We start from the raw sequence: 217,500 nt of genomic DNA, 5'->3' as shown, positions 1-217,500 counted from the left end.
TGCAGGAGAAGGAAGGAGGGGCCAGGCAGCCTTGACCTAGCCAGAGCTGCCACACTACTGGAGCCACTGCCTCCCTGGTCCCATGCTAAGCATTTTTGCTTGGGAGAGGCATGGCTGGTGCTGTGTGTGTGTAGCATATGCACAGAATCAGGGAGGGGCTTTCCAAATCAAAATGGGGCATTCCACTTTCAATCAATATATTTCTTGTAACATCCCTAGGGGCCACTGTGGTCGTAGCACACCCCTGAAAGGATTGCCATAGTTCTGCACACTGCAGAGGCCATACCTTTAGTTAGTTCCATTTATGATGGAATTATGATGTTCCTATGAAACATCTTGAAGCGGTAGTCAATCCCGACATATGGCAACCCTATGAATAGGGTTTTCATGGTAAGCGGTATTCAGAGGGGATTTACCATTGCCTCCCTCTGAGGATAGTCCTCCCCAGCTGGCTGGGGCCTGCTCAGCTTGTCACAGCTGCACAAGCCAGCCCCTTCCTTGTCCGCAACTGCCAGCTGGGGGGCAACTGGGCTCCTTGGGACAATGCAGCTTGCCCACGGCTGCACAGGTGGCAGGGCACGTAACCCCTGAGCCACTCACTGTGGGTGATCTTTAGCTGGCCCTTGACACTCAGGAGACATGAGCGGGGATTTGAACTCACAGACTTTGGACTCCCAGCCAGGCTCTCCTCCCCACTGTGCTATGCCAGCTCATATATACACACATATAAAAGTATTAAAACACTTCCCCATATAAAAGGGAGCCAGTGTGGTGTAGCGGTTAGAATGTTGGACTATGACCTGGAAGACCAGAGTTTATTATTTTTGTATTATTATTTGATTTATATCCTGCCCTTCCTCCAGCAGGAGTGCAGGGTGGCAAGAAGGAATCGAATCCCCACACAGCCATGGAGCGCACTGGGTGACCTTGGGCCAGTCACTGCCTCTCAGCCTCAGAGGAAGGCAATGGTAAACCCCCTCTAAATACCGCTTACCATGAAAGCCCTCTTCATAGGGTCGCCATAAGTCGGGATCGACTTGAAGGCAGTCCATTTTTTTCCCATATAAAAAGCTATTTCAAATTTGGTACAGAGACTGGGATAAAAATCTGTACTTAAAAGGCCTGTTGAAAAAGGCAATAGAGATGGTGCTTGTCTGATATATAATGGGAGGGAGTTCTAAAGGATAGGTGCTGCCACACTAAAAGCCCTATTCCTACATTGCAGAGGATGAACCTCTTGATGGGATGGCATCTGCAAGAGGCTCTCTCCTGCAGAATTGCAGGAAACGGTTGAGTGTATCGGGGTCATAAGGCTTTTCTTAGCCTCATTCAGAGGTACCTTGCAGCAGCATCCTCTGCAGGGACCCACTATATATAGGTAGGTAGGAAGCAGCTTTATACAGAATGAGACCATGAGTCCATCTAGCTCAGTCTTGTCTACTCTGACTGGTAGCAGCTCTCTAGGGTTTCAGGCAGGAGTCTCTATTAGCCCTGCCTGGGGATGCCGGGGATTGAACTGAAAACCTTTCTACATGCAAAGCATGTGCATATACAGGGCTTTTTTGTGACACTACTCACTGGTACACAGTACTGACACTTCTTTTCTTTTCTTCTTTTTGCTGACCCATAGTAGCAGCCATTTTGTGCTAGCACCTACAGCACTTTTTATCAAGATATGAGTACCAGCACCAAAAAGCCCTGTGCACGTGTGTGTGTGTGTGTGTGTGTGTTAGCAGAGCTTGGAAAAGTTACTTTTTTGAACTACAGCTTCCATCAGCCCCAGCCAGCATGGCCACTGGATTGGGCTGATGGGAGTTGTAGTTCAAAAAAGTAACTTTTCCAAGCTCTGTGTGTTAGTATACCTCATTGATTTGTATTGGGATGCTGAATAACATAACTTTCTTATGTAATTGGTGATGGCTCTTAAATCCTCTTTAAATTCCATTTCTTAGTTAAAACCTATGAGACGGTGGACCAAAATAAAGCCAAGAGTGTAAATGGTATTTATATGCAGTAACAGCACAGCTTATATTTTCCAAATCATAAAACACGGCAGGGAGTATGGTTTATCATTAAGTGGGGGGAGGGGAAATCAATCCTTTGGGATTTTATGAATCATAGCCAGATGCCTATAATCCCCCAGAGGTGTGATTATCTCATGACAGCCACTTTCATTGAAGCTGTCTTATGGAAACCACTAAAATATAATAATAATAATAATAATAATAATAAATCTTTATTGTGGAAGAGGGAGCTGGGAATTGTCTGCCGTAAGGTTGTTACGGGCGGGATGGGTGGGGGTGAATTCAGAATTTGCAGCAGTTGGATTAACCAAACCTTCCTGTATTCCACAAAGCGGCTTTCCTCTGTCATTCAGTAACCAAAACATTGCTAAAAATGCAACACATTTTAACTGTTATTGATGAATAGAATTCTGAGCCATAGAATGATGGCTTTTGTTTTCTGTGATATACATACAGGGTGAAGACAGGATCTAGGCAGGTTTGGGCCTGGTCAGTGCCTGGATGGGTGACCACACCTGTGCCGCTTTGGATTCTGTGATAGAAGGAAGGCGAGATATGAATGTAAAAAAATAATAAATAAATAAACAGAGGAAGTGATCTGAAATCACCTTTTCTACCCTGAAAACATAAACATGTTTTTTTATCCCAAAGTGAACTCTGGAAAAAATGAATGATCTGGCAATCTTTCAGTGTGCTGGAGGGAATCCCTCAGACCTGGAGCTGCCACAAGCACTGGGATACATGTAAGACAAATGCTCACATAATGTTCCCCATATGACAGTAGGGATTGGAGAGAAATCTGATTCAGTTCACATTTAAAGGCGAATCTGCTTAACTTGCACTTTCTGAAACAATAGGTGAACTGAATTACAATCATCCTTCAAAATTCACACTTCTCTGAATTTTGCAATGCAGATCTGCAGCCAAGTAACATATACAAAAATGCATATTCTGGGGTAAAGTGAAATGAAATGAAATGGAAAAAATGCATTCGTATAAATTCATATATTTGTGGAAATAACATGTAACTTGTGTTATATTAAGGAAAATATGTGCATATTAGGCAAATACGTGGATTAGGAGAAATGTGCACTAAAATGTTGATGAATTTGCATTAGGACTTTTTTTAAAAAAAATGCAAACTAACGTGGAGAACTGAACTGAAGACTGGAAAAATGATAAGCAGAGAGAAGCTGGACAGATTTACCTATCTCTATATGACAGTGTACATTAACACACACACCCCACAAAAAAATCTTGTGCATGAAGACCCTCAAATTAGCCTCCAGTACTGCAAGCAGATTCTTTGTAATGCCTCTAGCAACTTCTTACATTTTATTTCTTTAGCTCAGCTACAAGCAAGCAAACAGATATCCCCTCCATCAGCAGCCCGTTGATAAATCATCTATGTTTAGAATAGATCTAATTGTCAAATCAGCAGGGTCACAGGTTAATACCAAATAGTCTGCTTTTTGCCTCTTAAGCTATCTATCTCCCAGTTGTGTCTGACCTATGAAGTACTTTGAAATGCTGCTCAAAGTGATACCAAGGAAATGTAGGCAGCAGTTGTACCATTCTGGCTATGTTCTTTCCTCAGAATTACCTCAAAGTCAAATATTAGCCATTAACTCCCTTGACCTGATCATCTTTGAAAGACAGGTGAAAAGCGGAAGGCAGACCTAAGACTCTTATTATCTTCAGCACTGACATACTCTTAATTGTTTTCACCATTTTTTTCCCTTGAAAAGAGAGACGGTGAGAAGGCGTAAGTGGATTTTAGAATGTAGTAAGGCTGTAGAGGAAACGATAGTTACAGGATAAGCCTTGCAAACAGCCAAACCTCAGAAATCCATCTGTGAGTAAAAACAATTTAAACACAGAATAGTCTTTTTTTTAACTCAAATGTCTGAGAAGAACCTCAAGAACTAGAAAATCCAAATAAACAAAACCACTTGGCAAACTTCTTATCACACCAGCCCCTAAGTAAGGGTTTACCCTAGGGATGAGCTAGAGGGAGCCCCAGCTGACAAAGCGTCAAGGCGAGTTAAGCAGCAGAGCGAGTTCGACAGCAGGGCGAGGAGGCCAGGGCCCCCCACTCTGCCCGTCTGTTCCCTGACCTCAACTAAACCGCAGTCTCCAACCCATTGACGTAATAAACCTTAAACAAAACTATGCAGGTAAGAAGCCAGCAGGGGTGTGGGGGCTTTCCAGTGTTTTGCACCGCCTGCAGCATGTACGACTATCTGCCTGTTGGACAGAAGTCGTGGGTATGCTCTCGGTGCAATGAGCTCCTGGGTCTCCGGGAACGACTTCATTTCCTTGAGGCCAAGGTGGCGGACCTGGAAAAGCTGAGAGAGGCAGAGAGGTGTGTGGAGGAGGCCTTCAGGGACGTTATAGCTGTGTCCCACTCCAACGATGATAGCTCTCCTGCTATCATGGACAACGATGGTCTCGGGGAAGGAGAGCATCCAGCTGAGGAAGAGGGAAACGATCCCTTAGAAGGGACCCATTCCTTGGGGGATGAGCAGCTATCCTCTCGTGCCGAGGATATATCTCCAGGGGGTGGAGGGATCCTTGTAGTGGGTGATTCGATCATTAGGAACATAGACAGTGGGGTGTGTGATGGGCGTGTAGACCGCAAAGTGTTTTGCCTGCCTGGTGCGAAGGTTGCGGATATCGCCCGTCGTTTAGATAGTTTGGTAGACAGTGCTGGGAAGGAGTCAGTGGTCGTGGTGCACGTTGGCACCAACGACATGGGGAAATGCAGCCGTGAGGTCCTGGAAGCAAAATTTAGGTTGCTAGGTAGGATGCTGAAAGCCAGGACCTCCAAGGTGGCTTTCTCTGAAATGCTACCGGTTCCACGCGCAGGACCAGCCAGACAGGCCCAGCTTCGCAGTCTCAATGCGTGGATGAGACGATGGTGTCGGGTGGAAGGGTTTGGATTTGTTAGGCACTGGGGAACATTTTGGGACAAGCCGGGCCTGTACAAAAGGGACGGGCTCCACTTGAACCAGAATGGAACCAGACTGCTGGCACTTAAAATTAAAAAGGTGGCAGAGCAGCTTTTAAACTGACTGAGGGGGGAAACCCGACAGGAGCTGAGAAAGGTCCGGTTCGGAATAAACCTCCCCCCTGGGATAAAAACCAAAGAAATGATGAAATTTTAAAAGGGGTAGGCCTAGAAGTAGGCATTGTGAGAGCAGGGGCACAGGATATAAATTCAGAAGAGCAAAATTACCACAGGCCTAACCACAAGTGCCAAAGACACTTGAAGAGAGACACTGCTTACAAGTGCCTGTACGCTAATGCTAGGAGCCTGCGAACCAAGATGGGAGAACTGGAGTGCTTGGTCTTAGAGGAGAGCATTGATATAGTGAGCATAACGGAGACCTGGTGGAATGGAGAAAACCAGTGGGATACGGTTATCCCTGGATATAAACTATATCGGAAGGACAGGGAAGAACGTATTGGTGGCGGAGTCGCTCTATACGTGAAAGAAGGCATTGAATCCAGCAAGCTCGAAACCCCAAAAGAGGCAGACTCCTCCACAGAATCGTTGCGGGTGGTGATACCATGCCCCAGGAGGGACTTAATACTGGGAACGATCTATCGTCCCCCTGATCAAAATGCTCAGGGAGACCTTGAGATGAGATATGAAATTGAGGAAGCATCCAAACTAGGAAATGTGGTAGTAATGGGTGACTTCAACTACCCGGACATAGACTGGCTGCATATGTGTTCCAGTCATGACAAAGAAGCAAAGTTTCTAGATATTCTAAATGACTATTCCCTAGACCAGTTGGTCATGGAACCGACCAGAGGGACGGCAACCCTGGACTTAATCCTCAGTGGGGACCGGGACCTGGTGCGAGATGTAAGTGTTGTTGAACCGATTGGGAGCAGTGACCACAGTGCTATTAAATTAAACATACATGTAACTGGCCAATTGCCAAGAAAATCCAACACGGTCACATTTGACTTCAAAAGAGGAAACTTCACAAAAATGAGGGGATTGGTAAAAAGAAAGCTGAAAAACAAAGTCCAGAGGGTCACATCACTCGAAAATGCTTGGAAGTTGTTTAAAAACACTATATTAGAAGCTCAACTGGAGTGCATACCGCAGATCAGAAAAGGTACCGCCAGGGCCAAGAAGATGCCAGCATGGTTAACGAGCAAAGTCAAGGAAGCTCTTAGAGGCAAAAAGTCTTCCTTCAAAAAATGGAAGTCTTGTCCAAATGAAGAAAATAAAAGAGAACACAAACTCTGGCAAAAGAAATGCAAGAAGACAATAAGGGATGCTAAAAAAGAATTTGAGGAGCACATTGCTAAGAACATAAAAACCAACAACAAAAAATTCTATAAATACATTCAAAGCAGGAGACCATCTAGGGAGACAATTGGACCCTTGGATGATAAGGGAGTCAAAGGTGTCCTAAAGAACGATAAGGAGATTGCAGAGAAGCTAAATGAATTCTTTGCATCTGTCTTCACAGTGGAAGATATAGGGCAGATCCCTGAACCTGAACTAACATTTGCAGGAAGGGATTCTGAGGAACTGAGACAAATAGTGGTAACGAGAGAGGAAGTTCTAAGCTTAATGGACAATATAAAAACTGACAAATCACCGGGCCCGGATGGCATCCACCCGAGAGTTCTCAAAGAACTCAAAGGTGAAATTGCTGATCTGCTAACTAAAATATGTAACTTGTCCCTCGGGTCCTCCTCCGTGCCTGAGGACTGGAAAGTGGCAAATGTAACACCAATCTTCAAAAAGGGATCCAGAGGGGATCCCGGAATTACAGGCCAGTTAGCTTAACTTCTGTCCCTGGAAAACTGGTAGAAAGTATGATTAAAGCTAGATTAACTAAGCACATAGAAGAACAAGCCTTGCTGAAGCAGAGCCAGCATGGCTTCTGCAAGGGAAAGTCCTGTCTCAGTAACCTATTAGAATTCTTTGAGAGTGTCAACAAGCATATAGATAGAGGTGATCCAGTGGACATAGTGTACTTAGACTTTCAAAAAGCGTTTGACAAGGTACCTCACCAAAGGCTTCTGAGGAAGCTTAGCAGGCATGGAATAAGAGGAGAGGTCCTCTTGTGGATAAGAAATTGGTTAAGAAGCAGAAAGCAGAGAGTAGGAATAAACGGACAGTTCTCCCAATGGAGGGCTGTAGAAAGTGGAGTCCCTCAAGGATCGGTATTGGGACCTGTACTTTTCAACTTGTTCATTAATGACCTAGAATTAGGAGTGAGCAGTGAAGTGGCCAAGTTTGCTGATGACACTAAATTGTTCAGGGTTGTTAAAACAAAAAGGGATTGCGAAGAGCTCCAAAAAGACCTCTCCAAACTGAGTGAATGGGCAGAAAAATGGCAAATGCAATTCAATATAAACAAGTGTAAAATTATGCATATTGGAGCAAAAAATCTTAATTTCACATATACGCTCATGGGGTCTGAACTGGCGGTGACCGACCAGGAGAGAGACCTCGGGGTTGTAGTGGACAGCACGATGAAAATGTCGACCCAGTGTGCGGCAGCTGTGAAAAAGGCAAATTCCATGCTAGCGATAATTAGGAAAGGTATTGAAAATAAAACAGCCGATATCATAATGCCGTTGTATAAATCTATGGTGCGGCCGCATTTGGAATACTGTGTACAGTTCTGGTCGCCTCATCTCAAAAAGGATATTCTAGAGTTGGAAAAGGTTCAGAAGAGGGCAACCAGAATGATCAAGGGGATGGAGCGACTCCCTTACGAGGAAAGGTTGCAGCATTTGGGGCTTTTTAGTTTAGAGAAAAGGCGGGTCAGAGGAGACATGATAGAAGTGTATAAAATTATGCATGGCATGGAGAAAGTGGATAGAGAAAAGTTCTTCTCCCTCTCTCATAATACTAGAACTCGTGGACATTCAAAGAAGCTGAATGTTGGAAGATTCAGGACAGACAAAAGGAAGTACTTCTTTACTCAGCGCATAGTTAAACTATGGAATTTGCTCCCACAAGATGCAGTAATGGCCACCAGCTTGGACGGCTTTAAAAGAAGATTAGACAACTTCATGGAGGACAGGGCTATCAATGGCTACTAGCCATGATGGCTGTGCTCTGCCACCCTAGTCAGAGGCAGCATGCTTCTGAAAACCAGTTGCCGGAAGCCTCAGGAGGGGAGAGTGTTCTTGCACTCGGGTCCTGCTTGCGGGCTTCCCCCAGGCACCTGGTTGGCCACTGTGAGAACAGGATGCTGGACTAGATGGGCCACTGACCTGATCCAGCAGGCTCTTCTTATGTTCTTATGTTCTTATGAGGAATTTGTGGCCCTCCAGATGATGCTGGACTACAACTCCCATCATCCATGACCATTGGCTGTGAAAGGTGGGGTTGATGGGAGCTGTAGTCCAGCAACCTCTGGTAGGTCACAGGCTACCAACCCCTGGTCTACCCAAAAGTGGGATGTCTTTATCATTCTTGGGAGGAGCATAATAAGGCATGTATGGAGCCTTCTTGTGTGTTAGTCTCTAACGGGATTATGAGATAAACAGAGGACTCCCAAGCCTGTGTCGTAATGCTAACACAGGATACGGAGGCAATGGTGGCTGTTACCCAACTGAGACAGGTGGGGTAGAAACAGAGCTTGGAAAAGTTACTTTTTAAAACTACAACTCCCATCAGCCCCAGCCAGCATGGCCACTGGATTGGCCTGATGGGAGTTGTAGTTCAAAAAAGTAACTTTTCCAAGCTCTGGGTAGAAAGCAGGGCTGACAGTGGGTAGAGCCAGAGCCAATGACATACAGAGCCAACTAATGTTAGCTTTGCTCCCATCTTCCTCCCTGTTGAGTTCTACAAGAGGCAACTCTGAGACTAAGGAGGAAGAAACAGACAGGCACGGCCACCCCCTGAAATAAGTATGAAGGCAAGCAGGTGGGATTTGGCTGAGGGCTGGCTGAGGGCAGGCTGAGGGCAGTGGGGCAAAGCCCTACTTGCCCTAACAGGCCACCCTCCTCTGTATGGAGGGATTGTCAGAAGAGGATGAGGAGGGTGGGAGATGTTTAACCCATTTACAACACACTGGTCATTATTTTATTTTTAATTTCAGCTGGACCCCAAAAGCAGAAGTAAATTTGGGGGAGAAAGTAACTTTGGGGGGCACTGAAAAGGAGGAATTGGTGAGAATGGGAAAGGTTAAGCACCTTTCCCACCATCCACCCAGTCTTCCTTACTAGTGCCTCTCACTCCCACATTCGCGTGATCTTGGCCCAGGTTTCAGAAAGTGTCTCTTAGACCAGGGAAGGAGCATGTTTTTTTTCAGCCCAAGGGCTGTTGGAAGTGGGGCAAGAGCAACTCCTGTTTAGGTTCTTTTGTTTGTATTCCAGAAGGAAGATAGAGTTAGGCTCCTCCAGCTGGCTGGGCTTGCCTACCTTTACCTATGCTCTTCTCTACCTAACTTCTTTTTATTTTTATTTATTTATTATTAAATTTGTTAGTCGCCCATCTGGCTGGTTGTCCAGCCACTCTGGGCGACGTACAAGATAAAACAGTATATAAAACAATTAAAATTTAAAAACAGTAAAAAACTAGCCCATCTCAAACGCCCGCCTAAAAAGCCAAGTCTTCAGGGTCCTGCGGAAGCTCATTATAGACGGGGCATGGCGTATATCACCTGGGAGAGAGTTCCAGAGGGTGGGGGCCACTACTGAGAAAGCCCTCTCTCGGGTCCTCACCAGCCTAGCTATTTTGACTGGTGGGATCCAGAGAAGGCCCTCTGAGGTCGATCTTGTTGAGCGGCATCCCTGTCGATGCTGGAGGCGCTCCTTCAGATAGGCTGGGCCACAACCGTATAGGGTTTTAAAGGTTAAAACCAACACCTTGAATTGGGTTTGGTACACAACCGGTAACCAATGCAACTCCTTCAGCACAGGAGTGATGTGATCTCTACAGCGGCTGCCTGCAATCAGACGCGCCGCTGCATTCTGTACCAGCTGTAATTTCCAAACTGTTTTCAAGGGTAACCCCACGTAGAGCGCATTACAGTAGTCTAGGCGAGTGGTGATCAGGGCATGTACCACCGGTGGGAGCAGATGATTGGGAAGGTAGGGGCATAGCCTCCGTATCAGATGGAGTTGATACAGAGCTGCCCGGCTCACAGCTGAAATTTGAGCCTCCATAGACAGCTGGGAGTCAAGAATGACCCCCAGGCTATGGACCTGGTCTTTCAAGGGCAATCGTACCCCGTTAAGCACCAGGTCTATATCTCCCAGCCTTCCCTTGTCTCCCACAAACAGCACCTCGGTTTTGTCAGGATTCAGCTTCAACTTATTCCTTCCCATCCAGCCACTCACCGACTCCAGACACTTGGACAGGGTTTCCACAGCCAACCTTGGTGAAGATTTAAATGAGAGATAGAGCTGCGTGTCATCCGCATACTGATGACATTGCAGCCCAGATCTCCTGATGATTGCTCCCAGCGGCTTTATATAGATGTTAAAGAGCATTGGAGAAAGGATAGAACCCTGTGGCACCCCACAAGTGAGGGGCCAGGGATCTGAAACCTCTTCCTCCAATGCTACTCTTTGATATCTCCCAGAGAGGAAGGAATGGAACCACTGCAATATCGTGCCCCCAATACCTAACCTCTGCAGGCGATCCAAGAGGATAGCGTGGTCGACGGTATCAAAAGCCGCTGAGAGATTGAGGAGGACAAGGAAGGTGCCTTCGCCTCTATCCCACGCCCTTCTCATATCATCTACTAAGGCGACCAAGGCTGTTTCAGTCCCATGTCCCGGTCTGAAGCCCGACTGAAATGGATCCAGATAATCTGCTTCTTCCAAGTGTGCTTGCAACTGTTTAGCCACCACCCGCTCAACTGCCTTGCCTAAGAATGGCACATTTGAGACTGGGCGGAAGTTGTTCAGATCTTGAGGGTTCAAGGAGGACTTTTTTAAAATTGTTTTTATTATCGCTTCCTTGAGCACTGATGACATTATTCCCTCTTCAAGCGATGCATTTATCATCAGCTTGATCCTCTCTCCCAGTCTATCTTTGCAGCTCATAATGAGCCACGAAGGGCAAGGATCAAGTAAGCAGGTGGTCGGCCTTAGAGTTGAAAGCACCTTGTCCACTTCATCAGAAGGAAGAAGCTGGAACCGATCCCATGCCACCGAAGCAACACTGTTCACCTCTGGCTCACTCTCTGTATCCACAGTGTACGGAATCTCACTTTTAATACGATCGATTTTATTTGCAAAGTGTTTAGCAAACTCGTCACAGGAGACCTTATTATGTTCCATTGGTTCCGGAGCAACTGGACCGACCAGGCTCCGGACCACTTGGAATAGTCTCCTGGGACAGCATTCTGCAGATGCAATAGAGGCAGCATAAAAATCCTTTTTGGTTGCCCTTATTGCCACATGATAGGCTGCAGCAGCAGCTCTAACCAGTGTTCGATCGTCCTCAGAGCGAGACTTCCGCCACCGGCGCTCTAGCCGTCTCACCTCCCGCCTCAGAATACGTAACCGTGGGGTAAACCACGGCGCTGTCTGAGTTCTATTCAGGGGGAGAGGGCGTTTTGGAGCCACTCGGTTTAATGCCCCGGTGATTGCGGCATTCCAGCCCCCCACCAGGGCTTCAGTCGAGTGGCCCTTGTAAACTGATATGCTCAGGGAAGCTGACCTGCCCCTTCTTCCTTTGTCTTTTTCTTCGACTGTCCAAGGAGAGAGAAGACATATTTGTCTTTGCTGTCTCTCCTGAGTCATGAGGGCAATACCCAAGTCTGGCCATTGTGCCTCCAACTTAGTTTGTTAGAAGTTGGTTTGCCTTTCCTATCTACTATGTATTTCTATAAATAAAGTAGTTTTTCTTATTTTACTAAGTCTGAAGTCTCAGTGATCGAAATGCAGCTTCTGGATGTGTCCATGTTTGGCATAGAAGAATGGGACATGCCAGCTTAGCCAGAACAATGCTCTAGAGAAGGAAAATTTGGCTAGAGGCATTAAAATTGGACAATGTAAATCTGCAGAAAAATGTGAATGTTGTATAAAGACAAAAAGTGTGAAACCAAAATTTCCTAAGAAAAGTCAAAGGAAAACTACAAAACCTCTAGAATTAATTCACACAGACCTTTGTGGACCCATGAGAATGCCATCACAGGGTGGAAATTTATACATGCTTACTTTCATAGATAATTACTTGAGGTATTCTACAATGTACCTACTGAGAGAGAAAAGTCAAGTACTTCAAAAATTGAGGAATTATATCAGAACTGTGTCCAACAAATTTGGCAGAAAGCCACAAATTATAAGACCTGACAATGGAGGAGAATTTGTGTCCAGGGCTATGCAAGATTTCTATGTGAGGAAGGCATAGAGCATCAGACTACTGTTGTTTATACTCCAGAACAAAATGGGGTCATGGAAGGCATGAACCAAATTCTTGGACAGATGATTCATTCCTTGTTGGAAGATGCAAAGTTACCACAGAAATACTGGTGGGGAAGCAGTGGTTACTGCCACCTATCTGCAGAACTGACATCCAGCAGCTGCAACCAACAAAACATCTTTCGAGCTATGACATGATCAGACACCAAGTGTGTCTCACCTTTGTGCATTTGGCTACAAGGTCTTTGTACACATCCGAAACAAAAGAGGTCAAAATTTGACAACACTGCCAAGGAAGGAATATTCATTGGATATTCTTCAACGCAGAAGGGATACCAAGTAATAGATCCCAAAATAGGCAAAGTTGGAGTATACAGAGCTGTCCACTTTGATGAAGGAAAGTGTGCACACCAACCAGAAGGGGTGCCACACCAAACAGATGACATTGAAATGGAAGAAGAAACTGAGCTATTCTTTCACAACAGAAGGGATCAGAATAATACACCAGCAGAGGAAGGCAAGGAGTCTGAGCCAGAAGAGGCATCACAGCCAGAAGGGGCAACTGAAGCGCCAGCACCCAGACGTTCTGAACACACCAACAAAGGTGTACCATCAGAGAAACTTGCTTACCCCATGAGAGAAGAACTTCCAGAGCCAGAGACCTGGAAAGAGATTGAAGCCTTACCCAAAGCTGAAGCTGTGGAGGCAGCCAGCCAAGGAAGAGCTGGAAGCTCTACACAAGACTAAAACTTGGACACTGACCAAGCTTCCTCAAGGAAGAAAAGCTGTAGGATGCAAGAGGATATTGAAGACAAAATCAGATGCTGAAAGAAAAGTTGAGGGATACAAGACAAGCCATGAGGAAACTTCTGTATATCAGCACTGATACCAGGCCAGATGTGGCATTAACAGTGGGATACCTATGCAGAAAAAGTCAGCTTGCCATCCAAGAAGGGCTGGAAAGCAATCAAGAGAGTGGCGAGATATCTGAAGGGTACTGCAACCATGAAACTGAAGGTAGCGGCTACCCAAGACCCCAAACTAGTGGGATATGCAGATGCTGATTGGGCTGAAGACACTACAGATTGAAAATTCACCAGTGGAAACATCTTCTACTATGGAAATTATGTGATCAGCTCGGCAAGTAAGAAACAAGAGACTGTAGCACTCTCTTCCACAGAAGCAGAGTATGTGTCAGCTTCTGAAGCTAGCAGACAGCTGACATGGCTACTTAAACGGTTCAAAGATTTAGGCATCTCTATAGCTGGCCCTGTCATGATGTATGAAGACAACCAAGGATGCATCAGACTCATGGAGTCAGAAAGGGTGAGTTCACGAACCAAGCACATAGACGAGAAGCACCATTTCATTCGAGATACCTACCGCAGAGGAGTACTCAAGATGGAGCATTGTCCAATGGAAGACATGACTGCAGATGCTCTGATGAAGGCGTTGGACAAAGTCAGATACTGCACGCTGTGAGACAAGATGAACCTCATGGGCTGAACCAAACACTCGTTGAGAAGGAGTGTTGGAAGTGGGGCAAGAGTAACTCCTGTCTGAGTTCTTTTGTTTGTATTCCAGAAGGAAGATAGAGTTAGAGTCCTCCAGTTGGCTAGGTTTGCCTACCTTTACCTGTTCTCTTCTCTAACTTCCTTCTGTTGTAAACTGATATGCTCAGGGGAGCTGACCTGTCCCTCCTTCCTATGTCGTCTTCTTTGAGTGTCCGAGGAGAGAGGAGACATATTTGTCTTTGCTGTCTCTCTTGAACCATAAGGGCAATACCCGTCTGGGCATTGCGCCTCCAACTTAGTTAGTTAGAACTAAGTATGCCTTTCCTATCTACTATGTATTTGTATAAATAAAGTAGCTTTTCTTATTTTACTAAGTCTTAAGTCTCAGTGATCTAAATGCAGAGTAAAGTATTAGTTCTTCTCTATTCAGCACTAGTTATGCCTCATCTTGAGTACTGCATCCAGTTCTGAATGTTGCATTTTAAAAAGGATGCAGATAAACTGGAACAGGTTCAGAGGAGGGCAATGAGGATGATCAGGGGACTGGAAACAAAGCCCTATGAGGAGAGACTGAAAGAACTGGGCATGTTTAGCCTGGAGAAGAGAAGACTGAAGGGAGATATGATAGCACTCCTCAAGTACTTGAAAGGTTGTCACACAGAGGAGGGCCAGGATTTCTTCTCAATCATGCCAGAGTGCAAGACATGGAATAATGGGCTCAATTTGCAGGAAGCCAGATTTCGGCTGAACATCAGGAAAAACTTCCTAACTGTTAGAGCAATACAACAGTCAAGAGAGAATCCTTGAGCAACTCCAATTCATTTCAATAGCCCTTGGAGTGGACTTATACCCAACAGAGTGTACATTTGATCTGTGTTGCCAAAGCCAAGAGGAAAAGGAAAAAGTTGCCATTTGTGTTAATTAGGCCTTTGGGTTTAGAAGGGCAAATTGCATTTCCTTTGTTTGTGGAGGGAGTGGAGATGGCATGAGGGACTGTTGATGCTATGCTTTATTTAAACCACATATGCAATATTAATTTTTAGGATTTAGGAGGATTTTTTCTAATCCATCGAACCTCAAATGGCAAATTGATGGTAGTTTGAAACAGTAACATGGATGAAGATTTCAGGGGGAAAAATCAATGAAATGCATCAAATTATGCCCAGCAATCATTCCAGATCTTCTGTTTTTGATAAGATTTGTTCTAGGCTCAGATTGCTGCAAACTGCCCACTGCTGAGATAATTGTAAGAAGCTGTTTAGCATTACATTGTGTGTGTTGGGGGGGTTGGAGGTGGGGGGAGGTTTTAAAGCACCCACTTTACCTGCCCAGGCAAAAACATTAACAAGATTGTTAATCCACAGTCTTTCTCCTTGATGACCGTTTTTTTCCCATTGGTAGTTAAAAACAACCATGAATTGATGCAGGGAGGGGCCTGTGATGTTCCTGCTTATAGTGTAAATATGGTAAGTGCTATTTATATAGAAGACATGTGGTAAGTGGAGTGAAAGAGGAGGGGGGAGTACATGAGCAGTAGAATGCTGAATGATTGGCTGAGCGTTTGAATGGCTGGGAGTATAAATGGAAGAATGACAGTTGAATCTGTGGTGGATGTTGGGAGTGTGGAGAAAGAGGTGTTTGAGGGTGGAGGTCAGGAGTGTGGAGAAAGAGGGAGTTGGAGTTCTGATTAATAATAAGTCAAGTATAAAACAGGAATAGATGAAACCATACGCTTATGAAACATTCTAAAACTAATCTTGTTATTTCTGATATTTAATAAATACTTATTTGGTTTACCAAAGGCCTGATCCTTGGCTGGGGGATATACATACCAGAAGGGCGGGCAAGGTAATTACCAAGGCTGAACAGAAACAGTATCTAATGGTGGCAGCGGTGAAGGGAGGAATAATAACAATTCAAGTATCCAGAGCAACCCAGAGTTGTATGCGTTATCTATAAAGATACAAGGGGGTTGGGAACAGCATAAGCACACAGTCACAAAAGTAACCAGCTAGAGAGAGACTCAGGCAAAGTCTCTGGGAGTATTGGTTATAGGACGTGACTGGTGGTGCTGCCTAGCAGGGGGATCTAGTGAGATCTGTGCTAGAGCGGAGTGAGAAACCATATAAAGGACGGTCCGGACTGGTGGTATCCCTGGTGGTGCCTAGTGAAAGGCAGTAGCCACAAGCAGGTGGGAAACTGACAGGGAGAACCAGGGAAGGACGTCACAGGGCCCTTTCAAAATGTTTAAGAACATTAAGAAATGTGATTTTTAAGAGTGATGAGTCATGATTGCGGAGAAACTCAGCAAAACATCAGTGCTCAAATCTGGCTGTGCTTAGGTAGTTCAGTGGCAGAAAGACTCCTCTCTGAAACCCTCTTAGAACCACTGCAGGTCACTGCAGACAGCAGACAGGCAGTTTCCTCTGAAGCCCTGATGAGATAGTCAGCAACCAATAGCACTGACCAGCTGTTCCAAGGGAATGGGAAAGGCCAAATCCATCTCCAGATCACTTCTCAAAGCTGATTGGTTCTGTCCCTGATTTTGTATGCTGGGGCTGCGCTGTCCTCAGAACATTGTGCAGTTGCTCAGCCAGGCTGGTACAGAAATCTGCTACCATCTGGACTGGAACATGAGAAATTAAGTAAGATAAAATGGTAATATATCAGTCAATAAGACCGATGAGCTCATGCCAGATGTGGGATTTGAACACAGGTCTCCTTCTTCAAACTTTAGATCTTGGTTTGTTATGCCACACTGACATTCTGATCTCCTCTTCTTTCTCTTCTTCTTTGTGGTCATCATCAATCTGCTACTAATAGTAATAATGCTAATGAAAGTGTCATTAGGTAAGATCTGTCATGAGCCCTGTGGTTCTGACAGGGTTGGGACTGGGGTGGCAGTGTTTGACAGACAAGGAAGAAGGCAGAGGGGATGAGTGAGCTGGAGCAAACTGGAGCAAACAGCCGCCTTGATTCAAGATGTTAGGGATGGAGTGACAGAGGCTCTGGCTTTTGTCCCCACCTCACCCCCAGAACAGGAGGCAACAGTGGGTGCCAAGGGAACTGTTGACTTGACGGAAGGGATGGTGGAGCAGGAGGAGTCCAGGGGGCAAGTCACTGTCTTGTCACAGGGACTCAGTGCTGCCTCCACTAGCATAAGCAGTTATAGTCTCCTTGCTGAAGTGCCCATCTCTGAGTGCAGTTTTCCCATGCGGGGCGAGAGTCTTGTAAGTGAGCTCACCACACCTAGCTCTTTTAAAGCCAGGTGGGAAGGGCATGGAGACTTGTTGGGGAGAGCGATCTTTGCACTCAGGTCCTGCTTACGGGTTTCCCATGGGCAACTTGGTTTGCCTCTGTGAAAACAGGATTTTGGACTGGATGGGCTATTGGCCTGATCCAGCAGGCTCTTCTTATGTTTATTTTATTTTATTTTATTTTATATCTTATCCATCCATCCATCCATCCATCCATCCATCCATCCATCCATCCCACCCTTCCTCCTAGTAGGGGGAACATGCTCTTATGTTCTTCCTTGCTACTGGCCAGTCTTGAACTCCAGATCCTGCTCTTAGACTCTTGCTTTCCAATCCCAGTAATCTGAACTTTCTGCTATACCTCTATCGAGCTTTCCTGAACAAATCTCTGAACGAGAAGCTGTGTCATGGTGTTTTGGAACAGGAGCCAGGACAAGGTCAGATATCCACTGTGGTCCAGCAAATCAAGAAGTAGCACTGGAATTAGGAGACCTATGTTAAAATCTCATATCTGCTGTAGACTGATGGGTTTGATCCATGCATTTCCACTGGAGTGTGGGAGTCACTTCTTTGAGGTCTAATCCCATAATGACCATAAGGGCAGAGACAGTAACATGATTCCTTCTAATGCCAATGTTGCTCTCCTTCATGACTGGGTGACATTAATACAGGAAACAACCACCAAATTCTTATGTCCTTTTTGAGCTTTTTACCTAGGTCTTGTTGGAGTGGCATGGGACTGGACCACTCAAAATGGTTCTGAAGGCTGCTGCGAGAAAATTAACTGTGCTACACTGTGGCCTTGGGAAAGTCACTTTCCCTCTAAATTTGTTCCCCATCTGTGATATGGGTACACAGTAAAGACTGTGAAGCACACTACGTATGAAGTCTGCAATCCAATATACATTTACTTGGGAGTGAGTCCCATTCAACAAAATCCAACAACACACCTTAACTTTCACTCTTGTCAATTGCCCTTGTAATATGAAGAAACTCTGTTGCCAGTAACTGACTTAAGAGACAGTCATATTTTTTCCACCCCACTGGGAGGACATCTAAATGATTTGCCATGTTGGGGAAAATTTGTCTGCACAATGAAATGTTTTTTTTTTTCACTCTCCCACAGCAAGTGTGAAAACTGAGCAGAATACAACAGTGCAGGCTTAGAGACATAGTTGCACATACAAGCTTGCTCTTGAGACTGTGGCTATGCTATATCAATATAGCATACAAAAAGCTGAGACCATAACAGTTGCTATAAATGGTTAATGGGTTTTTGTAAGGTAGGAGTTCAGGAAATCAGAGAGATGTGGAATAGGGAATTATCATGTGTTTTACTGCCTAAACAATGGAAAATTGCTTTAGAATCTATACGGAATGGATCTGAAATTGAGATTGATTCAGCAAAAATTAATATTTTGGGTATATTGGACTCATAACATTTGTATAGGAAGGCACTGTATAATAAAGATAGATGTTGGCGGTATAATGCTGAGAATACCTTGATGAGGCATATGATGTGGGCTTGTCCAGTGATATATTTTTGCTGGTCTGAAGTTGTTATCTATATTAATTTTGTATTGAAATCCTTGAAATTTGCAGATGTTCATGCACTTTTTAAATTATATTCCTGTAGTATGCGTTAAATTATATTCGTGTAGTATGGGGGTTTTTCGTTGCAAAAACCACACAAAAATGTGGTTTTTGCAAGCTCTTATACTAGCTAAAGACTTATACTTCAAGCCTGGAAGGATAGATACCCACAGTCTATTAAGCAATGGACTGCAGACCTTATTGCCCTGGCTACATGTGAACATATTTCTTATAGACATCAATTTCAAGCTAATATCCTATTTGGACATCTGGAGGGCTTATATTAACTTACCTGCTTATCTCAAGACACATGTACTGATGGTTATTGTACCTGTAATGTAAACTGATGGTGATTTATTGTTTTTATTAGTAGTGTTCATATATTATTTATTTTATTTCTGTATCTTTAATATTTTCATTTCATTTTATTATTTTTAATTTGTTTTCTCCCCCCTTTTTTGTTTAAATGCAAATTAAAAAATAACCAAAAAATAGCAATGAGGACTCCCAACATGAGCTTACTGGTGGACTTCAAATTCCATGCTGAGGCCACCTAGTCTGGTGCAATCAGGGCAGCATCAAGGGCCAGCATGGTCAGGTGTTTGCTAAGGCCCCACACTCCAGCAGGGGGCCCACTAATAAGAGCCCTCTGGACTGCTCTTTCTCTTCACTATCAAAATCTGCCGCTAGTTCTGGCCAATACAATGGTGGTGATGAGAGGATCAGTAGATGCCACTCCTTGCTCATTGGCTCTCAGCTTGGCAAGTAAGTAGGTGATTAGCAACAAGAGGAAGAACAGCAGAAGCTGCAAACTGCTGATGATAACGATGGTGAGGAGGTAAACTCACTGAGGGAGGGGGCCCATGAAGGGTGTCTGGTGCAAGGGTCCTCCAAAACCTGGAGGCAGCATTGGGTGCAGTGCAGGATTTCATCAAGGATTTCATCTCTATGGACACCAAGATAACCATAGAGATAGCCAATGTGTTCCAGTATCAACAAGTGAAGAAGGTCACACTTTGGATTTGTCATTCTATATAGGCCTAGAAATTGTTGATATGAAACCTGAAAGTATAATTATGACATCTTTGTTGCAGTCTCTTACCTGGGGAAAGCATAGGTTGGTCTTGTGCCTTGTAAGGACACTAGTCTAGGTAGGATGAGCCACCTTTGGAGTTTGATTGGATCCAGTTGTTTTCCAGAACCCTTTGGAGGATTTAGACATTGATTTGAAGAACCATGCTGTCAATTGCTTGGTTGACCTATGAAGCAGGAGGCTGACCTAGATGCCCTTTTCCCTCTTTTAGTGTCGGCCAGCCTTCCTCAACCTGGTACCCTGCAGATGTTTTGGACTACAGCTCCCATCATCCTTTACTATTGGCCAAGCTAATGGCAGTTGTAATCCAAAACATCTGGAGACCACCAGGTTAAGAAAGGCCTAGGTAGGCACTCCCTCTGGAGTATACTGGAGGTTGTCAGCGATGAAGCAGATGGATAAGTGATTAGAGCACAAGTGGTAATAGACTAATCTTGACACCAAATGCATATTGCTTATAGCCAGTCTGAAATATTAGTTGCCCGGGGGCGATGGTGATAAAGAGATATTACATTGCACCACCATTGTGTCTGCAGAGTGCCATCCAGAGCATCTATTTCCAGTAGCAAATGAGTTATTAATACCTCATGTCGGTCAAGCCAATCCACGATGGACAGAGAATCCACGGTGCAGCCCACTGTGGACATATTTACCAGGCACTTTGGGGATGAAATCACTTGCCTCCAGCTTGAACCACGATAGCAGTTTTATCAAACTCCAAGCTGGAGGTACTACAGCCTCTTGCCACATCTGTTTGAATCAATTTCAACCAGTCTTTTGCTCCTTACATGTCAAGTAATTGGGAGTTCCTAGATCCACAATTTTGTTAAGATTTTGTCCCATGTGAACCACTAAGAACAGTAGCAGCTGGTGGCAATTTGAGGGATCACCAATGCTTCCTTGAAAGGGGCAGGCTGTATCAAGATGGGTGAGGGCCAGGAGCAAGGGCCAGGAACTCATGTGAAGAGGAACGTGGGGCCCTGCAGATGTTGTTGGACTACAACTCCCACATTACCTTAACCATTGGCCATGTTGGCTGGGGCTGATGGAAGCTGGAACCTAGCATCACCTGGAAGGCCAGAGATGATCCATCTTTGCCTTGTGAGTCAGGCACTAACTGTAGTCTCCAACCGTGCAGTGACTCCTTCACATCTCTGGATCTGCAGGTGGCAACACTGAGCTTGATCACATAGCTGGAAGCTAAAGTAGCCATCTGAAAGCTTTTCAGTAATTACTGCTTGGTCTCCAGTTCCCCAAACCCTTCCTTATCTAGGGATCTTCCCTAAGAGATAAATACAGACAAATCTAGGAATGGATGAAGGCTTCCTGTGTAAAAAATGCAAAAAATAAAGTAAAATAAAAATGTAATTTCCAAGCCCATTTCCCCAAACATGCAAGTTCAATTTAGCTTTCATGGCCAATAGCCATTTTTATTTTTTTCCCTCTTGAGACCCTACCTTGTGCTCTTGCACCTCTGTATATCAATATATTTGCTACAGTGTGCTAAGAAACATTGGATAACCTTGATCATATTCCTTAGTTTTGTCCCTTTTCTAGCATGAATGCATCCTACTCTTGATGATTCCTAACCTCACTTTTTTGCCAAACATGTCACATGGGCAAATGGCAGGATAATTTAGCTGGACATCTGTCCTTCACAGCTATAGCTCAGTGCCAGAACAAAAACCCTTGGGATCAGTATGTGGTCTCCCAGGGTAGAAGCAAACAAGATCACCTCTGCATGGAGGTCTGAAAAGCTACTGTCAATCAAACGTAGTCAATAGTCTGTGTCTGTTTTTGAACTGATTTTTCAGATGTTTTTAAGATTTTTAAAATAGGTTTTTAAGATCTTTTATTTTTGAAATGTTTTTAAGATGATTTGTTTTTGAGATGTTTTAAGATGTTTTTAGCGTTTGGACTTTTGTATACCGCCTTGGGCTCCTTCTGGGAGGAAGGGTGGGATAGAAGTTTAACAAACAAACAGTAGCCAAGAGGAGCCAGTGATACCACCCAGTTATGACATGATAGCCTTCCTGTAGGAGAGGGGTAGGGGACTCCCCCCTTTTTTCAGTCCAAGGGCTGCAGTCCCTTGTGGGCATGTCAGTGCTGGGCAGGGTAGAGATAAAAAGTGACTAGAATGATGCTTCACCTTTGTATGGTAGGCTCCATTCAGCCATGCAAAGGCCACCTATATGCATCCAGGCAAGCTAGAGACATCACCGCAGGGAACAGGGCTGGGGAGGGGTGTGGTGCATCCTGAGGGGCCAATAAAGAAGCCTGGAGGGATGCATTTGGTCCCTGGGCCTGAGGTTCTCCATCCCAGCTGCAGAACCACCAAATTGTCTAAAATGATTGCAGGGATTGCTCAAGTAGAGATGTAAAGCATGTAAGCAGGTTCTGGATGGATGGCCCCAGCTGAACAGCAAGGGGTAATGATTAGCGATGAGCTAAAATGACCTCCCAAAATTCTCCATGCTATTTGTAGATGACAAAACTGGAATGGGGAGCATTCTGCTAAATATTCATAGTGGAACAGTGTGGAATTCTCCCACATATTTTCTCATAAAACTTTCTTCTGAGAAATATATGTTCCCTTAATGTTGAATGACACTTTTATTGTTAGGGCACATTGGCGGATGAAGGAAGCAATGGGCACAGAGAGGAGGACTAGACGGGATAGGAGCCAAGCACATGGCTTTCTTCAGTGATATGAACTAGCAATATTAAAGCTGGATCCAAAGTTGTACCCAAAATGGATGGATGGTGGGACTGGACAGACCATTTCATTGAATATTCTCCAGTGAAAGTCTCCAACAGCTTAGGAAATGGCTGTAACATTACCTTTCAAAAATTGGTCAGAGAATTGCTTTCTGAGAAATTTCAGCTCATCCCCAGTGATAGTTGCAATCTCCCTTCTTTGCACAGTGGTGGTTAATGGGTTTCAGTGTACAACTGGTAATTGCTGCTCCCCCCTCCAAAAAAAAAAGGGTAAGGGTGAGGAGAACCACTAGCTTGAGATCTTGCCATCCAATCCTTAGATTTTATTTATTTTTGACTGTCCCACCCCAACAACTTGGAATGGATAACAATAAATTAAGAAACAAAGAATACAATATCCAGTTCAATTTTGATTAAACACATTTACAAAAGTAACAGATGCTAAAAACTCAGCGCTCTAAATGGAGGTTTTTCATTTCTATTCCCTTCCCAAACGGTAGCCCATATCAAAAGGCCTGACAATGATTCTGAAAGATTATGCAGCTTTTGGTGAATCTCCATCATGATGGCACTTTCATAGTTGTGGGGCAGCCCCTAGGAATGCCTCTCTGCAAGGCCCAGCTGTCTTGAGTTGATACGCAGAAGGTAACCTCAAGAGGGCACTCTTGGTCAACGTTATGGACTGTGATGACCATATAAAGGGAGACAGTTTCTTAGGTATGCTGTACCCAAACCAGATACAAGTTTAGGCAAGACACTGATTTTTTTTCTTAAATAACATTTCTGTACAGGAGCAGAAATCACTATGCTACATTAAAATAACTTCAGAAATATATATATACATATAAAACTTTTACATGACACCCAAAGGCACTGATTTGCATTGGGGCTCAGCTCCTCATTCCCAGTTATATTGGAAACAAGCAAATACATACATTTTTTTCGGGGAGTGTACAGAGCACAGTAGCCCCCCATATAAACGCTTCCTCAATAAGGTTGAGAACTTCTGTCAATAAAGTCGAAAACTCCCCACCAAAATTCTGTAGCAAACAGAAAGTACTTTTCAGCCTATATGAAATAAAATAGCTAATACCATTTTCCTATAACAATAAAAAAGCTTGCATGAGATCTAATGACAGACTGCAGACCTCAGCAACATTAGCACTGTCTGTTACTAGGGTCACAATCCAGTCAAAAGTTAAGTATGTCTAAATCCCATCAATTTCAATGGGAGAGTGTAGCATGCATTTAAATATCCAATCCAATTCAAGTCAATGGAACTGAATACTTAATTTTGGCTAGAACTTGTGCCCATAGTTTTAATCAAATAATTCAAACATTTGTGAAGTTTTTAAAACGTAGAGGAATGCATGGGATTGGCTCTTAAAATTCTTTTTTTTTTTTGCTTTTGTTTTTACTAGAAAGATACAGCTCTTTCAAAATAGCTGGTAGATACAGAAAGCATAAATATACAATAAAGTTTAGACACCGATTGTACTAAATGCAACAATACAAATAAGCAAACAGGAACACAAATGGTAACACAATAAAACTGTATTACATTTGTGCTTCAAATATTACAATACATTATATACATTAGTCCAAAATAAGCATCTCATGCCAAATGACACAAAAAGAAAAGAAGCAGAAGAAAAACAGCAACCCCCCCCCAAAAAACCCCTTCAGCAGTATGTACATTATTTTTTAATAAACATTCAACTGTGAACTGGTGCAATTTCCACTACATATATTTGAATGTCCGCCTTTTATTCCACATGACCATCCTGTCTCCCTATATCTATGCTATTCAGTAGGTTCCACCATTGTTTCTTATATACATGTTGAACAAAAGAAAAAAGAAAGGATAAGAATGTAGTGCTTCAATATTCTTAGGGATGAGGCATCAGATCAGCGAACTTGGGGTGCATAACCTTCTTTCATTAAACCCTCCTCATAGTCTGTCTGGCACAGAATCATGTTGTTCTTTAGGAAAAATTTGTCTCCCACGCAGAATCTGGAAACAGAGGGGGAAAAATACTCAAAAAACACATTCAATTTGTATTGAAACACAGGAAACATAAGGAGGCTGCCTTATACTCTGCCAAATCAATTTTTTTTCTAGTTCAGTATTGTCTACCCTGACAGGCAGTGGTTCTCTAGAAGGGTTCTCTCCCTGCCTTGCCTGGAGATGCTGGAGGTTGAACCTGCGACCTTCTGCACAAAAAGCAGATGTGCTACCACTGGGCTATGGCCCTTTGGAGGGGGAGAGGAGAAGAAAAAGAGGATAATTAAGACAATTCTACTTCTCCTATTTGCATCCTACTAAAGACCCCAATTTTTCCTACACACATATTTTTGTATGCAGTTTTGCCTAATGCACACATTTTTATAAGACACTTTCTCTAATACAGGGGTTCCCAAAGTGTGGTCCGTGAACCCACCAGTGGTCTGTGACATGTCTGTGAGTTTGTGGCTGAAGACTAGAGACAGCACATCCATCCCATTCAATACATGGATTTTAACTGCATTTTGATTGCTTCTTTTATTTCTTTTGTATTTTATTGTATTACAATTTGAATGCAATAAAACACAATATATAAGAAATAAAAGAACCCATCAAAATGCAATTAATAATCATACAGCATCTAGCACAGCCCATTGCAATTGCTTTAAAAGGCACAAAACCATTAAATGGTCCGCCAAAGCCCTCAGCAATTTTTAAGCGGTCAGGGGCAGGAATTTGGGAATCACTGCCCAAATATAATCCATTTTTTTCATGGTATTTTCACCAGTATGTGCATTTTTATACATATTTACCCAAATATAATATTTTTGTACACAGTTGGCCTAAGAACTTCATCACAAAATTCGATTGCAAATTCCAAAGGTTAGTTGTGTTCCGATTTGTGTATTTATTAGGAAAGACTAAATTAGGTAAGTTCACATTAAAATACAAACTACATTTCTCTGGTGAGGGGCTAGTGCTGCGGCTGAGATAGGGTAGCTTGCTGAAGGATACTGAGTTATAGCAGTAGGGAGATTTAAACTGGGGGTCATCTCAATGCATAGCTCAAGAGTCTTAACCAATATGCCAATCTTCTTCAATTTACATGCCTAAAGACTGTTGGACTACCACTCCCATCAGCTTAACCAATGGTAAGGGGTTAAGCAACACCTGAGAACTCACGAATATAAGAAGAGCCTGCTGGATCAGGCCAATGACCCATCTAGTCCAGCAACCTGTTCTCACAGTGGCCAACCAGATGTGCATGGGAAGCCGGCAAGCAGGACCTGTGCACAAGAGCACTCTCCCCTCCTGTGGCTACTGGCAACTGGTATTCAGAAGCATATTGCATCTGACTATGGTGACAGAGCACAGCCATTGTGGCTAGTAGCCACTGATAACCTTGTCCTCCATGAATCTGCCAAATCTTTTTTTAAAGCCATCCAAGTTGGTGGCCATCACTGCCTCCCGTGGGAGTGAATTCTGTAGTTTAGCTATAATCATAGATGATACTCTCTAGGTACTCTACAGTCTCTAGGATAAGCAAACAAGATAGAATTCAAAATCCTGGAATACACATATTGGGGTCTGATGGCTAGAAGAGGTGAGCCGCAGCAATAAAAAGACCTATAAGGCAATGTCAGGCAGGGAACAATCTGAGAAACAGCCAATGGTTATACCCTGGTTTGTGCTCCCACTACATATTTGTTTTCCCCACGTTTCCCCCATGTTTACCCTACGCAAAGGACCCTCAAGCATTCTATATGGCAATTTATCATCAGGTCAGTCCAATGGAAAAAGAGGAGAGAGGCAGGTGTAGACCTTGTGCTAATTATCCCCCCCCCTTTTTAAATATTTTGCTGTCTCTTCTGAAGCCTCTTCAGAATTGCCATCTTTTTTCAACAGCAGGGTTCAAAAACTCAGTGCGTAGGAACATCTCAACTTATACTGAGTCAGGCTATTGTCGCATCTAGCGGTCCCAGGCTATGGTGTGAAGGCACATGAGGCCACCACCTTGAGGAAGCTAAGCAGGTCTGGGTCTGGAAAGGGTCTGGATGGGAGACCGCCTGGGAACTACATGCATGCTGCTTTGGGTTCCATGGTGAAAGAAAGGTGGGGTATAAATGTAACAAATAGATAATAGTGCACTGTTGCCTGCTATATCGAACAGTGGCTTTCCCAGCATGCTCTCTGGGTTTCTTTAGCTAGAGATACCAGGTACTGAACTGGGGCTGTCTGCATGCAAAGCAGGTGTTCTGCTGCCACTCATTCTCTGACACAGTGCTCAATGTATTCCAGTTTAGTGTTCCTGAGGCTACTTAGGGGAAGGGCTGCAGCTCAGTGGTAGAGCACATGTATGCAGAAGGTCCCAGGTTCAATTCCTGCCGTCTTCAGGTGTGGGCTGGGAAAGACTCTGGTCTGAAACCCTGGAGGGATGCTGCAGACCAAATTGCCTTGGGTCCCCAGATGTTGTTTGACTACAATTCCCATTGTCCCAAGGCAGCTTAGCCAAGGGTAAGGGATGATGAGCGGTGTGGTTCAACAACATCTGGGGACTTGAAGTTGAAGAACTTTGCTGTAGAGGATACTGTATTAGACCAAGCAATGGCGTAACTTAGCATGCATGCCTAGGAAACTCTGGATGGCGCCATGAGTTCTATTATCTCCCAGGGGATCCAAGAGGGCAGGCCCTCCCTTAACATTTAAAAGCCAGCTATTCCAGCAGAGATTACCAAAGAGGGGTAATGTCAACTAATGCAAGAGTAATATGAGGATTTTACATTGCCTTGGAAAGTCACTTTGAGAGCTTATTTGGCTGAAAAGCAACATGTAGCACAATCTTGTGTATGCTTAACCGAATTGGCTCAATCCCAAGTAAGAGTGCAAAGGTCTGAGCTGCAGAGCAATGTGCAGTGTTCTAAGCTAGAGAAGCCTTTCCCAACCTTTGGGTCCCCAGATGTTGCTGGACAACAACTCCCATCAGCCCCAGCCAGCTTGGCCAGTCAGGAATGATGGGAACTGTAGTCCAGCAACATCTGCGGACCCAAAGGTTGGGAAAGGCTGAGCTAGAGTCTCCACACTGTACACCAGTAACGGCCATATCTTTCATCAGGCATGGCAAATATCCAGCAAAATGGTGAGAGGCAAATCAACAGTATTTATGCTATGTTGGAGTGGGCAACCTCAGATCTTGGGGGGGGCGGGACTGTGGCCGTCCAGGCCTCTCTGTCTGGCCCTTGGAAGTCTCCCTAAGCCACCAGCCCTCCTCAGCCACATCCTTTCTCCCCACTTCATACTCTGTTTGAGTTGTTTTGCTTGGCTGGTGGGCGTCCTCTTTCTGTATTGGAATTGTTTTTAGATGTTTCCATTGGTTTATTGCTTCTGAGTTTGCTGCCCTGGGCTCCTTTGGGAAGAAGGGCAGTATATGAATGTAATAGATAATAACAGCAATAACTCTTGATAATGCCTCTTGCTTCCATGAACAGAGGATGGGGAAGGGTGTGTACAAAGATGGCATTTACATGTTTTGCTTCACCTATTTTTGCCTCTGCCCCCACCTACCATTGGCATGTGGCCCCCGGCAGTTTCCCCAGATGGGCACGTGGCCCTTGGTTGCAAAAAGGTTCCCTAAAGCCTGTGCTGTATAAATACAGTGGCGGCTGGTGCCCATCGAGACTAGTGGGATGGAATGCAGGAAGCCCAAGCCAATGGCAGGCAGAGCAAACTTAATTCTAATTATGTCCTCCTCCTCCACCTCCTCCTTCCTGCTGAGTTTGAAGAGGGCAACACTGAGACTGAGGAAGAGAAAGCTGACAGGTAGTCCTGGACTAGTTGTAAGTGTGAAGACAGACAGATGGGGGGCAGGGTGAGGGCAGAATTGATGGGGCACTGCCCTACTTGCCCTACTGGACAAGCCTCCACTGAATAAATGTATATGACAAACATCTCTTGATAGCACTTCAGTAGAATGTTAGGCCCTATAGCAGCCTTTCCCAACCTGATGCCTTGCAGGTGTTTTGGATGACAACTCCCACCAGCCCCCGCCGGCACAGCCATGTCACCAGTTTGGGAGAAGGCTGTACTGTATATCATCACAAAAGGTTCCTTTGATGGCTTCACCATGCTACTTAATTCAATCCTCAACTTCACCAATCCACACTGCGGGTCCAAAAGGGGGTCATGTGAATCGGCCTTTATATAAAGCCAAGCTAATTTCACGCTAAGTGTGGCATGAGTTTTTCTTTTACAATGGGCTCATTTAAAAAAAATAATAACATAAAGAGAGTTCTCTTTCAATGCAGCTTGGAGAAACAAGGGAACCGACACACACCAAGGGGTCTTTTTGGTACAGAGAAGAGTTTTTGCTAATGAATTATCATGCATGGGGAGGGTCACATTCTGTTTGTGGCCACTGCTCCCTCTATTAAAAAAAAATACTGGGAGATGCGACACCCCAAAGCTCCAATTAAACCAAATTGAGTAACCCAAATGAACTTCTTAGCATTGATGCAGACAGATGAAAACTAGTCTCCCTCAGCTAATTACCCGCTTTACTCTAGAAAGTATTGTTTAATTCAGTAATGGATTACAATGTTCTTTTTGGCTGTATAATTTTCCAAGCAAGCGACATCTTGGACACAATTAGGAGCCGAAATAAATGTGTGCGTTGTTTACGGTAGATTTAACAACAGAGTAGCTATGGGAATAGGCTGTATATGTACTTAATTGTAACAATTTAACCTTCAAATAGCGGTGTCTGCTGTAGCTGACCCAGTAAAAGTACATATAATTACACACGCTGACCTTGCCGACCTGTGATAGTAGCCCCCCAACCTTTTTTTTTTAAATCAGTCACTCAGTTTTCTAATGATGTTTGAAGCAGAAATCGGAGGGAATTGTCACAGAGTAAATTGTGTATTGAAAGGAGGCTTTTAATGTTTTGTGAAGTTGTGAGGTTTTAAATGGAGCAGCAGTTGGGACTGATTTACATTTGTAAAGATTGGAATGCTTGACAAACAGCGAACCCATTTATTTTCCAACCGGGTAGCTTTGGAAATTTATCCTTATGCTCACTAAATAGAGTGAGGGGGAAATAGTGTAATAAAAAAGTGGATTGAAAAGAATTAGCTTGGCTCCTGAAGGAAAACTGGGCTGTTTATTTGTGGGTTCCCCCCCCTCATTTTTCTGTCTCTCGCCCGCATCTCTAGGATTAATACACACTCATGATGTTTGACTGAAAATACAGATTAAGGAACTGGTCCCAAAAGTGTTTTTAAATTTATTTATGATCATACCAGCTCCACAGAAAACACACACTCCCAATTCTGGGTCCCCCACACACCTCAACACCTTTTTACATTTCATTATATTCCACCTATATCTTATTGAATGGAGCAGATTAAAAAAAAAAGGCTGCAGGAGGAAACCAGTGATTTCCTTAGCTCTTCAGAAAGTGAACATTTTTGTTTCTCTTCTATAGAAAAAAAAAGTTAAACAGCTTGTTGGCCAAATTATGCAACATTTGCCACTTCCTTCATCTCGCAAATGTATAGAAAAAAGAGATTCATATAAATACATAGTAAAAAATGAGGTGACAGAAAGATTTGTCTGTTTCGGTTCTCTCAGTTTCTCATTTCTTTCCAATGTTAAATTCAATTCTCTACATTTCTACAGTGATCTGTGAATTTTTTTTAAAAAAAATCCTCATGAAAATTCTCCACCATTTTAGAGTGAATTTCTCCCAATAAACACATTTTTATAGGCAGTTTTGACAAAGGTACAGATTTTTGCAAACCATTTCTCATCATTTCATGCCTTTTTGCATGTTATTTTCACTTGTATTCATTTTTATGCACACTTTCCCCTAATATATGCATTTTTGTAAATGTTGTTTAGTCGGCAAACTGCATCCCAAAATTTTAATAATGCAAATTTCAAAGGATGGTTGTGTTTCGGTGCTCATATTGTTTCGGAAATTGTGAATTTGATAAATTCTGCTTGAAATGTGAACCAAATCAAAATCCTCACCCATCCCTAGCCAGGACTCATATCATGATAAAAGTGACATGTGTCCCAACACAAAATGGCTGCCATGGGCAACAAAACAAGAAGAGGTGACAGATGGTACTTCGTACCTGTGAGTACCTTCACAAAAAGAGCACATAACTGTGGGCAAGAGGGCAGTGGTGCTGGGGAAGAGAGTGTACCCCCTCCTCTACAATCCTATCTCTACCGTTAATATTGCAGCGACTGGGGAGGCCCATTCGCTCTTACACAGAAATGGTAGCGTTGCCTCATTGTGTTATGCTCTGCCCCTGCGCCAGGATGGAGAAGGTGCTTTTTCCTTCACTTGACAAATGCAACAGTGGTGGACTGTCATGCTGACAGATATACTGTAGGCCAGAGGTGGAGAACCTGTGGCCCTCCAGATGTTGTTGGGCTCCAGCTCTCATCAGCCCCAGTCAGCATGGACAATGGTCACTTGATGAGAATTGCAGTCCACCCACATTTGGAGGACCACAAGTTTCCCACCCCCTGCTGTAGGCAATGTTTGCAAACATATTCCAGTATCATCCATTGCAAGGAAGTTACCCTGGCTTTCCCTGCCCTCCCACATCCTGCTTGTCCCACAGCAGGTGTGGGGAACATTTGGCCCTCTAGCTGTTGGTGAACTAAACTCCCATCAGCCCCAGTGAGCATAAGTAATGGCCAGGGGGGATGGGAATTGCAGTTCAGAGACATCAGGTGGGCCAAAGTTCTCCCACACCTGGCTTACAGGGTGGCAGTAGCAGCGACAAGACTGAAGGGGAACTCTTCAACTTTGGGTCCCCAGCTGTTGTTGGACTAGAACCCCCAACATCCCCAGCCAGCTCAGCCAATGGTCAGGGATGATGGGAGCTGAAGTCCATCAACAAGTCTGAAGAACTCCGCTTTAGGCAGCATACTATCCATAACCTACAGCAGCCTTTCCCAACTTTTGGGTCACCAGATGTTGGTGAACTGGAACTCTCATCAGCCCCAGCCAGCATGACCAATGATCAGGAAGGTGGGAACTGTAGTCCAGCAATATCTGGGGACCCAAAGGTTGCGAAAGGCTAACCTAGAGCAGTAATATTCTGACTTTACACCTTCAAAGAGCTCTTTCCACATTGAGGGAAAAATATGACATTTCCTTGCACCAGCATTGGCCAAAGTGGTGTCCGTCAGATAGCTTGGGCTACAAATGCCATCAGTCCCAGCCAGGTATCTTATTTATGTTACGGCACATCAGTGATCTCTCTAGCTCAGTACTCTGAGTGGCAGTGGCTTTCCAGGGTCCCAGGCTGAAGTCTTTCCCAGCACCTCCTATGCATGTATCCTATTTTGTAAGCTGTGCTTAAGCCACAGTTTCCCAGTTTAGATATCACAGGAAACTGGTTTAACAAGCAAGGATGTCAATGCTAAAGCTAAGCAATGGAAGTAAGGGGTGGGTGCATGCACAAGGCTCATTCTGAGCCCAATAAATCATTATTTAAAATCAAACTTTCACTGCTATGTCTGTATTGGACCTATTCAGACATCTGGCCAAGTATCATATACTCTTACAGACTGACAGTGAATGACAGGAAGAAGTCTTTTCCCATTGCTATAAACGGAGACACCAAGGATTGAACCTGGGAACATCTGCATGCAAAACATGTGAACTTCTAGTGGAGTATGTTCCCTCACTATTCTGCTTTGAGAGTCTTCCTCTGGTGAGAACAGGTTTCCCCTAAAGGGTTATTTCAACACTTTTTTTTACAACATGCAAGCATTCCTGAAAGTAAGTGCTGAGCCTTTAAAAAGCCCAGGTGAGAAACACTGAGACCACATCCATTACTTCTGGAAAAAAGGTGCAAGGGGATATTGTCGTTTAAAGTATTGCTTTCTCCAAGGCAAATGTGAAAAAAATTAATTCAAGTTACATTCACAAAAATTAATATTGCAATCACAAAGGCTCATAAAAATAAATGTTTTAAATTTTGTATCATAAAGACCAAAGCTCATTTGAGCTTTAGTGATGCAGAAAGTTATACATTTGGAGATTTTTTTTTTAAAAAAATGGGGGTATACATTCTTCTGAGCTCAGCTGAATCGTGTCTTCTCATTATGTGTCCAAAGTATGATAACCTCAGTTTCATCACTAGAAGCTAAAATGATGAAAGTGAGGTTATCATACTTTGGACCCATCATGAGAAGACATGATTCACTAGAAAAGACCATAATGCTGGGAAAAACAGAAGGGAGTAGAAAATGAGGAAGGCCAAACAAGAGATGGATTGATTCCATAAAGGAAGCCACAGACCTGAACTTACAAGATCTGAACAGGGTGGTTCATGACGGATGCTCTTGGAGGTCGCTGATTCATAAGGGTCGCCATAAGTCATAATCGACTTGAAGGCACATAACAACAACAACAAGGATTGATTTGGATTTGACTTGCAACAAAAAGCACAGTTAGTTATTCTGTGGCAAATTATTCTTAATCTAAAATCTAAGAGAAAAATAAGTATTCTGCAGTACAACTGAGTCTGGTGGCTCTGATGTCAGTGGGGCAGTGAATCCGCTCTGGGTTTTATTCCGAACTTTCAAAATGTTCATTATAATAATCTCTTATTATAAACTCGGCCTGTGTGCAGCCTTTTTAGAATTTGCCAGTTGCATTTCCTATTGTGAAAACATCTACAATTACCAAAGAAAATCTCCACCTGCTTTTTTACTAACTTTTTCCTTTCTGTACTAAGGGGAAGATGAGCAGAAGGGCTGGAAGAATGGTTGTTTGCTGCCTCTACCCTGTCACTGCAACCATAGAAAAATCTGAAATATTTAATTCAGATTAAATATTTTGTCATTTAATCTGAATACCTTTGGTCCTCTAGGTGTTCCTGCACTACAAGTCCCATCAGTCCCTGACCAATGGCCATGCTTGCTGGGGCTGTCAGCAACATCTGGAAACAATTCCCCATACCTGCTTTAACTGATGCTACATTTTTACATTTGTATCCCCTCCTTCTTCCAAGGAGCTCAGGGTTATCCAATTTCACCTTCATGTGGGGCAGGTTATAGTAAAAGAATGAATGGAACCACATGCAACTAGAGACCTACTCAGGTGCTCATTAAATGACCATGTAAGAAGAACCTGTTACCCTTTACATGTTCCAGAGCTACTACAACAGGGAAGCCTCCTGCACATTCTTGGGGACTCCAACGTATTTTGGAATCCTAAAAAACCAGGAATCCAATATGCGAGGGGCCCTCCAGAAGTTCTCAAAGGTTCCCTACTGCAGTCGTTCTTGAACATCTGGAGGGTGACTGGGACAAGGGGTGGCACTAGTGCTCTCGTGCACACTCTTTCTTCCTTGCACAGTCATTTAAGCCCCCATAATGAACACCTAAGTAGGCATAAAATTATGCATGGTGTAGACATGTGAAGACCCAGAAAAAAAACACTCTTTCCCCCTTTCCCCCAAAGCTTTTAAATGTTTTTTTCACCCTGGAAAAATGGGGGGAAAATGGACAATGACATGTGAAAAGGTATAGAAGTTTGTTTCAATCAGGGTAAACCTTCAGTTCTTAGAAGTCCATGATAAATATGATGGCAAATATGCAGAATCAGAATCTGATAGTGATAGCTCAGAAAATGATTAAATTTCACATAGTATTCAATGAACAATTGGTTTCTCCCCTCTTTCCCTCAGCTCTTTTAAAGAAAATGAGTACTTTATGCCTGCTTGACATTGTGGAGGACTAGAGGAGACATAATCATTTCCAGAATTCATAATTTCTTTTTTAACTGCAACACTGATGTTTTTTCCTGCTTTTCTTGTTTTTTCCTCATAAACTTGCAGAATGAAAGAGGCGGTAGGTTCCTTACAAGCAGCTTGTAGCTCCACTCGTAATGAAAAGTTTTAAAAAGCCTGCTGGATTTGTAATTATTGTCTGAATAAACTGTACTTCTAAAATACCAAATGTGAAAATGTAACTGCAAACCAAATTATACGATACGTTTTTATGCCTAAAGTAACTTCTAGTCTGCAAAAAGGTGCTAAAAAAAAAGTACTGTATATTTCCCCCCAAATTTCTGTTAATCTGAAACAAATGTGTCTTTTCCATAGCTTCAAAATTTCTGGAAATTTTACATCTCTAGCATGTCATGGAGAAAGTGGATAGAGAAATTTTTTTCTCCCTCTCTCATAACACTAGAACCTGGGGACATACAAAGAAGCTGAATGTTTGAAGATTCTGGACAGACAAAAGAAAATACTTCTTCATGTACACATAGTTAAATGATGGAATTCACTGCCACGAGAGGCAGTGATAGCTACCAACTTAGATGGCTTCAAAAGAGCATCAGATAAACTCATGGAGGATAGCTAAGACTGTCAATGGCTATTAACCACGGCGGCTATGTTCTATCTGCACTGTCAGAAGCAGTATGTTTCTGAATACCAGTTGCTGGAAACTGCAGGAGGGCAGAGGGCTCTTGCGCTTAGGTCCTGCTTGTAGACTTCCCAAAGGCATCAGGTTGGCTACTGTGAAAACAGGATGTCGGACTAGATAAGGTCATTGGACTGATCCAGCTGAGCTTTTCTTATATTCTTATGGATGAACCTGTGGGCCTCCAGATGTTGTTGGACTACAGCTTCCATCATACTCTACCAGTGGCCATGCTGGATTTGGAGCCCAACAACATCTGGAGGCCCACAGGTCCCATCCTCCCCAGAATGTTTATACTGAATATGTGGCTAGTGGTAGGTCAACATATCAAAGTTCATGGCTAAAGCAGAGAATAACAATCATGCTTCTAGTTTTCCCTTTTTCCCTGTCTAATGTCTAATATACATACACTGCCTCATGTGAAGTTATCATGAAATGCATTTCCCTGTTCCATGTAACTGGCTACAACAGAGGGAAATGTAGTAAGTTGTGACTTCAGAACAGAGCCAGTGTGGTGGGTAGAGTGTCCGACTGGGACCTGGGAGACCAGGCATCAAATCCTAACACAGCCATGAAGCTCACTGGGTGACCTTGGGCTAGGCATCATCTCTCAGTCTAATCTACCTCAGGGTTGTCATGAGGACAAAATGACTGGGGAAGAACCATTTAGGCCACCTTTAGCTCCTTGATGGAGGAGCAGATAAAAGTGTCATAAACATGTCTGGCAGCCCACGGACCCTAAAGAAGAGATGAGGAACCTACAGTCTTCCAGACATTCAACTACCATCATTCCTGACCATTGGCCCTGCTGGCAAGGGCTCATGGGAGTGCAGTCCAACAACAGCTGGAGGCCCAAGGGTTCCACAACCCTAATTTAGATTATTCCATACTGAGAAATAGGGAAGTGGTGGTTTGGCTTGCACAGTTGCTCCATTTTACATTAAAATGTGAACCAAATTTGGCCCCCATTCCAACGCACAAGTAAGACCCACAAAATGATGCCCTGCTGTCTCTTTGGTGTGCCCAACACAATCTCTTTGCCCCTGTGGCTCAGTTTGCCCCTGTGTGCCCCTCTACTTACCTCGCATCTCCTCCTCCTCTGTCCTAGCTTTTTTCTCCCTCTTTCTCCCCCCTCCCCAAAGCTCAGTGGTAGAGTATCTGCTTGGGATGCAGAAGGTCCCAGGTTCCATCCCCAGCATCTCCAGGTAGGGCTAGGAGAGAACCCTGTCTGATATCCTAGAGCCACTGCCGATGTAGGCAATACACTAGATGGGCCAATGGTCTGACTCAGTATAAGGCAGATTCCTGAGTTCACTGCTTGCAATCCTTCCTGCTTAGACTATCCCTCCTCCACTTTATCCTACCTCTTGCTCCCTCCTCCTCCTTGTACACATGTCCAAAGAGCCAGCAGTCATTCACCCTCAATGATCAAAATGCAGCTCATGCTATCAGGGGGCAGCTTGGCAGACTGGCTCCCTTCCTCCAGCACATGCACAGACATTCAGGGTGCAGCCCACCTCACACCACCTCCCAGTCTGAGACTTTGCAGCTATTTTCTGGTTAAAAATACATTTACAGTCCTGAGGTTCTCAGAGCATACAGATACTTCCCTTCTGGTTCTCGGTGGGCCCATTTTGCCTTCAAAGCTGTCAGCACTGCCCACCCGAGTTCAGCATTAAAGGGAGTGATCTTTGAGATCCGATGGTTTCAAAAATTTTCTTGTTGTCTGAGCTTGCAAGCTGCTTTGATTTTTTTTTTTAAAGCATATTTAAAAACCTTTTTATTTGGCCACGGGGGAAGAAGTTCAATTCAAACTTTGCAACAAGGAATGTTGACTCAGGTCTGAAATGTCCTATGTTATTCCGTGGCTTCTGAGGATGGGATACAACTGTTAAATAGATTTTTTAAAGACATTCTGTTAACTTCCATCATCACATGTAATTTTGCCTTTAGAAACTGTCTCTACTGGCAGTGGTGACAGAGATAATTCATACTTGTAAATATTTGTGGTATTATATTTAACTCTTATTATGGGAGCAGAAAAAGATAGGCTGCCTACACATTATACATCGAAAGCACATTATTTCCCTTCTAAAAACCTGGGAACTGTAGCTTACCCCTCACAAGGCTACAATTCCCTGCACCCTTCACAAACTACAGTCCCCAGGATTCTTTGGAGGAAGTCATGCATTGTAAATGAATGGTGTTTACATATCTATAGTAGCAATGGCCACTTAATTTCTTTTCTTTTTTTTAATAATTTTTATTCAAATTTTTCAAAAAACAAACAAAACAAAATAAAAAAAACATAACAATACAACAAAAAATAAAAATAAAATAGTTGACTTCCGATTTGTCGCAGATCAGCTATAAGTATATAATATACATCAAACCTGTCCCTTAATATATACATACAGAATCCCTTTTCTCCATAGGCTGTCTTAATTAGTCGTCAAATCCCAGTATCATCATTTTATTTTGATCTTTCAACAAAAAGTCTAAGAGAGGCTTCCATTCCTTAAGAAATGTATCTGTCGATTTTTCTCTAAGTAAACATGTCAATTTATCCATTTCTACTAAGTCCATTAATTTCAATAGCCAGCAATGGCCACTTAATTTCTGTGGGGTTTTGTTTGTTTTTTGAAGAGGAAAAAATATCTCCCATCAACACAACCAAGTGTCTCTCCTAATACAGGAAAATAAGTCCACCATCTTCTGTTCTGTGGATAACAAAAATTATCTGCCTTGCTTGACTGATAAAGAGGAGCCAACTTCTTGCACTTAAGAAGTTTATCTTGTATGGGATGAAGTGACAAGACAGTAACTAAGTGCTAAATGTGCATAACCAATGCTAAAGATATGCAGTCCCATTACGACATGCAATAAATGAAGCGAACAAGAAGAACGTATTAGGCAGCTTTAATAATGACACTAGAACACTGGCTTGGAGCAATCAGGATGGAAAAGACTTTAGAGTTTTAATTCAAAAGGGTATGCAATTATTTCGTACTTGAATGGATTCTACGGGTAGGGTATGACTGACCTTATTTTGAATGCAGACTCTTTAGTTCTGCACCAAAACAAGGCTGATGTATAGGAACTGTAAATGGCCCTGTAACTTCTAATTGCTTAGCATTATTACATGGTTTAAACAGTAGTTATTACTTGTCTGATATTTTAATTTTCTGCACATCGTGAAGAAAAAGGTCAATTTGGCTTTGTTTTAGAATGTAATTGTAGAAAGCTATAATTATGGCAGCTGCACAATTCACGTTGCATGAGGAATGCTCGACTGTTTGGGGGAAAAGATTTACTACAGTGCTACTGAGCAAAGCAGAACAGCCATGGGCTGCTTCTCCCATTATTTTACCCCACACAGTAAAGATAGGCAAATCTCCTGTCCCTTTGCAGGTTTTAACCCAGGGGTAGCCCAGGTGGTATCCTCCAGATGTTGTTGGACTATCAACCGCATTTTCCCTGACCACTGGCCATGCTAGCTGGGGCTGATGGGTATTGCAGTCCAATAACATCCTGCAGGGCATCACATTGCCTACACATTTTAACCCATAATTCAGTTCTGTTTCCACAGTGGCGGACTGTGTGGTGGGGACAGAGTCAGGGAGCAGCCCTCCTGATCCTGGTGTTACTGCAGCCTACTTGGATATGGGTTTTTTTTTTTTTGGAGTAGAGGGCAATGGTGGGGTCACATCTGAGCAGCCCTGACTCTGCCGCTGCCCTGCCCCACTCCAGTCCAGGAAAGTTCCAGCAATGCCAGCGTTGGGAGGATGGCTCTGCCTCACCACACGGGCCACTACCAGTTTCCACATTAAGCTGTGATTTGAAAAAAAGAAAGTCCTTTCAAAAGACATATTCAAGTTTTTTTAAAAAAACCAACACCCTATTTAATGTGTGTTTTCTCTCAAAAAATGGGTTATATTCAACAGTGCACAAGTGAATTTCCACTCATACACAGGACTTCCATTTCCTCTCCTCTCTCCATGTGCCCCCAAAATCTAATCCAGAGCGTGCTTAAACTCTCTGGAGTTAATTTTGAGGCTGCAGCTGATTTTGAGGAACTGGCTAGGAAACAGAAAGCAGAGAGTAGGAATAACTGGACAGTTCTTCCAATGGAGGGATGTAGAAAGTGGAGTCCCCCAAAGATCTGGGACCTGTGCTTTTTAACTTGCTCACAAATGATCTAGAGCAGCCTTTCCCAACCTCTGTGTCCCCAGATGTTGCTGGACAACAACTCCCATCAGCCCCAGCCAGCATGACCAGTGGTCAGGAATGATGGGAACTGTAGTCCAGCAACATCTGGGGACCCCAAGGTTGGGAAAGTCTGCTTTAGAGTTATGGGTGAGCAGTGAGGTGGCCAAGTTTGCTGATGATACTAAATCGTTCAAGTTTGTAGAAACGATAAAGGGTTTTGAAGAGCTCCAAAAGGACCTCTCCAGAGTGAGTGAATGGGCAATAAAATGGCAAATGCAATTTTATGTAAACAAATGTAAAATTATGCATATTGGAGGGGGAAAAAATCTGAATTCTGCATATACGGTCATGCGGTTTGAAATGGTGGTGAATGACCAGGAATGAGACCTTGGGGCCGTAGTGGATAGCTTGATGAAGATGCTGACCCAGTGCGTGGCAGCTGCGAAAAAGGCAAATTCCATACTAGGGATCATTAGGAAAGGAACTGAAAATAAAACTGCTGATATCATAATGCCATTAAACAAATCTATGGTGCGGCCACATTTGGAATACCATGTACAGTTCTGGTCATTGCACCTCAAAAAGGCTATTGTAGAGCTGGAAAAGTTTCATAAAAGGGCAACCAGAATGATCAAGGGGATGCAGTGACTCCCCTATGAGGAAAGGTTGCAACATTTGGGGCTTTTAAGTGTAGAGAAAAGGCAAGTAAGAGGAGACATGACAGAAATAACACTAGAACTTGTGGACATCCAATGAAGGTGAATGTTGGAAGGTTCAGGACAGACAAACAGAAGTATTTCTTCATGCAGCATATAGTTAAACTATGGAATTGCTCCCACAAGAGGCAGCAATGGCCCTCAACTTGGATGGCTTAAAAAAGGATTAGACAAATTCATGGAAGAAAAGGCTATCAGGGGCTATTAGTCTTGATGACTATGCTCAGCCTCCATATTCAGAAGCGGTATACTTCCAGATACCAGTTACTGGATACCACCGGAAGGGACTGCACTCGTGCACTCTGGTCCTGCTTGCAGTCTTCCCATGGGCAACTGGTTGGCCACTATGAGAACAGGATGTTGGACTAGATGGGCCGCTGGCCTGCTCCAGCAGGCGCTTATGTTCTTATATATGCAGGGGGCCTGGAGGGGACAGAAGAGGAAGTTCCGCTGACCACAAGGAAGCCTGTTGCCCAACCGGAGCTGTAGTGTTGGATACATACAGCCAAATGTGTATTTAAATGTTTATTTTGATACATGTACAATGCTGAAAACTGAGTCACAATATTCTGTGAAGTGTGCGGCTCTTCAGAACATCCTGGTGCTTTCCTATTCCTCGCTGGGCCGAGAGAGAGGAGGAGGAGGCATATACACACACAGACCTCTGAGGTCAGATAGTGTTTTTTTTAAGCGGTTACTTTTAATTAACAAGCCAGGATCATCATCCATGGGTTGAAGGGGACTGCTTTGAAACTAACCATAGTTAGTACTAGCCAAAGTTTCCTGCTTTGGAAGAAACAGGTAGTGACTGACTAACAGTGGAAGCGAAAGCTTCCAAATGCCTCCTCTAGGCTGTGTGGGAGGAAGAGAGGGCAGAGGTGTGTGCAAGCCCAGGAGGAGACTAGACTTGTTTGCTTAGTGCTAAAACCATGGTTTTGTGCAGCCTTCTGCAACCTGGTGCCCTATCATGCCAGACCACGGGCTACAGTGGCAGGAGCTTGTGGGGTCTAAGAACATCTGGACAGCACCCAACTGGGGAGGGATGCTTTACTGTTATGTCTGAATGTGGCCAATGTGTGTTTGGAGAGCAAGAGAGTTAACCCAGGCTGCCTTGCACACCTGACCATTCACAATTTACTTTTGAACATTTCCAGGCTACTTCCCAAAGCAAGTCTTAAGAACGCATCAGGAGAAGCAGCCTTACAAGTTGCACAAATGTTTGTTTCATTAGGATGAGAAATACCCTTTTCCTGAACACTGCATGAGATCAGGCTATACAAATTACGACTCAGCTCATCTTAGAAGCTGCAGTTACTTATCAACATCGTACCCAGACCATTTAAGGCTATTAAGATTCAAAGCCAATTGTGCCCAGAGGATGATAGTAAGATATTGTGCCCAATGCCCTCTTAGTCTAGATCAGGCCAAGATGGCTTCAGAAGATGCCAAGATAGAAAGGGACTAAGAACTTCTCTTACCTTTGATTACAAAGCTGACATGCAAAACAGTCCAGGTGGTAAACGTTGTCCTTGGCTCTCATCACCATCTCAAACGCAGGGATGAGTTTGCTGCAGGCTGCACAGTTTCCCGTAACGCCAAATAACCTGCAGAAAATAAGGGGGGGAAAAGAAGGGGGAGGGAAGGTTGGTTGGGGCAAAAATAATATATAGTACCCAATAATCACCTGCATTTTTCTCCTTTCCATACTAGGGATGGGAGGTTCTGCCAGGTTTCGTTCTCTCAGCTTCTAGTTTTTCCAATCTCAAATTCAGTTCTCTACATTTCTGCAGCAATTTGTGATTTTTTTTTTTTAAAAAGATCCTCATGAAAATTCTTCAGCATTTTAGTGTGCATTTCTCCTAATCAACACATTTTATATGCAATTTTGACCAATGTACACATTTTTGCAAACCATCTCTTCTAAAATAATGCACGTTTGTGCTCAGAGGAAGGCAATGGTAAACCACCTCTGAATACCTCTTATAATATAATAATAATAATAAAATTTTATTTGTTAGTCGCCTATCTGTCCGAATTATCGGACACTCTAGGCAACTTACAACAACATATGAAAATACAATAGACAATCAAAACATAATTATCAATTAATCTAACATCAGAAAACATCCAATAATATATCAAAAAGCTAATCCACCCCAAAATTCTGATAGGCCTGCCTGAATAGCCAGGTCTTAAGAGCTCAGCGAAAACCCACCAGAGGCATGTCGGAGATCATAAGGGAGAGAGTTCCAGAGGGTGGGGGCCACAACCGAGAATGCCCTCTCCCTGGTCTGCACCAGTCTAGCTGTTTTGACCAGTGGGACTTACCACGAAAACCCTATGAACAGAGTATCCAAAATGCAACACAAGATAGTGCTGGAAGATGAGACCCCCAGATCGGAAGGCACTCACTGAGCTACTGGGGAAGAACAAAGAACGAGTATGAGTAGCGCTGTGACTAATGACGCAGCTGGGACAAAGCCGAAAGGAAGCCCAGAGGCTGATGCACACAGATGCGAAAGGAGAGTCCGGAGTTGTACGACGCACACAATAGGAACATGGAATGTGAGAAGCATGAACCAGGGAAAGTTAGAAATGGAACGCAAGAAATGGAGCGTATCAACATTACAATACTTGGTGTGAGTGAACTAAAATGGACAGGAATGGGACATTTCCGATCAGGCAACTAGAAAATATTTTATGCAGGAAATGAGAAATTAAATAATAAATAATAAATAAAATTTTATTTCTAGGCTGCCTATCTGGCCACGCCAGTGGCCACTCTAGGTGGCGTACAAAATCAAGTAAAATACAGCATATAAAATACACATATAAACCAAGAATCTAATACAAATTAAACTAAAACCACCCACAGCTATTAAGAAATTAAGAAGAAACGGGGTTGCTTTAATAGTCAGAAGTGATGCAGCAAGAGCAATTAGGAGCTACAACGCAAGGTCTGAGCGAGTGATATCAGTGAGATTAAAAGGGGAAACCTATTAACATAACCATCATCCAAGTCTATGCTCTGACGGCAAACACAGAAGAAGAAGAATTGGAGAGATTTTACACAGAAGTACATGAAGAAATTGATCACACACCAAAACAAGATGTGCTGATAATCATGGGGAATTGGAATGCAAAAGTAGGGAACAGAGAAGAATTAGGAATTGTGGGGAAATGGGGCCTAGGAGGCAGAAACAAAGCAGAAGAAAGACTTATTGCATTCTGTGAAGCCAATAATTTGTTTCTTGCGAACACATTTTTTGAACGACCGAAAAGACGACTATACACATGGACATGACCAAATGGTCAATATAGGAATCAAATTGATTATATAATTGGTAGCAGAAGGTGGAGAAGTTCCATACTTTCTGCAAAAACAAGACCAGGAGCAGACTGCAGTACAGATCATGAACTGGTCATATAGAAAATCAGAGTAAAGCTAAAGAAGACCAACAAAGCAATCATAACGCCAAAATACAATTTAAATAACATCCCAGAAGCATATAAAGATCAAATAAGGAACAGGTTTGAGGCTTTAAACTTAGTTGACAGAGAACCAGAAGAACTATGGAATGAAGTCAGAGATGTTATCAGAGAAGAATGCAAAAAGACAATACCTCTAGTTAAAAAGAGAGAAAGACCTCAATGGATGACTGAAGAAACTCTTCAAATGGTTAAAGAGAGAAGGAAAACAAAAGCAAAAGGAGATACACAGTCAGAACCCTAAATGCAACAATACAGCAACTAGTACGTAGGGACAAAGAGAACTATTACAATAGTTACTGTATAGAAATAGAAGAGGACAACAAAAAGGGTAGAACAAGAGCCCTATTCCAAAAGATTAGAGAAATGAAAGGGAAATTTAAACCAAGAGTAGGGATGTTGAACAGGGGAAAACACTGACTGACCGAGATGAAATAAAAGGAAGATGGAAGCAATACACTGAAGAACTCTATAAAACAGATGCCAGGATGACAGATTCATTCACGGAGGAACCATATGATGAAGAACCAGAAATTTTAGAATGTGAGGTGAAAGCTGCTCTTAAAATACTTGGAAGAAACAAATCACCAGGAATAGATGGCATACCAATAGAGTTGCTACAAGCTACTGAGATGGAATCTGTCCAAATTTTGACTAAAATCTGTCAAGAAATATGGAAAACTAAACAATGGCCCACAGACTGGAAGCGTTCCATATACATCCCAATTCCAAAGAAAGGGGATCCCAGGGAATGCAGTAATTATCGAACTATTGCCTTAATATCCCATGCAAGTAAAGTAATGCTCAAGATTCTACAACAAAGGTTCTTGCCATATATGGAGTGAGAAATGCCAGACATCCAAGCTGGATTTAGAAAGGGAAGAGGCACCAGAGAACATATCGCAAACATACGTTGGATAATGGAACGGAGCAAGGAATTTCAGAAGAAAATCACCCTGTGCTTTATAGACTACAGCAAAGCCTTTGATTGTGTAGATCATGAAAAACTATGGAATGCTTTAAAAGAAATGGGGGTGCCACAGCATCTGATCGTCTAGATGCGCAACCTATACTCTGGACAAGAGGCTACCGTAAGGACAGAATATGGAGAAACTGATAGGTTCCCCATTGGAAAGGGTGTGAGACAGGGTTGTATTTTATCATCCTATTTGTTTAATCTGTACGCAGAACATATCATACAGAAAGCGGGATTGCACCAAGATGAAGGAGGTGTGAAAATTGGAGGGAGAAACATCAATAATTTAAGATATGCAGACGATACCATACTATTAGCAGAAACCAGTAATGATTTGAAATGAATGCTGACGAAAGTTAAAGAGGAAAGCACAAAAGCAGGACTACAGCTGAACGTCAAAAAGACTAAAGTAATGACAACAGAAGATTTATGTAACTTTACAGTTGACAATGAGTACATTGAACTTGTCAAGGATCAATACCTTGGCACAATCATTAACCAAAATGGAGACAACAGTCAAGAAATCAGAAGAAGGCTAGGACTGGGTAGGGCAGCTGTGAGAGAACTAGAAAAGGTCCTCAAATGCAAAGATGTATCACTGAACACTAAAGTCAGGATCATTCAGACCATGGTATTCCCGATCTCTATGTATGGATGTGAAAGTTGGACAGTGAAAAAAGCGGATAAGAAAAAAAGCAACGCATTTGAAATGTGGTGTTGGAGAAGAGCTTTGCGGATACCATGGACTGCAAAAAAGAAAAATAATTGGGTGTTAGAACAAATCAAACCAGAACTATCACTAGAAGCTAATATGATGAAACTGAGGTTATCATACTTTGGACACATAATGAGAAGACATGATTCATTAGAAAAGATAATAATGCTTGGAAAAATAGAAGGGAGTAGAAAAAGCGGAAGGCCAAAGAAGAGATGGATTGATTCCATAAAGGAAGCCACAGACCTGAACTTACAAGATCTGACCAGGGTGGTTCATGACAGATGCTCTTGGAGGTCACTGATTCATAGGGTCATAAGTCGTAGTCGACTTGGAGGCACATAACAACAACAGATGTTATTTTCAGTAACATATTCGTTTTTAGGCATGCTTTCCCCTAAGATGTGCATTTTTGTCATCATTGGTTTGTTGGGGAACTGCTCTGCAAAATTTGGACCAGTGTGAATTTCAAAGGTTGGCTGTGTTTTGCTTCTTATATTGTTTTGGAAAGCTGCAATTTGATAGATTCAGCTTTAAATATGAACTGAATCCAATTTCTTCCCTGTCCATATTCCAGGCATGTGCATCTATATTTGATTTCACAATGAGACTCAATTTTAATTGGAAATACTGCAGTGCAAATGCACTGGAGGAGGCGGGGAGAGGAAGGCAAAGGAGATCCTTTTCATCTATAGTTGCAGATAAGCATTCCACCATCATAAAGCTTTCTACAACCAACAGACAGACAGGGTACAGTGTGGAAAATAGTTCACTGCGCGTCATTTCTCCCTACACTAGAAATCTACATAGCTGGCATTCAGTACATGAATTCTCTTGATTTAACTTGATGGGGTCGGGAGTGGGAATTCTCATTCTTGGGGAAAAGAAAGGAGAAGAAAGAAACTCTGGAACTGCATTATAAAAATGTTAGCCAATGGCATGGATTATGGAGTAAGTCAGTTTGAAAGTGCAGTGTGAAAAAAAAAAAGACTTCTTGGATCTCGCTCAGAATATGCTGTAAAACCTTGGCCTTGATGCTATGTATTTGTGACACACAAGTTTTAGCATGAGAGGAAATAATACTTTGGTGCTGGTGCGGGGAAGCTACTATTCTAGTCATTTTTGACACCTAGTGCTAAAAGCTTTACCATTATTAAAGAACATTTTATGAAGAAGTCATTTAAAGCGTCAGAAAGCATTAGTGGTTCATGCACCTTACAAGCCCACACCACGCTTATAGCTATGATTATGTTATTCAAGTAGCCCATTAAAGTAAATGAGGCAGTCAACTATATATAGCCACATTAGGAGTGCAGGTATATTATACTGTAGGAACAATTTCAAATCTCTTCTAAAATGTTTTAACTTCAATGATAAAAAGAACTCTTTTAAAAACAGATGCACACACATATACATCCTCGCATTGTTCAAGATGTTCCCCCCACCCTCCACTGCCAAGCTGGTGCATGACATATAATGAAACAATTCTACACACATCGAGATAGAATTTTAATTCTAATAAGGGAGGATTATAAACTTTTGGGTTTTTTGGTTGCACACAACACCGATCTTTGAAACCAACTTTAATGTAAAGCTACTTAATACATGCAGATGGATTGTTTTTTAAAAAAGGCAATGCTCTTCACTGTGTTTAGCAGTTGCCATTTTTAAGTATGATACAAAATAGATGAAAATGCCACATCTGCTGCTTTCCTTTTTGCTCTTCAACATCAGACTGACAGCAGAAAAATATTAATGGCTCTCAGGGGAAACACCAAATTAAAAGCAGTTCTAAGCTAATGAATTCAAAGGAGTTACTGCAGGAAACTTGGTTTGGCAATTTTATTTATTTATTTATTTATTATTAAATTTATTAGTCGCCCATCTGGCTGGTTATCCAGCCACTCTGGGCGACGTACAAGGTAAAAACAGTACATAAACAATTAAAAAATTTAAAAGACAGTAAGAACCTAACCCGCCCCAAAAGCCTGCCTGAAAAGCCAGGTCTTCAAGGTCCGGCGGAAGCTCATCATAGGCAATACACACAAATGACTGCATGCCTTTCCATGTGGTAGAGTTGCACCGGCTATGTCAGTACAGCTACTGAGCTCTGGCATCAGCTCAATATGCACATTTTTGCATAATACAAAACATGTTTATTTTTAAAGTTATGAATCACTTTTCTGCTGATTGTCTGATGTGCTGGTTTATCCCAATTTTTTAAAGTTCAGAGATAAACACCACACACACACATGCACGCGCACACACACACACACACACACACACAGGCTTAATCATCAGCATTCCTATGTTCATCAACTCCTGGTAGATATATTATTCAAGCACATGTCAACTTCATTTTGCTAATTGTGAAGATGGATGATTAAAATTATATGCATACACAGAGAGAGAGACAGAGACAGAGACAGAGAGAGGAAGAAGTTTGTGTCACTCTTCACAATCACTTCTCTAAATATTCCATCCCATCAATTCTCAAACGGTCTTAGTGAGCCATACCAGTTCAGAAACAAAATGGCTCAGAGACTTTTGAGTAGACACTTTGGGGCCTGGTCACAGGCCAAGATGAGTCCGCTACTCATAAAAAGGACCTATAAATGTATTCATTTATTTCAAAGAATGTATAAGCCACTTAATTAAACAAAGCAGTGTACACAGAACAAATTAAAACAATTATCTGATATACAAATAAAATCAGATACGCACAGCTTGTTTACTAGTCTGGAGAGGCTTGCTGCAACAAAAAAGGGGTGGGTTTTTTTGCAGGTATCCAAAATAGCGTAACAGGTATCTAATGCCAATAGGGAGGACGTTCCATAGCACATGTCAGCCACATGAAAAAGCTCGACTCCTTGCAGATGTGGAGTAGACATCACATGGAACTTACAAGTTCTGCAAACTGAAGTGGCTGAGTAGGCCCATATGGGGCCAAAGTGATCCCTCAAGAAAACTAGTCCCAAGCAAGACCTTGAACTTGGCCCAGCAGTAAATGGGCATCTCTTTGAGCAGAGGTGCAATATGTAGGCAGGATCTCACTATTATCAGCAATTGTGCTGTAACATTCTGCTCTAACTGAAGTTTCTGAACCAACTGCAAAGGAAGCCCCAATTTGCAATAATCCAGTCTTGATGTTACTAATGCCTGGACTACTGTGGCCAAACTATCCCTATCCAGGAATGGCTGCTGTTGTTGCACCAGTTAAAGTTGCTGGGTGGCATTCCTAGCCACAGAGGTCACCTGGGCCTCTAGTGATGGAAGCCGAATCTAGAAGCACCTCGAAGTTGTGTACTTGCTTCTTCAGAGGGAGGGCAACCCCATCCAGGTCAGGTAACTGGCCTATTTCTCAAACATGGGAACCACTCATCCACAGAGCATATTTCTTACTGGGATTCAAACTCACTGATGGCATGCAAAGAACAACTTTTGCATGGCAGTGGGGCTTAGCATAATAGCCATCTTGGGTGATTCTTTGTCCTTGTCTTCTGTGTCCCTAGACAGTATGCAGCACAGCTGTGGAGTGATACTCAGACATTGACTTCACCTTAGGTAGCATCTTACTCCATGGGTCTAGTCTGGGTAGCACAAGTGTTGAATACCACTCTACTCTCAAGTAGCCTGATCCAGAAAGCAAGTGCCACTGGTTTCAAATGGGGCTTGCTCCCAAGGAAGTCTGCACAGCTGAAGTCTTACAGCCTGCTCGGAAATGGCCCAATGGAGCACCTTTCTTTGGTGGTAGGTAGGGATGGAAAGATCTGTCAATTTCAATTCTGTCTATTTCTCATTTTATAATCATAAATTCAGTTTTGCAACAATTTGCAATTTAAAAAAAAAATCCTCATGAAAATTATTTAGCATTTTAGTATGAATTGCTCCTACTAAACATATTTTTGTATACACTTTAAACCCTAACCCTAATGTACACATTTTTGCAAGCAATTTCTCCTGTTTGAATGCATTTTGTGTTATTTTCACTAATATATGCATTTGTATGCACATTTAGCCCCAGTATATGAATTGTCATTGTTTGATCTGCATTACAAAATTCAGGTAAGTGCAAATTTTGAAGGATGGCCATGTTTTGGTTCTCATATTGTTTCTTAAAGTGTGGATTTGATTGATTCAGCTTTAAATATAAACCAAATCAAATTCCCCCCCCATCCCTAGTGGTAGGGCAGACAATTGACCTTTTCCTTTCCTGAGCTGACTTCTCCAAGAGGAAAGCCCCCAATACTAGCAAGAGAACTCTGAAGCTCCATTCCTGTCCTGCCACCAAAACTGGCTGGAAGGAGAGAAGAAAAATAGCAAGTGACCGTGGAAAAGGGACAAAAAAGAGAAGTGCTTATTTTTAAGTGGGGGCACTTATAAATCATATGGAAGTGATTGTTTTAATTAAATAAAATAAAAGTAGGAGCAATGGAGGCTAGAAGTGTACTAGTCAAATTGGGATGCTAGGCAGGGTCATCTCCCATTGTGCCAAGAGCAGAGAGCCATCCCTTCTGTCAAAGTGACTGTACTTACTCCTTGTGACAAGTACTGCTGCAGGTGAAGCTGTTCCCCATCAGCCTTCTCTAACTTGGTGCCCTCCAGATATTGTTGGACTCCACTCCTATTAGCCTCAGCCAGCGTGGTGAATGGTCAGGAATAATGGGAGCTGGAGTCCAAGCACATCAGGAAGGTACCAGGTTGGGGAAGGCTAATCCACCGAATCAGGAAACACATCACTAAAATGGGAAGAGGATTGCAGAATTCAGGCAAGGAGGCAAGCTAGATCAATGGTGAAGAGCAGCAAGTAGAGGGGATGAAACCAATTTTTAAAAGGCTCTGGGGAAGCTCCTTAGAAAAACAGAACATCCTGCAGAAAATAGGGGCTGTTCAGGATCAACCACCACAACTCATGAAGAGCTACAGCAGGGGCCACCAACCTTTTTAGGCCTGTGGGAACATTTGGATTTTTGAGTGAGTGCCATGGAGGCCACCACCACTAGTCACTTCTCTCCTCTGTCTTTGGATCATCCTCTCCCCGAACCCAAGGCAGAAAGAGAGAAATTGCATGCATCCATACTTCATTTTTCCATGGGATCTACGTAAAAGTCAGATTTAGCTGAATCAATCTGAGTCTTAAAAAACACATAGAGCTCAGAAAGTGGGAAAGAGGGACATGCTTCCAACTTCCTCCTTCAGCTATATGTACTTTTCAAGGGGATAAAAGGAACCCCCACACTATCGCATGACTAAGGGGGCAGTGAGTGGGAAAGGACTCAGAGGCCTCATGGGCACCAGGGGAGACCTGAAGGGCATCATTCATCTGGGGGCAAGGCACTGGTGACACCTGAATTGCCCTGTTGGAAATAGAGGGTGGGTTTGTATGTGCAATTATATATTCTCTTTCAACCTCTCTCTGACATTTAAAACTCTGATTCTATTCCAGTCCAAGGCTCAGGTCTGCTATGAAGGCTGCATAGACAGAGCATTTTATTATAGAGTGAATGGAGATGGAGACTGAGTACTTGTTTTGTCTACGTAGTCCACACACAATCTAGATCTATTGCATACTTTTTAGCCCCTGAAAAGCACTTCTTGAGAAATTGCTTTTATTCTGAAAATTAAAGCTCACTGCAGATCGATTCTGCATTACTTTGCAGTGTGTCCATTTGAAAAGCGATGAAAACAGATGTAGGTGGTCCCGGCAATAGGGGGTGTATCCACACCTGCCCAATGATGTTGTGGGTGAGCATCTACCAAGATTACAATCACCACTTCCTTCTTCATTCACCTGGGACACATGCAGGGAGGAAAAGGCTTGGTTAACTGAATCAAGGGGAGGGCTTTCAAATGTGTATCAAATAATTATAACCACTCTTGTAGACAGCAGAATCTAGAATCAATCTAGATTGAAAGCAGCATGTTGAGTATGAGTATGAACGATCCTGGAATGAGGAATTATACAGCCACGAGATTTAAACGGTTTAAAAAATGCCTGGCTGATTTTTAATTAATTTAAGAAATTTAGCATTGAACTCAATGGTAATGTTGGGCATGCTCAGTAAGAACCAACTGACAACCAACCACCAGACTCACAGCTGCTGGGCTTGCCTAATCAGGGGGGCACACCCACACCAGGCCTTTATTTCACTTTAGACAGTCATGCCTTCCCTCAAAGAATCCTGGGAAGTGTAGTTTGTGAAGGGTGCAGAGAGCAGACTCCTATTCCCATGACAAGAGCTCCAGTGGCCAGAGTGGTTGAATAGTCAGCCACTCTGATTGACGATCTGTGAGGGGAACAGGGCGTCTTCCAGCAACTCTCAACACCCTTCACTAACTACACTTTCCAGGATTTTTTGGGAGAAGCCATGACTGTCTAAAGTGAAATAAAGGTTTGGTGTGAATGTGGCCAAGAACAGCTTTGGTTTAAATTTGGGTGGGAGACTCCATGTGCCTACTGTAGAATACAGGTGGCAAAAATGCTGAAAAAGAACGATACTGTTCACACAGTGTTCCTTTTGGAAAGGAAAGGGGCTGCCTCTCTGCCCAATGCCCACCCACTCAATCTCCTCTCCTCCCCCTTCCTCTCTCCTCCCTCCTCCTCCCCCCCCGGTCAGTTTCACCTATCCTAACCATGATTGCACAGGAGTAAATCACACTGAACTCAAAAAGCATGCAAATGATCAAACCTGACCTCCCCTCCTCCTATCCCCCTTCCTCCCCCTTCCTCTTCCCTCCCCCATCAGTTACTTTTACCTATCTTCAGCATGATTGCATGGGAGTAAAACCCATGGAACTCAATAAGCATGCAAATGATCAAACCTGCTCTCTCCTCCTCCTCTCTCCCATCATCTCTCTTTTGCTCTGTCCCTCCCCCTCCTTTGCCCTGCCTTTCCCATCCCCATCCCCTTCCAATCGCCTTCCCGCTCATCCTCCTCCTGCTCCCCTCTCCCCCATGGTCAGTTTTACCTGCCTTAAGCATGACTGCATGGGAGTAAATCCCATTGAACTCGATAAGCATGCAAATGATCGGACCTGCCTTTCCCTTTCTTCCCCTCTCCTCTCCCTTCCTCCTCCCTTCTTCCTCCCTTACCCTCTTCCTTCTTCCTCCTCCCCTGCCCACCCCAGACCTCCCTCCCTCTCCTCCCCCCCCCAGGTCAGTTGTACCTATCCAAAGCATGATTGCATAGAATTAAATTCCACTCTACTCAATAAGGACACAAATTACCAAACTTACCCTCCTCCTCCCCCTTCTGCCTGCTCCCATCCCTGTCCCATCTGCCCTTCCTCCTTCTCCCCTCCACATCACCTGTGGTCAGTTTCATCTATCCTAAGCATGATTGCAGGGGAGTAAATCCCACTGAACTCAATAAGCATGCAAATAATCAACACCTTCTCGACAAACTTTCACAGAATCCCAGAGGCACATGTTACCAAATTCTTCCAAGCTACACAGGAAGTGGATTGGACTGTGAAAGACCAACCCAAATTGTGTTTGCATTTTGACTAATTTGTAGGGCAGCCCAATATCTCAGAGAGGAGGTCAGGTCTCCTGCTCCCCTGGTACATTCACTATAGCTGCCCAATTTCCCTGCTTTTTAAAGTTTGATAGAAATATCTGTTGGCTATAGGTACATTCTTAAACCACAAGGTTTTTTGAGTATTAGTGAATAACCATATTTTTGTGCTACAAATGGGTCATTTTGTACGCAGCATAAGATTTCCAGATACGTTTCACGACCAAAAGTTATAATCTTTAGCTGCAAGATTAAAAGTGCAAAACAAGAACCACCAAGTACTCTCTCCTCTGGGCATACATACAAGTTGACTTAAATTTCCTGCTGTTCAGAACATTCCATGGGAACACTGCTGGTTGAAAACTTTCAAACTTCTCCATGGAACCCTTCCAAATCAACCCAGTGTATCGCACTGACAAAAGCCATTAATAGCTCCTCATCTAGCATGCTTGCACTTGAAAATGTTTGAACTCATTTTTTTCCAAACTCTCTGGAGCTGTGAAGAGAGGGAAGATGAAGAAAGGTGGATCTAAACAAGAGTCAAAGGCAAAATATTTGATTTTAGTTAACTTTCGGACAGAAGCATGAATGAAGCCTGCTCTGTGTTTCAAAGACTGGTGGTTTTAATTATATTTTCCCAGCTTTCTTGGTTGTCATAATTGGAGACAATTGTTTTTACCAGAATCTTTGTTTATATTGAGATCAGTTGATAAAGCATGGGTTAGAATTTTTTTAAAAAAGACAGTTCCTGTGTTGCAGGTGGGGGATAAAAGGTGGGTTCTACCTCTAACAAATGGTTATGGGCCTTTGCAGTTGACTGTTCACCATATTTGTTGTGCGTTGAGTAAATAATAAGAAACACTTTTATGTTGCTTCTTTATGTTTACCCAAGTTATAACCAATTTCAAATATCACCAAGGGATGCTGCAATAAAATAAATCTTAAGCTCAGTATAAAAAATTAGAACAGGTAGATGAGTTTTTTTAATGGCACAACAGCATCTAGACCAGAGGTGTCCCACATACTAGATAAAGGATGGGAAACTGGTAACCTTCCGCAGTTGTTCGACTCCCAACATCTGGAGAAGAGTTCCTCCATTCCTGCACTAGAAGATGGCTCAAGCAGCTGACTAAAAGGCTGGAGCACTCAACTTCATTAAACCTGATAGAGACCAAATGGGACACAGGAACATAGAAAGCTACATTATATTACCACTGGTCCATCTATATCACTATTGTCCACACTGACTGGCAGTGGCTCTCTAGGATTTCAGACAGCGGTCTCTCTACCTGGAGATGTCAGGGACTGAACCTGCGACCTTCTGCACGCAAAGCAAGTGCTTTACCACTGAGCTGCAGCCCAGCATTTGAAAGGCCTTCAAGGACAGAGACACCTCCCTGGATAGGGCGTTCCATAAGGCCTGTGCCGGCTTCCTGAGAGGGGATACTATGAACTGAGATGGTTGCATGCATGCCAGTAGGATGCACTGAAATCAGTCTTTGTGATTGGCTTTTAGTGCACCTTGATGCTCCAATGGCAACTTTGTGCAATGGCATAGGAAATGCTGATCCAGGCATAAACCCCTGCATGCACCCAGCCATTAGACCCACAACACCATTGGGAATCAGCATGAGTTGACTGAACACTGTTACTACCACAACAGACCAGGACTCTGATGGAGCCAGGAAGAGGAGGATGCCTGAGCTTCATTTCATCCTTTGAGTGCATCTTTGAGTGCCCAAATCAAGGGGGTAGAGCCCTATTTTCATACATGCATGGGTTTTAGCTAACTTGATCCATCCTTAATATTGCAAAGGCTTGAGTAGCATTTCCCCCATGCCCCCCCCACAATATGATGTAGGAGAAGTGCCTGTCAAATTCTGACTAGGCAGACATGAGTTCAAAAGGGTGCCATTTAATCCTGAGAACAGCACCTCCAACACTAAGTCTAGCTCTTGAGCTGCTCAGCTATAGAGCTCACCAAGAAACTGTCAGACTTGCCTAACTCACAGAGTTAAAAGACCTCTGTGTGCTGCTCTGAATTCCTTGAAAGGTCAGGATATACATTTCATAAATTAATTTCGGAAGGTTCCCCATGATAAGGTTTGAGATCGCTTGATCTACAGCAAACACCTCGTCGTTTCGTTTATAGAATAATTGACTAATATGTTATAGAATTGCACTAGATACTGTGATGAGCAATTTGGAACCATCATTTTTCATTTAAGTTATCAGCAGGGTGTAGTCGTTTGGGGTTGGAAAGGGTCATAGACCCTTTACTTTTTTTGGGAGCAGGGTCCCAGCCAGGTCCGTATGTATAAGCCAATCATCATGAAAGGGTAGCATATTAACCACTGAGAAGAGTCGTCGTTTCATGCTGACTGGAACTAATTAGCCTCCCTTTTCATGATGATTAGCTCCTAGGGACGTCTGTTGTAGTGGAATGTGGACCCAGAGATGGCACAGAGAGCAAGGGAGATTAGGGAAAGGGGGCATAGCTCTGTGGGGGCTTGCTGTGACTATCATGAAGGGACCTTGTTGCCAGTCCACAACTGGTTACCAGAGTCCTACTGTACTGAAACTGACATCATCTAAAGAAGGGCTGTGGTCCTAAAGAACCTGTGGTCCTCCAGGTGTTGTTGGACTTCAGTTCTCATCAGCTCCAGACAGCATGGCCAATGCTTGGAGGATATGGGAGCAGGGCTCCAAGTTCTACCTTCGCACTTTGCAGCTTTAGTATAGTGTTCAACAGAAAAAAGAAGGATGCACTAATCTGGCATTGTTTTTCAAAATCCAGGTTATGAACATGTAAAGCTACCTTATTCTATGACAGACCTAACATGGGTGTTAGGATGGAGAGCCATACTGTAAAAAGGGAAAAACCCATATTTAGAAATTGCTGTAAGGGTGCAGGGTAATGTGCAACTTTGACTGTGATCTTCTGTAGAACAGAGTCATCTATTGTGCAGAAGAATATATGCTTGATCAGGCCAAAATGGCGCATCTAGCCCAGTAATCTGACTCCAACAGATGGCAGACTGGGGCAGCCCATGAATCCTTCTTTGCAGTCCTCTGTTTTAGGTGCGGGGAGCCTTTCGCCCTCCCGATGTTGTTGAACTACAACTCCCATCAATTCCTAGCCATCAGCCATGCTCATTAGGCCTGATGGGAGTTGTAGTTCAGTAACATCCGGAGGGCCAAAATTTCCCCACACCTAGTCTATCTGAAGGGCTGCCTGGTCCAAGTCTTGTTTAAATATAAAAGCCCTAAGAAGGGAGAACAGAGACCTTTAAGTAGGTCATCAACAGTAAGTACCTGGATAGCAGACTGAACAGACACATACCTTGTCAGCTTTCCCTGCTATGGTGGGATGTATTGTATATTATTTCAAAATCTGCATCTATATATATAAGTCAGTATATGCACATTTTATGCAAATCTTTGTCCTCTTTTCTTGGTGATGCATTTCCTCTTTTTTGACAAGCCATAAAGTACCCTCCTTAGAGCAGACAGAAAGACAACAAGCCCTGCCTGCCCACATTGAGCATCTGGTTCCTAGAGGTATACTGCCTCTGGACTTGGAGGATCCATTTAGTTAGGATGGCTAATAGCTGTTGATAGGCCTAACCTCCATTTGTTGTTGTTATGTGCCTTCAAGTCGATTACAACTTATGGCGACCCTATGAACCCGTGACCTCCAAGAGCATCTGTCATGAACCACCCTGGTCAGATGTTGTAAGTTCAGGTCTGTGACTTCCTTTATGGAATCAACCCATCTCTTGTTTGCCCTTCCTCTTTTTCTACTCCCTTCTGTTTTTCCCAGCATTATGGTCTTTTCTAGTGAATCATGTCTTCTCATGATGTGTCCAAAGTATGATAACCTCAGTTTCATCATTTTAGCTTCTAGTGACAGTTCTGGTTTAATTTGTTCTAACACCCAATTATTTGTCTTTTTCGCAGTCCATGGTATCCGCAAAGCTCTCCTCCAACACCACATTTCAAATGAGTTGATTTTTCTCTTATCTGCTTTTTTCACTGTCCATCTTTCACATCCATACATAGAGATCGGGAATACCATGCTTGGTGTAATTCCTAAGAAAAGAGCACCACAATTAAGCTAGTGGCCATGTGCAAACCCACCTTTACACAGTGAGAAAGGGAATGATATAAATCTTGATGAATAAGAAAAAACAGACACTCTGCCCAGTTCGATAGGACTCCCATAAATCTTGCTTATTCTAAAACTTTAGCTGTTTTCGGGCTATGTGAGAAACCCTTTGAAGTTGTGTTACACCCCTGCACTCACACCAGGGCTTTACATTAGCTAGTATTAATGCTGAATATAGCTGCTTGTTTATATTAAGAACATAGTTTCCCCTGGTATTATTATCATTATATTATTGTTATTACTATTCCACAATGCCATGTTGAAATTCTGAACCTAGTTCTTCTATTCTACCATCCCCAATTTCAATTGCTTTCTTTCCCCGAGCATTTATCAGCTACCTGATTAGAATTTGTTTCCACACAAACCATTGATCATCAGCCTATTACTAGGCAAATGACAGTTAATTACCCACTACATTAACCACTGGGACCCGAGACCTGCTTCTCCTGCCATCAGTCAACATGATAAATGTGGCAAGTTCAGTAATGCATGGCCAGCCCCGAGCTGCCTGCTATAGTGTGAACAACCCTCAATCTCACTTCCAGGCCCAGGAAAATCTATGGCAATCTGCATAATTACAAGCTCTGGGTTAATAACAGACAAATGATTTGTTGCATCTAAACAAAGTCCTTGGAACGGGCCTGGTCTCCTGTGGTTTTCCCGGGCCAGTTATGCTCTGCCATCGGTGCACTTTCTAGTATAATGTGCATTAAAAAGGAAAGAAAGAAAGAAATGCATCTCCCAATACTATACCTTTCTCAATTTGTTGCTCTCCAATTTATGGATTCTGCATATGTGATTTTTAATCATTAAAGAACTCTTGGAGCAATATTATCTTAATTATTCTCTGCTGTAACCAGGGAATTAGGCTTCAGATAAAATTTTCTTCTTCCGCGCACTTTCCCTGCCTCGCTGGAGGCTCCATCAGTTTTCATCTGCACCTGGACTCTGAAATCCTAATGATGAATTATTGCCCCTTTTCCTAAGAGGGCGAACCTTACAAGGGAACATTTTACTGAACTGTCAAGCTCACAGACTGAGTGCGGAGATGCGGAAATCTGATCTAATTTACTGCAAAACGATGCACTTGTTAGACTTTTCTCCCTCCATTTCGTCCCAAGGATCAAGAGATCAGTCAGTAGCCACCATTGCCTACTCTTTGCTGGAGAGACAGGGGGGATGCCATTTGTTACGTTCTTTAGGAGGCTCAACACAGCAGAAATTGAAACCAAATTTTTGTTTTGCTGTGAAGAAATAAAAATTCTACTTAAGTCAAGCAATAGTTCCCCCATCCCAAACAAGGCAGGTTCATCCTCCATTAATTTTCTAACGCAATCTTGGTTCCCTAGCATTGACTCACTCTGCCTTCCTGTTCCATTGTTCGAGCCTTATCCAGGTCTCTACCTCCATCCTGCCCAGAATCGCAAAATTTTGATTTTGGAAATGAGAGGCCTGGGGAGGCTCTAACCGATCACAGGTGGAGGAACCTGGCAAGTCATAGGTAGGGCTTCAATAAAATTTGTCAAGCCAGAAACAGGTTGGCCAGAATCTGGCGTCAAGTCGGAAGCAGGATATGGAAGGCCACATCAGAGGCTGCCAGAATGTGGAATTTATTGGCTTTGCAGACCCCTGTACTAATTACAGGGCAAAAGTATAATCAATCAGACTGTTTGGAAGGGCTAGCCATAGACCTCTTGTAAGTTGAAGAGGTGAAACTCCAGCACAGACCTGTTTCAGACAGCAACCTGTGAATGAGCCTCTAAGTGCCAGTAGCAGCTACTAGTCCAGACAGCTGATACAGGCACACTTGTATAATCCCTGTCTAGCACCTTCAGAGGTATCACTGATGCCACATACTCACAGTCTTAGTGTCTTCTTTCAGCAGAGAGTATAGTACAGTTTTCAGTTCAAGAAGGGTGACTGAATGAGCAGTGGTAATGCTAACAGAGGGCTTCCATATGCACCTAGCAGCTGCTACAGTCACCTCAAAGGTTTCAGAAGATATGGAGGCTCACTCACAGTGTAAATTGCCATGTAAATTGAGTCTTTCATTGCCCTTTCATGCCTTTTAAGACTTTTGAAAATAGCATGGCCTTCAATATTCAAATGGAAATGTAATGATAAAGCAGCCAGTGACCCAGGCCGTTGTCTTCTTCAGGTACTGGGACGGACCTGGTGGTACTTTCACCTAAGCCTAGATATATACAGGGCCTGGCTACACTAACTCAGTGATAAATAGAGAATTATTTGTTTATTTATCAATTTGCGGTCTCAGGGCAGGATACAACATAAAACATGCACAACCAGAAAAGGCAACAAAAAACCCCTTTTCTTTGCACTGGAATATTTGGGGAGATAGGAGATTCTCTACATGTGCCGACCCCTGGCTTTCAAAAGAGTTCTGGGGTAATGGGGGAGAGGTCTTTTGATTTTAATGGAAGTGTATGTGATGCACAAAAGAAAAGTAATATTTCCCTTGTGCTTTCATTTTTAGGAAAGACTGTTGCGTGCTTAGCATGTGGAACGTTTTTCAGACTGCACAGCAATATCATGGACTACCCCAATATGGAATCTCAGCACCTTTTACAATCTTACACCACAGCTTCAAATTAAACTTTGCATTCAGTAGGGGTGTGTTCAATATCTTTCATCAATACCGATTAACTGCCACCATGTGTTCTTGGCCCATAATAAGCAGGCTTGGATTTAAAGGCACAGGGAGGACTCAGTATCCTAGTTTCAGAAGTATTTGGATTACCTCCTTCTCAACCCTCTCTGCTGGTAGGAAATGATGAAGTTGGGAGTACCAGGCAGATTGCTGTATGTGGAGGGGGAAAAGTTTCTGATATTTCAGCACTGGATTGGATTGAATTGAGGAAGCTGCAGAAAAAAGTTTGAATACTCCATATCTCTGTTGACACCGAGGCTGTTGTCAACCCCGCCGCCTGGAATTCTGAGCAGGACTATTCCTTCTACTGGTAATAAGGCAAGACAACGGGGAGAATAAAAACTGCAGAGAGCAGGAAATAAGCCCTGGCCAGAAAATACCCCGAAATGTTTACTACAGCCAGGACTGCTCCTATCACTAAGCATGGTTAGGCCTAGGGAAGGGGAGAAATTTGATTCCGTTTGCATTTAAAGGTAAGCCTGTCTTAAGTTCACACTTTCTGAAAACCTTATGCAAATCAAAACACAGCCATCCTCTGAAATCCACACTTCTCTGAATTTTGCAGATGCAGTTCTCCAGCCAAGTAAGGTGCACAAAAATGTGTATACTGGTGAAAATAACATACAAAAATGCATTACAATCTGGGAAAATTGTCTTGCAAAGATGTGTCTATCAGGTGAGACGGCATATAATAATGGGTACATGAGGGGAAATTTGCACTAAAGTGCTGATACATTTTTGTAAGAACGTTAAAAACAATGGCAAACTCCTGTGGAAATGTAGTGAACTGAACTTAAAAAGACTGGGAAAATCAGAAAAAGAGAGAAACAGAAATTGACAGATTTGCCCAACCCTAAGTAGGCAGAAGTCTCCAGTGAGAAATGTGGGGTGCTGTTGCTGTTGGAGTCCCTAATTGTAAATAGCAGCAGAAGCAACAAGGCAGGAACTCTGCCTCTCAGACTTAATACTCTAAGAGAGCAATCCAACTCAGGGCAAGCTGGCAAAAGTGGTGGTGGCAGAGGAGGAGTCAGCAGGAAGCTCTGTGGCATCCATCTGATCCTCCATGGTGAAGCCGGGACCCTGCCTGCCCAGCCAAGGGTCTGCCACATTTAACTCCCATCAGCCTGGTGTAAATATGAGTTGGATTGAGCCCCAAGGAACCAGAAATGGTATGGAGAAATCTCCAGTAGGGCTAGAGGGATAAGCAGATCTGTATACTTCCAGACTGCATCAGTTTCACATATGTTCATTCATAAATCTGTTTCATCCCCTTCTGTATTAATCTGATTTTTTTAAAAAAAAATCTGCACAAAAATTGAATTTAAACATATACTTAAATACGTATTTTTGAGTGCATTTCCTCTTAAAAGTACACATTTCTGAATGTACTTTCACCTAAACTATGCATTTTGGTTCTTCTTTTCATTATTATTATTATTATTATAGCTGAGAAATTTCAGAGAGGTACAAAATCTAAAAGATAGCCATGTTCCGTTTTACACATGAGTTCCAGAAAGTACAGATTGGGTCAGTTCATATCAGATTTTGCAGAGAACAAATTCCTCAAGCATCCCCTAGTCGCCTGCTTTCCTTGGTTATAGACACCCCAACAGGGAAGCTCAGGACACCCTCCCCACACACATAGTTCAAACATACTGCATTAGTATTTTCTGTGACACCCCCCCCTCCGGAATGTGTGGAACCTCCCTGGAAAACATCACTAACCTTGATGGAAACAATCAAAATTCTCTTTTTTCATTATTCAGAACTCCTCTGATATTTCACCTAAGCACGAAACTCTATATTCACCGCAAGACTGCACTTTAGGCAAAATTCAGAAGCAACTCTAGTTATCATGGCAAAGGTTTTTTTCTCCCCCAGGGAAAGGAAGTTATCCAGTTCACAAAAAGCAAAACACGAGGTTATTGTGTGTGTAGAATGCTGCAAAATACCTGGATTACCAAACAATACCCCAAAAGAACCCAACAGCACACACTCAAAGTTACAAATCATTTCTGATATTCCACTACTCATGCACCTAAACATTTAACACCACTAGTCAATATTAACATTCCTTGCATTTTCAAGCACTCCTTATGCAGACTTCAACCTTTTGAAAGTAGACAATTTACCAGATCATGCAAGTCAATCTGCACTATACATTTAAAGCAGAATTATATCATCCACACAGAGCTATAATTCCCAGAGTTCGCTTGGAAGAAAATAGACTGTTAAACCTCTCTCCGAATTGTAGCTCTGTAAGGGGAAGAGGGGTCTCCTAACAACTCTCATCACCTTCAACAAATTACAGTTCCCAGGATTCTTTGGGGTAAGCCATGACTGTTTAAAGTGGCATGATACTGCTTTAAATGTATGGTGCAGATGGAGTCTCTGTTTGTGCAAAGTGAAGGAGTTTCAGGAGCTGGAGACATTCAACCAGTGGTTGTCTTTAGATGATAGTACATCTGCTTAAAAAGCAAGACATGCATGAGCTTTCTGCCCATACATGCAGTCCCTTCTATCATTCCTTTGAGGTGTGCTCAAGTGATATGTGCAGAAATCTCTAGTCAGCATTAGTTTCCCACTTTGTTCAAACCAGGAAACTATGGTTGCCAGCTTTGAAACAAAGCAGTATCTTAACAACATCATTTGGAGTTGGTTTAAGATCTTGGCTTATATCAAAGCTGATAATCATAATATCCTGTTTGGATGAAATAAGAAACTATGGTTAATTGCCAATGCCCAGGTTTCAATAAGGCCCACAACAAAGGGAGAAGATAAAGGGTTGCCCTGCAATGGCCTCATGTATAAATTTGGGTAATTTATTAGGCTTATTGGGTTGAGATACAATTACCCAAATTCAGCCAGTATGTCAACAACGAGTACTGAGAAATTATATTAAGATCTGGACCCTAAGGGCCAGTGATATGATGTGAACACCAAATATCTGCACTCTGGCTACCATGGCTGGCTCCAGGAATGCCAGGGCCTTTGGGCATCAGCTTGCCCTGGGCCCGCAGCCCACCCCACCCCACCTACCTGTCTCCTGTCTTTTACTATTGCCATTAACCAAGATGGCGACCGCGGTTTCCCTAAGGGGATGAAGCCTCTGCCGCCATCTTCGTTGATGGCACGCATGCGTGCTACGTGCGCATCTCTGCCATCAACTAAGGTGGCGGCAGGGACTTCAATACCTTAACGAAACCGCAGCCGCCATCTTTCTTAAGGGCAACGGTAAAAGACAGCAGACAGGTAAGTGGGGAGACGTGGAGGGACAGCGGATCACGGAAGGGGAGCGGAGGGTCGGCTGAGGGGCCCCCTGTAGCTCCAGGGGCCGTCAGGCCAGTGCCCAACCTGGCTGCCCTTTAGAACCGGTCCTGCTGGCTCCTCAAACCTCACAGGGCTGCCTTACTTATCTCTATGGGCCAGTGCAGTTTTCCCAGGGTTATTTTGTCAGCAACTGCCTGCTGCAAGCAATCCTTGAAATGAAGAGTAGGGAACCTTTTTAATTCCTTGGGCCCCATGCCTTTGCAGGCCACATTCCAGAGGCTGCATGCCAGTGGTGGGTGGGACCAGAGTAAAAAATGGGTGGAGCAACAGATACCACCTTACCTTTATGCAGGAGGCTATATTCCACACACACACACAAACACATCTCTCCATCCAGACAAGCTCGAGAACACGTTCCAGCCAAACACTCAAGGGCCAGTAAGGAGTGTGGCTTAGGAAGAGAGGAGCCAGTCTGGGGAAGGAACATAGCCTAGGGATTGTCCCAAGGGCCGGAGCAAAACCTGGAGGCTGCCTTAGCCCCCCTCTCCAATCTGAGGTTCCCCATACCTATTCTAAATCCACCCCTTGCATCAAGCAATAATGACTTGTTTTTATTCATTTTAAAATATTTATAACACCATTTTTACATTTAAAACAACCTCAAAGATGAGAGCATGCAGGGAGATTTCAGTGGTGCTTCCCTATCTCAAAGAATATCCATCCTCTCAAAAATCAAAACTCTGGGTGTGAAAATGGGTACGACAAGTTGCTTCTTAAGCACAGAGAAAATAGAAGCAAAGCTTTATTTCAGTAGATTTGTTTTGCATGCATTTTCGCTGGATATATCCAGGACTTGCTAGGGTGACATTTATTTAAATATAAATGAAGTGTTGAGGCCAAATGTATTCACAATTCATTTCATGATCCAGCATCACCCACACAAATGCACTAAACGTCCAGGGTAGCCAGTGTGATGTAATGGTAAGAATGTTGGCCTAGGATCAGAAAGACCCAAGTCAAGTCTCTACTCAGCTCCATGAAGCTTGCTCACTAGGTGGTTATATATTCTACCTCCACTGTCAGAGCAATATGCTTCTGAGTACCACATGCTGGGAACTGCAGGTGGGGAGAGTGCTGTTGCACTCAGGTCCTGAGTTTGGGCTTTCCCAGAGGCATCTAGTTGGCCACTGGGAGAACAGAACTAGATTTGGCCTGATCCAGTAGGGCTCTTCTTATGGACTCCCATCTCCCAGCAGCCCCAGCCAATATGGCCAATGGCTCTTCTAAAGCTAGGTGACCTTGGTGACTATCTCTCAGTCTAACTTACCTCACAGGATGGTTGGGCTGATGAAGTGGGAACAGGGAGAGAACCAGGTATGCTGCCTTGAGCTCCTTAGGGGAAGGCAGCGATATAAATATGCCAAATAACTAAACAGAAGCAATTTCAATTAACAAGGTGAAGATGAAAAGATGGAAAAAGCATTTCAAGGTCAGCATGGGTACCAACGAAGCACGGCTGAAGTATTTGGGAGTGGCTAGGCTTTTCATAGGGTTTTTGTGGTAAGAGATATTCAGAGGTGGCTTACCACTGACTTCCTCTGAGTTTGGATGCATCTTAGTCTAGGGTCACCATAAGTCGTAATCGACTTGAAGGCACATAACAACAACAACAAAAGGCTCTTCATGGGGACCGTGTGGCGCAATGAATGGTCTGAAGAGACTTTTGGTTTATTTATTAATGGTATTTCTGTGCTGCCCTCAATTGATTATGGGTGGCATACACAATAAAAATAAGTGTTCCACTGTTAAAGAACAATTTAAAAGAGAGATTAAACCACAACATTAAATACAAACAGGACTTAAAAACTTTTTAAAGCCAAACCTATTAAAAAGCCTGGTTTAATTTAAGAAAGAGATGAATTCACCTGTCACTGAAGAAATGCAACGTAGTTTAAAACCCTACTCAAGCACTCTACAGGTGTTATATTTCTGTTTAAACATATGGGCCCCCCCTGCAAGCTCCACCCCCTGCAATCACTGTTCTGATCACCCTCAATGACTTGTAAAATAATTTTCAGAAGTGGGGAGGCTTCCTGTGTATTTTTAAACCCTGGAAAACGTGCAAGCAGCCTCTATATGTACATGAGTCTTCAGAAGATTGTCCTCCAACTCATGAAGGGGAATGAGAACATCAATTGAGGGCTACTGCTTCGCAGAGAGCTACTGCACTCATCCCTGCACCTTCCCACGCATTTACTTACTGTGGCAATAACATGCCTGAAGAGGGCTTCAGTGATTTATCACACTGACTGACCTTGGACAAGTCTTTATCTTTTTAGCATAACCTACCTTGCAGGGCTGTTGTGGGGACTGAATGGGAATGGGTCATGTGTGCCACACTGAACTCCTTTAAGAAACTGAAGGGTACACATGTGATCAACTAGGCCAGCAACATCATTTGGCAACATCCCAAATGGCCTTAAGGTCTGATTGATTGATTGATTACATTTATATACCGCCCCATAGCCGAAGCTCTCTGGGCAGTTTACAGCAATTAAGATGTTTTACATTGTTTTTAGATGTTTTAAACATTCCTGCCTATTGTTGTCTGCTTCAGGAAATGACAGTGGAGAAGAGTACCATGGGGAAGAGTAAAATTAAGATTGGCAAATTGAAGAATGAATGAGAAAGGCAATTTTTTCATGCAACTTAAAAAGTCTGTATCTGTGTTGGAATTGCTTTTTAAGATTTTTTAACGCTGTTTTTATGAAGTTTTGTTTTAATATGTTTTTAAAGATTTTTTAAATATGTTTTAAAGTCTTTTGTTTCTATTATTTATTTATTTATTTGATTTACATCCCACCCTTTCTCCCAGTAGGAGCCCAGGGCGGCAAGAGTGCTTTTAGTGTTTTTGTTTGCTGCCCTGGACTTCTTCTGGGAGGAAGAGCAGGATATAAATTAAACAAACAAACAAACTTTGCATGGAGAAGGTCCAGGTTCAATCCCTGGCATCTCCAGGTAGGTTCGGGAATGCCCCATGCCTGAAAGCCTGGAGAGCCACTGCCAGTCAGTGTAGACAATACTGAACTAGATGCAATAGCCGGTGCCATAGTGGGCCGAAGAGCCTACCTGACCTCCCAGCAGGTGAGTCACTGTGGCTTACCAGGAGGGAGAGGGGCAAGGCAGTAGCATGGTGCAAATGTAATGGCAAGAGGGCTGGATTGGCTCCGCTGGTGCATTTGCACTGCACTGAACTTGCTGCTGCCGTCCTCTCCCCCCCGGTAAGCAGCGGCGACTCACCTGCTGGGACATCAGGTAAGTGCCTCTGCTCCACCACACTGTCCACTACTGAGTGGATGGATCAGTGCTCTGGCTCAGTAGAAGGCAGCTGTCTATGTTCCTAGGCTGAACCTTTTTATCCTTTCCCTTCATGGAGCCAAAGTCTACCTTCAATCACCAACTACAAACAGCAATGCCACTGAAGCCAGGATGGTGGCTGGGCTCTGACATAAATGACGCCATGCGTTCTTAAAGAGTAAACAGCTGTTTCAGTCTCATTACAGCACATGCTAATTGAAGAATGCCTTCAGCACATCTCCACCTATAAAGCGCTTTTAAGAGATGGGGGAGGAAGATTGGGGGAGGGGGAGAGAGAAAATAAGTACCACATACAAAATTACTTTCATAGGTGCCCCTCCTTTGAAATTCAGACAGACAGGTCATTCCAGGTCAGGAGCAAATTCTGAAAAACAATCTGCGGGGATGAATATTCAGCCATCATCAGTCTCTTCGCTCAAGGCTCACGGTGTTGTGCAGAAAAGGTTCACTCCAGTACAGAGAAACATGGAGATGGAATTCAACTCCCGTCCAGCTTCCGAGACTTGAGGTCGCTGGAAGAGATGCCAAGGGGGAACTGCGGAGGGTCAGGTGACACCCTTCCTGCTCGAGCCTAGGAAGCACGCCAGAGATTTTGCCAAAGGAAACCAAATTAACGAACGGATCACCAAGCAGACCAAACCCTAATGGTGACATCAAAAATCACAGACTCGGTGCTTCCCATCTTTTTTGGGGGGGAGGGGATGGAAGATTCTATAACACACAAGAATTGAGAGAAGCCTCAAGGAGAAGTCAACTAGTTTATCTCCCTCACATTTGCATCCCCCTCTTCCTCCAAGGAGCTCATGACATCATTGGCCTCACAACAGTGCTGCAAAGTAGGAACAGCAACAATACATTTTTAGGAGAACCAACTAAACAAACCAAAAGGTTGGCTTTCGAGCTTTCAGAAACTGTTCTTCAGGCTGTGTGTAAAAAGGAGGGGAAGGAGGAAGAATGGGGGGCTGGTGGAGAGATATGTTGCTGGTATAGGACATGGTAGAAGCCTCATCTGCAATGCGTGACACATGGTGATTCATGAACCCCTTTTGGGACTAGACTAATTACATTACCTGGCTTTCTCTCTCTGTGTGTGTGTGTCTAATATTCAGATTCCACCATGGCATCTAAAATAAAGAAGCAATGGCTATTCCTTGTTTGAAAACATAAAAGCAAGCACTAGATTGAATAAGTCTCTTGTGATCATTTAAACTGGTGGGCCCCAGCAAACAGTTCTTGGTAGCCCTCATATATTAAATGCTATTGGAGATCTCTGATTTGTAGGGTTGCCAGAAGTCGTAATCGAAGGCACATAATAATATATATTAAAGAACTAGGGATAAATTTTAGGTGATGTTCCTGTGCATTAGGTTAGCCTAAAACTGGGACAAGAAACCCATGCCCCTGTAGATGATGGACTCCAGCTCCCATCAGCCCCAGCCAGCACGGCCAAGGGTCAGGGATTGTGGGAACTGAAGTTCAGCAACATCTTCATGGCTGAGCAAGAATGTGAATCCAGGTTTCCCTTGTCCAAGTCCAGCACTGTATTTAGTACACCACACCACACCTACTCCTCCCTCTCTTACACATACACACACATGTATGATTTGCAAATTAACAAAGGGCTATTTCACACAACAGGTTTGACAATATACAATATATAATGCAGGCATACCACCCCTGCATTAGCATTTTTGGTGCGCTGAATCATTTTGTGAACGTATGTTTAATTTGCAGTTTACCTAGTTGTGGTTCAACTTGCAGTCTGATTTATTTATTTATTTTCTCCAAGGCATGATGAACTACAAAGGACATGCAAGAGAAGCATCACTCCATGTGCAAAAATCTACCGCTATGCAAGGAAAAAAAACAATTCATGATGCCTTCCATTGCAGATTGGATTTTAGGCTCAGTGTCAACAGCATCCAGAGCCAGGAGAAGCCAAATTATCTGGAAACATCTGTGAATGAGCAATACTAGGGTAAACTGGTTGCCAGTTGTATACCGGGCCCAATTCAAGGTGTTGGTACTAACCTTTAAAACCCTATACGGTTTCAGCCCGGTTTATCTGAAGGAACGCCTCCAGTATCACCAAATATGCCGCCAAACAAGATCAGCCTTACAAGACCTTCTCTCGGTCCCACCGGTGAAAACAGCTAGGCTGGTGCGGACCAGAGAGAGGGCGTTTTCGATCGTGGCCCCCACCCTCTGGAACTTGCTTCCGTTTGACCTCTGACATGCCTCCTCCCTGATGGCTTTTCGCCGAACCTTAAAGACCTGGCTATTCAGGCAGGCCTATGGGATTTCTGGGGCGGGTTAGGTTTTTATACTGTATTAATTGAAGGATGGTTTTAGATGAATTGATGTTAATATTGTGATTGGTGATTGTATATGTTTTATATTGTATTTTATATTGTTGTACGTCGCCCAGAGTGTCTGTTAATTCAGACAGATGGGCGACTAACAAATAAAATTTTATTATTTTATTTATTATTATTATTATAAATACAAGACACCATCCTAGATAAATCCAAGATTGCATTTGCCATGCCTGATTGTCTGGCATTTGCAAAACCACATAAATGGCTTCTACATGGTTTGGGACCTGCTTGGCCAATAAGCCATCCAGGAATCCACATGCGGCTGATGTCGGAGGGACAATGAACACTGAGTTACGCTGAGAAACTCTTCCACTGAGTTACAAAGCAGAGGGTTTTTGTCCATTTGTGACAAATATAGTCACATTCCCCATTATTAAGGAAAGTGGGGATTTGTAGCTGAATTATTAGGTTTGCAGTGCAGCCCCCCCAAAGGAAGGCTTTCTCTGTAGTGACCTTGCAACTTTGGAATAGCCCCCCCACCCCAATGAGTGGCATCATGCTTCTACCCTATTTTCATCTAGGCTTTGGGGAGAGATATACTGTTTGCTCCTATTTTATTGTTGCTTCTGTTGCCCATTTTACTTGTGATTGTTATTCGTTTTATGATGTTGATTGCTTTATTTTATTTAAAAACTGTTAATTGTGATTTTAATAATATTGTTTGCTGTCCTGGGACTCTTGAGTAAGGATGGGCAAATCTGACCATTTTGGTTTCTCCACGTTTCTCGTTTTTCCAATCTTAAATTCAGTTCTCCACATTTACACATCTGTTTATAATTTTTTTTAGAAAAAGTTCATCAGCACTTTAGTGCAAATTTCTCATAGTATACCCTTTTTTGCAAAGCAATTTTCCCTAATAAAATTTTAATATTATTTTCACTAATATATGCTTTTCTATGCACACTTTCCCCAAGCACATGCATTTTTTGTACACATTAGTTGGCTGGAATCCTGCATTGCAAAATTCAAAATAGAGCGAATTTCACAGGATGGCTGTGTTTTGGTTCGCATATTATTTCAGAAAGTATGAATTAGGTAGGTTCGCTTTTAAATATAAACTGGATCAAATTTCTATCCCATCCAAGGCCTGCTTCAGTATTTTTGTACACATTGCTTGGTTGCATTGCAAAATTCAGAGAACTGTGAATTTCAAAGGATGGCTGTGTTTTGGTTTGCATATTATTTCAGAAAGTGCTAATTAGGTAGGTTCACCTGTAAATGTGAATCAAATTTCTCCCCTTTCTGTACAAAGCCACAGCAACATGGTCACTTTGCTTATTGTTATGCATTTCACATGCTCTTTTACCTTTGCAGGTCAACTGAGTTGTTTATAACAATAGTTGCTCAATATGCTGAAGCAGAGAACTTGCCAGAAATATATATGTGCCCTTGAGTATTAATTACATCCATCCTCAGAAACAGAGAGGAGCAAAAAATGATCCCATCTGCTCTCCCTAAATACTGCCCTGATGCCATCTGAATTTGCCAACTGTAGCTTCAGTTTTATTTATTTTATTTTTAAGTGTGTGTTTCAGCTTCACTGTATTTTGGTACATTGTTGTTAGCCAACATAGTCATAATAATAAAGTATCATATTCTCAGAAGTTCTTTTCTCACCTCTCCAGCAATATGCAGTGTGACTATGAGCAATGACTGGCTCCTCAGTTTACCTCCCAGTAAATGGGAACATTTTAACTGCCTTATAAGCACATTGAAAGGTCAAGCTTTTTAACAGAGCATGCCAACTGAGAGGTACTTTAGAAACATTAGCAGTTCTTTAGGGCATACATGTGTGAATCTGTTGTCAGATTCCCTTGCAAGTATATAGTGCTGAAGATCCAAAACATCTACTTCAGATATGCTATTTACAAAAGTAGACATACGGGCAATGCTTTGTGTGTGGAGATGCGGGGAAGTCTTGCACTGAATTAAAAATAGATTTGAGACAGAAGAAAGAAATATGTGTTTGTTATTGCACCCTATAATTACATTCGACACAATATGGAACACCGCTGCCTCCCGTACAGTAATGTTAACATAAAGAAGATTCCTAAAAAAAAAGAAAAGAAAGAAAGATGGGGAAATGCAAAGTCTCTTTTGACTGCTTTGCAAAATCTCTTCTGGAAAAAGCTATTTCTTAATAATACAACTTGCCATTTTCATAGGAAAAAGAAATGAGTTAAGTTTTCCCATCTTTGGACTGAGTGTGCATTCTTCCTTTTATTCATAAAAGGCAGCTGTATTCTAGGCATCGCCTTTGTTGTGTCACCTTTAGGACTTGCTTTTTGAAGTACTGCATTGAAAGGGCTATGCTGCATGGAGTGTTCAGAATTTTAAGAAAAGCCTTAAACAGTTACAAAAATCAAAGAATCAGGCAGGCTATTCTGAAGACGTGCACTCACTATATAAATACGATGTGGAGCGCATATCAATAGATCCCATATGCATTGATAGGACCATTGCTATTAAGTACATATGCATGGATGTTAACCATGGAATCTAGTAATAACAAGAGTAAAAACAAAAACACATGTTACAAGATGGATTTTCAAAGTTACTTTGACACGGCAATAAAAAGTGCAAAAATAGAAAGTTACAGAATTGTTTCAACAAGTGTAGATCTAACTAGACATGAATGTGCTCTCAGGAGTCAATCCCAATGCATTCAATGGGATTTACTCTGGGAAGGAGCATACAGGATTGCAGCCTTACTCGTCTAATGGAATATTGTTTTTGGTAAACCAATTTGGAATTCATTTTGGGGGACCCCTAATCTTATATTTTATGTGATTTTTTTTTTAAATGTGAGATTTAAAGTTGCTGGGAATTGCAAGTGGAGAGAGTACTGTTGCACTCAGGTCCTGCTTGAGGGCTTCCCATAGACATCTGGTTGGCCACTGTGAGAACTGAATGCTGGACTAGACAGGCCCTTGACCTGACCCAGCAAAGCTCTTCTTATGCTTCAGAGAGGCTAATAATAAAAAAAGATTTTTATAATGACGTGGACTTGATATTTCTTAATGGATTTTTAAACCCTTGTGCTTTTATTATTTTTATGACTAATGATTGCTACAAAAATGAAATCTGTTGGCACCAGTTCCATTAACTGAATTAAATATGGGTTAAAAGTACAAACCTTTATTTTGTAGGCTAATGTAGTTATAGAGCCAACACGGGCTCACAGGCACATTTCCCTGAATGTATTAGGTAATGTCTTTTGTCCACTGCCTGGGAAAGTACAGGGCAAAAGATGAATTCCTTAAGCAAAGGTTAATGAAATTTGGCTTCCCCAAAAAATGCCACAAACTTTAATGAACCAGCTAACAGAAACAGCTACAGAGAAGCAGATGCCAGAGATTGCTCTGGGAGTTTTATATGTTGAATAAACTCAGGTGAATGAAATCTAAAAAAAAGGCATCCCACTACATACATTAGTAAACATCTCAATTACTACCTCCATAAAGGCACAAAATAGTAATAGTAATAGTAACAATAACAATAAAGCAGGTGCCACGTTGACATATATTGCTCATTTTAAAAAAGATGCTGTTTGTATATAGGTCACAATTTCTCACATGTATATTAGTAACACAGTTCAGGAAGGAAAAAGCTCTCGAGATTTAGCACAGTCTGAATATTTAATGTAACAATAGCTGCCTTCCTAACAGGAGGCAGGAAATTTGGAAGCATATGAAATACGCGTTACACACCTATCTTTGCTTTGTTTGCTGCTCATATTTAATGCTGTTTACATCTTGACGCCTCAGCTTGTTTGCAAACCTCAAGAACAAATACCCAGCATGGGCTGCGATGAAATTGCAGATTCTACTTTCCATCCCCCCACCCCACTCCCATAAAAGAGCTAAAGACACAATGTTGTTTATGCAACATATATGAGATGGCACAGAGTAACATAAGCAAAGCAGACAACACGTAAACACACACACACACACCCCCCCCTCTACATATATTTGAACTGCCAAGGTGATAAGTTCAGCATTTTAAAAGATATGGATATCTTAAGCTTCTTTATGAACAAAACCCAAGAAAACAAACAACCTGAAAGAAAGGAACATTTCTTGTTTCCCCTTCCCTCCTCCCTCCCCTCCATTCCTGTTTTTCTTCTACTTCTGATGCTAGGAGTTTTCTCACCCTAATGCCCCCCCCCCCATACACACAAACAGCCCAGAGGGATTGCGGAACAAGGGCCAGTTAAAGAAAGGCAGCTTGCTAATTGAGAAGCTGATCAGGGGTAGAGAGATCCTGCTTTACCACGTTAAGCATCGAAATCAAGCATGACTGGATTGATGCCGCCACATCGCTGTCTGGAGGCCACTCCAAGCCAGGAGCAGCAGGGCTTTTCACACCTGATAGGCCCTCACTCCATCTACATCAAGTTGCATTAAGAAAGGAATGGATTGCAGAACTGGAGCCCTTGCCCCTTAAGAGCATTACTTGGACAGGCTTAATTGCTGCTCTTTTAAGTCCCACAGAAGTAGCAAATCCTGCTCAAGCATTAGAACGATGCCATTATCTATTTCTTTGCCCCTAGCAAGGAGAACTTTACAGTTCAAAGAGAAAAGCAGAAACCTGCTCTTTCTCTCTTACACACACTGTTGTATTCTATTATGTATCTAGGGATGTACTAGTCTTCTGCCCAATTTGGATTTGGCACAGAATTTCCCTTAATTTGTTTATTCTGTATCATTGCTGATCGGATTTTTATGTAGCGATTTTTCACAGCTATTTTCGGAAACTGTTTTTTTTTTTAAAAAAAAACAACCCACCTGTAAAATATTGATAATTTTATTGGTATTTCTTTTCATTTACTGATATTTCCTTTCAAAATACTGATATTTCCTTTCAAATTATCAATATTAATATCAATATTTTTGGGAGGGAAAAAACAGGTCAGTAAAAGCAGTGCCTAGCAGACAAAGAATGACCTCAAATTGATACCAGCCTGTTAGGTCGACAGAATGCTTTCAAACATTTCACAGCCAAAGCCAAGAACTTCTTATATTCTTATGCCAAGAATCACCGCATACGCCAGGTGTGGGCAGTAGATCAGGATCTACTGGTAGATCTCAGGGATGATCTACAGTAGATTGGCAAAAGCTTTCGACTCCCAATAATTTAACAAAAGCAACAGCAAACTTTTGTTTTCCTCTCTAAGATTAGGTTGCTGAAACAAAGGAAGAATGGGAGGAAACCAGGAGTAGATTTTTAAATGAAAGTATTGCAAGATCAGTTCTGCTCTGGAAATTACAGATTTTACAACAAATTACCAGGCTGAGCATGTACTCAGAGGCACACTGGTCCATGTAATCGACATGGTGCTGTCTAGGTGTTGCTGGATGCTAACTCCCTTCATCCCTGATCATTGGCCGTGCTAGTTGGGGCTGATGGGAACTGAAGTCCAATGACATCTGGACGGCACCATGGTGGCCACTCAAGTTCTAGGTGTAGAGAAGCCACCTCTGTGCCATTATTTTGCATCTGGCACATACTAGCTGTTATGTCCTCAACAAAGTAGATCCATCAAGACTGAACTCTGCCTAACCCCAGCCTAAACCACCTCGTGGACAGAGATAGCCTGGCCACAATTATCTGTACTCTAGACTACAATGAAGTGTTATACATAGGGATCCTTTAAACTCCTCATAGGCTTCAGTTGGTGCAAAGTAAAGCAGCTATGTTATTGACTGCCAGTACTACTAAAATAGAATGCCAGTTTTAGAAAAGCTACACTGACTCCTGACCCATTTCCAGGGACAATATAAAGAGCTAATTTGGACATCTAAAGGCCTACACAGAGCATCACAAGTGCCACTTGATCCCCCATGAACTTGCCTCCCACTGGCACTCTTTCATTTTCGTTTCTCTTTCCATCCAAGCTGCCTCCTAGAAAATTAAGCAGCATAGAAACATAGGAAGGTGCCTTATACTGAGTCAAGCCATTGGTCTATCTAGCTCAGCATTGCCTACACTGATTGGCAGCGGTTCTCCAGGTATTCAGGCAGGGGATGTTCTGAGTCCTACCTGGAGATGCTGAGGATTGAACCTAGGACCTTCTGCGTGGAAAGCAGATGCTCTACCACTGAGCTACAGCCCTTCTCTAAGAAGCTGCCATGCATATCAGATGATTTGTCCATCTAGCCTAGTATTGTCTAGCATGCCTGGCAGTTGTCCTGGTCTACTGTCTCAGGCAGTGAGAGGATGATTATCATTATTATATTTCTTAATCACTTTTTATAAAATGTCTCAAAGCGACTTAGAAAATGTCAAAGCACAGAACTGATCAAACTTTTGAAATCCATAACACAGAATAAAACAAACATAAAAATATTAATCCATTAACAAGAATAGTTTTTTTAAAAGGAGTGAATCCTATTCCACTAAAGCATTTTGCCCATCACCTGCTACCAGGATGGAACTTGTGACTTTCTGCATGAAAATATGAGTTATGGCACTGAGCTATGATCTGTCTTGCAACTCCTAGATTTTTCCAAAAAGAAGAGGATTTTTCACCTCTGAGATAATACATCAATAAACTGACCAGCAGCAGTTTCCTTTGTCCCAAAACTTCAATTATAAATAGAACGTTTAGTTTTCCAATGGATCCAGTTTGGCTTGCAACCAGTGGACCTGCAACTCAAAGACTGAAAGGCATTCAGAATTTAAGTGGGAGGCACAACACAATGAATGGATGGACATTTTTCCAACAGCTGTTAATCTAGGACTCCAGCAGAACATTGACACTCATTTCCCTTAACCCTTAATGAATCTGAACACTACATAACATGTCAAACAACTGAACATCAGAAATGAAAAAGGAGCGGCATAAGGGCAGACGTAGGGGAACTGAGAGGGGTGGGTAGGGAGGGAATAATGGATTGTACTGCTTTATTGTAATAATGTGAAAACCCTAATAAACTCTGCATATGCTTTCTACTCTAAAGCCTACAAAACCAACTACAGTCCTGGAACAGCATCATAAAATCATAGAGTTGAAGGGGGATCCAGTCCAATCTTAGTGCCTGAAACCCAGAGCTACAGCACTGTGAGGCCAGGGTTCAAATCCCCACTTAGCCATGAAGCTTGCTGCATGACCTCGGGCCAGTCAGTCTCTCAGCCTAGCCTACCTCACAGGGTTGTTGTGAGGATAAAATGGAGAGGGAAGAGAACCATGCACACAACCTTGAGCTCCTTGGAGAAAAGGTGGGATATAAACATAATGAATAAATAAATCCATCCCCAACAGGAAAAACTTACCACCCCTCTAGATGAAATCATTCCATTCTAGAACTGTTTTTACTATCAAGATTATTCTTCCAATGTTCAACAGAAATCTGTCCTCCTATAAAACCCATTAGATCTAGCCCTACCTCTAGGACAACAGAAAACAAATATTTGTCCTCTTCTATGTGACAACCCTTTAGATGTCTAGACAAGTTCGATCATGCCCCTTCCCTGGTCTTTTTTTCTCCAGGACAAATTTCCCCTGTTTCTTTGACCTTGCTTCATAGGGCTAGCTTTCCATATCTTTGATCACTAACAACAGGAATCTTACAGAAATTAGAAGGCACGAGTACCATCGTGGTAGTGGATGGAGTTGCACTCTGTGGATCCCACACTGTCACTGGAGGTTCAGGTAAACTCAGTAGTTAGGAGTGCCTATTTCCAGCTATGGCTTAGACAGAGATGATTTGACCACCATACTTCATACTTCTGGTAACCTCCAGATTGGACTTATTCAATGCGGTCTACGTGGTGCTGCCCTGGAAGACAATTTGGAAACTTCAACTGGTTCAAAATGTAATAGCTAGACTTCCGGGAAGGGTGACTTAGCCTGTGCCTGCTTTTGAGACGGGCTCCTGCCTCAAAAGAAGCTTATTCAGATATATCAGTCAGTTTTTTCTTTTTTTTTGACTGATTAAACTTCTCCCGGGTAGGGAGAAACGAAGAGATTAACCTCAAAGCCTATTTTTGTTGGGACGACCAGATCTCATTAATTTATGGGACGAGGTCCAGCCGACGAAGGTGGGACGGATTTTCAACAGCAAGCTCTATCTGTTAAAGCGAACGTTCATCTTATCTTCTAAGAGAGAACGCATTAACAGGCAAGCACCCTTCTTTCTATATTTTTCTTTTACTTGACTTAAATTGTTGCTGTTTAAAAGAGATTTGCCAGATTGATCGGTTTTTGACATCTCACTGGGGAGCCGTAACTTCTCTCTGCTACGCACTAATTAATAGCTTATCTCTGTTTTTGTTGCAAAAAGCTGTCCTGGATTTGCATTCTAAAGATACACACAGAAGAGGGATTTCTATTCCAGATTTTTATTTTGAAAAATATTATACTGTTTTGAGACTACTCTCTTTTTGGTCTATTTTATTTTGACGAATCTGTTTCTTGACGATTGCCATTAATTGTTTCGATCCTGGGAACTGCATTTTGTTTACTTAACTATTGGAGAGATAAGGCTGTCTGCTCTGTTTATACTGTGATGTCACCAAGTTTGGAGTATTAACCCAATTGTTGCTGAAATAAGAAGTGGTTTTCCTATATTTTTCTTTTAAAATGGCAATTAAGAAAGTGGCTGAGAATCTGGAAATAACTATGTTTCAGAAAATAATGGATGAGATTGAGATAATGAAAATTGAATTGAGTAAAATGAAGCAGGAGATTAAAGATATAAGGGTCCCTGTGAGAGAGGTGACCCTGGAAGGGGTCCCTGTGAGAGAGGAGACCCCGGAGATTGGAACAGGGGTCCCTGTGAGAGAGGAGACCCTGAAGACTGGAATAGGGGTCCCTGTGAGAGAGGAGATCCCGGAGATTGGAACAAACGTGGAACAGGAACAAGATTTGGAGTCTATGGACTTTAGAAATAAAATCTATTGTTTGGAACTCAATGTTATCTCTGAAGAAATTAATGAAGATTCTAGAGATAAAGTTATCAATGGCATGGATTATCTTCTGGACTGGAATGATGTGATGGAGCCCAATATAGAGAAAATCTATGGAATTAACTGCAGCCATGTGACAATGGAAAAACTTTTAAGAGATGACCCAGTGTGTTTTGAAAAAAAGAACAGAGATATGATTTTACAGCAGTATTTCAGCAACCTATTCAGAATGGATGGCAAGAAAATATTTGGGATAGAGGTAATTCCCATCAGACTCTTACTATATGACTATGGCTTTGACAGCAAGATTATTATGGAATACTGATAATGGAAGATTGGATATTGAAATTACTGGACTTAACAAGACTACTGAAGATGGAAGATGGAAAATGGAACTAATAGAGATAATAGAACAATGGCTACTGAAATTACTGAACCTAACAGATTCTGATGTGATGGATTAATTGAAATGTTTATTTTGACTATGGTTATGACAATAAGATTATCATAATTAGTAATGAGATGGATTAATCGATATGCTTATCTGGAAAAAAAAAATTGATAGATATATTTCTTAAAGAATTGAAATCTCTCTTTGACTTTTTGTGGAAAGAATAAAGTAATGTTTATGAGATTTGATGATTAAGTAAGATAACTACTGGAGGAAAGTGATTTTATAATATGACTTAAGAGACAGGATTGCTATATATTATAGACTTATAACTGATTTGATCTTTGACAAATGGGAAGTCAATATTTTACTCTTTATTTTTTATTTTTGTTTTTTTTTTTTCTTTTTTTCTTTTTGTTTAACTATTTTTGATTTTGTTTTTTGTCTTTGAATGTTTTATGATTTTGTTTTGTATGTTTTATGAAAATTTGAATAAAAATTATTGAAAAAAAAAAAAAAAAACAAAAAAACAAAATGTAATAGCTAGATTACTGGCCAGGGTACCCATTAGAGCTCATGGTATCCCTGTTTTAAAACAGCTGCACTGGTTGTCAGTTTGGTTTGGGGCCCAATTCAAGATGCTCACATTGGTGTTTCATGCCCTAAATAAATTAGTCCTCAAATATCTGAAAGCCTACCTCCTTCCCAACAGACCCTCTCAGATGTTAAGATTGGCATAGGGGCCCCCTTGGTAGTTCTGCCACTCTCAGAAATGCAGTGCCTTCTCTTTGGTAGCCCCTCAAGGTGGAACTCCCTCCCCACAGAGATACATCAAGCACTGTCATTATCCAGATTGTTGGAGTCTAAAAAATATCAAACAAATAGCTAGGAGGATGGAAGTCCAAATCCAGGCACCAGCACAGAGAAGGCCCTGCTTCCATTAACTACCAATTATCCTCTGAAGGCAGAGGCCCCCAGAGAAGGACCTCTTATGAAGACCTCAATTGATGGACAGATTGCTATAGAAGACAGTCCTGGATAGGCAATTATGGGGGAGGGGAAGGAAGTGGCACACTAGAATTTTGTACTTGGGGGCATCAATTCATACTTATGCACTCTAGAATCAAAGTGTATCTCAGATCTCCTACTGACACAGGGAAAGGGCAGAAGCCAGAAGAATTTCCACACGCACATAAAATTACAGACCAGTACAATGTGAGAAAAGTGTTTGCAAAAACTCCTTAAACGGTAAAATAAGTATACTGATTTACCAGGAAGAAGTACTTGGGTGGGGGGAGGTAAATAATTTATTTGGCAAACAGGAACAATTGGAGCATATAGTTTAAGTTTGTAAACTGGAATTGAGGACTAGGGGCAAAAGGGCTTATTGATAAAAATTATTCAGGTCCTTGAATTCTACATACTAAACACCAACTACAGTATATATGGTGCAGTATATGTGATTTTACTTCATGCTGTACTTGCTAATGTACTGAGCGACACCCCTTGCACTTTTCCAGGAAAATGAAACTGAGTAAGACATGGTAAGAATCCATATGACCCAGAAAAACTAACTAGCCAGCCATAGCAGGTGAATTATTATTTATTATTATTATTACTATTATTATACCTCACCTTTCTTTTCATGATTGAAACCCAAGGCAGCTTATATAGGGTTCCCAGGCAGTCTCCCATCCAGGCACTGACCAGACTTGACCCTGAATAGCAGAGACCTATCATGTCTGGATATCAGAGACCACATCAGACACTCTCTTAGGACATATCCAGGGCCAGTGCCAGGCATGACTGGACCCTTGGGCACCAGCCGGCCCTGGGCCCAAGGTGCCATAGCCCAACACCCACCCAATATAGGTGGCACGAGGCTAATAAGCCTGCCCACCTGCCCAACCTACCTCTTGTGTTGTATGAATGATGTGCACACATGCCTGCCATCAACCAAGATGGTGGTGAAGGCATAAGCCCCTTAGGGAAGCCCCCCTGCTATCATGGGTAATGGCAGGCAGGCAGGCACGCACAGTACACATTGCATTCACACTTACGGGAGAGGTAGGTGGGGCATGCATGTGGGCTTATTGAAGCCCACACTGTCTGTATTGGGGGGGTTGCCTGCGAGCTCCTTCTCTGTGATCTGTGGAACCTCCTACCCTAAGGAGGGGTCCTTCAGAGGCCCCTCTGGCCCACAAGGGCCCTTGGCCAGGGCCCAACCTGGCTGCTCTCTGGCGCCGGCCCTGGACATATCTATACTATAAATTTAAAATGTATATAAACCAATGTAACTATCATGGTTTTCCCCAAAGAATCTTATGAACTATAGGCTGGACAGGGTATTGATAATTCTCTCTCAGAGATCCCTAGTCCTTCCTACTCACAGAGCTATAGTTTCAGTGACAGACCATAGATACACCTTAAAGCAGTGCCAAGGATAATCTTAGTCCAAGTGAAAAGACTGTATGAAGCCAAAAGAATTTGGGAGAGAGCAAAAAAGAAAATAGCACAGGGAATTTGGGGTTATGGCCAAATTTAGTTGACAGTGCTCCATAATGACAACATGAAAATCATCATGGGTTTGTTCCAACTGACTTCCTTTGGGCAGCAACCTTATAGGTGGAGCGGAGGCCACTGTTTGTGTTGGAAGTGGGGCAAGAGCAACTCCTGTTTGGGTTCTTTTGTTTGTATTCCAGAAAGAAGATAGAGTTAGGGTCCTCCAGCTGTCTAGGCTTGCCTACCTTTACCTGTGCTCTTCTCTGCCTAACTTCCTTCCATTGTAAACTGATATGCTCAGGGAAGCTGACCTGCCCCTCCTTCATCTTCTTCTTTGACCGTCTGAGGAGAGAGGAGACATCTTTGTCTTTGCTGTCTCTCCTGAGCCATGAGGGCAATACCCACGCCCGGGCATTGTGCCTCCAACTTAGAACTAGGTATGCCTTTCCTATCTACTATGTATTTCTACAAATAAAGTAGCATTTCTTATTTTACTAAGTCTTAAGTCTCAGTGATCTAAATGCAGGGTAAAAGCCTGCTAACTTAGGTAATACACACACTGGAACACACACAGCTCAGACGCTGAGTATCTCTGCATATTTCCATAAAAGTTTGGCCACTTTCTATTCACTGATACATGGCTAAGACCCTATTAGATGTGAAATCTAGAAGGGGGAAAACATAAAAAAGGAATATTGGACAAGTTGTTCTCATTCCTTGATAGGTCAATGTGGACACATGGAAGTGGAGTTCTGGGGTTCTGATCCTTACTCTCTGCTCCATTCTTTTATAGCAATGATGGGGAACCATAGTCCTCCAGATGTTTCTTGGATTCTCCTCATTCTTGACAATTAACAGTGATGAAGGCGGCTGATAAGAGTTGGAGTCCAACAATATCTGGAGGGTCACAGATCCCCCACCCTTTTTCATACAAATCCAAAAGACTTACAACATTTTGCTAGCCCATTTGAGTCTGTCATAAACACATAAGAAGAGCCTGCTGGATCAGGCCAGTGGTCCATCTGCATCCTGTTCTCAGGGTGGCCAACTAGATGCCCATGGCAAGCCCGCAAGCAAGACCTAGAGATGGGTGAGATAATTCAGCTGAATTTGATTTAGCACCAGATTTTTCCATGGTCCACATATTCTCCATCATTGTGCAGTGATCCTGTTTGCTCCAAACTTCAGCGGCTTCTCTCCTGATACCGGATTCCCCCCCCCTTGAATATTCCTTCAAATATATTGTTCTTTTATTGATTTTACTCACAGCACAGCAGTACATCTCTCTCTCTCTCTGCTACTCCCTCCACTGAATCCAAGCTCCAAGTGGGGAGGAAGCAAGGCAAGCCTATAATAGCAGAGCAGGAGGACACAAAGCCACTTTCTTTTCAAAATATTGATTATCTCTATCAAGATATCAATATTAATATTGGTATTTCTGGGGAGGAAAAATGGGTCGGTAAAAGCAATGGATAGTGGACAAAGAACAAACTCAAATCGACACTGCCTGTTAGGTCAATGGAATGCTGTCGAAACGGCACCAGCCAACTGATCCTGTCCCTACCAACAGTCCTGTGGTTTCCACCAACTGGTATTCAGAAACATGTGGCAGTGGAACAGGGCTATCAGGTTAGGAGTTGTCTGCAGTACAATGATAGCATGAACTGGTCAGGGAGGAATGCAAAACTTATATATTCTTTCTCTCTGATGAAAGTTCTTACTTGGTGTTTCTAAGCCTATTGAGCTTTTCCCAATTATAATGATGTGCCCCTTCTCAAGGCCCCACATAAGCGCCATTCACACAAACTCCCATGTAAAAAATGGGAACAGACCATCTATCTATCTGAGAGTACTTCATAGATGCAGCCCTAATTATTTTCAAGATATGAGATGTTGGAGTGGGGATGGGTGGGGTGGAAATGGAAGAGAAACCTACCAAGTTTTCTCCCCACCCCACCACTAAGATTTGGCTCTTATTAAAAAAGAAGTTAATTTTAGTGCCTAGATTGGGTCTGATTTCAGAGATGAAAAGGAAAATCATGTTCATCATAAGCAAGCACATAAAGGGAGCAAAAGAGAGGCAGAATCCGCTCACACTACACTTTAATTGACACTCGAGAGGTTCTAATCAGCGGGCAGACAATCAGCTACCATTCAAAGGCATGAGCATGCCGATGCTCTGAAGTGCTCAAGCCCATTGCAATGGAGCAAGTGCATCAAGGAAGCTGCCATGGCTTGAAAAGCAGGGTGGCTTCAGGAGGATTGGTGAACAGATTTCTCTCTCTCTATATATATATGTTTATAGTCTTCAGCGCTTCCCAGGTTACTGAAAAAGAACTCATCAACAGAAGCTTATACAAACGCAACCATCCATTTTTGTCTCCAAGAGTTTTACCCATTTTACAGTTTCCCCCCATTTAGCAGGGGATTGAACCTGGGATCTTCTGCATTCTGCCACCTACCCATGGGCCTTCTCTTATACCAAGTCAGACCATTGGACCACCCAGCCTAGTAGTGCCTACACTGACTGGCAGCAGATCTTTAGTTTTTCTCTCATTTTTCCTACACTGAACACTTTTGGGGCAAGGAAAGGTAATACATCAGAGAGCCCAGTAGAGTTTGTTCCCCTGGTGGGAATGGATCTGAGACATCCAGTCCCAGTATCCTCAGTGGAAATGACAAAACTGTGACAATTTCCCACAGGGGATTATGGAAAATAGCCATAGTTCCATCCCTAGTAGGGAAACAAGCTCAATGGGGAGGTTTTGGAGCACCCACTAGCCTTCTTTCCCTGCTCCATGGTAAGTAAGTGGAACCTTGGGGCAAGGAGAGGTGAGACTCACAAGTTTGAGGTGAGCAGCAGCCAGCTCACAATGAACTGAGAAGAAGCCTTGCTTATGTGAACACATCTACTCCAATCCATGGAAAATCCATAGTCCGTATTTCTGATCCCATTTTGCCTAAAACCAACTACTGGTAAGCTTCCTTAAGTTGTGTATAAGGCTGCTCAAAGCTAAACGCAGAGCTTGCTCAGAGCTATTTCACAGTTGGCATGACACATAAATGCCATTATGATGCTTCCCATTAGTGTGAAGGGTACAAATACACCTTGTAAAATTGGAAGCAGCTTTCAGTAAAATCTTTCATAGATGAAAGGGTTCCAAGCTGAGGGCCAAGAAAGACATAAAACACCAGTGCATATTTTCCTTTCCAGCTGGTTGTTACAAAACCTCTGTAACTAAGAATTAGAGCCTGGGTTTGCTTTGCTTTTCCTCTTCCTTCCCAACCCCTTTTCCTTTTATGTCATGTCTTTTACATTGCAAGTCTGACGCAGATCCAGGACTCCTGCCCCCACCCTCCTTGGGCCACCTACCTGTCAATCACCTACTGACATATAATGTCAGGCAATAAACTTTGGAGAAAGAATTGGGAGTGCTCTTAAAGTGCACTTCTAATGCTTCCTACTCCTTTTTTTGCTTGAATTCAAGCTGTGGATGAAAAGGAAGAATTAAAAGCATACTTAACAGTGTGCTTCTGATTCTTCCTTTTCAATTACCTGTCCCAAGCCTGATATTGTATGACAGGTGATGGACCGGTAGGCATAGTTTGGGCCAAATCACACTGTGAACCAAATGGGCCCAATTAGGCTCATCAGTCAAAGATTCCCCACTGCTGTCATCAGATGCCAATGGGACAAAACACATACACACAAGATTGGTTACTAGCCTTTGGGGAAAAGATCCTTCATAGACACACAAATATAACTAGTTAGGCCCCAGGGTTCAATTAAACTTATAGAGCAAGTCATGCGTCTATCTATCTGCCCAATATATAACACACAGAGAGAGACACACTTATTGGGACAGAGGGAAGATGACAAAAGTTTTCAAAGTCAAAAAATTTTTCCTCCACGGCCAGAGGCAGGAAGCCTCTGAATACCAGTTGCTGGGAAATCATAAGTAAGGAGGGTACTGTTGCACTCAGGTCCTGCTTGTGGGCTACCTGGAGGCATCTGGCTGGCCACATGAGAACTAGATGGGCTATTGGCCTGATTCAGCAGGCTCTTCTTATGTAGGCAAACAAAAAAGGATTGGAGGGGGGTCCAACTTTAAGTAATTATTTAGTAACTTTCTTTGGAAATGCTGTTGAATTAGGCAACTGGTCAAAGCACCTACTGGTAGGGATGGATTAATCTGCCAGCTTCTGCTTCTCACTTTTCCATGTCCCCATTTTTCCATCTGTTTCCAAATTTTTATGTTTCAGAAAGTCTGCATGAAAATTCGAAAGCATTTTTGTATACAGTTTTGTAAGCAATTTCCCTTAACGTAACCCATTTTTGCACATCCATTTTCATTAATAAAACATTTTTTGAGTGCACCTTTCTTTCACTTGGTGAAATGTAAATTGCCAAGGTTAGTTGAGCTTTGGTTCATTTCCTAGCTCAGGAGGCGCAAATATAAAATGTGACCTGAATTATTTTCTCCCCCATCTCTACCTACTGAAAAATCTTAAACAAGTGCTATAATCCATCAAGCCAATAGTAAAATCACATTCTGAAAACTTGTAAAGAAAATCACACAGTTATTCAGCGGCTTGAATGTGTTCCAGAAATTACAATCTGTCGTTTGTGGTTTAAGAGGCAAAGACTGAGGCATCTGAAGGTATTTCTGAGCAGAACAATCTAGTGGTAGAAAATGGCAAATACCGTCACATTGCAAACAAACAAATGCTGCTTTCAAAGGATGCCTGTTATCCTCAGTAACAGGGGTTATCCCCTAACACAGCAAAAGATAGGGGAGCTGTTTGCAGAAGTCTGTCTTCAAGCACGTCAGCAAAATAATCCAACCAGCCTCTTATGCAAGGTCAGGGGAAGTGCAACATGATTACAGCATTGCATTTCCCTTGATGTACATCGGCAGCAGGTCAAAAACTGCCTCTTGGATTACATTGCTCATGTGCCGGGAGAAAGCTTGAGTGGCCAGCATTTGCCGTGTCAAGAGGCAACCTCCATTACCTTAATATGGATTGTCAGAAGGATATGGAGCAGCACCCTTTTGATAGGGTTGCGAGGACAAAGAGCGCTGGGCCGCCTTAAAGACTAAGTGGTTTATTACGGCATGAGCTTTCAGAGCCAACAGTCTGTTTCAGCAGATCTATGAACTGGATGGAAAGCATGGCAGGTACATTATTTATAAACCAACCCTCAAAACACTGCAACATTCCCATACAAATATTAAATCTAAAAGTTGTAGCATATAGAAACAGACTATTAAAACAATATATACACAACACTATGAAATCAGTACTTATCCCCATTTACCAATGGCCAATTTACAAATTTTATAACTCGAGTATCAAGAGTACACAGTATATGGACATTACATTGATGCTGCATTCAAAGAATCTGCATTTCAGGAGGTGGGATTTATACCAGACCACCAGAAGCGTTCATGAGGTACTTCACCCAGAAGAGGAAAGTTTTACATCAGTAGTGGGGAATCTCTGACCCACAAGCCACATTAAACTCAGCAGGGGCCCTAATTTGCCCCAAACACCTTTTCTCCAAAACCACACCCACTTGTCCCAAATCTGGCATCACATGTAACATCTGATCTGGGACAGCTAAAGGCATGGCTGCAAAGGAACATCCAGGAGCCTTAAAGTGCATTACATTGCTCCTTGATAAGTATGGCTTTCATTCAAACACATCTTTTAAATTTGACACCAAACAACCTCTGCTGGGATTGCTTCCACTTGGGAGCTACAGAGAGAGACTGATCCCTGATGAAAGCAGGGGCTGCAGTCAGCTCTAGCAATGTCGAAGAATTCTGACAAAAACAGAAATTGGAGCAGAAATTGCCTGGAACTAAAATCAATCTAGCAAATACAATTGGTGTATGCTGGTGCTGGCGCTGGTGCTTTCAGTCCACAAATGACACATAATTGATTATTATGTCTCTCCCCCCACCCCCGTGCACGCACTGCTTTTCCTTTGCATTGAAACGAATGGGGTGGAATAATGTAATGACATCATAATTTACATATTTTTGCTACAGTGGACAGCAAGTCTATTGGAGGAAGGCAAACTGCAGGCGAACAGAAACAGTGCTACATGTGATGAATACAGGGTGGAATCAATGCCTTACATCCCTAATCAGCAATTATTAGATTTGTAATTACCAGAACCCCCACTGGGATTGATTGAACTCTGGAGTTCACAATCATGAGCCCCTGAATGCAGATGAAAATGGGGGTTGCACTGACTGCAGCCCCACAACAACTGGTGGCTTTATATCAGTGGGGCAATTGGATTCACTTTGGATTTTAGTCCCACCTTTCAAGGTGCTGTCCAAGGTGCTTTAGCATTAAATAAATGAAGGCTAGATAGCACAGTGGGGAGGAGAGCCTGGCTGGGAGTCCAGAGTCTGTGAGTTCAAATCTCCACTCGTGTCTTCTGGGTGTCAAGGGCCAGCTAAAGATCACACCCACAAGGAGTGGCTCAGGGGTTACATGCCCTGCCACCTGTGCAGCTATGGGCAAGCTGCATAGTCCCAAGGAGCTCAGTTGCCACCCAGCTGGCAGTTGCAGACAAGGAGCTGGCTTGTGCAGCTGTGGCAAGCTGAGCAGGCCCTAGCCAGCTGGGGAGGACTAGCCTCAGAGGGAGGCAATGGGAAACCCCCTCTGAATACCGCTTACCATGAGCATCCTATTCATAGGGTTGCCATAAGTCAGGATCGACTTGAAGGCAGTCCATTTCCACTTTCCAGAGGCTCCTTGAAGGTCTAGACTAAAACCTGGAATGGATCCCACTGTCCCACTGGCATGGAGCCACTGTTGCCACTGTTGAAACCAAACCAGGATCTTCTTTGGCAGCCCAGTTTGAGTTTAAGAATCGAGATTTCTTCCTCCTTTCCCCCTACCAGTGGTGCTCTCCTGGTTTTGTGGTTGTTTTTCCACCTACTCCTTATATCAGCCCATAAATACATGCTGCAGTTGTATTTGTAGTCCTATGGGACCAACACAGTTACAGGTACTCTGTTATTTTGCAGAAATCTCAAAAAATATCTGCCAAGATAAAGTGCTGCAAAAACCAAATCACCAGCATACAAAGGTCATCTTTGATGAGATTTTCGACTATGAAGTTGAACTGCATTAATACCATCAACCTCAGGAAACTTCAGATCGGTGATTTGGAAGGCTGCTGAAAATTGTTAGTGATCTATAACTTTCACACTGAATGGCGTTCTTGGGTTTCTAGGTGAGAGGGGAAGAAGGGCTGCAGCAAAAACATTGTAATGGGAATCAGTTTTAAAAAGCAGATGTAATTAGGATACCATTACTGTTTAGAAATGTATACATGATTAAGTTCTGCTTTCAATATGATTACCGAAAACACTTATATTCCATCTTTCTATTAATGCTGGCCCCAAGCCAGCTGATGAAATAGAAAAATGAAAAACTAACACTTATAAAAAACAGAAAAAGAACACAAGGAAGACAACTGCTCCTTCAGCTATAGGCCCCAAACTGTGCTATACATTTAAAGCAGCATTATACCGCTTTAAACAGTCATGGCTTCCTCACAGAGCTACAATTCCCAGAGTTCCCTGGGAAGAAGGATTTATTGTTAAAGCACTCTGGGAATTGCAGCTTGGGGGTGGGGGCAAGACGTTTCCTAAGAACTCTCAGCACCCTGCACAAACTACAATTCCCAGGATACTTTGGGGGAAGCTGTGACTGTTCAAAGAGGAACTATAGTGGAATAAATGTTTAGTGTAGATAGGGCCACAATTACCGATCAGAGGAATGCCAGACTCACCAGTGGTCTCAGAACAGCACAGGTGGGGAATCTCAGGCCCTTCCTCACCACCCCCCACTAAGTGTTTTTGCTGGCTGGAATACATCCCGAAACTCTGATGATGCCTCTTCCTTGTCTGGCTGGAGGCCAGAGAGCTGCATGTGTACAAGTAAAAAACAGCCAACTGTAGCAAGGAAATGATTACAGCTGCTGCTCGGCCCACATTTTGCCTTTAACCCCACCCGCCTCTGGCATGGCTCTTGGAAATTTGCCAAAAAAGGAAGGCAGTTCTTGGGCTGAAAAACGCTGCCTACCTCTGGAGAAGAGAGTGTCTTCAGACCGGGGTTTCAATCTCCTCCTGGCTATAAAACCGTTCAAGACTTGCTGTCTTTCAGTTAACACAGGGTCAAAACATCGGCAACGCAACATGCGTTTAACATCACGTGTATCTTAAAACAAACGAAAAAACCTGCAAATAGTGGCGGCAGCTAGGGCTCCTGATCAGAATGTGTGTGTGGGGCAGAGATGAACTGCTTCACAGTCCTCTGACTGAAGGGCTGCCCTCCAGGCCAAATCCAGTTGAAAAGATAAAGACCCAGAAAGGAGGGAGAACAACAGAGGCCTTGAAGCTGCCCCACTGACAGCACCTGGATAGCAGACAGAGCAGGTGGACAGGTCACTGTCTTTCTCACTGCTGCATTTGCATACAATTATAGCAATCACTGCTAAATTTGTATCCGTAAATTAGCATTTGATGCCCTAAATTTGATGGAAATCAGCGACCTCATTTTGTGGTGATGCCATGCACTAAATGGCCACCTTGAGCATTCGGCAGTGGCTCTCCCGGGTCACAGGCAGAGAGCCCTCCCCTAGCCTTGCTTTTGGAGGACGTTCGGGTAAGACAGCAGGGCCAAAACCTGGAATATTATGCATGCAGACCATGCACTCCTGCGCCTAAGCTGTGGGGCCTTCCCATTTTCACCTCCCCATCTGAATCAAGGCTCTGTGTGTGTGCTTGGCATTCAGCAATACCAATTTAAGGATCCAAGCGATCTAATCCTCTGAGCCATACCCATTTTTAAAAGAACTTCTGAACATTTCAGTGAAGGATTTTGGCAATAAATCCTTACTGAACTCCTGTTTCCCCTCATTTCCTAGAGGTGAAAGTTTTGAGTCTCTCAGTTCCTTTTTTCCCCCTTTCCTGTTTTAAAAGCACACCACCACTTGCTAGCAGCAAATGTACACACACACTATCCTTTTCAATAAAAACCATGGCCTTGAGTGTTTGGCCCCTTAATAGTAGCCTACATGGTTGACTACCCTTGGTGTTAAATTTTCTTAAATTGTATTTTCTGACAGTATATCATTAAAAAAAAAAAAGGCAATAGACCCTAGCACAGCAAGCACTGTTCTGTCAGGAGTACATTTTAACAGCATGACACAAGTATTTTTCACTACAGGAGACACAAACAATGATATGTATTACATGCAGTAAACATTGCCTTTGGTACATGGGCTTCTCCTAGCATTCATCTGTCTAAAAAATCTCATTGCGTCCTGGACGGGGCAGGAAGGAGGGGGGAATCTTGCCTCATTAATGATTGCCAAAGGCTTTAGCTTTGTAAACTGCCAACAACACACTGTCACATTTTTCACAAAACAAGAGCTTGATTGACTATTATGCGAGTTTGTTGAAAACCCAAGCAAGGTGTATTAGAGCATATTTAAAATGCTGGGGGAAAGCATGGGGGCAGGGAGGAAGAGAGGAAAAGATAAAATAAAACCCTTAGGCCGACTTCTTATTGATAAAAATACAGAGACATTCTAAGAAAAGTGCTCCTTACAGTGTTTGCTTTAAAAGGATGCTGCTGGTGCTGGTACAGGATGGATAGCTTGTGGGAACATCAGCTTGCCATGCAGAAGGTCTCAGGGTTAATCCCCTGCATCTCCAGGTAGGGCTATGAATGTCCCCTGCCTGAAAACCTGGAGAGCTATTGCTGGTATGTGTAGACAAGAAGTTCTTAACTTGTGGTCCATGGACCCTGAGGGGGGATACCCATGGATGGGCTTCATGAACTGGCCACGCAAACAACAAAATCAATTTCCGATGCAATAAAATAAATTGTATTTGTTTATTTACTTTATAGCTTTCATCAGATTCTCAAATGGCTCCATGGTGCAAAAAAAGGTTAACAATACCTGGGGTAGACAGTACTGAGCTAGATGGACAAACGGTCTGACTCTGTATAAGGCAGCTTCTTCTGTACCTATGTTGGCTTTTGCAGGTTACTAATGCTGCTGCAGCAAAATGTGGACCCTGTATTGTGGCACCCTGGGTATGTGCAATTAAGGATATACACAATTTGGAAACCATAATGCAGCCTTAAATAGCATTTGCCTTTTTTGCAGCCACATCGCAGTGTGAATCGCACTTGCCTATGAATGCCAAGTCCTAGGATGAATAGGTTTAAAGAGCTGAGTATGCTGAACCTGGAGAAGACGAAATTAATGGGAGACACGATAGCAGATTTCAAATATCTCAAAGGCTAACACACAGGGCAGACCTGTTCTCTTTTGCTCTAGAGGGCCAGACTAGAACCAATGAGTGGAAACTGCAAAGAAGCAAATCTTGGAGTGAACATTAAGAGAAACTCTCATGGTAAGAGCTATTTGACAGTCAAACCGCCTGCCTTGGAAAGTAGTGGACTCTCATCAGAACATGAGAAGAACCTGATTGATTAGTCCAGCAGCCTATCTAGTCCAGTACCCTGTTCTTACCATGGCCACCCGAATACTTATGGGAAGCCTGAAAGCAGGACCTGAGCACAACAGCACTCTCCCCATTTGTGATTCTCAGCAACAGGCATTGAGGCACACTGCCAGCAACAGGGGAGGTAGTATATAGCCATCAGGGTTAGTAGTGAAAGCAGTCGCTGCTGTTTAAGCAGGGGCTGGAGGGCTATTTGTCAGGGATGATGTATTTGCATCATGCATTGCAGGTCCTGCATTCCGCAAGGGATTGGGCTAGGTGACCTCCAAGGTATAAACACATGTGCTTTCTACAAGTTCTAGATGCTGGGGAACAATACTGTGATAGCATTATTGCCTTGAGAAAACCCACCAGCAAAGCATGAAGGCATCTGGTCTACCATTATGGAAATCAGGATGCCTGAGTAGATGGAACCATCCAGTCCCACAGGGCTCTTGCCATGCTCTTGTACACTGTATGTTAGGAGCAGCCAATGCGGTGTCCTAGAAATGTTGCTGGATTACAACTCCCATCATTACTAACTACTGGCTGTGGCTGATCAGAGTTGCATACAACTGTACATATTAAAATCATTGTCATTTAAACTCAAACAAACACCAATTCTGTGACTTCACTGGTCATGAAGAATTAATTATGTAAATTTGGACTTTATTAGTCATTGAGAGCTAGAAAACAACAAGGAGAGAGATTCACATGAAGCTGGTATCACACACCAGTCAACTCACGTGAATTGTGGCACATAATTTCTCACCCCGATGTGCCGGTGGTCACAGCAATGACCTTGGGATCATCTACCACTCAAGTCACCAGTGCTTCTAAAACACACAGGTACATATTTGACATCACTTCCTCCTCTCTGCACTTTTGAATTTCCTCCTATTCTTGTTGCCTTGCCTTTATCAAAAAAGAGTGTATCAAGTGGCTTCAGTGATGGCATTATGGAAGCAACACAGAGGGCAACTTTCTCCTCTTCCTTAGTCCTAGGGGATAGGTCTATGAACAGTATTTAGACTGATCAAACCAGACCTGCAATAAAATGTTGCAGAGCAGCGTGCTCCTGTTGAGAGTTCCAGCCAGCTATGCCCTATTCCAGGGTATATCATTCTGTTCTCCCTTCCTCCTGGTTTAACCTCCCCACCCCAAGCCACCTTATCCACACCACCCCAGTCAGTCGGTATTCTGTGCCCACTTATCACGCTTAGTCCTCATTGAGCTTGTTTTTTCCCCACCCCAAACTAGGGTTATTTTTCCTTCAGTTTTTTTGTACTTTTGCAAACCTTAGGGTTCCGCAAGCTTGCTGACTGATAACAAGCCCTGCTTTTTCCTTCTGAGTGTTCACCTACAGAGCAAATAGTGGACTTGCCAGACTGGTCCAGCAAGGCAACACTTATGTTCTTAAATGCAAAGTAATGCAAGACATTACTTGTCTTGTTTAGTTAGATCTGCTAACTAAAATATGTAACTTGTCCCTCGGGTCCTCCTCTGTGCCTGAGGACTGGAAAGTGGCAAATGTAACGCCAATATTCAAAAAGGGATCCACAGGGGATCCCGGAAATTACAGGCCAGTTAGCTTAACTTCTGTCCCTGGAAAACTGGTAGAAAGTATTATTAAAGCTAGATTAACTAAGCACATAGAAGAACAAGCCTTGCTGAAGCAGAGCCACCATGGCTTCTGCAAGGGAAAGTCCTGTCTCAGTAACCTATTAGAATTCTTTGAGAGTGTCAACAAGCATATAGATAGAGGTGATCCAGTGGACATAGTGTACTTAGACTTTCAAAAAGCGTTTGACAAGGTACCTCACCAAAGACTTCTGAGGAAGCTTAGCAGTCATGGAATAAGAGGAGAGGTCCTCTTGTGGATAAGGAATTGGTTAAGAAGCAGAAAGCAGAGAGTAGGAATAAACAGACAGTTCTCCCAATGGAGGGCTGTAGAAAGTGGAGTCCCTCAAGGATCGGTATTGGGACCTGTACTTTTCAACTTGTTCATTAATGACCTAGAATTAGGAGTGAGCAGTGAAGTGGCCAAGTTTGCTGATGACACTAAATTGTTCAGGGTTGTTAAAACAAAAAGGGATTGTGAAGAGCTCCAAAAAGATCTCTCCAAACTGAGTGAATGGGCGGAAAAATGGCAAATGCAATTCAATATAAACAAGTGTAAAATTATGCATATTGGAGCAAAAAATCTGAATTTCACATATACGCTCATGGGGTCTGAACTGGCGGTGACCGACCAGGAGAGAGACCTCGGGGTTGTAGTGGACAGCACGATGAAAATGTCGACCCAGTGTGCGGCAGCTGTGAAAAAGGCAAATTGCATGCTAGCGATAATTAGGAAATGTATTGAAAATAAAACAGCCGATATCATAATACCGTTGTATAAATCTATGGTGCGGCCGCATTTGGAATACTGTGTACAGTTCTGGTCGCCTCATCTCAAAAAGGATATTCTAGAGTTGGAAAAGGTTCAGAAGAGGGCAACCAGAATGATCAAGGGGATGGAGCGACTCCCTTACGAGGAAAGGTTGCAGCATTTGGGGCTTTTTAGTTTAGAGAAAAGGCGGGTCAGAGGAGACATGATAGAAGTGTATAAAATTATGCATGGCATGGAGAAAGTGGATAGAGAGAAGTTCTTCTCCCTCTCTCATAATACTAGAACTCGTGGACATTCAAAGAAGCTGAATGGTGGAAGATTCAGGACAGACAAAAGGAAGTACTTCTTTACTCAGCGCATAGTTAAACTATGGAATTTGCTCCCACAAGATGCAGTAATGACCACCAGCTTGGACGGCTTTAAAAGAAGATTAGACAAATTCATGGAGGACAAGGCTATCAATGGCTACTAGCCGTGATGGCTGTGCTCTACCACCCTAGTCAGAGGCAGCATGCTTCTGAAAACCAGTTGCCGGAAGCCTCAGGAGGGGAGAGTGTTCTTGCACTCGGGTCCTGCTTGCGGGCTTCCCCCAGGCACCTGGTTGGCCACTGTGAGAACAGGATGCTGGACTAGATGGGCCACTGGTCTGATCCAGCAGGCTCTTCTTATGTTCTTATGACAATTCACTTTTTCTCTTAAAGTCAAAGTCAGGCAAGGGAAACTCACAGGATACAACATGGGCTTTCCAGTCTGGAGGCTGGTCAAAGGAAGGGAGAGAACTTTTCCAGAAGCAGTAGCGGTTCTGCAGAGCAGCATTCAACCGCAACCTCCATCATCCCTGACTATGGGCCATGTTGGCTGGGGCTGATGGGAGTTGCAATCCAATGAACCTAGAGGAAGGTTGGGGAAGGCTGCCAGAGCAGGTCTGGGGAAAACTCTCCAAGATTTCAAGCACTGTAGATCAAGTAGTTTCCCCAAGAATTAAATTCTTCCATTGAGACAATTCCCTCCGCCCAAGGAAAGAGATTTTAAACAAAAGACTCTCTCAATCCCTCTAGCTGAAAGGAGAACGAGGTAGGGGGCAAGAGCTTGATAACGATCTACGAAGATACCCAGCACTAGTACTGCATGTGCCTTGCATTAGCCAGTCTAATTGGTCACAAATTGCCACCTCGGGAATGGTATCACTCTTAAGAGGAACGACTTTGACTTTGCTTTACAGGAATTCAGGTTAAGAGCGCCAAAGGATTAAGCAAACCAGCAGTGCACACCTGAGGGGTGTGTGTGTGGGTGAAGCCTTAGAACTTTATAAAGAAGCTTTTAAAGATGACATTGGGGGAGGGAGAATTCCAGGTCTTTATCTCCTCTAAATGTTTTCATGTGCTAAGATAGCAAAACCTCCGGCGCTCAAAAGGAAAGCGCAGTTAGTTCAACTTTCTTTGCCGCAGCTTGCTTCCTGCGAATTCGCAAGAAATCTGATAAACTCTAGTAAATGTTACAAATAGGTCAGCTCCAATTAAGTTTTTAGAACAGAAGAGGATAGCCAGGCGAGAGAAGGAGTTGCCAGGATCCATTACCCACACACATCTGCCTTTTCTTATTCCTTCACTTTCCTTTCCACCCACTTATGCCACCAGATCCTAGAGACTAAGTGGACAATGTTCATCTTCTCCGCAGTACAAGCCCCATCCAGGCTCACTCACTCACACTAAAGCAAGGCCCGCTCAAGGGTATAAAGCCCAAGTTGCTTTTGTTTGTTTGTATGTGTGTGTGGCATGTATGTGTATATACACACATACAGGGGTGGCCACTCTGTGGCTCTCCAGATGCTGATGAACTACAGCTCCCATCAGTCTCAGCCAACACAGCTCATGGTCAGGGATGATGAGAGCTGTAGGCCAGCAGCATCTGGAGAGCCACAGAGTGGCCACCCCTGCACTAGATATGGGGAAAGCTAGCCAATCCAAAGTCTTATATACTGCTGATCATATGATCAGGCCTCCATTACTCCTTTAGTTACTGCTTTGCTTCTTGCTACATGTCTAGCATTTTCACTCTCAGAGTTTAACTCTCTGGCATTTGCAGGTATACTCTCTGAGGATACCGAAGCCACAAGGAAGATACCTTTTGAGCTTCTCCAGCTCCTCAGGGTTGATTTTAGGGAGGAGAAACAGTATGGTGCTAGTGAGACTGGAGCCGGCTAAGAGACTGGGGATGGGAGATTGGGAGCACTCCTATTAAACATGGAATTCCTAATTAGGGATGTCAATTTCAGTTCTCTCAGTTTCTCATTTTTCCAGTCTTACAGTTCTCCCCATTTCTGCAGCAATTTGTGATTTTATTTTTAAATCCTCATGAAAGTTCTCCACTATTTTAGTGCAAATTTCTCCTAACAAACACAGTTTTGTAGGCAGTTTTGACTGAAATGGAAATGGACTGCCTGCAAGTAGATCCCGACTTATGGCTACCCTATGAATAGGGCTTTCATGGTAAGTGGCATTCAGAGGGGGTTTGCCATTGCCTGCCTCTGAGGCTAGTCCTCCCCAGCTGGCTAGGGCCTGCTCAGCTTGCCACAGCTGCACAAGCCAGCCCCTTCCTTGTCCGCAACTGCCAACTGGGGGCAACTGGGCTCCTTGGAACTGTGCAGCTTGCCCACGGCTGCACAGGTGGAAGGGCACGTAACCCTTGAGCCACTCACTGTGGGGGTGATCTTTAGCTGGCTCTTGACACCCAGGAGACATGAGTGCGGATTTGAACTCACAGACTCTGGACTCCCAGCCAGGCTTTCCTCCCCACGGTGCTATACCAGCTTATTCAGTTTTGACTGATGGACACATTTCCCATCATATATGCATGTTTGTATGTTACTTTCACTCGTATATTAATTTTTATGCACTCTTTCCCCTGATATATGCATTTTTGTAAACATTGGCTGGCAAACTGCATTACAAAATTCAAATAAGTGCAAATTTTGAAGGATAGCTGCATTTAACTTCTCATATGTTTAGGAAAATGCAAATTTGATAGATTCTGCTTGAAATGCGAACTGAATCAAAATCCTGCCCATCTCTATATATCTCTGCAACCCTTCAAAGTTCTTTGTGAGCAGCAGAGAGGTGATGGAATTCTCATGGACGGGATGCAGAGTTTTTCTTGCCTTTAAAACATTATTTTGAGGTGGCCCAAAGGGTGTTTGTGAGGATGCTTCCTTTCATTTTACAAAGCCTCTCTCCAGCGATTTGTAGCCTCAAATCTCCCTGGGTGCCTGTGTTTCTTGAAAAGCACGTGACATTCTCAGCTGGCCTCTCCTCTAAGTGCTGGAAGTCTGGCTCCCATGCACCTAACAGCACTTCATTATTAAAGTGAAGACTTTTTATGCTTAAGGATATCTGTGCAGAAAGATTTTTTTTTTAGAAAAGGAAAAGGAAGGACTTCCCTTAAAAACAAAGTGAAAACACACCAATCTTGTGAACTTTGTAGCCGGAATCCTGGCTTCCTGGACTTCATTTAAAGCCAAGGGGAACAGGTCAGGAGTAGAGATGGCCGAATCCATCAATTTCGGTTTCTCATGTTTCAGTCTTCCATTTAGCTCTTCACATTTTCACAGGGAATTTGCATGTTTTAAAAAAGAAGGGTCCTTGCGAAAATTTATCAGCATTTTAGTGTGAGCTTCTCCAGGTATACACATTTGTGTATGCAGCATTGACTAACACATTTTTGCAAGCAATCTTCCCTAATCTAATGCATTTTTGCACATATTATTTGGTTAGAAAGCTTCATGACAAAATCCAGAGAAGTAAACATTTCAAAGGATAGCTGTGTTTTTGGTTTGTGTATTGGTTCAAGAAGTGTGAATTAGTACGTTTCTCATTAAAATTGCAAACAAAATAAAATTTCTACTGCATTCCTAGTCATGAGGTATTATTTGTCAGATTTCCTACACACTATTCACCATGAGGTCCCAGGATGGGTTGCAATAATTTTAAAAAATGCAATGTTAAAACAGTTAAAGCAGATTACAAGTCACGAGAACAGGATGTGTCCTAATATATTGATATAGATATCTCAAGGTAAATCCTCCCATGGAGCTTTTTCAAATCAGGAACCACAGGCAGAGCACTGGGAAAAAAAATTAATGGAAAGATAAACACATACAGGACCTTGGCCACCTCACAATGATAAGATAAGCTCAACTCTGCACCCACTGAAATTCTATAGCACCCTGAGGATCAGGCAGCAAAAATGGAAGCCTCTTTCATGGAGGAAGACTTTTTTTGGGGGGGGGGAAATGGACAGGTTTGAGTACAGCACATTCCTTTCCCCATTCTAGTGACAAAGGTAGCCAATGTTCAGAAACATGACGTTTTTTCTCTCTCCCCCTCCAGCCTCATGCCCCCATCTCCAAGCAAAGAATTCAATTCACTAAGCACTTTGATGATGTAGCAACTCTTCAGTTCAGTCGACATCTTCTGCAACTGATGATTTACCTCACTGGTTAACCCAGCCTTTCCCAACCAGTGCGCCTCCAGATGTTGTTGGACCACAATTCCCATCTTTCCTGACCATCGGCAATGCTGGCTGAGGCTGATGGGAGTTGTGGTCCAACAACATCTGGAGGTACACTGGTTGGGAAAGGCTGGGTTAAACTATAAAAGATTGCGGAGATTTTATCATATGGTATGACTTGCTTTAAGACACAAATTTCATCCGATGCCCTTTAAGTGAAACAATATCCCCATTTACAAAACATAAAAGCTGTTCCTACAATAATGGAGACAAGACTGCCTCATTTTTATTATACAAGAAAGGATACGGCGGGGATGTCTGTGGCACAACAAACACATTGGCCATGACTTTTCACTTGTTTTACAGCTCCTGCTTCCACCTCCAACCCTGAACTCCAAATTTTCAAAATGTGCAACCTTAACCATGCAAAGAAAGCCCAACATTTAAAACTTTTGCCTGGCATTTAATCCCAGGGATGACCTGCAGAACAGAATAAACCTTTTCCCCGCAAAGTCAGGTAAGGTCTTCTGCAGTGCCTGATTTCCTTATTTATTTATTAGTTTTATATCCCCCCCCCTCCTCTCAGTAGAAGCCCAGGGTGGCATTTCCTTGAAAGATTTGTCCATGCAGCCACTTAAGAATGTAGAAAACTGCCTCATACTACTTAAGACCTCAAGCCCACCTACCTCAGTATTTCCTACAACAGGGTTGGGGAGCCCTTTTCAGCCTGAGGGCTGCATTCCCACATGAGAGCTCTGCCGGGAGCCATATGCCAGTGGTGGGTATGCTCCATTCCAGCCCCACAAGGGCCAGAGATTTTAACACTCACTCATACATCTCTCCATTCAGGCAAACAAGAGGCATTAACACAGTTCAAGAGCATATCCTAGCCAGGAAAAAAGCTCCCAAGAAGAGCAGGGAGTGGTAAGCCCTGAGGGCCAAACTGAGAGGTCTGGAGGGCCACATTGAGCCCTGAGATTTCCCATGCTTGGTGTATGTATACATAGCATTTCAAGCAGCGAGTCTTTCCCTGCACTACCTGGAGATGCCAGGGGTTGAACCTGGGATGTTTTGCATGCAAACCACGCGTTCTATAAGGATGTATTATAACTCCACCCGATTTGGTACCCAATTTTCCATTAATTCGTTTATTTGCTACCATTGTGAATCAGATTTTTATGCAGTTATTTCCCAAGGCTATTTTTGGAAATGGATTTTTTTTTTTAAAAAAAATCTTCATCTAAAATATGGATATCAATATTGATAGTTTTATAGATATTTATTTATTTATTACATTTATATACTGCCCCATAGCCAAAGCTCTCTGGGTGGTTTACAGCAATTAAAAACAATAAAAACAAATATACAAATTTTAAAACAAAAAAATATTTAACACAATTTAAAAATGTTTAAAAAACAATTTAAAAACACATGCTAAAATGCCTGGGAGAAGAGAAGATATTTCCTTCAACATCAATATCTTCTTTAATTTATGGATATTTTGTTTCAAAATATTGGCTTTTCCTTTAAAATATCAGTATTTTTTCCTGAGGGAAAACCAAAATGGATTAGTAAAAGCAGCCGCTTGCAGACAAAGAACGAACTCCAATTTATACCAGCCTGTTAGGTCCACAGAATGCTTTTGAAATGGCATTGGCTAAGCATCCCATCCCTAGTGCTCTACCACTAAGCTATGGCCTTTCCCCCTCCAATGGAACACAGAAAGGTGCCTTATATGCCAAGTCATCTGTGTGATCATCTGGTCCATTATTTTCTAAAGTGATTGGCAGTGACTCTCCAGGGCCTTAGACAAAAGTCTTTACCCCATCACCTGGTACATTAACCTTTTATCTAAGAGAGATCAAAGACTGGACATGGGACTTCCTGCATGCAACACATCTGCTCTTCAACTGAGCCATGTGGACTATTCACACCATACATTTAAACCATACCCAATGCACACTTATATAGTGGAGTGGATGAGAGTATTGGATTCCTGCACTGAGCAGAAGGCTGGACTTGGTGGCCTTATAGGCCCAAGTCTACTACTCTATGATTCTATGGCCAATAAACTGTGCTTGAATCCTGGGAAGACACAGGCTGTGTGGGTGGGTGGTTCCTGTTCCACTCCCCTAAAGGAGCAGATGCATAGTTTGGGGTACTCCTGGATACATCTCTGTCACTAGAGGCTCAAGTGTCCTCTGTGGGTAGGAGTGCTGTTTACTAGCTGGGTCTGGTTCACCAGCTATGGCCATTCCTAGAAAAGGATAGCCTGCCCACTGTAGTCCATGCTTTGGTAATCTTGAGGCTGGATTACTGCAATGCTCTCTATGTGGGGCTGCCCTTGGACCTGGTTTGGAAGCTCCAACTGGTGCAAAATGTGGCAGCCAGATTGCTGATGGGAGCATGTGGCCAACAACATCTGACACCATTGTTAAAACATCTGCCCTGGCTGCCCATCTACTACTGTGCCCAGTTCAAGGTCCTTGTATTAATGTACAAAGCACTGGACAACTTAGGTCCAGGATACCTTAGGGACTGCCTGAACCCTTATATCCCAGCTCGGTCACTGAGATCATCTGCAGGAACATTATTGGTCATTCCCTGAGTTGGCAAGGCTCATTTGACACCAAGAAATTGAGCCTTTAGTGTCATTTACCCAGCTCTGTGGAATGCTCTGCCAGTAGAGCTTCAGCAGGCACCTTCTGTTCTGACTTTTAAACACCTGCTGAAATTTTTTTTTATGCTCCAGGCTTATGAAGGCAATTGAGAAGATATCTTTCTGCAATAGTTAGTCAATGATTTCTGATTTTAAATTTTTACATTTTTACTGTATGTGTGTATATGATTGTAAACTGCTTTTATTTTTTTTTATGAATGGCAGTATATAATACTTTTTAAATAAATAAATCACATGACTTCCCCCAAAGAATCCTAAGAACTATGGTTTTCCCCTCACAAAGCTACAAATTCCCAGTAACCTCAAGACACTAAAGTTCCCATTATTCTTTTTTTGGGGGGGAGGGAGTCATACGATTTAAATGTGCATTGGATATGCTTTAAGTGTATGGTGTGGATCATCATACCCCCCCCAACATAACATGGCCATCTGGAAGCAACACACTTAGCAGTTTAAGGCTTCCAAAACTTAGTGATGGGGGAACACCCCCCAAACCACCAGCTGATTTGCCATTTAGGAAAACAGAGAACAGCAACGCTACATGACTGTCACATTGCATGCCAAAGCTTATTTTTCTTTAAGTGGGATTGCTTTGTTCAGATGCTTGGAACTAAAAAACTCCACTTTAAGTATTTCATACATGACAGACAACCAAATCCTGGTACTGGAGACCTCATTTAATTACAACATTTCTCTAGGCATTCTATAAGAGGAAGTCCAAAATAGAAACAGACCACTGAAAGACTCAGTGCACGGTCAGGACTGGAAAAAAAACAACTATGTCAGGCTTGATGATACCTAGTGCAATTTTTAATCTTGTTCCTTTGAATGGTAGCACATGACCTTATGATACCACAAATATCTTTTTAAACTGGAGAGGGGAGGGGTTCAGATGCAGTTTGCTTTGTAGAAGCGAGTCTACACTTTAAGGAAACATCTCCCTTGACACACACACAGCTAGTGGATCCAGGGTTACAAAACTATGCACTGTTCCAATATTTTGTTTAGCATTCATTAGAGTGCTCCCTTGTTTTTGTATACACACCATTGTTATTTATATAGTGAGAATTACAAGTGTTTGAGGGGGCCAGTCTCTGGCTCAAGGGGTTTACAATTTAGAAAAAAGACACAAAAGGAGACAGAGGAAGGGGAGGGAAATGGAAACAGGGATAAATAAAATGGGAAGAATATTGCAGTTACATGTACCTAGGCTTAGTTACAGTGTAGCATATGGCAAACTAGGAGATTGTGCCAAAATGAACTTTTTAAAAATAAGTTACATGGATTTGTATAGCAGAAAAATGATACATGCATCAAAGCAGGCGTCGCCCCAGAAGAGGCGTTTCTTATCCTCTCTCATACATAGGAAGGAATGCCTCTCTTTAAAAATCACATTTGCTATCTGCAGTTTAAGCATCTGCATTAATATTTTTCAAAAAAATTCAGGAGCAACTCACCAGTCAGCATGTTCTAACTCAGTTAACTAAATTGAAACTGACTAATCATTGCATCCCTAATTTTAGCAAAGTTGACAAGAGGAGTGGAGGGCTTTTAACCTCTTCTGCAATAAAAAAGCAAGATAAGCAAGTCGCAAGTAGTAAGCCGTTAGGTGAATCCTACATAGAACAAGACTTACAATTAAATGTTTGCCAATGATTGTTCTGTTGCCAAGAACCTGGACTTAAGTATGCTCACTTACTTCATATTCAGCACTGCCTCCTGAAAAAAAAGCTGAAGCATTTTAGCATTGGAGTTGCAGAAGCTGAACTGTCACAGAATCCCTGTTGAAGGAGCACACATTAACCTGCGTACAATCACACTGAGACTTTGGCTTTAAGAGAACAAACTAAACAAACAAATGAAAGGAAATAAATGTTTGATAGGAAAGATCCCTAGTTTGAGCTAACTAAGGTGGAGATTCAACAAGACCTAGTTTTTCCTGCATCTCAAGAGAAGAGAGATCCGAAAGGTCTCCTCTCCAAGGGAAGACTGGAAGAAGAGCAAAAGGAACAAGGAAGCGAGGCTGGCAACCCTCAGAGTATCAATGTATCTCTGGAAGGAAAATCAAGGGAAAGAACAGTATAGGAAACATGGAGGTTCCTCTCTTTGTCTGCTCTTCCCCATGCAGACTCATCAGCCTTCAAGCCAAGCTGAGTCACATCCCAACACTTCCAACAAACCAAGCCCATCTTGCTTTTTCTCTCTTTACTGCGCAAAAGAGTAAGCATGGCAACAGCAGGCCTATAAACATTCTAAGAGATTTGCTACAAATCAAGCTTCAAAACTCAGTAAGAGATTACAGATTGTATCCAACAAAAGTCACTGCACTTGCCCATCAATGTTTGCTCACACAAGGGAATTTCCCCTCCCTTCTCCTCTCCCTCAGGTATCTCCCCAAATCTATTCTGGAGGGATGGGGGAAAAGACAGAATAGCTTTGGGGGATCTGGGGGTACACAAAGGCAGGAAAGGGAGGGATGTTCCAATGCATAAGCGGAGATCATTGTGCCAGTACAGTTACTTTGCAGGCTACAACGCTAAGGTTTGTTTTCTTAAAGCATGCCATGCACAGGCTGACTTTAAAATGCCATAAAAAAACTAGCTGTTGTACAGATGTGCAAGGAAGTTGCACTTCTGCTGTAATATGCAAAGGGAGACATCTCCATGAGATTCAGAGATCATCCCCTCAATTCAGCTAGATCATCCTTCCCCAATCTGATGCCCTTCACATGTTTTAGACTCCCGTTCCCATCGGCCCCAGGCAGCATGCCAAATGGTCAGGGATGATGGGAACTGTAGCCCAAAGATATGAGGGTTCCCCAGACTGGGAAGGCTGTGCTAGATTTCAGTCTACACAGGCATAGTCCACGTTGTTTTTATGCCCAATGCAATAACTGTTATTATTAGGTATCCCTGTAGTGGTAAACATCTGAATGACTTCAACATTACCAGTTGCCTGCCCTTTAATAGTAATCTGTCACAATGCAGGCCATCCGACCCTCCCCCTCATCTAACAGGGGGGCTGGCCCAGATTCAATCAATGCAGTAGTTCATGTTCATAAAGAAATAGTACTAGGTTTGTAATGCTTGCATATTTTCAAGTAAGAGATGTCCTAAATAATTCTCTAGCTTGGAAATCAACATGATCGATTGAGACAGGTAAATGATTCTGAAAGTTTAATCTAGGGAAACCCAAACAAATGTTATTCCAAATACATCATTTTTTATCGTACAAGGGAGAAGATAAAGTAGAATATACTCAAAAAGGGCAAGCAATGTTAGAACAAATTTCATAAGACACATGGAAATATATTTGTAAAGTCTGATATGCAATTTCACTATTTGTCAGTTTCAGGGCTGGGGGCTGGGCAGTAAAGAAGCAGCCGGCAGTTAACTGGCAATAAATCAGTCAAGGCCAGGCAGATAACGGAGGCCGGCTGGCAGAAGAAAGACTTGACAAACTAACCAGTAGCAGTGTCCAAGAGCACCGTCCAGGTAGGGAAGCAGAGTTCAGAAAGCCAGGGGTCCAGTCTGAAGGTCTAGAGACTAGTAACGGTGTTACATGCGAGGGGTCACAACCGACATTGTAGTCAGCAGTCTGCAGCAGCCATGAACTGCCTTTTATAACAGACTCCCTAAGCCAGGTGCCCATGATTAGTCTCCTAGCTGCTCAGGGCTGCTTGTCCTTAAATGACCCGACCTCTTCCTTCGTTGCTGTGCTACTCGCTGGCGTCTCCTTTCTGCAGGGGGGAGGGGAGCCTCCTGTTCATGCCCAGAATCCGATTGAGGGGCTTCAGCCAGGTCCTGGACATTCTCCAGCTGGGGAAGAGCCAGAGTTGTGTCCTCAGGGCTTCCACTAGTTCCTTCTCCTGGGTCTGCCAACTCTGCCTCTTCCTCCTCCTCCGAGTCCTCTGAAGGGGCCATGTCACTATTGTTAATAGAGGATTCATTAAAGTTGTTGACATCACTCTTCTAAGGGTACCTAGGATTTAAAATACCTGTTGGATGGTCACAGCAGAGTTTACCCACTGTTGGAGAACTTGTTTAGAGACTAAAGAAGTTTTGACTAGAAATTATATTTAACATTAATAAGAATACATGTGACATGTAATGTAAGATTTATGTAACTTTAAAGTTGACAATGAAGACATTGAACTTGCAAAGGATTATCAATACCTTGGCACAGTCATTAACCAAAATGGAGACAATAGTCAAGAAATGAGAAGAAGGCTAGGACTGGGGAGGGCAGCTATGAGAGAACTAGAAAAGGTCCTCAAATGCAAAGATGTATCACTGAACACTAAAGCCAGGATCATTCCCACCATGGTATTCCCGATCTCTATGTATGGGTGTGATGGTTGGACAGTGAAAAAAGAGGATAAGAGAAAAATCAACTCCTTTGAAATGTGGTGTTGGAGGAGAGCTTTGCACATACCATGGACTGCGGAAAAGACAAATAATTAGGTGTTAGAACAAATTAAACCAGAACTGTCACTAGAAGCTAAAATGATGAAACTGAGGTTATCCTACTTTGGACACATCATGAGAAGACATGATTCACTAGAAAAGACAATAATGCTGGCAAAACAGAAGGGAGTAGAAAAAGAGGAAGAACAAACAAGAGATGGATTGATTCCATAAAGGAAGCCACGAATCTGAACTTACAAGACCTGAACAGGGTGGTTTATAACAGATACTATCAGAGGTCGCTGATTGATAGGGTCGCCATAAGTCGTAATCGACTTGAAGGCATAATAACAACAAAATTATGAAACTGTTTAGGCCCTTTTTTGTTAATGTATCTAAAAGACATTGCAATGGATAAAAAATAAATTACTTTTATATATGATATTGACAGGCGGGATATTATATGCAAAATATTGGAAAAAATGGGTGAACAGTTGTTGAATGGAATCGTTAATGAAACATTAATAAACTTTTGAGTAAAATTACTGGAGACAAAAGGGTTAACAGGTTACAGCAAGAGGGGGATTTATCCAATAGTTTTTGGAACAGGATGCAGGTTATAATTCGTTTCTGTTATAAGGGTTTAAATTGAAGTTCATGATTAAGGTTGCGGTTACCTTTAACTGAAGTACAGAGAGTCTTAAAAACTGCACAGTCTCTCTGGTCTGCTTTATCTACCATTTAATTACTGTCACTAATGTTTTCTTATCAATTAGCTATGTAGTTAATTATATATGTTTAATATGTTTTATGTATGTATGTATGTATGTATGTATGTATGTATGTATGTATGTATGTATGTATGTATGTATGTATGTATTTATATGTTTCTTTGGTTTCTTTTTTGTATCATAGATGCATGTTAGTTTTGCATTTCCTGTTTTTATAATAAATTCAGAAAAAGAAAATGGTTCTAGCCATTTGATTTTTTTCTTTAAAAGTTTCACAGCTTTCCTTCCTCATTGCACCTCTCCAAATTTGAATCTCCAAATTTGCCTAAAATCTCACTTTAGGCAAAATTCAGTAATAGGTCTGCTGCTCAAAGGAATGCAATCAATGCACCTTTGTTGTAAGTCCTTCTGAATTTATATCATGTGAGATAAACAACAAGGAGAGGTGCTTTAAGTGGCAGCACAGTAAACTTTATTTTTTGCCAAATGCAAGGCAAATAGGCCTGGCATTGGCACATAGCCTTCTTAGGTTCGTCACACTGCTGCATGCCCTTACTTCCTTGAGAAGCATCGAGCTCCAGCAGCAATTATGCTCTCAGTCATGATTTCATTACTCCCACAATACCCCACATGCTGCATCTGTTCAGGGGATTGTGGGAAAAACAAAATGGCAGGTGCTGCCTGGCAACTGCTCACAGGATCTTTGCTGCTCTTTTCAGTTAAAGAAAAGTCCAGCACACATTTGTTGTGCGACAAGATAGGACTGCTGTGAACCTGGAGGGTGCATTCACCCACTCACATACCAGGGGGGTCCACATTGCTGAGGGGACCTTCAAACCTGCAGCTAGCATACAAGGCAATATACAATTCCAACCATGACAACACTGACTAGAACTATGAACTGGGGACCCTTCAAGAAGTTTAGAACAAAGTTGCATACCAACAGGAAAATAAAACGTTAAAAATGCCCAATATTAAAAAGCTTGCATAAAATAGAAAGGGTTGTATCCAGTGAAGTTGTCCCATTAGCGCATTAGGAAGCGAGACTGTTAAACCAATCTGGAAACTGCAGCTCTGTAAGGACTAGAATTCCTTCCTCCCAGGGAACTCTGGGAATTGTAAGTCTGTAAGGGGAAAAATGGGACTCCTAACAACTGTCAGCACCCTTAACTAACTATAGTTCCCAGGATTCTTTGAGGGAAGCCATGAAGGTTGAAAGTGGTAGTTATCTATTATTTATAAATATATTTGTAGGCCGCCATTTCATTTAAAAACACCAAAGCGGTTTACAAGTTAAAAAATCTGTACAGTAAAAGTCATTAAAATACAGTAAAAACAGAGGTCAGCTCTTGCAAAAAGGCATCTTCTTAATTGCCTGCATAAGTCTGGTGGAACAGAAAGGTTTTCAGTAGGTGCTTAAAAGTTAAAACAGAAGTTGCCTGCTGAATCTCTGACGGCGGAGCATTCCAGAACTGGGCTGATGATACTGAAGGCTACATTTCATGTTGATGTTAAATGAGCCTCGCCAACTCAGGAGATGATCAAAGCTGCTCCTGCAGATGATCTCTGTGACTGAGCTGGGATATAAGGGTTCAAGCAGTCCCTAAGATACTCTGGACCTAAGTTGTTCAGGGCTTTGTAAATTAATACAAGGACCTTGAACCCGGCTCAGTAGTTGATGGGCAGCCAGTGACAAGTTGTCAGCCATGTGCTCCCATCAGCAGTCTGACTGCCACATTTTGCACCAGCTGCATCTTCCAAACCAGGGGCAAGGGCAGCCCTACACAGACTGCATTGCAGTAATCCAGCCTCAAGGTTACCAATACATAGACTACAGTGGTCAGGCTATTGCTTTCCAGGAATGGCTGTAGCTGATGAACCAGACAAGGCTGGCAAAAAGCACTCCTACTCACAGAGGATATCTGGGCCTCTAGTGACAAACATGAATCCATGAGTGCCCCTAAAGTGACGGACCTGCTCCTTCAGAGGGAATGTAAACCCCCCCCCCTCCAGAACAGGAGCTCTAACTAGCCTATCTCTCGGTATTATACTGCTTTAAATGGATAGTGCAGATAGAGCCTAAATAAGGCTTCCCTCCTTCATTTCTTTCAGGTGCGCGCTGAAGAGGTTTCTTTTCCAATCTGCTTTTGGTTAAGGCAAGGCCAGGGCAGCTGTTAATTTGAGGACTGCATTGCTTTTGTGTTGGGAATTGGTGGGTCTGGTTTGTGTGGTTGTGGTTTATGTCATCATTACTATTTGCTACTCTATTTGTCTTTTATATTTAAAGCAGTTTCAACTGTATATTGATTTTAACTGTGGAGATGTTAATGTTGTTTTTATTGTTTTTGTTTTGAAATTCCTTTTTTGTGTGTAACACATTTTGGCGGGATCTGCAATCAAAGCAGCACAAATGTCACTTAAATAAAATAGATAAATATTAGGACCAGATGTTGCATTAGTACTTTCAAGTATGCAGGGTCAGTATTGCAATCGTACACCAGTAAGGTTGCCAATGCCAATATTGTCCTCTCCCAATTTTGTTTTGATAGTAATTAAGAAGTTAAACTCTTTTGCACCCCTTTAGGATGCACACCTTAACGTGGTGAGGGGGTTTGACAGTGTTGAAGAAGCTGAGAGCAATGCCATCAGGAGTCTAAACCAAGAGGCTAGACTCCTAGCAGGGGCACCCAAGGCAGAATGGTCAAAGCTGAGACACTTTGCATCCAAAGATGCATCCAAACTCAGAGGAAGGCAATGGTAAACAACCTCTGATACCTCTTACCACGAAAACCCTATATACAGAGTATCCAAAATGCAACATGAGATAGTGCTGGAAGATGAGACCCCCCCTGGTCAGAAGGCACTCACCGAGCTACTGGGGAAGAACAAAGGAAGCCACAGACCTAAACTTACAAGATCTGAACAGGGTGGTTCATGACAGATGCTCTTGGAGGTCACTGATTCATAGGGTTGCCATAAGTCATAATCGACTTGAAGGCACGTAACAACAACTCTTTTGCACTAGCCTCCACCTCCAAGTCTGCTCTGGGCTCCATACACAAGTTAAGAAGAGCCTACTAGATCAGGCCAAGAGCCCATCTAGTCCAGCATCCTGTTCTCACAGTGGCCAACAAGCTGTCCATGGGAAGCTTGCAAGCAGGACCTGAGCACAAAGAGCACTCAGAAGTTTTTATTTTGGGAGTCAGCAAGCCTATACAACAACTCAGCATATACCAAGAAAATCTTTGCTGTGTTCTAACAGAAGAGACAGACCACCAGGAAGAACACTTGTAGCCATTCATTTAATTTGTCGTAAGCTAGAAGAAATTTGCTCTTAAGCATTAAACACAGAGTGTTAAAACATAATTGAATATGCCCTACAGAAAGCTGAGCAAGAATACATGGATTAGTCTTGCTCAGCAATATTTTATTTTATATATAAAAAAATTAGTGATAGTTTTAGCACAACCCCAAATATAGAGCTGACTGCTACATGGATCATCTCACCAATCATAAACAGGATAAAGCCCACAAAGTGTTGTTTACATAATCAAGAACATTTGCTTTGATCAAAGGAGACAAGAACTGTAGAGCCAGAGCAACGTCAGCTGCCACAGATATCGTTATTGTGTAAATTTTATTTACACACACATTCGCATTGTGCGAGAGTGAAGTATGCAGTATTTCACTCCACAGATCTTGCATGGTCACCAATAACCAGCTTTAGTGCATCAACAATATTTTAGCATAAATAACAAGACTCTGTCAACAAGTAACCAGCACTCAAATCTAAGAAACTTTCCACCTATGAAGTGTCTCTGAAGGACCCATTAATGCAGCCCCCTTCAAAACTGACAGTACCTTCTAGAAGACTCCCAAGCCCTTGCCAAGTGTCTGTTTCGTGGCAACTGTCCAGCGATTCCTGTATACAGGCCTAGCATCTGCACCTGGCATCCTAGGGCAGCTGCTAGGGCTCCAGGGCCCCAACAGGGCTCATCAATGTTTAAACCGGCCCTGGGCTCTCCATATCAGACAGCTGGGTCTGTGATCCCCTATTTTAATTTTGCAGTGCTCCAGAGTAACGCCACATTGAACACTCCAGGGCATTGCAACGCTGCAGTCACTGTGACAATCACCCCAAGAGGAGGGCCACCAGAGTGCACTTTGGCCACATCCCCCTCAATCCTGGAGCCTCCCCTATGTGTGCATACATTTTATTACTGCATATATGGCAAGTGCATAGATCAGAGAAACAGGAACTCCCTGGCTGCTCTAGAAATCAGATAAGGATGTAACATACTCAGCAGCTGCAGGAAGAAATTGCTTGGGGAGGGAGCAACTCCCAGCTGCTGATTCTCTTCTGACACACATCTCCCAAACATTGGACACCCTTCGAGATTATCGTACTACACAAATCTGACAGCCTCTGCATTCATGCTGGGAAAAGGTATAGAAAAAGATGGAAAGGTACAAAAGAGGGCAGCCAAAATGATCAGGGCACTGAGTATCTAAGATGAAAGGTTACAAAGTTTGGGGATATTTAGCTTGGAGAAGGGAGCAAGTAAGAGGGGTGACAAGACAAAAGTGTTTAAGATTATGCACAGTGTAGAAACACTGGATCCAGGGCTAGGTCATTCTCGCTCGTAATACTATGACCTGGGATCATCCGATGAAGCTGTAAGATTCAGGACAGATAAAACAAAGCATTTTTCTAACATAGCACATAGTTAAACTGTAGAATTCACTGCCACAAGAGTTGGTGATGGCCATAAACTGTGATGACCATGGACCTTCAGTGTAGTGGCACCTACCCTTTGAAATCCCCTCCCCTTAAATATTAGAAAAGCGCCATCTCTGTTATCTTTTCGACACCTACTGAAGACTCTCCTCTTTCAACAAGCCTTTCAAGTTGAAACCTTATACCAGTCTGCATCTGTGTTAGAATTACTTTTAATATGTTTTTAAACCTTTGCTTTTGTTTTATAAAAGATGTCCTTAAAGCTTTTAAAAAAATGTTTTTAAAGATGTTTTAATATATTTTAAAGTCTGTTTTTATGATGTTTTAAAGTGTTTTAGTGCTTTTGTTTGCCGCCCTGGGCTCCTACTGGGAGAAAGAGCGGGATATAAATAAAATAATAAATAAATAAAATAAAGGGGATTAGACACATTCATGGAAGATAAGGCTATCAATGGTTGCTAGTCATGATAGCTATCCAGGGATGGAATTTTCTGAAAAACCATGTCATGCTTATCCACACAGATTTTTTCCCTAATTCCCATCTCATTCCTTTATCTCAATGAGTAGAGGTGTTTTTTACCAGTTTCCATTAAAAGTGCAAAAGATTCTCACACATCATACACATAATAACATGCACATATAAACTAGGTAGCACATAAACAGATACATACAGATATTAAATTACACTGCCGAAATCTTAATTCTTTTATACATGTTTTGTGCATAATTTTGCACATAATTAGATGGGCTTAAAAAAAACCCCAACAATACAAAAGCAGCTCAGATATAAGCTCAGTGGTCCAATGAAGGTTAAATCTGATTGGGCTGGAACCATTGAAAACAGATTCCTCCTCCATCCCTCTGAATGAAACCCTGGAGAGTTGCTGCCAATCAGTATAGGCAAGCACTAAGCTAGATGGAACAATGGTCTGACTCAGTATAAGGCTGCTTCCTATGTCCTTATGTCTAAAACAACTAGTCTAACTAAACACTTTAAACTAAACAGAAGAGAGAATACTAGCAACACAAAAATGGAACAGGAGCATACCAACCACTGTATTCCAGACAATGCACCTGTATCCAATAGCTTGGATCTGAGACTTGGCCTTGATACACCTAAGGACCCCACCCAACTCTCACCTGGGGTACAGACGGCGACTAAACATTACAGCTTGTGCCACACCAAATTTTTAAGCAAGTTTCATTTTGAAATTTTAAATCCCTCCCAACATTTGAGGGTCAGAAAAAAACATGACTATTATTGTGCATCAACTTAAGAACAGTCAAATGACGGTTGTTAAAGCATTAAACGAAGGCCTACTATACCTTCATGAAACATTTTACCACATAAACTGAACCCATTGTACTTAAAGGAAGAGCAATTACAATACTTAGGCTTCAGTCATATTCACATTAACCTGGAAGCAAGCCCACTAAACTGAATGGGACTTACATCCAAGTAGACATGCCTAGGATTGTACTATAGCACTGCAATCCAATGTGCTTCTACTCTGAAGTATCCCTGAATGCAATGGGGCTTATTCTCCAGTAGAGATGGAAGAATCTGTCAATTTCCGTTCTCTCACTTTCTCATTTTTCTAATCTTAAATTCTGTTCTCCACATTTCTGCAGCAATTTGAGATTTTTTAAAAGTATTTTTGCATGAATTTCTCCTAAAACGAACATTTTTGGTATGCAGTTTTGACTAATGTACACGTTTGCATGCAGTTTATTGTAGTATATTGCATTTTATATGTTATTTCATCAATAGATTCATTTTGTGCATATTTTCCCCTAATATATGCAGTTTTGTAAACATTGCTTGGTTGGAGAACTGCAAAATTCAGGTAAGTGTGAACTTTGAAGGATGGCTGTGTGTCGATTCTCATATTATTCTGGAAAGTTCAAATTTGATTAATTCAGCTTTCAAAATTCTCCCCCATGCCTACTCTCAGGCAAATGAGTATAGGATTGCAGCCTAAATCTCAACTATAATTGTTAACTAGGGTCCTGCTCTCATCTATAGCTCACATTCACATCCCGCCAAATTATTCTCAAGGCCAGATTATGATGTTCTTTGTCATCCACTAAAAACTCCCCGAACTGATACGTTACTTTTCCAATAAATAAAGCTGTATGGTACCAAGCAATTTAATTCTCATAGATCCTAGCAGCATACAATGCTGTGCTGAATTTTCTCAAGATTTGAATTTCAGCACGCGCACACACACATATGATGAAGTAAAGTTTCCTGAGCCCTAGCCAAAATATTACATTAATCTCAGCATGGGCAAATATGTCAATTTCAGTTTCTCATTTTTCCAATCTTAAATTCTATTCTCTGCATTTCTACATCAGTTTTCAATTTTTTTAAAAAAATCTTCACAAAAATTCATTAGCATTTTACTGCTGAGTTCCCCTAATACACACATTTTTAGAGCATTTCCCCCTATAACATTTCTGTACGCTAGTTTCACTATTCTGTGCATGTACATGCACACTTTACCCTAGCATCCCCATTTTTGTACACGTTACTTGGCTAAAGAACTGCACTGCAAAATTTGGACAAGTTTGAATCTCAAATGGTAGCTGTGTTTTGGTTCGCATATTGTTTCAGAAAGGTGAATTCGGCAAGTTTGCCTTTAAATGTAAACTGAAGGTGGGTTTCCAGGGCAAGCTGCACTGAAATGAATGGCAGCTTCTCTTCATTTCTAGTGGGCCCAAGAGGTTTTGCCACCTGAGATGGTGCTCTTCACCAGATGGTGCCCTTCACCAGTCCACATACAGGAGGTGATTAGACAGGTAGTAGAAACTCATTCACTCCCAGTGAAGACTGGTAGCTCCGATGTCAGCCGGGCATTGAATCAGTGCCAGGTTTTAGTCTGAATTTTCAAGCACCTTGGACAGCTCCTTGAAGGTTTGGACTAAAACCTGGAGCGGATTCACTGCCCCACTCATACCAGAACCACCAGTCTCCACTGCCAGCTCCTACACTGGTGACGATACAGCATCTTCCACCAGGAAACATCATTCCTTCCAGCAAAGGGAAACAGGTCTCTGTGTTTGGGGGGGCACACCCAGGAGGAACCAGTGGGTTGGCTGCCATGACTACCCCCTTCTGAACATGTACCCCATTCTCCCTAATGATGGCCTTACCAATGACCTTTTCGTCTCCATTAAACTTCTAGGTTAGTGCTACATCAGACATTGAGAGTAGCTTGTTTCTGGGCAAACCTTCAAATACATTTAGCAGTCTAATTAAATAGGCCAATAAAAGGAGGGGGGGAAAGTAGAAGAGACCACTACGCTTCAAGAAGTTTTTTTTTTTTTAAACTGGGCTAAAAAACCATCTCCCACATTTAGCTTGATAATCCTCTCTACTCAAGCTATGTGCCTGGTTGGAATATTTAATAAGACACATAAGGTATACTAATTCAATTTCTGTGCAGAAAGGGATTTTTTTTAAAAAAAACACCAACACATTTTTAAAAGGCATCATAATCTTTGCTAAGATACATGCACTCTCCGACATTTAGCATCTCCAAGTTGGAGTTAAAGTCTCAGACTGCAAAGATAATTTAAGCCATGCATGTGTGTGAGAGAGAATAGCTGCTCTTTGGTAAAAGGCTGCCAAAATTAAATTGGAAACGAAATAGCACTTTGTAGTCATTGGCTGCTCAGCAGGGTATGTCTAGTTAAAAACCTGAAGTGAAAAGGGTGATTGACCTACATTGCTACCAACTTTGTGCAGCTGCACTTTCGTATTTCCATTGCATTTGATGAAGCTCATTAGTTAATGCAACTAAATTACCTATACTTGCCAGACATTCATCTATTTTATGCCACATGACCAGATACTAACATAGGCAGCCAAGCTACACAATGCCTTGCTATGCAGCTGCCTGGAAACGTTATTTGCTCCTGTACAATGTGTGCACAACAAAAATTGCCCCAGAAGTGGTTCTGGAACATAGAAAAGTCCCTTGTATTTGCCCACCAAACTTGCAGCAGCTCTTCAGGATTTCAGGCAGGAGTCTCTCTGAGCCCTACCTGGAGATGTTGGGGATTGAACCTAGAACTTTCTGATGCAAAGCAGATGCTCAGCCACTGAGCTATGGCCCTTGCGAATATGTAGGTGGCAAATTTGATCACAATGCTGGCATGCCATATGACAAACTGGAAGGGGAATAAAAGGCTTTGTGTGTCATGGGGAGAGATGGAAGGGTCATTCTATTTCCAATCCATGTCAGTTTTGCAAGTCTGATTTATTACATACATATTTAAATGCATACTTAATCTCAGTGTGCTTGCAGTTCTAAAGACATTTTATACCAAGGTATGTATTTTGCAACATGTTTTGGTACATTTTTTTGCACCAAGAATTTACACTGCAAATTTCAGGGAAGTGCAAAAATCCAAAGAATAATTACAACCTGATCCACCTATTAGTCTAGAAGGTACCAATCAGGTCAGTTCACAATGGAATTCACAAACATTGAATTCCTCAGGCACCTGCAGCCCTAGTAATGAGACTATGCTTTTCCAAGCAATGTCTTCGGGGGGCTGGAATTGTGAAAGACAAAGTTAAATGGAGTTGGAACTGGCAATTCTCAGGGTATCTGCACACCACAGACGAAATGCTCATACCCTTCCCTCCTAGAGGGAAGTTGTAGTTCTGCAATGGCACACTGTGCACCCTCAGCAAAGTTCTCAGCACCTGAACCATACTAGTTCTCAGGATTCTTTGGGGGAAAGGCAAAAAAGTTGATATAAAGCACGTATGTTTGCATCCAATTTGTAGATTGTACCCAAAGTCCTACTATCAAATTCTGCTCAATTTCTATCCTTGCTGAGGTCAGGCAATGTTATAGTAATGTAGGATGCTACTTCCTGAACACTGTTACTCCAGCACTATGGAATCTGAATCCCCCCCCCATTCCTATTTCAGTGAGTTGCAATCCTTCCTACAATAACCCTGGGATTGGGAACAGAGTTTGATACTCATAACTGAGGCCACCTAAGGTGACTTCAGATCTGGAGGAGAGTCACACTTCAACCAGCAAAAGGCTTTACTCTATAGCCCTCTTCATGTATTCTCTAAGCATATTGAGTGAGAGAGAGAGAGAGATATGCCCCATCATTGTTCCCATGGTCCTTCACAAATTGGGAGTGTGGCTGTGCGAAGTGGAGAAGTGGGGAGCCTGCTGCACTCATGGAGGCTCGTAGCACATCCTAGAACTGTTGACTTTCCAGGGTTCTAAAATGTGTGGGGAGTTTCCATGAGTATAGGAGGCTCCCCACTTCAAACAGCTGCTTTACAACTTGTGGAGGACTAGAATGATGATATGGCGGAACTAGTGAGCTCGTTCCAACAGCCCCCCTCCCGCATGTTTAGTTTACTCACTTAAAGAATGCCTGAATTGATTTAAAATTACATTGGTGTTTTCAGAGCTGGACATGGTAAAGTAAGGAGGAGAGCCATGGTTCTTTAAAAAAAAAAAAGTTCAGAGATGTGCAATGGATGCAAGTGAGCCAATGGCAGCTCTTCAGCTCATGGCCACTATAAGAGTCATTGTACACCATTTTATGGCATTAAAATACTGGCAGTAGTGTGAAGGGGAAACAACCAACACAACTATTATTACATTTACATCCCACCTTTCTTCCGAGGAGCTCAACGGGGCATACAAACATGGCTCTTCCCCTCCCTATTTTATCCTCGCAACAACCCTGTGAGGTAGGTTAGGCTGAGAAACAGTGACTGGCCCAGTGAGCTTCATGGCTGTGTGAGGATTTGAACCCTGGTCTCCCAGATCCCAGTCCAACACTCTAACTGCCATACCATACTGACTCTGTAATGGAGACAATGAGTGAAAGGGATTATAGCCATTTCTGCATGTTCCATGGTGATAAACCAGGGTTTGTTACAACATCGGCACCCAACAGCAAATCTGGACTCTCGTGAAGCGAACCAGTGATAGAATAATTGCTTCACACGCAGAAAGTCCCAGGTTCAGTCCCCAGCATCTTCAGGTAAAACTGGGAGAGTCTCCTGCCTGAAATCCTTAAGGGCCACTGCCTTGTTTTCAGTTACCCTGTTTGCAACATTCAGAGCTTACATTTTTAGTTGTATATTTAGTGACCATGCATATACACCTAAAAAAAGGTAATGTGTGAAGAGGTCCTTTGAATCCATAGTACATACTTGCAACTACAAGTACACCTGATACTCCTTGTTTTAAATGAATAATCTTCCAAGCCTGCAATGTTGTTACCAAGGTGTTAACAGATTTTCACTTTCAGTACAATGTTGCTCTTGTTGAAGAGGACGTGCCGCCAATCTGAATGAAAGGCAGGTTGCAAGAGATCATCACGCTAAGCAACCATTCCTCCTCATCTCTAAAAGGGGGATGTATCTGTGTAAGTGAAGTGTTCTAGAAGTTAAATGGAGGAGTAAATGCATTTTAAAAAAAAAGTTATTTCTTTTGCCTTTATAGTTCCTAGCTTTCTTGGTTGGAATTTCTAAAGGTGCCAAAAGTCACTCAAGCGGCAAAAGACCTCTCCTCTCTATGACGTCTCTACAGTTAGAAAGGGATTACTACTGGTTTTCTGCAGAACAGTGAGTGAAGGCAGTGTGGTATAGGGGTTAGAGTGTTACAGGATCTGAGACACCAGGGTTCAAATCTCCACTCAGCCATGAAGTTCTCTGGGATTAAAAATGAAATGAAATGCCCCACTGGGACATTGTATTGTTTGAATGGTATTTTATGTTTTATTGTATATTTTGTACGTTACTTTGATATTTTATATGAATTGCCACCTACCTTAGTGTTTATTCATAAAAACAAGCTTTAAGTTGTTTTTATGATGAAGTAAGTGGGTTTTTTTTATGATGTAAGCAGTTCCCAGGTCCCTTCTATGTTGTGCGACTCTGGGGGTGAGCTGTGTTTGGGTCCTGGGTGAGAGCCAGGATGGATGGATGGAGTCCTGGGTGAGAGCCAGGACCCTGTGAGGGTGTGTATGTTAGAAGCAGAAGGGACTGATATGGGGTTTATTTAATAGTAATCTGTATTGGTGCTACACTTGTATATGTATTATTGTGTATTTTTGTAACATTTGTTGTTTAAGCTTATTTTGTATTACTTTACATTTTGTAGTATGATAGTGATTATTTCTGTACATTTTTGTCATTTCTATGGTTGTAAACCGCTTTGAGTGCAGTGATGTGGAAAGGCGGTATACAAATTAAAAATGAAATGAACGAAATGAAGTGACCATGAGCCCGTCTCTCTCTGCTCTTGGCCTAACTTAGCTCACAGAGTTGTTAGCTAAGCCCTGTTTAAAAATGAGGACGGGGAGACCAGTGTATGCCATCTTGAGCTTCTTGGAGGAAAGGTGGGATATAAATGGAATAATTAAATAAACTTCTTCATTTTAGCTCTATTTTAGCATTTGACACACACCCATACATATATTAGAAGAACGTATTCTATTATTAGAAGCATATATATTAGCTTAATTTTTGACATAAAATCCCTTTTTAAATTGATTGGGCTTTGGGCTCACTGAAAACAGGCAAGCATTTTAAATAAAAGAGAACTAAGAAAACAAATGTACACTTTCAAGTTCTCCATCATCCGTACCTGCTAATCTAGATAGCAAGTCACGTGGAACACATTTTAAACATCATCAGCATTGTTTGGTCTGTGGATTTTTGCAATGCAAGTCCATTGGTTTCCAAAGTTATTTTATTTATTTTAAGAATACCTGGAGGCCTACTAGGAACTCTACCACGTTTTCAGTGCAGCCGCTTCTTGCAGAAGTGAAAGAAGCTTACTCCCTCATCATGCATAACAATTTATGCTAGGGTTCCCCAGAAGATAGATAAGAGGTTATTCAGTGAAAAGACCAGCAATGATGGACGGGCTTCCTTGAAGACTGCTTGCCCATCACTACCAGTTGTCTCCTGCAACATATAGATGTACATGTGGTGTAGTCTATGGGTCACACTCTCAGTTCCAGTGGGGCAATAGCATAGACTAACAAATCTGTCTCTTTTTAACTAATGTGCATTCTAAAACACACTCTAGAATCCTCTGTAATGCACTGACATGCCATGGTGGGTATGTGGATGTTCTTAAAGTGAAAAGGGTTCCCTGTACATGGAAAATGTAGAACTACTACTTGAGAAGGAGAAATAGAATAAAAGATCAATATGTAAAAGGAGACCAATATGTCCATGTTTGATTCTGAAAATGTTAACTACACAACAATTAGCTTCTTTTTTTAAAAAAAGGACCCGCAATTGCAAGAGAGGAAAAAATGCTTGGTGGAGGGACAGTTCAATTTCACAACTCCAGAAGCTGCATTTATTGTTATGGCCTGTTCTTCCAGCATTTTGGCAACTCATGCCAAAATGCCGATAAGAAAACTCACTGTCAAAGCATCACAGAAACACCCAACATTTACCAACTAAAAATGCCACCACAGAACTACACCAGAAAGACAGATAAACCTACCTTAATTCCTAAAACAAAGCACTCAAAGAAAAATGTTTTAAACTTTAATTTAAATGCCTTGCTGTTCCAGACTAAGGATGATTACTTCTCTAAAGTGTTCCATTAAAGGTGCCTGACACAGAGAACACATCAGGACATGTCTTAACCATCTAACTGGTGTGCAGGTGGAATGGTTTTTTAAAATCAATAATAAAGTGCTCTGGGAAGCAGAAATTAGCTCACTGGCTCTCCCCAAAAGATACCACAAAGTAGTGCCAATGCCATTCACGTTACCAAAAGTGGAAACACCAAACACAATTTTTTCTAATTTGAACCAAGGAATATTACTAGTTTCGTCCTCAGGTACAGAAAAGACATCAATAAAGGTCATAAGAAGCCTTTTTTTGACAAGTTAGGGGAGCATTAATAGAGGTTATATAAAGCAACCCTCTAAAGCAGGGGTTCCCAAACTGCAGTCCACGGAGCACAATAGTTCATGAGCTTCATTCTAGGGCTTTGTGGCATGTCCGCATTATATCGATTCTTACTTGTATTTTATGACTTCTTTTATTTCTTATATTGTATTTTATGGTACTACAATTTAAATTATATGGAATACAAATTATGATGCAATATAAGAAGCAATAAAATACAATTAAAAATCATACAGCATCTAGCGCAGCACATTACAATTGCTGCCACAGGCAAAACAACCATTGCTAAGACCATCAGCAATTTTCAAGCAGTCTGTGGGGGAAAAAAAGATTGGGAACCACTGCTCTGAAGGTAAGTGAGGAATTTTATTCTTCTAGTTAAAATGATGGGTTTTGATACCACAAGATGTAGTCACAACCACCAACTTACATGGCTTTACAAGAGTGTGAGTTGAAATTCATGGAGGACATGTCTAAAAGTCATGATGGCTATATGTTACCTCCAGGTTCAGAGATCGCATGCCTCTGAGTACCAATGTCTGGGGAACATCAGTGAAGAGAGGGCTGTTGCAGTCATGTCCTGCTTGTGGCCTTTGCTTGTGGGAAAGTGCAGGGTGCCGTTGTGGGACAGTACAGCAGCTCCTGGCAGCAATGGGTGTGTTCTTTTCCCAGGCCATAGGCAAGGTGTCACGGGACCAAGCATGATCCTGTGGGAGCTCAGACAGGAGGGGCAGGACAGGCCCAGGCTTTAAGGGCCATGACCCAGCTCCAATCCAAGGCCATTTTGATTCTGGCTTCCCCACTAGAGATGTGAAGGCCTGGAAAAAAACCTAGAAAATTCCAGAAAAACAACGGTTTCCCCCCTTGACACTGTTGAGGACTAGGGGGAAACAAATAATTTTCTTTGTTATTAATGTTAATGGTTTCTTTTGTGTTTTTTTAAATTGTTTTTTGCCTGCTCCTCATAAACTGGCAAAATGAAAGAGGTTCCTTACAGTTCAAGATCTTGCAGATCCATTTGTTACCAAAAAAGGGAAATTTTTTTAAAAAGTAAATTCAATTTGTAATAACTATTTGAATAAAATGTACTTTTAATATATCAAATCTGATAATTTTATGCCAAACCAACTTGTACATAATTACATTTGATGTTCCTGAAGTAACAAAGTGACTTTCATTCTGTAAAAAGTGCTAATATTGCATTTTTTCAATTTTTCCAAAACTTTCCATTTTTTTCTGGAAAAAAACAGGGGAAAAAGTTTTCTCCCATGGCTTCAAAATTTCTGGAAATTTTACATCTCTATTCCCCACCTGCCCTCGCTTAGTTTTAGCATGTCAGTGAACTTTTAGGGTTGTTGGTTGACAGGGCCGGATAGGATTTTTTCTTCTTGATAAAAACTGCCACCTGGTTGAGAAAGGTTGTTTTGCCTATCCCTCAGTGATTGCTTCATCATTCATTAGGCATATATTTCTTCTGTCACAACTTAAGGCAGAAATGGCATTGGGCAGGATCAAACATAAGGGAGACCTCTACAAGGGGTCTAGTGGGGATATATGTGGGCCACGCCCCTGGCTCAGGAAGGGCCGGGCCTTCTCCATCATGCACTCACTGGTTGGCCAGTGGGACCATAGGAGCACAGACTTCGCCACACTAGGGTCTAACACTGGCCAATGCCCAGGATGGTGCCCCAACTGGCTCGAATGAATGAAGTCTGATCCTTGTCCTACAACTATACCAACCCTGCTTACTTGCTATAAACCAATAAAGTTGTGGCCTGTTTCAACCCATAAACTTTGTTGGCTGTATTTATTTACTGTGGCTGGTGCATGAGTGTATGTGTGTGGGGTGCATCCCGTGGTTGTCTCACAAATGCTGTGCTCTGTTCCAGCAGGGATGTTTCTAGGAATTTGGGCTGGAGTTATCTGTTAGGAGAAGCTGGCTTCAGAATTAGGGTTGCTCTAAACCTTTGATGTGACTTTTAGCATGACAACTCCATTCAAGAGGGACAGGTTTTCAGTTTGTGTCTGGTCCGCTTCTGGGGATGGTGGGGGAATTTGCGCATCAAACAAACTGAAAGAGAATGCTCACTAAAAAGAGCACCAGTTTAAGTGAACTAGTGTAACTGCTGCAATTTCAATAAGTTGTCGAAACACACTGGACATATATAAACAGCTAGTTTACAGCACCAAGTGTGGTGCCTAATATCAGTCCTACTCAGAGTAGACCCATCAACGATAAGACATGACTTATATCTCATTAATTTCTGAGTAGGACTTAGATGAATACAACCCCAAGCCTGAGGCTTCATACCTCTCTCTCACGCACATTGCTTAATATACTGCTATTGTATTTACTGTATTTTTTAAGCGACAGAGGTCATTTGGAATGGCTTCTTGTGCAGAAGCTCTTGGCAGGGCCAGGGAGTTGCTTGTTTTGGCTTCCAAGACATCTCCCTTGTAGACTGTGGGAATGCTGTGGACATAATATATCTCGAGTTCAGCAAAGCTTTTGACAAAGTGCCCCATGATATTCTGATTAGCAAGCTAGCTAAATGTGGGCTGGATGGAACAACTATTAGATGGATCCACAGTTGGCTCCAGAATCGTACTCAAAGAGTGCTTATCAATGGTTCCTTCTCAAACTGGGCGGAAGTAACGAGTGGGGTACCACAGGGCTTGGTCCTGGGCCCAGTGCTCTTCAACAATTTTATTAACGACTTGGATGAGGAGGTACAAAGCATGCTTATCAAATTTGCAGATAATACAAAATTGGGGGGCATAGCTAATACCGTGGAAGACAGAAACAAAATTCAAAGGGACCTTGATAGGCTGGAGCATTGGGCTGAAAACAACAGAATGAAATTCAACAGGGATAAATGCAAAGTTCTACACTTAGGAAAAAGAAACCAAATGCACAGTTATAAGATGGGGCATACTTGGCTCAGCAGTATGACATGTGAGAAGGATCTTGGAATTGTCATTGATCACAAGCTGAATATGAGCCAATAGTGCTATGTGGCTGCAAAAAAGACAAATGCTATATTAGGCTGCATTAACAGAAGTATAGTTTCCAAATTGCGTGAAGTATTAGCTCCCCTCTATTCAGCACTGGTTAGGCCTCATCTTGAATACTGCATCTAGTTCTGGTCTACGCACTTAAAGAAGGATGCAGACAAACTGGAACGGGTTTAGAGGAGGGCAACAAAGATGATCAGGGGACTGGGAACAAAGCCCTATGAGGAAAGACTGAAAGAACTGGGCATGTTTAGCCTGGAGAAGAGAAGACTGAGGGGAGATATGATAGCACTCTTCAAGTACATGAAAGGTTGTCACATAGAGGAGGGCCGGGATCTCTTCTCGGTCATCCCAGAGTGCAGGACACTAAATAATGGGCTTAAGTTGCAGGAAGCCAGATTTCGACTGGACATCAGGAAAAACTTCCTAACTGTTAGAGCCATATGACAATGGAACCAATTACCTAGAGAGGTAGTGGGCTCTCCGACACTGGAGGCATTCAAGAGGCAGCTGGACAGCCATCTGCCGGGAATGCTTTGATTTGGATTCCTGCATTGAGCAGGGGGTTGGACTCGATGGCCTTGTAGGCTCCTTCCAACTCTACTATTCTATGAATCTATGATTCTATGAATAGGCGAATCTCACATATTACACCTTAAGGACTAGAAACCTGCTCAGTAACAAAGCTGAGACTTCCAGCAACCAGAATTCAGCACCCCATCCCACTTTTCAGTGCTTTTTTGCATTTCTGAATAATCACAACATCTATATAGGCCTGTTTACAGTGTAGAAAAGCCCACCCAAGGTCAACAGTGAATGAAGAGGAACGGAAAGAGGAAGACATTAATAAGAAATTTATAGTCTTTTTTACAGAAGCTGCGTACCTCTAGAGGGTATCGCAAATTAGGTGTGTGTAACATACTGTTCCAAGATGCTTAAAATGTGGGAATGGATTCTTTAAAAGCCTATTAAAGGGGTAGACTGAAGCTGCAACCTAACCCTAATCCGATTATTAGCATAGACAATTTATTCTTCATATCCCTATCAAGTCAGTGACTAAATATGAAAGCTTATTTGCCTACAAAAGGGAGCACACTTAACGACTTCCAGGATTAGCATAAAAATTGAGATTCCTTTTTACAGGTTCATTGCATAGCTAAGTGCATACGGGTGCAATGAGGCAAATGACTGTCTGCAATTACGTTAAGTGCATCAACTTGGAAGTTTAACATAAATAGCACATTTAAGTATAAGCAAGCGATCAGGATGGGGAAGATGCACAGCTAGATAAGAAAAAAGGGATTGGACCCAAGAATGGATCAAAGTTCTTATATTAAGCTGACAACTTTATTCTACTGTAGTCAGACTCTCATCATCTGGAGTAGGGCTAGGCGGAAGCTTTAAGCCCGCATCACAACATTCAGGGGGAGGGGGAAAAACCCTCTCAAAGACTGGGCAGGGGAAGAAGAGCCCTGCTGGATCAGGCCAATGATTCATTTAGTCCAGCATTTTGCTGTCACAGTGGCCAACCAGATGCTTATGGGAAGCCAAAAAGTAGGATCTGAACACAACAGGACTCTCCCTGCCTGTGATTCCCAGCAACTGGCATTCAGAGGCATACTGCTTCCAACAGTACATGGCCTTATCCTCCATGAATTTGTCTAATCCTCTTTTAAAGCCACAACGTTGGTGGCCATCATCACTTCTTGTGGGAGAAAATGCCATAGTTTAACTCACTGATTTTTCTGCCCCACTGTTGCCTCTGGACAAACAGGCATTGCAGGTTTTTGTATTGTTTCAAAAACCAGCAACAACAATTTAATCAAATGTGAAAGTGATATGAATGTATACACCACAAGCAACAAGCCATGTTTTGAACTTCCTTCAACTCTCTAACCCCCCCGCCCTTCAACATCACCATCTCTGTCTTCAGCCTGAGACACACAAAAAGTTGTGGCAACCAAGAGGCCTTCTGTATCTTTAAAAGTTGTGCAGGGGGAAGGGAGAATCCCACCTTGTGGTTCTTCCCATTACAGGGTTGCAAGAACACCTGCACTTGGCTGACTTTCTCTTCTCCTAAAGATACAGGATCAGTCTCAGGCCCTGAGCCTGGCAACCCTACTGGGGACCCAAGGTTGAAGAGCAGTGGTACGGACAATACTGAGTTTGATAGCCTAGTCTGACTCAGTATACTGCAGTTTCCTGAGTATTTATTAAAATATTTTCATCCTACCTCACAACATGGAACAATGTAGTCGTAGTAGTAATAGTAATAGTAATAATAATGTATCCTCATGCAAAGCCATTTAGAATTTTTATTTTTAAAAAAGTTACTTAGACACATTTTTAATACTTTAAAGACACCCTTCAGATAATTTTTCCAAGCAGATATTTGGTCCCAAGAAGCTGGATATTACCTAACAACATGTGGCATTGTTTGTCCTTGAAGGCAAGCTTTTTCTTTCATAAACTGCCAGTGCCAGGCCCTATTCTGGATTGGGCCCCACATACTGTACATGTAATACTGTAGCAGCAGGGGCCAAAGCGCTAAAGCCCCTTTTATCCAGGTCCCTATTGGGATCCCATGCTGGCTATTTTTCCAAGAAAAATCCTACACTCTCTAGAAAACAACATTATCATCATCATGTATAGTTTAAGCAAGAAACTTACTAGCACCCAATGCTGATGAAAGAAGAGAGTTACATGCTCTTTAACATAAGCCCCAGATACAAGAGATTGGTTACTCTCCAAGTAAATGTTTTAGTTCAGCTTAAGCTGAATGGTCACCACTGTACCACCATTCATTACAGGCAACTAGGAGGGAAAGTCAAATTTTGAATCTGAGCAAGACTGCTTAATAAAAAATATTAACTGCAACATAGACCCTAAGTGCAGATCTGCAACACGTTCCCTGAGAGATTCTAGCCTAGTATTCTTCCAGACATGCTACGTTTCCGACATGCTGGATTCCCACCCACCCAACACACACACAGACACTTCACCAATCTCAACTGGAATGGTCTAGAAGGAGGGGGGTTACCATGTAGGGTAAGCTGCTTGCTTACAGAGAAGAGGAAACAGGATTTCCAGAGATCATTCATTTTAAACAAAACTGCTTACAATCACAGCTAGGGATGTTGGAGAACCAGAACCAGAACCAAAAATTGCCGATGTCTGCTTATACCTCCCATGTCAGAAATCAATCCAGCAAATACGACTAGTATTCACTGCTGCTGCCAGTTCACAAATGACACACAATTGACTCCTTTCCCCCTCAATTTGCATTAAGTTTCCTTTGCAATGAAATGAATGAGACGGAATAATGTAACAACGTAATTTATGTAATGCATTTCATTAGTGACATAATTTTGGCACAGTGGGCAGCAAATTGAATAACGTCATTTTGGCAGGCGAAGTGGAGTGGAACAGAAACAGCGCTGCATGCAGCAACAACAGGGCAGAACGGGAAATGATGCCTTCTTACATCTCTAATCCCAGCCTATCACCACTGTTGAAAAAGGAGGCTCGACAGAAAAGGATATGCTCCTTAAAAACTTGGCCGATGTGGGAAAAGCACCCCTGTTAAACACCTTCATGATATGGGTGCAAAGACTGAGAATGTGTCCCTACTTTTAATGCTCCTCCAGGCACCATTGCACGCTTGCTGTAGTACATCTGTGTGGCAAAGTATTGGTAGCAACAGTCACGTACGGCCTGCCTCATGTGGGTGATGCAGTGCACCATACAAGGGAAAAGAACCTAACGGGCGTTAAAGTGTTGTCTGCCTTGTCTATGTGTATATGTACGTATGAGAAACATAGAAAGAGCAAAGCCCTACCTTAGGTAGTCTCTGCGACACAGGATAAGGTTGGCTTTGGTGTACAAGGTAGAGCCTACTTCCCCCAAACGGCAGTCACAGCAGGCACACTTCAGACAGTCCTCATGCCAGTATTTGTCCAGGGCCTTTAGGAGATACCTGTCTTTGATCTTACGGTTGCAGCCAGCACAACCTTTCGGTTTGGTGTCTGGCTGGACAGAGAGCATTTGTATACCTGAAATGAGAAAACAGGAGAGAGGACAGGAAGTCAGTTCACAGAGTCAAGAAATTTGCAGAATCAGCTCCACTGCCCCACCCCCAAAACTCATCAGAACGTTCCTCTTTCTTCGAAATCCCTTGAGCTGTTTCTCCAGACCATGTATTTAATAAAATTTGTGTACTACACAAGATAACACAGACCCACATACGCTACTTGGAACATAGTGAAACCTGTATGCTTTCTCTGACTGCATATTGGAAGTTCATTGATTGTTTGCATACCCCACTGCTTGTAATATGTATACTACATATAATATTTACAATCAATGGGACATATTTTTCACAAACTGTATGCTGCTTGCTCAGTTAAAAAACTGTAAGCGGTTTACAAAGGACAATCAAAGATATTCATTAAAAATGCCAATAAAACATGTAAAAGCAGCATCATTTTTTAAAATGTAAATAAAATCAGCAAATGTTATACCCAATAAAATTACATGTTAAAATCACATGCCTGGGTAGGACTGCTGAACCAAAACCGGTTTTTAGCAGGCACCCAAAACAATACCACAAAGGCACCTGCCTAATGTCAATGAGCAGGGAGTTCCAAACAGCAGGTGCTGCCACACTGAAGATCTGTTCCTTGCAAGTGAGGAATGAACGTATCGTGGCATTTATACCTCTCAGGGTTGTTTGAAATGAAGTTTAGTACTAGCTCTTGTCATAGGCCAGAGCATAAACAGATTTTTGCTGGATCAGAGCACAGGGCCGTCTAGTCCTTCAGACAGTAGCTAACCAGGTGCCCCAAGCAGAGCAGGAAGGCAGCTGGCCTCTCCTGCACTGTCATTCCACAGCCAATGTTACTCAATGGCATAGCACTTCTGAACTGGGAAATGCCATAAATCCATCATGACTAATAACAATTGATAGACACATCCACCACAGGTTTATCTAACCTCCCTTTAAAGCCTTCTAAGTTCCCACAGAGAGCCAGTGTGGCATAGTGGTTAAGGTGCTGGACTACAACCTGGGAGACCAGGGTTCGCATCCCCACACAGCCATGAGGCTCACTGGGTGACCTTGGGCCGGTCACTGCCTCTCAGCCTCAGAGGAAGGCAATGGTAAACCCCCTCTGAATGCCGCTTACTATGAAAACCCTATTCATAGGGTTGGCATAAGTAGGAATCGACTTGAAGGCAATCCACTTCCATTTTTTCAAGTTCCCACATCTTGTGGCAATAAATCTTGTACATTACTTGCATGTGAAGACACTTCTTTGGGGCTGTCCTGAAACTACTAGCCCTTTAGTTTAAATGCCTGACCCCAAATTCTAATATTATAAGAACAGGAGAAAGTCTGGTCTCTCTAACCACACCATGCAGAAACATCAATTGCATCCCAGCTTAGTCAACTCCTCACACCCCACCCCCGAACTAAAAAAAAAAAAAAAGCCCAGACACTTCTACTCCGGTAGAGTGCATGCTTTGCTTGCACAAGATCCCAGGTTCCACCCCAGCATCTCCAGATACAGGATGGAACTCTGGAGAGCTCATGCCCATCAGTGCTGACAACACCAAGCGAGGTGGAGCAACAGTGTGACTTGGTGTAAGGCAGTTTCCTGTGTTCCATTGTTTACTTTGCCTGCTGAATCATTTCTTCACCAGCTGCAGACACCCTAGACGAGACATCCAGTGGCAGTGAGAAGGAGATGACACCCACAGCCCAGCTTGGCTAAACAAGAGAACGAACATTTGCTTGGCTTCCAATCAGCCATGTCCCTTGCTGTTATGCTCCCCCTCCAAAAGCAGCAACAACCCCTATAACTTCGCAGTGAACTCCTATGACCTACCCCAGATTGCTTTTATCCCCACAAGCTTTCCTGTTGGGGAGGCAGCACCGGAATGAAAGTCTCACTGGAGGGGTTTCAATGGAAGGCTGCCTTTGCTCTCACAGTGCCATACCATGCATCCCAGGTGGAGGGAGCCCTGGGACACACAGCGTATTTCCCAGTCTCCCTAGTGTCTGGGATGCTAAAGGACCACCTTCCCTTACACATACCTACTAATAATGATGTGAATTGCTGAGTATCATTTGGCGACACTATGAAAGCAGCCCTTCTCCATGATGGTGCCTACCTTTTGGAACGTCCTCCCTCCCGCCACACCCCTATTATTCAGGAAGCACTGACCATCAGATGCTTCCACCGTTGAATAAAAACTTATCCGTTTGATCAGGCTTTGCTGGAACACTTGTACTGAACCCTTCTGCCCTGATATCTGCGATACCGTCTTATCACATATGTGATATTCTACTTTTGTGAACTGCTTTGAGGTTTCTTTTAACGTCAGTGGCATGGAAATATCATCAGAGCATACAACAACAAATACTGGCCTTATAGCTTCCCTCAAAATTCCTCAGCTGCTTCTCCCAACTTGCTTCAAGATTCCACCCAAAGTAGATGTTAATGGTGAAGCTAGAAGATCTCATACTCTGTTTTCTTGCTCACCCAACCCAGAAGTCCTGAGACACGTCAGCACCACAATATCAGGTTGCAAATGCATAAAGATTCCTACCGTCATCAGTACACACCTGTTCTAAATACTTCTTGTTAAGACAGCTGACCGTCTTCATTTGAAACCTAATAGGTCGGATCTGAAGGTTCCTTCGGAGGAAGACTCCTTCCAATCCAAGCCAACTGAAACTTTGCACGACACACACAAATGCACTGTCCTGTCACTGGAAATCAGAAATGATTGCTATAATTAAGAACTATGGCTTTTATTTCATTTAAACGTGCACACTTGGGATCCTTGCAACACTGAGTGCAACAGGATAGGATAGATGCTCTTAAACACAATAAGTGGCATACATGCACGTGTCAGTTAGCCCCCGCTTAGCACAACAATTTTATCTGGGCTGGAAACAGCAACTTCCGAGCCAGAATTTGCCAAATGCTAAGAATGGGTCCCTAAAGAAGCTGTGTTCATTGGAGGAAGCGTGCAAGCTGCTGCAGAGAACCCAAGGGAGAGAACAGAAAAATAAAGAGGAAGGCCAAGGCTGGTTTCTTGCTGGCACATTATACATCTTAGCAGGATATAAAAAAACAGGATCTAAAGGCAGCTCCTCCCCATTTAAACCAAGAGCCATGGCTGAATAGTAAACATGCAGACCTTTGTACACATACATTATTGGGTCCCTGAAAACCTTGGTTTGGAAAAAAAAACCCAACTGGGCACAAGCACCAGGGATGCATGGGAAGGGACTACAGATAATGCAAGAACTTAACATAAGAAGACCCTGCTGGATCAGGCCAATGACCCACCTCATCCAGCATCTTCTTCTCACAGTGGCCAACCAAAGGACCTCAATGCCAAGAGCACTCGCCCCTCCTGCTGTTTCCAGCAAGTGGTATTTGGAAACATACTGCCTCCACCTATGGAGGCAGAGCAGAGCCATCAACAGCTAGAAGGTCCCATGCACCTTGCTTGGTTTGGACAAGGTCAAAGACTGAATCCCTGACAACCCCAGAACCAAGTGATGAGATCTGCCCAAGACCCTGTAGGACTGCTACTAACAACAGTTAGACTTCATAGTAGTCTGGTCTGGTATAAGGCAGCTTCCTGTGTTCCATAGTTTTGCATATTAGTGCACAGATGCAAACCACGGTTCCTTGTTAATTCAGAGAATTAAGGCTTTGTCAGAAGTAGGTTTTGCTGCAAGTTATGAGGAAAAGAATCAACACCCTTGGCAGAGTTGGTCCAGTGGTTGCCAATTTGTTTTCCCCATGGACCACTAGAAATTTGCTCATGGTCTTGGCGGACCCCTTAATGGTTTTTCTGCCTGTGGTAGCAACTGTAATGCACTGTGCTAAATGCTGTATGATTTTTTTTTTTGCATTTCTACTGCTTTTTTTCTTGCAATTTGCATTCCATAGAATTCAAATTATAATACAATAAACTGTATTTTAATTGCTGCTTTTAAAGTCAATACAAACATTTGATGCAGACGTGCTGCGGACCCCCTGAATGAAGCTTGCAGACCACTGATGCTCCATGGACCAGTTTGGGAACCCTTCAACTAGTGAGTGTTCTCATCCTCTATATAATAATGTTCTAAAACTGAAAATTATATACTGTAACCTAATAATCACAGTGCCAGTGCACTGCAGTTTTACAATGTAAATGAGGTGGTGGTCCCTGCCCTGAGGAGATTATATTTTTAAGTTCCACAGGGTAAAGACAAAAGAGAGGAAACAGGCTGAGCAAATCTAGTTAACCCACACACTTGGGCTTTGCTTCTTTTGGGGATGATTATGCAACTCAAAAGTTTAAGAAATAATTTTTAAAAAAGGAATGAACTTTTAATGATTGTTTCTTTCAGAAACCTAAACTTGTCCTCCAAGGAGTACTAACCAGAAATAAAATTCCACTGAAATCTGTGGGATTTGCGTCAAAGAAAGTATGTGAAATACATACCACTGAGACAGAATTATTGTTATTTATATGAGAGAAGCTTAGCTTTCACATGCTTGCTTTATTGTAAGAGGAAAGGTTGTCAGTAATACACCAACCTACACACCCTATTTACTTAACAGACAAATGCGAGAGAAAGTATCCAAAAAGAAATCTATCTCGATTTCAAATGTTAGCCACATCCACTGTTCCCATACTTCCGAAAAAGGCTTGGAAAAATGGACGAGTTTTGCAAAAGGTCAGAATGGCATCTGTCAGAGCAAGGGGGGGTGGGAGAATATCCAGTCAAGAGCCTTCTACAAAATAAACGCTTGCCTATCCGCCGATAAATCTGGGTGCAGCCAAGATTTATCTTTCAGTAGTTGCAATAAGTGAGTCAGCTACATTTACAACCCAATGTCTAAAATGTTAAGTACCATGAGCAAAAAGGTAGTAGGCTATACTAGTGGTGTGCCATTATAGTCAATAATATCAAGATTCAATGCTCTGCAGATCCCATAACTTTTCACTGGTGTCTAAACAGCATCTTCACACTCTACAGTTTTAGATGTACACTATTTTTTCCCCTCCTATGTGAATGCAATAAATAGGTGCATTGACAAAAGGCAAGTGCTTCAGGACCAGGTTTAGCTGGGCTTCCTTGAGTATATCTTCGGTGGCAAATTAAACCAGATCTTTGCAACCTGCAAGCAGCACAACTGCTGCAGGAAAACGTTGGAGGGTTTTTTCCCCCTGCAGCAAATTATGGATGTAACAAACACATGTGCATGCTGGAAGGCACCAGAGGGCTGATAACAGGAGGTATGGCAGCAGTGGCCAGGTGCCTTTGCCCAAGAAACTACAGGGTAGGGATGGGGAAGAAATTTGATTCAGCTTGCATTTAAGGGTGAACATACCTAATTCGCTGTTTCTGAAACAGTATGAGAACTAAAACACAGCCATCTTTCAAAATTTGAACTTCTCTGAATTTTGCAATGCAGTTCTCTGGCCAAGTAACACTTGACAAAAATGCATGTAGTTGTGTAAAGTGTCCCCCAAAACTGCATATATTTGTCAAAATAACATACAGAAACACATTGTTTTAGGGGAAACTGCTTTACAAAAAATGTGTGTATTAGGCAACATTACATACAAATATGTATATTTGGGTAAATTCACACTAAAATGTGGAATTTTTAAAAAAATTAAAAAAGGCAAATTATGTGGAAATGAGGAGAATTGGACATGAGATTAGAAAAATGAGAAACTGAAATTTACAGATTTGTACATCCCTGCTGAAGGCCACATCCTTGGTCCCATCTGGATAACTGGAAGGTGTATTATAGCTTGGCAGCTCAGCTAGATCAGGTGATCTGTGAAGTCAATAGGAGCCCTCCGGGCCTTCTATAATTCAGAACACATTTATATCCAGCCTTGTTTGTCCCTAAAGGCAGCTAACAATTGGGATAAAACAGAAATTCAATAAAACAAAGGAAGTTAATAGCAGCAGTAGTAAATTATGATTCCCCTCTCCCACTACAGCCTATTATTATTTCTTACCAACCTTTCACCATAAAGGTCCCAGAGTAGGTTGCAACAGTGTAAGTAACTTGGAGTAACAGTAACTCAGAACAGGGCCTTCAGCATGGCTACCCCTCTTCTACGGAACACCATCCCTGTCAAAATATGACAACTCACTATCTGTACTTTCTGGGAATGACTCAAGACTAGTGTTGTTCTGCTTGCACAACCACTGGATACAACTAATAATGCTACATGCAACAATTACACTGTTGCAAGAAAATCAGACATCAGAAGAGCAGAATTAGCCATTTTAAAAGTCACACATTTGAAAGCAAGCTACAACAAAAACTGCAACTAAATTGATAACAATAACAATGTGGAACAGCTCAAAAGGTAAGGTGTATTCTGTGCCTAAGTTGTTCCCTACTCCTCCACACTTTCTGCCATTCTGTTTAAGGAGTACTAAAAAGTATTCCCCACTCTTTCAATACATGTTCATGAATAAAGAGGGGGAATCTTATACCCAGTTCATATATAGAACAAGACATTGCACCTCTTCCACAGTTAAGCTAACATCTAACAATATTTTTTCTCTCACACAGGCAGGAAATCCTCCGATATTCCAAGACATGAACAGTTCAGCAGTAAATTGAAGATAGAAAGGTTACCACACCCCTCCATAAACAGTAACTATGATTCAAATTTGGAGGATTTAGCTACCCTCTTTTACAGAAGGGCAGGATTACATGTTATGAATCAAACAGGGGTCCCCCCCAATCCAGCTGTTCCCTCATAGCAGTAAGATGGTGGCTTTGGAGTGTGATTCGTAAGAAAAAATGTATATGCGTGTGTGTGATGCTTAACCCATCAAGAGCCTACCAGTTGTCTTCTACAAGTATGGCCTCCCACCGCATTCAGAAAACTTGTCCCTTGGTCAAAATTGGGACAATTGCAGCTGAGAATCAGTAGGCACAGGGTGTAACACCACACACATCTGCGCGCGCTCACACACACCCTACAGATCCTCATCACTCCAACTAGCAGATCAGTGTTTGGGAAACATGAGCCCCTTCTGCACTATACAAAAGCCATGGCTTTTCCCCAAAGAATCCTGGGAAGTATAGTTTGCTAAAGGTGCCCTCACAGAGCTACAATTTCCAGAGGTCCCTGGGAAGAAGGATCAATTGTTTAACCACTCTGGGAATTGTAGCTGTGTGAGGGAAATGGGTATCTCCTTACAACTCTCAGCATCCTTAACAAACTACAGCTCCCAGGATTCTTTGGAGGAAGCCATGTCTGTTTAAAGTGTTATAACACTGCTTTTAAATGTATAATGCAGATGGGACCATGTATTTGCCAACAGAACCAGAAGTTCCACTCTTAAGCAATGCTTTTCATTGAGGAGGAAAAGTCACCAAAGATTTGATAGTGGGAACAACCCCAACTACCCATTGCGTCCCAGCTCAGTTGCTAAAGAAGGGGAGGAAGAGAGGTCACACACTGTACACAGTGCACTTTTCCAGATGTGGGGAACATTTGGTCCCCCAGATGTTGCTGAACGACAATGCCTATCAGTCCCAACAAGCATAGCCAATGGCCAGGGATCATGGAGGGATCATGGCACTAAGCCATGGGTGATCAGCCCAAGGCATGGGTGGCAGAGGCAGCCCATAGTTGTGGCATGCAGTTGACAACAGCCAGTTTATAGCATTGTTCTTCAAGAAGTTGACTGGGTCCTACTGCTGGCTCATGGCCTGATCTAACGTGGGTCACAAATAGCAGCATCACCACACAGATAACAGGTAACAAAAATACGAATGGGTCCCCAAATGCATGTTTGGATTAAAAGTGGGTCCAGGACAGAAATGGTTAAAGATGACTAGTTTACAGCATAGATTCAGTCCCATCTTTCTTCATGCCTCAATCTGCTCCCTGGGTTTGGATCAGAGGCCACCTCCCCCCAAGATATTAGAGGGGAGGCACATGGATGGCAATGCAGACTAGAGTGGTGGTAGACTCTCACATTTTGGATTATGCTTGCCAAAGAGCCTGGCAAACAACAACAGGCGGCCCTACATCAAATGCAATCTCATGAGAAAGAGGGCCCCTTCACAGGATTATTTTTTCCACTGTACTATTGTCCACATAGTGCATGCGTGCATATTCGCATATAAGATCCACATGGGTGAGGCTGATCACAAGTCTCTTTCCCACCTGAACATAACTTTGCTAGAAGGGACGGGTGCACACTGGCATTAAATTCCAATGCATTCTATGTGGGGCTGCCATTGGGCCTAGTCTGGAGACTCCAGCTGGTACAAAACGCTACAGCTAGACTCTTGATGGGGACAGTCTATTGCCAACACACAACTCTGGTGCTCAAAAGCTTGCCATGGGTGCCTATACGCTACACGGCCAGGTTCAAGGTTCTTGTATTAGTTGACAAGGCCTTAGCAACTTGGGCCCAGGATACCTCAGGGACCATCTGACCCCTTATATTCCTGCCCAATCACTGAGGTTTTTGTGGGGATCTTTAGAAAGAAGTGGGTGCAGACCTGAGCAGGCTGTGAATTTATTTCAAGTGCTATAGGCAGAGTCTACAACACAGGGAGCTCCTTTTACCAAATCAGACTACTGGCCCATCTAGCTCAGTAGAGAAGGGTCTTCCCAGCCCTACCTGAAGACAGGAGGGATTGACCAAGGGGGCTTTTTACAGCCCTCCTCTTTGAAATACACCCCTAATTCATATGAAGAGCTGCTACAAGAGAAAGTAGGCTCCTAAATCAGTGGGTTTGCATGGCATACAATACCTACTGACCAAGAATTAAGCCAGTCATCAGGCCACATGTCTTCACACGTCTGCAACACAGTCTCTAACCCTATCACCCTGCTGAATGAGAGCACTCTGACATTGGTCTGCATTTCTTTAAGGGTGAGAAAGAGCCACATCAAAGTCTTGCCAATACCTAATAATGTTTTTCTTTTTTTAAAAAAAATAAAGATGCAAAACTTGGGAGTACTTTTCAAGGAGTGAACACACGAAAGAAAGCCTGCTGGTTTTCAACTGAGCACACTGAGGAGGTGCTCCAAGGCAATTTGGAGAAGACCCTGCAGCTAAAGGAGCTTTAAATAAAAAAAAAAGATGCAGCCAGCCAATGCACAATTAATCTGTGTTGCAGAAGAGGTCATTGTACAAGATATAAAATGCAACACACATATATAGTCTGCTGTTTCCTACAGCATGTGATATGTTGCTTTCTATTACAGGCAGTGATTTAAAAAGTTATAAAGAAGTTTACCTGCAAGAGGTGGTAAACACCTCATTAATGCTAACATCTGCTACGTATTGCACCTCTTTATAGAGCAGATCGATTTGCCCTTCCCATACACTCTACCAAATGGCAACTGGCAACAGCAGAAGCATCTTTTTTGGTATTTTCTCAGCCACATTCAGGCAGTCTCTAGCATCATAAAAATAAAATGCAGGAACCTTAAGATTAAGAACATAAGAAGAGCTTGCTGGATCAGGCCAACAGCCCATCTAGTCCAGCATCCTGTTCTCAAAATGGCCAACCAGATGCCTACGGGAAGCCCGCAAGCAGAACCTCAGCACAACAGCTCTCTCCCCTCCTGAAGCTTCCGGGAACTGGTATATGGAAACACACCACTGTCAGAGGTACTGAGGTAGAACATAGCTATCAGGCAGCCATTGATAGTCTTATCCCTCATGAATTTATCTGAAAGATCGCCTTACCCCTTATATACCCAGTAGATAACTGCACTCTGAAGGTGAGGGCCTCCCACACATACCATCTTATCAGAGGTCCATTCTGCACAACAAAGGAAGCAGACCTTTAGTGTTGTGGCACCTACTCTTTGGAATTCCCTCCCCTTAAATATTTGACAACTGTTAGGCACCTACTGAAGACCTTCCTCCTTTCAACAAGCCTTTTAAGTAGAGACCTTATCACAGTCTGCATCTGTGTTGAAATTACTTTTTTAGATGTTTTGTTTTAATATGTTTTTAAATATGTTTTGTTTTAATATGTTTTAGAGTATTTTTAGTGTCTCCTTCTAGAGGTAACTCTTAACACTACAAAAATCCCATGCATGCTTAACGTTTATATAGCACATTTTAATTATTCAAAGAACTTTCCATGTTCTCATTCTATCTTACAGCAATGCTATAGGATATATTAATATTACCCCCATAACAGGGGACAGAATGGAGACTGAACTGAGAGACAGCAGCTTGTCTTAAGGCCATGTAGCAAGTTCACAACTGAGGGGAGATTGGAACCCAAGGACTTTGACTCGCATGTTTAGCCAATCAGCTATACAAGGATTCATGTTCCCTTGCTGATGCACAGGAGTGGGGAACCTGTGCCCCTCTAGATGTTGCTAAACTACAACTTCCATCAGCCCTTGGAAGCGTGGCCAGTGGACAGGGATGATGGAAGTTATAATTCAGCAACATTTGGAGGGCCAAAGGTTTCCCAGACCTGCTTTAGTATGTGAATATAGCTCGGCTCTTCAAGTAAATGTTGAGCTGAAAACCCTGTCCTCCAATTTCTTGACCCCCCCCCCGAAAAGAGGCTTCTACTTTTCAGCCTTATTTGCAGGATACTTGAGAATTTCATTGGGTGCCAGGGTGAGGCTGGCGTGCATGCACATTTGTTTCCATTAAACACTACTCCAGTTTTCTGCAGCCTTCCCAGCTGTCCACACTTCTTTATCTGAGAAAACCCCATGTGAGGAGCGCTTCATGACATCTTCCACTGGTTTTTAATCTGAAGTACAGGGAGCTTGGGAGGCCGGCTACCAAGGGTTTGAGATCAGCATGTCCGCTGCTTTTGTTTCAACATAAGTTCTTCCTTTTCCTTTTTTTAAAAAAAGAATATTTAAAAATAAAAATACTTTCCGTTAAAAAAAAACACCACAGTGTCATGTGCATGACAGGGAGTCACCCAGCCTTCCTATGCTTACTGGAAAACCCAGTCAAAGATGCTATCAGATTTTCAGGAAGCATGGACATCCAAGAATGCAGACCACCGGAAAGACAATTTGTAGAACAAAAGTTACACAAAACCTCTTGTCCATTTCAAAAGTAAGGCAAGTATAAAAAACCCATGCCCCACCCATTAGAATCTCACCAAATGCCCCCCATTTCTCGATTAATGAAATTCTTTCATTAATGGAGAGGTAAAAAAAATTAGGGACCCATCCTTTCCATATAGGTGAATGTAAAAACAAAATACCACAATACCCAATGCAACCAAAAAATGAAGACGACTTTCAATTTAGGATGTGGAATGCGCTAAATCAAAGCTAGGATTCCCTGAAGACTTCTTGTAAAGCACTGGCATCTTTTTTATAAGTAGACCTGTGGTTGTGACATTAATACTGTCACAGCTCAATAGCCTGCCAAGTTTTCAAATGAAAAATCATCACCTTAGACTTGCTTGACTTAAGGTGGAGGTTTTGCAGATTAATACAATTTTGTAGTCCAATACAGCCTTTCCTGTACACTGCACTCTTAATTTCAGATGCGCAATGGAGGAAAGCCTGAAACTTCTATGCATCTTATAGGGCTCAAGACTTGCTGCACCAATTAGTGGTTAGAACAGGGTGTATAAAACAGTCACTGTTGGAAGGGCATCATGAAGTACGATGCTATGCTGATGTTGCAGACAGCACAGTGGCATGTAGACTTAAGCTTTACTTTGTTAAGATTCCTACAGCTGAGCATCTTTCAAGCCCATTGAATTCAATGGTTGCCTTAAGCACATGCTTAACTTTCCCACAGAATATCAGTAGGACTGAATGGTTCTTAGGTTATAAGGATCACACCCATGGTTTTCATACCACAGATAACAACTCCAGAGAGAAGAGCTGGATTTGTCTCCAAATGCTTGGGCCTCGACAATTGTCAGACATTGTTCTGCTGTGTCTGTCCATATACAGAACATCCCCTCTTACATGCACCCCAAATTTGGAGGAAACATTATTTGGGGCAACGGGACTAAAGATATTTCTTTCAGCCCAGTAGTATCAACAGGAATAAAGTTCACACAGAGTTCTCTGCACACAGTATTTCCACACTAATCCTAACCCATAGACATTCACATTTATTCTTTTTCAAAGTAGTTGGTTATTTAAAAGGTAGAAGTCCTATTGTACTTTGTAAGGCTGACTTCAAAGTCAGCACGCACATGATTGTGCTACAAGGCTTGCTCTAGAGGCAAAACTACACAGCTTCTATGAAATATTTCAACAATCCTATGCAAGAAGCAAGTCCAAATGATTTTGGTGAGACTTATTTCCATGTTAGAAAGTCCATAAGATTGCAGCCTAAAGCATTTAGTTGTTTCCATTATGAAAGACCTAAGCTGTGTCAACTTGAATATAAAGAGCAAAAAGTTACCCATGCTGGCCCATAAGAAAAAACCCAAAATCCACATGAAGGCAAGGCAATAATATCATTAGTCCAACCAAAACATTAACAAAGTAGTGTGCAAACTTTCAGGTTCCTGATAACTCTTCATCAGGCTAGATGGTAAACAAAGCAAGTTATTTACCATCTAGCCTGAAGAGTTCTGCAGAACTCCAAAGCTTACACAATATTTTGCAGCAGTTTGGCCTACTAAAGTATAGATTTTGTGACTTAAATATGTTCAGACTACACACAGGCAACAGAAATATCAAATGGCTGAGGTTTGGGGAAGTACTAGTCAACCCCCCCAAAAGTAGCTGTTAAAAGCTCCCTCTATAACACACAATTATTCATCGAGGTTGGGGTGGGGAGAGATCTATTCTGAAGAAAGCCATTTTGATAAACAAGAAACTTTCTGAAATTTCTTCCCAGCACCTCAGGAGTCAGCCATTCAGGTTGACATGCAAATTGTTTGTGGAAAATTCCCTCTCGCCTTAGAGGCTCCTACTACTTCTGCGCGGTTTGACAGTTTAAGGGAAATCATAATTAAAAAGGGAGAGAGACAAATAATAGCCTGTGCAGTGTGGTGAGCAGAAATAAGCGAGGGCCATTTCATTTTAAAAACTCTGGTGAGCTTTTAATTGCCTGGATTGCATTGTGAGCCACCCTAACGCTCGATTGCCTCCATTATGCTCTCTTGTTCTGCGCCATTCATACATACATACACACACAGAGGGATTCTATAGTGAATTCAACAAAAGTAACTGCCAACTCCATAGCATCCAGGAGTCTCACCACCACCTTTATCTTCCAGAATATGGGACTTGGTCTACTTTGCACCCTAATTGCTTCCTCCCCCACCCCCCAAACAATAATTAAGACTATAGAAACCCACGCTCTTCCTTGCAACACCACCTTCCTTCAACACATTCGAGGCTCCTGGGTGGGTTTAAAGAAAAAGGAGGAAAGGTTTGAGCAAAAGGCCAGGGAATGTGTTCTAACTTATGTTTAAGTTAGGAGGGAGGGGGAGAAAGAGATGAGAGACAGGCCCCCATAGCTAGGGGCACCAATTGAGAAGAATTTGGTGATTGTTAAGAGATTCTGCCTCTCTTCAACCCCCTCCTCCCACTTGTCACCTCCTGGATTTCTGCAAGCTAGTTTGGTTTGGGGCTTACAAGCCTGCCTCTCTGGTCAGGGGCCCACATCTTGCTTGCAACCCAGCATTCACCAAGAGGGCTAACAAGGGCAAACCTGCCCCAAGATCTAGAGAGAAAGAGAGAGGTTCATTTTTAAAGTCTCTTGCCCTGCACAACATTTCCTCCTCCCCCACCGCTACCCTCCTCCCCATTCTATCTTTACCCCCTCCCCCCCCAATCTTCCCAAGTCAATGTGGTGCTGTTGGAAGCCAATTTTATCCCCCCCCCGTTTCTTCCAATGCAGCTGTAAGACTCGGAGAGATACTGACATTTTCCCACTCTTATCAGTTTAATTACAGTTACCATGGCAGCAAAGTGCTAGTGGTTGGCAAAGGCCAACAAGAGATTTGCAAGAGTGAGCTCAATTTTGATGCAGTTCACATGCAAAAAAAGAGAAAGATTTTTTTTAAAAAAGCCACGACAGAGGAAACACACTCTCTTTAACAACAAAGAAGCCCCCCCCATACAGCTAGCACAAACCAAGCGCCTCTTATTTCTCTCCCCAGCCCTGCAAAGCCACATAAGGGTGGCGTGGGGGGCCGCTTTTGTTGTTTTTCTTTTAACGGGAGGGGGGAGAAAAAGTGTTGCAGCTTTTTGCGGTCGTTACACCTCGAAAACATCACTGGCTTAAAAATAAATTCTAGAAGCAATCTCGCCTTGCATGAAGCTCTGCTCTTTTCAGACAGCGTGCATGGCAGAACACAAGCTGGAGCCACAATAACAGAAGGTCGGTGGGGAAATAGACCTGCCTCCCCCCCCAACACACACAGTTCCCAAACATCCAGACTGTAATGCACAGATGGTCAACACTCGACAAGAAGAGATGGGGGCGGAAATATGACAAAAAAAATAATTAAAACCGAACGAACGAGGACGCGATCGATGGCAACCTTACCAAAACTTTTCTCTTTTTTCTGCATGAGTTGATTTAAGGACTCCCGGATAGCTCCTTCGCATTGAAGCAACTGAAGAAGTGGCAAGTGTGGCGCACGCCCCTCCTCGCTCTGGGTCAAGTGGAAGAGGTTTGTGTGGAAAGCGGAGAGAGCACCGAGAGAAAGCGAGAACAGGGCTATTGTGGAGAGCAGTTTGGAAGGGGGGCGGAGGGCTGCTGGAAAAAGCGACACACACGGGAGGGACTCGCAAGCGGGCGATGAGAGATATTTATATGTTGGCAATGATGGCGATCGGCAAAAAAAAAAAAAAAGAACCCCACATGCTTCCCTAACTCCGCGCCGCATTTCCATCAACCCCCGCGGACTCCTTTAAGCTCGGTTGTAACAAATGGATTTGATTAAACCGCCGCATGCAGCGTTAGGACAAGCCTATCTCGGTCTATAAGGAGCGGGGGGGGGGAGAGAAGGAAATGAGAAATACATCATAAAAAAGAGGTCTATATATTATATCACAATTGCCGACCGGATTGGTTCGCCTTCACACACACACACGCCTTCCCCATTTCCCACAAATCCTGCACCGATTCGAGAAAACCTTTACACAAAATGTGGGCTTTTTAAAACGCAGGGTATTCAGCATTAAAAGACCCCCCCCAAACAAGCCATATTATAAAGAAAATGGGAGGAAGGGGAAAGGGATCCTCTTCCTAGAAGGAAGAGAGGGAGGGAGGGTGGGTGGGTGGGTGGGTAGGGGGGGGAGAAAGAAATAAACTCCGTTCTCACCATCGCTTTTCACGCGCGGGCGCGCTGTTTGGCAACAAGGCGAGCCAGGTTTGGTAAAGGGAAAGGGCGAGCTGGCCGTTGCTCCCCTTTCATTGTTTAACTTTGCCTGCTCGCCTTCCTTGCCTGCTCTCCAATCGCGCTGCGCTTTCTTCCGCAGCCCGATCTTACACCTCTCTCTCTCTCGTCATCATAAAAATAATGAAAACCTCACATGATTTCAACACACATACGCCACAAGAAAGACTATCAGCCTCAGAGCCCGAAGTTGCAGCGGAGAGAGAAAACGAGAGAGGTTCGAGGACCAGGAGCCAGACTTTATGACTCATTTGGGAGAGGAAGGAGAGAAATACAAAAACAATCCACAACTACCACCACCACCCCATAAAAAATCTGACCCGGGGCCAAGCTCGTGTAGACATCGCTGCCCTCAACTTACCTTCTCAATTATAAGCAAGGCAAGGCGACTTCAAGATACCCCGACGCTGCTCTGGAGTTCGTTCTTCCTTGGGAAAGGGTCGAAAGGAGCATTGTTTGCAAGGAGGAAAGAAAAGGAAGAAAGAAGGAAAGAAAGGGGGGCAGATGGGTGGCCGCAAGAGGATGCGGAAGGAAGCCGATTGCCTGCCTTTGGGTTTCTATACTAATAGCAGCAATAATGTCCTCAAGGAGCCGCCAAGTTAATGGGGTTGGCCGCAACTGAGCTACAAGTGTCCTTTTAGATAGAGGATTTTTTTAAAAAAGCCAAGGTGGATCTTGGTCGTCCAGGGCTGGTTCCATCCCCTCCAACCCCCCGATCGTTGCCCTGGCGAAAAAGGCAACTTACCTAAAGCAGCGTGCTTGGAGCCGAGCTGTAGGAAGTCAGAGGCTGTATCAACTGCAGAACGCAATCCCTTAACCAGCCAGACATAATACAGCAAAGGGGAAAAGGTCACTCTTGTTATTAGGGAGGGAGACAGCCGAGCGCCACTTGCGTGCTTGCACAAAACGAGAGAGAGGGAGAGCGCGGAGCTGCGGCTCGTGGCCGGTTTCAGCCTATTTACCGCCACCCTCTCTCAGATGCCCCCTCCTATCTTTCTCACCCCCCCGCCCCCTTTCCCTCCTCCCTCTTTTCTCTCTCCCTCCCACCCCCACCCCCGTCTCTGTCGAGCTGCAGCTCTGCCACAACCGCCCGCTCGGCAAGCGCAAAGCAGCCGGGAGACAGATTGGGCTCTGTCGCTAATTTCCCAGGGTGAAAATTTACAAGCCTGCGTGTTCAAGTCAGCAGGAGGAAGGGGGGGGGAGAGAGAAAAAAGAACATATGTATGTGCTAGACGCTAGCAGGACGGCGCACTACCCCCTGACTCACGCGCAAAGTGACCCCTGCCGAGGGAGCAACTTCAGGCTGCCAAACCCAAGGGCAGCTTTACCTGGGAGTAAGCCGCACACATGAATTTACTTCTGTGTAAGCAGGCATAGGATCGGGCTGCAGAACGCTCTCTCTCTCTCCCCCGCCCCTGCGGTTATCTTCCGCTGTAAGCCGGAGGAGCGAAGATGCTGACATCTCGGCTCACCTCTTTAAAAACATCATTTCTTTCCCACGTGCAGCCCCGTCCGCTGCGTTGCTTTCTTACTCTCAAGAAAAAGCGAGACCACAGCCGAAGAGGTTAAAGGGGTGGGGAAGGACCTCGACGGGGTGGCGCTTTTAGGATCGCAAGTGATGGGAAAGTCGTCCTTTAACACTGAACAAAACTTTTCTGCGCTAACTCGGAAACTGCCAATCACGAGATTTTACCAAACTGCGTGGGGGAAGGAGGTGTGTAAAAAGGACAAAGGGCCACTTTTTGCGCACAAGTTTCCTCCGCCATTTGACACTTCCACATACTATAGATCCCACCTCACTGTTCTTGGATTGGATCGAGCGAAAGGACCCCGTTAGATTTTTGGAAAGAAAAGGCTGTGGCAGAGACGTGCTCCATCTTCCCTCGTCATGCACCATTGAACCAAAGCCAAAACACTTACCTGGGAGTAAGACCCAGTGAACTCTGCAGGACTTACTCCCGAGTAAGAACCCACAGGAAGGCTCCTGTCTCAGACGGCTGTCCTGACCAAAAGAGTATCACACATCCATTGAAGACAATGGAGGCGTTGACATTACAGATCTCAATCGGATGCGGATTCCCTCCTGTGCGCCTCCAGCCCCCTCCCCGCGCAAATTAGGATATTAAACATTTGCTAGGCCTGCTGCCGTGAATTAATATCTTGCCTTTTTCCAGCGTTGAGCCTACTTATTGTGTAAATAACCACCACCCTTTCATGTCCCTCAGGCAGCTTCCATTTTTAAAGAGTCAATCCACAGCTGTGAGCCAAGGAGGGCGGGGGTAGAACCGATTAAGAATTTGTGAATGCAGTTTGCAGACTTCAAAGTGATCCTCTATCATTAGGAGTCTCACACTAACATTGCCACAAAGCTTTTTTTTAAAGATGTCAGCTTAGAATTCCCCATCCTTTAAAAAAACACACCCACGAATGACACCCATTATTACAGAGGGTGCTTTCAAGACCCCCAAGAAAAGCTTTTAAAGCGTTGGAGAGATTTGACATCCTTCCTTCGCCCTCTTTCTCGCCCCTTCCCCCAGCGATAATCCACCATTTCTCATCAGAATAACAATAATAATATAATTAAAGCCACAGAAGAAATGCCTCCCTTTTGAAGGGATGCATTTAAACTCCTGGATTTTTCTCCCCCGCCCTGTCTAGGACACCTTATTCTTTTATTTCACAAACTAGCAATAAAGCTCTCACGCTATAAAACCAAAAGTGCAGCTTGTGCCAGGAGTTGGCGTGCGCGTGATGCGCCCCCACACACACGCACCCCGACACGCTTCCTGTTGATCCGATTTGCACAAGTGAAGAGGCGGTAGCGGAGACGTAACCGCCGGCTCCCTTTCAAGCAAAGCGCGAGTTCCCCGTCCAGCCTGGAACCCTCGAGTCGCCTCTGTTTACACGGTGCATCTGCAAACACCACTCCCGCTGCCGCTAAAGCGACCCGTCCAAGTGTGTATGTGTGTGTGTGTGTCGTCTCTCTTGAAACTCATGCAGTCAGTGGGAGGGGGAAGAAGAGAGGGGGGTTATGTGTGGAGAAAGGGAGAAATAAAATCAGAACAAATGGTACAGCTAATGAGGACAATTAAATTAATTATGTTAAAGGAGATGAAATTCGCGCGCGCCCTCTTTTCTCTCCCCCCCTCCTCCTCCTCCTCCCTCTCTCTCCCCCCCCCATGTATGATCTGTCACCCCTCGCTGGCAACGGCTGTTCCGTAATTCATGGCAACTGATTAGTGCATCTATGCAAATCTTTGTTTAAATCATTCCACTAATTAAATGATGGGATTATTCCTCTGCCTACGGTGACATCATGCGCAGTAATTAGTACTCTATTTGGACTGTGGCAATAAGATACCCGGTGTCAACACCAACCTACAAAAGGCATTAAGCACTTTGTCACTTTTGTGTGTATGTGTGTGTGTGCGCGCGCGCCTGCAACAAACAGTTCTGCATCTAATTGCAATCCTTCTCTCTCGCCGCCCCCCCCATCTACCAATCAAGGGCTTTTTTTAAAAAAAGGGGGGGAACTTGGTGAGTAATATGCCAAACCACATGTGTAAAGGAATAAAATAGAATAGTTAACATTCAGCTCCACGCCATTCATTTCCCCCTAAAATGTAATGATAATTAGATGGGTCATAAAATGCTCTCCTTTTCATTATGACTGATGAAATGCATTAAAGCTGACAGGGTATTACCTGACAGTAATTAGGTTTTGTCATGAATTAAATTATTTGAAAGCAGGCTCTTTCCCCAATCATGCAATTTGCAGCAAGATTTTTTTTAAAAAATATGCTATAGCAAAATATAAAGGGAGCAAGAGAGTGGGAAAAAGCAGTTTCTTCCTCTTTCTTCAGAGTTATATGAATTATTCACACACAAGCAAAGGGGGGGCGAAGAGAGCAGGGGGGGAGTGCAGACGGGGCGGTTTATTACTTTAAAAAGCACTTTGCACAGATGTGATCGCCAGGAGAAAGATCCAGTTGCACTGGGGTGGGAGAGCGAAGATATAGAGGAGAGCAAAGTGATCTGGTGAAGAGAAGGTGGAATCTGATCATTTGCTCCCCCCCAACTCTTGGCGAAGAGCACCATTGACCCTCCCAAACTCGGCAGCTTTCCGGCCGCCTCTCTCCCCCGCTCCTCAAGCCCTCCAACTCCGCATTTTCGGAGCACCTGCAACCAGGCTGGCCGCCGAAACAGAATTTATCGGTATTGTTTGCTTCATAAAGTTTATAAAGACTCAAGCCAGCCACATTCCCCCTCCAGAGGTAGTTACAGATGGGGAACAGACACAGTGAAAATTCACGATCTTTTATTTTCTTTTGCTAAATGGTTCAAAACCATCGTCAGCTAGGGTCCTTTCCTCTTCCCCGGCTGGAGCATCTTCTTTTTACTTGCCCATTTGATTTAAGGCAAAAAAGAAAAAACACTTAACATTTGCAAGGCTTTTTTATTTTCAAAGAGGGCGGAGAAAGATATTGTTTTGAAAAAGAGAGTCTTACCTTTGTGCAAGAGAAGCCTTCTAGAGAAAAAAAAAGGTGAAATAATTCTTCGAAGTTTCACAGCTTGGACACTTCCTGTCCTTTTTTTAAAAAAAAGGAAAGAGAGAGACACTTGCCAGCTTTTGAAGCGTTCCCCCCCTCCCTCCCCTATGATCAGTAATATTTTTTGTATAGTCCCAGAGATGCCCGTGGTGCCGTATGCCTCTTACTGTGCAGCAAAAAGACAATGAACGTATGGGGGGGGGAGGGGGAGAGGAACAAGAAATATAATCCTATTTTTTCTCTCTAAGGAAGAAAAAAAAGCAGACACTCCCTCAGTTCAAGAGTAAATAACTACACTTGATCACCATGCCCCCGCCTTTCTTCTTCCCCCGCTTGAGTTTCAGCAGCATCAAACGGGAGCGTATCCCAGGTTGGTGGGGCTTTTTTGGGGCGCTTGCCTGCAGCCTGCTTATCTACCCCCCCTTTCCTTACTTTCCTCCTGAGCTGCGCACAAAACCTGAGTGGGCCAGCTCGCCTCCTTCAGTATTTAAACACCTCCACCAGGTCCCTAGTTAGCAGCTCCCGTTGGCTCATCCCAGAAGCTGACAAGTACGGTTAGAGGAGGCTGTACATGTTGCTCTAATGGACCTCATTAAGTTCTACTTACAGATGTTCTCTTAACATAATTGATCTGCGGTGAGTTGAGAGGACTGCAACTTATTCCCTAGCCCCCAATTATGGTTGGGTAATTAGATCCCCAACCTCCAATTTTTCACATTCACCCTTCTAACATCCCAAAATATCAAAGTATCTCTTTCTCACCAAAGCTCCCCGCCCTCCCCTTACTGGACTCCACTCCACTCACTGTATTGACAGTTAGATCTACGCTAACCTTTGTAGTGACGCCAGTTTTAATGGTGCATTCAGTCCATTGACAGAAGCTTGGGTGCCCCCCCCTTTGTCCCCCTCCCTCTCCTTTCCTTCTCCTCCTTTTTTTTAACCCTCAGAAACAAAAGGGTAAAAAGAAAAAAAAAACCCAGCTTGCATAGTTTGTACTTTTGATAAAAGGTTTCGCTGATGGACTTTGGCAGCAGAGTTTCTTTTCTAATATCTTTTTATCTGAATTAATTCCTCAGATGAAAACTTTAAGGAACAATGAAGAAGAGAGGTATTGCTCTGAACCGGTGAGGGGGGAAGGAAGAGAGAGAAATTACACAGCACACCTGGGACAGATGAAGCCAAACTAGTGCTTTTATAATGCCAATCAGCAGGGCTGTTATCATCCCTCTAATTAGGAAAGCATCCTAAAACAGAGAGCACTTGGGGAAATGGTAATGTTATGGTTTTGCACTTAAAAGGGGAGACATTTCCTACACTGTAAGAATCCAGGATTGGGGGTGACAAGTCCTTTAATTAATGGGCAGGATTCCCCACATGTGCACATTGGGAGTGCATGTTTTGATTCAGAAAAGTGGACAAAGGGGGCTTTTTGGGGAGAAAGGGGGGCTTGAGTGTCTGAGGCGTAGGGGAGAAGGGAGGGAAAAGTCCACTAGCTTTGAAGGAAAACAGAGTTTGCAAGCTACCTTTATTTTAACCCCCAATGGATTATAGGCGGAACTGCAGCAAGCTGCTTGCCGAAGGGTTTGAAAGTGATGGGCTCAAGGCCATCAGCCAAACAAAAAGTTTGGGAGAGAGCACATTTGGAATCTGAGAATACCTCCTCCTCGTTTCTGTGGTCCTGCTTTTATGCGGTCCTTTTGGAAGTTGCCTTTGCTTAGTGTGCGAAATGGGCCCCAGCTGGCCCAGTAGAAGGGGCTCCTAGGACCAAATTTGCAGCATGCAAGTTCTCCCCCAGGTTAAAAAGGCTCAGTTTTCCACCACTTTGCTCCTGGGTTAATTAAGGGCTAAAGCGTGGCTAAGGAAGGGCTGTAGCTCAGTGGTAGTGTTTTCATATGCAAAAGCTCTCAGGTTCTGTCCCCAGCATCTCCAGACAGGGCTAGGAATATGTCCCTGTCAGAAACTCTGGAGACCTGCTGCCTGTCAGTGTAGACAATACTGAGCTAGATGGGCAGCCAGTTTGACTTGGTATAAGGCAGCTTCCTATGTTCCCATTTCACGCAAAACATGTGGCTGACCTCTCTTGCGCATTGCAAATGGGGAATGGGTTGTCTGAATGGATTGCTGTTATGTGCCTTCAAGTTGATTACGACTTATGGCGACCCTATGAATCAGTGACCTCCAAGAGCATCTGTCATGAACCACCCTGTTCAGATCTTGTACGTTCAGGTCTGTGGCTTCTTTTATGGAATCAATCCATCTCTTGTTTGGCCTTCCTCTTTTTCTACTCCCTTCTGTTTTCCCACCATTATGGTCTTTTCTAGGGAATCATGTCTTCTCATGATGTGTCTGATAACCTCAGTTTCATCATTTTAGCTTCTAGTGACAGTTCTGGTTTAATTTGTTCTAACACTCAATTATTTGCCTTTTTCGCAGTCCATGGTATGCACAAAGCTCTCCTCCAGCACCACATTTCAAATGAGTTGATCTTTCTATTATTCACCTCCTTCACTGTCCAGCTTTCGCATCCATATATAGAGATTGGGAACACCATGGTCTGAATGATCCTGACTTTGGTGTTCAGTGATACATCTTTGCATTTGAGGACCTTTTCTAGTTCTCTTACAGCTGCCCTTCCCAGTCCTAGCTGCCTTCTAATTTCTTGACTATTGTTTCCATTTTGGTTAATGACTGTGCCGAGGTATTGATAATCCTTGACAAGTTCAATGTCTCCATTGTCAACTTTAAAGTTACATAAATCTGTTGTCATTACTTTAGTCTTTTTGACGTTCAGCTGTAGTCCTGCTTTTGTGCTTTCCTCTTTCACTTTCATCAGCATTCGTTTCAAATCATTACTGATTTCTGCTAAGAGTATGGTATCGTCTGCATATCTTAAATTATTGATGTTTCTCCCTCCAGTTTTCACATCTGCTTCATCTTGGTCCAATTCCGCTTTCCATATGATATGTTCTGCGTACAGATTAAACAAATAGGGTGATAAAATACACCCCTGTATCACACCCTTTCCGATGGGGAACCAATCGGTTTCTCCATATTCTGTCCTTACAGTAGCCTCTTGTCCAGAGTGTTGGTTGCACATCAGGACAATCAGATACTGTGGCACCCCCATTTCTTTTAAAGCATTCCACAGTTTTTCATTATCTACACAGTCAAAGGCTTTGCTGTAGTCTATAAAGCACAGGGTGATTTTCTTCTGAAATTCCTTGGTCTGTTCCATTATCTAACGTATGTTTGCGATATGCACTCTGGTGCCTCTTCCCTTTCTAAATCCAGCTTGGACGTCTGGCATTTCTTGCTCCATACATGGTAAGAGCCTTTGTTGTAGAATCTTAAGCATTACTTTACTTGCATGGGATATTAAGGCAATAGTTCGATAATTACTGCATTCTCTGGGATCCCTGTTCTTTGGAGTTGGGATATATATTGAAAGCTTCCAGTCTGTGGGCCATTGTATAGTTTTCCATATTTCTTGACAAATTTTTGTCAAAATTTGGACGGATTCCATCTCAGTAGCTTGTAGCAACTCTATTGGTATGCCATCTATTCCTGGTGATTTGTTTCTTCCAAGAATTTTAAGAGCAGCTTTCACTTCACATTCTAAAATTTCTGGTTCTTCATCGTATGGTTCCTCCGTGAATGAATCTGTCATCCTGGCATCTGTTTTATAGAGTTCTTCAGTGTATTGCTTCCATCTTCCTTTTATTTCATCTAGGTCAGTCAGTGTGTTCCTCTGTTGATTATTCAACATTCCTACTCCTGGTTTAGATTTCCCTTTCATTTCTCTAATCTTTTGGAATATGGCTCTTGTTCTTCCCATTTTGTTGTCCTTTTCTATTTCTATATAATAACTATTGTAATAGTTTTCTTTGTCCCTATGTACTAGTTGTTGTATAGTTGCATTTAGGGTTCTGACCGTGTTTCTATCTCCTTTTGCTTTTGCTTTCCTTCTCTTTTTAACCATTTTAAGAGTTTCTTCAGTCATCCATTGAGGTCTTTCTCTCTTTTTAACTAGAGGTATCATCTTTTTGCATTCTTCCCTGATAATGTGTCTGACTTCAGTCCATAGTTCTTCTGGTTCTCTGTCAACTAAGTTTAAAGCCTCAAAAAAATTGCCGGGATTGAAAAAAATGTCACAAGTTGGCAGCACTTTCATGGCCTTTCTGAATTTGGGCTGAGCCAAGTCATACGGCAAGTCACACTTTGTCCCTTATGCTGTATGATTTGGGCAGCCGTAGCCAAGTGGGTGCGGCAAGCTGGGCCAAACAGATAAATTGGCTGCTACGTGCTGGCCGGTTGAGTGAATTAACCTTCATGCAACCTGCTCTTTCATTACAAACCCAACCCACACTCACCCAGTGCTGTTTGAACTGGTCATGTGACTATGTGTACCACGCACCTCCAGCCTGATCCATGGTAGGGTTTGGAGTACCACTGGAGGTCAGCCAACTGTTAATTATTTAGTTTATTATTACGATGATATATATTTTTAATCATTATGGAAACACACTTTGGATTGTGTGGCTCAAGCACCAACATTTCACGAGCTTTCTGTGAGCATAGGAAAATAGGACGCAGCCTTACACTGAAATGGCCCATTGGTACCTCTAGGTTAGTATTGTCTGTAATGACCGACAGCTACTCTTGGAGGTTTCAGACAGGGGTCTCTCTCAGCGCTATCTGGAGATACTAGGGACTGAACCTGGAACCTTTTACATGCAAGGCAGATACCCTGCTACTGAGCTATGGCCCTTCTCTAATTACATCTCTTTGAGGGCAAGAGAGTAGACTCTCCATTTTGGAGCTGGTCACTGTGTTGTATGTGTTGGAATATGTGGTTCAACTCCAACTTGTGGATTGAGGGTGCATGGGGTTAGAAAGGGTAGCTAGAGAGGAGACCCCTTGGTTGCTAGGCTATACCTGTCCTTTGATCTCCTGCTGTCTCTTTCTTCCTGCTAGCCTGATACGCAAAGGATGTTGATCACAGTTCCTTCCCTCCTTCTTACTTCTTCTTTCTCTCATGAGGGAGAGCATATTGCTTTGTCTCTCCCTCTCCTCCAAGCATGAGGGCAAGCACTGGGCTCAGTGTTTGCAGCTCCAACTTAGCTAGTTAGTTAGATATAGGACTCTTTCCTATCAAGTATGTACTTCCAGAATAAAGTAGTTATATCTTATTTTAAAGCTTAAAGTCTCTGTCTGACTAATTTGCAGGGAAGGTATATTCTTTAGCAAGGATTCAAACACACACAAGCTTGCTCAGAACCCTCCGTTCCCAGCATCGCGACTCTCCGACAGTATGTACATTTTAAAAAGCACCTTATTCTCATCATGATTCAGCTGTCTTTAATTCTACATCTTCCCATTAGGGAAGATACAGAAGACCTCTTGGAGGCTGGGCCTGGCAACCAACTTTAAAAGTTGTGCAGGGGGAAGGGAGAATTCCACCTTGTGGTTTTTCCCATTACAGTGTTGCAAGAAAACCTGCACTTGGCTGAATTTCCTCTTCTCTTAAAGATACAGAATCATTCTCAGGCCCTGAGTCTGGCAACCCTACTTCCCATACATTGTACCGTATACTGGAACAGCTCCCTCCAAATGTACCTATTTGGCTAACAGTGCCGTCTTTCAGAAGAAAGGAAGCTGCCTTGCACCAGATCAGTAATTGTTTTCTACTCTGACTGGCAGAAGCTCCCCTGACTGGCAGGATCTGAGGCAGAGGCCTTTCCCATCACTTGTTACCTGGGAACATTATATTGAGTTAGACCACTGGTCCACCTGGTTTAGTATTGTCCACACTGACAGGCATCTGCGTTCCAGGGTTTCAGACAGACATGTCTCCTAGCCCTACCGGGAGATTCTGGGAACTGAATAGATCCACCACATGCAAAGCAGATGCTCTGCCACAGCTATGGCCCTTTCCTAAATGCATACTAGTTGAACCAGCTTGATTCCCAAGCAAAGGCATTTAGGATTGCAAATGTAGATTCTCTCCCATCTAACATAGGGGGGGATAGACATTTAGACTCTCATCCAACCACTATGGACAAATTTGAACAGAGTTGATTGGTAAACAATGTGGATAGGACTGACAACTTCTTTTCTAGTTGGGGTCCTATCATTTAGCAGATAAAGCTCTCCCTATCATGGTAGGAAGAACCTCACCCACCAAATCTCTGCCTTTCCCTCCTGGATCTCTCTGCTCTACAATCTCATCCTAGTTATTTATTGCATTTATTAGTTGTCCTGAGACAAAAAGTTCTCAGGGTGACGAACAATGTAAAAATAATTTAAAACTGCAAAAAAGCCAATAAAAACACAGATCATATAACACCATACTATAAAACACAGGCACAAATAACAGGGGAGAGAGTTAAACAAATTCAGCCATAGTCATTAAATCAAAGCAAGAAATACCACCAAAATATCACAATGGGATTGTTTTATTGTTGGTTTTAATTACGGTTGTTTACATTTTAATTTTCTAATGGGATTGTTTTATTGTATATTTTAATTATAGATGATTATATTTTAATGTTTGTGTAACTGATTTTTCACTTTGTAATACACTTTGAAGGCTGTTTTGTATTATGCAGCATATAAATAAATAATAATCTTTATGGGGTAAAAGTATAATGCTATAGCATTGTGAATGGTAAGATTAAGATGTTAAAATTTTAAGTCAATTAACAAACATATTTTAAAAGGCTCAGGAAACAGTATCAAGAAGATAGCAAAGTAGGTGCCAAGTGAGCCTTTCTGGGGATGCACTTCACAACCAGAGGGCCACCACCAAAAACTCCCCCACTTTCATGGTCACCATCCACTACTCAGATTGAGGGGACACTCAAATGGGGCCCAAATGAACTGATGACCAAAGGGCCCCAATAAATACATGTAGTAAGAAGGTGTCCTTTGGGTAATGGGGTTCCCAACCAATGTAAGTCTTTATAGATTAAAAACCTGCGCTTTGAATGGAGGCTAGGAATGGACTGGAAACCAAGGATAAAAGTGTTGGTGTATTAGATGTCAAATGAAAGTAGCTATTAGGGAATCTGTACATTTTATGGTTGTGTTGTTATTGCTAAATGTGGATGGCTTGTATAACATTCAAGGAGAAAGGCCAACTAAAGACTTTGTTAATTGGCTCAAAAGCTAGAGTTAAGGATCACTTGCACAAGCAGCACCCTTCCTTTAATTGCATGACACTATCAGTACAGGGTGAGGAACCTCAGGGGCTGAAAGTGGCACTGCTCTTGATCTGGCCCTTGGGACTAGCAGTGGCTCCGATGTCAGTGGGGCAGTGAATCCGCTCCAGGTTTTAGTCTGAACTTTCAAGGGCTACCCAAGGTACTCAGCCCTTGAAAGTTTAGATGAAAACCTGGAGCGGATTCACTGCCCCACTGACATCAGAGCCACTGCTTGGGACTCTTCCTAAGCCACACCCTCTCTCCTGGCCACACCCATCACTAGTCCTGCTCTGCACTCTCCCCGGGCTGGCTGGAATATGTGCTTGAGCTGTTGTAGTGCCTCTTGCTTGCCTAGATGAAGGATGGAGGGGTCTTTGGGTGTAGAAATCTTTGACCTTTGGGTGACTGGAATGTAGACACACTCATTGATTCACCCATTTTTGCCTCTACTCCTGCCTACCGCTCTCCAGGTGGCCCCCACGAGGTTCTTCATGAGGAAATGTGGCTCTTGGGATTAAAAAGATTCCCCTCTTTCTGGTATAATATGTTTGTAACACCTGGATGGTTGTGAGGATAAAAGGAGAAGGATTGTATATACCAGAGTTCCTTGGATAAAAAAAAGGAACAAACATGTGGCGTGTGCTTATTTATTTATGCGACCTGATCGTAGATTTGTAATTATTTACTTCAGAATAGGTCCCACTGAACTCAGCGAGACCTCTTCAGCAGAAAGTGAGTGTAGGACTGCAGACTTAACTTGGATATAGTTCCACTGATCCAAGCTCTGTCAAGGAGAGCTGCTGCTTCATATGAATGGCAAATTGTCTCAGCAAAGAAACCCTACGGCTCTGGAATGGCTGCCCTTGCCAAAGTTTGTAGTAGCCAGTCCAGCACAGGCTGGTCCATTAGGGCAAATGGGGTACTGCCACACCAACCTCAACCTGCCTTCTTACTGACAGCCATTCCAAGAGTGCCAGTGGCTGTCTGCTTATGTCTCCTTAGCTTCGTTTTTGCCCTTGTACAACTCGACAGGGAGAAGGATGGGGGCAAAACTAGAATCAATTGGCTCTGGCTGTTTATTTTATTATTCATTATTCCATTTATATTCCGATCTTCCTCCCAAAAGCAACCCAAGGCGGCAAACAGGTGACAAAACACTAAAACCAACTATAAAACATATTTTAAAAAAATATTTAAAACAACTTTAAAACAAATCATCTTAAAAACATATTTTTTAAAAAAAAAAATCAGCTGGGTTCCCTGCTTTTTTCCTTACCAGGGAGCTGTCATTTGTTCTAACTAGGAGTGCTTGAGCCATCAGATCTTTTTGAGTTCCAATAGAACTGACATTCTCCCTTTCCCCCTTTCAGACTAATGTGCAGAACTTAGTTACCCACTATATTTCTTGCTTCCTGAATGTTCTGCTGTGGTTCCTGCCTAGAAATGTATCAAAAACATGGAGAAATGCACTCTTAGAGATAGTAGGAATAACAGTGAATAGTGAATGACAATGAGGACATTGAACTTGTTAAGGATTATCAATATCTTGGCACAATCATTAACCAAAATGGAGAAAATAGTCAAGAAATCAGAAGAAGGCTAGGACTGGGGAGGGCAGCTGTGAGAGAACTAGAAAAGGTCCTCAAATGTAAAGATGTATCACTGAACACTAAAGTCAGGATCATTCAGACCATGGTATTTCCAGTCTCTATGTCTGGATGTGAAAGTTGGACAGTGAAAAAAGCTGATAAGAGAAAAATCAACTCATTTGAAATGTGGTGTTGGAGAAGTGCTTTGTGGATACCATGGACTGCAAAAAAAAATAACTGGGTGTTAGAACAAATCAAACCAGAACTATCACTAGAAGCTAAAATGATGAAACTGAGGTTATCATACTTTGGACACATCATGAGAAGACGTGATTCATTAGAAAAGATAATAATGCTTGGAAAAACAGAAGGAAGTAGAAAAAGAGGAAGGCCAAACAAGACATGGATTGATTCCATAAAGGAAGCCACAGACCTGAACTTACTAGATCTGACCAGGGTGGTTCATGACAGATGCTGTTGGAGGTCACTGATTCATAGGGTCGCCATAAGTCGTCGTCGACTTGGAGGCACATAACAACGAAGTGAATATTAATGCAAATTATTGTACAGTCCCCCCCCTTAAATCGCAGATTAATACAGAAACTAATTGGAACAGACCTATGTTCATGTGAAACATGTGAAAGTGACACAGATAGGAAATACGTTGATTCCCCTATCCCTAGTTCAAGCTAAAATTAGTTAAAACAAGCCAGGATCAAACTGTGGTTTCAAATCCTGGTTTACGGAAGAACTTTGATTCTCCAAGTTTGGATGAAACAAGGAACTGTAGTTTGTTCTTTACAGGAAAGCTTTCACTCTTCTACTTCACATGCAAAGGAAAATGATGGGGTGGGGTGTTGTGCAGTTCTGAGGTTCACTGTGGCTCACTCACAAGTGTACAAACCACATTCGTTTGTGACTGTATGAAGCAGAGCCTTGTAGACTTTTCAGGGGGTTGCTGTGCTATTATTTCTCTTGGATTTTTATGTTTTCAATTTTGTTTTAGGTGCAATCCAACTTGTATTTATGCAAGGCTAAGAGGAGTTGGACATGGTGGACTCCTGGCTGAGCCAGTAAGGTCCTGACTCCACCAGGCTGTGCCAGCAGAAGCCCCTCACCCTAGCTAGCTCAGCTGCAGGGGAGCCGGAAGCCTGCCTGCTGAGCCAGGGGTCCACCAGGGAAGCCCAGCTTGGCAGAAGGGATGCTGGCAGAAGGCCCGAAAAAGGGGTGTTCTGAGGGCATGTTGGAGGATGAGCTGAGGGGTGTGACTTAGGCGACATCCAACTTGTGTTCAGAGCACTTTGGCAGGTCCTGATCTGGGCCAAAGTTATGCTGGGGAAAAGGGGGGTTACGTGCCCTGCCACCTGTGCAGCTGTGGGCAAGCTGCAGAGTCCCAAGGAGCCCAGTTTCCCCCCAGCTGGCAGTTGCGGACAAGGAAGGGGCTGGCTTGTGCAGCGGTGGCAAGCTGAGCAGGCCCTAGCCAGCTGGGGAGGACTAGCCTCAGAGGGAGGCAATGGTAAACCTCCTCTGAATACAGCTTACCATGAACACCCTATTCATAGGGTCGCCATAAGTCAGGATCGACTTGAAGGCAGTTCACTTTCCATTCCAAGAAAATAATTACAATGGAAATCAGTGGAGAGTGCTTACTCCCCGGTAAGGGTATTCATGGCAGCTGGCTTTTTCTTCCCGGTCCCTCCACACAGGCTGAGCCCACGTTCAGCTGGCCCAGTGGCTCCTGAATGTGAATGGATGCCGTGGACCTTCCCACTGGATTCTCCTGTGCCAGTCCCCCTCCTGCCAGCTTCCCATGAGTTGGATCGCTCTGTTAGTATTTGTGTGTGTGTGCATGTGAGCTGCCTGCAGCCTTTAGCAAGGCAGAACAGGCATGTTTTAAACAACAATATAGCTGTGTTGTTATTGTCCTTGCGTGTGTGTGCAGGCACACACTAAGTACATCTAGGCTGAAAAACCACATGCAACAAGTTTTGACTCTCATTTAGAAACTGCCAAGTTATAACAAACAGCCAAAGAAAAATGTGCCTGAGTTTGTAAGGGCAACGGCCAGTGACCTCTTGCTGCAAGGAAATCCAGACAATATCCGTTCAGTGAACAGTTTTAGCTTAAAGCTATTCCTAATGAATCAGACAAACTTATTCTGAAGTGGGAGAGTTAAGAGAGTTCACACGCACACACACGCAACCACACACACACACTTAGAGAACACTATTCAAAGACTGAAATTACAGAGAACAAAACATTAAAACACTACCAATTTTCTAAATAGTCTTTTCACATGCAATCACTACTTCTCTTTCACATGCTTTTGGGTATCAAAGTTGCTGTTGCTTGCTCTTTGGGATAAAAGGATAATTTCAAGTCTCAAGCAAATAAAGCAATCGGGGGTAATGACACCACCCCCACCCTGCCACACCTACGTGCTCTTGCAATTTGATTAATAGGGTTGATCCGATCTGTATTTTCTTGGGAGTGACTAAGTTTGCATACGGCAGCATTGCATTCTTCTGCTCTCTGAATAGTTCAAAAGAAGTTTTGTTTTCAGAAAAACAACCACCCAATTGGCCTCTTTCCCCCGACCCTTAAAGCCTGCCCCCATGATTTATTTCATCTAGAACTGGCCTATGCAACTTATTTACTTATCAAAATACTTATATTCCACCTTTCCTTGTGTAGGTCAAAGCACCTGTCAGAAATAATGAAGCACAATAAGAAGTAAAACAAAACAAAACAGCCCAAGAATAGCAAGCCAGCAAAACAATTTAAAACAGCAGCAATAAAAAAAAAAATAGGCCCAAAGGATTGCATTTTATGGCAAAGGCAAGTATTACACTCTAGTCTCTAAGAGCCAGTTGCCTTGCTAAACAGGATGTTGTTGTTGTTATGTGCCGTCAAGTCGATTACGACTTATGGCGACCCTAAGAATCAGTGACCTCCAAGAGCATCTGTCATGAACCACCCTGTTCAGATCTTGTACGTTCAGGTCTGTGGCTTCCAGTCCAAACAGGATGTAGGACTGGCCCAATCATTAGGCAGAGTGAGGTGGCTGCCTCAGGAAGTGGCTGTTGGCAGTTTCCTGTTCTCTTGGTGCTTACAGCTCCCAGAGACAGTGGCCAGGTCTAGTCTCTTTCAGGCAGGTCAAGTTAAGCATAGTTAAATACAATCAGAAGGGACTCTCTGAGCTGGAATCAGTACCCTGGACAGTGAACCTTGCTGGCTGATCCATGAAGGTTGGTGCCTCAGCCGGAGAGTGAACCCATCTGAGGCTTTATAGAGGCCAGCAGGCCATGTTCTGCATTAAGTCCCAACTCCTTGAAGGAGCCAGCTGTGTTTTTAAATGGGCCCTTGCCTGCATCTGTATCCTTTGGATCCTGGGAATACCAAGAGTTCGAAGCAGATGGCTGCTGGGGACTTGTCCTCTGAATCCAAAGATGGTGGCCAGGCCACGCTCTCCAACGAGGAGGGTGCAGGAGAAGTTACTGCAAGTTTCCTCAACCTCATCTGAGTCTTCAGAGTTTGTTGGACCTGGGGTCAGGGACTGTGACCTGGGGTAGGGAGTGAAGTGTCCTACGTTACAGAGAACAGTTCTATATTTGAAGGACCATTCTCTTTGAAGGGTTATCTGGTCCCAGCCTGGTTTAAAGGTAAAGAACCTTGTGTGCTCACAGCCTTGAAACTGCCCATCACCAGTGAGCACCTGGACAGGAGCCTGAGCCAGCACACAGCTCATTTGACCACAGTCTTTCCCATGATGGTCAGATGCACTGTATTTATATTGAAATTATAGTAATTATTTCTAAGTGCACATCGATACATATGTATATAGAGATTAGCATATACAGATGTTATGCATATCCCTGCCCTCTTTTGTCCTTTCTTGTGATACTTCCCCCCCTTTTTCTTTTTGGTGATGTGTAACCCTCCATGGCGCAGAGTGGTAAGCGACGGTAATGCAGCCGAAAGCTCTGCTCACGGCCAGAGTTCGATTCCAATGGAAGGAGGAAGTCGAATATCTGGTAAAAGGGGTCGATGTCCACTCAGCCTTCCATCCATCCGTGGTCGGTAAAATGAGTACCCGGCATATGCTGGGGGGTAAAGAAAGGCCGGGGACGGAACTGGCAATCCCACCCCATATATACAGTCTGCCTAGTAAACATCGCAAGATGTCACTCTAAGAGTCAGAAACGACTCGCACTATAAGTGCGGGGACACCTTTACCTTTTTAACTGGTCACCCTTGACTGAGTTGTGCATGGAAGCACCAATCTTTTCCCCTGATCAAAGCAGCCGTCCTCCTCTATTGGAGGACAGAGCTGTGAGTGCAATGCAGCCTGCTCTGAACCCTCTAAGCTAGCCTGCAATGGAGGATGCCACCTTGCTATCAGTGTTGGTCAGGCATTAGCCAGTCTGGTCAACTTTTGTATGTGGAATGTGGAGGGGGGTGAGTTGTCATCTTGTCTTTCCCCTCAGGCAGCTGGAATTTCTTGGGCTGCTCCTGGCTTCAGCAGAAGGTCAACAGGGAGGGGTAAGTCTGTGCCTCTCTGGGCGGTGAGTTCCAAAGCCCAGGTGTGGCAACAGATAAAGCCCTTTCGCTCATTCTAACCAGGTGTGGGTTTGGAACCAAGAAGATGGCCTTAAATGCATGACCAGCCAAGCCACATGCAGTTGACTGGCCATGTATTTTGGCTTGCTAGATGTTTAACAGATTCCTCCCATATTTTTTCAGTGCCATGCACACATCAAAAAGAAAGTTTCATTGAGCCACAGCTGGACTGCTTTACATGGATGAGCTGTTTCCCTCCTATTAAGAGAGACAAAACTATGGAATGCTTTAAAAGAAATGGGGGTGCCACAGCATCTGATTGTCCTGATGCACAACCTATACTCTGCACAAGAGGCTACTGTAAGGACAGAATATGGAGAAACCGACTGGTTTCCCATCAGAAAGCATGTGAGAAAAGGGTGTATTTTATTACCCTATTTGTTTAATCTATGTGCAGAACATATCATATGGAAAGTGGGATTGGACCAAGATGAAGGAGGTGTGAAAACTGGACAGAGAAATATCAATAAGATATGCAGACAATACCATACTACTAGCAGAAACCAGTAATAATTTGAAATGAATGCTGTTGAAAGTGAAAGAGGAAAGCACAAAAGCAGGACTACAGTTGAACGTCAAGAAGACTAAAGTAATGACAACAGAAGATTTATGTAACTTTAAAGATGACAATGAGGACATTGAACTCATCAAGGATTATCAATACCTTGTCATTATGCTAGGTCATTAACCAAAATGGAGACAATAGTCAAGAAATTAGAAGAAGGCTAGGACTGGGGAGGGCAGCTATGAGAGAACTAGAACAGGTCCTCAAATGCAGAGATATATCACTAAACACTAAAGTTAGGGTCATTCAGACCATGGTATTCCCGATCTCTATATATGGATGTGAACGTTGGACAGTGAAAAAAGCAGATAAGAGAAAAACAAACTCCTTTGAAATGTGGTGTTGGAGGAGAGCTTTACAGATACCATGGACCGCGAAAAAGACAAATAATTGGGTGTTAGAACAAATTAAACCAGAACTGTCACTAGAAGCTAAAATGATAAAACTGAGGTTATCATACTTTGGACACATCATGAGAAGACATGATTCACTAGAAAAGACAATAATGCTGGGGAAAACAGAAGGGAGTAGAAAAAGAGGAAGACCAAACAAGAGATGGATTGATTCCATAAAGGAAGCCGCAGACCTGAACATACAAGATCTGAACAGGGTGGTTTATAACAGATGCTGTTGGAGGTCACTGATTCATAGGGTCGCCATAAGTTGTAATCGACTTGAAGGCACATAACAACACAACAACAACAGGGACAAGTGTTCATTTTGGTTAAGAGGGAACTCTGGTATATCATTTAACCATGATGACAGGGAGAAGATGTAAGAATTCACACTGGACATGAGGGGGGACGGCATGCACTCTTGTATCTGCTCCTGATCTCCTTGCTGTGGTGAAGAGATCAACAAGTGTTACATCTGCGTAGTAATACCTCAGTTAGCTTTTCCTGGACATTATTTCTTAACAGAAACTTTGGCACCAGAAGTAAGAATCACATGGAAAGAACAGGGATAGTTTCCTACACTACAAAAAAGAAGAGCAGTTTGTGATGCGTCCTTCCCTGGCTCTCCCTGTCAGGTTCCTACCTGCTCGTGGTTACTGCCTGTCTCTAGGCACCACCAGGGACTCCACCAGTCCGGACCGCTCTCTCTTATGGTTTCTCTCCCCGCTCTAGCACAGATCTCAACAGATCCCCCTGCTAGGCAACCACCAGTAACGTCCCAATACTAGTATTCCCAGAGACTCTGAATACTGGTATTGTTATTCTCTTCACCGCTGCCACCATTTGTTACAGTTCCCCTTCAGCCTTGGTCATTACCTTACCCTCCCTTCTGGTCTGTGAAACCCCAGCCAAGGATCAGGCCTTTGGTAAACCAAATTAAGTATTTATTACAGATAACAAAGCTAACAAGATTAACAAGATTTCTTCTTAAGGCACATAAGCATATGGTTTTACTCAATACTAATCCGAACTCCACCTCCTTCCTGGTAAACAACTCTCTAAACCCCACCAACCAACCCACTCAGTTCTCTTCCCCCCCTGCCCCCCCCGATTCCACTCTCACTCTTCCTTTTATACATTCAGCCATTTTAAACACTCAGCCAATCATCTCGCATTCTACTGCCCATTCACTCCCCCTCCTCTTTCACTCCACTTACCATGTATCTTCTAAAACAACAACACTTACCATATATACATTAATATAGGAACATCACACAGTTCAACGAGTTTCAGCAAACCTTTTAATCAAAACAAAGAATAAGCATGTCTGAAATGAAAGAACCTGGTCAAGTAAGCCTTGCATTCAGACAGCTTGAAGGCTTCTTTCAAAATGCATCCAGGGATGCTTGCCTTGCCTTTTTTCTTTTATTATGCAGCATCTTGCTATAGGAATCTAAAGCTTTGAGGATAGTTCTGCTCTCTGTACACTTGAGCAGGCAGGCAAGGGGCAGCCCCCCCCCTGTGCGCGCTCTCTCTCTCTCTCTCTGCCATCCTCCCCTACACTTGAGCAGACGCATCTGCAGTAAACAGTGCTTCCAGGGCATCTGAAACACCATTTTCTGCAGAGGTGCCTGTACCACCTGGCAAGGAGCAGCATTCCAGCCCCGCGTGAGAGAGCTCCCTGCAGCGGCCCCAATCCAGTAGACAAGAAGCCACATTCTGACTATGTCAGGGTGTGCACCCCACACATCCCATACACCCCCATATAACTGTGTTAAAAGGAGCTTCTTTCCTGGAGGATTTTTTAACTGAGGTATTACTGTAGTGGCTCAGTGACCCAGTATGATGGAGTCCAATCCTTGTACCTACAGGATGGCTGGCTTCTGCACGGCAGGTGTGAAAGAGAAATGTGGGGGAAAGCATCTATTATTTTCGCCATCACATTGTATACTGAAGAAGTTGATTCCCCCCCTCCTTTTTTTGTCGAGAGTTACTCTTTCTTTGGTAATTAGGTTTAGTGAATGGATTGCCTTTCATGTTAACTGTTGAGTTCCATTATGTGTGCATTCCCTTTTTCTGGCATATCAAAGAGAATCTGTTGGTTTTAATTGGGCTCTCCTTAGGCTCATGATCTGGCTTGCCAGACCAGGCTTTTCAAAGCTCTCTTACCTGCAGTAAAAAGGGCTATGAAGCATGTGGTTCTGGCTGAAATTGTTCCACTCAGCCTGTCCAACAGCTAGGCCTGTGCCTTGGCAGGAGAACCTAGTCATTCCATGAGACCTGTTTTTTTGGCAAATGGAGCCCGAGAGCTTTGAGGATCCATTGTGTTTTTTGTTGTGTTTAAACAGAAACCAGGATTTATTTGGCAGTTTCATCCAACTCCACATTCCTGTGAAATTTCAGCTAAGGGGGCACTTTTAAAAACAATATTGGCAAATGGCTACTTCACGGTCAATTATGAAATGCGTTTTTTAAAAACAACAACAACAACAACAACTAGGCTACCAAAATAGTCAGGGCTGCCTGACAATATTTTGCTGCCTGGAATAGAAAATGAAAATTGCATTTCCCCCTCCTACTGAATAATATGAGGGGCAGGGAATCATGGTCACTGTTAGTGCTCACCAGCCTCCAGCTGTTGAACCAATGATTTGCACCAGGGAGTAGGAACATGTGGCCATCCAGATGTTATTGGACTTCAACTCCCAACATCCCCAGCCAGCATGGCCAATGGTCAGGGATGGTGGGAGTTGCATTCCATGTACTCAGATGGAGATCTTTCCAGTCCTGCTACTAGACAGTCTTAGATCTCTTCAAGTGGAAATTCAGAGAATCGAACCTGCAAATTTCTACATGCCAAGCATGTGTACCACAGCCCCCCATTCAACTTTACCATTTCCTGAGGCTGCCTTACTCTGTCTCATGGCAGGTCCAACACTGATCAACAGATATATGATGCTGGCAGGTGAGTGGGATGTTAAAAAGAATGCCACATTGCTCTCTGAAAACCTTTTCACTTTCGAAGACAGAATTGGGTTCTTCCATACTGCATTTGCCTACTAAAAGAGTGTTTCCTAAGCTGAAGTTTGGTGATCGAGCATGTCTTTGATGTTCTAGGGTTAGTCCCTGGACTCCCTGGCATCTCCTGGTAGGGCTGGGAGAGATTCCTGCCCTAAACTCTGGAGAGCTGCTGCCAGTCAGTGTAGACTATACTGAGCTAGATGGGCCATTGGTTTTAGCATGAGGCAGCTTCCTATGTTGCCACTTTATGTTCCATCCACATTTTAATGGTCCTTGTTGTAAGACTATTTCTTCTCCCATTGATGTAGGTCCTCAATTTCTCTCTCTGTTTTCTGCATTGCTAATCTGATTCCACAACTTAAAATCTTACAAAAAAATTATCTCCCTTCAGTGGTGTTCAAAGGTGTTTGTTTGCCTCTTATTTTTATTATTAATATACATGTAACTGCAGGGGAGAAAAAGTCTGCACTGATTCATAAAGTAGATATTCTGCCAGAAATCCCATGCCGCTGCCTGCATTTTCATAATTCTAAGTAGAGTGTTTATTTATTGAAATTTGTAACCCACTGAGGGCACATTAATCTCCGGGGGAAGGATGTGTGGGATGGTGCGGGGAGAGTCTGGGTTTGGAAAAGGACAACATGCAGTGGTCTGCAGATAAGAGAGTGCTGATTAAACACATACTCGAGACAACACTTTAGCGATAAAACTGAATTTCCTCTTGGAAATACATCCACTTAAAAGAATAATTCTCTGTATAAGTGGAATCCTTTAGGTCCTTTCCTTACACCCTTTCTGGATTACTCATATAATAGGGGCATTATGTGACTACTGGAAATTGGAGCCATGTGGCTGGTCCCACCCAGAACTGACCACACTGGCTGGCCCTGCCTTTGTCCATACATTAGGGTAGGAGTGGAGAACCTTTTTTTAGCAGGAGGTCCACATTCCCTTCTGGGTCACCTTTCCGGGGCCACATACCAGAGATGGGAGGGGCCAGACCCGAAATGGGTGGAGCAATGGATGTAAATGTTACTTGCGTACAGTAGGCTTGTTTACACACACACACACAGGAGTCCACTATGCAAGGAAGCAAAAAGCATTATCAGCATTCAAGGCCACACTGCAGTCCAGCAGAAACACTCATGGCAGGTGTGAAGCAGTGCCACGGTGTGGCTGGGGAGGGGGTGTGGTCTGGGAAGAGTCTCAAGGGCCAAATAAGAGGCTTCATGGCCTCCCGGCCTGGCTCTACCCTTGCATTAATGTGATAATCTACCAAGAAAAAAATCTGACAGAAAAAGGCCTATGGAAGGGGGTTGTCATGATTCTGGAGTAAGATTCCTCATCTTCAGGAAATGAGGACAAGGACTTCAAAGCAGGAGGAGAATGGCTCTCAGATGAACCTGCAGGCCGGTGCTCCCCCAGACCTGAGGATGTGGCACTGTCACCTTCTGACTCAGAGGATTTAGCTGCAGAAGGTGCAGGGAGACCTGAGGGTCCCTCACTCCATTGCAGGGGGAGACTGATGGGGAAGGTTGGCCCCTTTAAGTAGGGCAGATCTTGCAGCACAGTTGGTGCTAATAGTTAAGCTGCACCTGCTGCTGCTGCTACTACTATATAAGAGCTCAGTTTCAGCTTGTTGCTTGCTGGAGCGACTTCATTGCTCTGTGTTCCCCAGAGTGCAGTCTGTCTGCTATATGTACCCTGGCCCTGCCTTGTATCTCATCAGGACCTTGCCCTACCTTGCCTTGTTTTACACCAATTGGTGTTTGTTTTGCTGCACCACAGAGCACAACATGCCTGGTGGTGTGGGTGGGACCAGGAGCATGGATGAATTCCCCAGTACCTGCATGAAGGGGCTTGTGTCTTTGGGCTGTTTCACACATAATGCTTTTTCTTGAAGGGTCAAGGGGGAAAAGTGTACATTGACAAACACCATTGTGTACACAGAAGTCATACACTTCTGTTTTATTACATGTACTTCTATTGACAGCGGGTTCTAACAGAAAGATGTAAATTATGGAAATATTCACTCCTTTAAAAAAACAAAACTCTTTTCAGTGACATTGCTTCCTCTGGATGCATAAAAGTATATATTGCATATCATCTCCCTAATATCACACAGCACCAAGTTCTACTGATAACAAAGTAATCTTTCAAACAGTGAAAATCAAGTATGGTGTTGACTGTCAAGTGTCATTGCCCACTATCACATGTCAACATGCAATTGCCTGTCATTTATCACATGCTATGGACAGTAAATATCGGATGTAAAATATTTAATACTATCAAGAACATAATATTGCATGTTAAATATCAAATACTGGCAGATGGCGGATATTAACATTGAATATCAGATATGAAATGTTTGGCAGATATTTGACATCCGACATCACAGGAGATTATTTTAAGGAGGATTTATAGAGACAGATCTGAGGAAACTTTAGTGTAAACCTCTGTGTGTGTGTGTGTGTGTGTGTGTATATATATATATATATATATATATTTGTTGTTGTTATGTGCCTTCAAGTCTATTATGAATTATATTGGCACTAGGAACCAACAACCTCCAACAGTATCTGTCATGAACCACCCTGTTCAGATCTGTGGCTTCCTTTATGGAATCAATCCACCTCTTGTTTGGCCTTCCTCTTTTTCTACTCCCTTCTGTTTTTCCCAGCATTGTTGTCTTTTCTAGTGAATCATGTCTTCTCATTATGTGCCTAAAGTATGATAACCTCAGTTTCATCATTTTAGCTTCTAGTGACAGTTCTGGTTAAGTTTGTTCTAACACCCAATTATTGGTCTTTTTCGCAGTCCATGGTATGCACAAAGCTCTCCTCCAACTTCACATATAAACATACCTCTCTCTCTCTCTCTCACACACGCACGCACGCACGCACGCACGCACGCACATGCACATGTTAATTTCAGAACAGGTTCCAGATTGAGGGTCACTTTCCCATCTAGGCAATCTTCTGGGTGCCACAAGCCAGTGATGGGTGGGGCCAGAGGCAAAAGTGGGCAGAGCAATGAATGTAAATTTTACCCTTGCAGAGTAGGTTAGTTTCCACTCACACCCCTCTCTATCCTCTCTCCAGACAACCAAGAGGCATTTTCAGAGTCCAAGGACACATTCCAGCCAGGCAAATAGACTCAAGGGGGGGGTATAAAATAAGGCTGGTGAGGAGCGTGGCTGGGAAGAGTTCCAAGGACCAGACAGAGAGGTTTAAGTTTCCCCACCCGCTCTTGAAAATGTGGACCAAACAAAACCATCAGGCATCCCTACTGCAACTTTACCTTCCAATCCTCCCAGGAACCCTTTAGTGGGATGCTTCGCCACTGACATGGATGCGCCCATAGATTTAACATATCTAGTGTTTCTGAAACAACAACAAAAATCCGCCCATTCATTTAACTGCACCAAGATTTCTGTAGTTAGCTCAGTGATCCTGCATTAAACACAACACTTCTGACTTCTCACAGTGCCCCTGTCAATTCAACATTAAACGGCAGAATCTAACATATGGACCAGTCCCAGGAGGTAACTCTGGCATGCGTAATTAGCATGATTTGTCACCATGTAAGTTTCAGACTGTACAGTTTAATTAAAACAGGTAATGACAATGGGGCTATATATTCTAATCAGTGAAATACGCCTGCTTTAAAAAGCATAAGACTTGTAGTTTGAATTTGGATTGTGTAGTTATATTAAGGACATGTTCACACAGGAGCTTATCATGCTCCCAACTCAGTGGCTTAGCAAATTCTTGAAAGTGCAGGATGTAACACCAGGGGAGAGGCTAAGGTACCATGAGAAGAGGTATTTTGTGGATCTTCCCACCATTTGCAGGAACAACTTCAGTTCCTGCAGAGTTAAGATCACCTAAGAGTCTTCTGGTCTCTGTGTTGGTGGCACCCCTGTCCTGAGGTGCTCATGCAGGATAAGGCTATCCGTGCCTGTCAGTCATCATGGCTATATTACCTCCAGTATTAGAGGCAGTCTGAATACTGGTTGTAGAGGAACACAAATGGGAGAGGGCTGTTGCATCATGTTCTGCTTGAGGGCTTCCTGAAAGTATCTGGTTGGTCACTGAGAGCAGAATACTGGATATATAGGTATTTGGTCTGATCCAGCAGGGTTCTTCTTATGCTCCTTATTGCTTTCCTTGGCATGGCTTCAACCTAACCTGCCCCCAGGAGCCTACTGGTTCCTTCGGATTCAGCCAGTCTATAAATATTTCCTTATTAGGTCTGGGTCTTTATCTGAACAACAATATGCTTATGCTTTGAGTTCAAGGCTGTGGTGTGGATCTGAAAAGACTGAAAAGTATTGGTTTATGCTGACTGGCAGTGGCTTTCTAAGGTTACAGACACGAGTCTCTTGCAGCCTACTGGGAGATGCTGGAGATTGGCCGAGGGACTTTTTGCATGCAAAATACATGTTCTATGTTCCTTCCCCAACTCTTGGTGTGAAGCACCTTTTACAGTTCAGAGTATTCCTCCTGAAGAAGAGCATCACTTCTGTTGCGCTTATTTAAAATTTACCCTCATTCACTGAGTACTTCTCCAAGAAGCATCTTGGATAACTCCTTGAAAGTTTATACTAAAATCTGGAGCAGATTCCACTCCATGGAGCCACCATCACTCACTGCTCCAGGGTGAAATTCTGCCATGAATTATATCCTTTCAGGAATACCCATGTTTTTCCTGGAGAATCTACCTGGCATGTTGGATTCTATCTGATCCAGTCTATGCTGTCATTTCTTCCTATCTTTAAAGTTATATTGGCCTGGAGTTTGCGTGTGTGCATCCATCCTATGATCATAGTAAACATGCATCATGGATTTTGAGGTAGTACAAGTCCATCATAGCTTCCTGTGAAAGCAATGGTTGTTTAGGGTACTGAGATTTTTCCAATAGAAAACATTGCTCTCACAGAACTCTAATTCCCACAGAATTTTTACCTGTGAGACCATGAGTGTAGAACTATTTGTGTCTGAAAGCTCCCAAAGCTCTGGGCTACTGTTCTTTTGTCTCAAAATAAGATCAAATGTAAGCTGACTTGGTTAGTATGCTAGGGTTTTTTTATGAATATTAACATCAACAATGAAGACTCAACCTATTCTAAGCAGCCTTCAGAGGCTGCAATTACATTCCATGGAAATCAATAGGGCTTACTTCTGAGTAAACATGTTCAAGGTTGGTCTGTAAGTGCAATTTTAATCTGAGTGAATTGCTGTCCGTTTTTATGCACGCAGTTCTATTCATTCAGTACAGCTGGAACATCTTGAGATAAAACCACTAAGATTTGTGTGGAATTTTTTCTTGAGTTTTATGTGAGTGATCTTCCATCATCCACATCTAGGCAGAGCTTGGAAAAGTTACTTTTCCATGCTCTGCATCTAGGGGTTAACTACACACTTTCTGAATGGGAGCTGGTGATGTCAGAATCTGATGGGGTGCTGAGAGTCCCCTTTTCACCAACCACCTGCACATTCAATGCAAAGATCTCCAAAACGCAAATGTGTGCATAGATGGGGGCACAACACCCAAACTGGACGTCACATGGAACACTCTTGAATGCACACAGAGCAGACACACAGCACACACATACAACCCCTTCTTTGGCACCTCAGGATCTGATTTCTCCTTGCACTGCTTTATTCTCTTTCCTTCCAGCAGTAGATTCTAGGCCCAAAGCATTTTCCTTTAGCTCCAGAAGTCACAACTGCTGTGATAGGTACCCGTGATGTGTGAAGTATAAATGCTTAGATAGTTACTGCAGATAGGAGTTCTATTACGGAAGTTCAGTCTATCTATCTACAGACTAAATTGTGCTTTGGCAGGGGGAGGATGGAGCAGTCGAGCTAACACTGTCGATCTTTTCTTCCACTCTCCAATGCCTCGGATGTGATATTTACTGTTGTTCAGATTCTTCTCATTCTTCTATTTCAGGAAATAAAGCCTGGGAAATGAAATACTCAGTAGTACAATTGTACTGTTGCACATTTCTTCTACAGCTGGGATGGCCAAAAAGCCTAACCTTATGAGTACCACAATGACATCTTTTTAGTTCTCCTGTAACTAGAATAAATGGCATCATACTCCGATGGAAGGTATGCAAGAATTTCATTTATTTATTTCTAGTTTTTCTATTTGCTTTTGTTATTAAAATGTCATTCGTTTTGTTATTTGTTAAAATCACGTCCATTTTTGTTGTTTCCTTATTCCCATTTGTTTTCCTTATTCCCATTCATTTTAATTTCCTATTGCTTCCAGTGTCAGACTGAGCTGCTCTTCTGCTGCCAGTAATATCTGTGTTTTCCATCCACTTGGCATGCATTATTATTATTAGTAGGTCCAAGTGATCAGACTTGCCAAATTTCAGACAGACAGGAAAAAGTGTCCCCATCTTACAGGCAGTGGGGACCTAGACAGATTTACAGTTATCAGCTCCTTAACAACAAGAAAAAGATATACATGATGATGATGATTTAGCTTCCCATCCAAGGATCCTGAAGCAATTTACAGAATAAAATTCCAACACTAAATATTCAAAACTCCTCCCTCCTCCTTCTTCTTCCCACCCTGGGAGAGAAGACATCTTTTCCCCTCCCCCCCTCTGCAGAGAGCAAAGAGTAAGCATAGCTCTTTTTGCATCTTCAACTTTAGTTAGCTAGAACTAGGATCTTTCCTATCAAATACGTATTTCCTACAACAAATGTAAGCTTTATTGTTTTCCTAAACCCAGAGTCTCAGTATGGTTATATCCAGGGTGAAGTGTGCTCCTTCAAACCACGATTCGCACACAGCTCAGCTACTGTTGTCATTTTGTTGTTCTGCTAAAAATAAACCACTGAGAGAGGCAGGAGAATCATCAGGGTCACACTCCAGCTGTCTCTCTCCTGGAAAAGATCATCCATCAGGGTGACCAGTGGTTTTGGTACCAAACCCTAGCCTGAAACCATACTAGAATGGGTCTCAATAATCCTTATCCTCCAGGAATCTCAGTGCCCAGCCACCACCTTCTTGAGCTCCTGGCCCAAGAAGGGGATATTTGTGTCTGGCCAGTAGTTGTCATAAATATCTCTGAGTCCAGGAAGGTCCTACTCAGTAAGGCCACACTACTGCCTCTTTCAAGGCCCCAAGCATCACTTCCTGACTGGATAGACTGGATGAACAACAGTCTGACCTGAAATAAAGAAGGTTCTTACGTTCTGAACCTAGAATCAATGAAACAATCTCTGATCATTTTTCTTTGGGTGAAAAAAATCTGAAGGGGGAATCATTTTAGTCTAATCCATCTTGTATAGGCATTATCTCTGTTAGGCCTACCTGTTCTCCTTTTGCCCAGGTAGGAAAATGTAGATCTACTGAGCTGCCTGTTTTAAAGGATATGATAATGTGAGCGAATCCTCAGGTAACTGCATGGAATGCATCATTTGATTGCCACCAGTGAAACCCACTTTGGAAATTCTTGGCATGGCCTCAGTCTTGAGGGCTGATTTCTTCTGAAAGCTTAAATTCATAGGCTTCACACAAGAAACCCTGGAGTACAACACACATGTTAGCCCTCATTGTCATGACTAGGACCATGCCTGAATCTAGATCTGGAGGGTGTATAGCACAGATAGGTAACTTGTGGCCAGGGGTTTCATGTGGTCCCCAAACCTCATTCTGTATACCCCACGAAACTGTCCATCACAGTTCCTTCCTTCCTGTTTGTTTTCTCATTTTTTCCTCTCCTCCTGCCCCCTCTCCATGTATAGGAACATAGGTAGCTGCCTTATACTGAATCAGACCATTTAGCTCAGTATTGTCCACACTGGGGGTCACCAACCTGGTGTCTATGGGCGCCATGGCACCCACAAAGGCTTTTACTGACACTTCTGACAGGGTCTCCAGACTCTTAGCTTAATTTCTTTTTTAAAAAAGTAAGTCTCTAGCTCTCTGGAAAGAAAGTTATGAAGCAAAATGTGTAGATACCCTTTTAAGCATCTTCTGGGAAATGAGCCGCCTGGTTGTTCCCACCTGTCAGTATGTTTAGCCAATGAGTGAAGTCAGAACTATGATTAATACGTGAGTTGTTTGAACACCAGGCAATAGGAATCCTTGGGATCCTAAAAAGCTTCTATTTTCCTCTCGCCTTTAGTGCTCTTTTCCTACTTATGTCTTATTTTCTTGAAGTCCTTGGAATCTCTGTAGTTTGGCCTTCCTTTTTACCTAATGACTAGGATGCATCTTTCCTGTGTTTGTCTGAGATCAATTTATTTATTTTATTTATTATTTCAATTTATATACCGCCCTTAGCAGAATAGCTCTCAGGGTGGTGAACAAACAAGATAAAATACAATATATCATATATCAAGTACTCTCTAGAAGTTATTTTCTGCAAATACTTCTACACAGCAAGTGTAGGTAGATGTTAAAGAATCCCGACTGCAAATGGCACATGCAAAGTGTGAAAACTTTACAAAGAAGTTTAGGAATGTTGTTAGGCACTCATTAAGAATTTACAGTAGTTACTGTATAGGCAGCCATTTTGAGTCATGCTATACCCCCATGGCAGCCATTTTGTGACTGGGGAACCCTGAGCACTTCCTCAAACTTTAAAATGTGTGCCCTGGTCCAGAAAGGTTGGCAAACCGTAGTCTACACTGACTGGCAGCAGCACTCTGGGATTTCAGACAGGCTTATCTCCTGGCCCTACCTAGAGATGTTGGGAATTGAACCTGGGACCTTCTGTGTGCAAAGACGACGCTCTGCCAATGTGCTACAGTGCTTCTATGTTTGGCTTCAGTGAATAAAACCGAACCCACTTGCAGTGTGAAGTGGTGCAGCCCAGTCACAGGTTTATGCCCTCAAGTGAGAACTAGACCTTGTACACAAGTCTTAAACATGAAGGCCACACAGCAGGATTTGATACTTTGTCCTAAACATGCCTCTCTCTGACACAACTACTAATCTAGCAGTTGAAACATTAGCTCCCATTTTGCGGCAGAGTTGCATGATGGTCCATGGCCACCCAGTTCACAAGGTCACTTTTAATTTAGTTTTTAAAGAGTTGACGTTCAAAGCCTAACAACTTGTCACAGTTAATGGCATGCTCTTAACATCCTTTTTTCTATAATGCACAGAGAGAGAGAGGTTTTTTTGCTGAGATCAGATGGGACTGGCAATAATAGCAAATAAAAATCCAAATTAAGGGAAAAGAGCAAGTAAATAAATTTTTAATCATATAAAATTTAATACTTATGTTAAGGGAAAGAATATTAAAAGTCATTTTATATAGAGTGAATTTATATTGGAGCTGATTTTTTAAAAGTTGTGCCGCTTTGAGTGATATGATAATCATGCACTTCTGTCTTATTCCCCTCCTCCACTTGTACATGGGGATTGAAATTTATATACGCAATAACCAGCAAAGAATCATAAAGGATCAGACCAGAGGAATCTGTCTCACTCCATTTTTTCCTGTCACTCCCATAGCGATTTTAATATTTTCCCGAAGTCTCTGTGCATTTGCCAGATACTAACACAGTTTTCAAATACAGTTGGCTTAAAAATAAGGGCTAAATGAGGCATGCGTCTTGGTAAACCACAATGCTATTGAGGTACTACACTGAAAAATGTACTATAAAAAAAACCCAGGTGACTTGAGTCTTCTGTTAGCTGTAAACTTAACTGGGTTTTTGTGTGTGTGTTTGTGAGTGTAGGGCCAGCCCTATCATTAGGCAAAGTGAGGCAATCACCTCAGGCAGCAAATTCTGGAGGACAGCAGAGGCAGATGTCCCCCTGAGGGTTTTCCTCAGCCCCCTGGCTACCTCCTTCCATTGGAGGACAGACTGTGGCTCCGTCTGCACTGTACATTTAAAGCAGTATCATGCCACTTTAAACAGATATGGCTTCTTCTCAAGAAATTGTAGTTTGTTAGGGTGCTCAGAGTTGATAGGAGACCCCTATTCTCCTCACAGAACTACTGTTCCCAGAGTTCCCTCAGAAGATGGATTGATTATTCAGTCACTCTGGGAATTGTCAGCACCATCAACATGTTGGGTTCTCCAATAGCTGGTAGACCAATTAGAGATTTAGTAAATTAGCAGAGTTTAGCTTGGTGTAGCTTGCTCAGTGCCCTGTGCTGCATGGGTGTGATTTTACTTGAGAGAAAGTGAGCGTTTACCTTGTGTTAAATCACTCAGACTTGGTTTCAAAATAAGAAAAGACTATTTTATTAATAGAAATACATATTGGATAGGAAAGGTGCTACTTCTATCTAGCCAACTAATTTGGAGGCTGCAGTGACCATGCCTGGACATTGCCCCTCATGCTAGAGGAGAAGAGACAAAGAGAACATGGCGCCTTCTCTTCCAGTGATCAACAGAGAAGAGAGAAACATGAAGGTGAGTCAGAGGTGTGAATAGCTCCCTGAGACATTTAACTTTACACAGAAGGAAGACAAGCAGAAAAGATGAGCACAGGTCACTGGCAGACTAGCCAGCTATGAGGACTCTCTCTCTCTCTCTCCCTCTCCCTTCCCATGCAAAAAGAAGCAAATGGGAGATGCTCTTGTCACACTTCTAACACAACAAACCACTGTTCCCAGCATTCTTTGGGGGGGAAGCCATGACTGATTAAAGTGGTATAATAGTGCTTTAATGTACAGTGCAGATGGGGCCTGTGGGTGCCATACAGCGTGTCCTGTGCCCCCATAACTAGCCTGCTGCCCTCAGGTGAAGTGGAGGCAGGTGGTGGAGGACACCATCCCATTCCCTAGTTTTGGCTTACAAAGCCTTATACAGCTTGGGACCAGGATACCTGAAAGGCCGTCTTACTCCTTATATGCCCAGCCGATCACTGCACTCTGCAGGTGAGGGCCTCCTGCAGATACCATCTTATCAGGAGGTTCGTTCTGCACAATATAGGAAACGGACCTTTAGTGTGGCGGCACCTACCCTGTGGAATTCCCTCCCTTTGAATATTAGGCAGGCACCATCTCTGCTATCTTTTCGGCACCTTTTGAAGACTTTCCTCTTTCAACAAGCCTTTTAAGTTGAGCCCTATCCCAGTCTGCGTCTGTGTCAGAATTGTTTAATATGTTTATTAATAATGTTTTGAACCCTTTTTTAAAGTTGCTTTTAAAAAAAAATGTTTTTAATGCTGTCTTGTTTTAATGTGTTTTAGGATCTGTTTTTATGATGTTTTAAACAGTTTTTAGAGCTTTGTTTGCTGCCCTGGGCTCCTGCTGGGAGGAAGGGGGGGGATACAAATCAAATAAATAAATAAATAATAATTCCCTGTGCTGGAGTAAGATTCAACTGCCATTTTAGTCAGTTTCTGTACATGGGATAGGGCAGGGTGCCATCTTGTCCTTTGCCTCAGGCAACAAGACGTCTTGGGCTGGTCCTGTGTGTGTATGTACGTGTGAGTCCAAAGCTTTAATTCTTTCATGAAACTGGCTTGGTATGTTTGGAAGAACAGGGAAATGAGGTTTGTTAAATAGTCTGTGTCAGTAATCTCATGCCAAAACTAATTGGCATTGGGAACCAACTATTTGGATCATGGATGAAAGAATGTTTTCAATGGCAACTGTTTTCAGAATGTTTTAAACTGTGCATGTGTGTAGAACGCTTTTTAAATTGTTTTGTTGATGTGTTTGCCACCTTGGGCTCTTTTTGGGGGGATGGGCAGGATATAAATTCAACAACAGCAACAACTATTATTGTTGGGGACCATTGCATGGGAACATAGGAAGCTGTCTTAAGAACATTAAGAAGAGCCTGCTGGATCAAGCCAGTCACCTATCTAATCCAGCATCCTGCTCTCACAGTGGTTAACTATGGGACGTTCACAAGCAGGACCATCCAAGATGGTGACCATCACTGCCTCTTGTGGGAGCGAATTCCACAGTTTAACCATGTGCTGCGTCTTATACGGAGTCAGACCATTTGTTGATCTAGCTTAGTATTGTCTGCAGTGACAGGCAGTGACTCTCCAGGGTTTCAGACAGGAGTATTTCCCAGCTCTGCCTGAGCTGGGATTGAACCTGGGACTTTCTGCCTGCAACACAGATGCTCTACCATTGAACTGCAGCTGCATCATAAATGGGGATACTGAAGAGGAGTTGGAAGGTCCAGCTGATACAGAAGACAGTGTCCAGAATTTGGACTAGAAGGTCTAGTCTTCCTTATATAACAGCATCACTCAGCTCAGTTCAAGTTGCTGGTACTTACTTTTAAAGCCCCAAATGGTTCAGGACCCAAGCATCTGAAGGGGCAGCAAAAGAAAGTACTCTGTGAAAACTTTAGAAATTGTTTCCAAGGAGGCAGTGATGGTCACCAATTTGGATGGCTTTAAAAGAGGATTAGAGGCATTCATGGATACTAAGGCTATCTGTGGCTACTAGCTATGATGGCTATGCCCTGCCTCCATAGTCAGAGGCAGGATGCTTCTCAATATCAGTTTCTGGAAACCTCAGTAGGGGAGAGTGCTCTTGCAGACAGGTCCTGCTTGTGGGCTTCTTGCAGGCAAGTGACTGGCCACTGTGAGAACAGGATACTGGACTGGATGGGCCTTGGCCTAATCCAGCAGGCTCTTCTTATGTTCTTAAGTGCCAGTCCACCCAGCATCTGTAGATAGAATTGGGTGGGGGACCATATTGTCCTTTGCCGCAGGTAGCCAAATGTCTTGGACCAGCCCTGATACTCCTTAATTTTGCAGGCAGCAAAAATGAGGTGTATGGAGACTCTGATGGGTGACCACACTTGGCTGATAGGCTCAAAGTGCTGAGAAGAAAATCTTTAGCTTGAATTTTGTGGGTGCTGAGGGAGAATAAAGGTGCTACCCTCCTACCTGGCAAATTTCAAAGGCAAGGGAAAGAAACTGAGAAGGAAATGTTCCCTATCTCTCCATTTCACCCCTCCCTGAAAAATCAGCCCAGAAGCCCCTTCCCCATTTTGCCACCTGTAAATGGTGAAATGGTGTGTGTGTGTGTGTGTGTGTGTGATTTCAGCTTGATTATAGACGGCTGTATTCATCTTGGTTGGTCACTAGTTGTGGAAGTCCAGTTTAAGAATATCTTAACTCTACAGTATTCTTGATTCCAACCAATAATTCTTTTCCTTTGCTGTTAGTATATGTTACAGAAAATAAGGAAGTAGATATGTGGCAAAACTGGCAAAGGCCATTTGTTAAAACAGAAGAGCATTGTAACAAAATGCTTTTGGTATGGAAAAACAATAAGATTCAGGAAAAGAATAATGCTGGCATTTCTTGATCAAATAGGAAAACTAGATTCGTCTCCTTGTATCTAGAAGTTCTACTTGAATAAAGAAACAGGAGCCCAACTCAGTTTAATGACATAATCTTTCTTTTACAGCTACAAAGCATGCTTTTTATGCACAAATCTCATCACTTTCTGATACTGCTTCTGGTGACATTATTTTATTATCACAATATTATCTTATGATCATGAAGGAGGAAGAAAAAGAAGCATTTCCTGACGTTCACCTCTGAGAAGCATGAAATGTTGTAGAAGCTCTTGTCAAAAGATTCACAAGAGAAGCTCCTTATAAGACATTTTTTCATGGTTTAATAGGAATATTTAATCCCATCTGAACCTTGTTCTTTAATAACTAAGGAGCATAGCTGGGAGGCTCCATGCTCTGTATGCAGGAGGTTCCAAACTGCTGGGAAAGAATAAGAAGGTGCCTTATACTAAGTCGGAATATTTCTTCATGTAGCCCAGTATTCTTTACTCTGACTGGCAGCAGCTCTCCAGGATCTCAAGCAGAGAATCCTGCTGCTGGACCTTTTTAACTAGAGATGTCAAGGATCGAACCTGGGACCTTTTGCATGCAAAGCCTCTGCCCTACCACTGAGCTAAGGCCCACCCCCTGACAGCATGGATAGCTGCTGTCAAATACAGTAGATTGCTGTGGGGGAAACCTGTGACCCACGCCAGAGCTTGGAAAAGTTACTTTTTTAAACTACAACTCCCATCATCCCCTGCCAGCATGGCAACTGGATTGGGCTGATGGGAGTTGTAGTTCAAAAAAGTAACTTTTCCAAGCTCTGGACCCACCAGACATTACTGGAGTACAATTCCTTGACCATTGGTCATGCTTGCTGGGGGCTTATGGAAGTTATGGAGTTCAACAACCTCCGGAAGGTTCTTCACCCCTGAGATACACAATATGGGGCTGGATGGACTGCCAATCTGATTCGGTGGCTGAGTTTGGACATACTGCTAAACAACATGGGCAACCTGTGGTCTGCGGGCTTCATGAGTCCCTTGGAGGCTTCCACAGTGACCTCCCCCTGTCCCCACCACTGCCAAATTTTCCCACCCACTGCAAAACATTATTGCAGCTTTCTCGTGCTGTCAGCATCAGTGATTTCCTCTCCATGCAGAGCACATTTCTCTGCGTGAATGAGCCCTCTGACAGCAGATGCCAGTGAACCTTCCAGCAGAGGACTTGACAACAAAGCGTGTCAGGTAACATACCAGGTAGAGGGCTTCAGTTCACCTACAGCCTTTAAGCATGGTCCTCTTTTGGAATTATCTGTGTCACTGCAACCACTGGGCTATTTTGACTCTGTGGGTACCTGATATGGATGGATCAGAACAATCTGAGCCTGGCGGGCATCCCTGGGGAAATAATTCTATAGTGTTGATGCCATGGCTGAAAAGGCCTTGCTGCTAGTGGACATCTGCTGAACCTCATCCAGTGCAGGCACCCAGAGCAAGGCCTCTGATGTTAAAACATTACTAGTGTGAGTTACTAGAGTTGTCATGCTTCAGGGTTCAACCTCTACTGCTAGTTTCTAGGACTGAATCTGAGTTGGAGAACAGGATACTTCTTAAATCTAGGACACAGTCATGTAAATTTGTACACATAAAAGCTAACTATGCCATACAGTGCATATTCTGCCATTTTGCACTCTGCAGCTGCAGATATAGGGCATGCCCTCAGCATTAAACCTTCTACTAAGTAATCCTGAAGAATAATCAAACGTAGTCTGAAACACACATGGGGATATGTGCCACTGCTTTCCTGTCTGTTGGAAACGCTATTTCTACTGACACCAAGGGAAGGCATCGGGGAAATTTTGGCCTCTATATTTTGCAGGCACTGCCTCTATGAGGCAAGTCTTCTCCAAGATCTCGATGTGCTTTATGACTTCTAGCCGACAAGCTCCTCCATGACACATTTGTCAGATTCTGAGGCCAGCTTGCCTAGAGGAAATCATTTCTTCAAGGTCGCGCAAGGGTTCTGTGAGGCAGGAGGAGAAGAAGAAGAAGATATTTTTCACTGCCTTTGGTCTACTTGCTAGGCCATGCCCCAAAATGCTGCAGGTTGATGTCTCCTTGTATCTGGCTATCATAATAAAGCATGATGAATATAAACCCAGATGCCAAACACCGAAATGTAGCCTGGATTCAGAGCAAACAACATTGCAGGTGCTTGTTTCATCCCTCCACTTTTCTTCCCCCCACTGGGGAATTTTCGCTTGTTCTCACACATTTCTCAATAAATCTTCATTATTGCTTTCTCTCTTTTTTCCCCTTTCCTTTTTTTCCTTTTTAAAAGGCTACTTCATGAGCCAATGACAAATTTCCCTTATATGTTCCCCCAGTCATACATTCCATTGACACAGGGACCCGGCTGCATTATCTGGAGAGCAAGAACATGGCAACGAGATGAGTCAGCCAATCAGAGCAGATGATATTGTATTACCAGTTTCATAATGTAAATGAAAAAAGATGGTCTTCTTTTGATGGAAGCTGTAAAGTAGCTATTGTGCTTGTTTGGTATTGCGAGGCCCAAATGTATTATTTATGCAATTTTCGTTTTTGAAAAAAAATGGGGGGGGATGGGAGGGACAGAATAAAACAACAGCCCTGAAAAGAGATTATTTCATTTTATAGCTTTCAGTCAAAGCTCTTGTCTCAGGGATGTGAACATATCCCACATTTTACCAGCGCTGAATGGATAAGGCAAAATCTGATGCCATGCATTCAAAAATGGATAGGATGAGGATTTTATTTTCATTTTGTTGGGAAAAAACCCTTGCTTTTAGGGGAGAGATATGAGGCTATTTGCGTATGAGCCCAATTTTAATCTTTGTTTTATTTATTTATGTATTGCATTTTTATCCCACCTTTCCTCCAAAGAGCTCAAGGTGACATACTTCATTTTCTACTTCTCCATTTTATCCTCACAACAACCCTGTGAGGTTAGGCTGAGAGACTGGCCCAAGGTCACCCAATGAGGTTCATGGCTGAGTGGGGATTTGAACCCTGGTCGCCTAGGTCCGAGTGTAGCAGTCTAAACCTTGAGAGAGGGAGTGGTCCCCTGCTGTCTGAAAGAGGCAGTGGTGAGACCACTCCTGAAGAAGTCTTCCCTGGACCCAGATAATCTGAACAACTATAGACCGGTCGCGAACATCCCATTTTTGGGCAAGGTTCTAGAGCGTGTGGTTGCCAACCAGCTCCAGGTACTCTTGGATGAAACCGATTATCTGGATCCATTTCAATCCGGTTTTAGACTCGGTTTCAGCACCGAAACAGCCTTGGTCGCCCTGTATGATGACCTATGTCGGGAGAGAGATGGGGGGAGTGTAACCCTGTTGATTCTGCTTGACCTCTCAGCTGCTTTTGATACCATCGACCATGGTATCCTTCTGGAGAGACTCACGGAATTGGGAGTTGGAGGTACCGCTTGGTGGTGGCTCTGCTCCTACTTGGCGGATCGTCTCCAGAAGGTAGGGCTTGGGGAACATTACTCGATGCCCTGGACTCTCCATTGTGGAGTCCCGCAGGGATCGGTCCTGTCCCCTATGCTCTTCAACATCTACATGAAGCCGCTGGGAGCGGTCATCAGGAGCTTTGGAGTGTGTTGTCACCAGTATGCTGATGACACGCAACTCTATTTCTCCTTTTCATCTTCTTCAGGTGAGGCTGTTAACATGCTGAACCGTTGCCTAGCCGCGATAATGGACTGGATGAGAGCTAACAAACTGAAGCTCAATCCTGACAAGACTGAGACGCTGTTGGTGGGTGCCTTCTCGACCCAGGTGGTGGATGTTCAACCTGTTCTGGATGGGGTTACACTCCCCCTGAAGGAACAGGTTCGTAGCTTGGGGGTCCTTTTCGATCCATTCCTGTCTCTTGAGGCTCAAGTGGCCTCGGTGGCACGGAATGCGTTCTACCATCTTCGGTTGGTAGCCCAGCTGCGCCCCTATCTGGATAATGATGACCTCGCCTCAGTCGTCCATGCTCTGGTAACCTCGAGATTGGACTACTGCAATGCATTCTACGTGGGGCTGCCTTTGAAGACAATTTGGAAACTACATCTAGTGCAAAACGCAGCAGCCAGACTGCTGACGAGGACCAGACGGTCCGCACATATAACACCTGTTCTGGCGCGTTTGCACTGGCTACCTATTTGTTTCCGGGCCAGATTCAAAGTGCTAGTTTTGACTTATAAAGCCTTACATGGTGCGGGACCACAATACCTTGCGGAACGCCTCTCCCGCTGTGAACCTACCTGCTCACTACGTTCAACATCTAAGGCCCTCCTCCGAGTCCCGTCCCATAGGGAAGCTCGGAGGGCTGTTACTAGATCCAGGGCCTTTTCAGTAGTGGCCCCCGAATTATGGAACAGTCTTCCCGATGTGGTGCGCCTGGCGCCTACTCTTCTATCTTTTCGGTGCCAGGTTAAAAACTTTTTATTCTCCCAGGCATTTTAATTGCTAAATGTTAAGTTAATTTTATATCAAGTTGTTAAATGCTTAAGCTGTCTTTTTTAGGGATTTATCTGATGTCTATTTTATTGTATTGTATTTTATTCCTTGCTGTGAACCGCCCAGAGAGCCATTGGCTAGGGGCGGTATAGAAATGGAACGAAATAAATAAATAAAATAAACCATTTTGCCACATGGGCTCAGGGTGTAACCAACATGCATTCCAGTCATAATTCTGCTTTTTCTGCTTTATTGGATTCATTTGGATCTTCTCATCTATTAAATCAAGAATGGGAGCATGTTGTAACATGGAATTTCAGTGGGGTTGGGGGTGGGTAATGGAAGGCATCTAGTGAAACAGATTCATTTGAAAGGGCACAGTTAGGGCCATAGCTCAGTAGCAGAGCACACACAGAAGGTCCCAAGTTCAATCCTTGGCACAGCAAGTCCAGGAATGACCTCTGCTTGAGACACCAAAGTAAGTGCTGGTGCCCAGCACAAGAGATAACACTAGGTTGCGTGGACTAAGGGTCCAACAGCATTATCAACTGTGTATGTTCAATGGGAGATGTGCAAGGGTGCTGCTGTGCTGTGGATTGTGCCACAGACCATTTGTGAGCAAGAGCCAGTTGGTCCTAAATCCTCCACTCTCTTCCAACTTTGTTTGCCTAGGTTCTATCTATCTATCTATCTATCTATCTATCTATCTATCTATCTATCTATCTATCTATCTATCTATCTATCTATCTATCTATCTATCTATCTATCTATCTATCTATCTATCTATCTATCTATCTATCTATCTATCTGTCTGTCTGTCTGTCTGTCTGTCTGTCTGTCTGTCTGTCTGTCTGTCTGTCTGTCTGTCTGTCTTTAGGACTTTCTGCCTACCCTGCCTCCCTAGGATCAGAGCATTTTATCCACTGTCTGGCAGAGATTCTCAGTATCAGTACAACTCAAGCCCATGACAGGCTTAGTAGCCAGAGGCCTTTCTGACTGCTCAATCTCTCCTTAGCCAGGCCACTGAATACCAGCCGATCACTGGCAGAGGCTCCATCACAACCATAACATTCCTTTCCATGCAGTCCACTTAGGACTAATTCATGTGTACCATAGATGTCACGTCTTGATCCACATCAACACGATAATACTTATAACCTCTCTAGGATAATGTTATATAGCAGGGGTAAGAAACCTTTTGCAGCCTGAGAGCCACATTCCCTTCTGGGCAACCTTCTGGGGGCCACATGCCTGTGATGGGTGGGACCAGAGGCAAAAGTGGGTGGAGCAATGACTGTTAATGTTACCTTAGGCTAGCTTCCCCACATGTTCACATGCCCCCTTTCTGTCCTCCATCCAGGTAGGCAAGAGTCATGATCAGAGCTCAAGGACGCACTCCAGCGAGGCAAAAACCATTCATGGAGGATCTGAAGCAAGGCAAGGAATGGTGAAGAAATGCTATTCAGCTCACATTTGAAAGGCATCCTACCTCATTTGCACTTTCCAAAACAATACGCAAACTGAAAGACAGCTGTACTTCAAAAGCCACCCTTCTCCAAATGATGCAATGCAGTTCTCTAGCCAAAGCCAAGTAATGTGTACAGGAATGCATATATTCAGGTAAAGTGTGCATATAAATGCATATATTCATGAAAACAACACAAAATGCATTGTATTAAGAAACACTACATACAAAAAAGTGTGCATTAGGCAAAATTGCATACAAAAATGTGTGTATTAGGAGAAATTCACACTAAAATGCTGATGAATTGCCATAAGGACTTCCTTCCTTCCCCCCCCCAAAAAAAACCTTTCACAATCTGATGTGGAGAACTGAACTTAAAATTATTTATTTTATTTATTATTTGATTTATATCCCACCCTTCCTTCCAGCAGGAGCCTAAAATCACACAAAATGAGAAATGGAGAGAAACCAAGATGGATGGATTCGCCCATCTTTAAGCAAGGCTGGGGAAGGGGTGTGGCCTGGGGAAAGAGGGCATGGCTGGGAAGGGGGTGTGGCCTGGGGAAAGAGGGCATGGCTGGGGAAGGGGTGTGGCCTGGGGAAAGAGGGCATGGCTGGGAAGGGGGTGTGGCCTGGGGAAAGACGGCATGGCTGGGAAGGGGGTGTGGCCTGGGAAAAGAGGGCATGGCTGGGAAGGGGGTGTGGCCTGGGGAGAGTTCCAAAGACCAGATAAGACTGGAAGGCCACATTCACCCATTGGGCATGAGGTTCCATTACTCTGTTGTACACTGTTGTATGGTAAATGTGGACAATGTAGATAAGGAAATGGCATGGGTGAGTTTTTACAAACAAGTTGATGCCCGTAGAGGTTTTTTGGGGGGGAGAATGCTCCCTCACTCTAAGTCATAGTGTGTTGATGGGCATTTATTTAGTGTCAGCAACAAAGGAAGATAGGGGAGATCGAGGTGGCAGTAGCTCTATTAATATTTCAGATCAAACTGCCAATAAATCAGAGAGCCAGGAGTTGAGGAGAAAGGCTGGTCTTGAGAAACATTTATAGGTTTTGAAAGCAGCCAAAGTAGGTTATATGTGACTCCATGTAAGTGGGCTAACCAACTGAGATAAACCCATAGAATGCTTATCTATTAGGGATACTGTAGCTTGTCATAAAGCTACAGTGGGCTGGTTGTCATTTATTTATAAAAAAGGCCATTTGCCTTTATTTATAAAAAAGGCCATTCTAATGTGATCATTCAAGAAACACAATCCAGATCTTCCAGAGGGGCAAATCTGTTAGTCTGTTGTAGCAGAAGCAACAAATAGTCTTTCAGCATTTAAGAATGGAGCTATCCACAAAGGAACAGGTTGGGGGGGTCATCAATAGGAGAGGCAGGTTTGGGCCTCCATTCCAATGCATCCCCAGAGGCACCCTTTAATTCTCTCCTACAGAAGTGAGTATCTGCCGTGCATTTCTATTGGGCAATGCAAAGCACTGCAGTTGGGAGCACAATAGCAACAATTGGCCTCCACCCACAGGCATCTAGGGTGGGGGACGTATGTCAGGATGCATATCAGGGATAGGGCTGTTGCATTCAGGTCCTGCTTGCAGGCTTCCCATGGACATCTGGTTGGCCACTGCGAGAACAGGATGCTGGACCAGATGGGCCACTGGCCTGATCTAGCAGGGCTTTTCTTATGTTCTTATGGGGCAACTATGCAGGGTTCTAGGGATTGCTGATGTCTTGTTTCAAAATGATTGGTTACTTGAGCCTGGGAGATTCTGATAGGTAGGAGTAAGAGAAGGACTGAATCTAGAAGATGGAGGAAGAGGCAGAACAGAATCTTATAGGTCAAAGGATTTGCTATGGTGAGAACTGGTGGATATGGGTAGAGCCTGCTGGAATCTGAAGAGCATTGGCTAGACCCAGTGCTAGTTCAGAGTAGTCATAAGTCTAATCCATCCCATTTTCTGTGTATTTTTAAGTAAAAAAAAATCACATTTAAATTATACACTCTTTTGTACACACTTTCCCCTAATGTATGCATTTTGCACGCATTTTGTATGCCTTCCTCTCTAAAATACATATTTTTGAATGCTTTTCTCCACATTTCCACTTGAATACACATTTCTGAAAACATGATCTGAAGCAAACCTGCATCACAAAATGCAGCGAAACATGCAATCTGATTGTTAGCAGTGTTCTGATATGCTTAGAAGTCTGGGAACTGTGAATTAGGTTGGCTTGCTTTAACTTGTGGACCTACTTCAGGGGAGACCCACAGCTCAGTGACAGAGCACCAACTCTGCACGCAGAAGGCCCCAGGTTCAATCTCTGGCAGCTGCATATAAAGAAAGAAAGAACTAAGGTGGAGGACTCAGGAAGATTCTTCCTGAGACCATGGAGAGTTCCTAGCTATTAGAAGAGGAGTGGGGGATCTGTGGCCCTGCAGGTGTTGGTGGACTCCAACTCCCACCAGCACCAGCAAGCATGACCAATGGTCAGGGCTGATGGGAGAAGGGATGGGTGAACCTGTCAATTTTGATTCTCCCCCAGTGTTAATTTTAGTTATCCATATTTCCACACCAGTTTTCAAATTCATTTTTTAAAAAAAAGTTGACATGAAATTTCACCAGCATTTTGTTATGAATTTCTCCTAATATACACATTTTTGCAAGGCACATTTCCCCTGATGTTTATTTTTTCCCTAATAAAATACATTTTTGTATGATATTTTCATGAATATATGCATTTTTATGCTTCCCCTTAGTATGTGCATGTTTGTACACGATACTTGGCTGGAGAACTGCACTGCAAAACTCCAGGAAGTGTGAATTTCTAAAGATGGGTGTGTTTCAGTTCACATTGTGTTTCAAAAATGCAAATGAGGCAGCTTCATCTTCACATTCAAACTGAATTGAATTTCTGCTCTATTCCTAGATGGCAATTGTAATCCAGCAACATCTGGAGAGCCACACATTCTCCATCCCTATATCAGAGTAAAAAACTGCAGGGGTGGGTGGGCCAGTAGGTCTGACACACTTACAAGGCAGCTTCAAATGTTCATGGAGGACTGGTTTACTGATCAGCCCAGTAAAAGGGAAATGCTGTCAGGTACCTGCTGGCTTCCATGTCCCCTTCAAGCCCTTGGTGGGGCAGCACCCATGGCACAAATCCATTCTGCTCTCATGGCAGGTCAGTGTTTTTGGTGACCAATTCTAGTATTATTCTTGGTATCATTTCTAATAAGGAGGGAATTGGTGGCAAGTACAAGATTGAATGCACTGCGGAACCCGCAGGACAAATGTGTATGCCATTAAGCATTGCAGGCTTCAGCTTTGCATATAGAACATCAGCGAGCTGCATCAGTCATATTCCTAAGTGATTTTTCTGCAATCAGAATTTCATTCATTACCCAATTTTCATGCGGCTCCCCTGGCATTTGAAATATGTTTTAAGGTAGGCTCCCCACAGGCGCTCCCCCTCCTGCAATAACTGATCTGCAGTGTCCAAAGACAGATCTAAATAACTTTGGTGCAAATTACTTTAGGCCGGCTGAGCAGGAGTCTCTGTCATCTTCATCACATTTCACACCTACACAACTGATAACAGATTAATATCGGGGCCTCAAATATTTCATCAGCGTCTCTGGCGAAGGCACCTTGCATTATTTTATCTGAGGAAACCATCACAGGGGCTGGAATGGTGAGGGGAGAATCCACAAAGGAAAGGGAAGGCAAGGCAAGTGTGTGTGTGGGGGCTTGCATACACAAGGGGAAGATAAAGAGAAGGGGGCACCAAACATTTTTTTTACAATAGCATTTCCTTCGGTATTAGGAGAAGAGCAACAAGGGTGATTGTGGCAAAGTTCTCGCCTCCGATTATGTATCCACTTTTATTCAATCATTGTATCGTTCTATGGCTGACACTTGGTCAATAGTGCAATCTGCCACTGATCAGAATAAAACAGGCATCCCAGAGCACCTTGGAATTTCATTAGTTTCTGTTCAGTGCAGTCTCTATACGCATATGTTGATTTGCAAACACAGTTCTGAAGCTCAATTCAATGCCTGTTGGAACAAAGAGTCAAGGACCCTGAATGTTACTTTACAGAATTCTTTAAAGAAAAAAAAAATCAGGAATAAAATATCTTCCTCTGTCCCCCTTTGTATTGTGAAGGGACCCAAGCCTCTTGCTCATGAGTCTTTTTCAAAAGATCTAGCTAAAGGTGTTTGGTAGATGCATGCATCTATAAGACAAATGTAAGGAAATCTCGTGTTAACACGTTCATGGTCAAGAAGCTTATTCTAAGTATTTTTTCATATGATGTGCTGAAGCTACTTTGTTTGTTTACTAATAACATGAATTGTGTCAACAGGAGAGCCTTGGATGTTAATTTAATGAGCAGGGGGTTGGACGTGATGGCCTTACAGGTCTCTTCCAACTCTATGATTCTATGGACTATATGCACCACCTTTCTTCCATGGAGCTCAAAGCTGGGTGTGTTTACATGGTTCCAAGGAAGTCCAAACACTGACCACCAGACCCGAATCTGCTTAGCTTAAGCTAGATTGTCACCCTATGCAACTTCAGACTGTGGCCTAGGAATTTAGCCGTATTTATTTCTGGGATCTCTGTGATACACTCCAGCCCTGCATTCCCTTAAGAACGCTGACCCTTTCTTGTATCCTGAGCAACCTGCCTGTACCTGCCTGTACCTTTTACAGTACTAGGGCTATTGAGATTGCTACCATTGTTCCACCTGCCTTGTTTCTTCCAAGGTCCTGTAACCCACACTCATAAGAAGATGAGCTTCCTGGATTGGGTCAATGGCCCATCTAATCCAGCATCCCATTCTCACGGTGGCCAACCAGATGCCTATGGAAACTTTATTTGGAGGATAAGGGTACTCTCCCTTCAAAGTCAGAGATGGAGCTCCAGTGTATCCTATGGCTCTCAGTGCAAGAGCACTTTCCTCTCCTGCAGTTTCTAGCAACTAGTATTCAGAAGCATACTGCCTCTGACCATGATGGGAGAACATAGCCATCATGGCTAGTATTCTCCTTGAATTTGTCTAGTCCTCTTTTAACCAAGGTGGTGACCATCATTGCCTCTTGTGGGAGTGAATTCCATAGGCTAACTATGCAGTGTGTGTGTGAAGAAGTACGTTCTTTTGTGTACCATGGATCTTTCAACATTCAGCTTCATTGGATGCCCACAACTTCTAGTGCTGTGTGAGATGGAGAAAAACTTTTCTGTATTCACATTTTCCATGCTAGGCATAATTTCATATGCTTCTATCATGTCACTTCTTACTAGCCTTTTCTCTAAATGAAAAAGCCCCAAATGCTGTCACCTTTCCTCATGCCCCCCCCCGCTCCATTCCCTTGATCGCTTTGGTTGCCCTTTTCAGAACCTTTTCCAGCTCTACAATATCCTTTTTGAGGTGAGATGGCCAGAACTGTATCCAGTATTCCAAATGCAGCCACACCTCAGAATTGTATTACAGCACTATGATATTGGCAGTTTTACTTTCAATGCCTGTGCCCATGATCCCTGGGAAAGAGGGTTAACTAATGGAAGGGGACAGGAAAGGAATGGAACAGAGGTGCACGGGCACTAACCTCTCTTGCTGCCTTAGTACTATAAAAAGTACAGTTTGTCCATGTTTTAAGGTAGCAAACCTACTTTTGTAGCACTAAGTGCAACACTCGCTCATCAGCTCCATGTGCCCTGATTATGAAGAGCAAGCACATGCACAGCACAGTGGTTGCACACCTGTCCTTCAAATCATGGCATTGTTCATTGCATGAGACCAGATTCTTCTGTTTCCTTTGCAGCACCATCACTGCCACAAAATGGCCTTCCTCTAGCCAGCTCCTAAATGGCAATATTTGTGTGTGTTTCATCACTTGGGTTGCCACAACCATGCCACTGTCAGGACACAATAAAGAAGTGATGCTTACATGAGGAGCTTTATTTGTTTCTTTTCAAAATGTATAGGCCAGCTTTCTGCAGAGTAATCAAGGTGGCTCACAACGCAAAAGAAGAACAATAAAAACAATGAAAAAGCCACAATAATAAACACCAAAATAGCAGTCATCCACTAAAAGATTCAGGCTGCAATCTTATGGTAGAGGGGAAGAAGGGGGACCTTATTTCAAGCCCTGATGGGCTCTTGCAAGCAGGGCAGAAGTGAGGGCAGAGGAGCACCTTTGCACTCTTCCATCCTTGCCTTTTTAAAAACTATTGCTTTCCCTTTAGGAGCAAGGAGAGGGAGATTTATGTCAGTTCAAGAATTGGCCTAAATCTGTCTCTGGTTTGGGAGATTATTGGGTAGCTGAGATAGCTATGGATTCTTCAGATCCAAACTATTTTCTTGTTCTCCCTGGCACCCCCAAACTGCCCCAACACCCCCCTTTTGCCCCTACTGACATCAGAGCTCTGATGTCTACACAGCTAGGAGGTCGGATGTTTCCATGGCAGTGCGGAGATCTGACACTGGATCTTGCTCTCCAACATCAGTTCTGTTCCTCCAGAGTCAGAGACAAAGCTCCAGTGTATCCTATGGCCCTTTGGACACAGTCCCAGGGGCTATAGGATTGCAGCCTCAAATAGTTAAAAGAGCAATAGCAGCATAAAGTCACCTTATTAGTAATAACTTGCAAAGGTTTGATGAAATGAAACTGTGTCCATTGCCTGTCTAAGAGCTCACTGCATTGATGGGGCCTTTGGGAGGGTAATCTGGATCTTGGAGGATACCACTGAGAAGGCCATGTCAGGTACTCATCTATGAATTTGTGATGGGGGGGACTTGAAACATGGTTTGAGGAGGTGCAAAGTTCTTGGTCAGGTTCATATGAAGGCAAGTGATTGTCAAGATATTATGATTCAGAATGTGTAGAGGATTAATGATTTAAATAAGAACTTTGCATTGAGCCCCAAAGAAAAAATTGCTAGCCCATGTAGCTGGTACAAGATTGGTTGGTGCAATATGATATGACCAGTTGGCTCCAGTCGAAAAACTCTAGCATCTGCATGTTGAATCATTTGAATCTTTCAGATTGTCATCAAGAGCATGCATGGCTAGGATCAGTTATCCATATGATTCAGATGACTCTGAAGATCAAAACATTGCCAGTGGTGCCTGGAGAGTGACTTTGCAATGACAACCACCACATCACAAAGATAATGCATGTACCAACCCCATTCCAATGTAATAAAATTTTCATGGACTTCAGTAAGATATTTCCTTCTCAATTGTTCTGCCGGTGTACCAGCCCTAGAATTTAGAGGTTGGATTTTTGGGAGGATTACAACAGTACTCTTGAAAATTGCTCCTATTTAACTCCATTGGACAGATTTCAGAAGCAATAGATTTTTGGCTATGACTGAGAACTTCTGAAAATCCCACTGTGGGAATATAAAACTGAGAAATGTCAGGATGTTTAATATCTTCTCTCTCTCTCTTTTTAGGGAATTGATTCCACACTGGGGTCCTGTAATCCTCTTGGATTAGATTTATACTACTTTAAAATGTGATAGTAAACATAAGCACTTATAATGAATATAAAGATTATCCCAGATATATAGTGGAGAAATGTAAGTCAGCGCCATGATGCTGCGGAACAATACACCAATACAGTTCCTTCCAAACAGGGCTCATTTGGGAACCAGAGTAATGCAAACAAATTCAGAGGGAGTGCTCAGAAAGAGGAATGGGAGAGAAATTCATTGCAGTTCACAATTTCATATGAACCTGCCAAATTCACACTTCCTGAAACACTTCCAAACAGGGCTTTGGAACAGTTTGGAATTGTTCTTTCCTTATATATGAACTATTTGTGACCCTGTAAGCCAAATGTAGCTCAACATCTATCTGTTATGGCCTTTCAGGGGTTTGATAATCCCCCCATATTAGATTGCATGCCAGAGAGTAGCAGGCAGGCACTAATCAGGCCACAGTAATTTGTAGGGCTCCATTCAGCTTGGCCTTGCATTATGAGTTAATTTGACAAGGACAAGGCCATTGTTAACAGTTGCATAGGTCTTAGTATATCTTAAAGCACTGAACACACACTTCTAAAAAGTCATGGGTGCCCAATTTTCATTTAAATCAATTGCACTGAAGTGCACCATCAAATACTTAAGGCTGAAATGTTTGGTATGTGTAATATAGTAATTGGATCATAGATCTGAAGAGAGCCTGGTAGGTAGCGGTGGCTGGTGCCCATTGGGACTGGTAGAGGGGAAGGTAGGGAGACCTATAGCAGATGGGGCCAGAGCCAATGACAGGCAGAGCCCCCCTCTGACTAGTTGTATGTAAGAAGGCAGGCAGGTGGGGACTGGCTGAGGGCAGACTGAGGTTGGTGGGGTAGTGCCTCATTTAACTTAATAGACCAGACTCCACTCCTTATAAGTTGTTTAGTCCTACTCCTTGCTTGATGCAGGTCATCTAGAGTTAGAATATCCCAAACAGATAGCTGACATCCTCTGATTGAAGACCTCCAGCATGGGGGAAACTACCAAAGTCCTAGGTAATTGGTTCTACTGTCAAACTGCTAAAAATGTATCCTGTACATGATTACTCACAAATAAGCCCCGCTGGGCTTAGTCCCAAGTAAGTGTGATTAGGATCGTAGCCATAATCTGGGAGAAAATACCACTGAACTCAGAGACACATTTCTGAGCAGAGCTTGGAAAAGTTACTTTTTTGAACTACAACTCCCATCAGCCCTAGGCAACATGGCCACTGGATTAGGCTGATGGGAGCTGTAGTTCAAAAAAGTAACTTTTCCAAGCTCTGTTTCTGAGTTAACACTTCTAAGCAGTTAGGCCTCTAGATTAAGCATTGCCCACGAAGCATACCTTTCTCCAGATTGTGACCATTGTTTGAACTGTGAATCCAATACTGAAGCATTATATTTGTTTGTTTTGTTTTTCTTTTCCTGCATAGGGCTGTGTTTATAATCTTAAATCCTTCTTCTAAATCATCATCATCATCAATAGTTAGCCTTCTATTGTCCTCATTACAAGTTTTACCTGCTGAACTGTTCAGTTTCTGATTGTTGGTTCTGCAGTAACACAAGATGTATTTCTGAGCTTTTCTGTACAAACGCCCCAGGGCAGTGTGCCATCCAACCGTACCCTTTAAATAGTTAATATTATACTTTAATATTCAGAAATAAGTACAACACCTGCTTCCCCACTGTGTGTACCATTTGCCGATGCTTATTGCATTTTTGCTTAATACTGGATTATTCCATTGAAATGCTCTTGTTTGTCAGCCAGGACAGATTCTCATTTTGTTGCTGCTGATGTGGTTACCTATGTTACCTTTGAAAGCATCATGTATCTAGTTAACACTATATAAATGAACAGCAATAATCACTGCCATGAACAATATTGAATAAGTGTTCCTGTTGCAGAATCCCTTCCAGCAGGGGTATCCAACATGGTGCCCTCCAGATGTTTTGGTTAACAACTCCCATCATCCCCAGGCATCATGGCCAATGGTCAAGGATGATGACAGATGTAGTCCAAAGCATTTGGAGGGCACCGTGTTGGCTACCTTTGTTTCACATTGCCAACTTCATCAAGCTTCATCAGGTACCTGCTGAGGTCCACACCCAACTGCAGCTCCACTGCCAGCATCTGGAGGCCAGTGGCCCTGCTGCCTGTCCTCTCTCAGTTAGACATAAGGCTCACAGGGGGAAGAGGTTTGTGGCAGAAATGTTTAGGAACAGTCTCATCAGGCAAGGCAGAGTCACACCAGGACCCTGGACAGAGCAGTGTGTAGTCTTTTGGCTGGAGCATTTCCCTCTACACAGTGCAGAGCTGTTCAGTCTTCAAAAGGCTCTATACTCTGTTATTTCAGCAGAGTGCAGAGGCCTTCTGAAGACTGGCCAGTCTGGCCTTCTTGTTAGCCTCAGCCCCTGTGGGGAGTTATCAATGCTTTTAAAGGGCTGTTGACTGATGTTGCATTCATTGACTCCTATTGGATGGGGGCAATGGGAGCAGGACTGGGAGGACATCATCCCAGTCGATCAGCAGGTGAGAGTTTCTTGCTGCTGCTGCTACTGGGGGCTGCCCAGTTGTGATTGACACATGACAGGACCTTTTCAGTGATGGCTCCCCATTTGTGGAATGCCCTCCCCAGTGAGGTGCATCTGCTTCTGTCACTATTGACTGTCAGGAGGAATTTAAAAGTATTCCTGTTTGCTCAGGTGTTTCATGGACTGTTCCTGGCAATCTGGAAGAAGGAATATTTTTAACTGCTAATTATATTTTACAATGTTTTTAACTGTAAATGGGGTTTAGCCTGTTTTAAACTGTTTTTAGAATGCTTTTCTTTTTTGTTGTTAAATTGTTTTGTTGATGTATTTGCTACCCTGGGCACCTTTGGGAGGAAGGGTGGGATATAAATTCAGATAATGAAATCAACAACCATCTGAATCATAGAACCATAGAATCATAGAGTTGGAAGGCCTATAAGTAAAACCCCCTGCTCAACGCAGGAATCCAAATTAAAGCATACCCGACAGGTGGCTGTCCAGCTGCCTCCTGAATGCCTCCAGTGTTGGAGAGCCCACCACCTCCCTAGGCCATTGAATCCTAGCAGGGCAATATCCTTTGGTCTGGAGGGTCTAGGAGCTGAGAACAGGGACTCCCAAGGACATGCCTCCACCCACTCCCTCCAAGCTTAATGGAGGCTCAGGGTTGGAGAGATCCCATAAAGGAAGCCACAGACCTGAACTTACAAGATCTGGATGGTTTCTAATAGATGCTATTGGAGGTTGCTGATTCACAGGGTCGCCATGTCATAATTGACTCAAAGGCATATAACAACAACAAACAAAAGGGTTGGAGAACATGACCCAGTCTCTGCCTGTTCATCTGTCTCTGAGTCAGTGGGCTGCAACAGTTGCAATGAGAAAGAGCAGCAATCTCCACGTACTTTGCCTTCTCCCTCTCAGTGGTGGCATAGACTGGGTCAGTAAGAGGGAAAGGGAGGGCAAATGAGTGGGTGATAGTAACCATGGTGGAGAGGAGGTGGAGATAATTAGAAAGTGAGGCCCACTGGAGACATCTTGTCCAAAGGCCAACCAAAACGCTGACACTATTCCCTTAATTTAAAACTTTTGAAGACAACTTGTATACAGGGAAGGTTGTGTGGATGAGCTGAAACTCATCTGACGTTGAATGTTTTGGGGAGTAACAAGTCCACTACAACACAACTACAGCTGCAACATTTAATCAATTAGTTGGTTAGATGAATCCATAAAAAAAGGCAAAAACAAACAAAAAACCCCTTAAGTTAACTTTTAAAAAGTACCCCTTATTAACTGGGCAGCTTTTAAAAAAAGTATTATTGTATTATTTTTAATTCAAGTATTTAAAAAACACTGAAAATGGCAAGCATCATCTGAAAATAGGCATCCTCTCTCAAACCGAATGGAATGCCTCTTCTAAGATGCATCATCTAAAAACAAAGAAAGTATGCTTTACAACAATTGTTTTACCCATATGCAAATGCAAGCAAATATAATCAACAAAATAATTGATTCATGGACTAAAACTCATTGGATTAGTCAAGTAAGAGTTCTTTAATTGGGTGACAGCCTTGAACACAATCCTATTGCATTGCCTGTTGAACCTGGCCTGCTGAATTCAGGCTCTGCAGATGTGTTGATGACTTAAGTGGTCTATTACAAGAGTATATACAGCCCCTTGGGAGGGCTTTTAACATAGGCCTGCACACACTTTCTCCTAGTCTAAAGGGTGAGTGGGAGGGAGGAGTTTGGGCTGTATTTAGTGGGGAAAGTGCACTTTGCCCAAATATGATGCACCTATGATCTACTGGATAGCTTTGGGTATGATGCAGAGTGGGAGCATGAGTGACTCATCCTTTGTCTTACCATGTTTCCATATCTCTTCTGAATTCAAGAGGCGTATCTCCTCTCTGTTCTAAAGCAGATCTCCCCATGCTTTAGAATCACTCTGCATCATGCCCAAAACCACCCAAAGAAATGTCCCTGTGTCAAGTCAGTGTAGGACAATGGCAAACAATGGCAAGACTGAATATGTCCCTTTCTTCAAGAGATTCACGTACACATCATGCATAGCCATAATGTCCCTAATTTATATGGTAACTTCAGTACATCTTTTCTCAATGTGAAAAAGTGAAAAATGTATTTGTAGGAAGAAATCTAACCTTTGTAGAACTTCTGTAATTTGAATGACTTCTAGATTTTGTATAACAGTCATTTTGAACTAGATGGTAATTGAATTATGAAATATCTCCACCTTTGTTAGGAAAGGACCTTTCCCCTCTCCTCTGCATACATCTTTCTTTTCAGCTCAAGGTCAGGCTGTATTTGTTACATTTTAGTCTTTTAATGGAAAAGAAAAAATCCTGCTCAACAGCTGTACCTCCTGGCATGAACAAAAGACGCAGAGTCATTTAATTTTGTAACAAACACAACATGATTGCTTGAGATTGTACTATGGCTGATTAATGATCAGTGGAGAGGGAAAAGGATCAGACAGTGTCTCAACTCCTTCTGGGGGCTAATATACAGATTCTTTTCAGACAACAAGGGAACAAACGATGTGTGTTGGTTTGACTTAAGAGATCATTGTCAAAGAGACTGGCTACATACACCCAGTACCAGGGGATTGGGCTGTGGCAGTTAAAAACTGAATTGTTTTGCAAGAATGTCAGAGGGAGCTTAGTGAATAGTACAGGCAGAAGCAGAGGACTTGAGGATTCAGCAGCCCAAGATGGATGGTCCAAGTTTCACCCCACAGCAGGGGTGAGGAACCTTTGATCAGCCTGAGGACCACATTCTCTTCTGAGTACCCTTTCAGGAGGCTGCATGCCCATGGTGGGTGGGACCAGAGGCAAAAGTATAGGGATCAAAGGACAGGGAGACAGCCTTGGAATGTTGAAGATTCCCTCTCTTTCTGCATTAATCCCATGCAAACTCCCCAAGTTTATTTATTTATTTATTTATTGCATTTGTATACCGCCCCATAGCTGAAGCTCTCTGGGCAGTTTACAACAATTAAAAACAAATATATAAATTTAAAAACACATTTTTAAAAAGCAATTTAAAAACACATGCTATAATGCCTGGGAGAAGAGGAAAGTCTTGACCTGGCACCGAAAAGATAACAGTGTTGGTGCCAGGTGCACCTCGTCAGGGAGATCATTCCATAATTTGGGGGCCACCACTGAGAAGGCCCTCTCCCTTGTTGCCAGCCTCCAAGCTTCCCTCGGAGTAGGCACCCGAAGGAGGGCCTTGGAAGTTGAGCATAGTGTATGTGTGGGTTTGTGTTGGGAGAGGCATTCCATCATGTATTGTGGTCCTAAGCTGTGTAAGGCTTTATAAGTTAAAACCAGCACCTTGAATCAAGCTCAGAAACATACAGGCAGCCAATGCAAATGGGCCAGAATAGGTTTTTTATGTTCGAACCATCTGGTCCCTGTTACTAATTTGGCTGCTGCATTTTGCACAAGCTGCAGTTTCAGAACCGTCTTCAAAGGCAGCCCCATGAAGAGTGCATTGCAGTAATCTAACTTGGAGGTTACCAGAGCATGGACAACTGAAGCTAAGTTATCTCTATCCAGATAGGAGCGTAGCTGGGCCACCAACCGAAGTTGGTAGAAGGCACTCTGTGCCACTGAGGCTACCTGAGCCTCAAGTGCAGGGGCGTCACTACCGGGGTGCAGAGGGTGCGGCCTGCACCCGGGTGTCACCGTGAGGGGGGTGACACCCAGAGCTGCCCTGCCCCGCGCTGTTGCCCAGCAAGGCTGCTCCAACTCCTCCTCGGAGGCAGGTGGGCTGGCGAGACTGGGAGCAGCGTCGGCGGAGCCAGGGAGGCGTGCCGGCGGGGCAAGGGAGGCGCGCCGGCGTTCCTAGGCCTTCTCCAGCTGGGTGCCCCTCCGGTGCACACCCTCCCAGGGGCATGGACGGGGTGGCTGGCCTCGAGTGCACACGCGCACGCAAGTCCAGCCACCTTGTCCATGCCCCTGGGAGGGCGCGCACTGGAGGTCCGCACCCCCCTCACTCCCACTAGTGACGCTGCTGCTCAAGTGACAGAGATGGTTCTAGGAGAATCCCCAAGCTATGAACCTGCTTCTTCAGGGGGAGTGCAACTCCATCCAGGACAGGATGGACATCCACCATTCGGTCAGAAGAACCACCCACTAGCAGCATCTCAGTTTTGTCTGGATTGAGCCTCAGTTTATTAGCCCTCATCCAGTCCATTGTCACAGCCAGGCACCAGTTTAGCACATTGACAGCCTCACCTGAAGAAGATGAAAAGGAGAAATAGAGCTGCGTGTCATCAGCATACTGATGGCAACACACTCCAAAACTCTGGATGACCACACCCAACAGTTTCACGTAGATGTTGAACAACATGGGGGACAGAACTGACCCCTGCGGAACCCCATACTGGAGAGTCCAGGGTGCCGAGCAATGTTCTCCAAGCACCACCTTTTGGAGCTGACCCACTAAGTAGGAGTGGACCCACCAAGTTTGAATTGCATTCCAACACTTCTAACAGTGCAGTAGGATACATTTTACACAAACTCACACACCCCCTCTCTATCCTCCATCCAGGCAAGCAAGAAGCATTAATGGAGCTCAAGGGCACATTCCAACCAGGCAAAACCACTCAATGAGACCCCAAAGCAGGGCTGATGAGGAATGTGGCTTGGGGACGGGGGAATAGTCTGAGGAGAGTCCCAAGGGCCAGACAGAGAGGCCTGGAGGGCTACATTTGATTCCCAGGCCTGAGATCCCTTATCCCCTCCTAGGGACGTTAGCTCAGAGAAAGGCAGACTTCAGGCTTGTGTGAAGTGGTGGTTGATGATGCCATACCAGTGCATCAGTGGAATCTGCTCTGGGTTTTAGTCTGAACGTTCAACGAGCTGTCCAATGTGCTTCAGCAGATGTTTCAAGGACAGTTCCTTCATAGTTCGGATTAAAGTTTATGTGATCTTTAAATAATCTACTAGACACTCAGAGCCAGCTAAATGAAAAATGGAAATGGACTGCCTTCAAGTTGATCCCGACTTATGGCTACCCTATGAATAGGGTGTTCATGGTATGCGGTATTCAGAGGGGGTTTACCATTGCCTCCCTCTGAGGCTAGTCCTCCCCAGCTGGCTGGGGCCTGCTCAGCTTGCCACAGCTGCACAAGCCAGCCCCTTCCTTGTCTGCAACTGCCAGCTGGGGAGCAACTGGGCTCCTTGGGACTATGCAGCTTGCCCACGGCTGCACAGGTGGCAGGGCACCTAACCCCTGAGCCACTCACTGTGGGGATGATCTTTAGCTGGCTCTTGACGCCCAGGAGACACGAGCGGGGATTTGAACTCACAGACTCTGGACTCCCAGCCAGGCTCTCCTCCCCACTGTGCTATAACATGCACAAATAAGGAATTAAATGCTGAAGACATTTGAGAGAGAACTATCACATTTACTCATTTCAGAGATGGGAAACGTGGAGGCTGAGAACAGTCCCAAGGACCTTCAGGGAACTTCATGGCAGAGAACCCAACCACATGCGGAGCTGATAAAACTTGAGCCAAGCCACAAATGGAAGGTCAAGGCACATGTGAAAGTCAAGGCACATGTGAAGTCACAAGGAACATATAGCAAGGAGCCTGGTATTTTCTTTTTCTCTTGGGCACACAGGTGAAATATGTAATGCACAGCATAGATATATCATGGTCAAAGCAGACATGGCTTTAAATGTTTGAATGGATTGGACAAGTCTTCTTGTGGGGAGGGGGAAGGCTGAGCAGGAAGGAGACTATGGCAAGCAGGCAGTTAAATGAAGCGCTTCACATAGGGAAGAGACAAATCGATGGAGGAAAGAGCTGTCAATGGCTATTAGTCATGATGGCTATATGCTATATCCCAGTTGCTGAGAAACAATGGCAGGAGAGAGAGTGTGCAGTTGCACTCATGCCCTCCTTGTGGGTGTCCCTAGAGGCATATGGTCGGCCACTGTGGGAACCAGGATGCTGGACTAGATGGGCCTTTGGCTCTTCTCACGTTCTGATCTGAAAACCTTTCAGGTTATGCTAAACCTTTAGAACAAATTCAAGGCAGCTTGTAGAGATGCCACCAGATTAAGTCTACACACAAAGATTGGGACTGATCACCACCGTTGGTTCAGGAAGGAATTCTCTACCAGGTCATAGTGGCTAGGGTCAGAAACCAAGCCCCCAGTGCACCACCACTAATTTCTGGCCAAACCTGGGAAATACAATTTAAAATGTCAGTCCAATAAAAAGCCTCTTAAAATAGCAATAGGAGAGAGGAGGACATGGATTTAGGCTTCACATCTACAGAAACAAACAGGTTGGGTTTCCTCACTGATCTATGAAAGAAGGATGATTATGCTAACAAGGGCTGTCTGATTTTGGTCAGGAGTGAAGAAAGCTCTCTGTGTAAATGCCGACTCTGTGTGCCAAGCATTTCTCCTCATCAATGAGAATGAAGCTTCTGCTCATGTGCAGCATCCCCTGCAGATTGGAGCCCCACACTCTGTTGGAATAAGCAACAATCAATCATCAATACCCTTTGCACTGAGAGGAAAAAGACACTAAAGAGGGGGTTCTTAATGTGTGCCCCATTGACCCCTCGTGTCAATTTCTAATGCAATAAATTATATTTATTTATGGGGGTCCATCAGATTCTCAGAAGGGTCCGTGATCCAAAAAAGGTTAAGAACCACTGCACTAAAGAGTTAATGTGTTTAGGGCCACAAAGCTATGGACTTCCTGAACAGTAGTACTAGTAGTAATTGATATTATTTATTGAATTTATATCTTGCCCTTCCTCCCAAAGGATCCCAGTGTGGCAAACACATCAACCCAACATTTTAACAGCAGCAGCAGCAGCAGTAACAAGCAATCTAAAAACAATTACAGATAAAAACTACAAAAATTTACAGATAAAAACATTCTTCCATCCAGTGATCTCTGGGCTGCCAGGAACAGCCCCTTTCAGCCATCAAAGGCCTGTGTAAACCAGAATGTTTTCAAATTCCTCCTGAAAGTTAATAATGAGAGGGACAGATGCATGTCACTGAGGAGGATGTTCCACAAATGGGGAGCCACTTCTGAAAAGGCACTACCATGGGCCAAGTTGTGAGTTTAGTTTTTCTTTCCCCTTTCTTCCTTGCTTCTGCTGTAACAAGTCATGACTAATGTTCTTAACTAAAGGTCCAGCTTAAACCTTATAGTTGTGTGTGTCTTCCTTATGGCACCGACTCTGCTATAAAAAATCCTACTCTGCAATACACTCACGTTGCTGGACCAGATCAAGTACATGCAGAAGATATTATTAAATTAAACATGCATGTAAATGGCCAATTGTCAAGAAAATCTAACACGGTCACATCTGACGTCTTAAGAGGAAATTTCTCCAAAATGAGAGGATTGGTAAGAAGGAAGCTGAAAGGCAAAGTCCAGAGGGTCAAATCACTCCAAAATGCTTCAGAGTTGTTTAATAATGCAATTATTAGAAACTCAACTGCAGTGTATACTGCAGGGCCAAGAGGATGCTGGTGTGGTTAAGAGCAGAGTCAAAAAAGCTATTAGATGCAAGATGGCTTCCTTCAAAAAGTGGAAATCCTGTCTGAATGAAGATAATAAAAAGGAACACAAACTCTAGCAAAAGAAATTCAAGAAGACAATAAGAGATGCTAAAAAGGAATTTGAGGAGCACATTGCTAAAAACATAAAAATGAACAACAAAATATTCTTTAAATACATCAAAAGCAGGAGATCATCTAGGGAAGTGGTTGGATCCCTGGATGACAGTCAAAGGTGTGCTAAACCAGGGTAATGAGATTGCAGAGAAGCTAAATGAAGACTTTGTGTCTGTCTTCGCATTGGAAGATATAGGGCAGATTCTAGTGACTGAATCAAATTTTGCAGCCAGGAAGGGAGTCTGAGGAACTGAGGCAAACAGTGGTGACAAGAGATGAAGTTCTAGGCTTAATAGATAAAATAAAAACTGACAAATCACTGGGTCCAGATGGCACCCACCTGAAAGTTCTCAAAGAACTCCAATCTGAGATTGCTAATCTGCTAACAAAAATATGTAATTTGTCCCTCATATCCACTTCCATACCTGAGGACTGGAAAGTGGCCAATGCAACACAAATCTTTAAAAAAGGGATCCATGTGGGATCCTGGAAATTACAGGCAGGTAAACTTAACATCTGTCCTGGGAAGACTGGTAGAAAGTATTATTAAAAACAAATTAACCAAGCATATAGAAGAACAGGTCCTGCTGAACCAGAGATTTGCTTCTGCAAATCCTGTCCTGTCTCACTAACCTATTAGTGAAGTCCTGTCCTGTCCTGTCTCACTAACTTATATATATATATTATACAGCCACAAGAGTGGCTGTATACTATAGCCAGTAGGGAGTTTTCACGTTCTACCATGTTAAATGAAAATACCCCCCCCACACACCTTTCTGGTGTTTTGTATAGTCCCAATTCAAAATAAAAACATACAAGTCTTATACTGTTGGATTCAGAATCGCTTGCTCTACAACTCTGAAAGTTTTCTTGGTGATACACAATCCCCCCATGGAGAATTCACAGGCTAAAGTAAAAAACAGGAGAGAGAAAAACAAGAAGCCGTTTGGACTTTTTTCTTGAGAATTTCTCATAATCTGTTGTCGTTCATTAAAACTCAGAGATGACTGTAAGGTATCTCTAATGAAATCCCTGAGCTTGCCCCAAACACAGACCTTCATCTTCAGTAAGTTTAAAGTAAAAAAATGGGATGGTTTGTTTTTAATTAATAGATAAAAAATGCATTACCGTGGGTGATAACGTACCGCATGCGCAGCAGAAGCAGTTCTTTGTTTCACTCTCCTCCCCCTCCCCTTCCAGTTACTTGGAGGAAGCAGGGGAAGTCTGCTCCTGTGATTGGTGGGCAACAGACATGTGACTCACACTGCCCTTCTGCTCAGTGTTGCTCTTCCCTCGTGCTCTGTGTGAGGAAGCACGAGGGAGGAAATGGTCAGGAGAGAGAGAGAAAAAAATGGACGTTGGAGGGAGAAAGCCAGAGGGCAAGGATGATGGAGAAGGCAGCAGCAGAATGGAGGTGAGTGATGGTGATGTGTGTGTGTGTTCATAGTGCAGCAGTGGGGAGGGGTGGATATAGTGCTTGAGAATGCATAGCTTACATCAGCCCTGCAAAGTAGCCTAGTGTTGCTGTACAGATATTGGGGGGGGGGCTGACAGGGAGTTGTGTATGACAATCCTGAAGTGTAGTACAGTGTCCAGTCTCTTGGTTTTGTGTTTCTCATGCTGTGTCTAACTCACCTTTAATTTAATTTTTTATGTTTCCCACCCCCCATGTATGTAAAATTACAGACTACTAAATTACCCTGCTAAAGCAAATGGAAATAAATTCATTGTTAGTATATTCATAGAGGCACGTTACCAAATTCTTCCAAGCTACACAGGAAGTGGATTGGACTGTGAAAGACCAGCCCAAATGGTGTTTGCATTTTGACCAATTTGTAAGGCAGTACAATATCTCAGAGAGGAGGTCAGGTCTCCTGCTCCCCTGGTGCATTCACTATAGCTGCCCAATTTCCCTGCTTTTTAAAGTTTGATAGAAATAGTTGTGGGCATTCTTAAACCACAAGGTTTTTTGCCTGTGAGTGAATATATATATATATATCCCGCCCTTCATCCCAGCAGGCTTTTGACAAGTTACCTCACCAAAGACTCCTGAGTAAGCTTAGCAATCAAGGAATAAGAGGAGGGGTCCTCTTGTGGATCAGGAATGTTAGGGAACAGAAAGCAGAAAATAGGAATAAATGGACAGTTCTCCCAATGGAGGGCTGTAGAAAGTGGAGTTCCCCAAGACTGGAGTCAGTATTGGGACAGGTGGGTTTTAATTTGTTCATAAATGATCTAGTGTTAGGGGTGAGCAGTGAGGTGGCCAAGTTTGCTGATGATACTAGGGTTCAGGGTTGATAAAACAAAAAGGGATTGCAAAGAGCTCTAAAAGGACCTGTCCAAACTGAGCGAATTGGTGGTAAAAAAAGCAGATGCAATTCCATGTACACAAATGTAAAGTTATGCATATTGCAGCAAAAAAATCTTAATTTTACATATACGGTCATGGGGTCTGAACTGGCAGTGACTAAACAGGAAAGAGACCTTGGGGCCATAGTGGACAGCTCGATGTAGATGTAGAAGATGGAGGTGTGGCTGCTGTGAAAAAGGCAACTTTCACGATAGGGATAATTAGGAAAGGTATTGAAAATAAACTACTGATATCATAGTGCTACTATATAAATCTATGGTGTGGCCACATTTGGAATACTGAGTATAGTTCTGGTTGCCTGACCTCAGAAAGAATATTGTAGAGCTGGAAAAGATTCAGAAAAAGGAAACCAAAATGATCAAGGGGATGGAGTGTCTCCCCTATGAGGAAAGGTTGTAGCATTTTGGGGCTTTTTAGTTTAGAGTAAGGCCAAGTAAGAGGTGGCATGATAGAAGTGTATAAAATGATGCATGGCATGGAGAAAGTAGATAGAGAAAAGTTTTTATCTCTTATAACACTAGAACTTGTGGACATCCAACGAAGCAGAATGTTGGAAGATTCAGGACAGACAAAAAAAGTACTTCTTCACATAGTGCATAGTTAAACTATGGAATTTGCTCCCACAAGAGGCAATGATGGCCACCGACATGGATGGTTTTAAAAGGGTATTAGACATATTCATTGAGCATTAGGCTATCAATGGCTACTAGCCATGATAACTATGCTCTGCCTCCATAGTTGAAGGTAGTATGCTTCCAAATACTAGTTGCTGGAAACTGCAGGAGGGGAGAGTGCTCTTTGCACTCAGGTCCTGCTTGTGGGCTTCCCATGGGCAACTGGTTGGCCACAGTGAGAACAGGATGTTGGACCAGATGGGCCATTGGCCTGATCCAGCAGGCTCTTCTTATGTTATGTCCTTATAGAAGAGCAAGCGGGGAGGGGGAAAGCTGTGACCCACTATCTGCAAATGGGATACCTTAGGTCCAAAATCCTTAGATAGTTGTACTCTGGAATGGACAAAATAGATCTGGCAACATTATTCTGTTGCCCTATTTCATAAAGATTAATTTTTGTCCTGGGTACTCAGAGTTTTCTGCCTTCAAGCCAGAGGGCTGCCTGTCACATCAAGGTGGATTGCTTTAAAATTTGTTGGAGGTAGAGAAAGCTTAATATTTCGCCTACTGTAGAAGGTCTTTCAAACTATTATACCTGCACAGAGCCAAGAGTAGAGAATTCTATAAAGAAATGAATTATTAATGTTGGCTTTCAGAGCAATAGAATCTCTTTACTCCAAGAGTAGCATTTCTTCCCTGATTTCCGACTTTTCCTCTTAATATAAAATACTGACCCCTTGGTAAGGTGTCCTTTTTGAATCACAGATTTTCTGAGTTTCATAACGTGCTGCCTTTACTTTTAATCAGCATGGTTCAGGATGGGGGGGCTTGGGGTGTTCAGATTAAAATCAGAAGTAAATCTCCTTGAGTGTTGGCAGAAATAAATAAACCAAACAACTAGAAGGTAGAGAATGTGGCTTCTAGCTGAATATAGATGGACCAATATATATATATTTCAAAGACTTCCCCCCCTTCTCCATTTGCACAGGTTTCCACTAGGACAGAATTGATGGCCAAAAGGAGAAGTCTCCCAGTGCCAAAGTTTAACTCTATAAACTTGGTCACTATTACATGGGGTCTACTAATCCACCCTTAGCAAGTGTAAAAATACTGCTGCTAAGTGATCATAGAATCTGCCCAGGTTATTATAGTAGGTGGGGCTTGTTCCTTTCCTCAGGACCCAAACATATAGTATTTGAGATACCATAAAGCAGGTATGGGAATCTGTGGCCTTCTAGATATTGCTGGACTCCAACTCTCATCAACCCCAGCCAGCAAGGCCAATGGTCAGAAATGATGGGAGCTGGAGTCCAACACCATCTTCAGGGCCAAAGGTTCCCCATCCATGTTGGAAGTACAACAGCAGGGATCATTCAGTCTGTAACCTAAGGGTTAATTCTGTTATCAGTAAGAGATCCAACCAAGAGGGTGGTGGTAGAGAAGATATTGCTTAGGCAGAGTGGCATGATCTTTGCTGAGATAGCATGTGCTGTGATTGGCTGTGTAGTTCTGAGGGAGTTTCCCCCTGTATGTTTTGTTTAAATGTCTCCCTGATGTGTACCAGGCCTGAACTACGAAGCACAAAACCTCTCTGTTGATTTCTCCTCAAATTATACTGTTTTCTTTTTCTTCTTCTTGGGTTTTATGGTGAAGCAAGGCCTAAAAGGCCCTGTTACCGCCACCTGCTGACGACTAAACACACACACACAATCTAATCACAAATTATACATTACTTTTGTTCAGTTTACCCAGTGTTATCAGGATCTTTTCTCTTTGGAATTTATCTGCATTATTTAAGTGACTCTGCCAGCAATCGGTGCCATAAAAGCTGCAATGTACTACAGGACAAAAAAGTGGAAAAGATACAGTAGAAGGGCTCTTGCAATCATACAGCATCCTGAATTCTGGCATTACGCTGGGTGAGAAACTCTGGAAAAGAGTAAGTGTATTTGTGGTGATAACACCATGGAAGAATATGCAGAAGTCAGATGTAGAAAGGAAGGGGACATGTTGTGTTTGTCAAAGGACATATAGGGGATATATGCAAACTCTGGTTGCAGAATAAGCGCACACCCTTCTCCTCTACACATCCGTTTCCAAATACTATACCAGCTGTGCGAAAAATGGAAGCAGAACTCATAGGAAGCTGCCTTATACCAAGTCAGAGCACTGGCCCATCTAGCTCAGGGTTGTTCTAATCTAAACTGTCTGGCAGCGGCTCTCCCACATTCCAGCCAGTGGTCTTTCCCAGCCCTAGCTGGAGATGGTGGGGATTGCATCTAGGATCTTCTGCATGGAAAGTGTGTGCTCTGCCACTGAACTACAGCCAGTGGCGGCTGGTGGCTCCATGTCAGGAGAGCAGTGAAATCTACTCCAGGTTTTAGTCTGAACTTTCAAGGTGCTGAAGCATGGAGCCACCAGCTGCCACTGTTCAGCATGTTCTCACAGCTCTAAAGACTTCACGATCACATAAAGTGCACAACGTCTCCTTGCACATGAATCAGTTTAGCTCTCTAATTTTCTGCAGCGTGTCAGAATCTCTGTGCCACCATCCCATTTTATCTCTCTTTCTCTCTGTCTTGCTTTCCCTCCCCTCACTCTGTGCTCCCTCCTCCATTTCTCTGTCCCCGCTGCCACCTCCATTAACACACCTTGGACAGCTCTTTGAAAGTTCAGACTAAACCTTGAGCAGATTCCACTCCCCCATGGACACAGAGCCACCAGCCACCACTGGCTACAGCCCTTCCCCAAATGCACTTGAGCTGCCTCTCCCTACATCTTAAGCTAGTGTACAAAATTCCTCTCTTTTTTCACTGCCAAAGGAGCAGGAGAATGCCTGCGCTAGTGCTGTGTTTGTGATCAATTGTAGAATGACAGGACACCCTCAACCACTCCTTGGCGACCTCTAAAGAAAGGTCAGTGCAACAAACCCCCCCCCACACCCTATCCATGAGAGTTTAACCAACCCCCCCTTTTATTAATTTTAAAAGGCATTATCTTTTCTCATTAATTGATGGAGAATCATTGGGGGGGGTATAAAAACCCGCATGAGACACCATTGGCACAGCACTATTCTGTACTATCGGCTTGTCTTGTCCCACAGTTTCTTGTTTCCAGCTCTTGGCTACGGCCCACAACTCAGCCTTCACACTTTTCAATATTTCATGTCAAACTGAATACTAGGATCAGGAGCACTGGGGTCCATGTTGCATTCAAGTCCAGCTTACAAGTCCTGCTTACAGGCTTCCCATAGGCATCTGGTTGGCCGCTGTGAAAGCAGGATGCTGGACTAGATGGGTCTCTGGCTGGATCCAGAAGGCCTCTTCATGTGTTCTTATGTTCACTCCAGCTTGAACTGCCTGCAATTCCATCTCTAGCCAGCTGTCATAGTGGCGCAGGATGTAGGTACCCCTGCGGTTTCTCGTAAAGATTTTTGTAGCACTTCTGAAGCTGCCACACTAGCTATAGTCTCCCTATATTTGGCTTTAGTATATACTTAAGTTTGGCAAACATATCTCATGGGCACCTGTTTGACGTGCAGATCTATGACGATTGCCAACATTTGGTCTTGATATTTGAAAACAATGTGTTACTTGTCAAAAGAAGAGTAAACTGCTAACATCTTTATTTACCATACGAAGGGAATGTTGCACGACTGGAATCCACTCAAGATGGACAGACTTTTCATTCTCTCCCCCTCCCTCACTCACTGTGTCTACCCCCAAAGCCTGATGAGGATTGGAAACCCTATGGTTTTCCTAAGCATTTGCAAGTTTTTATTTTGAGTCTTAGTCAGACTTTTTGGAGATAGTTCATTTTATCAAAACAAAAATAAAAAGCAAGTAGCGTCCCCCCCCCAAGTTCACAAATCAAATTAAAATATTTATGTGCATGGATAAATACTGAAGTATGCTCTGTTAGAATCTGTGATGTGTATCATATTTTAAGTTTAGTTTGAGCCATATGTCCCCCCCCCAAGTTCTCTGTTAAATGTGAATTGACACCCTCTGCATTATGGATTGGGAGCCATGGGCTCACAGGCCAAAAGTGGCCCTCCAAGCCTTTCTATCTGGCCCCAGTCATATACTCTCCTCAGACACACCCCATCTTCTCAGGCCACACCTCTTACCAGCCCCGCTTTGTAGCTTCCTTGAGTGTGTTTGTCTGGCTGGAATGTGCCCTTGATCACTGGTCATGCTTCCTGCCTGCCTGGCTGGAGGACAGAGTGGGGGCACAAATGTATGTAGAAACTGGACTACTAGCCAGTGTGGTGTAGTGGTTAGAGTGTTGGACTATGACTTGGGAGACCAGGGTTCGAATCCCCACACAGCCATGAAGCTCACTGGGTGACCTTGGGCCAGTCACTGCCTCTCAGCCTCAGAGGAAGGCAATGGTAAACCACCTCTGAATACCGCTTACCATGAAAACCCTATTCATAGGGTTGCCATAAGTCAGGATCGACTTGAAGGCAGTACATTTCCATTTCATACAAAGGCAGAATTCACATTTGTTGCTCTGCTCACTTTTGCCTCAGGCCCCACCCACTACTGGCATGTGGCCCCCAGAAGGTTGCTTGGAAGAGAATGTGGCTCTCAGGCTGACAATGGTTTCCTGCTCCTGCTTCAGACCTATCATATATCTGAAGTTCACAGTGAATATTTCACTCCTAAGAAATTCTCTTCTGCTCAAAGGAAATTCAGAAACCCACAGTGTGTTTGTTCCTGGGTTTTTAGCAGGATTAGACTAGTTTAGGGATTGGTTGTCTATTGCTCTCCAGACGTTGTTGGACTCTGACTTCCACTGGCACCAGCCAGGGTAGTCAAAGGTCAAGGATGGGAGTTGGAGTCCAATGGCATCTGGAGGACCACAGGTTCACAACTCTTGGGTGGCCAATCTGCTGAGTGAGTGCCAAAAGTGGCACTAGCCAAGGGAACTCATAGGGATTTTATGGCAGTTCTAGCAGAGAGAGTTTGTGGTACTTCTGTAGGCCTAGTTATGGCACAGAGTTAGACCTGCACTTCTGACTGAGCTGTGCTGCTTTATATTCTCCGGCATGGTAGACCAGAGAGCAAATCACACTATCAGCATAGTCTTATGCATGTTTTATTGGAAGTAAGTCCCAAAGTGCTCAATAGATCTTACTCCCAGGAAAGTGCACATTGATTGACTGACTGATTGATCAATATACTTATACCCCACCCCACCTTTCTGTCTTGAAAAGGATAACCATGGTGGCTAACCATCAACATGGGGAAAAAAATCCAAAACATGAAAAGCACATTAAGGAGAAAATGTAAAACAGAATAATCAGCAAAGTGGGGAAAAAAATTGTCAGATCACCCGATTTCACAGTACAGCGACCATCAGACAGTCCCTCCTCCAGATGCCCTACAAAACAGCCACAATTTTTATTGCATGGAAGGAGACCAGTAATGATGGAACCAGGCGGGCACCCCTTGGGAGGGCATTCCATAAGTATGGCATGCTGACCAAGAAATCTTTATTCTGGACACCTACTTATCACACCTCTGTTGGTAGGGGAACACAGAAAAGGATTTGTCAGAAGCTTCCAGTGTACTACTAGTGAGCCACTAAACAGCATGTTGCAGCATCTACCTAGACAGCTTCATTTCTGCAGGTCCTGGAATGACCCTGCCCATCCATGCTGATCTCTGAATCCTTCCGGACAGGCGAGACTGTAGGAGGGATTCCTGCTCAAGTTCTGTCCTGCCCAGAGCAAGACTCACGAGATGGAGATGAGGATGGAATCAATTCCTGTTTTATTAAAGTAACATCAAAGGCAATACGTTTCATAGGCACACTATGCTAGCTCACTGCAATCCCTAACTAGGTTACCTAAGTAAACTCTGCAGTGTGTGAGAGAAGTTGAGTCAGTACCCCGGTCAAGGGGGAGCAGGCTTAAGTAGGAAAGGTCTTCACCCGTAATCTCTGACTCCTTCAAAGAACCTCCCTCTGACCGAAGCTGTTCTCCCGGCGTCTGGTGTGGGGCGAAAGGGGGCGTGCCTCCGCTGGCTCATCTGGCAATAGAGTCTCCATAGGTGCCGCCTCGGCTTCAGGAGGTAGGGAAGCGCTTGACGTGCCAAGGGGGGAGCTCGGGGGGGTGGAGTTGGCGCATGCGCCAAGACATCCCTCAATGACTCTATGGGGGCATCTGGAAGCTGAGCGCGGTCTTCTTCGGCTGGAGAACTGTCCGTGGGAACTGGCACAGTGTCAAACACTCCCCCTCCCGCCTCGTCCTCGAAAGTCTCAACACCCTCTGATCCTTCCCCTTGCTCTAGCAGCTGGCACTGTTGCTCATCCAGCCCCTCTCTTTGATCCTCCTGAGAGAGCTGGGGCTCGACAAGTTCCTTTCTTGAACAGCAAGGTCTTCTGGGCTCTGGTTTGGGTGGCAGTGTGAGAGCTGGCCAGAGCACTCCAGAAACAAGAAATAGTATGCCAGAGCAGATCAGTGCACTTCTTCTTGTTTCTAGATTGCTCCAACCAACTCCCAACGCAGCAGCTTCTTTAGCACCATTTTGGTAAACAATTTTGCCTAATATACAGATTCTTGCAAAGCAATTTTCTCTAGTATAGTTTTGGTTAATGACTGTGCCGAGGTATTGATAATCCTTGACAAGTTCAATGTCCTCATTGTCAACTTTAAAGTTACATAAATCTTCTGTTGTCATCACTTTAGTCTTTTTGACGTTCAGCTGTAGTCCTGCTTTTGTGCTTTCCTCTTTAACTTTCAACAGCATTTGTTTCAAATCATTACTGGTTTCTGCTAGTAGTATGGTATCATTTGCATATCTTAAATTATTGATATTTCTCCCTCCAATTTTCACACCTCTTGGTCCAATCCCACTTTCCGTATGATGTATTCTATGGCACAGTCATTAACCAAAATGGAGGCAATAGTCAAGAAATCAGAAGAAGGCTAGGACTGGTGAGGGCAGCTATGAGAGAACTAGAAAAGGTCCTCAAATGCGACGATGGGTCACTGAACACCAAAGTCAGGATCATTCAGACCATGGTATTCCCGATCTCTATGAACGGATGTGAAAGTTGGACAGTGAAAAATGCGGATAAGAGAAAAATAAACTCATTTGAAATGTGGTGCTGGAGGAGACCTTCGCACATACCATGGGCTGCAAAAAGACCAATCATTGGGTGTTAGAACAAATTAAACCAGAACTGTCACTAGAAGCTAAAATGATGAAACTGAGGTTATCATACTTTGGACACATCATGAGAAGACATGATTCAGTAGAAAAGACAATAATGCTGGGAAAAACAGAAGGAAGTAGAAAAAGAGGAAGGCCAAACAAGAGATGGATTGATTCCATAAAGGAAGCCTCATACCTGAACTTACAAGATCTGAACAGGGTGGTTCATGACAGATGCTGTTGGAGGTCACTGATTCATAGGGTCGCCATAAGTCGCAATCGACTTGAAGGCACATAACAACAACAAATGTTATGTTCACTGATGTATGCATTTATATGCTTGCATTAGCCTAGTATATATATATTTTGTACACGTTACTTGGCTGGAGAACTGCATTGCAAAAATCAGAGAAGGGTGAATTTTGAAGGATGCCTGTGTTTTGCTTTGCATGTTGTTTCAAAAAGTGCAGATCAGGTAGGTTCACCTTTAAATGAGAACTGAAGTATTGTTGGCCCATTTCTGTGGAATGCTCTGCCAATAGAGATTCAGCAGACACCTTCCATTCTGATTTTTAAACACCGGGTGAAAAGTTTTCTGTGTCACCAGGCTTATGCAGGCAATTAAGACAATACATTTCTGCAACAGTTACTTGATTTCTGATTTTATTTTTTAACGGTTTTATTGTGTTTATATATGTTGTAATGTTCTTCTGATGTTCTTTTTTCATGAACAGAGGCACATAAATATTTTTATAAATAAATAAATGTGAACCATTTTGTCTGCCTAAAAAGCCATACATGAATGCCTTAAATACATAAATAAATTATCCCCCATCCGAAACTGTAGCAAAATGTGAAGGAGTCTGCATTCCAATTTATATATAAGTCCAGGATTGCCAGATTAGGCTGGTTTGCTTTAAAATACAAACCAAACCAATTTCTCTTCCATCTGTAACCATGGGTGCTTGCAAATCACATCAAAGCAGTCACCACTGGGCGAACAAATGAATGATGAAGAGCAATGAAACAAATGTTCATGAGGTGAGTGGGTCTCCTCCCGGCAATCTGTTTGGCTGTATTGAACATGCTACTTTCAACATATCAAATCTGAAGAACATTAAGCAGAACCCAAATCACCAACATAAATGCAGTAAAGTTCATTGATCCACCCTTCTTTCTACTTCACTTTGTCCTTCTACTAAATAAATGCTTTGATGCCTCTTATGGGTGCCCGTAGAGTATTAAGTTCTGAAAATTTCCCTCTGACATAGAAGGAAATGTGGAAATGTACTTGGCATTAGGATTATACTCCTTCTGGGAAAGTAGTTAAATGCTGAGTGACAAAAATAGTTCTGCAATGTAATACTCTGTCTGGGGTCTCACTTTTATTCACTGGAATGTCAAAGAAATTGTTCCAAAATGTTACAGTGGCCTTGATATAATCCAAGCTGTTTAACAGAAATTGATGCAATTTTCAGAATGCATTAGATTAGTCCCTTTAATTTTGCTTTGCTATAATAATCAGGACAAAATCAATTCAGATTTTTATATAGGCGGGGCACTTTAAAAAAATGGAAACATGGTTTATACTAAGGCACTATAATGAAGTTGCTGATATTGAGTTACCTATAATTTAAGTGTAATTATTTGAATTAAATCTTCCTTGATTGCTTTAAAATCTCTTTGGTTTCATCCAAGATGTCAGCATTTTCATGCCAGAGTCACATTAACTGTCAGAATGCTAAAAGAGGGTGATCTAGCAAATGAGCAGAGCTTGGAAAAGTTACTTTTTTGAACTACAACTCCCATCAGCCCCAGCCAGCATGGCCATTGGATTGGGCTAATGGGAGTTGTAGTTCAAAAAAGTAACTTTTCCAAGCTCTGCAAATGAGATATAAAAAAGTAGAGTAACCTCTCCAGCATTAATCAGTGTTGGGATCCCCGAACCTGAGACCCTGAGCTGCCCAAGACTCAGAAAAAGAAGACAAACAGGATGGCCCACACAAGAGGAACCTTCAGTACCTTCTACCATGCATTCTGAAGATGAGTCCTTAGTATTTCCTCCTGAGCCTCATAGAAGTCTGCAGTTACAGAACTGGACAAGGACCTTTTTAGGACAGAGCCAGGACCTCCTGGGAGATGTGGCCAACTACAGAACAGATCTTACCAATTTCATAAGGCTTTAGATTTCAGCTCTTTCTTGAAGCAACATCCCTCTATTGTCCACCATAGGGGAGAGAAATAAAGCCTGTAGAACTCACTTGGAGCTGTCCATGGTTCTAATATTACTTTCTTGGTTCTGGATATTCCTTGCCAAACCAAGCTACATGCTCCTGATCCTGACTTTGCTAGAGGTGACCCTGCTTACTGCCACTTTACTTGATATGTCTCTTCTTATTGTGACTTTATCTGATGTGACCTTATCCGAGGAGAGTTCACCTGGCATGACCCTACTGAAGTAAGTCTGCTATTACTTCTCCTGGGAACCTCAAGACCAAACCAAACAGGATAATCAGAAATCCCCACTGTTTGGTCTAATATTCTGCAAGCACCAGAGCTTAGCCAAAACTCTTGCAATTTTCATTGTGATTTTCGGCAGTGCTGAATAATAATAATAAAAATCCTTCTGATTTTCAGAGATTTGGTACACTTTTGAAAACATTCACTAATTTGTTATATTTGCCAATTTTGGTCCAATTCGAAACATCCCTCTCCCATTTGCCACCTCATTTGCATGCTGGCAAATTATGGGTGGTTCTGGTGGTGGAGATGGAGGGGAAGTTTCAATGACTCTCAGGGTGTGGGGTGAAATGTCACCATGTAAACACATTTTATTGGTTGTGACAGCACACATGATTTTAGTGACTGATGTCTATTGATGTCAGATGAATTCCTGTTTACTTCCTGGCCCCTATCTAGGTGATATCAGTGTCTGAAGTGAGGGGGGGAAGTGGAATGGTTAGAGCAGACTCAGTCATGATCACCTGAAGAGAACTTGAAAAGAAGTGGAATGGCAGCCCATCCCATTTTAAGTGCAGGGTGAGATCTGACAGCTTCAGGAAGGCAGGGGAGACTGGTGGCTCTGATGTGAGCAGGGCAGTGAATCTACTCTGGGTTTTAGTCCAGACTTTCAAGGAGATGTCCAAGATGATTCAGCAAGGACGCCAAAGCAAGTACACAGGAAGCTGCCTTAGACCTCTTGGAAACTGCTTAGAGGGCTCATTACCATCAAGCGGTATACAAAATTAGTTAAATAAATACTGAATCAGATCTTTGGTCCATTAAGCTCAGTACAGTCTACACTGACTGCCAGAGGCTCTCCAAGGTATCGGATGGGAGAGGAGGAATCCAACCCTACCTGGAGATGCCAAGGATGAAACCTGGGACCTTTTGCATGCAGAACAGATGCTCTACCATTGACCTATGTCCCATTCCTTGAAGCAATGGTGCTGAAGCAGCAGCAGAAAAACAACTACATTAAAAATATTTTAAAAAGTGAATGTTTGCACAATCTAAGAGCTTTTTTTTGTGGGGGGGAGCATAGTATACCGAAATTTCTGAAGACCAGGTATCATCTTATACTGGAGACCACTTTGTAAGATTATCTATTGCCTCCTGTGACCATAGGTCCTCACAGTATTGATTTACTTTTTAATTTGAGTTTATATTCCACCTGAGGCCAGAGGTTTATGGAATGTAACCATACTTTATTAAATTTAAAATAACCATCCGGCTTGCTGGAAGCCTCACTTGACTTCCATAATATGCTCATGCAAGAGCTCTAGTGAACCTTCAGAGGGGAAAAGGCTGAGACTTTTTTTTCTGACTGTAAAATTGGAAATTGGTGCATGGATAATATTGTGGAGAGCAGGAAAAGCCCCAAACATTTGGCTGCAGGGCAGTTGGAAGATTCATGTCATCCCTTTCTGCTAATTAACATGGGTCATGATGTCCTGCCGGGGGAAGGACCATAATTCAGTGGTAGAGCATATGCTTTTCATGCAGAAGGTTGCAGGTTCTATCCCCAACATATCCAGACAGGGCTGGAAGTGACCCTGATCTGAAACCCAGGAGAGCTGCTGCCAGTCACTGTAGATGACACTAAGCTAGATGGACCAATTGGCCTGACTTGATTTATGGCAGTTTCCTATGCTATTTTTACTAGCACCACAAATGTGCTACCTAAGGTTCCTGCCTCCCCTTGAATTGTGATATGACCAGCACTAGTGAAAAATGTAACAACATAAGAGGAGCCTGCTGGATCAGACCAACGGCCCACCAAGTCCAGCATCCTGCTTTCACAGTGGCCAAGCAGATGCCTGTGGGAAGCTTGCAAGCAGGACCTGAGAGCAAGAGCACTCTCCCCTCCTGCCATTCCTAGGAACCAAGGAAGCTCTCTGTTGATCAGAGGAATTGTAACATGGATGCAGAGGTAGAAACATCCTCTAAGCCTTCCACTGTTTTAAAATGAGTGCTCTGTTGTTGTGCTCCGACAGTTGCAGGAAGGAGGCCTGCTGATTCTGAAGCTTTTTACAAGCAACTGACATCTGGTTGTTGGAGTCACAAGGGTGGGGTGTGATGGAGGTAGGGATGGGGGAAATCTGTCAGTTTCAGTTTCTCATTTTCCCAGTCTTTAATTCAGTTCTCTGCATTTCTGAATCCACTTGCAGAATTTTTTTAAAGTTATCATGAAAATTCATCTGCATTGTAGCTGAAATTTCTCCTAATATACACATTGTTACAGTAGGGCCCCACTTTTCAGTGGCCCACTTTTTGGCATTCCACTAATACGGCGGCTTTCAATTAGAGTAAGACCCCACTCATATGGCGCTTGTTCTGCTTTTGCGGTGTATTTTGGGCGTCGGGCACCATTCTATTGAATGAGTTCTGCTTTTCGGCGGGATTTGCTTTTAGGAGGGGGTCTGGAACGTAACCCGCCATATGAGTGGGGCCCTATTGTATATGCAATTTGCCTAATATACGTGTATGTGTATGTGTTTTCACCAATATGTGCATTTCAGTGCACACTTTACTGCAGTATGCACATTTCTGTACACATTACTTGGCTGGAGAACTCTTCTGCAAAATTCAGAGAAGTGCAACTTAGATAGGACGGCTGTGTTTTGGTCTATCACTTCAGAAAGTGTGAATAGGACAGGTTCATCTTTAAATGTTGAACTGAATCTAATCTCCCAAGCCAGTCCCTAGATGGAGGAACCCAGACCACTGAAGAGGACAGAAGGCCCAACGGCAGTCCAGCACTCTTGCCTCCCTTTCAGCTGAAACAGCCTCAGTTAGGTATTTGGGAGCCACAAGAAATCCTCCTGATACTGTTTTTCCTGCCATTACCCTTTGGAGGTGATAAATTCCTGCCCTCTTGGTAGACAGGAGTAGGACATCTAGGGCCTTTGGAGGCCTGGGCTGTCTCTAACTAAGGAGTGAGGTTACAGCATCTGTCTGAGAAGCAAGATGAAATCGAGGCACATGCAGGAACAGAGGTAGGAAACTGAGCAGGCAAATAAGGGGAACCAGAGGGAGGCTTTCAGCAGTGCAAGAGAACAAAGGCAGAACTTGTGAGGGTTTGGCAAGGGGCAAAGTTCTTGAGCTGCACACAACAGGGCTTTTGCTGCACAGACAAAATCTGTTGACAGAGAGAAGTTTATATAGGGCAATGAGCAACCCCAATGCATAGGGACTGGGCAAGATGAACAGTCAAGAAAGCCACTTGGGGTCCAAGAGACATATAATTTCCCAGAGGATTATGTTGGCTTAAGGAGCAGAGCTCCACCCCAGCTTCTGGCAGACCTATGGCTGAAGTGCATCAGTGGCTGATGATTGTCTCTGCTGTTCCAGGAAAATAGGGATTTGTCTTATCCTAATGCATCCTTCTAGGCCAGGATTGTCTTCTCTGATTGTTAGTGGCTCTCCTGGATCTCTGGTAGAGGTCTTTCCCAAGCCTGCAATTTGAGGTCCCTCTACTGGAGATACCAGGAACTGAACAGGTGCTTTCTACATATAAAGCAAGTACTCTGCTACTGACCTGTAGCTCCTTCCCAAGATGACCAACCACTACTTCTTTCAAAAGAAGAAGCTTCAAACAGTCAAAATTGGGTGCCCTAGGGCAAGGTTGCACCAGGCATTACAAGATGGCATCTTGATAGTTCAGGAGCTCATGAACCATCTTTGCAATGGAATATAGGACGCTGCCTTATGCTGCGTGAGAACATTGGTCCACATTGCTTAGTATTGTCTACACTGACTGGCAACAGCTGTTCAGGATTTCAGACAGGATTCTCTCCCAGCTCTCCCAGGAGATCAAGCCTGGGACCTTCTGCATGTAAAGCAGATTCTCTGCCATTGAGCTACAGCCCTTCCTCTGTTTATAATATAATAACTTGTTATACTATGAAGCTCTGCTACTCTGCCTCTTTCCCTCAAATCCCAATGCTAGGCTTTATTTATTTATTTATTTATTGCCTTTCACACCCATCTCAAGCCAGTGTACAAATGCAATAAAAACAGCTAAAAAAGTCTAAAAGTCTAAAGCAGCAAATAACAGCAGATTAAATAAAATACCAAGTAACACACCTGATATAGACGCTAAGGGCCATGACTTCATGCAATATATTGGTTGCATTTCAAGGCACTAGCAACTGGATTCTCAGCACACAGTTGGATACTGTTGATAGCATCAATAATCCAGGGATGGGAAACCACTTTTGTCCAGTGGGCTGGATAAAAAACGGCCAACCCTCCATGGGATATGACATCAGGTTGATCCAAGCCCACTAGAAAGCAGTGGGGCTTGCACTC

The 217,500-nt window shown here is 43.1% G+C and overlaps 1 protein-coding gene and 1 non-coding gene across 15 annotated transcripts; both read right to left on the bottom strand.

Moving 5' to 3' along the window:
* Positions 1-22,874: 22,874 nt before the first annotated feature.
* On the bottom strand, positions 22,875-146,226 carry LMO3 (LIM domain only 3). Of its 14 annotated transcripts, none has more exons than XM_061638469.1 (6): positions 142,395-142,480; positions 142,011-142,077; positions 128,884-129,030; positions 126,097-126,310; positions 41,428-41,553; positions 22,875-24,578 (listed from the first exon to the last, which is right to left on the bottom strand). In XM_061638469.1, the coding sequence occupies exons 4-6, from the start codon at positions 126,300-126,302 to the stop codon at positions 24,473-24,475; spliced, it is 438 nt and encodes a 145-aa protein (XP_061494453.1). In that variant the 5' UTR covers positions 126,303-126,310; positions 128,884-129,030; positions 142,011-142,077; positions 142,395-142,480; the 3' UTR covers positions 22,875-24,472. The 14 variants fall into 14 exon arrangements, with proteins under 14 accessions (XP_061494453.1, XP_061494455.1, XP_061494452.1 ...); XM_061638471.1 differs by having other exon boundaries at positions 142,011-142,073; positions 142,395-142,467; XM_061638468.1 differs by lacking the exon at positions 128,884-129,030.
* Positions 74,552-74,620, bottom strand: TRNAG-UCC (transfer RNA glycine (anticodon UCC)). The gene has a single exon. It is a non-coding gene; the product is annotated as a tRNA-Gly (tRNA).
* Positions 146,227-217,500: the final 71,274 nt, after the last annotated feature.

The sequence above is a fragment of the Rhineura floridana genome, chromosome 8 (assembly GCF_030035675.1).
Source record: "Rhineura floridana isolate rRhiFlo1 chromosome 8, rRhiFlo1.hap2, whole genome shotgun sequence".
NCBI lineage: Eukaryota > Metazoa > Chordata > Lepidosauria > Squamata > Rhineuridae > Rhineura > Rhineura floridana.
The sequence above is the reverse complement of the archived record's forward strand: the minus strand, read 5'-3'. Positions and strand labels throughout refer to the sequence as shown.

Coding starts and splice junctions, on each gene's coding strand:
- LMO3 (XM_061638467.1), bottom strand. CDS start 141,142: ATGGAAATGCGGCGCGGAGTTAGGGAAGCATGTGGGGTTCTTTTTTTT. Junction 126,311..140,793: donor GAAAAAAGAGAAAAGTTTTG/GTAAGGTTGCCA, acceptor TTCTCATTTCAG/GTATACAAATGCTCTCTGTC.